Source organism: Barbus barbus, assembly GCF_936440315.1.
Source record: "Barbus barbus genome assembly, chromosome: 29".
Lineage (NCBI taxonomy): Eukaryota > Metazoa > Chordata > Actinopteri > Cypriniformes > Cyprinidae > Barbus > Barbus barbus.
In genome coordinates, this window is record NC_136757.1 from 26,133,319 (window position 1) to 26,415,006 (window position 281,688).

General features: G+C 36.8%; 16 protein-coding genes across 25 annotated transcripts; 8 read left to right on the forward strand and 8 right to left on the reverse strand.

Moving 5' to 3' along the window:
* Positions 1-2,012: 2,012 nt before the first annotated feature.
* On the reverse strand, positions 2,013-17,374 carry LOC306849903 (uncharacterized protein). Of its 2 annotated transcripts, XM_079385281.1 has the most exons (14): positions 17,317-17,374; positions 14,810-15,306; positions 12,793-12,904; positions 11,718-12,229; positions 10,531-10,610; positions 10,393-10,433; positions 8,847-8,903; positions 8,674-8,709; positions 8,423-8,461; positions 7,332-7,514; positions 6,943-7,218; positions 6,342-6,416; positions 5,918-6,166; positions 2,013-3,967 (listed from the first exon to the last, which is right to left on the reverse strand). In XM_079385281.1, the coding sequence occupies exons 2-14, from the start codon at positions 15,049-15,051 to the stop codon at positions 3,500-3,502; spliced, it is 2,370 nt and encodes a 789-aa protein (XP_079241407.1). In that variant the 5' UTR covers positions 15,052-15,306; positions 17,317-17,374; the 3' UTR covers positions 2,013-3,499. The 2 variants fall into 2 exon arrangements, with proteins under 2 accessions (XP_079241407.1, XP_079241408.1); XM_079385282.1 differs by lacking the exon at positions 8,847-8,903.
* A 1,320-nt stretch (positions 17,375-18,694) lies between these two features.
* On the reverse strand, positions 18,695-25,994 carry LOC306849307 (CXXC-type zinc finger protein 1-like). Its single transcript, XM_079384238.1, has 14 exons — positions 25,787-25,994; positions 25,206-25,318; positions 24,995-25,095; positions 24,678-24,805; positions 24,398-24,553; positions 22,167-22,310; positions 21,707-21,817; positions 20,866-21,053; positions 20,570-20,777; positions 20,217-20,324; positions 20,056-20,105; positions 19,268-19,364; positions 19,027-19,179; positions 18,695-18,842 (listed from the first exon to the last, which is right to left on the reverse strand). Exons 1-14 carry the CDS (start codon positions 25,787-25,789, stop codon positions 18,696-18,698), a joined length of 1,707 nt encoding a protein of 568 aa, XP_079240364.1. The 5' UTR covers positions 25,790-25,994; the 3' UTR covers position 18,695.
* Positions 25,995-26,756: 762 nt separating this feature from the next.
* On the forward strand, positions 26,757-58,793 carry LOC306849309 (uncharacterized protein). Of its 2 annotated transcripts, XR_013782306.1 has the most exons (7): positions 26,757-26,912; positions 27,909-28,041; positions 28,832-28,963; positions 29,049-29,288; positions 30,639-30,939; positions 33,888-33,993; positions 57,830-58,793. XR_013782306.1 is itself a non-coding variant. In XM_079384241.1 (5 exons), the coding sequence occupies exons 2-5, from the start codon at positions 27,930-27,932 to the stop codon at positions 30,896-30,898; spliced, it is 744 nt and encodes a 247-aa protein (XP_079240367.1). In that variant the 5' UTR covers positions 26,757-26,912; positions 27,909-27,929; the 3' UTR covers positions 30,899-32,837. The 2 variants fall into 2 exon arrangements, 1 of the variants encoding a protein (XP_079240367.1); XM_079384241.1 differs by lacking the exons at positions 33,888-33,993; positions 57,830-58,793 and having other exon boundaries at positions 30,639-32,837.
* On the reverse strand, positions 40,779-56,643 carry LOC306849308 (transcription factor E3-like). 2 transcript variants are annotated; one of them, XM_079384239.1, is made up of 10 exons: positions 56,144-56,643; positions 52,968-53,081; positions 50,919-51,147; positions 50,601-50,825; positions 47,603-47,698; positions 45,864-45,981; positions 44,879-44,935; positions 44,606-44,681; positions 44,153-44,300; positions 40,779-41,938 (listed from the first exon to the last, which is right to left on the reverse strand). In XM_079384239.1, exons 1-10 carry the CDS (start codon positions 56,275-56,277, stop codon positions 41,510-41,512), a joined length of 1,626 nt encoding a protein of 541 aa, XP_079240365.1. In that variant the 5' UTR covers positions 56,278-56,643; the 3' UTR covers positions 40,779-41,509. The 2 variants fall into 2 exon arrangements, with proteins under 2 accessions (XP_079240365.1, XP_079240366.1); XM_079384240.1 differs by lacking the exon at positions 56,144-56,643 and adding an exon at positions 53,870-54,114.
* Positions 58,794-60,118: 1,325 nt separating the features above from the next.
* On the reverse strand, positions 60,119-110,557 carry LOC306849302 (FYVE, RhoGEF and PH domain-containing protein 1-like). The gene is made up of 17 exons (XM_079384232.1): positions 110,299-110,557; positions 77,658-77,870; positions 76,621-76,807; positions 75,060-75,747; positions 73,639-73,877; positions 72,374-72,530; positions 69,288-69,426; positions 69,026-69,084; positions 67,762-67,908; positions 67,567-67,659; positions 67,387-67,466; positions 67,162-67,192; positions 66,967-67,068; positions 63,949-64,077; positions 63,715-63,873; positions 63,476-63,622; positions 60,119-62,044 (listed from the first exon to the last, which is right to left on the reverse strand). The coding sequence occupies exons 1-17, from the start codon at positions 110,444-110,446 to the stop codon at positions 61,775-61,777; spliced, it is 2,988 nt and encodes a 995-aa protein (XP_079240358.1). The 5' UTR covers positions 110,447-110,557; the 3' UTR covers positions 60,119-61,774.
* Positions 110,558-119,943: 9,386 nt separating this feature from the next.
* Positions 119,944-132,811, forward strand: LOC306849791 (methyl-CpG-binding protein 2-like). The gene is made up of 3 exons (XM_079385106.1): positions 119,944-120,096; positions 124,569-124,937; positions 126,399-132,811. Exons 1-3 carry the CDS (start codon positions 120,065-120,067, stop codon positions 127,609-127,611), a joined length of 1,614 nt encoding a protein of 537 aa, XP_079241232.1. The 5' UTR covers positions 119,944-120,064; the 3' UTR covers positions 127,612-132,811.
* Positions 132,812-134,267: 1,456 nt separating this feature from the next.
* On the forward strand, positions 134,268-148,305 carry LOC306849792 (interleukin-1 receptor-associated kinase 1-like). 4 transcript variants are annotated; one of them, XM_079385110.1, is made up of 14 exons: positions 134,268-134,555; positions 135,237-135,404; positions 138,014-138,127; positions 138,239-138,315; positions 138,509-138,694; positions 138,774-138,880; positions 140,036-140,150; positions 140,780-140,892; positions 143,341-143,548; positions 144,211-144,279; positions 144,360-144,584; positions 145,539-145,986; positions 146,091-146,210; positions 147,470-148,305. In XM_079385110.1, the coding sequence occupies exons 1-14, from the start codon at positions 134,444-134,446 to the stop codon at positions 147,565-147,567; spliced, it is 2,160 nt and encodes a 719-aa protein (XP_079241236.1). In that variant the 5' UTR covers positions 134,268-134,443; the 3' UTR covers positions 147,568-148,305. The 4 variants fall into 4 exon arrangements, with proteins under 4 accessions (XP_079241236.1, XP_079241233.1, XP_079241234.1 ...); XM_079385107.1 differs by having other exon boundaries at positions 138,816-138,880; XM_079385108.1 differs by having other exon boundaries at positions 138,816-138,880; positions 145,539-145,983.
* A 1,721-nt stretch (positions 148,306-150,026) lies between these two features.
* On the forward strand, positions 150,027-172,599 carry LOC306849491 (host cell factor 1-like). Of its 2 annotated transcripts, none has more exons than XM_079384559.1 (28): positions 150,027-150,214; positions 151,598-151,782; positions 153,215-153,363; positions 153,481-153,641; positions 153,734-153,942; positions 154,034-154,118; positions 155,040-155,146; positions 155,296-155,475; positions 155,780-156,103; positions 156,215-156,366; positions 156,899-157,093; positions 158,431-158,643; positions 159,295-159,396; positions 159,958-160,171; positions 160,371-160,510; positions 160,627-160,765; positions 160,878-161,074; positions 161,745-163,311; positions 164,279-164,421; positions 165,653-165,904; positions 167,310-167,559; positions 167,638-167,922; positions 168,550-168,668; positions 168,768-168,905; positions 169,338-169,523; positions 169,605-169,902; positions 170,614-170,677; positions 170,757-172,599. In XM_079384559.1, exons 2-28 carry the CDS (start codon positions 151,608-151,610, stop codon positions 170,794-170,796), a joined length of 6,084 nt encoding a protein of 2,027 aa, XP_079240685.1. In that variant the 5' UTR covers positions 150,027-150,214; positions 151,598-151,607; the 3' UTR covers positions 170,797-172,599. The 2 variants fall into 2 exon arrangements, with proteins under 2 accessions (XP_079240685.1, XP_079240686.1); XM_079384560.1 differs by having other exon boundaries at positions 150,122-150,214; positions 168,771-168,905.
* A 526-nt stretch (positions 172,600-173,125) lies between these two features.
* LOC306848945 (cyclin-dependent kinase 20-like) lies at positions 173,126-180,882 on the forward strand. The gene is made up of 8 exons (XM_079383736.1): positions 173,126-173,397; positions 173,712-173,825; positions 176,231-176,419; positions 176,504-176,625; positions 177,189-177,251; positions 179,533-179,656; positions 179,758-179,913; positions 179,994-180,882. Exons 1-8 carry the CDS (start codon positions 173,323-173,325, stop codon positions 180,183-180,185), a joined length of 1,035 nt encoding a protein of 344 aa, XP_079239862.1. The 5' UTR covers positions 173,126-173,322; the 3' UTR covers positions 180,186-180,882.
* A 2,216-nt stretch (positions 180,883-183,098) lies between these two features.
* Positions 183,099-193,711, forward strand: LOC306848944 (GATA-binding factor 2-like). Its single transcript, XM_079383735.1, has 6 exons — positions 183,099-183,126; positions 183,681-183,906; positions 185,059-185,523; positions 186,668-186,813; positions 190,800-190,925; positions 192,443-193,711. Exons 2-6 carry the CDS (start codon positions 183,696-183,698, stop codon positions 192,728-192,730), a joined length of 1,236 nt encoding a protein of 411 aa, XP_079239861.1. The 5' UTR covers positions 183,099-183,126; positions 183,681-183,695; the 3' UTR covers positions 192,731-193,711.
* Positions 193,712-198,061: 4,350 nt separating this feature from the next.
* LOC306849013 (histone deacetylase 6-like) lies at positions 198,062-219,249 on the forward strand. Of its 3 annotated transcripts, none has more exons than XM_079383841.1 (28): positions 198,062-198,625; positions 199,273-199,368; positions 200,294-200,404; positions 200,747-200,832; positions 201,164-201,248; positions 201,326-201,366; positions 201,455-201,551; positions 201,688-201,785; positions 201,869-201,973; positions 203,198-203,266; positions 203,370-203,496; positions 203,705-203,770; positions 203,858-203,917; positions 204,002-204,091; positions 204,179-204,285; positions 204,380-204,447; positions 205,003-205,129; positions 206,573-206,701; positions 206,876-207,044; positions 207,169-207,371; positions 208,109-208,301; positions 208,383-208,532; positions 210,536-210,710; positions 210,821-211,173; positions 211,255-211,395; positions 217,213-217,359; positions 218,325-218,453; positions 218,612-219,249. In XM_079383841.1, exons 2-28 carry the CDS (start codon positions 199,306-199,308, stop codon positions 218,678-218,680), a joined length of 3,258 nt encoding a protein of 1,085 aa, XP_079239967.1. In that variant the 5' UTR covers positions 198,062-198,625; positions 199,273-199,305; the 3' UTR covers positions 218,681-219,249. The 3 variants fall into 3 exon arrangements, with proteins under 3 accessions (XP_079239967.1, XP_079239968.1, XP_079239969.1); XM_079383842.1 differs by having other exon boundaries at positions 198,065-198,625; positions 199,286-199,368; XM_079383843.1 differs by lacking the exons at positions 198,062-198,625; positions 199,273-199,368 and adding an exon at positions 199,892-200,026.
* Positions 219,250-221,501: 2,252 nt separating this feature from the next.
* On the forward strand, positions 221,502-227,898 carry LOC306848901 (LHFPL tetraspan subfamily member 3 protein-like). Its single transcript, XM_079383695.1, has 5 exons — positions 221,502-221,599; positions 221,687-221,732; positions 223,011-223,429; positions 223,793-224,026; positions 226,274-227,898. Exons 3-5 carry the CDS (start codon positions 223,012-223,014, stop codon positions 226,318-226,320), a joined length of 699 nt encoding a protein of 232 aa, XP_079239821.1. The 5' UTR covers positions 221,502-221,599; positions 221,687-221,732; position 223,011; the 3' UTR covers positions 226,321-227,898.
* Positions 227,413-235,423, reverse strand: LOC306848899 (uncharacterized protein). The gene is made up of 3 exons (XM_079383690.1): positions 235,271-235,423; positions 231,000-231,508; positions 227,413-229,951 (listed from the first exon to the last, which is right to left on the reverse strand). The coding sequence occupies exons 1-3, from the start codon at positions 235,343-235,345 to the stop codon at positions 229,558-229,560; spliced, it is 978 nt and encodes a 325-aa protein (XP_079239816.1). The 5' UTR covers positions 235,346-235,423; the 3' UTR covers positions 227,413-229,557.
* Positions 235,424-239,821: 4,398 nt separating this feature from the next.
* On the reverse strand, positions 239,822-249,444 carry LOC306849402 (uncharacterized protein). The gene is made up of 17 exons (XM_079384382.1): positions 249,380-249,444; positions 247,974-248,107; positions 247,716-247,891; positions 246,679-246,750; positions 246,349-246,582; positions 246,140-246,246; positions 245,012-245,180; positions 243,342-244,185; positions 242,444-242,559; positions 242,326-242,367; positions 242,138-242,209; positions 241,977-242,042; positions 241,386-241,474; positions 240,874-240,985; positions 240,690-240,798; positions 240,381-240,451; positions 239,822-240,296 (listed from the first exon to the last, which is right to left on the reverse strand). Exons 2-17 carry the CDS (start codon positions 248,089-248,091, stop codon positions 240,189-240,191), a joined length of 2,505 nt encoding a protein of 834 aa, XP_079240508.1. The 5' UTR covers positions 248,092-248,107; positions 249,380-249,444; the 3' UTR covers positions 239,822-240,188.
* Positions 249,445-258,689: 9,245 nt separating this feature from the next.
* On the reverse strand, positions 258,690-270,961 carry LOC306849295 (macrophage mannose receptor 1-like). Its single transcript, XM_079384225.1, has 4 exons — positions 270,845-270,961; positions 260,170-260,577; positions 259,201-259,323; positions 258,690-259,073 (listed from the first exon to the last, which is right to left on the reverse strand). Exons 1-4 carry the CDS (start codon positions 270,888-270,890, stop codon positions 259,021-259,023), a joined length of 630 nt encoding a protein of 209 aa, XP_079240351.1. The 5' UTR covers positions 270,891-270,961; the 3' UTR covers positions 258,690-259,020.
* A 1,027-nt stretch (positions 270,962-271,988) lies between these two features.
* LOC306849310 (uncharacterized protein) lies at positions 271,989-276,294 on the reverse strand. Its single transcript, XM_079384242.1, has 5 exons — positions 276,230-276,294; positions 276,094-276,138; positions 273,072-273,338; positions 272,808-272,927; positions 271,989-272,590 (listed from the first exon to the last, which is right to left on the reverse strand). Exons 1-5 carry the CDS (start codon positions 276,273-276,275, stop codon positions 272,562-272,564), a joined length of 507 nt encoding a protein of 168 aa, XP_079240368.1. The 5' UTR covers positions 276,276-276,294; the 3' UTR covers positions 271,989-272,561.
* Positions 276,295-281,688: the final 5,394 nt, after the last annotated feature.

Here is a 281,688-nt window from a genome sequence, read left to right on the forward strand (position 1 = left end):
CGCACGCAAAACAATCAAACTTTCCATTTCTGCACACAGCGCGTGTAAATAACAGCGGAATTCATTCTCAAACGTGTTTGTCTTGCACTGCAGACCATGTGCTGCATGCAAACAGAGCAGCTCCGATCAATGCAGCTGTTCAGTCGAAGCGCCTCGCGATCACAACATCTGCATCTTTATCTGCCCGTTTTTAAATACCTGAGAGGATGCTGGAGTCATCCACGTGCGTCCCTCTGCATCATCTCACGAGCGTCTTTAGTCCTTCACTGAGCTGCATGACTGTCTTCTGCTCATCGATCCCAGATCATGATGATCATCGCCTGTTCTTCAACACACACACCCGTGTTTACACAGCCCCTCTACACCCTCCATCTGCAAGGGCTGGAGATTTGATCCAGACTTGATCTACACACAGGGACCAAACCAATCACATTTCATCCACATTTAGTGGCTTGTGTCTCGTTTAACCCGTTCAGCGCCACACTACTGGAAAACAAATAGTGAATATCTATTGTCTAATGTCATATAAAATGTATACAAAAAACTTTTATTCTTTATTTTACTGAATTAAACCAATATTTAAATAAAGACCATCATACTCTAATTACAAATGAGACAATATTTAATATTCATTGACATCGTATCCTGTTTATCATACAATATCACACATTGCCTATACTCTAAAATGTGCCAACATTATACATATATGCATAGCCTATATAACATTTTAAATTAAATAGCATAAATGTCAAAAAAGCACAATGAAACTGTAAATTGTTATGCATCAGCTGTGTTATTAATTCTGAGCTCGGTGCCTGATTACTGACTCTTCTCTGGCATCTCAAGGGTTAAACCATAATCCATAAAGCCTTGTTAGAGATTATGAATCAGAGGATAAATCAGCTTCCTTTTTGTTTTGTTAATGGGTTTCGTCCTCTACACGCCTGAAATCTTGCACAAAAATTCAAAAGCTATACCTGAGACGTAATAATACAAAATAATAATTTAAAAGAATACAAAAATATAACAATGCAATTACAAAATCGAGCAACTTTTAATGAAACAGTTTTTTGACAGTAACTGGTAAGGTCACTCTGTAACTGGAAGATCCATTGAAAGCACACACGCTAAAATAGGAGGATATGAATATCAGACTGTGACTGAATGCGAAAGCCAGATATCAGACGGAAGGTCACTGGGGTCACTTTCCTCTCACTTCCATCTGGAAACAAAGCAGCTCATTCACATCGATGCACAACACCATGAATGAGTCTCTCTCTCTCTCTCTCTCTGCTTAACCCATAGGAACTGACTGCAGGTGTCTCCAAGAGTCACAGCAAATATAGAAATATACATTTTTGTCTTCCATAGTAGAAACTGTAAAGTCTTTGAAGAAAGAAGCAAAGACCAAAATGATCCATTCATAAGCATCTGCTGTATGAGGCCCTCTGGTGGAATACTGGAAACTTTTCATAAAGACCAATTTATACTGTGAGACAAAAACATCAAGCATTATATTATACATGCAGTTTCTGAATAAATAATTGCCTTTTATTTTGCCACTGTACTAAAGCCAAAACAAATTATTACAAATTGTTCTGGAAATGTGCATAAGTTGAGAGCATATCTCATACATGTTTGATAACTCACTATTAGAGAACTGCTTGATGCATAAACATTTTCAATTCAATCTGAATTTGTATTTATATACCGCTTTTTACAGCACGTCCTTGCCATTCGTTTTTTTTACTAATAAATTTAATAAAAATTTTAATGTCTTACTATTAAAAATGCTGTCAACTGAATTATCATAAATTCAGACAAGTCAAATTCAGCAAATGCATCACATTAAATCGTACTTCATTAATTACAAGTTACCATATCAAAAAATTTTTTTTTGAATTTTTTGGACCAAAAAGTTTGAAAACCCCTGCATTACATCACAGATCAAGAATGATTCTGATTGTCACTTCAGAAAATTTTTTTAAATAAATAGAAGAATTGTCTGTATATATGTAAAAAGAAACTTTTATTTTACCCACCCTTCATAAAAATCTTACTTTACAGTGTTTCAAAAACTGAACTCGAGGTTAAACAGACCAAAAGAGCAAGATAAGATTTACAATACAGAGATGCCCTCAGAAACACCTCTAGCTTACATCCTCCATTTATAAATAATTTCAGACTATTATGTATATTTTACATCTTATTTTGTACAGATCTCCAGGGTCAGAGGTTAAAAAAAAAAACACAAAAAAAAACAGATTTAAACATTTTAATTCAAATCACTCAGGAAAACACTAGTCAAATGTTAACTGCATCGATTTATCTCCTAGGAAGAATTACAATATAGGTAAACCGTATAAAGGCTGATCAGTGAAATGTCCTCCGGTCAGATGTCTGCTGTAGGCTGGGAATAATATGCACAGCAGCTAAACTGCCCACAGATGCACTGCGGATTGCTGTGCCATTAGTTGCACTTTATCATGCGTAACACAATTCAGTCACATGAAAGCAGGTGTGATTAACAACAGGACAAAAAAAGACCAGAGTGCATCTTCCATTGCATAAAAACACTCGCGTAATGAGAATCCTGGGTAAAGAAAGACGTAAAAACACACATAATGAAAGATAAGTGTGCTTGCTTTGGGGTAAAAATTAAATACATTGTAAGGTATAAATAAAAAAAAAACACGATTTTTAAAGGTTGAATGATTTTGGTTTAAAATTGAGTTCAAACAACTAAGTTTAAATATACAACCCCAAATTTCGCACAACAGAGGCATTACAGAACACAGAAACAGGAAGCCCGTTCTTGCCACAGTACAAAAAAATTCATATGGTAACTGTGACTTTATCTCACAATTCAGCCTTTTTTCCCCTCAGAACTGTGAGATACAAACTCCTTGTTCTTCCTTGCAATTCCAAGTTTACATCTCAATTAATTTTAACTCTAAATTCTGAGTTTACATCTCGCAATTTTGTTTTATTGTTTCCATCCAAAAAATATATCTATTTTCTTGCAATAGCGAGTTAATTTTATATCTTGCAATTACAAGAAAAACCATCTGAATTAAGATATATGAAAAAAATTCTGAATTGGTGATAAAAAGTTGCAATTACCTTTTTAATTTTTTGTATCCCATGGTGGAAACAAGCTTCTATGCATTTCATTGTACTACAGTAAACTTACAATAAGGGCACCTGGGAGGTTTAAGGTTTAAATTGGTCCATAAAATGATTGAGAGGTAGTTTAAATGAGAACTGAATGTACTTCTGTCCAAATCCCAACTGGAGAGTAACGAAAAGAAGGGATTTGGTAAAACTCAGTGGTTTGAGAGTCCTTTCTCGAAAGTTGTGTCACTAACTTCTACAAAGAAAACAAAAAAAGAAGCACCATTTTAGATGTTGATTCATCAAGAGGTCAGAAACAGCTCTGACTGCACTATAAGAACTGGTGGAAGAGTCTCTCGAACTACTTATAGAGTAAATTCTCTGTTCAACCCTCTACAGGCTGTGTGCATTTCGGACACTGTTCTTCGTCCTTGGGAATGAGCAAATCGCACAGAGCCGCTCGCACGCTCATTCTGGGCTCCCACGGAGGACCCATGTGGAAGTTCTGGTAGCCCTGACACACACCCAGCTTCTCCAAGTCCAGCAAGAGCGACACCACGTCATCGACCGTCTCCAGGCAGGTGGGGTGGTGCGAGTAGACGGCGTGCATCAGCAGCAGAGGCTGGTTCTGAACGCTGACCTGGTAGAAGAAGCCCTTCTCGATCTGGACCACCGTGTCAGCCATGGTGGAGAGTTTGGAGCACTGCAGGAGCTGGAGGACGGGGCCTTTGGCCATGACGCCCACCCAGTGAGCGGGCAGCACGGTCTGGCCTAGGGAAGTGAACAGCTCCATCAGGCCTTGGTCTCGGTCACAGTCACTCTCTCCTCGCGCCAGACTGAAGATCTGGGTGATCTACGAAAGCAGACGTGACATTTGCATGGTCTGACATGGTTGCTATCTGTGGAAGCCTCTGACTGCTCTGAAGGCATCTTAAAATAACCATAATCATTTCATCTTGAATGATTTACATTCTAGTATACAACAGACGATTTAGACACTTTTGGGCACTTTAATAAAATGTCTGAATTTCACTGTATACAATAACAAAAAAAATAAATATTAAAAACCAAACCATAAAACCGAAGAACATCAAAAAAATATCAGGAAACAAAATACGAACTGGTGATTTTAAGTGGATGTATGAGGTGAGTTCTCAAGTTTACAAAGCTATAACAATAGCCAAAGGTGTAAAAAAAAAAAATCACATTAACTATGAAGATGATCCACTAACGCTTTACAAACACAGTGGCAAATATGCATAGTCCTTTTATTAAATTAATTTATAATAAATAAAACCTCCTTTTTGTGAAATAGTTTTCTTGAAAGTGTGCTTGTGCTTTAAAAAAGTAGATATTTTGTTATATAATGATGTTCAAGTTTGTCTGAAAAGAAAAGGCTGTATATGAAAATAAAATGAAAATTATATAAATGAAAAATACTGTTAAATACTTGAGTCAGTAAGATTTGAAAAATTCTTTATAGAAATTAAAGTTATACGATATAAGGTATAAAAATAACAAATTAATTAAAATGATAGGAATTAAAGAAATTAATATTTTCGTTCAGCAAATATGCATGTAACTGATCAAAAGTGACGGTAAAGACTTTTATAATATTACAAATAATTTATATTTCAAATAAATGCTGTTCTTTTGAACTTTCTATTCATCAAAGAATCTTGAAAAATGTATCATGGTTTCCACAAAAACATACTAGGTTTTAAGAAATATTTCTTGAGCAGCAAATCAGCATATTAGGATGATTTCTGAAGGATCATGTGACACTGAAGACTGGAGCAATGCATCACAGGAATAAATTACATTTGAAAATACAGCGAGTAAAATAAGTATTAAACACGTCACCATTTTTCTCTGTAATATATTTATAAAGGTGCTGTTGACATGAAATTTTCACCAGATGTTGATAACAACCCAAATAATCCAAACATAGAAATAAATTCAGAAATTAAGTTATGTGTAATAAAATGGAATGACACAGGAAAAAAGTATTGAACAACGGAAATTTATTTAATACTTCGTACAAAAGCCTTTGTTGGTAACGACAGCTTCAAGACGCCTCCTGTATGGAGAAACTAGTCACATACATTGCTCAAGTGTGATTTTGGCCCTCTTCAAATCTTGAAGCCTTTTCTATGAACTCTGATCTTTAGCTCTTATTTTCTATTGGATTCAAGTCAGGTGATTGGCTGGCCATTCTAGCAGCTTTATTTTCTTTCTCTGAAACCAATTGGGAGTTTTCTTGGCTGTGTTTGGGATCATTGTCTTGTTGAAATGTCCATCCTCGTTTCATCTACATCATCCTGGTACTGCAGGTGTTGGGACTGAACCAGCTAATATTCATTTCTACTGATGAAAGACAGGATTGCTTTCTAATAACAGATAGATTTTAGCTGGTGTATTGGCTTTCCATGCCTTTTTGCACCTACCTATCTTCACGTGTTCAATACTTTTTCCCTGTTCCATTTTCAAACTTTATTTCTCAACTTATTTGTTTTGTTTTCTTTGTATATATGGATTATTGGGTTGTTACTGACATCTGTTGAAAACTTCAAGTCAACAGCACCTTTAGAAATATATTAACTTAGAAAAATGGTGACATGTTCAATACTTATTTTACCCACTGTATATTCAAATACAAAAGAGTTATTTCAAATTGTAATAACATTTCCCAATATTATTGTTTTACTGGATTTTTGATCAAATAAATGCAGCCTTAGGGAGCAGAAGAGACTTTTAAAATGTTCAACAGTACTGTACTCAGTAGCAGTGAAGGCAGACTCACCACCGGCGTGGGCTCCAGTTGAAATTCTAACCCATGCTGTTCTGTGTTCTGAGGTTCTTCTGTGTAATGTGATGGTGGTGATCCCACTCTCACCATCTCAATCTGAAGAAAACCGTTCTGATTCACATCGTCCCCCATCGGCAGAGAGCTGATAACCTCACCCATCGGCAGCGGATTGTTGTTACACAGAGGTACCGATCCAAGCATATGAGGTGCCGCCGGCACGCCTGACACGTTGTAGTATAATCCCTGTTTGTGAAACACATCCGCTTTCAGTGGCCACCAACACAAACCATGCATAACTGGATGTTGCAAAATTGAACTTTCTCTGGAAAAACCACTGACTGGCTCAAAAAACAGATTTTTTAATGCCTATGAAACTTATTTCAGAACCAAGTCTGGAAAATGATGAAGAAAACCTTACCTGAGCATTGAGTCCAGAGGTGTTTGAGTACATCTCATTAGACACCATCACTGACCTCTCAATCATATCAGGATCCTATAAAAATAGTTATTATTGAAATATAACATTAAATAATCATGAATATATTTAATAATTAATATTTCTGGATTGAATTATATGGTTGATGGTGACTTTGGTGTAATGCTGCAATCTCCTCATATCGAAATAACCATAATTACTGATAATGTTCTGACACATAAAAACCATTAACTTCATTGTTAATCCCATATCCACAAGCTGTGAAATTAATGCCAGCTCTGACGTTTCTCACTTGACCTTTGTGATGCCATGTGACCAAAATGGAAGCAGTTTCAACACACATTTCTATTATGGCATTTCTTTTAGCCACAGTTCTATGCACTTACTTGTCCCTCCACAAGCAGTTAGTTGTGAATGAATGTAGTGAGAAAATTTACCGTCATCAACAACAAATTAGCACATGCATCCATTTCGCTATTCCGTAGAAACTAATCATTTTAGTTTGTAATTCTGGTAATTCCGTCTTGAGGTGAAAGCAGTATAAAACTACACTGTTTTAGTGCAACATTTAAAAATCAGAAACCTCCTCTGTGATGGACGGTTCGTCATCATCAATCACGGCCTCGACGAACGCATCTTCTTCATCTTCCTTAAAAGTGTAATTCCATTTCCTCCTTCCTCCCTTCCTGCCATTCATCTTATAATGCCTCAAGTCTTCTTCATCATCATCCTTGTCAAACATTTCGTCATCATCCTCCCAGGGGTCGCTTTTGAATTTCTGTTTTCTTGGTCTCCCCCGTCTCTTGAGCTTGGGTTTCACATTATTCCTTCTTCGTGGAAGGGATGGATTTAGCATTCCCTGCATGATACGATAAAACAAGAAACATCTTGCATATGTGTACTTGGCATGTGGTCAGGTGATAACCTCACTCTTGAGTGATGCCATTAGATGTTAATCACATAAATACGTACATTTGCTCTATGAGCATGAAGCTTTGACTGAAACTTGCACTGACGTAAGCGACATTTCTGCCTTTTCTTGTTACTGCCACCAAACTTGGGCTTGTCCATGCAGAAGTCACATTTGCCACAGTCGTCTTCAAGAAGACACGCAACACACTGCCGGCACATCCTGCGATTGCGTTTCTTTGCAGCCTGAAGTCAAGAGTAGACAGAGAAAATGTGTTTTTCCATTAATAAAGATTGTTAGATGCGAGTTAGACCTTAAAAACAAAGGTTTCAAGTGTTTTATTTGTTCAGCAATAACCAGGAAAAGAATTTTCCATGTCTAATTCATATATTTAAACCATTTAAAGTCTGACACATTAAATCAGCTGATAATAGTCAGAAAATTATATATTTTTTTTAAATGAAAGAGAGGGGGAAAAAAAGAAGTATGCATGTGTTAATAAAATGCATGATTTTTATTTATTTTTTTGCAGAGTATCAAAAGCTGATACATCAGGCTTTTATGGTTCATATATTACAATAGCAGGCAATATAGAGCTAGAACAAAATAGGACAAAAATATGCAATTTGGTGCAATTGCTGATATTTATATGAAATTCTGATAGCTTGGAATGTAAATCAAAGAGATCTTTCAACAGTATAGCAGGGTACTTACATAAAATGCATATAAATATCAGCTGTCGGTCTATATCTTCCAATAATATTTCATAGTAAGATGATATTTAAATGCTTAGTTTTATGATCAAAGCTCTGTAGTGTTTGCTGTGAGGGGAAACATGTAATCCAATACAATGATGACTGAGGAACAAATAAACGTTCCTCAAAAGCTTGATGATCATATTTCATTCTCACATTTCTAAAAAATGATGTATGGTTAATCAAGTAAACCCAAGTTGCTTCAATCCAGTAGGTGTTTATCTTCAAATATTACTAATAACCTTACATCTAGTTTAAATTCTACAAAGATTTGCAGCAGATATTTAAAAAAATTTTTTTACAATTATACTAAAAGGCCCCTCACTTGCTAAAAAAGGTATAAACCATCAATCAGATGACCTATAAGAGGTTAGAGATTGTGATGCTGAACCACTCACCCAGTCATCCTCATCGTCATCACCATCAGGGACAAAATCCTAAAAAACACATACAACAAAAACTTGGATCAGTCTTTTAAGCACAGCACTTTTTCCTGAATATGTTGCAACAGTGGTGAAGTGTGTCATTTCTGCACTATAAGCAGCACAAAATGAATCCGCCAGTGTCATTATACACTGAACTGATTTACATTGTAAAGGCTTGAAGTATGCAATACAAGGATTTAGCTACATAAAGCATGTACACTCACCGTTTTGACCATTTTCTTGTATTTGGGACATTGTTTCTGCAGGAGACAGAGTGATATGTTAAGTAGTTCAGCTACTGACAGATTATTTGATGATCTTTGGCAATGCTTTTGTGTATGCTGCAGTTTCATGTGTCAGCCTAAAAATGTTCTGAATATGTCCATATTATTATTACCAGCATTTGTTTTCTTGGATGTTTTGTTTTCCCAACCTCCCACTGATCCTGCCCCACCTTGAAAATAATAATTAAAATAAAAAACATTCAAAAGCATAAAAAAAATGATGCAAAGGAAATATGATAAACATTCAACAGAATCAGAAATAAAGGGAAATTATGTTACTAGAAAAGAATAATCAAGAAAATAATAGAATGAGTAGAGAACGCTAATCTGGCAAACTGTTTTGGCTCATATATTGAGAGCAGAACAAAAGGGAAACTAGGTTGTTTTAGCTCAGATATTATAACGCAAAAGTATCGCCAAAGCCTTATACCTCTCATACAGCTAACATGAACACAGACAAAGCAATACTGCTTCACTTACACTTCACAACAACAACACAGAACAGATGAGTGATAAAAGCCATGAATGACTTTCTGGAAAGCACAATTTAAAAAAAAATCAACTTCCTATGTCCATTAACACAAAAAATAATATAGCATTGAGACATGGGAAAAAGCATCATCTTTACATTAGGAAATACATAAAATATGCTAAATATATTATATTTTTATTAAAATATAAGACATATTGGTAACATTTTACAATGAGGTTCATTAGTTAACTACATTAGTTAACATGAACTAAGATTGAACAATACTTCAACAGCATTTATTAAACAATGTTAATTTCAGCATTTACTAATGCATTATTAAAATCACAAGTTGTGCTTGTTAACATTAGTTAATGCACTGTGAATTAACACAAACTAACAATGAACGACTGTATTATTATTAACTAACAGTAACAAAGATGAATACTGTAATAAATGTGTTGATCGTTGTTCGTTCATGTTAGTTAATACATTAACTAATGACACCTTATAGTAAAATGTTACCGACATATTTAGTATACGCCAGGGGTGGCGAACATCGGTCCTGGAGAGCTGCAGCCCTGCTAATCAAACACACCTGAAGAAGCTAATCAAGGTCTGAGGGGTTACTAGAAAGCTACATGCAGGTGAGTTTTAATTAGGGTTAGAACTGAACTCTACAGGGCTGTGGCTCTCCAGGACCGGTGTTCGCCACCCCTGGTATAACGTATGCATATACTAAACTTTAAAAAACTAAATTGGGATATTTAAAGAAACATTACTACTATATAAAAAAACTGAAGATGTGTACTTCAATACGTGTGACACAAAAAATGTCAACACAGGGTGTCAGATGTTACTTTTCTCCAACAGATGGACCTAAAAATCAGTTTAAAACTGTCACATGCTTTCAACTGATTCATTTATCAAAGTCGAGTGTCAATATATATGATCCATTTTAGACATGACAGAAGATGTTATTTTTATCTGTTGGTGATGTTCAGAGATGGAAATACAGAGGAAGCAGGATCAAAACATAGATCAATACCTCCGATCTTATTTAACAGATGAATCCTAAATTATGTTTGGCACATGAACTTCCTGTTTTATCCCAGTCTTAAAAATCAATGACAGAAAGTAAGGAAAAGCAGGCCTGACAGCTCTTGCGACGACTATTTAATGGTACATACCTTCCTAAACACAATATTTGGAGGAGAGTGCTTCTTCTCTGCTGCAGAAATGAGAAATAGAGAAATCAGCCAACACAAACATCAAACTTATCCTCTGCTGTTTGCTGGAATGAAGAGTGTAATTACAAATTCCCATACGTTTAGTCCTGTAGCATCTGAAGCACAATGTGTCTCCGAACTTCTGAGCAGAAAATGGGCCGCCACAGCTTTCACATTTACTAAAGAAAGACAAACAACTTTGATTTTATGAAGGAACTTTTTTAGGCCAAGTAAAGAAAATTTTACGAATAAATTGAAAGGAGTATGTCAATAAGTTCATTTGTGCACTAGGGATGCACAAAATGAGTTGTATTCACAGCATGTAGAACATTCGTGCACCGAAAATGCGAATGTTTTTTTTTTTTCGAACCAGTTTGACGAATCTTTTCAGTTTCGCAAAGCAAAAACGGGCCATCCAATAAGATTTGAGCATTACATCACGTGGCCAGAGCAACTGCTGTTACCCAAAAGGTCGACGCGGTGGCGCTAAAAGCTCAGAAGACTATATTGAGCACGATCTTACATTTTAGATCACAATCAGAAGTTATTACGAGCACTCGATGATGGGGTTTGAACAAAAACATTAATTGCATACATTCTGAAATGTAGTTTGATGCTAATTGTACCTCTAATTATATTTTCTTGTAAGCATTATGGATAGTTTGTGTTTCTGATGAAGAACCAAAAGTTATTAATTAGTTATTCTTAATTTAATGCTGTATATTGAGCAGTGGACGATGTAAAAGCCATTTACGAGATACATAGGCTACATGAGGAAAAATGCATTGCTGGTCAGCGCCACCTAGTGTTCAGGCGTGAATTAGCAGAAGGCGATCAATCGTTTTGCGCTCGGTGTAAAAGCAACGCTTGTCGGCGATTCACCTCGCTTTTTCACAACGTGCTCCGGCCTTAATTGTCTGATCAAAATTGAGTTTAAGATTAAAGCAAGAACACATACCTGCCAATGGGCTCAGAAAAATCTACTTAATTCAAGGGGAAAACAAGACTTAATTTCTTCAATTTGCATCCCAAGTAAACGTATCTTAATTTAAGGATGTTTAGATATTTATATTGAAAAAAAAAGACAAAAATAATCAGAAAGATATTAATTTCTTGCAATGCATGCTTTGCAGACTTTTTTAAGGCCTTCATTTGTGGAATGACGATTAAGGACAACTTTTTAAGACCTGCAGAAACCCTGAACTGGATGCGTGAAGTTCCTAGTTAAAACTAGAGCATATAAAATAGACTTTCTAGGTGGTATAAAATGAGTCCAATTTGTTCACCTGAGAAAAGGAAGACTTTCCTTTATGGTCGCTCTTCCATTACGTGTAGTCTCCGGGAAATTTGGTGAATTTATAGTCTGATCTAAGAATATATCCTGAGATTTTGTAGGACTAATGGGCTCCAAAGAGGGACAAAGCCAGAGTCGAAGGGGCGGCTCAGTGCCATCTTTCCCAGGTTCAGTAGAGGAAACGATCTGTTGGGAAACATTGCCCACTTTTACAGCTGGAGAGTGAATGAAATTCCGTGTCACAGATGTGTCGATATTGAGCGGCGAGACCCTCGTGAGGCGCGGCGGGCTGTGAAATTCAGTGCTGGGGGTCTTGGAGAGGCTGTTGTCCCCTGTAGGTGAGATGGGGTTGAGTCGGGGTCTGTGGGATGTCGACGTCAGGTTGTCAATGATGCTCTTGGGTGTTCGAGGTAAAACCTCAGGCGTGCGGGTTGGATCAGGGGCGGGAATGGCAGTTCTTGATTTGAGACTTGACCGTGTTCTTTCCAGTAGATTACAAACAGCCTACATATGCCAAACAACCACACAGAAAAGAAGAGATTGTTTTAAAAAAATATTGTAATAGAATCATAAATGGTTAAAAAAAAAAATTTTTTCAAATCCTAAAATTCTGGAAATTTTACTCCTGGCTATTTAGAAAAGTAGCAATCTTAGCAATCTCAACTAATTAACACATTTTTAAACAAAAATGTTGATTTTATATTCAATTATAAAATTCACAAAAAAATCCTATAAATAGAAATACTTATTTTACATATAACAATTAAGCAGCAAATCAGCAGATCAAAGCATATAAGAATGAATTCTGAAGCATCAAGACTGGAGTAATGCAAAAAAAAAAATTCAGCTTTGCATTTCAGGAAATAATTACAACAGAAAATATTTCATATTAGTGTTTTTATCTGTATTTTTGATCAAATAAATGCAGCCTTGGTGCGCATGAGAGTCTTCTTTAAGAATCATTAAAAAAATCGTCTTCATTCCAAAGTTATGACCCATTGTGGATACATAATATTCTTTCTAACAATGCAAACAAAACCCAAATCAAGACAGATAGCTACACAGACCTTAGATTTAGGGCGATCTTCATGCAATCCTTTCTTGAATTCTAAACGAGTAAGTCCATGTCTAGCATTTCTGGCAATTGGAGGCCGACCTCTGCGTCGTTTTACTTTAGGACTGTGAGGATATGAAAAGTACGAAAGTCAGTTTATCAACATAATCAACAGGCTGATGGCTGATGTTACAAGGGGCAACTTTTTGAGCAATGTTGCCTGGCAACCTTGGGCAATGTTGCCTGGCAACGGGACACCAGGTGAGACACAGGGCCTAAAACCAATCAGATAGAAATTTGTCAAATTTTTTAAAAACTTTTTTTAAAAAGACTTAAAGTTGGGTGCAAAAGTGTGAGACCACTTGCGAAAATGCATCTATTTAGCATTTTTTTTTTTAGTTTAATAAAACATTTCACAGCAAATATTTATAATATAAATAATAAATATACAAAGAAAATTGTATATTTATTAATTATACATTAAGTCATTTAAACATATTAAAAATAGTATTTTACTAAATAATGTATTTTATTTTTAATTTATTAATAATAATTATTAAAGAAGCTCAAATATGTGATCTGCTGGGTTTACAGTATTTGGTGTGAAATGAAGCACGTTGCGTGAACTTTACACGCTACTATATTGAGACATAATATTGTTATACCTCTAACACAAACTATAATACAGGTCCACCTCAAAAAATGTGAATATCGTGAAAATGGTCAATATTTTTTGTTACTCATTTCAGGAAGTGAAACGCATATATTATATAGATTCATTACACATAGAGTGAAATATTTCAAGCCTTTATTTCTTGAAATTTTAATGATTATGGCTTAGAGATAATGAAAACCCAAAATTCAGTGTCTCAGAAAATTAGAATATTACATAAGATCAATTAAAAAAGGATATTTTAAACAGAAATGTCAGGCTTCTGAAAAGTATGTTCATTTCTATGCACTCAATACTTGGTTGGGCCTCCTTTTGCATGAATTACTGCATCAATGCGGTGCAGCATGGAGGCAATCAGCCTGTGGCACTGCTCAGGTGTAATGGAAGCCCAGGTTGCTTTGATAGCGTCCTTCAGGTCATCTGCATTGTTGGGTCTGGTGTCTCTCATCTTCCTCTTGACAATAGCCCATAGATTCTCTATGGGGTTCAAATCAGGCGAGTTTGCTGGCCAATCAAGCACAGTAACACCATGGTCACTGAACCAGCTTTTGGTACCTTTGGCAGTGTGGGCAGGTGCCAAGTCCTGCTGGAAAATTAAATCAGCATCTCCATAAAGCTTGTCAGCAGACTTTCATCTGAAAGAGGACTTTGGACCACTGAGCAACAGTCCAGTTCTTTTTCTCCACAGCCCAGGTAAGACGCTTCTGATGTTGTTTCTGTTTCAGAAGTGGCTTGGTAGCCCTTTTCCTGAAGACATCTGAGCGTGGTGACTCTTGATGCACTGACTCCAGCTTTAGTCCACTCCTTGCGAAGCTCTCCCAAGTGTTTGAATTGGCTTTGCTTGACAGTATTCTCAAGCTTGTGGTCATCCCTGTTGCTTGTGCACATTTTCCTACCCAAATTCTTCCTTCCAGTCAACTTTACATTTAATATGCTTTGATACAGCACTCCTTGAACAGCCACCCCTTTCAGTAATGACCCTCTGTGACTTACACTCTTTGTGGAGGGCGTCAATGTTCGTCTTCTGGATCATTGCCAAGTCAGCAGTCTTCCCCATTATCGTGGTTTCAAAGAACAAGAGATACCCAGCATTTATACTGTAGTGATGGTCATTTATTGAAACTCAAATGTAAATATTCTAATATTTGACTTTCATGAGCTGTAAGCTCTAATCATCAAAATTAAAACAAAATTTTTTTTTGAAATGTTTTACTTTACATGTAATGAATCTAAAATATATGAAAGTTTCACTTTTTGAAATGCGTTACAAGAAAAAATGAACTTTTTCACGATATTCTAATTTTTGGAGATGTACCTGTATATCCCACTATATGCAAAATCAGGTATAAGCACATACACATCATTATTGGTCTTTTTGGTGATGCATTCACTGCTCTTGACACCTTCACCACCATCATCTTCATCCTCCTCCATTGGCTTCAGCCAATCAGGTGGCGACTCGACCGTCACCTTTCCAGGTGCACTGTTCTCCACAGCATTATCCTCAACGACAGTAACAACCTCTGCTCCAACCGGCACGGTCTCTTCTGGTTTCGTCGTCTCCGGTTCAGCTGATGCCCTGTTCAGCTCATCAGTCATGTCTGATCCCGTTCTCTGGCCTTGAGGCCTCTGTATTACTAGTAGATTTGTGAGACAAATGGTTTTGAATCATGCCAGGAAGAGTCTGGACGCTGAACCGCTGGCTCACATTTTTAAACGAGAAAAACGACTTTGTTCTCCATAGAAGTTGGAAGTAGAAATTTCATCTCAAAATGTTACGAAGACCTTGGGTTGCATAAAATGTCAAAAATCCAGTGTTTCATCCATGTCTTTAGTGGTTATGAATTATTATACCTGTAAAGAGGATGCAGAAATTAGAGGGAAGAACTAAATTAAACATCAAATTATAGATGCAATAAAAATATTATTACAGCACAGTCTGTGGTCTTTTTCTGGTTAATGTATACTGAATTTCTATTGACACACTTTGTATTGAGATGAATTGCAAACCAATCACACACAAAAAAAACTGCTTAAAAAAACTGTTGAAAAGGTTGACCAATGTAATAAGCACTTACACAATTAGAAGAACAAAACAGATGTAATCAACATCTCAGCAATAATCAAATCTCGCAGTGGGTTTTAGCTCAAATCTGGGTCACAGGGTGATTTGTATATTGTAAAAATGATGATTTTAGTAAGATGATTTCTTGATAAGGATAGCAAGTCAGTAAGTAACTCACCGAATCGGTTCAGTAACATTAAAATCTCAAACGCTGAACTAGCAATTTTCAGCCATCTCTCATTTAGCAAAAAAAAAAGTGACAAATACAGCAGCTCTTTATCAACTAAATTTGAATTTTTCATCTTTTTAACTACTAAGAAGAAAATATAACGAACTAGCAATTTTCAGTCATCTCTAATATAACCAAAAATGATCAAATGCTGCGGCTAATAGTCAACACAACTTTAGTTTCTTCATCTCTTCTAATTACTAAGAAGAAAATATACTTTACTAGTAATTTCTGTCATCTCTCACACATAGCCAAAAGGTAACAAATACAGTCGCTCATTATCAACACAACTTTAAATTCCTCATCTTTAAGTATTAAATGTATAATTTTCTAAAGAAAATATGCAACTGTGGAACAGATTTTTCCAAATATGTTTCTTTAGTAATGATCAAACTGTAAACTCTTCTGGATAAGCTCATTCAATGTAGTCGCAATTAATGTCTGTAAACACTTGCAAACAGCACATATCTCTATAGATATTGTTGCAAAATGTACAGTTTGACAAAACACAGAAATGTACCACAATAAACCTAAAAAGCAAACATTTATTATTTCAAACTATTCTAAAATCAGTAGAAACTTGTCTCAATTACACTCAAGAAGACGTACTTAAACACTAATTATATTATTATTAAACAACACGTTTTCCTTTTGATGTGATGCAACAGAAGCAAAAACTTTCGTTTGCATTTTGATTATGCAATCATCAGATCAGTGTTTATGATCATTTGGGAATATTGTGCTGTTGCTCTGGCAGTGTAAGATAAAATAATCGTTAAGTTTTAACAAGAAGCATTTTAGTATGCCCCAAGAAGAGTGACGTTTCATACACATAAGAAGTAAACATATTCTGCATTGTATTTAATATTTAGATGTGTTATTATTCATATTATTATTATGCATATGTGTTTCCAATATTTTTTTTAATTACTTAACACACTAATTGCAAGTTGATTTGTTTGGACTGATTTGTTTGCTGAAACGGAACTAAAATAGCGCGATGCACTTTTTTAGTGCAAATAAACTTAAAACTTAATGTTATTAAATAGTTTGTGCAGTTCCTAACATTTCCGTCTGGCGATAACGTGATAAAAATGAACGGTGAGCAAAACAAACAGATCGTAATAAATCGACACGAGTGTCGCGAGCCTCCATTGCAGATGAATCCCGACGCGCGTGCGATACAACGTGACATTTAACGACGGAACAATCAAACCTCTCGCGTTTTGCAAGCGTATTCCATTAGCAACGTTCTTTATTAATTGTGACACATTTTAAAGACACGATAAGTTTATTTTGCACGACTCCACAACGTCCATTTCGCTGTGCTGAATGAGCTCAAGCAGCCCCCCCTTCACTGTTGACCCTCCCCTTCCACGCTCCCCATTGCTTTCAGCGACGCAGCCTCGCAAACGACTTTCTGCTGCACGAAACCACGCCGATCTTTCGATCCTTTCACTACAGCGATATGTCGAAATTATGACGCTATCTGCGTTTTATAAGCACGCGTTTTTGCCATGCACGAAAGCAAACGGTGCACCGAAGACACGCAGTATTTAGACATTCTTACCTCATCGCGGCTCGCGCAGTCGTTCTCTCCGATCAGCGATACTTCGGGGATCTACTGCGCATGCGCTACACAAGCATCGTGGGAAGTCGGTCCTGACCGAGGTTTCGAACAATTATATTTAGCGGTAGTTTTTCTTGCAGTGATACTCCTATAATGTAAAACAATAAAGCTAGAATAACAGTAACTGCAGGTCCTCGGAGTTTGTTGGTTGGTCTATTTGATAAGCGTGTGTAGCGTTATATGAAAATCGCTGTCTCGCGCATCGCTACAGTGAATTATAGCGTGCCATCGCCCTTTATCCAAGATTAATAACACCAGATTTTGTTCCGAGCATATCTGAGTTATGTTTACGGAAATACTTTAATATTTAGCGCTTAAAAATAATACAAAATGCCATTTGCGCGTACTTAGAATTCAAATCCGAGAGGGACTTATTTATTTAAAACAATTACATCTGATTTAAGGTTTAACTTCTCAAATTTAAACGCCAAAAATGATCAGGGTCAAATAAACATATCTTTGCTGTGGCAAATGTAAATATAAAGTGTTATAACTGCTTTAGTTTCACCCAGTGAGCTATATCTAATATAGCCCTATATATTATTAAATATTTCTCTAGAGAAAGTGGTACTTTAACATTTACTCTCTAATCGCCATCCTAATTCTGAACCTAATTAATCTTACCATATAGTCTAACCTCAGAGATCAGAGCAAAAGCATGAAATTTGGACATTTTACATGAACCAGTTATAATTAATTCTAAATTTTAAATATATATATAATATTTAATACATATTTTTGAATGAGCCAGTTTTCAATCAATCATGTCACCCTATAAGAAAAATAAATTTACGGTTCAAACGCACCAGAATCTAAACTTTGGTCAGATTTATCATTGTAAGAAGTCTAGAAAGTGTTAAAATAATTTGCACTATAGAAAACCCCAACAAATCCTTAATAATGATACCTTAGTGTAGAGGCTCAAGAAATGCCATCTAAAGACAAGTCATTTCACCAGCAAGAAAAATATTTCAAGCTTTTTCTAGTTTACTTTTTTAATGCTCAATACATGGTTATGAGATTGTTTAAAAATCTAAAAAATGTAAGCACAACAATTCAGTGTTGTTACAGCACCATTCAGAGAGAGAAGCCAAGGCTTACATGAATGCATGTACAATTCAGATACATAATTAGTGTCGTTCATGAAATACAGTTTCAACTACTAAGACACTGACTCTTCACAAACGTGAGGCAACTTCAACAGCAATGGTTCGTTTTCTCTGTAAGATCAAAGACAAAACTTCAGACTGTCAGGAGAGTTGCTTCATGGTTGAACAAACGGAATGGATAAAAGATGATAAAAGGGAATGAGAGTAACCTTATCTGTCCTTGTTAGTTCTCAGGTCTGTGGTAATTGGGTCGTGTTGGATTGTCTGATGGAGCATGAGGGCCATGAGACCTGCACGATTTGTCATGGCTGTTCTTACATTGCGCTCCTGCTCAAACAATTCATCCAACTTGTACCACTAGGGGAAGAGAAGAGATAATGGGAATGAGTGAATAAATTAAAGATTAACTGTTAGACTGATGAAGGATAATGCAATCTTGTCTTGAAATGGCTTTGAGTTTATCATTACACAACTATTTTCTTTCACCCAAATAAATTATTTCTTTCCTTCATATAAATGATTCCTTTGCATATGCACTGACCACTCGGACTCGTTCCAGGTCCACTTCGGCCCTGCGGAGTTTCTCCCAGCAGTAGTGTTTGTTACACTTGCGTTTGGACACCCTGCAGTATTCTCCAGTGGGTTCAAATACATCACGAACCAATGGACACCCACAGACCTCATCCGCAGGGACCTGCATGCATGCATTCACAATTACGAATAATGTCCTTAATATCTATGCAGATTGGGTGTTTATGTATCAAATGCATGTGGTAAAGTACCTTTGGGTCTCTGGAGTGTTCTGGACAGAGAACCTGCAGTCTCTTACAGTAGGTTTTGCTTTGTGGATTGTAAACATCACAGAAAAGCCGTGTAGCACTATATACCATGAGAAAAAGAGCAGAAATAATATGAGACTTAAAGATTTTGTGCAAAACATTATCGGCTATTTTCAAAAGGCACTAACGGAGCATGTAATGATTTCCTTCATTTTACATACAAAGACATTAACAGGACTCTAGAGAAATAAACATGTATGCTAACATTAGATGAGAACTCCAGGCGTAAAGTCAATAAATATTCTGAAAGATTAAGTTTACACATCAAATTGGTAAAAAATGGCAGTAAAGGCATTTATAATGTTACAAAAGATTTCTATTTCAAATAAATCCTGTCCTTTCGAGCTTTCTACTCAAAGAATTCTGAAAAAAAAATGCATAGTAGTTTTCCACATTGAAGATAAAAAGAAATGGATCAGCAAATCAGCTGATTGCAATGATTTCTGAAGGATCATGTGACACTGAAGACTGGAGTATTGATGCTGAAAATTCAGCCTAACATCACAGGAATAAATTATGTTTTAAAATATATTACAATAGAAAACAGCTATGTTAAGTTGTAATAATATTTCAAATATTACTTTTTTTTTTTTTGATCAAATAAATGCAGCCTTGGTGAATGATGAGTATAAGAGACTTTTCAAAAACATGGAAAATAATTTATCTAACAAAATACAATTATGAATATAAAACATACATATACACATGCATATATATATATATTTACTTACCCCTCTATGCGAGTGGGGTACATGGAGCCAAATGATGTCTGACTCTCATACTGGTTAAAAGGAAAAGACGAAACATGAACATTAACACGAAAACATGTGACCACTGTTTAAAGGTCTATGCATCACAATTAGTAAAAACAGACACCTTAAATACAACGCACCTTTGCATAGCACCTTTCCATGTGACGCAGCGCCACCTTGGGGTTAACTGGGTGACTGCAGGACACACAGAAGATTTGCAAATCTGTGTCGTCATCGCCCTCATTGACCTTTGGAGGAAAAAAAAGCAATGGGCACTGTTTTGTGGTCTGAAGGATCATGTGACACTGAAGACTGGAGTAATGATGCTGCTGAAAATTCAGCTTTGTATCACAGGAATAAATTACATTATTTAATTGCATTTTATTCATTTAAAATTTAGAATAAACAATTCTATTGTAATGTATTTACAGTGTTTTCAAAGCAACAGAATGCTGACACCATTGCACTGGACTATGTTTATGAAGGCCCTCACCTCTTCATCGTGATGCACAACCTGCTGTTTGGCTTTAGCAATGATGCCTTCCAGCTCGTGGAACCGTTTCTCCATTTCAGTGAGTCGCATGCGAGCTGACTGTTGCTCACGGCGGATTCGCTCTAGAAGCTTCTTGCCCTGTTCTTCAGCGATGCACGGGCTCTGCTGCCACTGTTGGATACGCTGGGGCAGGATCTCATAGATTCGACTGGCAAGACAAGAAGACAGACATTTTCAGGGTCTGTCTAATCTCCTACATACAACTCTCTACAACTGTAAAGCATTTCCAGGTTTACTTGGCAGCGAGCTTCATGCCACATTCATCAGAGCAGTATTTGGAGTTGGCGCGTGCAGCTTCGACACATCCGGGTCCGAGACACTGTCTGGCTCCTCCGCTGTCCCGAACCTCTGCCCGCTCAGTGTGTCTCACCCGGTCACGGTGCTTCTGTTTGGGTTTGTGCTTCCGAGACTTATTCTCCTCTTTCTTATGAATGAAAACAAAGTCCTAATTTAGTTTCCATTTTAAGCACAATAATTTACTTCAAGCCAAAACACATGCCTTCTGTTCAAAAGTCCTTCTTCAGGTTAAGAACGACATTTATATAGTTAGCAATATTAAACACTTTCTGGATTGAAGTAACTTAGGTTTACTTGATCATCCAAACATCATCTTTTTTTTTTGTTTGTTTAAATGTGAGTATCAAATGTGAACCATCCGGCTTTTATGGAAGGTTTATTTGTACATATCTCAATCGTCATTTGATTGCACTGCATTATTTTTGGGTGATACAGCGAGACAACTGATATTTATACTATGCTATACTGTAAATGCCTCTGTAAATACTGTAAACTTCACAATATCTTCTTACTTTTTGGCCATATGAATATCAGCAACTGCACCAAATATTTTTGCTGCATTTATTCGACATGCTTTTACTCAGTTTGGGCCTTTGAATAAAATTGAGCTCTATATTCTCGTCTAGCCTACCATACGATCCATAAAACCTGATGCATCAAATATGATACACATCCAAAAACACAAATGCATAATGTAAAATGTATATTTTAACTTTTTTATTTTGTCTATAGGTTAAATAAAAGTTTAAGCATTTTATGCACATATTTTGAAGTCTTTACCTTTTTTTCAGATCGTTTTTCTCTTCTTTTCACGTGCTTGACTTTAACAGCTCTCTTTCTCATAGATGAATCAGCGTATGAACCATCATCATCATCACCACTGTTCCAAACCTGGTTAAAAATAAAAACAAACACAAAAAGTTTAGGCACAACTATTTCTGCCAAAAGAAGTATCGTCAATCACATCCTACAGACATTATGGAGTAATTTACTTACTGCACATGCATCAACCTAAAATAGATTTTTTGCATGATCTAAGGAAGCTACATTTAGAAGTTTTATTGGTGATTTGATACATTTTGTAAATAGCACATTTTTATTGTTTCCCATTCAAGAACATAGGAGCTGTTCTTGCATTGCTGGAAATATGTCTCCAGAAGAAATCCAAGTGGGCTAACTTCGTAAAAAGGTATTTTATATTACTCTGAAGTGTGCTGTGAGAGTGAGGAGAAGCAGGTACCGTGCTGTGGTCTCCATACTTTCCGGCACAGAACTGCTGATACAGCTCCAGCTCATTCTCACTGTAGTCTTCAGACAGCGTGCCATCTTGATAATCTCTACCCTTAGACATGGAGCACTCCTCATCCTTGACTCGCAACATTTTCTGAAAAATAAAAAAATACAATGCATAGTGGTTAAAAAAGGGCTGGAAACGTAAAGGTTGTAGGTTCCAGGGTTATGTCAATATCATCGAGATACTATTATACATTTACATTTATGCATTTAGCAGACGCTTTTATCCAAAGCGACTTACATTGCATTCAAGTTACAGTTTTAACATTTTTATCAGCTCTTGCTTTCCCTGGGAATCGAACCCATGACCTTGGCGTTGCTAGCGCCATGCTCTACTATTTGAGCTACAGGAAAGCTGATTATAGTTTTTACTAATAGCTTAAATTATTTAAATAATTTACTTGAATTTAAATAAAAATGTATAATAACATTTTTATTTTTAGATTTTAATTTAAATTTGTGTAAAAATGTTAGTAATTTTGTTGTGTCTGTTATTTTTCAATATCTATCTATATAGTAATTTATTCATTTTTATTTCCGTTATTTTAGTAAATTAACTTTAAATAAAATAAGAAATGTTTCCTTGGAAACTAGATTAAATAAAAGAAATGTTAAGTTTTTAATACTTTATTTTATTTTTCAGTTATTGTTATTTTTATTTTAAGTAACAAAAATGATTTTATGATTTTAGTTTTAGTTAACTATAATATCCCAGACTCACTTCAGACTAATTTTCTCTGTAATAAGCATACTGAAATTGCCCTGGATAAATGTGTCTGCTAAATGGAAACTACTAACAATCAATAAAAACACCTTAAAGGGGTCAGATGACGTTGCTAAAATGAACACTATTTGGTGTATTTGGTGTAATGCAATGTGTTTATGTGGTTTAAGGTTCAAAAAACACATTATTTTCCACATACTGTACATTATTGTTGCTCCTCTATGCTCCGCCTTTCTGAAACGCATCAATTTTTACAAAGCTCATCGTTCTGAGAAGCGAGGCGTGCTCTGATTGGCCAGCTATCCAGTGCGTTGTGATTGGCTGAATACCTCAAGCGTGTGACGGAAATGTTACGCCCCTTACTGTATTGTGATGCCGTGTCCCGACACGACAAGACAAAAACAATAAAACCCATTATAAACGAGGCATTAGTTGCAACATTACTGATTATAATGACCTATACTGTCTTTTTACGCGTTGTGTTGCATCGCGCCGTGTAAATATTACCATGTCTGCATTTGTGATCGGAGAAACAACAAACAAGCGCTACTCTACACTGCTCAAAACTCGCGTTTGAATCGTCAGTGGCAAATTCTTTAAATAAGAAAACGTACTTACAAGCTGTGAGTCAGAAGCGCCAGACTGTCCTTGGCTTGCAAAGTTGGAATTGCCCCACTTTATAGAAACAGCCTTTGTGCACAGCTACCATTGTAGGCTACTCTCCCAGGTTCAGGAAATAATCCTCCGTAAAATGCGCTGCACACACTCTAATATTTGGGTTGAACTGTTCTGGAACAGTGTTGTAAATACAACTTAACCACTGATTTCTTGTTGTGTCCTCTTTTGGAAGCCCAAACAAAGTACTTTCAGCGTCTCCACGACATGGTGCCAGTGTTGTGCCAAATTATGCACCCCTTCGTTGAAGTAGCTTCGTTGAACACCTAAACCTACCAATAGTAGGGGGTGCATAATCTGGCAGGGTGCAGAATTCGGCACCACAGCGGTAGTAACAATACTACAGCGGGAATAAAATTCACGCCCTCTTTTTTTGCGTAAACATTTGGGCAGTGTTTTGCAAATCTTCCCACACCGTGACGTAGACATGTGGGGGCGTGTTTAAATGAGCCATTTTAAGGGGGGCGTGGCAGAGTCTTAACTTTTATAAAGTATATCTCTTTGGTTTTGAGACTTTAGTCTTTGCAACTTCAGGGATCTTATCTATGCATGAACAGCTTGTAACACTCCAAAGAGAAAGGAAAACTTGAAATCGCATCATATGACCCCTTTAAATCTTACAGAACCACTTGGGAATAATTGCTGAAATGCATCATTTCGTACACAGAGTCAAGAAAGATTATCATACTTTAAAATATACCATAAAGGCATATGACAGAAAAGACAAATCACTGGCAATATAACTTGGATGTTGTCTCTTTTAGAAAAGTGAAACTCACCCTAGCGCGCACTTCACACTGTCTCAGCCGACACTTCTGCCTGATTTTATTCGGGCCACCAAACTTCTTCATGTCTTTACAGAAGTCACACAGTCCACAGTCCTCTGTGCGCATGCAGGGTTCACATTCTCCACACATGCGAGCTGAGCGCTTAATCTGAGGACAAATCCCAAATATTCCCCACAGCCAGTCCAAAGGTCAACAAACAACACTTTTTTTCAGTCACGGTCTTCACAAAGGTCATTGTACGAGAGTAGCTTTATCAATCAGAATTTCTCACCCGTGACCCACGCCGTCCATCCGATTTGAAATCCGGAGTGTCTTGCTGGTTATCGGTCCCGTCTGCGTCCGATTCTTTCTCTCTGCTTTTCTTGGGCCGGAATTTGATCTCTAAGGATTCATTTTGACCTAGATCGCAGGATGTACATACTCAGGGCTGTTGTTGATGCTATTTTGTCAGATAGTTTTTAAAAAATGATTTCAAAAATAATATAATAAAGTCTTAATAATTAAAAATAAAATATACAAATATAATTATTTAGAATTTTTAAAACAAAACAAATAAAAACAAAAATTATAATTCAAAAATTTCCTTACTTCGACACTTTTCACAGTACCAGACACGGATAGTTTTGGCCGTCTTCTCTGATATATGAATGCAGTCTCCGTGAAACCACTCATTGCAGTTGTCACAGCCACTGTGTACATGAAAATAACTTGAAACATGCAACTGAAAATATTTAGTTTTACAAAGAAAAAGCATCCTTAAAAAACTGCATGCAAACACCTGAAGAGAGACACATCTTACATCATAAAGCAGTTAATGTCTGGTTTGTGACAAACACAATAAACAGGTGCATTGCTCCGGTTCAGACTCGTCTCTGGTCCAGGAGGTTGCTCCAAATCTGACACTTCACTGTCCTATAACATAAGAGAAGGAAATGAATGTGTATTTAATTTTACATTATCTGTATGTTCTGTAACTAAGTTACTTCAATCCAGACATTTACGTATCAACAAGTTTCCTGTTATACAGTCTACCTGTACACTTTATATTTTGCATACTGTATAAACACAGTTTATTATGCTACACTATATGCAGCATTCTATGTATTCTCTGATACTTTGTGATGCCAAACCTCCATTTGAACGATGGCACATTTGTGTAAGCTGTCATTAACATTTGTATTACATCCTCTCTCTCGCTCACTCTAAAGCTTTATTTGGCTTTTTTTAATCATTTTAACAAAACAGTACGATGTTTTTGAGAAGAACCATGGTATTCTTTCACATATCTTCATTCAGTATTGTCATACACCTGTACCACTGTACCGCCCAGTTCTTATTATAATGACAAAACAACAACAATTGCACAAATATTTCACGTACCATGACAGATTTGTCCGGTTAATTTAAAAAAAAGAAAGGAATGCCACCACAGTCATTCAGAACATCTGAAGCACAAAAACTAATAAGCTGTCATAACCAAGGTGAACTAAACAGGTGTGCAGTGAATTGATTTAATATTTCACTCCGTTTGTTTACAAAGCAGAACAACATGTACTTCCGCTTCCTCTGACTTCTTCTTCTACGGTTTAGATGATAAAGGTTCCGCTGCCACCTACTGGACGTGACGCGCACCGCCACACAGACAAAGTTAACTAAATCTAAAACCATAAAATACATTTTCGTTACTTGAAATAAAATAAAGGTTAATGAAATTATAACCTGAACCTTTATTTATTTCAGCTAGTTCCCAAATCAACATTTTTCATAGGCTATAGACATGTAAAAAAAAAAAAAAAAAAAAAAAAACACAGCAACATTTCTAAAATTATACCTAAAACTAAAATAAAAATGGTAAATTGAATACAAAAATATTAATAAAAACTATAATAGTATCTTAATGAAAACTTTGGTAGCTGCAAAAAGAGATCAAACATTTCCTTTTAATGTTATGCAGTAAAATAAACAAATACATAAATATTTTAACACTAATAAAATACCTGTATTTTGTATTGAGTTAATGTATAAAGTTAATAAGTTTATTAATATTTCTACTATTAGAATCAGATGAGAGTGTTATCATTATGTAGGCTAATTAATGCTGATAATACCAATTCAGAGAGAAAGCCTGAAAGAAATGAGAGTAAATATAGTCAGTAATATAAACAAATAATTATTAAATTATGAATAACAATTAATCCTTAAAATAGCGTCAGACATCAGTCAGAAGGTTTGATAAATGCGATAAGTTCATTTTATGACTTTTTTTCTGTTTTAGCACAGTACTGCTGGAAAATCATGTGATAAACCACAACGAAATAAAATAAATAGTTACTTAAGTTGTCCATTCCCTGCAGTGCAGGAAGGATGTCGTGCACGCGCACGCGCAAGATATCTCCACGCGCACGCGCACGCGCACGCGCTCAGAGCAGATGCAGCTCGCGCATTCATTCTGAATTAAAGTCAATTAAAACGTCCTCGGTACAAGACTGGAGTTATTCGAGTTAAGGTAAAACTTCAATTCAGCCTTGTGTCTTTATGCTTTGGTAATTTCGCTTCATTCTGGGTCAGTAGAAATTGAGAGTCTGAAAGTTTACTTCTTTAAGTGCAAATGTATGCACAAACTTTAATTTTCAAAATAACGCGTGGTTAATTTAGACAAACAATATTTTGCATAACAATATTAATGTTTTTTTATATATATACACACACACACAAATGTATATAGTCCAAGCAATATTTTGATATTTACGACACTGTTTGTTGTGATACAACTAATTATTATTAATCATCGCTTCTGTTCAATACATAGATGTAAATAAATTTATATGTAATGTCTTACATCTAAAATATACATTAATCATATCAATGTTATAATGTTTGTTAACGTTAAAGGGTACATTTTTAATTTACCTTGTAAAAGGAATAAAAGCAAATTAGTCAATGTTTTAAAAGTGCTGTCCTTTTATTATATTTCAGAAAATCTGTAGGCTACCTAGATCTCATTAGCATCGGATATATTTTATTCTAATTAATTTTATAGATACTTAGTATAAAGTATGAGATAACATTAAAAAATATTAGCAGTGGTACAGTCTGAACATGCATTGATTCAGAATCAGGGTCAGATAATTACAAGCATTTAACTAGAGATTCGCTACAATGAAATGAATCCTCTGTTTTTAAAACGGCAAACAACCATCAAAAATGTTTATTATGTCTCCTGCGCATTCACTCAGGGCTTTGATAATATTGTCAGATCTGTCTGACTCATTAGGATGTTCAGATGAGTCACCTTCCCAAATCACCTCAGATCATTTCAGAGCAGCAGCATAATTGTCTTTCGTGCACTCGTCACATTTTGAAATGTTTCTTGGATTGTCTTAGGGGATAAAAGTCATCATATTAGAGGTTTCCATTAGCATTCATTTACCCCACAAACACCCAGACTGACTCCACACAGTCCATCTGTGCTAAATACGTCTCTTTCTGGATGTTTTCTCAGAGTTAGAGTCAAGCGTCTCAAATGGAGACAGAAGCCATGGAAGTCCAACAGCAGGACGGCACACCAGACAGGGTCGTGCCCCAGGAGAATCATGTCCACACGACACAACCACAGGCCACCCCTGACGTCACTGGTGAGAAGGATGTTCATGAATCATATTTTTGAGCATATGTAGCTTTTAAGCTTAGTTTGCATTGGAGAAAATGTATTTAAAATTGTAACATTTGCATGGCAACATTTTAGAAAGCATAATGACATTTCACCCAAAAATGTATGTTTGCTGCACATTTACTCACCCTCAGGCCATCCAGGGTATAGATGAGTTTGTGAACAGATTTGGAGAAATGTAGCATTATACCACTTGCTCACCAGTGGATGCTCTGCAGTGAATGGGTGCCGTCAGAATGAGAGTCCATACAGCTGATAAAAACATCACAATAATCCACACCACTCCAGTCCATCAAATAATGTCTATCCATAATATTAATGCACCGCATCTACAAGCAAAGTCCAAAACAGTAAACAAATATGTTGGTGGATTTTGATTTAAGAAAAAAGAGGAGATTGAGTTTTTCACTGGAGGAAGCGTTATTATGGATTATGGACTTTGTGTGTGATGGTTTAAAATTAAAACTTCTTCATAATGGGTTTGTTTCTCACAAACACGTAGCTTTTCCCTTCACAGGACATTCATTGATGGACTGGAGTGGTGTGGATTATTGATGTGATGTTTTTATCAGCTGTTTGGACTCTCGTTCTGACGGCACCCATTCACTGCAGAAGATCTATAACAAGCAAGTGATGTAATGCTACATCTCTCCAAATCTGTTCTGATGAAGAAACAAACTCATCTGCATCTGAGAGTAAGTACATTGTTATTTTATGATGAACTATTCCTTTAAATAATTGTCTGTGAATAACAGGTCCTGTCTCGGCTGAGATTGTTCACAGCAGAAGCAACGAGTCGCTGACAGACGGTGTTACAACCAATGATGAGGCTTTACTGCTTCCTGACCACATACCTACAATTTCACGCAAAATAGAGAAAGGCAACGGTATTTACATTTTATACAAACTATAATGTCTTATTATCTGAATTTTAAGAGGCCTATATTAAAATGTGAATTGAACACATTTCAGTGAAGCCCAGTCTTCCCAGTGGCTCTTCTCCTCCAGTCAATGGGTCTGCTGTCATCCGTACACCGCCGGCTTCTTCATCAGGAGGATCGACACCTCGCCCAACAACACAACAGAAATGCAACGGACATGCAAAGTGCAACGGACACAAACATCCTCACAGAAAACACACGCCCTCCACCTCCACGAGCCAGCAGAGCTTCAAAGGTGATGCTTCGCAGATACAGAGAGTAGCTGGAGACGGTAAGAAAATCATTAGCTCTTTCAAAAATATATCTATTGGTTCAACCCATAATCAAACCGTCAACCATTTAGTGTCAATATTTTTATGTATTTTTAGAGAACGTGGGGCATGTTTGAAAAGAGGCCTCCACCCACAGGGCTATTCGTAAATATAGGGCCTGGTCTTATCTTTCAGCGACACTAGGACAGGCTTGTGGTTTTATCTTCATGTGTTTAATGGTCCCTTCACGTCAGCGCCTGATAATTCTTTCCATTAGGTCAAACATCTCTGTTTGATGACTAACTCACATTAGCAGATAAATATATTCTTCTACATTAGATATCAGTGACTTTAAACACTCAGAGGGCTTGCTGTTTTGATAATATCATGAGTTTGTGACATTTTTTCAAATGTTGTGAAGGAATTATTTAAATAGATAAAATAACAACATTCTGGTGGTATCGCTATGTTTTTGTGTGCTTTAAATAGAAATGACTTACAAAAATTACCTTATTTACTACATTATTTATAGTCAATATTTTTGAATGTAGAAAAAAAGATTGCTGTGAGTTTTCAGAGGGTAATATATGTATAAACATAACTAAATGCTAATAAAGGCCAGTAAAGACTTAAGTTTGAATACTGTGATCAAAAAAATTATAATGTCACTCTCTTGATTATATTAACATCAAAAAGTTAAAACCATCACAAAATAATAATATTAATAATCACAGCACAACACGGTTGGGGGGAAAAGTGCATAAAAGTTCTCAAAAAATGCATAAAACATTTTTGGAAAAAATTACACCGTAGCAGGATGTTGTAATTTAAAAAAATGGCTTTTTTGTATTCTAAAATAAAGCCAATATGTAATACTTGTATAGTTATTTTTTACATTAAATAGATCAAAAGTGACAGTTAAGACATTTATTAAAATAAAAAAAAAATAAATGCTGTTTTTTTCTGTTCAAGAATACTGAAAACAAAATATTAAACCACAAAACTGTTTCCAAAAGTAATAGTAAGAAATGTTTCTTGAGCAGCAAATCAGCATTTCTGAAGGATCGTGTGACACTGAAGACCCAAATAATCAGCTTTGCATCACAGAAATAAATTACATTTTAAAATATATTCAAATAGAAAACATTTATTTTAAATTGCAACAATATTTCATAATATTGTTGTTTCCGCTGCATTTTTGATTAAATAAATACAGCCTTGGGGAACAGAAGAAACTTTCAAAAACATATAAAAATCCTTTGTATTACATCTACAGTTTTAAATCTTTCAAATAATATGTAAAAGTCCAATGAATGATATAATTGCATGTCAAATTGTTATAAACACTGTATGTTTGTGTCTGATTTCAGACTGCTGTGCGCACTGCATCCTGGCCTGTCTGTTCTGCGAGGCGCTGTCGTGGTGTTCGGCCGTGGCTCAGTGTTTGGCCTGCGGTCTGGAGTGTGACGCTCTCTGCTGCTGTGGGGAAGCGGCCACCGGCGGTCTGGCGTGCTGCGCTGAGGACACCTGCTCTGCCCTGCTGGATTGTGGGATACTGGAGGACTGTTGCCAGTCTTCAGACTGTCTGGAGATCTGTTTGGAATGCTGCTCCATCTGTTTCCCGACCTAAACGGGATTCTCTACAGAATGATATCAAGTGCTCAAAGGACTGTAAGCGTCGGATATATATTGTATTGTTATCCCGCATTTTGTATTTATTCAGTATGTCGAATGAATTTGCTGCATCGATCAATGTTGGACTATTCTGTACGAGGCTACTCTCTGAGGCCTTAAACCTGAAGTGTGTTATTTTTTGTTTGTTAAAATACACACATCCATGTTTAAATGTGAATCATTGCTTTGTTTATTGGAGATCTGACCAATTGCGTTAGTTCAGGAATTCTTTATCACCATTGAAATTCTGTTTGGTGAAACTAGTGGCACAGAAATGACACACTTCATCTTTAACAGTGAAGAGCAATAGATTTAGTTTACTGCACTTGCATTAACATTACCGTTCAAAAGTTTTGAATTGGTAAGACTGTGTGGCAAAACATGATTTTGTCTTGTTTTTCAGTACAAATATCTAAACCTTGTTAAATCAAGGTACCTGAGGTACTTAAGATATTAGGTCTTGTTTTATGGGTAAAAAAAATCTATGCATAAAACAAGAAAAAAATCTTTTAGTGGGGTAAGAAAAATAATTTTGTTTTCCCTTTAAGTTAAGTTTATTTTTTTTAAGCATAAACTCACTTAATTTTGCTGATTTATTTCAGACAACAAGACCTAATATCTTAGCTTGCTTCTCATGTATCATGATTTAAGAATTGTTAGAATTCGTAAATTACTGTAATTGAAAACAACAAATATTAGTAAGAGAATCATTTTCTGAAGGGTGTTTAACATTTTTGACAATAAAGCTGCGTTTATTTAGTCAAAAAATACAATAAAAACTCATGTGAAATAATATTACAGTATAAATTAAGTTTTTATTTGAATACATTTTCAAATGTATTTTATTTCTGAATTTTCAGCATCATTACTTCAGTCATCAGTGTCACACGATCCTTCAGAAATCATTCTATTTGCTGATTTGAGCTTAAGTTTGAAACTTTTCCACCAGTAAGCTTAAAGATGTGTCAGACTCCTCTACATTAATAATGAAGAAAACATATGCATGCTTGAAATGCCTGCATTAAACATTTTCATCAACTGTGATATTTTATACTGCTGAGAAAAGAATCTCAAATTGAATTTGTTCTGAAACATTTTATTTTAATAACACATTCTCTATATTTTGAAGAGTTTAGCATGACAGCTGAGATTGAGGCGTGAGGATCTTTGTTCTCTGTTCGTTCTCAGCACTCTTATCTAAAGTGTGTGTGGCAGGAAGGCTGGGCGATGCAAAAATAACCAGTCAGGAAGACTATAAAGCGCTTGCATATTCCTCCGGGCATGTTGAATTTCACAGGCTTTCTCCAGATGACTCTGCCCCAGTGTTTAGACAGCGGGCACTGCTCGAAAGAGAGCTGATGTTGAATCTGGCAGAGGGACAGAGATCTGTGAGTCCAACAAAAGCCTACTGACACCACCTCCCTTCATCCCGCTGTGGGTTACACATATAGGTTATACATTACTTGATTTTGGCAATGGTGGGGACATAACGGCAGACAACAGACATTTAATTGTTCGATCAAAATTATTGCTAGGGACAATTTAGTAGTTCACCCAAAAATGAAAATTCTGTCACTAATTACCCTCATGTCATTCCAAACCCATAAGACCTTTATTCATCTTCAGAACACAAATTAAGATATTTTTGATCAAATCTGAGAGCTCTCTGACCCTCCGTAGACAGCAATGCAACTGCACTGTTCCCAGGTCCAGAAACGTAGCATAACATATGCATGTGCACTATATTTGTAATTAACTACACTATTTCATCATAAAAATTTAAATAATAAGGTATCACAGTTTCCACAGTAAAATCTGAAAATATTAAGCTGCACAACTGTTTTCAACATTAATAATAATAATAAATGTTTCCTTAAGCATCAAAACAATAGTATAAATTCCGTTTTTTTTTTATCTGTGCATATGAATGTTTATTTTTTCTGCGCAAAAAATAATGTCTATAATTTTACCATGATTTACTGAAGACACCCACTAAAATGACATTTACATAGTTTGTATATATAGAAAAATCTTTAGAATAAGACTCATTATAGATGACATTAAAAGACTCCATTTAAGGATCACAGTGCAGCCCCCCAAAATTAATTAATTGTCATTTTAAGTCTTTACCAATCATTGCCAGTTGCCACTATCCTTAAAATATGACATTTAATGAGATCACTTTTTCTTTGATATATTTTACTAAGTACAGATTAGAATAAGTATGTTTCTTTTGTTTTTACATGTTACGCTCAATGAGGATAGAACATTATTTCACCCATATTTTTATGAAAGTTATGTATATGAAATCACCTTGTAAACTGAATTTGATGCAGACACCAAAATGGGACGCCTCGTCTTTGACCCATATATATAAAGCAATCAGGTTGATTGCATGTGGAGATGAGTCTTACCTCCTGGACCGTGGGCTGCAGGAAGGCAATGTTTATTGTACAGATGGTGCCAAGTGGCGTCAACAGGAAGTGGAGGAAGTGACTGAAATGACAGTGCTGGGGCGACAGGATAGGCCACACGGCCCTAATCCAGGCCGGGTTCTGACCCAGCGCTCCTGCCCGCTGTTTCAAAGAGCCACCGCCACTCAGTGTCTGCTGGGACAGGAAGCAGCTTTCAGCATCACTGCACCAAAAAAGACAAAATGCAGTTTTATACATCAAAGCCCAAATGTCATGCCAGAGCTGAACAAGTCAGTAGGACACTAGGTCTGCTCTACTTAGATCATTATATTCCTGTTATACTAGTAGCAGAAATCAAACCGAAGTGAACTTCTTATTTTACATTTATACTTTTGTTGTAGTGGCTTACAAATGACGAACTCCAAACCCAATGTAACTGAGCATCTGGCGAGTCTGTGACGTCTTTTCCTCAGGGGCTGCATGAAGGGTTCGCTAGACGACTGACCACAATCCTCCTTTTGTTCATTCAAGGTTTTGGAGAAGAAAGAGTGCTGACGTCGTGAAGACTCTCACCCATGAAGAACAACAAACTCTGCAGATTCTTCATGGCCGAGGAGCACCGCAACATTCAAATGGGGTGAGGAAATAATCAGAACGTCCTTTACTTGGCCCTTCAAGGTTGAAAACCACATCTAAAACTTGATGCTGTTTCTCTTGTTTAAGCAATCCTTGATAGACCAAATATGGAACAACCTTTAAAAGTTAAAATTAAAATAAAATTATTTTAACTGCATATATATAAAACACATATATAAAATATAAAACATAATTAATTATAGCTAAAAAACAATGATAAATTATACAACAAAATATGAAATTAAAATAATGTAATAAGAATATTTATTATTATTTTTAACTATATATATATATAACAAATTATTCTAAATATTAACAACATACACAAAAACACACTAAAATAAATATTTTAAAATATCAAGAAATACATTAAACTAGGCCTATATAATAATATTAAATTGTTCATTTCAAAAAGTATACCCACCTGTGCAAACAAAGTCATTTGCTTAGTTTGAGTTAAATGCAATACACAGCTTGGCCTGCATTTTATTACAGGCAACTTCTTTATGATTTATGCTTCAATTACTCTGGGACTCTGATTATTTTCACACTTGGAAAATAATTTTGGCCTGCCTCAAAGTGCTAATAAAAACAGCCCAGTTGGCATCTCATCTCAGAACAAAGCGGACACTTCCCATCCCAGTGTTTTATCTCCTATCCGTGATAAAAGACACTCCCGCTCCCTGACGAAGGATCAAGTGAACTATTAAAACACACAATCGAGAAGATCTACCCAGAATGCAGCGCAGCCCAGGCAGGCCTCGTCCAAAACTAACACAGTTAATATGGGGAAGTGAGATTTCAGAAGAAACAGAAACACGTTTTATAGCAGGGGAGCTGGAATAACAATAATATGGTGTTATACTGTGGTCAGGCTAAACCAACACAAATTCAGCGCTGAGTTTGACAATTAAACAGCATTCCCTGTAGTTTAACTAAGACCAAACTAATTCACTTGGTAGTTCAGTTTATGAAGACGAGAGTTGAAATGCGGTGATGTGACACACAAAGACGTGATGTTACTGCCCTTTGCTGGACAAACAACTGCTATTGCAACCTTAATAAATAAAAGTGTGTTCAAAAAACAAACAAACAGGGTTCAATAAAACCGTGTACAGATGATATTAGGTGAATGCCTCAAGAGTACACTCGAAGAAAAACTAATTAACAAGGTATATTGGGCTGCTTTTTTATTATTAAGAAATGCTTCATATCGATTTTCACGTGGATTAATTTGCATATTTCACTCAAAATCAAAAGAAAAATATAACTATTTTGCATTAAGAAAATGAAGATCATTTTTTAGGATCATAAAGAGTTTTTACAGTATATATATATATATATATATATATAGAGAGAGAGAGAGAGAGAGAGAGAGAGAGAGAGAGAGCGAGAGAGAGTTTATAAATATAAATATAAGTTTATATTGTTATAATGTTTTTATTCTGTTATTTTAATATTTTCATTGTTATTATATTTCAAGCTTTGGCAATATTGTATTTTTACAGTCATGCCAATAAAGCAATATTGAATTGAATTGAATTGAGAGAGAGAGAGAGAGAGAGAGAGAAAGAGAGAGATTAAAGCTAGACAGATAGACCCCCCCCCCCCCCCAACACAACAATTAAACACATTTTATGATTAATTATATATTATTTAAATTACAAATTTAAAGCATTTGTTATACGGCTTTAAATTTATTTAGTTTAATGGATGATATTCATTACTGTATTGCAGTAATGAGAATCTGATGAGAATTTAAAATAATGAAATAAATGCACAAAAGAAAATGAATCAATCAATCAATTTTTTTTAATAAATAAACAAACAAACTGACCTGGGGCCCGTTTCAGAAAGGAGGTTAAGTGAAAACTCTGAGTATGTTAACCCTGAAATGAGGGAAACTCTGGGTTTTCGGTTTCAGAATGGGAGGGAGGTATGTTAAACCTGAGAAAGCAGAGTAAGTCAAGCCCGTTTCTGGAAGAGAGGTAACTTATACTCAGAGTCAGTTACCGTGGTAACTTACTCTGTGAACCTAACCTGGTCGGGAGCAGGTTTTCTTTGGTAAACCCAGAGTTTCTTTCGGTCTCCTCCCCCTTTTTAAAGTGTAAGCGATGTTTTAATACCTCATTCGTTCATTCACGCCGCAAAATTGCTTTTCTTACTGAGTATTTTTGTCTTATTTCAAGTACAAACATTTAAAATTTAAGTTAAGATGCATTTTCTATACATGAAAATATATTTTTTAGATATTTAGTCTTGTTAAAATATAAAATTGTTCTACAGAGTGTAAGAAAAATAATCTTAATGCAAACGGAAACAAGAATAGGCTAATTTTTATTTCTTACCCCATTGCCAGATAATTTGGAAAATAAAATAATATTTTAATTTTCTTTTCCTTCATGGAAACAAGACTAAATACCTTATAGCCTATTATTTATGTTATTATATGTTTTTTTTACACCGTATTCATGTGCATATTTATTTCAGCGGTACCATTTTAAATGGTAGTTTTCTTTTAAACATCAGAGATGCAGAGCACATTATAAGATATGCAGATTTTAAGTAAAGTGTGCATCGCTCTCACGCTCTTTCTGGGATTTTTTTCCTGGGCACAAATCCGTCAAAGAGGAGTATCACAGGACTGTAGGTCAATGGTGTAGCAATGGGTTTAAATGAGGCTAATCTGATAAATGATGTTCACTTGATAACATCTTTCTATGACCTGTGGAAGTAACCTGAAATAATCAGAATTTCCTTCAGGATTTCCAGTGTGGTTGGATGCATTGATGACAAGCATGATTACTGTATGAAATGGAAGGATGCCAGATGGAGGGGTAGTACGAGCCATAACCACCACTACAGCTGTTAAATAAGCAAATTATTAAAACATTTTGGTCATCTTTATTTCCTAATACAAAAGCAAAAGTTATTATTTTTACTTTTGGATTTTAGAAATCTTTCAATACTTGACCATCTCCTCTTCATCTGTCAGTGGTGCTGGTCCAGGCTCTCCCTCTGCCTTCTTGTCAGTAGTTAATTTTATTACTCTAATTAAGAAATGTAACAGGTTGGATTAGAGAATATTTAATTATGTGAAAAGAGTGTTAGACGATGTGGAAAAAGCTGCAGCGCATTGAAATAGACACTGAATGATATTTAATGTCAAATGTCTGTAAAGTCATTTAGCCCACACCCATGAACCTTTCATGTTTAAAGCTTTACCTTGATTCAATTGTGTTTTTATACTTCATTTTTAGCTGCTGCCACGTTCTTGTTTCTTTTTCTGTCTTTTTTTTTTTTTTTGTGGCCATGAGATACCATTAAAATGAATATTAGTTCAATAATTTACAGTTTTCACCTCAGATATTATAACAGTTATTAAGTTATAGACAGTTATTAAGAATTAATGTTACGCATTGACGGAGGTATGCGCGCTGACGTCTTTTTGGCGGGAGCTGTTGCCATGGTGAATCGTAATTTCGGCGCTCCATTGATAATGGCTTTTTATAGTTGCGGTGCACGAGCTTAACTCAGAGTCAGTCAACTCAGAGTTGATTGAACTAACTCATTTCAGCTGTTCTGTAACCGAAAACTCAGAGTTTCCCATCTCAGGGTAAGTCAACTCAGAGTTCAAGTTTTAACTCAGAGTTGGTTGAACCTCCTTATTGAAACAGGCCCCAGGGCTTGTTCACCTTGTCATGTTTTGGGGGCTGAACCAAGGCCTGAATGGATCCTGAAAAGTGGAAACTATATTATTTAACACTGTACTGTCATTTTCAAGCATTCTGTCCTTCAGATGTTTGCAAAAATATATAAAAAGTTGCTTTAAAAAATTAAAACACTCATACAAACGCATAGCTGTTTTACAACTTTATTTATACATTTTTCCTAAAAAACAAACAAACTATATATTGAAGAGTACAAAAAGAAATCTGCATAACTTGTTTCAATGCTGTAAAGAAAATACAGGAATAAACATCCACAAGCACTGCGGACATACTGAAATACAGAATAAACCACATACACGTTCCCTTTGCTCAAGTCTGACCAGACAGTGGACATCTACAGGATATTATCAAATACATACTCACGCGATGAATGTAAACGCTGTCTAAGTCTTCTCTAGTCTCCTGCAGTACAGTTATACAGTCACTTGTAAGGTTTTTAATGAATTCGTAGACAGTTTTAGCTCTTAACAGCACCGACCACAGAACTGATGTAAGTTTGAGGACATTTTATCAGGCAGAAACTGCACCACAACCTCCAAAACACACAAGAAATGCCCAAATCTCATCACTGGACATCCAACATGGAGGCATCAAAGACATATATATAAACGTATTTCATAATTTAGCCGAAAAAGCCACAGAGCAGGCGATTCCATATGGTTGCTGATCTTTAGCGGTGATCATGCACTCACAAGGCGGCTGAACACGAGCTGTAGTAAACACACAAAACCACCTGAACACGACGATACAGGGATCACACAGACATTGCATAGATCCAAAAGATCCAGGGGATTGTCTTTTTCCCGAAAATGCTTGTTAATGTTATTGCATTCGACTAAAACCTACTGATTTTACTCATAACTTGCCAAAAGTTTTTGTACTTTTTTTTTTGTTGCCTACAATAAATTATAAATTTCTTCTTATGGTATATTATTACCAAATATTGGATTTTAAATTTTTTTTTCTTTCACGTAGCACAGATTTTGTATTTCTTTTTTAAAATACAATACTGATCTGAACTTATCCACCTCAGTTTTTGAGCGAACATTGCCAAAATTATCCACAAATAATGCTTTTTCTCTCAAAATCCACTCAGATGAATAAGGCCTGACCAATCAGTTCCAAATATAAAACCTGCGGTAAATAAAAAAAAACAAGCTGTCAAGGTTGAATCCAATATTTGGTGATAATATAACAATACGAGAGATTTACAAGCAATTTTAAAAAAACACTAAATTAGGTAAAAGATTTCCGCATCAAGGTTTGACAGCTTCATAATTAAACTAGTCTGTTTTGTGATTTCTCTACAAGGTATTTTCTTTGCCTCTTCACCAGCTAGCTACTAAAACCATCCTTCATTGTGGATATTAATGTCATTCAGTTTTATTTTTCAGTAAACAGCAGTGCAAATATATTGTTTAATCTTAAATACACGATATAACTTGATATATGCGGTAAAAACTAATAACTCTTTTCTGAATGTACGTTAGCCATTGTTCTAATCAGCTTATAATATCTAGATACAGAGAAGACCTCAACACATAGATGAGCTGTAATGTTGCATAACTACAGTAGTTTCCCAAGCTGCTATTGCTAATGTACACAATAACTCCTCTTATGATCTGTATACATAAAAAAAAAAAAAAAAAAAAAAGCCAAAACCTAAAAAAAAAAAATGGTCATCCAGAAGTAAATTAAACTCAGTCATATCTCACTGTACAGATTCATAAAAAAACTAATGGTTTTCTTCTGCTTTTAGATTTATAAAACAGCATCTGACTATAAGCGTGTATAAAAGCCATTAATAACAGAACGAGTCTCACTGCTCCTGATAAGGGATGTAAAGACATTGGATTGCAGTAAGAAATTCACGAGAATGAGGGTTTGATGATTCATTGGCTGCTCTCTGGCAGAGAACAAGAACAATATTCAGAGCTGGAAGGTCTTTGAATGTCAAAGGAAACATGACTGTCATCTGCTCACATAAACCTCTGCTACTTCACTATGAAAGTACTTGCATAGACAATCTGACATCAGCACATGACTAGAGAAAAACTTGGATCAAATCAAAGTTAGAGAGGGCGAGATGCAATGCAGATCAATGGCACAAATACAGTAGGTTATTGTAAACAAATTCCACCTACTGCAACTTAATCTTAGGTCAGTTGCTACCTTCAATTTTTAAGTATATTTCAAATTGGCTGTACAAGTCAATTCAGCTTGAATTATATTAAACTGACTTAAAAAATTGAGTTGAATCTCATATAGCTTAAAACAAGAAGTTGAATTTGGTTAAATTATTTTGACGAGTTAAAGTTATGTTGCTATGACTTATTGATCGTACTGTTTTTTTATGATATAAACCCTACTTTGACTCTTGAAGTGTTTCCTCGTGCCATCAGTGATCCCTGTAAATCAAACATGCATCTTTCAGACCCTCGACGTGAAGCTGGGTTTCATTTAGTCCAGAATCAAACACCAGTTTCACAGAACAACACAAAAATCCCAGCAGGAAATGAAAGCCGAGCTGAACAGGATGTTCTCTGTTCTGTCTCTTGCTCTTTCCTGAGAACATTAAAAGCAGGTTCTGGAACAGGTTTACTGCCACCTTTATCAAATGCACGGATGTACAACGTGCAGATACACACACTCACACATTAAAAAAAGGGAAACAAAACACAACTGTCCCTTTTGTATTTGATGAGCTACTACTGCAAACACTGACATACTGTCAGCTCCAAACGTCTGAGACATTTATCATTTAATATAACATCTATTAGAAATTACACTATCTTTGTGAAATAAGTCATTTGTTGCATTTATTTGATCAAAATACAGTAAATATTGTGAAATATTATTACAATCTGAATGCAGAATTTATTCCTGTGATCAAAGCTGAATTTTCAGCATCATTACTTTTCAGTGTCACATAATCATTTAATATGCTGATTTGCTGCTCAATAAATATTTTTTTTTTATTATCATCAATGTTGAAAAAATATCTATTTTAATATCTTTATATTAAAATTATTTTTTAATTAAAGTTATTATTTTTGTGGAAACTGTGATACATTACTTTCATTATTCTTTGAAATAGAGATCTTTTTTAACATTACAAATGTCTTCACTGTCACTTTTGATCAATTTAATGCATCACTTCTGAATAAAAGTATTAATTTCTTTCAAAACTGACTGCAAACTTTTGAATGATACTGTATATTATCAGCATAATTTAAAATTTCTTAGTATTTGATTTGTCTTTTTTTAAGTGCAGAATCTAAATTTTTTTTGATTCATTGATTCATTTACGATTCAAAATCCTGCAATTTTCCAGGTTTGAAGTCTCACACTTTTGGAGCTCACTATTGAGTGAGGTCTGAAACTAAAAATAATCATATGTTTTACTATTCAGGCATGTTTTTCCCCACAACATAAATTCATGTGGTGAGTGTCCACGAGTTAATATTATAGTGCTACTTTTCATATAACTGCATATTAAAAACACAAAATAGATGTTTAGCACTAAATCTACTCTATGTACATATATTCTTCTATATATTTATCAGAGGTCCAGATAATAAACAAGGCTCTAAATGTCAGTGTCTGCTCCCGAAGTCTTTCTATACTTGTGTCACCTCTAGATAAAAAAAACGTCTTAAGGACCTCAGACTTCTACAGTACGGTGATTCCTAAAGACCTTAGGATTACACTACCCTCTACTGGCCGACAAAGGAGCGCGCAAGCAGGATTTGCAACAAAGCAAAACTATCGTCCGATTTGAAGACGTCACAAGTCTTCTTCCATGCTGAAGCTACTTCTACGACTGCTCGTTTTGGACGCTCCCGGGGAAACCGAGGAAAGCAGGGGATCGGCGCCCCCTACGGGCGACAGAGCGCTGCTGTCATCCATCAAAATATCCCCTAACCCCATATCCGCCATCAGGGCTGGATTGAACACGGAGGCCACGGGGTCGTCCAGCTCGGCGAAGCTGAGTGTCCCGAGGTCCAGAGGGCTGGTGACCGTCCCGCCTACTGAGGAGGTGGAAGAAGGCGGAGATAAGAACGAAGAGGGCGTGGTCTGGTTGAGGGACAGAAGGGTCTTGGAGAGGTCGTTGCTGGGGTTGTGATCCAGAGTTAAAGTCTGAGTCTGGGTCAGTGTGGAGTCAGAGATCTGAGATGATGAGATGCCGTGGAGACGAGCTTGCATTTCCAGCTCCTGTCGATCACACAGGCTCAATCATTAAACTGCATTTACATCCGTACAACATGCATATCAAATCACAACTTAAGGAAATGACAATTAGGCATATTTGTCTCAAGATGCCAATTAGAGTTGAACAAAGGTCAGCTTTGTGCAAACTACCGGCGGGATTGTAGACATCTATCTGCTGCCTAATACACATGGATACAGCAGTTTAGCACGAGTGGCTATCAGAAAGCAACAGTGCACAGACTCCATCTTTCTTTTTCGTCAGTAAGAGTAAAGAAATTATGTGGAAGAAAGTAGGTTTGGATCAGGACACAATTCAAGCTGGAATCAAATTATAGTCCATTTAGAGTCTTAAGTAGGTCCATTGCTCCAATTTGAAAAATCTAATAATATATACAGCCGTGGTCAGAAATATTGGCACCCTTGGCAAATATGATCAAAGAAGGCTCTGAAAATAAACTTTCATTATTAATCCTTTTTATCCTTTATTTTTTTGTGAAGTAGCTTTAAGAAAGGAGCTAGAGCAGTGAAAATTTCCATTTCCACCAATAATTAAGAATTTCCAATCAACAGAAAATGTTACGAAACTGCCTGGAAGAGGACGTGTGTCTATATCATCCTAATGCACGGTGAGAAGGAGATTTTGAGTGGACAAAGACTCTCCAAGGACCACAGCTGGAGAATTGCAGAAAATAGTTGAGTCTCGGGGTCAGAAAAACTTTAAAAAAAAAAATTGTCAAACAGCCCCTACATCACCACATGTTGTTTGGGAGGGTTTCAAGAAAAATTCTCCTAAATCATCCAAAAACAAACTCCAGCATATTCAGTTATCAGACACGACTGGAACTTCAAATGGGACTGGCTTCTATGGTCAGATGAAACTAAAAAATGAGCTTTTTAGCAGCAAACAGTCAAGATGGGTTTGGTGAACACAGCGATAAAAAGTACCCCATGTGTACAATGAAATATACTGCTGTAGTTTAGATGTTGTGTGCCTATATTTCTGCTGGAGGTCCTGGACATCTTGTTTAGACACATGGCATCATGGATTCTATCAAATACCAACAGATAAAAAATCAACAAGTGACTGACTCTGTTAGAAATCTTATAATGGGCCATGTTTGGATCTTCCAACCGTACAATAATCCAAACACAAACCTCAAAAACAACACAAAAATGAGTCACTGAGCACAAAACCAAGCTTCTGCTGGCCATTCCAGTCCTCTGACCTGAACCCTGTAGAAAATGAGTGAGGTGAACTGAAGAGAAGAAGAACCAACATGGAGCTGGGAATCTGAAGGATCTGGAGTGATTCTGGATGAAGGAATGGTCTCTGATCTCTTGTCAGGTGTTCTCTAACCTCATCAGGCATTATAGGAGAACATTTAGAGCTGTTAAACTGACAAATGGAGGTTTCAAAAAGTATTGAATAAAAGGGTGCCGTTAATTGTGGCCAATGTATATTAGAGAAAAACATTTATTTCATAATGATATTTCCCCCCATTTTAAATTCTTATTTAAGGAAATGAAATGTTAGATTTTTGTGAATTTTTTAAATAAAAGATCAAAAGGATTAACAATGCAGATTAATTTTCACAGCCTTCTTTGATCATATTCACCAAGGTTAATAATTCTGCCAATAATTCTGACCACGACTGTAAAATAAAAGAAACCTAAATCATCACTCACGTTTCACATTTCCCGTGTAGTGTTATTATTCACTAAAACTAAAAATATAAAAAAATAACTTTTACTAAAACAAAAAAATTCATTTTCATTCATTGAAAAAAAATAAAATCTAAATATTAGATGAAAACGAGAAGTGTTGCCTTGAAATAAAATAAGTGTAATTTTAAGTACTAAAAATACGAAAACCAAAAAGCTTAATAAAATACTGAAAAAATAATACTAAAATAACACTGCTTCCATGGTGATTTTGGGGAAAACCTGTGGAATGGAATATTAAAAAATAAAAATAAATAATAGAAAAAAATAGAACTGTTAAGAAAATAATGACAAAAAAATAAAAATGGCAAAAAATAATAATAACAAAACTGCTAAAACAAACTAAAGTAAAAATGAAATTATAAATAGTACAATAATAGTACATAAATAATACTATTATTACTAATAATAATTCAGTGGTGATTTGGGGGAAAATTGTGGAATGGATTTAAATAGGGTAAAAGAGATTTTGTGGAAATCTATGCGGCAGCATACCTGAATGCGCAGCAGCAGGCTGCGGTTGGCGTGTTCAAGTTTCCTCTGTCTCGTCTCCATCTCTTTGGCCCTCTGCTGCTCCTTCTGTAGCTTACGGATGTAGTCAACTGACGACTTTAGGATGGTGCCCTTGTTCCAGCGCATCTCGCTGTTGAGAAAACACATGCAGGCCCTCTTAAAATGAAAGACACTTGCACTGAACAAAGTCACGTTAATAAGACGACTAGAGTGAGGAAAACGTCTAAAACCACAGATTTTTTGTTTTTGTTTTTTTAATTGCCACTTAAAAAGAAAATTCATCAAAATGATATTTTTAAATTCAGGTACAACAAAATAATTCTCTTAAGACTTTTTGTATTGTCATAACTTAAATGATCTTTTAAATTGAATTCATTCACCACTGGAAACTGTTGAAAACCAGACAGAAGTGAGAACGAGAGCAGTGATACTGACGGGTCAGAGGACTTTGGAATGAGAGCTCCAAGTTCCTTAATGCGGTCGTTAATGTTGAACCTTCTTCTCCTCTCAACTGCAAAACACACAAAAAAAAATGTTCACATACTTTAAATTGATGGGAATGACTAGACAGGCAAGATGTTTGTTTCAGATAAAGTGAAATATAATTCACTTCCTTATACTCTACCAAGGATGATTAACCTTCAGGTTTTCATGTGCACATAGTGATGACAGAAACTGCAGGTAAAATCTGCAAGAAATCAAACTCACTCAAGTTATGGTTGTCTTTTTTCTGTCTCTCCTTCATAAAAGCTTTTGTCTCGGCATCTATAGAAAAACACACACACAATATAGCAATTTATATTTAATCTTACAGGGGAAGTGTGCGATTTCTTTGTCACTTGCATCGACAGACAAAAATGCCAAAATAATGACTGTTTCCAAACAGGTATCCTGAACAGTCTCTCCGCCCACCATATATTTGACCTGTTGCCCTCAGGTAGGCGCTTCAGATCGATAAAGACTCGAACCTCTAGACTCAGGGACAGTTTCTTCCCATGGGCCATAAGAACACTAAATAATCCAATGAATTAATTATTTATTTATGGTTATGCTGATATAGTTATTTATTTATTTTAATATTTTGTATACTTTTTATTGTAGTAACCTATTATGAAATGTCTTATGATGTTTTTAACATTGTATTATGTGTTTCTATATTGCACTAAGGGGAGTTGAACTGTAATTTCGTTGTATTTTAATACAAGGACAATAAACTAAACTATTTATTATCGCGGTAGTAAAATAAGATAAAGGAAGTATATCACTTCACCTTTAAGCTATTATGTTAGCTAAATAACATTCACAAATAACATCTGCACTTCTTTTATTCCAAATGTCACTTCTAATTTATTGCAACTGCTACTAAAACATCAGTTTTACTTTAATTTTTTTAAAATTTTTAATCCACGCTGGGCAGTGACTGATGAATGATGGGTATTTCGACTAATCACTTAGTCACAAGTTCTGCAAAAGCATAAATATCCACTGATACGATAATGAATCATATGCAACAATGACTGTTGCATATCTGAACTGGGAACTGCTGTGAAATTGGGAAATGGCAAATGTGGTGTGTAACTCTGCTGATGCAGTCAGACTGACTCGACTGGCTGGTGAAGGATTGGTGCCAGAGAAATGAGGAAGAGGAAGCAGCGAAATAAAGAGATGGAAGACCACAGAGGGAGATACACACCGGTCAGCTCTCTCTTGACATTCTGCAGGTCTGCAGGGCAGGAGCTGCTGACGGTGATGGTGGGGGCCGCCATGCCTTGACTGCTGTACACATCCAGGAGGTTTCCTGAGACCGGCAGCTGTTGAAACCAATCACAACGAATTAAACCAGGACCCCACCCACTGCATTATCTGGTCAGAGGCCGCCTCACTGCCACATGGTGCACCGTAAGGATAACCTTCATTCAGTTCAGATAACCACAAACATGAACCTTCATATCTGAGGGGTGGCATCTTTAACAATGGCCAAACGGCTCTGTGTGCACGCTTATTTGTAAAGTGAAACAAACCAGATAAGGCAAGAACTATCATATGGAGAAAATCTGCAAATTTGCGTAAATACAAAGCAATTTGGAGGGAAAAAATACAAATACATAAACTGTCCTCTGTTAGTCCTTACTGAAAATTTGAGAACACAGAGCACATCTAACCACAAATTTGTTTAATTTCTTAATAAAATCATTCATGTAAATCTCCACACAATAACCAAGTTATCCTGCTTGCGTTTCATAAATGAGCAGATGCATTAAGAGCACTGAAAACAAAACTACAAACTACAACCTTGACATTGTTGGAATATTTAAACCAGTTACAGAAGATTCATAAACATGCTTGAAGTTTCAAACGAGAAAATGCATTTCATTCATCTTGACAAACAGAGCCAGCCTGAAAGGCGACTTTTTATTTTGTAAAACTGATTAGGTGTGCAGAAATCAATTATTTAAGATCCATCTTAAGCTGAATCTGCTGTTCTGAGGCATAGAGATGCTCAAATAAACCCAACAGATCGTTCACAACATGCTACGATTATTTAAAATGTCATAAAACAAACCTATCTGTCTTTAAAGCAAAACTAAAACCCAAACCTACCATCTTCCCACGGCATTTACACAGGACAAGCAATCCCATAGTTAAAATGCACTCAAATTTACCTCAATCTTGCCTTTTTTCTTTTCATTCTCCGGCAGTAAAACCAGAATCCTCATGTTCTCTTACACACCCGCAAAGTTCTTCCTCTTTCTGTGCGTTTCTCCGTAAAAAGGGACGTTTAGAAATGGGGAAATATCTTTTGGAGTCTTAAATAAAAGGGCAAGCTTGCCACAGAAATCAACTTGTGCACACACACGTTCAGTCGCCAGCGTTTCTGCATGTGTGTGTGTGTGTGCGGCAGCTCTCCGTCACTCCTCTGTGGCGTGCCGACCCCACCCATTGTGAGCCATGTGTTAGAAGTTTATATTTGCTTCCAATGTTTCAAGCCCACATTCAACCCAAACGTCCCGAATGCAAACACTACACTGACAATATGCAAGCATATGAGTCTAAGTTAACCTTTAATCATAACTGGTTACACAAGCGCCTCTACCTGAACTCCTCCCAGACTCAACTGAAAATTACTGATCTGAAAACCGAAATTGTATTTCCAAAGCAATGGCATGTCAGAGCAGGATTCACTTGGAGACAAATTTGCTTGCATAAGACTAAGGCAGAATTGTGGGCTTCAATCAATTACTGGAAATTATGATAAATGGCTGTTGCATCATCATTATCATCAGTGAATTAAAAAAAAATTAAACGCTGTTCCAAAAAGTCATGCAAAACAAGTTCAACAAACTTTACTCAATCAGTTCTTAAGAAATAGATGACAAAAGCATTTGCGTTGCTCAATTGATCCTTCACAAAGTTGAGGATGTTGCTACATACCGTGTTGGGAAGCTGCAAACCCGAGTCGATCAGTGTCATAAATTCATCGTTTAAACTCGATTCCAGGCTGATGATGTCATCGATGACGTCTTCGATCTGTGCATTTAAAACAGAGAAAAAACAGCTTGTAGATAGTTTTAGATTCCTTGTGACACAAAAATCTGCTTTAAAGTGGATTTCCGCCATGAGTCAGATGGATGTTTAAATAACACACTACACAGCAGTTTCCAGAGTGACACACCGGCCACATGGAGATGAGAAACACAGACATCCGATTCAAAGCCCAATAAAAGTCTCGAACCTTAGCCAGCTTGTATTTCATCGTAGCGTTTTCCAGTCAGTGGTTTTGACTGGGAAGGGTCCTTCAGTACGTACACAGGAGAAATACAGGACTGAAAGACTTTAATAGCCAAGCCCACACAAAGTGCAAAGTGTGCTGGGGTCATTGAGCCATGAGTGTGATATTTACCAGCACAATGAGGTACCAAAAGCAAAGTGCCCAAGAGAGTCTGGCCGACTTCACGCAGACTCGACAAAGCGCGCTATTGTATTTAGCAAACGCGAGGCGCATTCTTCAAAAGGATCTTTCCGAGTCTCAGAGCCAAACACTTAATTAGTTGTCTAGCATACTCTAAATGGCTTAAGACTTGAGATTATTAGGACAATAATTATTGGTTAGCATGGTTTTGTAAGCATGTGAAATTCACTATGTCTAGCAACATAAGTGGCCTAAAGTACAAGCTGGCTGGAGAGTAAAACCTTTTCCTGTCAATACAGCATTGCTTGATAACACAATGCTAAACTCTGACTTCTCACACAAGTTGTATATCATATTCAGAATGAAGGTGAATGGTGGATGTGCTGTTATCTTATCTGGGGCAGATTTGAGATACTGTATGTTGAAGAAATCTACAGGAATATCTCTATTGTAATTAGGAGCAGGAATTGTAAAGGTTATCTTGTCATTTTTCATGTGAAAGTAGGCCAAAGCATGCATGTATGTATGTAATATATATATATACTACACTACTGTTCAATAGTTTGGGTAAGTAATTTTGTTTTTTTTTGTAAAGAAACTAATACTTATATTCAGCCAGGATGCATTAGAATTGATCAAAGCTGACAGTAAAGACATTTATAATGCTACAAAAGTTTCTATTTCAAATTAACATTCATTTATTCATCAAAGAATCCTGAAAATATGCATTACAGTTTCCACAAAAATATTAAGCAGTACAGCTGTTTTCAATTTAAAACAAATTCTTAAGCAGCAAATCAGCATATCAGAATGATTTCTGAAGGATCATGTGACACTGAAGACTGGAGTAATGATGCTGAAAATTCAGCTTTGCATCACAGGAATAAATTAGATTTGAAAATATATCAAAAGAGAAATCAGTTATTTTAAAGTTTTCACAGTATTTTGGGTCAAATAAATTTGGCCTTGTTTTGCAGAATAGACCCCAAATATTTGAACGTTAATGCATATAAATAAAATCAATATGACACCTTTAACTTTCTAAAGGAAATGTTCCTGGTCTATTATCAACAATTCATCAGTGCATGTTACATAAATGTTTTCATAATCTTTCATCAAAATCATGAGGTAAAGAAAGCCATCTCTCGATTTCTCTGCTAATGTAACGAAGGGCAAACAGGAGGGAAATAAAATTTACCAATAATAGTATCGTTTTTATTATTTTAGCCAAACTTTTTATGATCCAATACAATCCCAGCAAAGATAACTAAGCCCATCTATATTATTATTTCCTGCAGATTCTGCACCAAAAAAGCCATTTCATGTTAAAATATTAATTTCAAGAATCCCTATTTTTAAAGCTCATATTCAGGGCTGAATTTGGACCGCTAACAATAAGGTTAACACGCCAGGGCCATGGGTTCAATTCCATGCATAAATGCATGACCTAATAAATAATATACCTCAAATTCAATATAGGTCACATTAGATAAAAGCTTCTGCTAAATGCAGAAATATAAATGTTTGTGGGTACTTTTCTAAAAATCAAATATTAAGATGGGCGGACAATAAAACAGACACAAATACTGCTAGAATTACATTGAAGAAGTAGAATCATGGCCTCAAGTAACACTAAAATCTAGTTACTAAGCAGAGATAGTAAAGGTTATATTGTACTTGTGCAGTGAAAATAGGTCAGAGCACAGAGCATTATGCTGTCACTGTTTGTGTAAATGGGTCATCTTTTGTTATGGCATTGGCTCAATGACTCTTATCTTTACAATTTTATAACTTTATTGCCACGATGTAGTACAATTTAAATGACATAATTTGGAGAATGAAATAGATCAACTAAGATAAACTATCTTTCAAATGTTTGGGGTTGGTAAAGTTTTATGTTTTTTTTTTTTTTTTTTAAAAAGTGTCTTATGCTCACCAAGGCTGCATACACTACTGTTACTAAGTTTGAACTGTAAGATTGGTTGGTAAATGTTTTTGTTTTTGAGCAGACTAATTCTAACATATACGTATATTATAACATACTGTAAGGACAGTAATATTGTGAAATATTATTACAAATTAAAGTAACTGTTTTCTATGTGAATATATTTTAAAATGCAATTTATTCCTGTGACGCAAAGCTGAATTTTCAGCATCATTCCTTCAGAAATCATTCTAATATGCTGATCTGCTGCTCAAAAAACTTTTCTTATTATTGTGGAAATTTCTTACTTTTGTGGAAACCCTGATGCATATTTTCAGGATTCTTTGATGAATAGGAATTTCAGAAGAACAGCATTTATTTGAAATAGAAGTCTTTTGTAACACTGTAAAGGACTTTACTTTCACTTTTGATCAATTTAATGTATCCTTGCTGAAGAAAAAAAAAAAAAAGTACATCTGTGATGTTGCTTTTAAGACATAAGGGCTTTGCTTCAAAACCATCATCTATGCTGCTAACCACTTTCTTGGCAATATAAATGCTAAAACAGAAACATCTGATCTGGGTTCAGTTCATACCTCTTCTTTGTTTGATCCCAGGCTGAGCACAGCCAGAGGGCTGCTGGGAGTGCTACTGGCCGCAGGGGCCAACTCAGGGGCGGAGGCGGGCTGGGGCAAGGGCGATGTCGCCAGAGTCTGATTGGCTATTTTATTGCCAAGGGTGTGAGAGAGGTATTGCTTCACTTGCTGCCTCTGAGCTTGCTGGATGTGGTACTTTGTCGGGTTTTCCAAGTGAGTTTGAACCTGAGATTCAAACACAGGACAACCCATAGAGTAAACAGTATTTCAACATCCAAATCATCATATTTCATGTTTATTTTTTATAGATGATTATACCTTCAGCACTTCCACGGGCACCTGGGTCGGGGTGGCCGGCAGGGCAGATGCGACAGAGATGGCAGGGGTGGCGCCAGTGGGCCGCTGCTGAGCGCTGGAGGCCTGTTTTTGGGCCTCCCGTCTCTCCTGGTCCTGAGCCTGCTGTCGCATCAGCTCCTGCCTCATCAACACGCGTGACGTCATCACAGAGCCGGCTGGGGTCACGGGGTCAGCAGAGGTCACAGAGCCACTACGGGGGCAGACGATGAGAATGTAAATCAGCTTAGAGTACCACGCTACACCCCCGTGCTATAATCATATTACCACAAGCTATTTCTGAAACACAGGGCTGAGAGTTCACCACCGAGACAGAGATCAATTTAAGACAGACAGCGTGAGAACAGCAACTTAAAACACAAGACGGTTAAAAATAATGATCTCTTATTTGCCATAGCACGAAATTTTACTTGTCATATGTCAAACTCCAAAACTGCATTTCTCATAAAACCAAAAACTGATTAAAATAGTAAATTTCCTATTCATAAGGTCTTGTTTTGCATACTTCTTTGATGAGAAATATCAAAATTTAATGGCTTTTTCTGCCTGAGGCAAATCGGGAGAATATAGTTAACCAATAATATGACTGCTCTACATTATTCCATCAGCATATTGTTTCACATGGAAACACAACACATTGTGGACGTTAAATGCAGTGCAAATGCGATTTTATGCTGTCAATATGTCAACATAATTGATGTTTATTTTCACACATACATATTCATTCATATTGTTATCATTTTCATCAGTGCACGTTATTCCAAAGAAACAAAATGTTTGTTTTCAGAATATTTCATCAAAATAAAAATAACAGACAAAAATAATAAAAATGAAAATATATGAATTAAACTTTTGAAAAACTATGAATGAATAAAAAAATATATATACACATTTAAATAAAATATAAACATCACCTCTGAAACTACTTCCTATTTGTTTCAACTCCTCTCGTCCAGTCATTTAAAATGACCACTTCTCATAATCCAATCAACTCACAGAGAAAATAAAGTTGTCTCATATTTATCTAATTGACTTTCCCTTTCACCATCAACATTTTATTCATTTAGCAGACACTTTTATCCTAAAAGATTGAAGAATGTGAATAATACAAACAGAAAATGTCCTTTGTAACATTATCAAGCTGTGCTATCAATGAACACTGCTTACATAACAACAAGAGAGAAAAATAAATCAAATCTCTCTGTACAGTCTCACATTTCCTACAACGGCCTTCACGTTCCTTTCACACGGACTCGTTTTTTCTGATGAGTCATTCTGGGAAGTCCCAGAGCGAACGGAAAACAAGCAGCCAAGACCACGCTGCCTCAAACACACTGTTTGCAAGAAGAAAAAAACAAAGAATACTATGTCAGGCTGATCATCCTGTCAGATAAACCTGAGAGACTGTGGGAACTTTGAAACACTCGTATAATTGATTTATCTTAAAAAACACTCGGCTATGTAATTCTACAAACACAAACCACTATCCTAAACATATTACTCCATAATCAATACGTTTTTTTTGTAAGAAGAGCTGTGGAAAGAGGTATTATGATTGATCGGGTGTTTAGATTTGTGCTGAATCACCAGGAAGTCCCTGGAACTCAATGCCCCGTCTAAACACCTTCAGGACAGCATGCACAGACCTGCCTCATCGCAGGAAAAAAACAAACATGCGGCACTCACACAAATGGGCACAAAAACAGTGCTTAATTTCACATAAAATAAGCAATGTAATTAATGCTAAAAAACTGAAGAATGTAAAAGATCTCAACAATTCAGAAGAACAGTAACTGCCGGTAAACTCCCGTGGGGTGAAGCTGATTATACCGTACACAAAATCAATACGTCACAGCAAAATATGATCAAAAACACAGAGCATGCAGGAAGTAAAACAGATACAACTGCGGTTCTCTCATAAGCGTATCTGGCATGCGGTCACAGTCTAAATGTGTAGGTGAGAGTACAAAAACAAACAGGAAGTGCTTTTATAATTGTGGTAACCAGACTCACCTTGGGATGATGGGTTGACTCTTCAGCTCGTAGAAGGTGTCCGAATCGGTGGAAAAAACGTCTTCTACCTCAATGTCTGCCACAATCCCAGACTCAGGAAGAAGAGGTTCAACACTGAGAAAGGAAGAACACAGCTACATCAATTACTGTCAGTCCACAAACTTCTCCTGTAATCTGACATGTTGATGCAGAGACCGTGAACAGGAGGGGTGTAAAGTAAAATCCTGGGATTAATAAAGACTCCCAGTCACTAACCACAGTTCCTCATTCCCAATACTGTTAATACATCACTGTCTTTGTATTTTATAGGCATGGTTTTTCCCGCCATCAATCTATCATTTAATACATACACCCAAACCAAAGTTTTAATGTTATAATCATGCACTTTAAATATGCAAAATCTTAATTTAAATATCATGCATTATATATTTGGATAAAAGCATCTGATAAATGACAATGTAAATATATATACCCACACATACAATAAACCAGTTTTAAAAAGCATTAATTTATTATTAATTGCAGCATGCTTTTTAGACCTGAATGCCCTTTATTTTACATATTTTTTAAAAGTCTAGTGTATGAAGAACACTTGCTCATAAGTGCTCATATTTTGAGCATTGAGCATCAAAATCTAGTGTGCCTACATGGACAGTATTCTTGGCCAACAAAACTTTAAGAGCATAAATGCCCCAAAACTAGTCAGCTTCTCATCCATGCAACATTTTTGGCACTGATCCCAAAGAGTGATGTCTATGTAGGCAGATCACAAGGGTTTGAGACACATCCAGTACCTTACCAGTATGCTACTATAACAGAAAGGTGACAAAAACATCTACAACATGAGCATGAAATAAGATAGCATCCACAGAGAGCTCTAAATGCATTTCTAGATGACATACCTAAAGCCTCCTCTGGAATAATCCAAGTGATGTAATCAGATCAAACGTTATCAAACGAAAGTATTCCGGTAAATCCGGTTTGTAAACCCCATCAACTCATGATCTGCATCTGAATCCCGGATTGATACGACGCTGTCACGATGATTTGCACGGTGTAAAGGCGAGATTTTACGTTTCGCTAGTGTTTTGGTTTCACTAGGTGGCCATGTTTATGCCACTCCGCGCACACGAAGCTCCTATCCTCCGGTGAAATTACGAAACCTACTATGATGAAGGTTTAGCTCATGTATATTAAAAAGCTCATTTAGACGTGGCTTGGTAACCTTCCTGGAGCTGTCAGCCAGAATGCCAAATTAATATTCATTAACCAAGCCTTCGCTATTACTTAATTGGCCAGCTGACTAGCGCCCACTCGCGCCTTTGGACCAATCAGCTTGGCGGTCTGGGGAGGGCTAATTAATATTCATGAGCCAAACCTTCAGCGTGTACCCGGCCTTTAGAGACTCCAGTTTTTCAGTCTGCTTAACTTTCGCCAAATACCCAAAATTAAACGAAAATGGTTAAAATACAAGAAAATCGTCCCTAAATTTAAATAGCCAGTGTTTTCCAAGAAAAATAAATAAATACAGCTTTATTAAAAATAGACAAATGGAAAAGCCCAACATCAGCCAGAGGGAGTCACTGCATCAATATAAATGTATTTCTTTTTTATTCTACTCTTATTTTTTAATTCATTTCTATATTTCTTTAATTGGCTTACCATCACAATACAATATACGCTTTTTTGCAGTATTGTAATATAAGAATGGATGTATGTATTTTCAATCTATTTTAATCAGTTTTATATTATTTCTAAGTGTAAACAAAGAGACTTTACACTTTCAAAAACGTTTAATTAATCTAATGTATTTATTGCATCAATAATAATAATTCCTTGTTGTAATACTATATTTTACTGTTACTGTACTAAACAACTACCACAAGTGTGATAATGTGACAATAAAGAATCTTGAACTTTGAAAGCACATTATGCAACAATGGCTATTTAAGATATACAAAGCTAAACTTTTATGGTAATTGGGCTATAGGGAGAAAAATCAGACGTCGTGTCTTTTTTCTGAGGATAGCAAATGAAAAACACATGCTTTTAGGGTACAAAAGGAGCAAAATAACGTGTGCTCAGCAAGCATTCAGTCAATGCAAGCAAGAACTTGAGAAGGAAGGACAGCAAAAACAGGGATAAAGAAAAAGGGAAAATGTGTGGGTAGATTTGCTGAGTCATATCCCGTGAAATCTGAGGCTCAGGACCGAAATGACAAAACAAAGCCTCCGGTTAAACGGCTCTTGTGGGTCGGAGTAACACAGACAGGCATTCCAGAGGAATTTTTTGGCAGGGTGGAAGGGAGGGAGGTTAGTTTTAAAGGTTGAGGCCGGTTAAATGGCTTTGAGGTTTGGTTTGAGGAATTTAAGGAGTCGGTTCTTTTGATATTCTGAAAATTCTCACATATGGGGCACTTCAGGGAGCCTACACAACTCATTTATTTTTTTTAGCTTTCAATAATATATTGTTTTTGGCTTCATGTACGTGATTACTTTTGCAACTTTGAAGTACAGGACTTTGGTACCCATTATGATCTGAAAGTGCTACAGAAAGAAAGTAGAGTGCATTTGAATTCTCATGCATAAAAAGATTGTCATGTGCCAACAGTGCCATGGCTTCTTCCTCTTGCACGCTATATTTAGAGACTTGCATTTTACACAAAAACAATAATTGCAATGTAACATTGTAATATTTGCACAAAAACAATAATTGCAATGACCAACATCTGCTTTTGGTTACTGTGCATAATAATCGTAATATTTTAATAATTTGAATAGAAATTACCTTTGAATAAATGCATACACTCCTTTGAATACAGTCAAGTTTTACTAAAACTAAAATGCATAACCTTAAAAAACACAAAACCAAAAGGAACAATCTGCTTCTGAATCTACACATTAAAACTTTACTATCAGCACTGCAATGAATGCAAAATGTTGATGCAACAAAGAACAAGCATCCAAGTACACTGATGTGCTTATAAAGTATCTAGTTTATCTTCCAGGGGTTGTCAATACTTTACATCTCTAACATGAAGTATCCTTAGGATGTTGAATTAATTTTAATCTAGTGAACTATGATTAATGCATGCAGCGGCAAAACAACACAAAATCACTTTGTTGTTTGAATTAGTCATTAAAACCAGAGAGTTTATGTGATGCTCGTTCACTCACTTGATGAGATTGACAGATTCGGCTGAGTCTAAGATGACGTAGAAGGTCTGAGGAAGCTCGTGCGGCGCCTGTTGCCCAGGTAACGCCACTTCCGGTCTGCCCTTCTCGGGTTTGACTGAGGCCAGGCTGGACATTTCTCCAGTTGTAAAATGGTACTTAAAAAGAGCAAAGTAACCGAGAATGATGCTAATCTGAGCTAAAGTTCAGAAACAAAATAAAACCAGTTGTTTTCGGAAGAGGCTAAAACAGAGGACCGCTAGCGAGATGTTTACTGCACAACTGGTCTAAGCGTTTCCCCAGATTCCCGTGTCGAGGCTTTCTTTATCAGTCTGCACTACAGCCTGATGAAAAATAATTGCGTCTTGGGAGTCCAAAGTCCTTAGTTCCTCTATCAGAGTCTGGCTGCTGTGAAACAGTTATCTCTCTCTCTTCTCCGCACACTGAGGGGAGTAAATCTGACTGGAAAACCCCACAGTGACGCGCCATGATCAGCCGAGTGTGGACAGACAGACGAGCGAACCAATGGCTGTGCAGGGTGGGCGGGGCTTCACAGCGATCAGCCAATAGACGACCGATAGAATACTTGTTTACTTCAAACATTAGCTCAGCCTTTGATGTAACATTACAAACTATGTCGTCATTCTTCAGTTTTAGATGATGAAGCTCTGTGTCTGGCTGTGATATTCAAATGAAAAGAATAACAAAATTATAATAATGACGATGAAATGAATACACTGTGAGCATATGGTATGGCACATTATTTGCTTATGTAGACAAAAATATTTAATTTAAGATTAATTTATTATAGGCTATGCATAGGTATGTGTTTTTGACACAACAACTTTTTTTTAAGCTTTAGATGCATAAATTCCATGTATTTGTGAGACCTATTACATTTGATAAACTATTATATAGGCCAAGCTAGTTTGTATCTCCTCCTTATATATATGAGACCCTGGACAACAAAACCAGTCACAAGGGTAGATATTTGGAAACTGAGATTTATACATCATCTGAAAGCTTTCCATTACTGTGTGGTTTGTTAGGATGGGACAATATTTGGCTGAGATACAGCTATTTGAAAATCTGGAATCTGAGCGTGCATAAAAAAATCAAAATATTGAGAAAATCACCTTTAAATATGTCCAAATGAAATTCATAGCAATACATATTACTAATTACGTTTTAATATATTTATGGTAGGAAATTGACAAAATATCTTAATGGAACATGATCTTTACTTGATTTTTGGCATAAAAGAAAAATCTATAACTTTGACCCATACAATGTAATTTTTGAATGAATGAGACACTCTTTTTGTTCTTTTATTACTTTAATTCATAAACATTTTCATGATCTTGCACAGATTTCATTGGGATATTAACATACAATGGTACCCAGTGGCCTGCCACTAATTTAATCAACAATAATAATTATAATAGTACTTGAAATAACAGTAATACCCATTATGTGTACAATAAACCAGGAAAACGATAGCATGTATACTTGTGCCATATAGTGTCATGGTTTGGCTAATAGGATTGAAAAAACAACTAATGTATCAAAGCTCGTAATGCAGCCATTTCTTGGTTTTCTGAGAGTGTGTTTCTGAGCAAAATAACACGGCGTGAACTGTCCTTGAGAAGATAAATGTTTTACAAATCCCTCTCTGCTGATTTGTTGCAGACGTACATCAAGAGTCAGCAAAAAACTGTCAGGAGGCGCTCATTCCACTACCTTGGGTTTGGCATGCTGTGATGATGCCAGAGAGCAGAGGAGAAGGAATGGTAGATCATCTCTAGGCAGGTAATCATTAACATCTATGAGCAAAACAGCCTCAACATTGCTCTCTTTAGCTTCCATATATAAAAGAAACCTGCTTGACCAAATTTACAATAAATAGTGTTTAAAAGTTTGGCATGTAACAAAGTAATCGTCCTCATGGCAAAATGGAATTTGGTGCAATAGAACTAGGTTATAAACATGAACAAGTTTAGAACCCTCAAGTCAAAATTCCGGTGTAGGAACAGATTACATCATCATCAGACTGTCTGTGCTATTCATGGAATCTTTTGGTATGCAGATCTGAGGATATACAATATATACAATGTAACATTTATTCTCTGTTCTGCACCACAGAGATGTAACGGTTTCTCCCAAATGATTCTTGCCACAGAATAATCCACTGTGTTATTCCTCCATATTAAAGACTAGAAACTCTGTTTTTACACTGAATGTACGTATGCAGGAAAACTGAATTCCTGATCCAATCATATCATATATTTATAAACACAAAGCTGTTCCCTTGATCAAACAATAAAATAGCACCTCTGTTTCTGTATATGACACTTAATGTCAGATAGTTTTGCTTAAAAATGCACAATTGGTCAGATATCCTTGCTAAAATGAACTACAGTGTATTTCATCTGTGAGATTTCAGAGAAATATATCCTTTAAAAACAGTTTACAAATAGATTTTGTGGATTAAGGGATGAAGAATAGAAACTATTAAAAATCTAATTTCATGCATTAACTTCCAATTATTGTCGGACCTTTGTATTTTGGTAGTGTTCATCATTTGGTTCATTGCAGTTTACTAACTTCACTACAATTACCTCAAGGAGTAAAAAAGACAATGAATATCGGTATTAAACAAAAAAAGAAAGGTAAAGAAACAAAAAATGTGATAGAAAACATTTTCTAATACACATTTTCTGCAGTATACTTTGGTAAAAAGCAATCGTGAAAAACAATGTGAAGATAAGCACAAGGCTGCAAAATATCAGTAAGGCAGGATATCAAGAGCAATAATACTGAGAGAAGCAGGAAGATGAATGCGTGTGTAAGCGTGAGTGACGGGCAGGCTCAACTGAGGATCTGGGAATGACCAGTACAAGTCGTAAACATATGGACGTGAACACACGCAGCCCAAAGCCATGCACTGCCATCAACAGTCCAAAAACCTCTGAGGAAGGAAACCACAGGCAGGCTGGAGGCTGGTGGACTGGGAAAACACAACGACTGGCTCATCTTCACTTACTCCAGCGATGTCTTTGACAACTAAAGAGCAAGATTAAAGCAATATCAAACACAAAAAAGGTAAAGCAGTTCTCAATGAGTCATCAGGCGTTCACAGTGGCAAATAACTGGATTCAAAAGAGGAAATGAAAATGAAGCTCTTTCTAAAACAGCGAATATCTACCTCTGGAAAAAGTGGTGAAACGAGAGAACTTTTCTTGAGCTGGGATTTACCACAATGCTCAGAAGTCCATTTAAAACTGCACATAACAAAGATCAAACACCAAAGCTCATCGACAATACCTAACCCACAAAACTGGGCTCAGAGGAATAAGTTATATTTACAAATGAATTCGTCCTTTAATCTTTTGCACTTTTCATACACAAATACAACACTGTTGAAAACGTTTGATATCCTCATCAAAACTTTGACCTTTTTTTATTTATATATATATTCTATATTTATCAAAACACCCTCTAAATAAGGCAGGGATATCATTGAGTTTACAATGATCAAAACTAGCCTGATTCATACATACCCTCATCATGACCTAAAATCCTCATATTATCTTATCTCATATTGTCTTATCAAATGCCACAACACCCCTGCATTCATAAAATCACTCATGCACACTCAAAAAACAGGATAAAATCTCTGTTATCCTGTAGGGAGAGCCCTGTAAAGTCCTTTGATTGAAACGTTCCCATTACACACGTTTTGTTTTCCCCTACAGTTGGAGCAAAAGGGACAGTCTTAGGTGTGAATCTCACAAAAACATGTCCAGGTCATATTTCTATGGAAGCCTGTTTCCACCACGGAGTAAAAATAAATAAATAAATAAAAAGGTAAATGCGAATTTGTTTCATCATTCAGAATCACAATTTTGAGTTTATATCTCACAACACAAAGAGAAAAAAATTATTGTCATAATTGCAAGATTTTTATTTTTTTTTGTTCAGAATTCTGAATTAACGTCCCACAATTTTTTTTTTTTTGTCTAAAAAATAAATAAGGTATGTGTGACTTTTTGTCTCCATTCTGCCTTTTTTCTCAGAACTGGAATTTTTTCTCAGAATCTCACAACTCTGAGTTTATATAAAATCAAAATTCCGAGACAAAAACTCTATATTGGACATAAAAGGTCACCTTATTTTTTTTATCCCATGGCAGAAACAAGCTTCCATATATTTCACCCCAAAATAAAAATATTTTATTTAAATTAAAAAATGCTTATTTTTTAGCACCATTAAGTTTTTATTTTTTTACATTGTGGCATTATTTTAATTACAGTTAAGATGTTTTGTAATTCCTATTATTCTCAATAGTTCTCATCAGATTCTCATTACTGTAAATCAGCATAAATTAAAGACAGTACAACATATAATACTACACTTTATAAATATTTGACAATTTAAATAATATATATCATTTATTTCACCTTACAGTAATGAGATTTGTACTAATAAACCATGTCACAGTGCAACAAAAATCTTAATGGTCATTAAAATAAGCTTCCTTTATTTTACTTAAATGCAAAATAAAGTTTCTCAATTGATATTAAATTTGGGTTGACACGTTCTTGACAGGTTCCTTGACATTCACCCCTAGAATGTGTGTGTGCTACGATGAGCGTCCACTAGATGGCACAGTAAATTTGTTGGTGTTTTCTGAGCTGAAGGACCGTGGAGTCAACAGGAAGCACATATTTCTGTCGGTTGTGAGTGGTTAAAACCGCTTAATAAATATTCCTGCTATGTTCCAGCAGTTCCTGATTACCACACGTTTCTGTGATAAACACAGGCTTGCATAGCTGAACAACAGTTCATGTGGCCAATCCTGTCACAAATCCACTACTAAATGCAATAGCCGATGTTTAACATGTAATCGAAATGTGAAATCCAGAATTTGATCCTCTTACCAAGCGGATTATTGCATTAATATTGGCAGGATTCATAGTCTACTGACTTTTACTGATTTAAAACCAACAAAATCAGTCACTCCCTCCAACTTCTGGTTGTGTAAACTAGGGTATTTCACTGTAGACTCTCTAGGTCAGTGGTGCGAGATCATCAGCTCGTTAGGAGAGAGCTCCATGAACTGAACTAATGAGCTGATGATCTCAGTCAGGTGTGTTAAGTCAAAGAGACATGCAAAATGTGCAGAGCAGGGGGACTGGAATTGAGGTCACCTGCTTTAGGTCACCTAAACTTTTCATGAAACCAGGCCAAACATTCACACAGAGCCACCAAAGCGTCTCACTTCACAAAACCATAGCCTCAGTCGAGAAACCACTTCACAACACCTCGAGATTTGGCAGAAACAGTCGATTTAACATAGAAACTGCTAGCGGTCGAAAGAGTTGATGAATGTAATCAAGTGTGCGCACTTTTGTCAGATTGTTCCAAACACTGGTCACTCACACAAGATGAGCAATACACGGAGAAACGTACCTGTAGATATTTCATGCAATTTACAACTGACAATTAATACAGATGTGTGTAAGAGAGAAGGTATACGCGTGTGTGTGTGTGTGTTTTTGTCTATTATATCCTGTTGCTGTGATCACATTTATACAGTTTGTGTGTGCAAAATGATATCAGGTTTTCAGCCAATCATGTGCTTTCTCCCGTAAGTACTGACTCCTCCCCTTCTTCCTCGAGGGCCTCGGATATCGGGCCGTTTGACTGCAGCTCCTCACCCCTGCCGGCTCTCGATAAGACCTCCATCCAACGTCGCTGCAGTTCCTCACAGTCGGCACTGAAGTAAACGGTCAAATGACTCTGGCTCATTTTGAAGGCGTTGCGACGTTCTAGACGGTCACTTGATTCGGGTAGAGACACCTCGAACCCGATAAGGGGAATACTGCGCTGGGCTTTGACATCCTGTGCGTATGGAGAGAGAAAGAGAGAAGAAAAGATCAATACTTCACTGGTCAACCATTAACTGACCATTGTGAACCGCATTAGTCATGGATTGAACACTAAGGCCTTGTTTACACCTGGTGTTAACATCTGTTTGATCACATGGTAGTAACATGCATGTCAAATGCATCTCCTATAAACGTGTGAATGTCATGTTGACGTCAAACAAGCATATGCACTACCGTTCAAAGGTTTGGGCTTGTAAGATTTTCAGTGTTTTTGAAAGAAGTCTCTTATGCTCACCAAGGCTGCATTCATTTGATCAAAAATACAGTTAAAATGGTAATATTGTGAAATATTATTACAGTTTAAAATAGCTGTTTTCTATTTGAATATATTTTAAAATGTAATTTATTCCTGTGATGCAAAGCTGAATTTTGATCATTATTATTCCAGCCTTCAGTGCCACATGATCCTTCAGAAATCATTCTAATATGCTGATTTGCTGCTCAACAGACATTTCTTATTATTATCAATGCTGAAAACAGTTCATATTTTTTTGTGGAAAGTCTAATGGAAAGTTTCTTTTAGGATTCTTTGATGAATAGAAAAATCAAAAGAACAGCATTTATTTAAAATAGAAATCTTTTATAGCATTATAAATGTCTTTACTGTGACTTGTAATCAATTAAATGCATCCATGCTAAATAAAATCTGGGAAAAAAATTTTTTAAAGACCCCAAATTAGTAAACAGTAATGTAAATATTTAGGCTTTTTGATAACTTTTCAATCATGCATGTAATTTCTTTCAAAGCCACTTTACACGATGGTTGATTGACAGGTGAGTAAGCGGTCTTCCGCTACTGTCTAAGATGCATCAGGAGAGCCTAAAGCACAAAATGCATATTTATACCAGGTGTAAATGGTATCACAGTGATGCAGTAGTTTAACCCTTTATCGGGCGAAGAACCATATTTGGTAACTTAATCGACCATTCATAATGGCGTTTACACGCCTCTCCGTGAGCTCGTAAAAGCGCATGGATTTCTCCCAGCCAATCAACGGATGTCAGTCTACGTCACAGATAGTAACACCATGGCATCTGACCAATCAGGAGTTGCCGGGCCGTTACAAACTTCAGTGTCATTCTGCAATTTCAGAAAGACGGATCTACGCTCCTACCTACTCAGACACAAACATTAATAACAGCGAAACGAACAATGGTAAGTTAATGAAACGCACACATTATGTGGTTGAATAGTTGTGTTAAATGCTGAGATCAATGTTGTTTGTTTAGGATGTCTAGAAATGAGTGAACGTTGGACATCATGTGATCATATTTGATCATATGCCATTTGTCAAAAATGCAGAAATATGAACTCGCATCCATATTTTGCAATAACACATTTACGTACCATCATGTATAAACCTGAGGATTAGATTCGTCTTACCTGCGGAGCACCATAGATATACAGCACCAGTGGCTCATTGTCAGGGATGACAAACCAGGCCTTCTGCCACCCACGTCCACTTCCTTTCTCCATATGATGAAGGAAACTACACAACACGCTGTTCTCCGCTGCCACTGAGGCCTGTTTCTGCAGGAAAAAGAGGAGAATAAAATATAGACCACCACTAGCTTTCACGCTTTGGGTTGCCAGATGTCACGAGTTTAAATCTGCCATCAAACCTCTAGAATGGAGCGGCGTCTCTGTGTGCTGTTGCTCAGACTGGCCGGAGAGGGCGGCACTCCCACTAACGTGGTGTAGCAGTCTATACACACGCGGTTGGCTCGGTTGTTATCATACAACAGACGGGCACGGAACTCCGAACACTTCCCACACACCACCTGAAATCAAGAGGATCCATGTCAGCTCACTGTGTCAAAGAGCATGTCAGATAACACAGGCATGGTGTAACATACATGTCCACAGGCTTTGCAGTGATGTCGTCTTTTGGTAATAGAGTTGAAAGGCTCCTGACACTTCATGCACAGCGTAACCTCTTTCTCCCGGATTGGAGTGGGCGCTCGCTTTCCAAGCTCTGTGCAATTCTGAAAACAAAGAGCGGTCAGAGAATATTGCAGTGGCCACAAATCCTAGCCAACACCTAAAACGTGGGTTAAAATGTCATTGCATTAGAGCTAGTTATCATAAAAGGTTTAAAAAGTTATGTGATTAAATGCCACTTGGTTTGATATTTTCTTAACTAATGTAATGACATTCATACATTTTTAAGTGTGGGTTTTTATGCATCAAAAGACTTTTTGGAGCCACTATATTTTGTAGTTATTCATACAGATCAGGAGTTTTTAAACATTTTGACGCCCAGATATGTCAATCCCTTCATAAAATATAAATGCTATATATTTTCATGTATGAAGACCCGCTTAAACTGTGGAAAAACTATAATCGTGTAAAATATTATCTGGAAAATATTTTAATTATTTAGTATATATATAATATACTTAAGTTGACATCTTTTTTTGATTTGATTAATATCATGATTTACAACCAGTGTTTAGAAAGCAGAAAGAAAAGATCATTGTTAATTAATTACTTAAAAAATTTATTACATTTTAAAACTATTATTTTAACACATATACACATATATATATATATATATATATATATATACACTTTTGTAATATAAAACTGAAAAAAAAAATCTAATATTCATTATATATATATATATATATATATATATATATATATATATATATATAATTCAGAATATATATAATATTCATATATATAAAAATATATATTTTTATAATATTCGAATATATGGTTTAGTAATATTTCAATATATGTTAGTAATATATATATATTTTTTAATGTGCATGTTGTAAATCCTTTTGATCTTTTATTTAAAAAATTCACAAAAATCTAACCTTTCATTGGATAATAAGAATTTAAAATGGGGGGAAATATCATTATGACATAAATGTTTTTCTCTAATATACATTGGCCACAATTAACGGCACCCTTTTATTTAATACTTTTTGAAACCTCCATTTGCCAGTTTAACAGCTCTAAATCTTCTCCTATAATGCCTGATGAGGTTAGAGAACACCTGACAAGAGATCAGAGACCATTCCTTCATCCAGAATCACTCCAGATCCTTCAGATTCCCCGCTCCATGTTGGTGCTTCTTCTCTTTAGTTCAACTCATTTTCTACAGGGTTCAGGTCAGAGGACTGGAATGGCCAGCAGAAGCTTGGTTTTGTGCTCAGTGACCCATTTTTGTGTTGTTTTTGAGGTTTGTGTTTGGATTATTGTACGGTTGGAAGATCCAAACATGGCCCATTATAAGATTTCTAACAGAGTCCGTCCCTTATTGATTTTTTTATCTGTTGGTATTTGATAGAATCCATGATGCCATGTGTCTAAATAAGATGTCCAGGACCTCCAGCAGAAATATAGGCCCACAACATCTAAAATACAGCAGTATATTTCATTGGACACATGGGGTACTTTTTAACCCTGTGTTCACTAAACCCATCTCGAGTGTTTGCTGCTAAAAACTCAATTTTTAGTTTCATCTGACCATAGAAGCCAGTCCCATTTGAAGTGCCAGTTGTGTCTGATAACTGAATATGCTGGAGATTGTTTTTGGATGAGCTTGGAGAATTTTTCTTGAAACCCTCCCAAACAACATGTGGTGATGTAGAGGCTGTTTGACTTTTTTTTTTTTTAAGGTTTTCTGACCCCGAAACTCAACTATCTTCTGCAATTCTCCAGCTCTGGTCCTTGGAGAGTCTCTGGCCACTCAAACTCTCCTCCTCACCGTGCATTAGGACGATATAGACACACGTCCTCTTCCAGGCAGATTCATAACATTTTATGTTGATTGGAAATTCTTAATTATTGCCCTGATGGTGGAAATGGTAATTGTCACTGCTCTAGCTCTTTTCTTAAAGCCACTTCACTAATTTGTGAAGCTCAATTATCTTTTGCTGCACATCAGAAATATATTCTTTGGTTTTTCTCATTGTGATGGATGATTAAGGTAATTTGGGCTTTGTTTTCCCTCCTATTTATATTTCTGTGAAACAGGAAGCCATGGCTGGATAATTTCATGTTCGTAATCACCCTAGAGTGCTCAAAATTGTGAATATGAATGGAAATATACTTCAGAGATATTTTACTCATAAGAATTTCTAGGGGTGCCAATAATTGTGTCCAATGTGTATTTGAGAAAAACAGTTATTTCATAATGATATTTCCCCCCATTTTAAATTCTTATTATCCAGTAAAAGGTTAGATTTTTGTTAATTTTTAAAATAAAAGATCAAAAGGATTAACAATGCAGATTAATTTTCACAGCCGCCTTTGATCATATTTACCAAGGGTGCCGATATTTTTGGCCATGACTGTATATGTATACACATTCCCACGAAGCACCATAGATATACAAATGATAATTTTTAATTAATTAACTAAAAAAGTTATTATATTTTAAACTATATTATTTTATTAACATATTTGAATTTAATAGAGGTCTCTGGACCCAAGTTTGAAAATCCCTGATAGAGACTACATTTTATTTTCCCCATAAAAATCTGAATGAGGCCTGTATATGAGTTTTATCTTAGTACTATTTATATATTATTAGAGTACTTTTAAATATTTTGAATTGGCTTTTATTTTTCAGTTTTCATTTAAATTTTAGTTTTAGTCATTTTGTTATGTACTTTTGTCATTATTTTAATATTTCTATTTAGCTTTTATTTATTTTATTTCAGTGTTAGTCATTTTAGTACTTCAACCTAAAATTATTTCATTTGGTTGCCAAGGCAACATTTAGATTTTTTTTTTTTTAAGTACAATTTTTATTATTGTTATTTATTTTTCAGCTGTATTTTAACTAATAACAAAAAATGATTTTAAATAGTTTTACTTTTAGGTAGCAACACTGCGAGTGATAAGATAAAACTAACCGGTGAGTTTGGAGGAGTGAAGTCCTCCTCCCGAAACGAGCAGTTGAGCATACGGAAGGTCTCCAGCGTCTGTTCATGTCTCTGTATAGTGGCCTGGATCGCCTGTGAGAAAGTGAACAAAAATTTGAATAATGTAAGCATGAGGGTAATAGTCGTGAGATATGAGCACCTGTGATATGATGAAGAAAAGCACACCTGAATCCAATCTCTCTTCTCCTCTTCCGTCCTGGTGAAAATCAAAACGGCAAACGTTTTAAAAATGCCAAAAGCTGCACATATTTCTCTTGTTTTTCAGTGGCTGACATGCTTATCTTGGGTATTTTCTCCTAATCCCCAAAAGCTCGGACAACATTTCTGTGGTGGTCAATCAACCTCAGATTTTATTTTTAAAGCAGATGAAGCACATTCCCTCAGCCGTACCTTGCTTGCAGTTCTAGTGAACGTTGTTTTCCCGACACCAGAAATGTTCGCGGTACGTTCATGCTGCTGATCTCCTTCAGCTGTGAATCAATGCAGAGTGAATCAGCCATTTGATTACAGCACAATTATTTTATGCTGCAAAGAGTTTTATGCTGCAAACAAGATAAAATCACGGCAAACCTCCATGCCGTCTACGTCAATGCGCGCTCGCACTCCAAACTTCTGTCCAATCAGCCTCAGTTTGGGGACGCAGTACAACAACCTGTCATTGAACTTCAGAGAGAGACGAGCAAAGTTAAGCGTGCATGATTCACCAATATTTTTACTAAGAAAAAACAGTATGATATATGTCATTTATGCTTGTCTTTGACTCACCAGAATGAGATATCTATCCTGTGATGTCCCGTTTTTAGCTGACAGTTTCAGGATGTGTCCCTCTTTAATGAGCTCATTAGTTGGGTTAACAATGTCCTCTTCTCCACCGAGCAATTCATACACTTTCAACAGCTTTCTCATGCGCTCCTGAGGGACAAAACATTCACACGTTTGTAGAAACATTTGTCATTTCATTCAAGTAATTGCCAAAGAAATGGCCAGATTGTCCCCACCAATATTTGCTATTTTTGATATTCATATACATATATACTAACTTTAGAATTAATTTTATATTACTATTGCTATTACTATTCTTTACTAATATTTAAAAAACAATATATATACTTAATATATACTTCTGTAATTTAAAAATGAAAAAAGACAGCCCTGTGCATGCTGCCTTAATTAAAAACTATCTAAAATATTAGATGTAGTAATTTTTAGTAATTGTAGTAATTTTTAAAAATATTTTTATATATACTTTTGTAATATAAAAATGAATTTAGTTGATATTTAGTTCAAATATACATATATATATAAAATTAATTAAAATATACGTATACATTTATATTGTTATTTTTATAGTATTTTAATATACACTTTAGTAATATTTTAATATATGTTAGTAAAATAACCCTAAAAGATATATTCAAACACACACACATTATATATATATATATATATATATATATATATATATATATATATATATTATACATATAACTACAGTATATATTATTAAAGTTTTATAATAAATAATTAATATTTAATATTATATATATATATATATATATATATATATATATATATATACACACAATTATGCAAAACTTCTGAAATTTTGTCATTTTGAATTGAAAATATGCTATCATTTACAGTACACGATTCATGTAATTCATAACTCAGTCTGAAAAAACAAGAAATGTTTTGTGCTTTTCAAATATTAAGCATGCAAAGAAGAGTGAATGTGTGCATATTTTATTTTAAGATCATTCAAATTGATTACTTCACAACCAGAATTAGACTTCGTTATGACATGGTTATGACCTTGCTTTCAGTGATGATAAAAACGGCAGATTTAACGTTGTCTGTTTTAGATCAGGTCTACTTGGAGGGAGGTGTCTCATGTCTCAAAATGTAGAAAATAAAAACATAAGCAATTAACAATTCAAATGAGAGACTTTCACAACCATGCTTAATTACAAAGGGATGTTAAGTGGCAGTGTTGGTTTTCAGCCCAGATGGAGTGTGTAACTGCACTCACCATTTTCCTGATGGCAGCGTTTGAATGTTCTGCCGCTGTGGCGATCAGCTCCAGAGATTCTGTAAAGAATAAAGGACTTGATATTCACAAAGTGTCATTTTTCCATTTTGCCTTTTATCTTGGCCTGTTAACCTTGCATGAATCTTTTCACTGCAGTATTTCCAGGCACATGCACGAATGGTTGAAATGAAACAGAAAGTGGGCCGCTGTGGTCAGTGGAGGAGATAAGGCCCATTTGAGCGTTGCGCTGCTCTGCACTCACTCTGAGCGTCTTTGAAGTCATCTGCGTCCTCTGGCAGGCGGTGCAGATAGTCTTTGAGCAGGAGCTCGTAGCGAGGGATCCTCTGCACAGGCTCCAACATGTGGTGCTGTAGGGTAAGATTCCCACACATCTCCTCTTTCTGCAAAACACACCCAAAATCATTCCATGAGCAAAAACAAACCATGCACCGCTCCATTCCCACACACAAATTCGGAATATTTGCAAAAGCAGAAACTTTAAAGACATGAAATCAAGATTGACTGCATTTACTACATTATTGTGCACAATTCATCTGTCCACATCATTATTACATGTATTATGTATGCAAATATTATTATTGAAGTATAATATTATCTGTGTGTGTGTGTGTGTGTGTAATTTTTATTAATATTTTGCTTTCATTAAAATATATTTTTATATATTATAAAGTGTGTGTAGATAGATAGATAGATAGATAGATAGATAGATAAAACATTTATTATCAAAATATAAAATAAAAAGGTTTAAATACGTTAAATGGTATAAGAAAAGTCTTAATTCCAATTTCAAGAGGTCTTGCAGTTGGTGACGGAAAGACAAGAATCGCGATATAGCTGGATTATACTTCAAAAGGAGCGCTGCACGTTTCAAGTAAAAGCACGGCGCACATGTTTTTATGTGAATGTGTCTCTGAAGGGAATCGTTTGTCCTCAGAAACGTGTCATTGGCATTTTCATTACATCTTGCCATAATGCCTTTTAAAGCAGCGTATATGAGCGCGGTGCTGCTTTGTGTACAGCTGTTAACGTACCGGAGAAGCCGCTATTTGCTCCTAAAGAAAGTGAATTTGCATTTAGTTTGTTCAGACATGTGCAATGACAATAAAGTTGAATCTAATCTAAAATATGTTGAAAGAAGTTAATGTGCCTTCTAAAAATCTAAACAATTAAGACAGTAATACTTATGTTTTAAATGAATATAATAATATGTTTGACTTGTCCCTTTTCATAAAAATGGTTTAAAAGCTGAAATGTCATTTTATAAGATTTTTTTGTGTGTAAATACTTCGTCAATTTATGGATTAAAATGTTACCATAGACATTGTCCACTCATACAGTGTTCATTTTACTTGTGCAGCTCTCAAAAGGGTTCATAAATTGGCTTAAATAGATTTTTAAAAATTCAGCAGAGACCTTGTAAATAGTGAAATCAAATTCTTTCATTGGTATTTGTTGATATTTGTGCATTGAAAATGTTTTTGATTGACATTTCGACTTATCTGACTTTCTATAATTAAAAAAATTGTCTTTTTTTATTTGGGCTCGTTAAATTTTCGGGCTACCAAAATCTGAAGAGTACCTGCCCGAAGGGTTATTTTGAAATTTTGCGAGCCCTGCTGCTGGAAGAAATCAAGTATCTGCCTACTTTATTTACCACTGAATATTTAATTTTACTCTGAAATATATCACACTGCAAAAGTTACATGTGTTGAATGAATGCTGTTTCATGTTGTCTTTAATAATAAGGCAAACTCCCAAAACACAGCCAAGCACAATCAAGATGATTCATTGGTAGTGTAACCCGTTTGTGATGGAGCCCGTGACATGCCTGATCTTCCAGCTGTGCTGTGATCTCAGGCGCCGGGCCTAGCGTTCTCTTAATATTCTCCACACAGTGGACACCAGAGACGTTTGAAGTGCCGCAACAGGCCTGATTGGGGCGCCATTAGTATTCACCATAAGCTACAACTCCTCACGCACCCACAGCGACTCCCTCTTTCATCTGACGCACTCAATCATGGCTGAGCTGTGGGAGCGCTCTCGTTATTTTGAACACGAACGCTCTTGTTTCAGACTGTGAAGGTGTATTTGGTGGAGTGCACCTGGTGGATGAGACTACTGTATGACTAACACACGCTCATTCAGTCCATGGGTGTGAATTATGCAGGGTTGCACGCAATTAACACTCATTATAACCGTGAGGGGGTTGGGAAGACTATCTTATTTTCACACAGTTCAGCTGAGTGTGTGATGCTCAACAGCACTCAACACATCTGACTTCCACTTTATGTTAATAGAAAACAATTTATGCCTTGACATTATCACAATTTGAATTTTAAAGAGCCAATTTTGTGTAACTCCTATTGTTGTTTCACACTTCTACACTTGAAATCTATTCAGCGTTCTGTTCTGTCTAGATATGCTACTGACTCAAAGTCCATTACAAAAAGCCCCTGTTAAGTCTAAATCAAATACAGCATAATTTGCATCCTTCCTGGAAAGGAAAGACCAGAATGCACTGTAATGAGTAATTTTTCATCTAAAATACTGGTTGATTTTAAATATACACTATCATTAAAAAGTTTGGGGTCAATTTTTATATATGTTTGAAATAGGTCTCTTCTGCTCACCAAGGCTGCATTTATTTGATCAAAAAGTAAAATCAGTAATATTGTGAAATATTATTACTAATTAAAATCACTGTTTTCTGATTGAATATATTTTTCTGTGATGCAAAGCTGAATTTTTAGCATCATTACTCCAGTCTTCAGTGTCACATGATCCTTCAGAAATCACTCTAATATGCTGCTCAACAGACATTTCTTATTAATATTATCATCATTGTTGAATTTTTTTAGGATTCTTTGAGGAATAGAAAGGTAAAATTGTTCAAAAGAACAGCATTTATTCAAAGAATCTTTATAAGATAATAATAAATGTCTTAAATACTGTTACTTTTGATATAATGCATATATTTATATACATTCATACATTAAAGTATAAGTATATAAATACCTCATTCATTCATAATGCATCCTTGCTGAATAAAAATATTCATTTCTTTTAATAAAATAATGAATAAATATATGCAAGACATGTAACTAAATTGAGGTATCCATTATTTGAATGATTACTGTGTTATTTTTATGATACAATATGAAATTATGATGTAAAGTATTCATTTAAATTTCCTTTAAAAAAATAATTCTGACCCCAAACTTTTGAACGATAGTACTGCATTTCATTCAATATTTATACATGATACCAACACTTTTTTTAGCACTTGCAACACTTTTAGCACAAAGCGTTTGGATCTCAGCCTGGTACCTGGATGTTGTGAATGATGGCTTTGAACTGAGAGGAGCGCTGCATCCAGGTGTTCACCAGCTCCATGGCTCGGTCAAAATTTTTCACGTACTCGCCATACATCTTCAGGAAAGGCGCCAGTTTCTGCAAGATGTCCCCGATGCGGGGGTTGAGATCCCTGAGGGGAGAGGGGTGGAATTCAAGGTTCATTCATCATTTGTGTCCCACCCTTCCCTTTCCATAGAATTAGACTATTTCTAAACAAAGTTTAGTTTGTGGAAACACACGTCACTTGGATACTTGGAAACATCCTTTGTTGTTTGTCCTCTAAATTCAAAATCCATCCAGAATTTCTAGTTATGTCCAAAAGAAAAGAGATTGCATGAGCCACCGTGAAAGCTATTAGTCTAAAATAGTCTTCACGTTTGACAAAACATCAATTTAATAGTCAGTGTGCCAAGTCTACTGTCTAGAATATCATACTATAATTAAGATAATCAAATATAATACCTGTCATATTTAAAAAAAAAATATTAATAATATATGTAATCATTTATTAGCATTAACATCTTTTTATAATTATGTTATTGCCTAGATTATTATATAAAGTTGAATATATAAGTATGCCCAACTTTATCCACATAGGCCTACATACAGTAAAATGACTTAGTATCTTAGTATTCTTGCTTTTCAGTGGAAATATCTAAACATCAGATATTCTGTCTATTTCTGAATTTAAATCAAAATTAAGTGTTTACGCTTAAAACAAGAAAATATTCTTGTTTTCCCTTTGAATTAAGTTTATTTTTCTTACCCCACTGGCAGATATTTTTCTCATTTTAAGCATAGACTTATTTTCTTTTAACATTTTTTTAGAAAACAAGACTTAATATCTAAAGTCATTTAGCTTCTCAAGTAAATATATCATGATTTAAGAATGTTTAGATATTTGTACTGGAAAACAAGACAAAAATACTGTGTAAGAATAATTTTTTTACTACTACATACTATATAGCATATCTCATCTGCTTGTTTGCTTGTATCATCACAAAATTAGATTACTGCCCAGCCCTAATCTGCTAAATGTGACTATAAGGCATAAAGATATGCCTAGAGATATAAAACATTAACATCATGATTTTCTGCAAAGCTACTTTGAAACAATGTATATTGTGAAAAGTGATATATATTAAAAATTTGACTTGATGGGAAGATAAAACATTAGTAACATTACCATTTTACCATAATAAAATCAATCTGACAGTCTTTCTTTCTTTTTTTCTCACCATTCCTCCATGCGTTTCTCCAGCGCAGGTAGCAGGAACTGCTGGTGGAAGCAGTAGATGGAGCAGATGTTGGAGAAGATGCCCATGACCATCTCACAGGGGAAGGAGCTGCGAGCTCGGGCCTCCTCCATCAGCTGGGCGCAGAACACCTGGTCCAGGAGGTGCAGTCTGGACACGTAAGCTTTCTCCGTATGAAGCAGCTCATTAGCAATGTTAAACACCCGCTGCTGGACTGACAGCTGCAAACCAGAAAATGTTGGAATAATGAGTTTGAACAAACCTGTGACAAGTTGGACTGAAGTGCATAGAATAAGTCTCATTCTTTCTAACAGTAAGAACTTTTAAAAACATTCCAATTTAAAATGTATAAATTAAGAATTTTGTGAAAGGTTTCTTATGCTCACCAAGCTTGCATTTATTTGACCAAAATACAAATAATTAAAAATAACAAATACCAATATTTTTTTTTTTTAAAGATCCAGGGTATTTTCCAGGATTCTTCAATGAATAGAAAGTAAAAAAAAATAAAAATGTAACTAAAATAGAAATATTTAGTAAAATTATAAATGTCTTTACCACTGATCAATTTATTACATTAATGCTGAATAAAAGTATTAATTAAAATTAAAATAAAATTTTACTGACCCTAAATTTCTGAATATAAAAATAAATAATAAAATGATATAACATTTTATTAAATAAATATAAAAAACGTATGTAATTTGTATATCATGTATTATTTGAACAATTAAATTTAATATTTATTATATATATTTGTCTATACATTTGATTTACATTACATAAGTATATATGGTTAAAGTAAATGTTTATAGTATTATTTTTTATGAATAATAAATAGTATATTATATTATTATTAGATATAATTATAATTAAATAACATAATTATATTGTTAATGTATTTTTGTTTTCATACATAGGGTTATGGTTAACTAATACTTTTTTAAAAATGATATATGAAAATGCATTACATACAAAACAATACTTTAAAGTATATTAATATATATAATTTTATAATATATAATTAGAATTGTAATTATATGATATATAAATAACAAAATTATACAAGATAACATTTTTATAAATAAATAAAAAATATTTAAAATATAAAAATTGTATTTAAAATAAATTGTAAAATACAGATTATGTTTATATTTAATAATATATTGTATTAATAAATACATATATTAAAAGTATATATTTTAGTCAGGGTTTCCTGCACCAAATTTGTAATTTATCTCTTAGAATTAATTAAGCTGTTCATGTATATGTATGTGTTTATGTGTATTCACAATATGGAAGTCAATATGGAGTCTTTGTTAATACCCTGGCACCAAGAGTGAGATCCATTCATGACTAAATTATTTAATAATTTCCCAAATAATACCTATATAAATCCTCACCTCAGTGGAGTCCTGTCGTTCAGCTTTAGGCAGGGGTTGAAGGGCCATGGGGTTCATCTCACTCTCATCCCCGCTGCCCTCCTCCATATCACTGTCTCCCTCTGAGTCTCTGCCGCCCTCCACACCGCTGGCCCCCTCTCCTTCGGGCCCCTCGGCATAGCCGCAAGCAAGCCCGGGCCCTGGGCTGCAGGGGCAAATCTCCCTCTCGTGACCAACCCGATCCTCGTCGCCGACAAAGCAGAGCTCCTCACTGTGTGAGGGCGAGCTGATGCTGTCGATACCACTGTCTCTATTGGCCAGCTTCCCATCCATCTGTGACGGTGGGAGGGACAAGCGATCCGAGGGGATTTCTGATTGGTTGGCTGTGAGGTCCCTCATTTCCATGGTGTCCAGCAGTTTATCAGAGGCACCGTAGCCCGATTCCATAGAGAGACGCTTTTCTGAGCAGGACGCCCCGAGTTCACTGTCATCCTCCTCAGTTTCGTCCACCTCGTCTTCCTCCTCCTTTTCTTCTTTCTCAACCTCCTCCTCGGCCAGCGGCGCCTCTAGTGGTTCCTGAAGGGACGAGCAGGGCAGGATGAACTCTGAGGGTGGCGGGCTAAAGGACCCAGAGGCGGCCTGCTGTTCAGGGACCCGTGGGGTACACATCACTCCCCCAGTGATATCTGGTACCACGATGATCTGCTCCCTAAAAAAAAAAAAAACATAAAAAAATAAAAACAACTCACATATGACAAATATATATTTCTAAGTATATGTATAGAAATATCTAAAACACCATATTGTGAGCACTGTATTAAAATAATATAATTAAAATAATTAAAAAAACAATATTACATAAAAATAATAATAAATTAAAAATAAATTAATAATTAAAAATAAAATACAATTTCCTTTTTTTTTCTATCTCAATATCGTGAAGACAAAAATTAGCTTTACACTGTAAAAAATAAAAAGTTGAGAAAACAAACGATTAAGACGACCAGCTTCAGCAGATTTTTGAGTTTTCTCAACTTTTTGTTGCATAAACTCAAAACAACAAGTTGAGAAAACTCAAAAAACTGCTGAAGCTGGTTGCCTTAAACTTTTAAGTTCTCTCAACCTTTTATTTTTTACAGTGTAGAAAAATTAATTAATTAATTAATTAACACTTGTTTTCAGACAACATATATTGGATTAATTCTCTCTTACCCTGTTGGCAAATTAAATATAAAAGTAAAGTCTTAATATCTTAATATTCTTCTTCCCAAGCACATCTTGCTTATAATTACATTTTAAACTAAAGTAAAAAACCTTAATTTTAAAACCAAAGTAAAGAAAAATATCAATTTAGTAAGAAGCATGGTTAAAAATAAGAAACTCTAGCTGTATTCTCTAAAAAAAAATTATTTATTAACTGATTAATAAATCATTTTTGGCAGTGAGATTAAAGATATAACTTCTTGTTTACCTGCGATCAACAAACGAAGATATCATTACTCGAGAACACCAAATCAGAACTGCATTTATGAATAATAAACTCTGCTCAGCTCCAGTGACAAGCGCTCGAATGATCTCTCACCTCTCAAACTTCTCGATGAGCGAGAGGACACAAGTGGGGGAGGAGCTTCCCTCTGCTCTCGGTAAGGTGGCGCGTGATTGGCGGGGGTCGGCGGGGAGTGGGCGGGAGGGTGGAGGTGGGAGGGGCTTGTCCGGGGGGCGTGGCCGTCGAGCGTTCTGCTGCTGGAGATGAGGGGGTTTCGGGGGCACTGAACGAGACAAAATCAATACGCAAATCAATACAGTGAGACTGGTGCACGATCACATGACCGCACCACAGACAGACACAGATATTAAATTGGAACAGCAGGGCAGAATAACAAATACTTTTATTAGATTACATCATATTGCATATTATATTGTATCATAAATTATACATGAGGTCAAAGAAAATACAGTAAACATTAAAATAATGGTGACCTCAATTTAGTTACTAAGTTAAGTTCTGCATAGATTGAAACAGTAAAGACATAATTACAAAAAAAAAAAATCAAATTCATAAAAAATTCTGGAAAAAAGAATCATGGTTTCCACAAAAATATTTAGCAGCACAATTGTTTCCAAAATAATAGAAAAGTTTTTTAAGCAACAAATCTGCATATTAGCATGATTTCTGAAGGATCATGTGACACTGAAGACTGGAGTAATGATGGTGAAAATTCAGCTTTGTGTGACAGGAATAAATTACATTTTAAAATATAAATAGTAATAATATTTAACTGTTTTTACTGTATTTTTGATCAAATAAATGCAGCTTTGGTGAAAATAAAAGATGTCTTTCAAAAACATTAAAAAATCTTGCTGACGACAAACGTTTGAACAGTACTGTAGCTATCTAATCTCATTTTCATCTGTGCATATTTAAATCAATAACAACAAAATTAACCGCCATTCCTCAAATAAAACTATTTTATGGCTTCGCAAGACCTGAAACTGTATTTGTGAATTGTATAGAAACAAATAGCTTGGTCATTCTTCAAAATGCATTCATTTGTGTCATAATGGTGAGTAAATGATGATAGAAGTTCTGAACTATGCCTTTAAATGTACAGAACGTACCTTGAGGCTTTGGCCCAGGTAAAGGTGGCCGTGTTTTAGGGGGTAGAGGTGGGACGTCCTGAGGTCCGTTCTCACTTGTGCCATTGCAGTGCTGTGCTTCCAGGGGTCCAGGGTCAGAGCAGAGGTGCTGTGGGGTCTCGTGGGCTCCGAGGCAGGGGCCTGGCTCAAGGGACAGACTTTTGGTTAGAAGCCGTGGACTGGTGGTGGACGGGCCTGACAGAAAGAGAGAGTGCAAACTCGCTTTGATTCGGAGAATCTGTATGAAGGGAGTAAACCATGCCTGGTGTTCTTTATCATTTACAACCAATAACTTGGTTTCATTGGAGTAGGTTTTGGCCGAAATGAGACTTGTTTTGCAATTCAAATTAGTTTGAGTTGAAATACACCACTCTCTCTTTCATAGCCAGAGCTTTGTGATATAACAGCAGCATGTACACGATACAGCGAGGGTCATTAATGTGAATAAAATTGGCTTTGGCAAGAAAATAAAACAGTTACTTGTAAACAATGTGAGTCATTTCAAATGAATGACCAAAACAGTCGCATTTCCTAACAACTTTTACCATCAGAAGATTTTGTAAAGATGATGAATGTTTTTCTTAAGAACAACATGTGAATGAAGCCACCACAACAATGAGAAAAAAATATGAGAAACAAAAACGTGTGTTTGTTGATTTTTACATAGAGACGGACTGATTCATATTAAGTGCTATAATGACTTGTGTTGTTCAAAAATTTGGGGATTTAATGGCTCTTGTTGCTCACCAGGACTGCATTTATCTGACCAAAAATACAGTAAAAGCAGTAATAATATGAAATATTATTACAATTTAAAATAAATGATTTCTATTTGAATAATTTTAAAATGTAATTTATTCCTGTGATGCAAAGCTGAATTTCCAGCATCATTACTCCAGTCTTCAGTGTCACATGATCCTTCAGAAATCATGCTAATATGCTGATTTGCTTTTTGTGAAAACTTTGTGTGGAAACTTTTCAGAATACTTTGATAAATAGAAATTTATTAGAAATGAAAATCTTTATTAGAAATGTCTTTATGATCACTTTTGATCAATTTAATGCATTCCTGCTGAATAAAAGTATTAATTTATTTAAAAAACCCAAACATTTGAACAGTAATGAATGTAGCCTCGTGGTAATGAGAACAAAAATACTTATCTTTAAAAGATACTGCAAAATGTAATTTTTCAATAATGAGAAAATTCAATCCACATCCATTCAAAAAGTAAAATCTGTCTCCTCATTGCTAGTATGACCATCTCAGACAGGAAACACTTTAAGAATCAACAAAAGAGAAGAAAACAAGACAGGCAGATTCAATTCAGCCTAATTTAATGGAGCCGGCTGGGCGTAATGGATTACAGTTCAGCTGAGTGATGTGTCTGAACGCCAGAAAGCATAAATGTACAACACGTTTTCACACAAATCACCTCTGGCTCAATAAAGTGCGAGTCCAGATCCAGTGATAAGTCCAAGTATATACTCCACATCAATCTTAGGCTTAAATTAAACACTGGTTTGTGCTGACACAATGTGAACATGACATCAAATTGTGTAAAAAGACTTCTGGGTAAACGGGGAGCGCAGCAGAGCGCTCTGTGCCCGTGTTGGGCCGTCGTGTGTTAAGTAGGTCAGTGTGTTAAAGTGCCAGTCACTACTGTTATATTTGCCTGTTCAGCTCAATCAGCGCAAGATATTGTGAGTTTGGATCTAGTGACATAACAAAATTCACAGCTACAAACAACGCACACGTAAATATGATTTGAAGGGCTTTGATATCAAAATGTGCATGGACAGGAAAAAATCTTATTGGAATTTCTTAAAGTGGCACAGACGGGTCAGATGGTGGGCAGACCCGCCGCCTCGATGACGTTGCCATTTTAAAAAAAGCTCGCCTGTCCCCCTACAAAGAGCTAATTGGTTCCATATGGTGACACTCATACCAGCTATTGAAGGCAGGGGGCTGAAATGACTTCCACATGCTCGACCAAAATTACTTAAAGGTGAAGAAAGGCTAGCGAGGGAGAATACCAGAGTTATCCTAGCCGCAGATTTAGATTCGCAGCGCATGTTGTTTTTCCCATGTGCTCTGGAGTTCCTGTACAGGAAAGGGATGTGTGCTGTGACCTACAAGCCCGTTTGAGTTGGGACAGATTAAATATGTATCAAAAGAACAGGCCTATCCAAAACACATAAACTTGAAAGGCATATAAAAATAATATTAACTTTTCAAATAAATTTTTTAGTAATTGTCTTTTTACTGACATTTCAAATAGCAGGAGTCCACTATGCTATGTGGTGTTTTTATTCACATCAACTTGAAGGGCATATAAAAGACAAAATATATGTTTTTTTAGTAATCGTCTTTGTACTGTTATTGCAAATAGCAGGAATATACTATGCTTTATGGTTGATATGGTATTCTGGGTGGTAGTGTTTTATATATACATATATATATATATATATATATATATATATATATACACACATATACATATATATATATATATATATATACACAGTTTAGATACTTTTAAGATTTTATTTTTTATTTATATTTTTAGATTTCTTTATATTAAAATGTGGTAACACTTTAGAATAAGGTTCCATTTATTAACATTAGTTAATGTATTAACTAACATGAACAAACAATGAAGAATGCATTTATTACACTATTTATTAAACTTTGTTAATGTTAGTTAACAAAAAATGTTAGTTAGCAAAAAAAAAAAAGACAAGATGGCGCCGCTTTGTTCGGACGCCGTCCAGGTCGCTCCGCTAAGATTGTGTTTTTATTGTGCACTGATCACCTATAACAAAGAAACACTTTGGAACATTGGAAACCGCTACACCAACCTGTTCCAGGACACTTTATCCAGGAATCCAGCATGGCCTCTGGAGATTTTTCGGAACGCAGAGATGAACAATAACCCCCCGAGGCGACGGATCAAGAAACACCGCGGGAAACGCGCTGGGATTCGAGATAGACTCAGGAAAAGGGCTCACAGTCCTCCCCTTCCGAGCATTCTGCTCGCAAATGTCCAATCCTTGGAGAATAAGATGGACGATCTTAGAGCCAGGCTTAGTTGCCAACGGGACATAAGGGACTGTAACATCCTTTGTTTGTCAGAAACGTGGCTTTCGTCCATGGTCCCAGACACTGCTGTAATGCCGAGTGATAACTTCTCTGTTTTTCGGATGGACAGAACAGCAGAGGCCGGTAAATCCAGGAGTGGAGGAGTGTGTTTCATGATTAACAAGAAATGGTGTGATCCCAGGAATATCTCCATTCTGTCGTGTTCCTGCTCGCCTCATCTGGAACATCTTTCCATTATTTGCCGCCCATTTTATCTGCCCCGGGAGTTTTCATCGATCATTGTTACTGCTGTGTACATTCCACCACAGGCAGACACTGGCTTGGCTTTGTCTAAACTTCAGGATGTGCTCAGCGGCTACATTAACAAACATCCTGACACTGCCTTTATCATCACGGGGGACTTTAACAAAGCTAACCTCGGACGGGTCATGCCCAACTTTTATCAACATGTATCCTGACCAACTAGAGGACCAAACACACTGGATCATTGCTACATTCAGTTCAAGAATGCCTAAAAAGCCCGCTCACTACCGGCTTTTGGCAAATCGGACCATGCCGCCATTTTCCTCACACCGGAATACAAACAAAGGCTCGTTCAGGATCCTCCGGTGCAGAGAGTAGTGACGCGCTGGTCCTCCCACTCAGAGGCTATGCTGCAAACGGCTCTTGATGACGTCGACTGGGACATGTTCTGGACGAGTTCTTCTGACGTCAGCAAGTTCACGGATGTAGCATTAAGCTTTGTAAACACGCTAACCGAGCAAGCTACAGAAACAATAACAATAAGGACATTCTCCAACCAGAAACCGTGGGTGGACAGTACAATCCGTGCTGCGGTTAACACACGCACTGCCGCTTACAATGAGGCTCTTCTGACCGGGAATATGAGCGAGTACAAAGCATCGTGCTATGCTCTCCGACGCGCAGTAAGAGCCGCCAAACACCGATACAGAGAGAGAATTGAGTCTCATTTCCAGCTCAATGACTCTCGCATATGTGGCAGGGACTGAGGACCATCTGTGCCATCCATCCATCCATTATCTCCCGCTTATCCGGAATTGGGTCGCGGGGGCAACAGCCTAAGCAGGGAAACCCAGACTTCCCTCTCTCCGGCCACTTCGTCCAGCTCTTCCAGGGGGATCCCAAGGCGTTCCCAGGCCAGCCGAGAGACATAGTCTCTCCAACGTGTCCTGGGTCTTCCCCGAGGTCTCTTCCCGGTCTGTGGGAAACAAATCCTCCGCAGAGGAGAGAGCAGATCTGTTGCTGGCCGACGAGTTAAACATCTTCTTCGGCCGCTTCGATTGCAACGGCGGCGGCGCGTCTTTGCCGACCAGCGCGTCAGGAAACAGCAGGCAGAGCAGCGATAATCCTGTAATCACCGTGTCAGAGGATGAGGTTCGGAGGGTGCTAAAGAAAGTGAACGTCAGGAAAGCAGCCGGACCTGATGGGATAACCGGCCGTGTTCTGAGGTCCTGCGCCGATCAGCTCGCTGGTTTGTTCACTTCCATCTTTAATGAGTCCCTTTCTACCTCCGTGGTTCCCACTTCATTCAAAAAATCCATTATTATCCCTGTGCCAAAGAACAATAAACCCTCTTGCCTGAATGACTATCGCCCATTTGCCCTCACATCTTTAGTCATGAAGGTTTTTGAGAGACTTGTAAAGAGCCACATCTGCTCCTCCATCCCTGATACTTTGGACCCTCTTCAGTTTGCCTATCGCCCAAACAGATCTACAGACGATGCCATCTCTCACGTCCTCCACTCTTCCCTCACACACTTGGACAGCAACAATGGGAATTATGTAAGGCTGCTAATCATTGACTATAGCTCAGCTTTCAACACTATAGTCCCCATCAAGCTGGCTTCTAAACTCACAGACCTCGGCCTAAACTCCTCACTCTGTGACTGGATTCAAGACTTCCTCACTGGCAGACCTCAAGTGGTGAAAGTTGGCCAGTTCACCTCAAACTCCATCACCCTGAACGTAGGAGCCCCACAGGGCTGTGTCCTGAGTCCCCTGCTCTACTCTCTCTACACGCATGACTGTGTGTCCTCTCACAGCTCCACATCTATTATCAAATTCGCTGATGATACTGTGTTTCTGGGCCTTATCTCCAACAACGATGAGACCGCATACTTGGATGAGGTAGAGAGACTCACATCATGGTGCCAGGACAACTGTCTCTCTCTGAATGTGAGCAAAACTAAAGTGCTGATCATGGACTTTAGGAAGAGACAGCAGCAGCCCTACTCTCCTCTCAGGATCAGTAGGACCCCTGTGGAGAGGATGAGTAGCTTCAAGTACCTCGGTGTAAACATCTCTGAGAACCTGACTTGGACTACACACATCCAAACACAGGTTAAGAAAGCCAGGCAAAGACTGTACCATCTGCGACAGCTGAGGAAATTCAGGGTCTCACCAGCAGTCCTAAAAACTTTCTATTCAGGGACCATAGAAAGTGTATTGACTCAGTGCATCTCAGTGTGGTATGGAAACAGCTCAAATCAGGACTGCAAAGCACTACAGAGAGTTGTGCGCTTATCTGAGCGCATCTCAGGGTCTGCTGTCCCTTCTCTGCAGGACATCTACCTCAAACGCTGCAAAAGTAGAGCTGTCAAAATTATCAAACTCTAATCACCCTGGTAACCATCTATTCACTTTGCTTCCATCTGGTAAGCGCTTCCGTAGCCTGATGACAAAAACTGAGAGACTTAGGAGGAGCTTCTTCCCCCCGGCCATCAGGCTCCTAAAATCTAACTCTGTGTCATAACATCACTTGACTCCATGTAAATATCACTATATCAATAAGCTATTCATAATTTTTTCTACCTCATATGCTGCTATTTAAATACCCTGTACAACTTTTTTTTGCACATTCCTGTTATATTACTATTTATTTCAACAACATACTGACCTGCACATTTATATTTATATTTTTTTTATCTTTTATTTTATTCTTTTTATTTTTTTCTACTTTTCTTTTTCTTAATATTTGTCTATACAATTGCACTGTCCTTGGAGCGGACCTGACTTACATTTCACTGCTGGTTATACTCTGTATAATTGTGTATGTGACGAATAAAAATCTTGAATCTTGAATCTTGAAAATACAGTTGTTCATTGTTTACTCATGTTAGTTCACACTACATTAACTAATGTTAAGAAACACAACTTGTAAATTTAATATTGCATCAGTAAATGCTGAAATTAACATTAACTAAGATTAATAAATGCTGTAGAAGTATTGCTCATTCTTAGTTCATGTTTACTAATGTTGGAACCTTTACTAAATGGAACCTTATTCTAAAGTGTTACCTAAAATGTAGTTGAAGTTTTAGGAATTTTTTGTGTTATTGTAATTTTGATTAGATTTAAAAATGTCTATATTGGCTAGTTTTCACTCATTTTTCACTTTTACAGTCATGGCCAAAAATATCTGTGCCCTTGGTAAATGTGAACAAAGAAATCTGTGAAAATTAATCTGCATTGTTAATCCTTTTGATCTTTTATTTAAAAAATTCACAAAAATCTAACCTTTCATTGGATAATAAGATTTTAAAATGGGGGGAAATATCATCATGAAATAAATGTTTTCTCAAATACATGTTAGACACAATTATTGGCATCCCTAGAAATTCTTATGAGTAAAATATCTCTGAAGTATATTCCCATTCATATTCACAATTTTGAGCACTACAGGGTGATTATGAACATGAAATTATCTAGCCATGACTTCCTGCTTCACATAAATATAAATAGGAGGAAAAACAAAGCCCAAATTCCCTTAATCATCCATCACAATGAGAAAAAAATAAATATATATTTCTGGTGTGCAGCAAAAGATAATTGAGCTTCACAAATTAGTGAAGTGGCTTTAAGAAAAGAGCTAGAACAGTGAAAATTCCCATTTCCACCATCAGAGCAATAATTAAGGATTTCCAATCAACAGAAAATGTTACGAAAATGCCTGGAAGAGGACGTGTGTCTATATCGTCCTAATGCACGGTGAGGAGGAGAGTTTGAGTGGCCAGAGACTCTCCAAGGACCAGAGCTGGAGAATTGCAGAAGATAGTTGAGTCTCAGGGTCAGAAAACCTTAAAAAATAATTGTCAAACAGCCCCTACATCACCACATGTTGTTTGGGAGGGTTTCAAGAAAAATTCTCCAAGCTCATCCAAAAACAAACTCCAGCATATTCAGTTATCAGACACAACTGGAACTTCAAATGGGACTGGCTTCTATGGTCAGATGAAACTAAAAAATGAGCTTTTTAGCAGCAAACACTCAAGATGGGTTTGGTGAACACAGGGTTAAAAAGTACCCCATGTGTACAATTAAATATACTGCTGTATTTTTTATGTTGTGGGCCTATATTTCTGCTGGAGGTCCTGGACATCTTGTTTAAACACATGGCATCATGGATTCTATCAAATACCAACAGATAAAAAATCAACAAGTGACTGACTCTGTTAGAAATCTTATAATGGGCCATGTTTGGATCTTCCAACCGTACAATAATCCAAACACAAACCTCAAAAACAACACAAAAATGGGTCACTGAGCACAAAACCAAGCTTCTGCTGGCCATTCAAGTCCTCTGACCTGAACCCTGTAGAAAATGAGTGAGGTGAAGAGAAGAAGCACCAACATGGAGCTGGGAATCTGAAGGATCTGGAGTGATTCTGGATGAAGGAATGGTCTCTGATCTCTTGTCAGGTGTTCTCTATGAAAGGTTAGATTTTGTGAATTTTTTAAATAAAAGATCAAAAGGATTAACAATGCAGATAAATTTTCACAGCCTTCTATGATCATATTTACTAAGGGTGGCGATATTTTTGGCCATGACTACTTATTTCAGTATATCAAGTGAAATTAAATGAAAATGAGAAATGCTGCCTTGGCAACTAGCTGAAATTAAACCAATTCAAGTTTTTAAAAATATTTTATTTCAGTTAATGTTTATTCTATTTCAAGTAGCAATTTTTTTTATTTTATCATAAAAATATATATATATACAGTAGGTCTACAGTGCATAAAATGCCATTATTGCAAGAAAATACTATTTTAGTCTGTGTATTTCAAAATTTCATGTTTAATTAAATGTGTTACTGGTCAATACTTGTAATTACTTGTGACAGTTACAAACAATTTTATATGAATAAAATGCTTTTTCCTTGCATCATTGTAAAATATATTATCGCCCGACATTGCTGAATGCAACTATAAAGAATGAAAATATGAAGATATTATAAACATAATAGTTTTCTATAAAGCTGCTTTAATGTGTATTGTTAAAAGTGCAATCAAAAATAAAATTAACTTTACTTTTAGATTTGATTTATAGTAACCATGAAGAATGATTTTTAGGGTGTTAAGTGAATTACTTACTGACGCATGTCAGTCAGCTTTTAAGTCTATATGATCTTCTTGTCACTAGATACGGCTCTTCGGCTAATCTAATGCTTTTTCCAATTTTTTATTCAATGTTTTATCATCTGAAAATTGTAAAACTAAATGCTTAGAAAAGCAACAGCAAGCATACTGTTCAACAACAAAACATGATTTGAGAAATTATTCATATTCACATGCTGAAATCCAATACCTAGTGTAAGGGGTTTGTTCAGATACATAACCCTGGCTACATATGAGCAATAATGCCACTAAAAAGCTTGTTCCCCAAAATAACATTTTAAAACATGAATTTTACAGAGATGAACCCAGAAACCAACTGTTAAATTTCTATTCAAAGGAACCTAACTAGTTTCTCACATGCTCTCTGAGACAGACTTCTTTTTCCATAGCAGACAGAGAAAAAAAATCTTTCCATTTGCACAAAGCCTAAAGTCAATTCAAGCACAAACTCATCAAGACATCTAAACAGATGGGAAAATTTCTCCTGTACGGCCAAAAGCACGCATTTTAATGAAGACTAGCATTACATGCTCATGCTACAAATTCAATGTCATCAAAATAAAGCGCTGCTGAAATGCGCTTCATACAGGGGTCTTCTCTTTTGAGAAGTTTACTTCTGACTGACTGATATTTTCATGCTCCATTTCTCCTGAAGGCATAAAGTGCAGACAGGGGGCTTTTAGGGTATGAAGATAAAGCAGAGACAGACATACTTCTGGAGTAAAAATATGCTGTACTGCTCTTCAATTCAGAGACTTTAGATTAATCCTTGACATGCTTTGGCAGCAGTTTATTAAAGGAATAATTCACCTCCAGTTCAGTCTTCACCCTCTTGTCATTCCTAATCCATATGAAAAAGAAAAGTTATGGCACTTTTTAGTCTTTTTTGAAGCATCTTCACAGCCTCTGTTCACAATACCCTGTCACTGCGGCAGCTTGGAGTTTAAAAAAAAATATATATATTTTGTGTAGCATTAAAGATAGCGTTTAGCAAAGTATAAAAGTAGCGGTTTGTGAAATATGTATCATCTACGAAAATTCAAGGTATATGGGGACATTTCATATATATATTCAGTTTTATAGTTAAACATTTTAACATTGTTAAATTAGGGCTGCACGATATATAATTTCAGCATTGATTTCGCGATATGCGCATTCCGTGATAGTCACATCACAGGATGTGCAATGTTTAGTATACTGATTGTTATATTTATACTGATTGTTTTCTTTGCTCATTCACAGACACGGTGTCTACACCAGATGCGACAGCTGTCGTGTTGTACCACAATAGATAAAGTCTGTCATCACTGGATGCGACAAAGCGTGTACACACACCCGGAGCAGTGGGCAACCATTTATGCTGCGGCGCCCGGGGAGCAGTTGGGGGTTCGGTGCCTTGCTCAAGGGCACCTCAGTCGTGGTATTGAGGGTGGAGAGAGCGCTGGACATTCACTCCCCCCACCTACAATCCCTGCCGGCCCGAGACTCGAACCCGCAACCTTTGGATTACGAGGCAGACTTTCTAACCATTAGGCCACAACTTCCCCTTTATAACAGGTTCTATAGTATTTTGTGCCTGAAATGACACATACACATGAAATTATGTCAAAATGCATGTCTCTGCAAGTCTCCTTGTAAACACAGTTGCTTTAGGCTTAGGTGAAGGTAAACAATTGAGAAAGAAAATGGATGTGTAACAGTATATTTGTTCATAGCAGTTTAATGGCTATTCAATTTCTGTACCTCAATACTGTTAGACTGTGTACAATCACAGAAACACATTCATCAAAATATTGTCTAATTATTGTTATCGTCAAAATCACAAATTTTGTGTTAATATTGCACACCCCATCATACAGCTTTTGAAACAACTTAAGGTGAGTAAATGATGACAGAATTTAAATTTTTTGTTGAACTATCCCTTTAAGAAACTCACTTCCAATGGTGTGACGGACGTCTGTAAGCATAATCTGAATTACCCAAGATTCAATAGAACATCTGCCTCACCACCAGCTTCCCTAACAAAACCACTTTGAAGACATTCAGAGCCAGATTTTCCTATTGACTGTGGCAGTTTGCATTTCAATAAGACCCGTGGTTTCACTTCATAAGATTTCCAATTAAAAATCAAAAGTCCCCAGTAAACTATTTAGCAATATGTTAATGAGCAGTTCTTTAGTCACAACTAAACCTAAAAGAAACTGCCAACCTGGCTAAAACCAAAGGAAAACATTTCAAGGTCAAACTCTGAGCGTGAAATCAGGACATCGGCGCACACCTCGTGCATGAGCAAACAGGATGTACTGCACCTGCACTGTAAGGAAGTGACAATTAAAGACATTCATATATTAGGACGCAGGTCAAATTCTTCTCCTAAATGGTGCCAAGAGGCCTGTAAAAAATGAGCTGTGGTCCGGTGGAGACAGGTGGAGGTATTGCTGGCTAGGCACCGAGGCACAGCGGACACACGTTTGACAACCTCTGCAGAAATCTCCACCCCATGGGTCTGATATCAGGATATCAGTTATAACCTCACAATTCAGATTGATGTCTACACTATGAAACCACACAGAAACTCTCTTATTTGAATGATGATGCACTTCGCAGCTTGTCAGACACATTTGCTGTTTTACACTAGTGAAAGAAAAACAGTGTAGAAACTATTTTCACTCAGAAATTGCTAGTAAATTCCACAATTATTTATTAAAAAAATCTTTGTTTACAGGATACATTGAATTAAAAGTGAGATTTTTGAAGGAGAAAGACTGAAATGATCTGTGTCCTGTCCTGTTGCTGTCTTTCTGTTGCACTGTGGAGCTTCTGTCACTACAACAAATTCCTCATATGTGCAAACATACCTGGCCAATAAAGCTCATTCTGATTCTGATTCTGAAATAGCATTTTCTTATATTTCAGTAAAATGTACTCTAATAATCTTTGCTTTATTTACAACTAGAAAAATATTTTTTTACCATGCTACACAAAATTCAAACCATGTGGCTTTCTTCTGGGGTCAGCATTTTTTTATTATTATTATTATGGAAGACATTAATACTTTTATTCAGCAAAGATTCATTAAAATGATCAAAAATGACAGTTAAGACATTTATAATGCTACAATATTTATATTTTAAATAAAGGTTCTTCTTTTGAACTTTCTATTCATCAAAGGATCCTGGTAAAAATGTTTCATGGTTTTTCCATACAAATATCAACACCGAATATAATAATAAATGTTTCTTGAGCAGTAAATCAGCATATTAGAATGATTTCTGAAGGATCATGTGAAACTGAAGATTGTAGTAATGATCCTGAAAATTCAGCTTTGCATCACAGAGATAAAGGACATTTTAAAATATATTAAAATAGAAAGGAGTTGTTTTAAATTTTAAAAATATTTAGTTAAATAAATAAATTAAATGCAGACGATAAATAAGCATAAGACACTTTAAACATTTAATAATCCTCCCAATCCCAAACTACTGAACAGTATAGATTATGAATTATAATGACATCAGAATAATATTGGGTGAAATTGTCAAATTAATTATATTTTTCAGTATTTACTGAATTACTGAACCATTTCTCACTTTATTCATCATCTTGTTTTTTTCTTATCTTACTTTACAAAGAAGCGACACCATTTCAGTCTTTCTACTTAAAAAAAAATCACATTTAATTAATTAAAGGACAATTAATTACTTGTCCTTTCTTTGTGATTATTTGTAAATTGACTAGCAATTTCTGAATGAAAATTGTTCCAAGTAAACCCAACTCCAGTTTTCTTGGTTTATGGTCTATCTTGGTCTATGCCTGTGTTTTGTAACAAAGATAAAATAGGACACTTGTGGTTAGAGATGTGTCAGTCTGTGATTAGGGCTTCCTCATGTTACAATAACATGACCAGTCAGAATCCCTGTGCCTGTCAGTCAATTTGGGATCAATAAGACATTTAGAACCACACCACTTTGCTGATTCATCTATCTTATGTGGCTTCCCATGAATATTTCATGGGCTCACCGATATGGAATGGAAACAAGCTCCTCAGAAATGCCAGGCGTCAGTTTTTATACGTATTGCTCTGCTCATCTCAACATGCAGGGAATATAAGCGTAACAGCAAACATCAGGCCGCTGCGGCTACAGAAAGACACGCTGGTGAAAGCAAACTTTCTCTTTGATAATATCTATTCCACCGTGTGCTGAGGGATGTGTTGAAACAGAAGGACTATTTTTATCCTGATCAGGAGCGTGTGCACTGACAGGACAGTCAACACGCTGATGCTACACACAATCCGAGCCGCAGCGAAGATTTGCTCTCATCTAAACACAGCCAAGACGCAAGCGAAGATGACACTGCATAACAATGCACAGCCTGTGAAGCAGAAAAACAAGTCTTTATCACAGTACCCGAAAAGCTGTCCAAAAATCTGCAGGGAAACATTACTGGAGTCTTTGGAAGGTTTTAGGCAAAGCTATCACAGGAGAAGAGGGTAAAAACTGTGCTAATAGATATCCCCATATTTCCCCAGTTAATTAAGATTTGCAAAGACTTTTTGTATAACAGAAGAACAGAAATCTGAAGATTGGTTGAAGCCAGGTTCAAAATACTCATTTAGAATATACATAGGAATTCAGAATATAGATATGAATAAAACTGTAAAGTAAGTGCAACTGAAGTGGAGATTTCTGATTCAGCCTTTAAAAATATGTATTGTAATTGAAATATTCAGACGCAAATAAAGTGCAATCAAAAATAAACACTTATAAGTGTATTTGTTTTCTTTCCAGTCTAAAAAAACACATTATGAAATGCCAAATAGCCAAAGATCTCATTAACCAGTGCTTGAAAAAACTAATTTTGCCTTTAGTGCCATGCCTTTAAAGGTATAGTTCATCTAAAACTGAGAATTTGCTTAAAATGCTCTTACCTACAGGCCATCCAATATGGTCCAGCTTCATTTGTTTATTTATTGGAACAGATTTGGAGAAATTTAGCATTACATCACTTACTCAGCAATGGATCATCTGCAGTGAATGGGTGCCGTCAGAATGAGAGTCCAAACAACTGATAAAAACATCACAATAATCCACAAGTAATCCACACCACTCCAGTCCATCAGTTAACATCTTGTGTAGTGAAAAGCTGCGTATTTGTAACAAACAAATACATCAAGGCATTTTAGATTTCAACCATTACTTTTAGTCCAAATAAATTTGGTGAACTATTCCTTTAAGAAAACTACTGCAGTCAGAACAACATAAGCTTAAAGACTCTAATAGGTGACCTACTGAAGGTGGTCAATAATGTAGATTAAACCAGGCGTAGACATCTGTGCCTCTGAAGGCTGTGTTAATGGGTCAGACACCAGCAAAACACCACTGCACACATCTGCCACCCAATCTCCTATATAAATCTAAACAAATCCACACATCAATGCATTGCATTGCATCAAAAAGGCCACTACAACACCAGTGCATGAAACTTAATAGTGTTTTCAGGGAAAACTTGCTATGCATAAAGTTTCAGTAGATGCACTTGAATGTAGTTCATTAATTTCCGAAATGCAGCAGTCCAAAAGAACACATCGCTGAAATGGATACTGTAGTCAGGCACAGCCACTCTGTGGTGAGTTGTCAGCTAACTGGCATTGTTTTGATGTATCATACAGTGCCTTTTGATTTTTAAAATAACAGATTGTCAGCTCATCAGACATGGAAGGATGAAACCGACATTGCATTCACATAGCCAGACCTTGACAACAACATGGAAACACAGACAAACACACAGAAAGCGCACATTCCCTAATCATGGCAGGTGCATGCCGTCTCTGCATCATCAAATAACCTTCAAAAGGCATGCATACAGCAAACACAGGGGTCGGCGACAGCAGTAGTAGTACCCTGCACACACACACACACACACACACGTCTACATGTCAGGCTACACTGCATGTCGCCCTGCATCCGTGTGCAGCAGGCATGATGCACCAGCCTGCAAAATGTAGGTGAAGCGCCAGCAGTATTCCACAGACAATTCAAAATGTGCATGTTGGTGTGATTTATCATGTGCATAGGAAAGGTGCATGTCATTCATTTTACTCCATTGCATGTAAAAGCCCATCCCCCTCCACCAAAAAAAATAAAATAAAAATCAGGATCAAAGCATCAAAATTTAACCCAAAGTCAAAATATACATTTTATGACAATGCATGCTGAAAATACTCAAATGTCAATGCAAATTATGCATGCAAAGACGGTGAATACACCCACTTTACATACTGACACACTGAACTATTGAACATGCATGTATAATATTCCGACCATGACGGTGTAGCCTATATGATACTGCAGATGAGCATACAACATTGCATATGCTTAAACTACAGTTATTGACACAATTTCGTTTTAAAAACCCACATTACGCTTTAATATGTCGAAATAAAACATGAAATTAAAAAAAGAGGTTCTTACCACGGAGCACACTGGTTTTATCCATGTACATCGCGCAGCAAAATACAAAACCAGTCATTAAAATACAGGACGGGGAGACACAATCCCCCCCAGATGCTCAAGGACGAAATAAAAATCAAACGCTAAATAAACGCAAACCCGGTTGCTCTTCCAGTCCACCGGCGAACGATCTAAGACGCGAGGAGCATCATCTCCAGCGCCTCGAGACACGCGTTTCCGACACAAACCCGCCGCGAGAATCACGCTAATGACACCAAAACCGAGATATTAGAAGTTTGTGCAGCGTTAGCCATAATGACACCGAAAATGCGGATACGATAAGGAAATAAAAATGCACCCTTGCGCCCCCCACCCCTCTCCACACACACACACACACACACACACACACCCGGTCCCTCCTCCCCTCACCATCATCCTCAGCTCTGTTTCCTTGACAACAGTTTAGAGGTTTAGTTTGGACTGTGTGTATATTATGATACCGCTAATATTATCATTCAAAATAAAAAGTTTTTTGTGTCCGTGTTTGCTGTATCTCCTACATACTAGGCTTTTTTTTTACGAAAAGTGGCTTGGCAACACTATGGTATTTTGACATATTCCACAGTAGGCTATATTACATTTACATCACATTGATTTATTTATTTTTTTATTTTTTACCCATTATGGCAATACAGTAATGATATCACATGGTATGCCTAATATTATGGTAATTTGATATTTACCACAGTATTCAAATTCATGTACTCCAGGTATTTTCCAAGAAAAATACTGTAGTAGGCCTATAGCACTAAGAAAAAAAAAGCTCATCCTGTATAGTACTTTTATGCAAATACATCGGTTTCACTAGTTGAGCATTTTAGGCTATATATATATATATATATATATATATATGAGGTTGTTTGAGTACTGATTGAATAATTACTTGTCTGTATGCTTAAATGGTCTTTGCCTGAATATTGATATTATGGATTAGTGATGCATTGGTTATTTTGTTTGACTGTTAGATTATGTATGTGTTTGAGTGAGCTGGTATTGATGTGTTGGTACTAGGTATAGTATAATTTTTAAATGCATGTTCATTTTTTAGGATTTTTATATGTATTTTGAAATATTTGCTATGTTTTGTTTAATTATTTTATATTTTTAAGGTGACAATTTTACCATCAGCTGCAAAGTAGCCTTCTGGCTAATTCTGGCACATTGTACATTTATGTATTATTGATGTGCATTGTCCCTGTCAAATAAACCTAAAAAAAAAAAACATGCTACCAGTTTATCTGCACAAAAATAAGAAAGAAAGAAAAAAAAGAGAAAGAAATACAATGATATTTTGGACCATTTAAATTACTAAAATCTAAATAAAAAAATAAAATGTATTTAAAAAATAAAATATATATATTTATATAAAGCATTTCTACTCTATATACATCATCTCTCTGCTCTAAAATAATAGGTTGATGCGATTTTCATTAAGATGGCATAATGGAACTGATGCATTAGAAAAGCACTCAATTAAAAAGGTTACGACAGATCGAGGGCCTGTGACTCATGGAATAACCATCTTATAGTTAAACCACAGGCGTGGTGCCGTGTAATTAGGTTCTCTTTCAAAATAGGCATCGCAAATGATCAAACACGTGACCCTATATGTCATCATCGACATGTACTGACTTCATCCAGAGACTGTATGAGGAGGAGACAAGCCATTTGTAGGAAATTGAATGAACGAAACCGTAACGCTAAAACATGGGAGCTAAAGGAAAAGAAGTCTCACCTTTATAGTCAAAAGAGCCAATCACCTATTTTAATTCTGAAACATGCACATGCATTAGCTGAGCCAGTCTGAAAAACACAGATTGAATGTGATTTAAAGCTAATACCATTGTTGTTAGATATTATTGCAGTACTGGAGATTGCAGTCCTTTATGCATAAAAAAATAACTGGCTGGAATATTTCCAAGATGGCCTCTGTCTTTAAAGAGATTTTGCTTCAACAAATGATGTGAGCATCAAGTGGTCTTCAGTCATTTTAGAGCAAACATTTTACATTTTGAATTTGGACTTTATCAGAATGGTAAAGAATGAATGGGAAATACAAAAAAATACTAAATTAAACAGCAAGTTTTGGGGGTAAAAACTACAAATCAGCCACAATGACGTAGACTTTGATCATTTCTGAATACACATTCATATGCAAAACCTAATAAACACTTCTAAATTAAGATATTATACAAATTATATTTTCTAATATTTATATTTTACAGATAAATATTGTCTAGTACCATGAACTTCCCTCAAAATACAAAATCTTAAAGAATAAATATTATTTAAAGAAAATACAGTAGATTAACGTCTGGATTTCATTGCATTAGACAAAGTATTTTAAAATTAAAATAAGGCAATTTTACTTTAACTATGGAAATATTTCATTAATGTTACAATTTTTCACAATCATTTTTATTTACTTCGAGCATCTCTTTTATGATATGAAACCAAACTTTCTGTTAAATGTTTTGCTTAAAAAGTGTGCTTGCACTATATTTCTTTCAAATAATATTAATATTTTGTTATATTAAAGATGGGCAAAGTCTTCAGGGAGCTCAAGTTGAGGGTTTGTGAAATTTTGGCCGCCGTACATCCAGTAAAGTAAATAAGCGCAATGATTTAGCAAATGCTTCTGGTGTTGACATAAACCACTGCAAATCATCCAGATGGGTTTCAAGCCGGATTAATATAGTGTTTAGGACATCGAGATGAGCCTGAGAACACAATAATGAAGTCTGACAGAATAAAAAAAGTGTCACACCAATTCCTCTGCATTGATGACATCAGGTAAAGAAACGGGCCTGGATGATCTCTGAGGTCACACAATTTACACCCAGCTTCCCTCCAGACAAGACACATCATGCTATAGCGTGCATCTAGGATCATTTGTGATGTTGTAAGTCTGTGCTGTCAAAGGTCTGAATAATCCTCTCGCACAGAGAATGACTTGATGATTACGTGGCACGGGTTTGCCCCATCTCTCCCTCCGTTCCTTTAATTTTCCTCACCCCTGCTGGGTCGGCAGTGCTGTTGCTCTCTCAGACCCTGGCGCAGGTTGTAGGCTTTAAATGGAGAGATTTACCCCGCTGATTTCCCTAGAGAGAAGGCCATCTGCCTACTGTCACCCGGCCCATTATTGTGAGTTCGACACAGAGCGCATGCTCACCGACGGCATCACAAGGCTAAATGCCACAGGCCAGTGACTCACGTGTGCGCTTAGACACAGACCGGCAAACAGCATTCACATTCAGATTTATTAAAAGCATGCACTGATTTCTACATGCATATAAATATGTGTAGTAAAAAAATATAATCATCTGCAGTAAAAGACAAAACTAGATTTATCTATGGATAAATTCCCAGTGTTAAATTATTCAAACGATCTCCAGAGGTGCAATTACCCCCATGCCATACCTCAAGGCCATAAAACCCCAACAACAGCCCCTCTGGATGAATGTAAGAGAGTTAGTAGAAGAGTTCACTGGTCTTTTGTTAGTAACAGGAGGGAAGAACTAAGGGTTAATAGGGTTGACCTTCACTCTCTGCATTCAGTGCACTTTTATTGGCCTCTAGACAAATACACAAAGCACCTTAGTGTAATTAACAACACAAACTCCACACATGGGGCTCGTGCAGAATGAATTTCAAGCACTACATCAATGCATACGGCATCTACTTCTTGACTCATAACTTGACCAAATGAAATGCACTGAATTAAAAATGCAATGTAATAAAGTCATGCGATAGTGCAAGAGACTGCTGTTTGTAATGTTTATCATTGCGTACTGCACAGTTTCACACATATTAAAAATAGTACGACATATACAGTATTCCACACATAGTCATGAGGTTATGCACATCATTTTAGCATTTTATCAACACTACATATATATTTGGTTTATTTACTTTTTGTTAATTTGTTTAAAATATATGTATTTATACATACATACATACAAATGGAAGATCAATTGAAGTGTTTTGCATTATGAAATAGGCTACAATATTCCTAATTTTGGCAAATATAGCACAGTAGGTCATTTAGATATTCCATGCATGCACATCAAAAATTTGCACAGCTACGTACTACAAAAGTAGTAAGAGTAGTATGCAAAATGCTATTTGTGAGCACAGCCACAGTGAAGTACAGGAAGTGTAAGTGTATGAGTGGATTATGGCCGGCTGTTGTTGTACTGGAGGGTCTTGTGTCTGTAATGGAGCTGGTGTGAGGACTGTACGGTAGGGCTGAATGAGGCCTTGAGAGTCTCAGCTGTTTGCTTGCTGACATGTCGAACTCGCTCCCAGAGGGCTGGATTTGTTACGCCCCCTTTACCAGATGTCTAACAACACTCTCAGATAGAGGGGGTTGGTCATCTGCTCACTTGTGAGAATGCATGGTTTTAAAACCATGATTAATAATATCCGGTCTGTTAAAAAAAAAAAAACCTCAGCTGACTTTCAAGTGACTCTGAATAGAATCAACAATCAGCATTTACAATGCAACTCCATTTTGAGCATCCTACTAACCAGAATTATGTGAACAAAGTATGTAAACTGCAGTTAAAGTTCACCCAAAAATGAAAATTCTGTCATTTACTCACCCTCACGTTGTTACAAACCTACATAGGTTTCTTTTTTCTGCTACTGGTACCCATTCACTTTCATAGTATTATTTTCCACACTATGGAAGTCAATGGCTACCAGCAACTGTTTAGTTAACATTCTTCAAAATATCTTCTTTTGTGTTCAACAGAAGAAAGAAACTCGAGTTCGGAAGGTAAATAAATGAGGGTGACTAAATGATGACAATTTGAATTTTGGGGTGAACTATCCCTTTAAATAAGTAGATTCATCAAATAGATGCTGCAGTCCAAACCAAAGGTTTTATCAGTTCCCTCCAAAAGCGGTTTCTATTCAAGAAAACTGAGATTAGGCTACACCTCTGCACAACAGTCTTCCCCAAACCAAACCTACTCAATGCATCTCTCTCTGGGACTGAAGCACGTTGCAGATATTCAAGGAAGACCTTCAGAACCGGTGCACGAGGAGTAAAAGATTTATGATGCCATTGATTTTTACTGCGAGTAGCTTCACTTATCTCCTGCAAAGAAAGAGAATCCATCTGCTTCGGTTACAGCATTCCAGGCTTCTATTTCAAATCTGATACTATTGTATGTATAGATGAGCTTCTCTGAGCGGTCAGGAATGCAATGCTTTGTTCAGCTCACAGGGCTGGAATGTGGGTTCAGCGATCTTTGACTTTGGTATTTGAGTCTGAGACTTATAATGAAGTCTTAAAGTCATGGAGCCAAGAGGATGAAAGTAGTATACGAACATTTTTAACATATTTAAATGTTTATGAAAGAAGTCTCGAATGCTCACCTAGGCTGCAGCTATTTGATCAAAAATGCAGTAATATTGTGAAATATTTTTTTTTTTAGAATTTAAAATAGCTGTTTTCTGTTTGAATATATTTTAAAATATAATTTATTCCTGTGATGCAAAGCTGAATTTTCAGCATCATTACACCAGTCTTCAGTGTCACATGATCCTTCAGAAATCACTCTAATATGCTGATTTGAAAATTAATTTAAATATAATTATATAAATATAATTTTTGGAACACTACAAATGTCTTTACTGCCACTTTTATTCAATTTAATGCATCTTATTGAATAAAAATATTAATTTCTACAAAAAAAATTTTTTTCCACATGTTGAAAATTTGTTTTCTTAACATAAAATGACCTGTAGACTCAACATAAATACCTTGTGTAGTAGAAATGTTACTCAGTAATCCTCGCAATACAATTTATTTGTCAAAAAACTAATACTAACTAGCAACAGCCCACATTATAAATGTAATGTACTGGCTTATGGGCAACACTGCACCTGACCTCAAATGAAACACAAACTGGTAACTCCAAAAATGTAATGGAAACTCTTCTAAATCTTCCAATATTAGAACACTAAACAAAAACAAGACTTCCTTTTCCCTCATTCTTCTCAAAAACACATAAAACAGCACTTGATTTTGATATTTACCGTCACAATTCAAGATGCACGTAATCCAACACAAATTAATTGTGAAAACATCCAGGTTTAACAGGACAAACTGTTAAAGAATTGTGTAGTATTAGCTCATATTAATGAAGGAAACTGAACAAGAAGCAAAGTTGACTTTAATCACAATTTGTGAAACACGGTCACAATGACTTTGAATGCAACCCCGAGGTTATGGATTCAATTCCCAGTGAGTTAATGCATAAACTGATCAAATGCAAATCTCAAAATGCAATGCAAGTTTGATGAATGCAATGCATTGCTTTGGATAAAAGCATCTGCCAAATGCATGAATGTAAATATGTCATTTTTACATAAACCGTAGCACTGAATTAAATGTGACTAGAAATTAATTTAGTTTTTATCACAAATTAAAGCTATGGATCAGTGAGCACCATGAGTATGATTCATCTATTGACTATATCATATGGGTTTGTCATTTTCACATTGACACCAGTGCACACGTGGACTTGGCCGCTGACCGTTGTTGAAAAAATGCATAAAATGCTACACGTATAGGAAAATCCATGAAGCACTGCATGCATTTCTCTCATCGCTTCACTGCTGGAAAAAAAAACGTGGTTAAGAGGTCACGTTTTATTTTGTCTGCCTCTCTCATTACATTTTCTGCTGTGGAGAAGCAGAGACCGAAGACCCCCTCCTCCTCCTCTCTCCAGACATACATTCGTCTCTCTCGTGAGCTGTCTAATCAGCTCGTGATTTTGAGAGTCATCTCTGTACTTATCAAGCCCTCCCCATTCACTTGAGCAGATTAAAGCGTTCAGGATTTGAGCGAGTGGGTTAAAGCTACCTCTCGAGCGATTAGAGCTTCCGCTCTCTCTTTCTCCTGCCACGTTGTCCGTGGTTTCAAACGGCAGCACGGCATTCCCACACGCTGACACACTGACACACTGTCTTTGCTTTCCCTTCGTTTTCCCTCATCTCATCCTAGGCCCACAGTCGCAGTAACAGACAGCATTTTAGCTCACATGTTTGCTCAAAGACTTAGCCACAAACACTGCTATTACCATTTTTACACTCACACACACACACACACGATATGCAGCCTTATTCCTTCAAGGGTGCTTCTTCAACTATATGGGCAATAGTGGCCATGTGGACCAAAAACTTTTCTCACTAGATTATTTAATTTGTAAACTAACAGCAGACATAATGTACATGCATCAGAAGAAGACTGTATCATTTTCTAAAAAAAAAAAAAAAAGTAAAAAAAATGAATGAAATAAATAAATATTAATATATTTAATTATGTTTTTGCTTAATAACATCTATGGTGCAAATTTCAAACATTTTTGCAATAAACTTCTTTGTCTATTAGCTAAAGCTAAGCTATTCAGTGGGGGAAAAAAAATATTTGCACGCAATTTATTACATATTATCATAAAAATATAAAAGTAGTAAAAACAAAATTGCTTGGGACACAAATAACACTTGAAAAACAGTGAAAATATATTATTACAATTTTTAAAAGACACAAAATCGGGAATTTAAAGATATACGAAATATGGGGCAGGGTCTGTTTCAATAGAAAAATTTGTCTAGAGAATAAGGAATATGTTTGATGTGATCTTCATAAAACAACAAAGAAGTCATAAAATAAAATTTAAATAAAAAATGTAATAGAAGTAAAAAAAATTATAAAAATATATATTTTAAAAGTAACACAACAATACGTTCATAATAAATATTATATAATAACATTAAATTAAATACATAATAAAATTAAATTAAAAAGGAAATTAAAAATACTTAACTTTTTTAAATTAATAAAATTATTAAATAAAAAGAAATACAAAAATAAAATAAAAAAATGAATTTTATTCTATTGTAAGGGATTTATTTAAGAAATCCCCAGGACATAAAAATGCAACTAGTCACTCTTCACATTAAAAAGCTTGTTTGCCATAGCAGTACTTACTGTTTCCCTGTTAGCAAAGTCCTGGTTGATTAAATCTGCTTTTGCGTTTAAACAAATTTAATAAAAGGTAAAAAGCAGCCACACGGTGCTAGTGTTTTTCACTGTTTTTCACAAGAAAGAGAAGGTGAGAGAACAGTAATAGCACCTCGCACTGTCTATCACACTGTCACTTTGTTCACAGCTAGCTAACACTCACACAGTACCTGCTAAAGGCTACCAGACGCATTACTAACCGAGGCTTTACATAATATACAACTCTGATGATAACCTCGATTTCACTGGGGAAATATAAAAAGCATGCCCTAAGGGGTCTGAGTGTAGAGGTTTAGGAGAGAAAAGTAGGGGTCAAAGGTCAAGTGTCTTGCTGAAACCTGGTTCTTGTGGTGTTGGGGGTGGCCTAACTAAACAAACTTCATCTTGTCCAGGATTTGGTGAAGCCGACGACTCTCATGAACAGTTACTGCCTGCTCTGTAACATCATGGCCGTGTCCCTTCAGTTCTTCTCTGTGAGCCCCGGCCAAACCTCTGTGGTTTCTATTTATACCCGTGAGTGGTGGATGTGTGACCAAAATGCCTGTCAGTGCTCTTTGATAGCTATATATTTTCATCTTTTAACTGTCTACCTACCACTGTGCTGTTTTTATGAAACTATGGACCTTTTGGGAGCTCAACAGAAGTGGAAATTGTATTGACATTATTAGTGGTAGTGTTTGCTAAAGTGCTGGGCAACGATTAAATAAAAGTTTTTGCATGTGTGTGTACCGTGTTTATATATATTATGTATATATAAATACACACACATGCATGTATTTAAGAAAATATGTTTTGGTTATATATTAAATATATTTATATATAATATAAATTATATGAATATAAATATATAGATGTAAATACATATAACTATTTTCAAAATATATACTGTATGTGTGTGTCTTTATATATACATAATAAATAGGCTATACACAGTACACACACATATATTAAATAAACAAAAACTTTTTTTGAATGCGATTAATCGTGATTAATCATTGCCCAGCACTACAAGCCATCCAAGATAGATGAGTATATTTCTTCACGGGAACAGATTTACAGAAATTGAGCATTACATCACGTTCACCAATGGATCCTCTGCAGTGTAAAAAAAAAAAAAAATTGAGCCAACTTTAAAAGTTTAAGGCAACCAGCTTCAGCAGATTTTTGAGTTTTCTAAACTTATTTTTTAGGAAATTTCTGAGTTTTCTCAACTTTTTGTTGTATAAACTCAAAACAAGAAGTTGATAAAACTCAAAAATCTGCTGAAGCTGGTTGCCTTAAACTTTTTAAGTTGGCTCAAGTTTTTATTTATAATTTGTTTTTTACAGTGCTGTAAAAAAATCTAAATGGAGAGAACTTAAACGTATAAAACAACAGATTTTTGAGTTCTCAACTTTTTGTTGTATAAACTTAAAACAAGAGAAAACAGAGAAATCTGATGAAGCTGGTTGCCTTAAACTTTTAAGTTTGCCCAACTTCTTTTTTTTTTTTACAGTGAATGGGTGCCGTCAGAGTGAGAGTTCAAACAGCTCATAAAAACATCACAATAACCCACAAGCAATCCACACCACTCCAGTCCATCAATTAATGTTTTATGAAGAGAAAAGCTGCGTGTTTGTAAGAAACAAATCCATCAAGATGTTTTTAACATCAAACATACGCTAAAATACAAGTAATCTATCCATAATATCAATTTCTATCCGAATCGCCTGAATCAGGAGAGAAATATGCACAGATCAAGCAACGTTTAAAGTCCAAAATGGTTCTAAACAAATATGTTGGTGGATTTTGATATGAGAGGACAACAGGGGATGAACTTTTTCCAATGGAGGAAACGTTATGGATTATGGACTCTAATTTTAGCCAGAAGCAATGGTTTAAAGATAAAAAATTATGTCTTAATAATGAATTTGTTTCTTACAAACACGCAGCTTTTCACTTCACAAGATGTTAACTGATGGACTGGAGTGGTGTGGATTACTTGTGGATTGTGATGTTTTTTTCAGCTGACGGCACCCATTCACTGCCGTTACTATTAGTCACTATTACTTTAAATGATGTACAAATCTAATATTAACAAACAGAACTTTATTGTAAAGTTCTCAAATCCCTAGTATTAGTCTTTGTTGCATGTACTTTTCTTTGTGGAAATGGTTTCTCTGAAGCACCTGAAATAGTTCAATCGTAAGGCAACAATCAATGCTAAATAAAGACTTTTCCTACTCAGTTTGTGTTTATTTCGTAACCTCCACAGCACGAAATATGGTCGTAATTATGAATCAAAAATGAAAAAAATGCAAAAACCAATAGAGAAAGACTTTTATGGGATCCTAACAAGAACCAGAACAGTAAAGCTTCATCAACACAAGCTCCCAGTTGCTCCATTGACTCCAATGTTTATTTCCCCAAAGACTCCAAATCACATTACCCTACAACAATAAAGAAAGTGTAGACCGTGTCGAAATATTACACAGGGCTGATAAATCAACATGCTAAAGTGAAATTGTAATCAGATGAACTCTCTGCTGCACTGCCTTTCCTTTTGTATTTGCAATTTCAGACCATTTAATAAAAAATAACTACTTGAAGAAGGAATTGTTCTGTTTTCCAAGATTTCTGAAGGATCATGTGACAGTGACAGTGAAGACTAGAGTAATTCAGCTTTGCATCACAGAAATAAATTACATTTTCAAATATATTAAAATACGTCAAAGTTTCATATTTATGGGTTTGTTCAGTTCTCTAACACTAAATACTAATTACTGTGTAGCACTAACAGACAGATGACCTTCAGACCCACACATTTATGCATAAAAGTGTGCAAACATACAATTTTCACAATTCATAATATTGAAAATGAAGACACACATTCAGAATGGAAACAACCACCTCAGAGTAATCTAATCTCTCCACCAGATGGCTTTTATATGAGCATGTGGGCGTTTATAAACGTCTTAAAGGGTACGTCTACTGAATTGAAGGCATAGCTGTGCTGCCATTGTTCCAGAGGCTGAGGTCAGAAAAACATTTATGAAGGCCAGGATTTAGGTTTTCACATTTCTATCTGATCAAATGTCTCTCTATCACTGATTCTGCCAAAACGAATCAGAACTTTTATAGAGAAGCTTGAAAAACACTATAAGAGTTTATATAAGATTTATCCTTCAAGTTCTGCATTGCGTAGGTTGCACATTACAGAAAGTCTGACTTGACTGAGCACAGTTAGTCAGCAATGAAGATGATATTATGAGTGGAGCACAACAGTAACTGTCCGCTTTTTCAATGACCTTGAACCCGGCAGTATTTTTTCCATTCATTTTCTCCACTGGGCTTTTTTTCAGCTCTAAACCATTAAAGGGGTCATGAACTGATAAATCAAAATCCCCTTGATCTTTTGATATATAAGAGGTTATTGTGCTATAAAAACAATCTGCAAGTTTCAGAACTCAAACCTTTCTTGTTAGTCTAAAAACAGCTTATATTGAAGCCAATCTGCCGAAACGAGTGTGGATAAGCACCGCCTCCACAGAAGATGATCAATGCCTGCTTCTACATCACTGCCTGTTTAGCCCCGCCCACTGATTCGCACACGTAGTAAATAAATGATAAGAGCGGCAAAAGCAGGTCTATGTAGAAACCAAACGATAAACTTTATTTGTTGAACTTTATTTTTAATGAAGTGTTCGCTTACTTCCGAGTCTACAGTAAGCCTATTCAGGACAGAAAATAGCCTATTACTTCTAAATTATGATGTTTTTTATCTAAAAATCTTGATAACATTATACGTTGACCTCAGAGAACAGTAAAAAAAAATCAAAAACAAAGGCAGTTCATGACCCCTTTAAACAAACCAATAGCTCCAAGATGAATCACAACATTACAGATTTGAAATAAATAAAAATAATCTGAAAAACTAAGGCACAAATCATGTGACACTGAAGACTTGGAGAACTGATGCTGAAAATTCAGCTTTGCATCACAGGAATAAATTACATTTTAAAATATGTTCAAATAGAAAACACTTCATTTAAATTGCAATAATAATTCACAATTTTTCACTGTATTTTCGATCAGATAAAATAATCCCATTGTTGAAGTACGGGATACTTCTTCCAAAAACATTAAAAGTTCCTAATTATTCTAAACTCTTGGAACACTTGTTGTTTGGGAGTTTAAGAGACTGACTCAATTATGTCATCAGCAGTGCATCATGGGAGTGGGCGGTCACTTCTGAACAATTTTGTCGTAATTTATCACATTTACTTGTGGTTTGAACAGAAACATAAAACATCATCTAACAAGCTGGGATTTGGTGGTAGGTCTGTCTGGAAAGGTTTCTGTGTTACTGTTAAAAATCATTTTTTCAACGAGTGGGATTTTTACTTCCGGAGGCCGGCTGTTGTGCTCTATTGCACAGCAATCAAACTAGGATGAGTTAAAGTAAACATAATGTATTATCCTTACTCTGCGTTTATAAAAGAAGCCAAGAGGGTCATGGGTAAGGTTCTGCTTTGCATACAGGGCTTCTTTAAGGTTTAGAGAGCTATAACAGAGTCATCATTCCCAACCTATATATGGATTCATCTCGAGGACTGTTTCTTTAACGGCGCTCTGGAGATTTACAAGGAGTTTGGCTCATTCACACAGGTGTAATTCTCCACAGAACGCTAGGCCGAGCAGCCAGACAGACTTCCTACTCATCTACCGATTTGGCCGTTGACCAATGAGAACTGCTGCGCTTTCACACTGTCATAACAACAGCACTTCAGCCGCTCTGAACCATCAGAAGTGAAAGAGCTGGTGTTTTCTCGCTCACAGCTACTCGTGATAATCGTCTGGGAGGAGATAAGATTGTCTTCCAAAACTATGTGACAATGATCATGGGAGTTGTGGGGCTGATCGTATTCGGGCTGCGTTACGCAGATACACACCCTTTTAAGAATAGACGGGTCCAAGTTTTCGCAACACGTTCTTCCCTCACATTCCAACATTTTCCAACAAAACTCCTTCATCCAAGGCAAACAGACTCTGAGACGTAGAAAACATGGTGTGAAATATGGTTTCTGCCATTATTTCTACAACAGGATCATGTATTCTTAAATTACAGACAAGCTCAAGTTTCCACTGAGGTCGTCCTGTTAAAAAATGTACTGTGGTAAAATCATTGTGCAGTATGATAATACCACCATAGTACTTGAATGATCAAGGGGATCATACTAGGGGTCAGCAAGTTGTTGTTTTTTCATTAATACTTAAATTATTACTTTTGTTCAGCAAGGATGCACTAAATTGATCACGGCAGTAAGTACATTTATATTGTTACAAAAGATTTGTATTTCAAATAAATGCTGTTTTTTAGTTTTAAACATCCTATTCATAAAATAATCCTGAAAACTGCCTTTTTTTTAACAAAAATATGAAGCAGCACAACTGTTTTCAACGTTGATATGTTTCTTGAGCAGAACATCTGCATATTGGAATGATTTCTGAAGGATCATGTGACACTGAAGACTGGAGTAATAATGCTGAAAATTCAGCTTTGCTTCACAGGAATAAATTACATTTTAAAATATATTCAAGTAGAAAACAGTTATTTTAATTTGTAATATTATTTCACAATTTTACTGTATTTTTGATTAAATAAATGCAGTCTTGGTGAACATGAGATACTTTTGATAAATAAAATCAATGCAAAAAATGCACATGAAACTAAATTCTCTTTTAAATTGCAAATCTATTAACAGATGCTTGAAGAGCATTCAAACACATTTGATACAGCTGTTATATTGATTATACCAGATCCAAGTGAGTTTAGGGTAACAATGCATGGACAAAAGCCCGATGACCCCATCTGTTACAGTCATATGCAATGAGGATAAAAATGTTTCAAAAGAACAAACAGCAGATTAAAACGCCCACATGCTATTTTTATAGGTGAAAATGGAAACTGATCCAGTTCACAAGTCTTAAGTGAGATCATTTCGCTGCTCTTGTGTTAAATCAGCCACAGACAGTGCTATTTCTACTCCACATTCATTCTTTCTTCTTTAACATCAACATCATATTATTTATGATGTGCTGGGGTACATTAATTTTACTGAATTACACAGTCTGACTAAACAAGATATCATCATGCATTGCAGAAGAACAGTTATTTAAGCCACACAATTCATATGCAAATACTACAGCACCACAGTTTAAAGTCACCATGAAATCAAAATTGACAATAGAGAAGAAAAGACTAATGCAACTTCCGTTTAATGCGGACTTAAATGCTTGGGCCTTTCCACAATTTAGGGTACATTTCATGTCCATTGATGATAATTGCTTTTACTGGCCCTTTTTTCTTCAGATATATCATATTTTATCCATTAAGTGAATACATACAGTAATCTCACATATATTTTGTTCATGCTGTTATCCAGTTTGCTTAAAATTGCCTTAAATTATTTTGCAATGTCCGCTTGTTGATTTGAGTGAGTCTTGTTAAAATCAAGATGATCTATATTTCAAATAAGAAAATATTTCATTTTATTCTTCCAAATCAGAAAATATTAAATTTAATTAATGCCCACAAAAATACTGTCAACTATGTTACTAACTAAACACCCCCAGAAAATTAAAAAATAAGAAGATTGTTTTTTCTTCAGTGGTGGACAGTTTGAGCACAAGGAGTATATTAATTTCCCGTCAACTATGTTGGGTACATACATTGATACGGTTTGCAATATTTTTATGATTTAAATTCAAACAAATATTACAATTTGAGGTTAACCTGAATAAGAACATAACATTTGGTAGCCATTGACTTCCATATTATTTTTTCCATACTATGGAAGTCAATGGCTACCAGTAACCAACTATCTTCTTTTTGCGTTCAAAATAGAAAGAAAATAACCCGAGTGTGAGAAATTGACAGAATTGTAATTTTGGGGGTGAATTATCCCTTTAAAACCACCATACAGACCTGTGAACAACTTGATTTTCACCACAGGAGCTCTTTAAGGCTAATAGATTGAGCAAACGCCACGAGTTATTAAAGAAGACTCTTCATGTGTTTGGCCTTCCAGTGCATCTAACACCACTGACACGGTTCTGAAAGCCGCTTGCAAGTTGGTGGTCAGCACAGATGTGACCCACTGAACTGAACTGAACTCCAGACGCATTTAATTGGATTTCACAGTGCAGTGTTTGAGTAACTATCCCAAACTGACAGACCCTCAAGTAACCACACTCTCGAGTACAAACAAGGCAGCGTAGCACCAACAAGAAACCCCGGTCAGGCTTCAAGCTCTCCGCTGTTGCCTTATCAGCAAGTGAGCAGCGGAGCATGTGAATATCATTACATGCACAACGAACTGCATCGCCAACACACGTTTATCTACATGCATTACTGTGGCTGCTGCAAACTGGAATATATTGCACTGTATTATCAAGATACACACTCATTATATAGGAGTAGTATCTCCTTTTAAATGGGAATCGCCTGAAAATGTCACTTGATTTAGTGACGTGCCGTCCTCTGAGACAAACGTGCGGTGGCAGGATAATACATTATGCCACTTTGACTGATGACCTCGTCTTCAGACACATCCATTCAGAGCACAGTTGCTTCTGTGCTGTGTAGGATAAATAAGACGAATGCTGATTTCTTTTGGTAATCATTAAAATGAGCTTGGCCTCCCCTTAATCTAGTATAAGAGTGATTTTTCTGGGACTCAATCGTACAAGCGCCTACACAATATGCTAAACACAAGGACTGGAGTGGTGGCATTTTTCTAGTCCTAAAGACATCCGGAGTCAAAGCGCGCTCTCAGAGAGAAAAACATCAAGCATTCCAAGTATTCAACATCAATGTCTAAGTTTACATCAACACATATGTTACTTTAGATGAAGCTTTTATCCAAAGCAGTTTACAGGGTCACATTTACTCTATGCAAACATTACTTATGTCTGTTGTTAACATTATCATGATATAGCTGGGTTGTCATGCAAATGAGTTGTCAATTATTAGTCTGAAGTGCTGTGGTAACAATTTTAGCAAAAATGTAGCAAAAAAGGTTCTGTTCTGTCCTTCTGGAGTCACAAGAGGTTAAGTGTCTTTCTCAAGGACACAACGGTCACAGTTAATGGATCTACCCTTGTGGGGTTTGAACCTGCAAGCTTTGGTTTACCAGACTAGATCCTTAGCTACATGATGTGTGTTTCTGTAGTCCAGACCTATTGAATTACTAAGAAAAAGCCAATTGATTCAAAAAATGACTCTAATGCACCTTTTCTATGATAAACGTTTTCCATTTCTGTTTTAAAGGTCCTTTTGATATTTTTCAGCAGCTTTAAAGTAAAAAATGTCAAGGTGATGTAACCATCCAGAGGTTATAAATAATACAATTCTTGTTAAAAGAAATGTTGATTCTTCATAAGTAGTTAGGTATAATTTAGTAAATTACTACTTGTATTAAAAAAATAAAAATAAAAAAGTAAAATTGTTAAATATGACAATGCTAAAATTCTTATTTTAAAATATTTTAGTTTATTTTCTTAAAAAAAAAAAGAAATTAGGTGTTAAAATTGAAATGTTTTTTTTAAGCTGTAATATTTCATACTATTTAATATTTTACTGTATTTTAATCAAATAAATGCAGCCTTGGTGAGCATAAGACTTGAAAAATAAATCTTGCTCCCAGTTTGTCACGGTGCACACACGAGGGAGGAACCAGGAACACGCAGACGAGGATATAAACTCAAATAACAGACTTTAATCATGACATCAGGGCAGGACAGGACAAGGCAAGGCAAGGCAAGGCAAGGCAAGGCAAACATCAACAGGAACACCGGGGAGTAACGAGTAGACCAGACGAAGTCAAACTGAACAGACAGGACTAATATACAAGGGATAATCATAGATAACGAGACGAACATGGCTGGACAAGAATTAACTGATGATTACATTTAACAAGGACAGGAAACAAACCAAATATGGACACAAGGGGCAGGAAACACATGACACACACAACAGAACCCTGACACAGTTGAGCTAATTTTATTTAAAATATTAATACTATAATAAAAACGTCATCCAAAATAAAATCAGTGAGCCATAACCAACATGCAGGAAGCCATTGTGTTGTCACGTGACAAGAAAACAATCAAAACAGACAGGACCTCATGATTAAAAATATATTTTGACCTTTTAATGAAAAGTCATGTTCAGGTTAAATGCAAGAAAATAAAGAAAATATATTTTAAAACGGTGGTTACATCATTTGACATTTTAGAGAGTTATTAATTCACAGTTTATGTAAAAATCAGCATAAACTTTTTTCAAATAATGCTTTTCCAAGACATTACATTTTTAATTTTTTTTTACAAAAATCCTCCTTCCTATCATGCTTGTTTGCCACTAACACATCTGCATTTGCATACATCAATGTCACCTCTGTTATTTGTAATGATGCTTTGGCAGAACTGCATGCGAAACGCTGCAACTGAAAAGAAATGGAAATGGCACACACACACACGTCAGAGCATCTAGTCTTAAATCAGCTCCAGACTCACCTGATCTGCGCAGGGCAGGCTGTGGACTGGATAAACCGCTGCTGATGTGGTATGAGAAGCGCATGCTTTTGAACTGGCTGGAATAGGAGGATGAATTGTGCGGACTGGAGCTGATGAGATGCGCGCTCTTGGGTCGATTCAACTGCATCCCTGCCTGAGAAACCCTCACGCAGGCATACAGCACATAAAATGCGGACGATTTCCAGGGAACGGGCTTTATAATCCAGGTCCAGATATAAAAGCCGAATCTTCAAAACAGTCCAGGTCCAAAACCACCAGCCACTCTTGCGTCCAGAGGTCGTCCTCCTCCTGTAGATGCTGGAAAGGGTGAATCAGGCGGATCGATTCCCCCTGATCAGCCGGTGGACAGTAAATCCGAACAGAAACAGCCATCAACGATCAGTTTAACCAGAACCACATACAAGTCCAAGCAATTGTGATTGAAAGAACTCCCAACGCGCAATGACCTTTATGAAAACCAATCATCTTCTTATGGCATTCGCAGTAGTGTTGCGGTCACAGGATGTACAGAAGCAACGAATAACGTTATAAATCCATAACAGAAGATCATAACATTATAACATGACGTTTCCAAAGCAAAAGAGCTTCGAAGGACCACATTGGTTCTGTTAGAGACGCTCGCGTTTTAAAACGAACTTTCCCATTTCATATTTCCTAAACTTCTTGTTCGGCGCCGCATATTATCGTTATTATTCCGACGGTTTCCTCTCGGTATAACCGTATCCAAAAATATGCACACTCAGCTGCTTCAAACACCATCCACATTCGCCGTTTGAAAACTCCTCCGGCTGTCGGCGTGTATTTAAGCGGGATTCCCAAAGAAAACAAACGTTACAATGTCGCAACGTTCCATTGTTAGAATATTGCAATGTTACAATTCCTGTCGCTCCACCGGTTGCTTGTCTGTTCTTTTGTGGGACTCGACAACGCCAAAGTGTGTTAAACTGAAAACCTCCTCCTCCGCCTCCAGGACATATGAAACCGAGCTTCAACCCCCTCTATCTCTCTTCTCCTCTTTTCCCAAAGTCTGCTTCTCATTTTTTTTCTCCCTCTCTCCCTCTCTTTCTTTTCCTAAGGGTCTGTGCTTGAAACCTGATGCATAGGAAAAACTTTCAAAGGACTTGAACGTCCCCCCATTCCTGAAAATAAACCCCCGTGTGTCCTAATCGGGGAGATCGTTTATATTTCATAAATTAAACATTTACACCCCATAAAAATATGTGGATTTTGGAAGAGAGCTTAAGTGGTTGTAAACATGGACTTGTCCCATTTGACCTACATTGCACCAGTAGCTCAAGTTGGCTTCAAGAGGGAGGAGGAAAAAAAAACAACTGAACTTTTAACCAGTTTTGAATTTGGGTGGATATAGTTGGCTGTATTATAGGTTAATACCACTCATATCCATAAAACCCTTAATAGCCAATGATGAACCCATTGTTTTAAGTGGCAAATTCATTTGCACTCCATTTATGACCACAACCACATCATATCCATATTACAATAAATAAAAATGAACAAATTATAGGAAGTAAATCAATTACTTTTTTGGTTTATGCTAATTTGTAGAGAAAATATGCTTAATTTTTCATGAAAATGTCGTCACACAGCAAAAACAAATAAATGCTGACCCTAACAATAGATGTCAATTCCTGTAACCAATAAATAATTTATAATTTTGTTTTAAATTAATTGAATAATTTATGATCTTGGAGTAAAACAGGTTTTGTGAAATTAACCCTGGCTTTTTGCCTTTCTGTCGGCAGTGTGAACCTTCCGAGTGTGTTTTCCCATAAATTAACATGTTATGGGTGGAAAGGGCGCCATCAAATTCGGCAATGTTTATATAAGTTGAGTTCGTACAAGCTAGGTCAGTAGATTCAGTCCAGCTGCAGGACTGGAACTCTTCACACGTCTCTCTATGCAATACATTTTTTGCATGTTTATCACTGCTTAATCACTGGAGGTATAATGACATACAGACCACTCTAAATCTATTCCTGCATCGGTCATATATAGTACAGAATTCAATCCACTTCTAACTTAAAAAAGAGCAAAAAGGACCTGCCCACACCACTAACTACTGTGATGACAGTATTTGACTAAGGAAGCTGCTGGTGTCAATTACACAGTTTGACCATTAGATGTCAGTCTTGCTTAAAAAGTCAGATACACAAATAACCTGCTGTGCTTGTAGTAAAGGGCAAGACGTTTACACTACAGTTGTTACACTGGAATTTATTTATTGGTTATGTAAAAACAACACATCTGAAAAAAAAAACAAATATATTGTTTAAAGATTAAAAAGGAAGCATACACTGAAAATGGATAAAATGTCTCTGATCTTGCATCTTTCAGAGGTTTTAAATCTCTCTTGTGATCCGGCACCTCTGTTATTCACTGGATCAGATCTTTAGATGGCGATCAAAGCTTTTTCTGATATTCTGCATCAGTCCTTCTCTCTGCTAACTTCTGGACCACACAAAGATTTCCGACTTCTCAGGCTATACCTCGGCTGTTGGGGAAACAATGAGAATACATTAGCATACAGACATTTTCAATCAAAATACAGCTGGAAAACACATGCCATGCGGTTTTTGTAATGAACATCTGTAATTACTTTGCTAGAAATGGATAAATATTATTGAGAAAAGTGCTAGAAATGTCCGTATATAGCTGAGAATTCAGAAACGTCAAAAATGACTGACAAATGATGTTTTTGTTGAACGAGTGAAAATGTTCAATATTTCACAGCCCTGCATTTTGGGGAAAAATAAATAAATAAAAATCAGCTGATTTGTGAAAAAAAGGCCCAATATTATCTAATTTGATGATGCTGTGTTTAAAAAATATAAAAAACTTTCCATCATGTACAGATTTTTCCACAAAATACTAAAATTAGTATATTTTCATATATATATATCAGCTTTAAAGCACTTCTCATGTTCAAAAACTTACATAAACACGGGTTTATAAATAAGCTTTGTTCACAAAATCTGCAATTTTCTGTCACTCTACAGATGTAGTAAAACACCCAGAGATGTAGCAGAAAACAACTGGCTCATGTTTGCATTTTCTTTTATCACTGGCTGTAATTCTTCCCTTGAAATCAGGATTAGGCCTTCAACAATCAACACCACAAAATCAATAAGAAACAAGTATTGGATTTCGTTCAGTAAATATGATGCAGTGTGGTAATTTGTGTGAGGAACAAATTGAAATTTAAGTTATTTTCTAATAATCTTCCTGGAATGTAACCATATTAGCTCATAATTAGAATAAATTCAAAGCCACAAGTCCATAAAGGAAAAATCTCAAATGAAACAATGCATCAATGTCAATGTCCAGGGTCAATATCAAGTTCACTGTACTATGAAACACATTCAAACGTCAAAACTTCGTCCCTAATTATGAAATAAGCTTCTAAAGTTATTTACTAATAATCTTCCTGGAAAGGAACCACATGATACATTAATACTTTTACTTACTTTTACTTTTAGTCATTTAGCAGACGCTTTTATCCAAAGCGACTTACAAATAAGAAAAATTAACTAAAAGTTAACACTCTGTAAATACTCTATACACACCCATTTAAGAAAATACAGAAATTAAATAAAATTGACAAATGCATACAACAACAACATTTCAATAGTAAACATATAAAAAAATAAAATAAAATAAAAATAAAAAGCGATACTTATATCCTTTGCCGGTGTCATAGCCCGGTGGAGTCGCACGGTAGAGTCGATGGTCTTTACACTCTTGACTTTTTACTTTTTAATACATATATTTATGTATGTACAGCACCTCATTGTCATCCACCAGCACGCTGTACATCGTGACAGAAGACGTCCGTGAACGAGACCCTGACGTGCGCCGCTGACGTCTCTTCAGGGCTTCTGAGGTGCTCCGTGTCTCATAATGTCTTGCTGATGACAATATCAATTTACATTGGAAACAGGATGTTAGTTCAACAAATTAGAACACTAACTTAAATATTACTGTAAACTAAACCGTATTACATTACAATGAAATTTAAATGAACATTTATGACCCTGGACCACAAAATCAGTCATAAGGGTCAATTTTTTTCAACTGAGCTGAATAAATACGCTTTTCATTGATGTATTTGTTAGGATTGGACAATATTTGGCCGAGATACAACTATTTGAAAATCTGGAATCTGAGGGATGCAAAAAAAAAAAGGAAAAAAAAAATTGGGAAAATCGCCTTTAAAGTTGTCCAAATTAAGTTATAAGCAATTCATAGTACTACTCAAAAATTAAGTTTTGATATATTTACGGTAGGAAATATTAAAATATCTTCATGGAACATTAACTTTGCTTAATATCCTAATGATTTTTGGCATAAAAGAAAAATCGATAATTTTGACCCATATTGTTGGCTATTGCTACAAATATACCCCAGCGATTTATGACTGGTTTTGTGGTCCAGGGTCACATTTGAGCTCAGGACACCTTCTGAAACATGCAGATTGATTCAATTGTCAGCTCTTTAAGAAGCAACGCTTACTGTCTGGAGACGCAGAGAATGTGGACAGGGCTGCATTCACGACGCTAGAGGGATGCAGAACAACTAAACTGTCATCTCTCTCTTCCCACTTGCTCTGCCCATGTTTTTGTCTGGACCTCTTCCATTCATCCACAGATGCCGAGAGACATTCTAAAAGGTATCATAGGAAAGATCAAGAACAAATTCTGGAACTAAACCCTTTAAATGTCAAGGTACCTGCTCTCTTGGAGATACCTGCTTTTTGCAAGGCCTGCTGAAGATCAGAGCGAGTCTCTTTGAGCTCCTTCAGAATTTCAAGACTCTCTCGGCTGATATTACGGTAGCGCAGAGCAAAGTACAGCATAACAAGGCAGCCAATTAGAACCATGGATTTTCTTAGAAGACCAACGAAAAAGGCAATTTTCTCCTATGCAAAAGAGAAAAAACAAAACAAAAACTGTATGCAGATTTTGCTTAAATTCCACACTTTAAACCTAGACAACACAGACCACGTCAGTATTATGCAGTAGTCTTACCATCTGTTGAAAACCATGGTCCTCGTTTTCCAACACCGTCTTACAGATCATTCTTTCGAGGTATATATTCAACGCCACAAGTCCAAAAAGGAAAAATCTAAAATGAAACATGATGCATCAATGTCAAAGTCAAAATACAACAAATATTTAAATAATTAAATTAAAACATTAACTTTCTGTTAACATGTTTCTGACTTCAGACAAATGAATAAAGTGAAAATATGCACACATAATGCCTACTACGCAACTCAAACTTCAAAACGTAATATTAAATTAAAAATTAATTAATTAAATTAATGTTTTTAAAATGATGTTTCAAATTTGTGCACGTTTCTGATGTCAGATAGATGAATACATTTCAACATATGCACACATGAGGAAACACTCAAACTTAAGAAACTGAAATTAAATTAAAATATTGAACTAAAACTAAGCTTTTAAAATGTTTATGATGTAAGACACATGCATAGATTTGAACAAACGCACACTTATGCATACTCTGACGTGGGAAAATTAGTCCAACCAGTGCTGTTTCTGACTGTGTGTAGCACCTACACCTCTGCATATTGCTGGAAAAGATAGCAACAAACAGCTAAGATCCTAGATCATTGCTGTCTGATCTTAACAGCCTGAGCAGAACATTTCAGTGTGGATTGCCTTGTGATCATTTCACAAAATAATACAGGCTGTTATTAAAGGATAGGACGGTTAAAAACAATACTGATCTAACAAAACCTTTAACCTGAGACCAAAAGAGAAGTGCCAATTCTCATTTCACATGCAAAGAGGAGGTTTACACAGAAACATTATTTAAAAAACTGCAGCAAAAATAAATAAAATATTTATTAAAAAATTATTTAGAAAAGGGTCAGTTAAGGGTCATGAAAAATTTTGGTAAAAAAAAAATCAGGGGATAAATAAAAAAAAAAAAAGACCATTTTACTTATTTCTACAGCATCATCTATTCTAGAAGCACTGCACTGGCCAATCAGGTTTATACTCACCTTGCTCCAGCTGTGCGCCAGACAGAAGTCAGAAGGAAAGAGGCGCCAAAGCCCAGGGCGTTGTAGAAGAGGGAACTAAACGTGTGCGTTTCAGACATAATGAAGCTCTGGAGGAAAGCTACACGGTTAAAGATTTCTGCAAATGCCACCTGCTGCTCCTGTGCAGAATGCCTCATCTCCGCAAACACAGCTCTCAGGCCTGAAACATTTTAGCTCGGTGTGGATCGCAGCACACAAGCAAAGAATGAGGTAAAAGACAAGACATTTTGAGGTCAAGCACATACTTCAGTTTGATTGGCATTGATTGCCTCATCTCTACGACATGCAAAAAATAAGACATTTCTGTCAGGCTGAAATTATCTACAAAACAGTCTGAATGGAGTCTGCATGTTAAGTGGTTAAGAGTGAATTCATTCCAGAATAAGTTTAACTGCAGATACTTGCAAGAACTGACATAAAATAAGTGTAAGAGTCAGCGATGACCTGAGAATCTAAATAAGAGAGAGGAGGATTGTGACATCTCAACCTGACCTTTGACCTTTACACCTTGGAGCTGTAAGTAATTACAAAGGATGTATAATATATCGGTAGCATATTGGTTATTGGCAAATATTACACATTTTTTAATACTGAATATTTCAGTGCGCACGCTCATTTCACCAAATATTACATTTAAAAATGACCTCTGCTATAATTTAATAGCTCATTTAAAGTTAAAAAAATTAATAACACTAGAATATAATTTTATTAAAACTCAAAACGAATATCCATTTTTTGTACTGTACATTATAATGCGATGCCTAAATTAGCAAGCCTATAAAATGTAATTTCATTTTTTTTTACCATGATTTCTTATTTTAAATAAATGTATATTTTAACATTTTATTGCTAAAACTCAGTGGTTCTAAACCAGATATCATACTTCAATAAGCATCTTTCCTTCTATTTTATGTATTAGCCATCACCTTGAGTGGAGTCCAGCAGGGTGCTCTTGAGTTCCTCTCCATTGTGAAGGATGCTCTCCTGGGATTTCAGCGCGGCACTTTGGGCCACGACCAGATCTTCTGCCATTCTCTGGGTGGAGGCCAACTGCTCCGCAACCCCCGCTGAACTCTCAGTCAACCTGAAACACAGATGAACATTGGCTCACATTAATATTTTATGCACATAAATGCCTTTCATATTCAAAATATGCATCTAGGGACCTTTGTACCGGTGAATGGTGTTCTCAGCTCTTTGTTGCCAGCGCTCACTCTGCAAGTAATGACATATACTGTCTGCATGGGTAAAAAACTCAGTGTAGGTGTTGAAGGCCACAGTGGTTCCGCCTACAGGTGAATGTGGCCTGGTACTCGCACAATCAAATCCACTAAGTATGCTGTATGCTTTGCATTATGTTGAACCTTCAGACCTTGATACAGATTCATTTCCAGAAATCAATTTTCCTCCCATGTTTCTTACAAATACACAACTGTATAAAAGTTTGGGGACCGTAATGTTTTTTTAATGCATTTATTTAATCAAAAATATAGTATAAACAGTACTATTGTGACGTATTTTACAATTTCAGCATCATTACTCCAGTCTTCAGAGTCACATGATCCTTCAGAATCATTCTAATACGCTGTTCTTATTATTTTAAAAAGTTGTGCTGCTTCATATTTTTGATACATTTCTTTTAATGCATCACATTTTAATGAATGCATCATTGCTAAATAAAAATAGGCCTATTAATTGATTTCAATCTCTCTCAGTTTGTTCAAATGTGTTGACAATTGTTGGTAGTTTAATTCCTGGTACTGAGAAGGAAATGTCATTTGTAGCACTGCATGCACGGTAATCAACATGTGCTGATCATCTTAAAATGGACAAATATATGCTGTTTAATAGGCCTATCTGTCACTACTATTTTGTGTCTTACAGACGGGGACTAAAATGCCTCAAATTTCAAATACGGGGCTGTGAAATGTCCCAGTAGAGCATTCATCTGTTTATTTTTATCTGTTATCTAACATTGTACATATTTCATTATATTCTATTCTAAGCCTATCTAGTAACGGGTTTAGTATGGATTTAGTGCCGCTCAAGAAATTGTAGCTATCAGATTTATTCTGTTTTTGCTGTTTCAGATGCGAGTGTTGTTGAATACCCAAGCAAGTGTTTTTTTGATTGCAGGAGGACGGGAGACTAAAATAAGCTCAGCTGAATGTAAGGAAACATTCTCAAGATCTGCAATCAAATCTCACCACGTAAAATCTAATATGGATAATTATTTAAAATTCATATGGCAGTGTTTTTCATGATATCATTTGCATCAAAGTCCCTTTAAGAGTATTCTATAGTCTTTGATTTGCATTTGATGTTGATTCAGTTTTAAATGTAATGGTTACATACATGTGCGTTTCTTTAAGCGTCTTTCTGCCAAGTCTGTGAATATACCACTTTTTCAACCGTAGGCCTGTGAGTAAAGACGTCCCCTAACAGTACTCTCATTTCTTCTTTTTCTTTCTTTTTATTACCTCATTATCGCATTCATGTGTAAAAAGAGGAAGTTGGAAAAAAAAAATTAATTACCAACGTCAACCTTGCAAACATCACCCCACAACACTTGTTGATTGCTCACAGCTGGACCGATGAAAATGTCAATGTCAAGCTAAATGTGTAATTGAAACTTAGGTTTGTAATTTCGATCAACTGAAAAAACAAACAAACAAGCAAATCGGCATCAAAAATGGATTTAAAAAGCAAAGTATCATATGCTTTTTTAAAATGCAGTTTAAAAGGCCTTTTAAAAAATATTCAAACAATGTACAGTATTGCTGTATTTGCAATGTTTTTAACTTTTAAGACTTATAAAATATATGTGACCCTGGACCACAAAACCAGTCATAAGGGTCAGTTTGTAGAAATAAATCATCTGAAAGCTGAATAAATAAGCTTTTCATGAATGTATTGTTTGTTAGGATAGGATAATAATTGGCCGAGAGACAGCTATTTGAAAATTTGGAACCTGAGGGAGCAAAAAACAAAACAAAATATTGAGAAAATCACCTTTAAATTTGTCCAAATGAAGTTCTTAGCAATGCATATTACTAATCATAAATTAAGTGTTCATATATTTATGGTAGGAAATTTACAAAATATCTACATGGAACATGATCTTTACTGAATATTCTAATGATTTTTGGCATGAAAGAAGAATCCAGGGCCACATAGGCTACGTGAATTAAACAGAACTTTTGTTATTTTTGTTAATAAAATGTATTTTTGTGACTCTCCTAGTCTCCCAAATATATTGTGCAGACCTGTTTGAAAGGGGTGTTTATAAATTGTACTAATCTACACATTTATCACAAGGCAAAAATATCTGAAAGCACATTCAAAAACTTGACTTAGATTTATGCCAAAGAAACAGGACTTTATCGCAGATTGAAATAATACAGTTAGGCACTATTATTGTGGTGTGCAATGCAGCTTTCCTCGCCCTGGACGTTGTTCCCCTCTCTGGTTAGCCACTGCTCACAGTGCTCAGCTCTCGCGAGAACGCACGCGCTACCCCCTTTCCCTTCCACCCCACCTCTCGCGAGATCTCGCGTCCGAAGGACGGTGTTGTGTTAGAGGGAGTGGGAGAGGAGGGTGAGGGGTACCCACAAAGATGTTGCGTGATTTTTTGGAAATTTATTTATTTAAATAAAAATGGCCGCCGCAGAGAGCGGAGAGGAGAGACTGTAAGTGTGAATCGCATCCATTCCCATTGTCACGGATTCCAATGTCAGGCGTCGCGAGCGTCGATGGCGTCGGTTTTGATCGTCGCTGTGATATTTTGTCAGGCAGGCGCAGCTGAGGGAAATGTTAGCCGCGCTAGCCCGCGAAGGCGTTGAGAATACGTCACTCGCATTTCTCCCGCTCTTTTTCCACGATCCGCGGACACTTTGTGCGGCACGCGTTAGTCCGGTGTCGTTTTCTGACGATACTTCAAAAACTCTCCTGAAATCTGGAGCGAAGGGCTGCCTGGGGGTTTGGACGCACACATGTTTTGTTTTGCTGATATTCGCGCGAATGTTACGGCGCTCCTGTGTTGTTTAATTCCAAAGCGCTCGCTAGCTGTCAAAAACAGCAGACTGAAGTAAGTTAGCTCGCTTGTGGCGCTGCAGGACAAGGCAGGGGACCGAAATGAGATTTGCTCCAGATAGAACTGCCTGTCCTGTTGTGGAAAGGATTGCCTAAGTGCTTAGAAATGAGGTTAAGATGCGTTTTAGTCCAGTGCAATGCTGTTGTGCTGTGTAGGTAGCTCTGCATCATCAGGTAACGTTACCGAGTTGGCCAGTGTGCTATTTCTCTGCCTAATATCACTGCGTGCGTGCGTGCGTTTCTGTGTTGTTATTGCTGCTCGTTTTGCCCCTGCAGCATGCAAACCATGTAACTCCAGGTGCAAAACACACTGTTGTGCTTCTCGCATCATTGAAATATAGATAATCAGCTTGCTTTAGCAATGCACAAGGCACTCCCATGTGAGAGCAGGCTGGTGATATTGTTGAGCTGACTTCCGGTAGCCAGCTAACGGATCTAGCAGCATCATATTTGTCTGTATGTGTGTGTGGTCGACCGCAGGGGGATTTGCACGAACTGAGTGACATGCAAGACACAATGCTTCATGTCTTCTACTTGTCTCGAAGGCTCAACTTGCATCCTGTGCAACTTCTTCCTGTGTTGCATGCTCCATGAATTCATTGCAAGGGCAGGTACTGGCTAAATTAAACCATTTGTTTGCCAGCCGTGGAATATTTTATAGTTTTAACTCAATCAGGTTATTATTTTGTACATTTATTATGAATTTCATTTGGTCACTAAAGTGTTGTTTTGAAATGTACTGGAAGTATTTTTTTTATTTTGAAATCAGAAACTGCTAGTAAATTTTTACAAAATGTTTCAGAAAATAGCATTAAGCATTACATTTTAAAGTAGAAAAACTGAAAGAATATTTTCTTGTAAAACATTCTCTAATAACCTTTATTTTACAACTTTACAGTGGGGGAAATTTTTCAACATCGTGAGTCAAAAGGAAGTTCAAATAAACACCGTTACCGTCTCTAGTTTTCCGGCGTCTTTTCAAAGATGGTTGTTCATTATGGTTAAACATGGTCCTTGATTGTCAAACATGGCATAATAATTGTTCATATTTGATAAGGTTGCCTAAGAGGAGCTGTCTAATGCACATATTCATTGATTTCCAGGTTCAAGGCCTTCGCCGCCTCCTACGTAGTACTTAATTGAACGGTCAACGTTCACAATAAAAACTTAATTATTACCAATACCAATTAGCTTTCATTATGGTTATTTAATTGAGTTGCCCCCAACAAAGTCGTGGCTTAAAGAAAACGTATGATGTGCTGGTGTTCATCTCATAAATGGGTAGTTCATGCTTAAGGTCAGATCTATAAATTATTCCATGGCTAACAAACAGAATATCTCATCTACGCCAAACGATCCAGTATCTCCCCCAGCAATAATTTCATGGAGCATGCCACACATGATACAGAAGTAAATTAATAAATGTGAATGTATAAGATTAAGTTAAAAATGATGCAAATAAGGGAAATTGTATATATTAGGTCATGCGACTGGACTTTTAATAATGTAATTGACTACAGGTGGTCCTGTAGTGTGGATCATTTTACAAATATTGACGAAATCCAAATATTCCATGTAATTTCTCATTTAACATGAGGTCATAAATGTTGCATACATAACATATATGCAAAAAATAGTTTGTTTTGCAAGGCACATTGCAGGACGTGAACTTCCCAAAAATGTTTTATGTCAGAACTGGCATATATGTTCTGCTAAAGTGATGAACTGATGCAGGTTTTGCCTAAAATAACACTTATTTTCTTGGATGGTTTATTAACAAAGTAATTGTAGAAATGCATATTCACGACACTTGCTCTTCAAAAGATATAAATCAAGAAGTCAAGTGAATATCTGCGGAAGTTTGCTTGGGTTTATTAGTTAAAACACTAGGGCCTGGTTTCACAGACAGGGTTTAGGTTAAACCAGGATTAGGCAATAGTTCAGTTAGGACATTTAAGTACTTTTATGTACATGCCTTTGGAAAAAAACAATACTGATGTGTATCTTGAGACAAAACCAAGGCACTGACATATTTTAAGATCAGTTAGTGCAAGAAACATCTCAGATTTACATATTAGTCTGGGATTAGGCCTAAACCTTGTTTGTGAAACCGGGGGTAAAAGTTAAACTTATTTTAAGAGTGTTTTATTTAAAAGTCAAGTGGAAAGCACTTTATTTTTTTTTACTATCATTTTGATCCTGACTGCTTGAAGGATTCTTTATCTCATGCTGTCAGTCCTCTTTTATGTGTCACCAAGCATTTAAATCATTTTAAAGGGTTGCCAGACCCTCAATATAACTACTCATCCTATGAAATGTTGTGATGCAATTGTTTTAGTTTGAGACTTGAGGATTTTATTTGCAATGCTTTTTGAGATTGAGCGGTCACTGCAGAACTATTTTGCCATGATTTCCATTTCTATATAAATGGTTTGGTGTGCATCTCATTTTAGGTTATAGCATAGTTTTTCACTGGGAATTTCACTTTAACTTTAAAAAAAAAAAGAAACCATCTTAAAAATGTAATTATTTATATTAAGCAACTTTTTAAAAGGATGTTTTCACTGACTTCTACAGAATGATATGATCGCTTAACAGTCTTTGGGCTCTTGAAATGTTTATATTTTATTGTTAAAAATCAAGTCCTCTTTGGTGAAAATGTGATTTCTGCTTCTGGAACCCAACTGTTGCTCTCTACTAAAGTTTTAAAACCTGTGAAATTGCATTGTGGGAAATGCTACTCCACATTGTTAGCTCACGGTTCATAGTGCAGATTAAATATTCTAGCTATACTAAGTGCAGCATGTTTAGTCATAAATTGGCTAAATAGAATTCAGATATGTACCTTTATTTGCAATATAGCATGATAATGTGCTAAAATTGAATAGCGTCTAATTAACATTTTTATTTTTTATTTGTGTGGTGAAATGGATTTTTTTATTTTATTTTACTTGTTGATGTACTGAAACATGTCAGCGACAATTTTTGCAGACTGTTAGTCATTGTTAAAGTGAGTGTAACATTAAAGAACAAAGTAACTATTTGTTTCAGCTTTATGTGCCTGGTAAACTTTGTGGATGTGTTCAACGCTTGAGTTTGCCTTCTGAATTTCAACACTGTACTGCCATCGAAAGTGACAGCATTTGAGCTTAAAACATGTGGGATCTGTTACAGTCTCCACCTTGGTAAAGTAACTGTAAATGCTAAGAAAATAACAAAAAATGTGTCATTTAATTCAGTCTGACTGTGAAAGTTTTGTAAACTGAAAGCAGGCAAGTAGTATTGTAAGAGGCGACGGAAGGAAAAGTTCAAAATAAGTAGGCAGCATGCTTTGGTTAGTTATTTTTTCCCTTTAAATCTCTTAGTTTTTCTTTGCTGTAGATATGGAGATGATTTTTGTTTCATTGTGATCTGATGTTTTTATGGGCGAAATATTGTGACCAGCATGTGGTTATGATGACAACAACATATGTTTTTAGAGTAATCTGCCAATTAAGTTGATCATTGTGTAAAAATGACAAAGAGTTTTTTGTCACCTTGAGGGACAGGCCACAGACAAGCGGGAAATTCCTCCGTTCTCTGAAGACACAATGATTCAACCTCCACGTCAAGGTTTTGCTTGACACGGGCGTCTTGACACCTCCAGGGTGGTTTCCGTGTGCCTGTAAGCAGAGTAGAAATCAAATTGAACGTGTTTCTCCTGAAGTTACGAAATAGACACATCCTAGACTCAGGTTTCACATGACGCAAAGATGTTAAGATGCGAATTGCATCAGTTTATTCGGTTAACCGAGTTTTATGCTAACACTTCAAATTCAGGCCACATCTCGCCTGCTTGTTGGTGGTATTAAATAGAGCTTGTGTGATCTGAAAATGAGCATGCTTTGATGCCAAAATATTGAATTTACGATGGCAAACGTGCAAACGCAGCACTTCTGTTCAGTTAAAAAAAATACTTCATAGACATTTTAGACAAGTGCTTGACTTGAATACGGACCCTGTCATACGTTGAATATGTTAGACTGTCATCCTGTCTCAGTGTGCCACTTATTTCTTGTGTTGTCAGCAGAGGTGAGGACAAGAATGAAGACCAGGAGGGCTCAAAAGACAAGACGCAGAAGCAGAAGAAAAACAAAAGGGAACGGCAAGATGTGGAAAAACTCGAGGCCACAGTGTCCGTTCCTCCACCCCCGCCCCTCCTTACGCAGGGGGATGTTGGACAACAGACGGAGGCAGGGAAGTCTGAACCCGTTGACCCTGAAGTTGGAGCTGCTCTCAGCGCTCCAGAATCTTCCGCATCGGCCAAGCAGCGGCGTTCCATCATTCGGGACAGAGGCCCACTGTATGACGACCCTTCGCTGCCTCAAGGTTGGACACGCAAGCTGAAACAGCGCAAGTCGGGGCGATCCGCTGGAAAATTTGATGTCTACCTGATCAAGTTAGTACAAGTTGCAGGAAGTTAGTGCTTTTTTGATATTTGTTTCGTAATGCTGCGTCCAAATGACACACATGCAACAAATCAGTCATTATGAAAGTTAAGTTATTGTGTTTGGAGAGTCTTTGACTGCTGATTAAATGGGACGGCATGCTGTTACGCAACACAACTAAACCTGTTAACACTGGAAGTACCAGTTAGGCTCTCATTTGATATGCTATATTCCCCGTTTACATATGTTTACGTATATCATGAATTATTTATTTGAATCTTATTTGTTATATACTTCTGTCCGTTACGTCAAAGCCAGCATGTGATGCTTTTGGTTTACAAAGTCCGTTTTATAGAGATGCTTTGAGTAAGAACTCCCATTTTATTATCAATGAAGTCTGAAGGTCCGTTAACACCGATAAAGAGTTTTAATAATCATTCTAAATTTAAAAGAATAGCAGAGTCCACACCAGAGCTACAACTTTAATCATAACAGCACAGGATCAGTATAGTTGGAATCCTTTCCAAAATGATTTTTTTATAGCTAATGAATGATAAAAACATAGACAGCCAATCAGAATCCATTCTGCTTTACAGAGCTCGAGCATTTAAAGTGGCAGACGACATAAATGCAGCATGTGCTTATAATAAACAGAGCGTTGTTGTGTGCTGGTGTGGACGCTAATATAGTTATCATTCTTGATATGAACGGCCTTTTAATCACGGATTCATGGCTGATTTGTTTGAGGTGGCGTGTCACTTCCAGTGTAAGACAAGCTTGTGTAACAGGTCCCAGCAGCATTTGAAGCATGATATAACAAGTCAGTGGTTGTTCGATAAATATAAATTACAAGTATAGAAAGAGAGTTGTGCATTTACATTGGTCGGGGTCACAGAGATTTGTGTTTTAGAGCCGAATGTGGATTAATTTATATGATTTGTTGGATGGCTAAATAATTCAGTGTTATGAAGTGTATTGTTCTGCGAAACAATTTGACATGAATAGGGGGTGCATGCTGTTCAACACTGATTGATGTGTCATGAGTCCCACTCTTTTTTTCTTTGATTTCATATTATTCTTATTAAAAGGTGCTTTATAAAAAATAAATGTGAAATCAAAGAAAATATTTGTATTTGGACTACGGGTTTGTATGATTTACTTCCCATAATGGATTTGTTTTATTTTATTAAAGGGTGCTTAATAAGAATAAATGTGAAATCAAAGAAAATATTTGTATTTGGACTACGGTTTGTACGATTTACTTCCCAGTCCCATAATGGATTTTTATTCTTTTTGTTTTATTTTATTAAAGGGTGCTTAATAAGAATAAAAGTCGAATTCAAGAAAATATTTATATTTGATTTACAAATTCAAATTTAGCGCGCACAAACTTTCTCAAACTTTCAAATTGTTTTCTCAAAATTACAGTCATCAATTTGTATAATACAAAATATATTGCTTTTGTTTTTCAGCCCAGAAGGGAAAGCCTTCCGTTCCAAAGTGGAGCTCATGGCGTACTTCCAAAAGGTGGGCGATACCACCACAGATCCCAATGACTTTGACTTCACAGTCACGGGCCGCGGGAGCCCCTCTCGCAGAGAAAAGAGACCGCCAAAGAAGCCTAAAGTGGTCAAACCCTCCGGCCGCGGGAGGGGGCGGCCAAAAGGCAGCGGCAAGGTACGGCAGGCCACGGAAGGGGTGGCTGTAAAGCGTGTCATAGAAAAGAGTCCGGGAAAACTCCTCGTAAAGATGCCCTTTGTGGCCCCCAAAACAGAACCAGCGGCTCCAGTGGGGCAAGCGCCAGTTGCCAAAGTGCGCCGAGGCCGCAAGCGGAAATCGGAACAGCAACCGCCGAGCACGCCCAAAAAACGTGGCCGCAAGCCAGCAGCCGCTTCGCAGTCGGCGGTGGGGACGGGCTCAGCCGCCGCGTACGCCGCCGCAGCCATCCTCACCGCCGAGGCCAAGAAAAAAGCTCAGAAGGAGTCTTCCGTAAAGCCTGTTCAGGAGAGGGCGCTTCCCATCAAGAAACGCAAAACTCGAGAGACTTTAGAGGAGTTGGAAGGATCCACCGCCGCTTCCACAACGGAGACGTTCGCACCGGTGATAGCAAAACGACTGACTGCATCAACTGTGACCCCTACTGGGGAGGAGGTAGAAATGGGACAGAAGTCTCACAAGCATCCCGACCGGAAGCACACGGATCCGGGGAACGGCAGCAGCGGCAGCGGGACGGCAACCAGCGGCAGCGGACCGAAGAGTCACAAGAAGAGAGATCAGCAAGGGCAGCACTTTAAACATCACCACCATCATCACCACCACCAACACCACCATCTGCAGGGCATGCCGCCCTCCACCTACACTCCGCAGGCTCACCAGCTCTCCCTGGGTCACTCCACGCAAGGGGGGCCGCCTGCGACCATGGAAAACGAACCCCAGGACTTGAGCACCTCCAGGCCCAAAGCGGAGCATGTGGCCTGCAGGGAGGAAGCCAGAACTGATAGCTCCTCAAGCAGGGACGCTCAGAACGCAAGCAAGATGGCCTCCTCTGACCTGCGAGGGCAGCAGACGACTGTGACGGGGGACGGCAAGGAGCTGAGAGACATTGTTCCTCCCTCCGCCGTTCCGAGGCCGAGCCGAGAGGAAACGGTCGAGTCCCGGACACCAGTGAGCGAGCCAGTGAGCTGACTGACTAAGTGACTGATCGGCAGCGGCTTAGCGCGGAGAGTTGGATGCGGTTGCGGCGAGACGAGTGATTTTTCGTTCTTTTTTACTGAGGAAAAAAAGAAAAAGGCAACAAAAATATACAAAAAAATGTAAACGTACTTAAACAAAAGGCAGCTGTTGTGTCTCGTTCTCTCTGTGGGTTGGACGCGGGGCGATAATTCTCTTTGCTTCTGGATGAATTCTCTGCTAAACTTTTTCTTTATGGTTTCCTTTTATTTCCCACTATATCTTTGTATTAGTATATCTTAGCACTCACCTAAACCAGTTATTCCTTTGTCAGAGCTTGTAGGAAGTAGAAACACACTCAAGTGGTAATGGATGCACAAGTCACTCGCCATAGTTGTCGTAAAGCGAAACTTTCCGATAAAAAATGCTCTCGAAAGTACTAAAATGCGTCATAGTCATGTCATCTCAACCCTAGCAAAAAGGTGTCCTATCAGTGTGTTCTTCCTTTTCTGTCTCAAACGAAGGGGCAAGTCTGACGGCAAGCTGAAGAAAAAAGGGCCACATTTCCGATCTCCACCTTTTCCATTTGAGTCGGACGCAGCTGTTGCAGCATCCTCACCTTTGAAATAAGACGCTAGCTTAACTCCGACAGAAAAGAACTTCCTAGTTGTGGGTTCGTGCCAAGCTGACATTTCCAGCCTGTTGGCCTGTGAAGATCAATTGAATTTGGAAGTAGTATTTCCTTTGAGTTGTTGGTATTTTAAGCGCACATGTCTATTAACTATCAGTAGTTTGGTTAACCTAATCACCTGTTTCGACGGTGCCTGAGAAAATGCGACTAGAGCGGAAAGCTCTATTTTTCATTTTCTCCGGTGGGGAAGATAAAGCACAAATGTATTTGTTAGGAAATATTGAAAGCACAGTCCAGTGTAGCATCTGGAGTAGATGGCAACAAAAGAATACGAGAAAAGGAATTTGTTATGTTTACCTGCTTTTCCCCATGAAGTACAATATATAGAGTGGCCTTGTTCTTGCGACACAAATCCCTAACAAAAAAAAAAGCATACCGTTTCAAATGATGTAGCGCTTGGTTTTATTGTGTGTGTGGTTATAGACTAATCCCATAGAGCTGCTGTTCTAAAAATGATTCTGACGGGAAAGTTAATAGATGGCTATATTTATATAATGTCTTGTCAGGCTGTAGCTGTGTTAAATGCATGGGTTGCTGATGTTTGCGTGCTTTGCGTGCTATTTATTACAGTACTCCGACATTGTCTTTCTTGTACATAAAGCCAGGTTCAGCACTAACGATGAGGGTCAAACATTATAGATACGTAAATATTTTGAATTATGAAACATTACTTGGCAACAAATGAAAGAAAAACTTGCATACATTGTACAAGACCATGCAATCATGAATAGTTCTATTAGTTTTCTAAAGCCTACTTTTTCAAAATGGCAGAACATTTGCAATCAGAAAGGAGGACACCAAATCACGGCTCCGTGCGTGAAGTTGTTAGAGATTGGACATACTAAAGATGTCTTGGTAATTAATTTGATTGTACCTTTGGGATGAAACGTAATCCTAAGGAAATTCTGAACCAAAACTGAGGAAGTTCTTCTTTGTTGATTATGTCAAATCGATTTTACAGAAACTTTACAGCACTTTTTCGGTTTCATTTTTGTTTCTTCTTCTTCTAGATGAATTGCACCTTACTTTTAAAACACCTTCACAGAATCGAATATTGGATTTGTGAGAAGCCTACCAATTTATTTGCATATATTTTTCTGGTTAGCCTTGCACAGACTTCTGTTTCATGTCCGGAGGTTGTGACTTTCTTCAGATGTGTGTTAGAATAGAGTGCATGTTCAGTGTCGTTATAAAGAGCCATTCTTCTTTTTTTTTTTAAATACCCCATATTTACCAAATTATCATGCATAAAGGCTACATTTCACTAATAATAGTGTTGGGTCAGAGTCCACCTTGTCAGCTCCGAGTCGAGTCAAAGCCCTTAGTCAATTGAGTTTGAGTGGGAAACCGTTTTTAATGTCTTGTCATCTTAATTTTATGTTGTTACTTATTTTTTAACTATCATGTTACACATGATGTGGATTCGACTGTACTCAGTAAAGGTCTGAAATGTCATAATCCGTATCGAGTTCCACCCGAGTTCATTCATAATTGCAGTTCGAGTCCAAGTATAACGTCTCTAACTTAAAGTATTTGAGATCACATTTTTATGGCCAGTAATGAGATGACAAAGGCAGTTAGTAAATGTCCTGATGTTTGAATGTTACATGCAACTCTGTGTGCTTGTCTAATCTAATAGAAATAAATCAAATGAAAATAAATATATATAAACATTAAATCCAAACCATATGATTTAAATTATGTATAAAACCAATTATTACAGACCTCTGGGTCTGAAGTTATCACAGATTATAATTTTGTATTTGAGAGTTATTGCTGTTTTGAGTGAGAGGAGTTGCTCTTTTTTTCTCTCAAAGTATTGTGTTCAGTTTTGTTTGTGTATGAAATCTTATACATTCACGGTTATTGTGGCTTGGGTGACATAGATGCTGAAAAATATGTACAACTAAACCTTAATCAGAGTCACAACACTCAGCACTTGTTAAATCTTTTTGTCTGGTAGTTCATCTAGAGTAGGGTGTTGTTTTTGATACTTGCTGTCATTTAGGGGTTCAGTTGCATGCGATAGAGAACTTACCGGTCCTTTTTTTCCAAGTGTGTGTTTTAGAGTAGACTCGTTATCTGGAATCTTAAATATTACTTTTTTTGTCGCTAAATGTGTGATTAAATTACGATCGACAATCACGAGGAGCATTGCATATTTATTTTCCCCTTAAGTCTTATTAAGATTGAAAGCGTCTCCATTCTCTTCCTCCAGCCTCCCGCTCCCTCGACCCTCACGGGGAAGAGGCACAGAGAATAAAAGAGCGTTTCCGCTCCGAACAAGGGCTATGTAATCATTTCAAGTAGTCAAAAGCAGATGAAGGAAATGGATTTTTAAGACAGAGGAACACACGGTCTGGTCGTCGCTGCAAAGGCAAACTCAGTTAATTGCTTGAGGTCAAACGGGAGACTTTAAGTGTTAAAGTCAAACACCACCGGCTCACCCTCTGTCCTCGGCAGAGTATGAGCGCTCACTTAACCGGCGGCTGACGTTGTGACCTGTCTGCGGTGAACGTCTCCCTGGTCTGACTAAACTCGGGCGGGAGATTGGAGGTAGACCAATGGATTCCTCAGCAAGCACATTTCTCAGTTACAGGTTCAGAACAGTAGCGAAGGAACGAAACCTCCAGACATGAATTGAAGTTACGACTCAACTCTCGACTCACAAGCTGCATCAGTCTGGCTGAAACAGAAAAGGTAGTGCCTTTATTTTGGGAGACTTACTAAGGTGGTAGAAGTGACCTTTGATTCTAAAGAAACACCTTTATCCCAATGAAGCAACGTGGAAGGTGAATTTACTCAAATGCTTGGATTTTATTTGGTCATTTTTCATAGGTAGAACGTGCACTGGTGTAGCATGGTTGTTCATTTTTCTTTCTTTTTTTTCCATCGGCTGGGCGTTTGTGTCCACCTAGAAATTATGTATTGTTAAGAACCCTCTGCTTTATGAACTTCTTGCCTTTTGTAGCGCTCAAAGCCCACTGACAAAAATGGAGCCCTGCAAATGGGTAAAGACAGAATAAGAAGATTACTTTTATTATTTATATATGTTGGTTTGTTTTATTTCCTTGTTTGTTTGGGTTGTTTGTGCCTCTGGCAGTGAAATATGCTTTGGAATGTCCTTGTGTCCCTGTAGCCAAAAATACATGCTATTTACGTGAACATGTATCAATATGCATGATTGCCATTAGAAGATAGGACATTGCTTGCCCTTTACTATTATATATAAGATGTTTTCAAACAGCACTCCAAGAGCTGAGCCCAACCACGCCAACCGAATCCGAAGGGTTTCATGAGGTCTAAAATACTGAATGTGTTCTGTTTAATGAAGGTTGTGCACTTCGGTCTGTTTAATATGAACAGATTTGTTTCATTGAAGTATTTTTTGATTTAAGTGATGGTAGCTGAGTTTGGGCTTCAAACACCACTCCTTGCAGTGGTTAGAGTAATTTTGTAGATTTCTGTGTTAGATTTATTTTTATTAGTAGTATTTTTATTTTTTATTTTATTTCAATTATAAATCCAACTTTGGAAATAGACCGTTTTATCTTCATAGCAATAGTACGATAGCATACCCAGCAGATCGGATATGAGATTTGTGTAACAGTAGGACTGAAGTAAAAGAAATTTACCCTTACGACTAAAATACAGCACTTTGAATCGTGCAAGGAGGACAATTTCAAGTCAAATGAAACAGAAGTTAAACTATAAGAAATAGATTCCAGTTCCACCGTGGTAGAAAGTTCATGGTCTATTTAACATAGTCTTGTGCCTTGAAGTTTCAGTAATAGAATTTATCTTTATACTGTAGTTGTATTTTTATTCCGAGTCCTGTGTTTGCCTCTTGTTGGTATTCAGTGCTTTGGATGTATTAAGGATTTATAGAAGATCAAGAATATGTTTGCCTTGCTTTATTTTCTTAATTGAGAAAAAAAAGGATAACATTAGGGAGATGTACTTGGGCAATATTGACGATGTAAAAAGCTATAGGATTTTGATGTTTTTTCATCCCTGATATGTTGAATGTTTCACAGATTATTAAGTAACGTGTGTTTGTTGGGAAATATTCTCCATTTTAACATGACCATAAAAAAACAAAACAAACTTGGCCTCAAACATAATCTTCCAATCATATTACATTTTCTGACAAAAAAAAACTTCATTCTTGAAAGGAAGGACAACGAGTCTGAGATCTGCACTTTATAAAGTATGTTTCCCGGCAGGACACCCATTAATTTTTTGTATGTATTTTTTACCTTTGTCCAAAGCTGTTTTGTTTTCATATTATTTTTGAATTTAGTTTTAAATAAAAGGGATGGGTAGTATGTATCTAAAAAAAAAAAAATGTTATTTTAACCAAACAATCCTACAGACTAGGTGTCAGTGGTTATTCACCATCTGCCAAGCTAAGTCCTTGCCTTCCTGAAAGTGAAAAGTATAGTTTGTGTCTACTTTTATAGTACTGTGTTACTGTATCATTTGTTTGCCGTATGTAACAGATACACAATAGTAAACAACATTTACCTGCTCTCTGTCTAAAACATTTATTTGACTCGCATCAGAAACAAAACAATGCTATTGTTTCCTTATTGTGAAATGAATCGGTATTCATCATCAGGGTTTTATCTATAATTTAATAATGTTAGAAAAAAACGGAGTGGCTGTAATCTGGAAATCAAAATCAACGTTTCAGTTTCACTCAGAGATTTTCTCTGAGGTTTTGCAGTTGAACTTGAATTAAATCAATGCTTGATGCTCATATTTTACATTAAGTTCATATAGCAATCTCATGTTTTGATACAAATGCAACTTTAATGTCTTTCTCAGGCAATCTTGTAATACATAAATATTACATCACTTTAAAATTTTGAGCAAATGACTCAAAATGCAAAAACAGCACTTAATATCAGGACAGTGAAATTTACCCTATTACTAAATGTAGAAGAACGGAAATGGAAGATATGAGTAAGTTAGACGTGATGGAGGACTACAGTTAAGGTGACGGCTATGAATATTAATAAACGTAATGTGACGTTGGCTTTCAACTAGTAACGTAAGAAAGTGCAGCAGTCAGAAGCGGTATCTTCACAAAGCCCCAGTCCCAGTGTGCATATTATCCATCTGACATTCTGTGTTATTTTAGTTGTTTTCAATACTATTTAGGGTGGATAGTATGGACATTGGGACCAGTGTTGGGCAGGCTATTACTTTTTGCAGTAACTAGTAGTCCAACTAATTACAGATAAGATTACAGTTACCATCCATAAAACAGTTTAGTTACTTTTGATGCCTCAACCCTGCTGATTTAAAATCTAACAATCAAATAATTCCTAGATTTAATCATTTTCATGGCTCGCACATGCATGTGATGTTCCCAGTGCAGCAGGCAAGCTTGGAATATGGAAAAGCTTACAATCAGATAGAAATATTGCATTATATTGATTTTGTCAGGAAAAAAAGATATGAACACTGTTGTGTAAGTAGTGGCTGTACTTTACTCTGGCATTACATCCCACCCACATCCCTCTGATCAGCATGTGGTACATTATTTTACTATAATTTTTTGGAAAATTAAACAGTTTCTTATGTGATTCGATAAAATACATAATGAAATATAATCGTAGCTATGGGTAACGGAGAAATTGCAATTAGCACTTATTAACATTTCTGCATGAATCAATCACTATTGAGTGTTTGTAATAACTTCTGACTGCGATCCAATGTGGATTTTGATCAAATGATGAGGCAGAAATATGTTGTTAATAATATTCTAGAAGAAGAAGATACAAAGTTACAACTTCTGTGTAGTAGTGTAACTGATTACTGTTGCCAGAAAGTAATAAGTAACAATATTACTTTTGAAAGGAGTAACTAGTAATGAGTAATATTACATTCTTTGAGTAACTAGCCCAACACTGATTGGGAAGATCATTGTGGCTCATGAATATTAATGAGATGACGCACCGGCTCAAAGATCACTCGATGAATATTCATGAGGTTCTGACGGCTGTGGTGGTGAGTCAACGTAAAGAAAAAAAAAACTAGTGACAGCCACAAGCAGGAAACTCCAGCGTACAAGGACCACGTAAAACAAAAGATTACTACAGCGAATACGAAAAAGATAAAGTCAGGGAAAACAGAGGGTTTTTGAAAATGTCTGGAGCGGAGTTTGACGGGGAGTTTCTGTACAACTTACCCGCGTCTGTTATGAATCACTTTACACGGGTTATGGACTCACTTTCACACTCAGACTGGATATTATTCGGTAAGAATTATGTATTTATGTTTAGATTTTTATTAGGGTGATGTTGTAGTAATTTATTTGACTCTTAACTTGAACCCCATTGATTAGCACACTAGCTAACTCGCTTAGCCATCTGAACGGGGACGTCAAAAGTTTTTGTTTACTTTGTGAAATGTTTCTTTCTTACAGCCATGGTTTATTTACTTAATTTAGTTGTGAATAAAGTTTAATTATATTTGTGTGATTATTCGAATCTGTTTGAGGTAACTACAAATGTTTCGCTGTATGATGACACTGGAGTAACAGTTAAATAAAGGGGTAAATAATGAATAATCTGATTTAATAGTTCACCAATGCACTTGGATCAACGGGGTTTATTTTGTGTCCATTGATTCAGGGGGGATGCTGAGATTTAATCAAATCACAGCTCCTTTTCAATAGGGAATCATGGGATTGGAAATGAGTTTAAATAAGATGCTGTTTATGTGATGCCAATGTTGTCCTTTTATCCAGGTAAACTGGAGAATGTCAGCTAGAACTTGCTACACAGTCATAATAATGATTCTTCATGACGTTTTGGAATAAATTATTCTCTTATTCAATTGGAACTAAATCTCATATTAAATTATAATGTTTTTATTGTGGTAACTAAAGTATTTTGGTGGAAACTAAACTAAAACAGTGCTTTAATGTCCATTGCAGCATCACAGGTAATATCGGACCAGACCGAACTACGCCTTTTGGAGCAAAGCCCCAGACGGACAGACAACCTGATGCACAAATGGGGCTGTCGCAACGGGACGGTTGGAGAACTGCTGAAGATTCTCGAGGGCTTGCAGTGGTTTAGGGCCCGTAATATCATCCTTGAATGTATGTATGCTTTCTGTATCATTGTGTCTTGTCATTTACTTGCTTCTGTTGTCTCTACCACATCTCATGCCCTAACCAGCCAGGTTGTCAGGTGGGTTTTGTGGTTGTTGTGAAACTTACTTGATAGTCTTGATTCAGGGACGTTTGTTGACAAAGTAACACATTTAAGATGTGCAGGAACACAATGCTGTCAGATGTGGCAGTTTTCTGCTGTGATCACACATGCGTATTTGTTTCAGTTTCTGTTCCCTGATCACTAGAGAGGCTGTCAGAGTTACAGCTACAAGCAATTACATTCTCCTCTGATATCTACTGAAAAAAATTAAATAAAATCAACAGCCACAACTATTAGGATTGTTATTTGATCTTAAACAGAGTCCAAATTGACCTTATTTGTTTTGTTAAAACACTTTTCCATTTTATTTTGCATGATTCATCGGTGCATGTTTTTTTCAAATAAAAAAAATTGTCCCTGTAATCTTTTATAAGATCTCTAAATCTCTAACTCTATAGGACAGCGGCACTCCAGGACCGATGTTGATTACACAATTTTTGATTACACAATTTTAACACTGATTACATAGATTACACAATTTTAACACACTATTTTCTTCAGATTCACTACTTTTTTTTTTTTTTTTTATCAGATTATGTAGTATTCATTGATATATATATATATATATATATATATAGTGGATATAAAAAGTCTACACACCCATGTTAAAATGCCAGGTTTCTGTGATATAAAAAAATGAGACCAAGATAAATAATTTCAGAACTTTTTCCACCTTTAATATAAACTATAACCTGTACAACTCAATTAAAAAACAAACTGAAATCTTTTAGGAAAGGTGAAGTAAAAATAAAAAAACTAAAATAATGTGGTTGCATAAGTGTGCACACCCTCTTATAACTGGGGATGTAAGATGTGGGGATGTGGCTGTGTTCAGAATTAAGCAATCACAGTCAAACTCATGTTAAATAGGAGTCAGTACACACCTGCCATCATTTAAAGTGCCTCTGGTTAAAGCCAAATAAAGTATTAGCTGTTTTTTGTCTTTCCCTAACATTATCTTAGTTGAATCTTACAGGAAAAGCCATGATCCTCAGAGAGCTTCCAAAGCATTTTTGATTTTTGAAAGCTATCAGTCAGGAGAAGTGTACAAAATAATTTCCAAGGCATTAGCTATACCATGGAATACAGTGAAGACAGTCATCATCAAGAGGAGAAAATATGGTGCAATAGAGACATTACCAAGCACTGGATGTCCCTCCAAACTTGATGAAAGGATGAGAAGAAAACTGGTCAGGGAGGCTGCCAAGAAGCCTACAGCAACATTAAAGGAGCTTTAGGAATTTCTGGCAAGAACTGGCTGTGTAGTACATGACAACAATCTCCCATATTCTTCAAATGTCTAGGCAATGGGGTAGGGTGGCAAGAAAAACATCCAAGCCTGGCTAGATTTTACAAAAACACAATATAATTCTCCCAAAAGCATGTGGGAAAATGTGTTATGGTCGATGAAACCAAGGTTGAACTTTTTGGTCATAATTCTAAAAGGTATGTTTGGCACAAAAACAACACTGCACATCACCAAAGGAACACCATACCCACAGTGAAGCATGGTGGTGGCAGCATCACGCTTTGTGGCTGTTTTTCTTCAGCTGGAACTGGGGACTTAGTCAAGGTGGAGGGAATTATGAACCGTTCCAAATACCAGCACTGGCAATACCAATACTGGCACAAAACCTTCAGGCTTCTGCTAGAAAGCTGAAGATGAAGAGGAACTGACCTGAATCCGATTTTAAAATCTGTGGGGTGATCTGAAGAGTGCTGTGCACAGGAGATGACCTCGCAATCTGACAGATTTGGAGCATTTTTTTGCAAAGAAGAGTGGGCAAATATTGCAAAGTCAAGGTGTGCCATACTGATAGACTCATACCCAAAAAGACTGAGTGGTGTAATCAAATCAAAAGGTGCTTAAACAACGTATTAGTTTAAGGGTGTGCACACTTATGCAACCACATTTTTTTATTTTTACTCCACCTTTCCTAAAAGATTTCAGTTTGTTTTTTAATTTAGTTTTACAGGTTACAGTTTACATTAAAGGTGGAAAAAGTTCTGAAATTATTTATCTTGGTCTAATTTTTTTACATCACAGAAACCTGGCATTTTAACAGGGGTGTGTAGACTTTTTATATCCACTGTATATTGGAACGGACATAAGGGAGAGATAGTACTTTAGTTGATCTATAAACTTGTTATTGGAAAATGGCAAGTAATATCAAAATAGCCAAATATCTGCCGATAAATTAATCCGTCTTATATATCAGATTGTCATCAATAATATTGTTATCTAAAACTAATAAGTGTTCAAATTAAATTTGGTTATTAAAATAAATCTGTAATATATATATTTTTGATAAAAAAACATTTTAAAAAATTTAAATCAAAATTAGAAATGTTCCCATGTTGAAATGCTAAAAATAAAAAACTAAATAGAAAAATTTATATATTTCAGTTTTATGATTTACTTCTGTGCAGACACTACATGTTGTTATATTTAGATAATAAATCCTTTTATGTACTTCTGTATGTATTTCCACAGGCAGACATATACAGCAGTTTCGTTCAGAGCAGCAGTCACCTTCAATGGAGCCACCAGTCCCTGCATGTCAAAGCCGTACAGCCACCTTTGTCAAAGAGTCTCTCCCTGTCCCTGGTAATGTTTTATTCACAATTCGGTGATTGCATTTGTCGCACATGATATTCCTTTTAAAAAGTTGACTGCTTCAGAATATCAGTGGTAAAAATTGTCATTTTGCTTTTCCAGAAGTCAGGCCTCTACCCAAGCCTAGCCCCCCACCGCCTGATCTGGACTCTATGGATCCAGGAATTTCAAAAATAGAGGTGCTTCATTTGATTAAAAAAAAAAAATAAAATCAGCCATTAAAATGGCTAAAAGAAAAAACTTGCTAGGTTTGACTGTTCACTGTTTTTATTGTGCTGGTGAGGCATTAGTCAGCATGACTCTTCCTTTAGCCATCATGTTTTTCTTCCTTACAGTCTCTTAAGCCACTGACACATTTGTGCCTGTTCATAGTGCCCATGTGCGAACCGCGTGGATCCCCCTCCTCTTTCCTCTACTGCAATGAGCTGGCCGTTTGAGGAAATCCAGAGTGGCACATGCAACTTTTCCCAGTGCAAGCAGATTGGAGAAGGAGGTTTCGGGCACGTCTATAAAGCTGTCATGAGAAACACAGAATTTGCTGTGAAGAAGCTGAAAGAGGTATTAGACGGGAACTAACAAAGCAAACAATTATGATTTTGGCCGTTCTGTTATTGAGTCATTCAGTTTGTTTCCTAAGTTTGTTTTTTCTCTTTCGCGTTCATGTGGGTGTTTGGAGCAGGACTCCCATTTGGACTGGAATATTGTGAAGGAAAGTTTCAGGACGGAAGTAGAAAAATTATCACAGTAAGAAACTGTCTGTCCATCCTCTGCTCCCGTGGCTTATGCTTCCTGTTCTCGGGCATTAAATCTGTCCTTCCTGTTTTGTCTTAAAAGAATAGTTCAACCAAAAATAAAAAATTTGCTGAAAATGTACTGACCCTCAAGTCATCCAAAATGTAGATCATTTTGTTGGCTCATCAGAACAGATTTGGAGAAATTGAGCATTACATCACAGTGAATGGGTGCCGTCGTCTGAATTAACAGCCCAAACAGCTGATAAAAAATCACGAAAATCTACAAGTAATCCACATCACTCCAGTCCATCAATTAATGTCTTGTAAAAGTGAAAAGATGTGTGTTTGTAAGAAACAAATATATCATTAAGATGTTTTTAAACTTCAAACTTTTGCTAAAAATACAAGCCCTCTATCCGTAATATAACTCCAATGAAGTTGTCTTGTCCGAATCAAGAGAGAAATATGCACAGATCAAGCTCGGTTTACAAGTGAAAACAGTCCAAAATAAATTCTAAACAAATAAATCAGTGGATTTTGATGTGAGAGGACAAAAGGGGGATGGACTCTTTTACTGGAGGAAGCGGTAATATAGATTATGGCCAGAAGTAACTAAAGTTAAAACACATTAATGTTTGATTTGTTTCTTACAAACAAGCAGCTGATGAACCGGAGTGGTGTGGATAACTTGTGGATTATTGCGATGTTTTTATCAACTGTTTGGACTCTCGTTCTGACGGCACCCATTCACTGCAGAGGATCTATCAGTGAGCAAGTGATGCAATGCTAAATTTCTCCATTTATTGTCCTTCATTTATTTATTCATTGTTTTTGTGTGAACTATTCCTTTAATTAGCTTCTATCAGTCTGGCTGTGATTTTATTTGTTTGTTCAGCAGAACGCAGAATGGGACTTACCCGCTTGAAATTTCCATTGCTCTTTATGCACCATGCCTCTTCATGACCCAAAAATGAAAGTCTACAGCATACCCTCCAAAACTTTTTTGTGGTTAGTTGTCACCCTTTTGTCTCTTAATTAGGTCATTTTTTCTGACACTTCAGCCTTCTCAAGCTTTGCTTCCTTCAGCTACTGTAATGCTCTTGTTAAATGTTATGCAATATAATCTAAAGCTACATGGCTTTTCATTAGGCTCTTTCTTACACAGATACAGACATCCCAACATAATGGACTTTGTTGGCTACAGTATAGAAGGACAAACTTATTGTTTGATATATGTTTATATGCCCAAGGGCTCTTTAGAGGACCTGCTTCGATGTGAGGTGAGTTACCACTCTTGCTTGACAATATGGGATCTGCATCAGTGTTTAGTATGCTATTCAAAGAATAGCTCACTCAGAATGAAACTTATGTCATCATTTGCTCGCCCTCATGTTGTTTCCAAATGTGCATGACTTTATTCTAAGTGAGATATTTTGAGGAAAAGCCCTGTGTGTTCTTTTTATATACAATGAAAGTGAATGGGGACAGAGCTGTCGAGACCAAAAATAGTTTGTATGACTCATATTTTAATTGTTTTTCCGCTAAAAGGTAGTTTTGTTCAACCTGGCTTTCAAATCTCATTTGAGGGCCTGCATGTACAGCTATAATGAATCAAAACTTTTTGTGCTGAGTTTGACGTCAGTGTTGTCAATTATTGTGATGACCGCATCAATGATGATGTTAACAATATCAATGAAAAGATGTGGCACGAGTCACTGGTCTCACAAGTCAGAATATGAACTTCTGTGGTACTTTAGTGGTGCTTTTTATTATTTTTTGTCTTGTTTTTATGTATCATTGTAAGTAAATAAGCCCTCAAAACAGTCACTTGGGTTTATGATTGCATGAGTAAGTGATGACAGAATTATGATTTTAGGTCATCTATTTCGCTGTTGCTTGTTTCTTTCAGGACAGTATCGCCCTCTCTTGGTCACAGCGTGTAAATGTGTTGCTGGGCACTGCCAAAGCTATTCAGTACCTGCATTCTTGTTCACCTGCACTTATTCATGGAGATATCAAGAGGTGAGTGCAAGAACATGTATAGCACATGTACACTGGTTTACACGTTTGGGGTCTGTAAGATTTTTCTTTTTCTGACAGAATTAATATTTATATTTAGCAAAGACGTTTATAATGTTCCTTCAAACTTCTGTTCATCAGAGAATCCTGAAAAATGTGTCATCGTTTCGATAAAAATAAAAAGCCATTTATTTTGTTTTTAACACTGATATTAAAAAGAAATATTTCTGAAGTGGCAAATCTGAATATTAGAGTGATTTCTGAAGGACAACACTAATCGTATTTAGTGCTGTTGTGATTCGTTGATTTTTAAAAATCGTCGACATTATTAAACTATTTTCTAAGGCCGCATGATATATTTAACCCATTAAAAATCATAATTAAGCATAATTGTGAATTCACAAACGCTATGATTTAAATAATTATATGCGATGCAGTTCTAACACAGTATGTGCGCTTTAATTATTTCATGCGTGTAGATTAAGCACGTGTGTCTCTCAGCTCCACAGAAACTGTTATCATTCACATGTGGAGCGACTCAAACTCATCTCTGCATGTTGTTGTGAGTTTGGGTTTATTATAACGTTCATCTAGGAACGCAGCGTGTGCCATTTCATCAGATTTGTAAAGTAAATCATTTATAAATCCACACAAACACAGGATAATACATCGCGATTTCAAAATAAAAGCTCAAACCCTCCCTCTGAGTTTACACGGTTTGATGTCCAAATCATTTAATTACAGTGGCTAGAGCATTTCTGTCCTAAAGAAATGGCCAAATATTAAAGATTAAGTGGACATTTGAATTAAAAGGATTAGATCTCACAGTAATGTGTAAAAAAACTGCTCCTGCAGGCCGGTGTTGTTATGCGTAATGTTCATTAGCTCTATTGTTTATAATATATTATGTATTTTAACAGTTTTGTTCAGTAAAACCATATGATTTCTTGCTTTTGATACTTTATTTGAACTAATTATTATTGCATCATTGCTATTATATATGTATTTTAAGTCATTTTAAAAGCTATTGTTCACTTACATCTATTTTTATTACCACAAAAAATATATATATATATAATTATAGGGCCCTATGAAATCTGTTTTATTTCCAAATTCATTTTTTTCCATTTTCATTTTTCTATACTCTGTTTTAATGGTTAAATTAAATTGTATTAATCAAAAAGCCTGTCTAATTAATTGAGTTTTACATTATTTTTCTGGATTCCATTTTAATGTTTCCATTAAATTGTAATAATCAAAAGCATCTCCAATTAATTGATTTTGTTTTAAAATTATTATTATTTTTTTTTTCAGAAATACTGCACATTTAGTCAAGTCTGCTTTATTGAAAAATTTACATTTTTCACCTAAATAAATTCTGGTAAATACTCCTTGAAAAGGTGTTTTTTGATTATAATTTTACTAGAAGACGTGGATATGTTGTCATTCTTACTCTATAATACTGAACTTTGATTTCAGTGATTTGGACTGAGATGGATACTTACTTCTTGCACTCTGTTGCACTTTTGCTTTAAAACAGGATTTCATTTGGTTTAGTAAAATATTCTTAAGTAAAATTGTTTATTCTTTTGTGGGAAATTAATCGTTTAGATTAATCGATAAATTAGTCGATAGATTAATCGAAATAAAAATAGTCGTTAGTGGCAGCCCTAATCGTATTACAGTTTTTACTATATTTTTAAACAAATAACTGCAGCCTTGGTGAGAAAAAGGCTTTCAAAAACACTAGAAAAATCTTACCAACCCTAAACTTTAGAATGGTAAATAATATTTAGTCTCTAAGGTCATTGCTGGACTCTTTGAATCTGCAGTAATTGATAGGGATAAATATGAATGCTTGGGAGGGACGGCAATGATCGATCATGAAATGTCTTTGTGATAAATTAAAATTAGAGACATGAAGTCACTGACAAAACAAATAGTCACTAATTTTAGTTACATTTTCTTGAGGCATCTTGGAATTGAAGTCACACATTACCAAACGTTTCTGTCGTAAAAGCCAAACGTCAGTCCCAGCTTGAGCTGCTGACAATCACACTGTTGTTACATAAATTGCAGGAATCATATTGACCCAAATGACATCACAGCTACATCTCTCAGGACCTCAGATTAGTCGATGGAATGAAAGTGTTCATGGATGCAGATTCATTCTCCACTGGTATCTTTAATGCAGTGTGAGTGCAGCTGATTGCACCCATTACATTTTGTAAAACCTGCAAAGAACCTTTACATTGGGATGAGTTAAAAAAAAAAAAAACTTGTTTGGAACTGGTGCTGCTAAAACTTCATCACCCCGAAAAATCTGAATTCATGCTTGGAAATTTAGGAACATTTCACCACTACACTATCCAGCATGGCAATTGTCCTTTTTGCTGAATATATGCATGTTAATCATTAGGGTACCAACCAGTCATGTTCCTTCTGTTACAGCTCTAACATCCTTTTAGGGGACCACCTGGAGCCAAAGCTGGGGGACTTTGGATTGGCACGTTTTTGTCGAAACCCCAACAAAACCCCAGGCAAGACGTCCACCGTGGCTCAAACTGCTACGATCCGGGGAACTCTCGCATACCTCCCAGAAGAATATCTGAAGGATGGACAGCTGGGAGTGGAGATCGACATCTACAGCTTTGGAGTGGTGAGATGCAAAATCTCAATAACGCCAATAAGTTTTTAACTTCGATTGTATGTTCATCACTCTCAGCAATGTAAAGACTTTGATTCACTCAAAGAGGTCTGAGTTGGGTTTTTAAGGAACCCATCCTTAATTATATTTAGTTTTATAATTTATATTAGTTTTTTTGTGTGTGTGTAATGTTTACTGTTTGTAACTGGGCTGGGCAATGTAACAAAATAAAATTGAATCTCACTATTTTCCATATTTTGAAAACATTTTAATATATAAAAAAAATTGTATTTGCTCTCAAAAAAAAAAATGTAAAAACTGGTGGTGTTTTTTGCTCTGCATGAAAAGACACTGATCACTACTTTTTTACTAAATGTGCACAAAATGACAATTTAAAAATCATATGTACTTAAAGGTACCAAAATAAAAAACACACATATGCACAGCATTTGAAAGCAGACATGATTTAATTCAGCTGTCATGGTTGAGACACAAAAAAGCCGTGTGAAATTGGTTCACTGTCTGTATAAGTGAAGCATTATCACAATATTTCCTAATTTTATATCTTCAGCAGAGATATCACTACTATAATATTTATCACCCATTCTTTCTGCAAAGGTCTTTCAGTTTTCCATATTTGATGAAGTAACACTCCAGTTTCTCTCGTACCGCAGGTCATGCTAGAGGTACTTACTGGACGCCAGGCTCTGGAGGTCAATGGCCAATCCAAAACTGTTTACTTGGTAAGAAGAGCTGAAGTCGTATTTTACTCACATATGTTAGTGTAGAGTTGGCTGGTGGTTAAACCTGTTATTTCTCACAGAAAGATCTAGTAAAAGAGGAGGAAGACGACGGAAGAAGCTTCAGCAAAGGGAAGCACTCGCGGGAGCTGTCCTATGCTTACGCAGCGGAGAACATCTGCAGGAAACATCTGGATCCTCGACTGATGAATAAAGACACACCTTCCCCTCATGGATCAATGGAAATCTCTCAGCTGGCATGCCAATGTTTAGATCGACGGCGGAAGAAGAGACCCCGCATGACAGAAGTAGGAGAATCGATTCAAATGCTTGTTTGTTTATTATATTATGATTTTATTAGTGTGTTTCTGTTAAATTGATCATGTCATCATGACAAATCAATTTTATTCTTTAATTTAGTACCGTAAAATTTTAATTAGTTCAAAATTTACTACTGTTAAAAATTTTGGGGTCTGTTATTTATTTATTTTAAGAATATGAATACATTTATGTTGCAAGGATGCATTAAATTGAGCAAGTCACTAAAGTCATTTATAATGTCAAAAAAGATTTCTATTTCAAACAAAAACTTTGTATTCATCAAAGAATTCTGACAAAAAGAGTATCACAGATTCCACAGAAATATGAAGCAGCACATCTGTTTTTAATGTTGGTGATAAGAAATGTTTCTTGTGCAACAAATCAGCATATTGGAATGATTTCTGAAGGATCATGTGACACTGAAGACTGGAGTAATGCTGAAAATCCAGCTTTGCATCACAGAAATAAATTACAGTTTAAAATGTATTAAAACAGAAAAGTTATTTTAAGTTGTAATAATTGTTCACAATATTACTGCCACTGTATGCTTCAACAAATAAATGCAGCCTTGGCGAGACAAAAAAAAAAAAAAAAAGTCTTCCTGATCCTAAACGTGGTCTTGTAAATGTAGTATTATTTTCAGAATTAAAAAGAGCATTTCTTGATGTTATTAAATATATGGATGGAATGATTTAAAAACAATTGCACCTGACAACAAACATGTTGAAAGGGGTGTTTCTTAAAGGCACCGGCTCAGCGTCCAGAAACAGAAAGTTCTGTTCAAATGGAGAGAGCAGTCACAAAAACTGAATTATTACTGGCTAGGAAGTGGACATCAGGAAAAAAAAATAAGATTATTAAAAACGGTAATACCCCTTCATAATATTATGTTTAGTTGGAATTATCAGGTTTATTCTGGTGTTTTATTTTGGTGTTTATAGGTGTTCAAAGCACTTCAAGATGTGCATTTAGGCTTGAAGACCTCTGGCAGATCAACCACGGTCAGACTGTCTCCCGTATCATCTCATCCATCCACCCCTGAGCCCCTGCGCTCCGACAGCAGCTCCCTGGACTCTCTCACCCATCAGTTCTCCAAACTCCGCCCTCAAGAGGACACGTACCCCTGCCTTGACAAGACTGTCTTTCCCACCTTGACCTCTGTCGTGACTCAGTCTAGCTGCTCAAAGTCAGAGGTGAAAGATGAATCATGGGCTTCACAGTCCTCTGCTATGCCATGTGAATCGGATGAGAGTCAAGGCTTTTCTCAGTACTTGACAAATCACTGTAGCAGAGCTCAGGCGACGTCATGTGGGGCCTGTGGCATTCAGAGCACTAAAACAAGTGGTTCTTCAGTGGAAAACTCATCACAGTCCAGTCCCAATGAAGGTGGTAAGATTATTTGTTAGTAAAATGGGTAGATCATAAATAGTTAAGAGCCTTTTTCTGAATGTATGGGATTATAACTTTCTAGTTGGCCCTGTCTGAATTTACAGATTTTTCTGACAAGAAAGTGTATGTCAATCCTGTGAGGCAACGAATGGTCCAAAAAATGGAGCTTTATGATGAGGGAAGGATTTTAACTTCTGATCTGCTGTCATCAGGCACCTCATTATGTAAGTGTCCAAATCAGCTATAACTGGATGACATTCAAACTGAGCTGAAAATAGTCAGGGATCCTGCATCTGCTCGATCTTATTGCCCTTTGGCTGATGTCTGGAGATTTGCTTTTAGGGCGTTGCTCAAATCACAAATACTCAGTTTTCACATTCAAAGTGCAACTGGGGTGACCCATACAAGACCCCCATATTCTATCAGGACCCAATAAGCAATAAACACATTTTGTAGGTCTTATCTGGCATTTGTATGTATTGTCTGCATTTTTTATTTGTTATTTGTATATGATACCAAGGTTATTATAGTTGACACGAAACTATTTTTGATATTTGAAATTAAATCAAATTGAACTGAAATAAGATAATATATACAAAAACGTACATTTATTTGATTTCAGCTAGTTGCCAAAGGCAACATTTCTCATTTTCACTTAAGCAAGGCAAGGAAAGGCACGTTTATTTATGTAGCACATTTCAGACACAATGGTGATTAAAAATAATAATCACAACAATAAAAGCAAGTAATTACAATTTATAAAATGATTTAAAATAATTAAAACAGTTAAGGATGTTTATCTTATCTTAGTTTATCTTGATGTATTAAAACTAACACTAATAATAAATTAAAAATAATGAAAAGACATTTAAAATGGAAAATAAACAAAACTAATAAAAATGACATCACACAACAAAATGACTAAAACGTAAACTAAAATTAAAATGAAAAACTCAATAAAAACTGTAATAATATCTGAATTATGCTAAAATAACCCTGCCTAATAGACATCCAATGGAATAAAGTTGAAACAACAAAGAACTGACATATTTCATCACTATAAACCCCTTTATAATAACTTTCATTAGCATTAACAAACATACAGTTCATAACAGATAATACGATCCGCTTAGCTGCTCAGTTATCATTTTAAAGGCCAATTCGCACCGATGGATGCAGACCAACTCTACGGTCACCAGATTACAGTACATCACTTCTCCAACATTCGGAGACCCGACAAATGCAGCGAAACAAGCAGCAACCGATGGCGACAGGTGTAACGCACTGATTAGACAAAACCCCACAAATGTGTCAGTTGTCTGCTTCTGTAGATGCACTGCGAATTACTTTAATATTGAGTTAAGTTGGATCTTTACAAAATGTGTCAACACAAAATTGTTAAAAACATGCAAAAAAAAAATTGCTGTGCTTGCTTGTTTGAATCATTAATATAGTATATTTATCCTTTTCCATTATTTTGTAGACCGGGAGACGAATGCTGAAACGAGGGAGCCAGAAGAGAGTGATGAGTTTGCAAGTGAGACATCTGGAATCAACATGCAGCCTCCTGATGCCGTTTAACACTGAATGTTTGGAGGAAGGAACCAGCAAATATGTTGTTAAAATACTCCATGAAATATTCACAAATATCTTTATGGTAGTTTTTTTTACAGGTAGAGAAAATACCTTCATAAATACCTCAGCCAAAGCTGCAGATGAATAATCTTTTGTTATGGTAATAGCAAGTGAAATTAAGAAAGCTCTGTAGTTATGAACCTGTGAATCTTGACTGACAAGCCAAAGAAATATAAAAGTGCATCATTTATTGTTATACGCCTGTTATTTTGGCGATCGAATGTCTGTTTTTGGCTTAGTTCTCAGCAGCATATTGTTTTTTATAACACAATGTCAAGTTTATGGATTATGGCCAAATCACTGTATGAGAGTGCTATTTAACGTTAATGACTAATCTATTTCTATGGTACTAACTGGTGATTGTTACATACATTAAATTAAACATTTAGCCTGTGCAATCTTCATTATGCATGTTTAATTTTTTTTCTCCCATTTAGATTACTGCAATGCCAGAACAGTTTTATTTGAAACACAGATTGTTTGTGTTGTTGTTTTTATAATCAGGGCCCTAAAAGCAATTTTACAGATTTCTACATTTGCTTTATAACTGTATACACTGACTTGTGTAATGTTATAACTTTAAAAAATGCAACAAATTAATCTGATCTTTTGAAAGAAAATTAATTTGGGGGTAATTTATCAAACCTCTGCATTTTTGTGAATGAAATACAACTCTTGTTTATCAACAGTGGAGTGTTTTGTAAGCATATAATAATAAGCATATAATATTTACATGAATTATGATTATCAGATCCGTTATTTCATGCAGAGATCATGAATATTGGAGCATGTTAGAGTGACAGGAGAAATTACCAGATTCTGTGACATAAAATATATTTTACATGAATTCTTTATGTATATATTCTGCAATGGAGACCCACTGTATGTTGAGCTATTAATGCTAAAATATTTCCACCTTTTTATATTTTTATTATATGAAGATTACATTAACAACAACAAAAAAACTTTTACTTAGTTTATTTTTTATACTTTTCAAAAAGTGCCCAAACTTTCAATCTGAAACTATGAAAATCCAACATAAATAGTTTAAAAACTATGATAATCTAAACAAAGTGAAAGAAAGAAAGAAATATTGTGCCATTAATTCCACCACCCCTAATGTAAAGTTAGTGAACGTTTTGGATCAGTAAGATTTTTAATGAAGCTTCTTATGCTCGTCTAGGTTGTATTTATTTGACCAAAATACAGAAAAAAGACTGTAATATAGTGAAATATTAATTCATTTTCTAATATTGGTTGTCTGTTTTAATATATTTTAAAATGTAATTTATTCCTGTGATCAAAGCTGAATTTTCAGCATCATTACTCCTGTCTTCAGTGTCACATGATCCTTCAGAAATCATTCATATGCAGATTTATTATCAATGCTGGAAACAGTTGTGCTGCTTAATAATTCTTTGGAACCTGTGATACTTTTTTCAGGATTCTTTGAATAAAACGTTAAAAAGAACAGCATTTATTTAAAATATAAATATTTTCTTAAGTCTTTAGTAATCACTTTTTATCAATTTAACACGTCCTTGCTGAATAAAAGCATTCATTACGTTCAAATAAAATAAAAAAATTATTGACCCCAAACTTTTGAACAGTAGTGTATATTGTAACAAAATTTCTATTTTGAATAAAATGTTCTTTTTAACCTTTTACTCATAAAAGAATCCTGTAAAAAGTATCAGTTTCCAAAAAAAATAAAAAATGCACGTTTCCAGCATTGATTATAAATCAGCATATTAATGATTTCTGAAGGATCACGTCACATTGGAGTAATGATGCTGGAAATTCAGCTTTGCATCACAGGAATAAATTACATTTTAAAGTGTATTAAAATATAAACTTATATAATATTTTACAAAATTAGGTTTGAAATGTATTTTTGATCAAATAAATAAGCCTTGATGAGCAGAAGTTAGGTTCATTTAAAAAAACATTACAAATCTTACTGAACCCAAACTTTTGAACGGTAGTGTGTATATATATATATATATATAAATATATGCAAAAGCAACAGAGCTAAACACTACATGTCAATCCCAAATTAATTTAATATTATTATTGTTATGGTGAAAACAAACTGTAAAATTTGGGTATAATTTATAAATAAATAAAGTACAGCACATCAATTCATCTTCCAGACGTCTTATCATTCCAGCCCGAAATATAGTTAAATTAAAGTTACATAAAACATTTATTTAAAATACGGAATTATTAATCTTACATATTATGGATAATTCTTTAAATGAAAATATTATGCATTTTGTCATCCAACAACATTCTAAACCAGGAAAAAAAAGTAGGAGGTGATTGGACACTCGTTTCCAAACCATTCAGTCAATATCTGGCCAGAAAATATATGCGCGTACAGAGAACAGAAAATATATGCGCGTACACAGAACGCGATGCTGCTGCGCGCGCTGCTGAATTATTGAGCGCTCGTCAAGAAGATGGCGGCTTCCTGGGCGGCATGAAAAGATGTAGAGTTAGCAATATCTACAGTGAAAGGCGCACCCAGAGTCGAATTCGTTCACTGAGTCCTCCCTCGTGATTTTTAAATTAAGTTAACGAATCGGAACGAGTAAGTATTTGGTGCCAGGCGATGCCAGAATCAGCTTTCTGTGACGCTAACGGTACATCCGCCATTTCTCTTGAGGGAAGCTAAGCGAGTAGCCAGGGACCAAACAATAACTGAACTGTGCATCTCGAATAAAATCACACTTGCAATTCTAACAGTAAATAAACATGAAACCTGTAACATTTTCTCTGTTGTGCCAAATGAGTATGTAGAATTTGCAGTGTTGTAATGAGCTATGTAGCATTGAAGCTAACTGGCTGCCCAATGAACATTTCAGCTAATGCGGCTAACAGCAGCCAATATAAAGTGCTTTTTAATCTGATCAGCGCTGTTTTGTTAGAAAATCTGTATTTGAGGAGTTTTGTGTATTTTTTTTTTTTATAAATATACAAATGCATTTGGATCACTTAAAGCCCTAAGCTTTTCTCCAGAGGGTGGATTGTTTGGTTTGTTTATAAAGAGAGGCATGAAAACCCACATATCACACAAAACTACACTAATAACCTCTATCAGCTTTTGTTTTAATGCGGACTTTAAACGAGTCAATTTTACCTACACATTTTACCTGCGGACGTGTTTAGTATTATAATACGATTTCCGTAATATTAATTTCAATAAAAAAATCATTGTTTTTATTTGTATTTTTTCCGCTCATTATGTCGGTTCACTGCCTTGTACGTGTTAGTTAATTTTCTTAATTTATATTATTCCACCTCTCGGTTTACGATTATGATTTATCATCATCATTATTATTTTCACGCCGCTCATTTCTATTCACTAGCTTGTGTGTGTGTGTGTGTGTGTTAGCTTAGCCGCTTAGCAGCTAACTAGGGGCTTGTGCTGGTAGCGTTTAGCTAGCCTCTGCAAGATGGCGGCGTACACATCTTCATCGCGCTTTTCTTTTTCTCCTGAAGACATTTAACCCAAAAACGCTTGCTATACGGGATTTAAGAGAAAATGCGCTGGAGCCAATCTGCATGGGAAGCTGTGTATTTTGACTCACTTTCCTTCGTTTCGCCGGTAATTCGCGTTTGCTCCGCCGCCGGCGTCCGTATTTATTTTCTTCTCGTGATGAAAAGCGTCTTTTGCCGCTAAAATGGCGGTTGGCGCAGATTTGAGCGGCTAACATGCTAACCGGCCGACGTTTATTTTCAAACTCTATACTTTTGAATTCCGTAGCGCATAAACGCTAACACGTACTATAACTGAGTATTTTAGTGTGTTTTGGAGAGCATTCGGCCAAAAAAACGCGAACCCGTTTCGGTGACCTAGTTAGCTTGCGCGAGGCTACAGAGCACTAGCAGGCTAATCCAGTTAGCATAGAGCTTTAGACACACGAATGCTAAACTAAAATCAGCGCTGTGCGTGGGATTTGTGTCTCGCTAGAGAAGTGGACATGACTTCTTCAGGGACCTCGGTTCTGCAGCCGCGCTGGAAGAGGGTTTTGGGCTGGTCTGGCCCGGTTCCTCGCCCGAGACACGGACACCGAGCTGTGGCCATTAAAGAGCTGATGGTGGTGTTCGGCGGAGGGAATGAAGGCATCGTGGACGAGCTGCACGTCTATAATACAGGTGAGGATCTTATTATATAGTGATAAAGGCGAATATATTTGTGCATTTTATGTCTGCAGACATTAGCTCGCTATGTTATTGCTAGCCAGATTCTGTCTTGTCTTGGTTGTCAGATTTGCTTTTATATTACAAACGCCTCTTGACAGGTGAAATAATTAATTGCGTATATATATCATTGTAACGTTACTCAACTCCACTTTTTAGTTCTTAAGCGATTTCTTGTCTAATTGTTTACAGGGTGCATTAGCGCAGTTAGCGGCTACACAAAATCTGCATTAGTGATCAGCTACATAAGCTAACTAGCCATAAAGAATGTGTTCAAAAATAACACATGGCTGTGTAATTCAACTCGCGTGTTAGCGCACTTAATGTCGGTGCATCATCTGCTGAATGTGGACTTGCATTTAGGTGCACTGTTAGCTGATCTGTGTTGTGTTATGTTAAGGTGTTTATGGGTTGAAGTGTCAGCTAAGCAGCTAACGCTACAGCACTGGAACTGGCAGGAAAATGCAAAGAGAAATGGCGGGTTAAAAGAACGCCGCTTGCGTCATCACAACACACAGGCCCCGCCCACAATATTTCCCGCATTGCCCTTTAAATACTTGAGTTTTAAATAACGTTGCCAAGTTGTGGGAAGGCCTGGGGAATGTTTTGAAATTATAAGAAGTACATGCACTCCAAAAAGCATTGTTTTACATGGATATGTATTGCACGATATGCTGCTGAGAGATGATTTTTAAGATTGTGATATAAAGATGCACAACATTTGCGTTTTGCTCATGGGTGATCTGTCGAATCAGTGTAATTTTAGTATCATTGAGATGCTATTAAAGCATCTGCTGTACAGAGTTTTTATGTTGAGTTGTAATTGTGTTGTCATTTTTATTTATTGTCTGTAGTATTATTTTTAAGTGTTTTAACTAATTGCCCAAGCAACATTTCTCATTTAAAATATAAATATGTAATTCCACAAACAAAATATAGCAAATTTGACGTGTGTATTTGTAGACTGCACGAAAATGCATGTTTTTAACAATTTCTTTATTTGTGTAAAATACTGTATGATTTAAAAGTAAAAATATGTGTTTACTTTTTCTATTGATTCATTTTAAAGTTATTTACTTCTAATTAATATGTACAAAACATAACTTGAATTAGCGTAATATTTTAGACTATATATTTATCAGTTTTAGTTATTTTTGTGCATGAAGTTAAGCTAAATGGAAATGAGAGGTTGCTTTTGAAATTACCTAAAATAAAATGTTTTAAGTTTTTTTTCCAGTTATTTTGAGCTACATGTTTTTTATGGTTTTAGTTAACTATAATAACCCTGTTCTGCACAAAATAAAAGAATGCGGTGCATTGCAACACAGCACTGAAAGAACTTTATTCATCCAAACCCACAATGACGCAACTATATGTTTCTCAACAGCCACCAATCAGTGGTTTATTCCTGCGGTCCGGGGGGACATTCCTCCCGGCTGTGCTGCATATGGATTTGTGTGCGACGGCACCAGACTCCTTGTGTTCGGGGGTATGGTTGAGTACGGAAAGTATAGCAACGATCTTTATGAACTGCAGGTAAGTCTCTCAGCATCATCTTTAAGGTTGAGTTCAATAGAAGTGACTTGTTTTTTTCATAGTATCAGCCCTAATATTTGTCATAATTCATTCATTTCTGTCAAATACTTCAAACAGGCCAGTAGATGGGAGTGGAAACGTTTGAAGCCCAAAGCCCCCAAGAATGGCCCACCACCATGTCCTCGGCTGGGCCACAGCTTTTCCCTGGTTGGAAACAAATGCTATTTGTTTGGTGGACTGGCAAATGACAGTGAAGATCCCAAGAACAATATTCCCAGGTAGAAGACTTTGTACAGTTTATGCTCAAACTACTTCATAAATGTTTGAGCAGCAGATCCGCAAATAAATGGTTTCTCCATTTGTTCTCCAGATACCTGAATGACCTCTACACACTCGAGCTACGCCCGGGGTCTAACATAGCAGGCTGGGACATCCCCATTACATACGGTGTGCTTCCCCCTCCTCGTGAAAGCCACACTGCTGTTGTCTACACAGAGAAAACGTCCAAAAAGTCTCGTCTCGTTATCTATGGCGGCATGAGTGGTTGCCGTCTTGGAGACCTCTGGACTTTAGACATAGGTGAGAGAAAGTATTGGCTTAAATGATTTGTTCAAGAAATGCAAAAGCTATACCATTAAATAACATGCTTGAGCTGTATTTTGTTTTGTAGATACTTTAACCTGGAACAAACCTGCCATAAGTGGTACAGCACCTTTGCCCCGCAGTCTCCACTCTGCCACCACTATAACCAACAAGTAAGTTATAACTTTCTCAAGCCTGTTTAAACATACATTGCTTATTTAAACATTGACTGTCTTCAAGCTTGAAATGATTGATGATAAACCGCAGATTTAAAGTTGACACGAAGTCGTTATTGACTTCAACACGCGTTCTTAAACACATTAGTAGTTGACCTCTATGATATTTGGCATTTTAGGTTTTTCTGTTTGGCTGATGAGTGTCAGAAACTTTTATTTTGATTGTGCTGAGAATGCACCTCATCACAGATGGAAAGGAGCTCCCTTTTTCCCTCAGCAATAGTTTACTGCTTTTGATTGAGTTCTGTCTATTAAATTAATAGAGCACTTTAAACGTATTATAGTGTTTGCTTTTTTGTAATTAGTAATATTTAATAATGTTACTAAATAGTAATAGGCTAGTGATATACTTTCTCACATAGCGTCGACATTTAGCAAATACTCATTTAATGGATTTAACAAGTCTTTAAATATCTAGTAAATGATTAATTCCGCAAACTATAGCAAGGTTAGATTTTATGAAGTTGTATCTCGCATAATTTCTATATTTGTAAATTATTTATTTCAGTAAATATTATGGAAAATATAGTTAATTGCAACATGCAGTATTTATTATCTTTAAATAAATAGTGTAAGTAACTTAATAGTGTAACTAGATGTAGCTAAATAGATAAATATAAATATTATCCACTTTGTATTGAATAAACGGTATTCGCATTGGCCATCCAAAAAAGTCTTTGTCTTTATGTCTATGTCTTAATGTCTTTGTCTTTCTTTTTTGTATGTGGATACAATTAAGTGCAACCCTACAGTTTTTCGTAGTTTCACATCACAAAAGTAAAATGTGTTGAACCATGTTGACTTAATTAGTTGTCTAGTTAGGTGGATATTACTAACTTTGGTCTCATGTTTTCTTAGGATGTTTGTGTTTGGTGGATGGGTTCCTCTGGTCATGGATGATGTCAAAGTAGCGACACACGAGAAGGAATGGAAGTGCACTAACACACTAGCCTGCTTAAATCTAGGTACGTTAAACAAAGAAAGCCAAAGGTCTTTAAAAGAGTACAGCCTCTTATGCCTTAAAAAAAATGCTGCCCCTGTTCATAGCTCCTTAGGTTTCAGAACACGGCTTATATGCTTTATCATCACTGATCTTGACCTTTATTTCCTTTAGACTCAATGTCTTGGGAAACCATCTTGATGGACATGCTTGAGGATAATATCCCAAGGGCCAGAGCCGGACACTGCTCTGTGGCTATAAACAACAGGCTGTACGCCTGGAGTGGAAGAGATGGCTACCGCAAAGCCTGGAACAACCAAGTTTGCTGCAAAGATCTGTGGTATTTGGAAACAGGTGAGTTGAGCTGATACCTCAGTGTAGAAGAAGCTTTAATACACCTAACCCATTTCAAATACTTACATCCTCAATAAATGGTGAGCCCAGTGGTATCAGTGTAGCACAAATAAACATTACAAAATCATTCCTGTGGTTGGTAGAAAATGCTGGGACTATAGTATTTACACACAAGTTTTGTTTTTATTTCTTGTTTATAGATATATATAGTTTAGTACATTTTACAAACATGAGTAAAGCTGTAGCTGGCATGGTGCTGTATATTATTTCAGGCAATTTTTAAAATCAAATTTTTCACTAACAGATCGTCCTCAGCCACCGTCACGTGTGCAGCTGGTCCGTGCCAACACCAACTCTCTGGAGGTGAGCTGGGGGGCAGTGCCTACCGCCGACACTTACCTGCTGCAGCTGCAGAAATACGACATCCCTGCTGCAACAGCTGCCACATCGCCAACGGTCAACCCAACCCCGTCTTTACCCATCAGCTCGCCTAAGAGTCCGGTGCCCGCCGCTGCTGCTCCTGCAGCTCAGAGTCTGCCCCTCTCTGGGGTCACAATGGTGCCACAAGTTCCTTCCCCCACCACCGCCATGCCTAGCAGCCCGCTTGCAGCCTCACCTCGTGGACCAGGTACAAATGACTTTCTGGTATTTGCAACTGGCAGACTGCTGTGCAACTTTCTGTGAAGAATGATATTAATAATTGTGACGTTACCTGAGCCTTTATACTCTCCGTTCCCAGCTATTCTCAAAGTGGCAGCGCCTCATTCCACCCCCGGGACGTCAGTCGTCACTGTGCGTCAGGCCACTCCAGGAGGAAAATCCCCAGTCACGGTTACATCACTTCCAGCAGGTGTCCGCATGGTTGTCCCTGCACAGAGCACCCAGGGGACGGTATGTAAATAATCAGTATCAGTGTAAATCTTACATAAGGGCTGCACAATATAAATAAAAGTGAAAATGCGATTTCACATGCGATTTCACAAACCCCAAAAGCTGCCATTTTTATTAAATATATGCACTGCTTGTTTTAGAGTGAAGTGCGGCACTGTTCTTTTACAAACTTGCAAGCTCATGATCTGGTGTGAAAACGAGGAAACTAAGACAAATATTAGTGTTGTAATTTTACTGCAAAATATTACAATAGTAACGTTCCTTGTGTTAAATTTAAGTAATAACAACAACAACAATAATAATAATTTATTTCAAGTAATTATTATATTTTATTTAAATATTTATTAAATTGTTTACAAATAAAATGTTATTTTTAAATGTTGTTGTTGTTATTACTTTTATTTAATGTATTAATTTTTATCTGAAATGTAGCAATTCAGTTTTTCCCTCAATCATTCAGCCCTGTCTCAAATGTTAGTGTCCCATGTTGAATTTGCATTGAAACCCTTTGTAACACTGTTTTGGTCTCTAGCCAATCGGCAGCAGTCCTCAGATGAGTGGCATGGCTGCTTTGGCTGCAGCTGCAGCCGCCACACAGAAGATCCCGCCCTCTTCCACGACCACTGTGCTAAATGTTCCAGCCAGAGCCACCATCATGAAAACTGTCGCTATGACTCCTGGATCCACAACTCTACCTGCTACTGTCAAAGTAGCTTCACCTTTAATGGTACGTATCGATTCTCATAACCAGACCTTTGACTAAACAACATAAGATCTGCAGCTTATTCTGTCAGAGAACCATCTAGACTAGGTATGGCCGTAATGGAGATAATGAAAATATCTGAAGACTGTTATGAAAAGGAATGTTAAAAATAAAAATGACATGAAAACATGTCTATGAAAACATGAACACGATTAGATGTTAGAGTATGATTATGATGCAGCAATGTTATTAAAAAAAGAAGCATATAAAAAAGAATAGCTGCCTGAGGTGAAGCTGACTTTATGCCGCCAAACTGAAACCCGTTCTATGACACTTCCTATGATATTAATCGGATAACTTGGATACGTAACATTACAACTTATATCTGCACAAAAGGATGCATATGCCAGTGAACTTTAAGTTACGCTCTATAGCGAGAGAGAGAGCTCCCGACGTTGACGTGCTTTCAACAACGCACTGAAACACGGGCATGGACAGAATTCACTATAGATTTCACATTCTATAAAGTTCTCATTATAATGTTTATGGCAGATTTGTGCTATATTTTCATCTACATTATCAAGTGATTCCTAAAATCGCCTGTGTGTTTTCAAAGCCATACGAAGTACGAAAACAATTTGAATTGTGAAGTGAAGTGACATACTGCCAATTCTCTCTGCATTTAACCCATCCAACGTGCACACACACAGCAGTGAACACACACACACCCGGAGCAGTGGGCAGCCATTTATGTTGCGGCGCCCGGGGAGCAGTTGGGGGTTCGTGCCTTGCTCAAGGGCACCTCAGTCGTGGTATTGAGGGTGGAGAGAGCGCTGGACATTCACTCCCCCCACCTACAATCCCTGCCGGCCCGAGACTTGAACCCACAACCTTTGGATTACGAGTCCGACTCTCTAACCATTAGGCCACGACTTCCCCTTTGAATTGAAGCATGCCTATACTGTTGAACAAATATGATGAAAAACATCACTGCTGCATTATTATAGGATCAGTATTTCTGAAAAATAAACATCTAAAAGCAATATGACCGTCTCAAATAACTCGGTCAATATCAGGCGTTGCATTGGAGCATGAAACACTCCACAATACAATAATACTGCCTGATATTGACCGAGTTATTTGAGACGATGCCTAAAATGGATTATTATTAATAAATTGAGATGTAAGATTTTTGAGTTAACTGTCTCTTATGTGTTCTTAAAATAATAAAACAAAAAAAAGAATGTTTCATCAACTTCCCTTTCTCACATCCTTCCGGACTTGAATCTAGCAGATTATCCACTTCCTGTCCTGTGGCTGTTTGTGATTTTAATGTGTCTTTGTTCCTACTTCCATTCCAGGTTACTAATCCCGCAACCCGAATGCTGAAAACGGCTGCAGCTCAGGTCGGCACTTCTCCTAACACTCCGACTCGGCCGATCATCACTGTGCACAAATCAGGCACAGTAACCGTAGCTCAGCAGGCTCAGGTCGTCACCACCATGGTCGGAGGAGTCACCAAAACTATAACCCTTGTTAAGAGCCCCATTACAATGGGTGGCAGCGGTCCTCTGGTAAGAAAAAAAAAGTTAATAGTGACTTCAATAATAAGAATTCAAGGTATTTTATAATTACAGGCAATCCCAAACATAAACTCTTCTTTTTTTATTTTTGTTCTGCTCAGTCTCTGTGACCTAAATTAGGAACCACTATGAGTTTATTTTCTAAAGTAAAGTAAAAGTAAAGTCGTGACGTATTGTCAAGTATGGTGACCCATACTCGAAATTGGTGCTCTGCGTTTAACCCATCCAAGTGCACACACACAGCAGTGAGTAGTGAACAAATGCACACACACACACACACACACACCGTGAACACACACCCGGAGCAGTGGGCAGCCATGCTGCAGCGCCCGGGGAGCAGTTGGGGGTTCGGTGCCTTGCTCAAGGGCACCTCAGTCGTGGTATTGAGGGTGGAGAGAGCGCTGTACATTCACTCCCCCCACCTACAATCCCTGCCGGCCGGGGACTCGAACCCGCAACCTTTCGATTACGAGTCCGACTCTCTAACCATTAGGCCACGACTTCCCCACGACTAACCTTTCCATAAGGAATACATTTTAAGATTCTTCATATGGCAAGGGTTTTTTGTTTTTGAATGATCCAACTTGGGTTTTATAGTAGTTGATTGATTGATATCCTCAAGCAATAACCCTTTGTTTTCAGATCTCCAGCCTTGGGAAGATGATGTCTGTTGTCCAGACCAAACCAGTACAAACCTCTGCAGTCACCGGGCAGGCTGGAGGCAGTCCTGTTACTCTAATACAAGTCAGTATTCCTGCTCATTTTATATGCATATATTTTTTTTTTTTTTTACCTAAACTTACAGAAATGAGAGTTGTCGTCATTTACTCACCTTCAAGTTGTTCCAAACTTGTATGTGTTTCTTTCTTTTGTTGAGCACAAAAGAAGATATTTTGAACAGTGTTTGTAACCAAACAGTTGACGGTAGCCATTGACTTCCATAGTCCCCCCCCATACTATGGAAGTCAATGGCTACCGTCAACTGTTTGGTTACAGCACCCTGCAAATTATCTTTTATACAGGTTTGGAACAACTGGAGAGTGAGTAAATGACAGAATTTTGTCATTACTTCCTGTGTATTTAAATTTGTGTAATGCTTATTTCCTAGAATAAGTAGCTTGTTGCGATTTGTACTTGTACGTGTTGTAATTTCTGTGATGGCAAAGCTGAATTTTCAGCATCATTACTCCACTGTGTCTTCAGTGTCACACAATTCTTCAGAAATCATTCTGATATACTACTCAAAAACATTTATGAATTTCCTAGAATAAGTTGCTTGTTTTGATTTGTACTTGTTTTTCTTAGACAAAGACTCCTCTGCCTGCTGGTACCATCCTGAAACTGGTCACATCTGCTGATGGCAAGCCCACCACAATCATTACAACTTCACAGGCAGGAGGGGTTGGCACCAAACCCACTATCCTGGGCATCAGCACGGTCTCTCCAACTTCCGCCAACAAACCAGGAACCACCATTATTAAAACCATTCCCATGTCTGCTCTCCAACAAGGAGCAACAGGTCCGTTTCACATCTGACTGTTCATCTCATTTGTAATTGCGTAATATTTAAAGAGCTTATAGTTAAATTGTATCTCACTTTTGCTCTCCGAGTTAAGCCACACAACTTCACATTGTTTATATCTAACTAACAGATGTTTTTTTACACGTCGTTGCAAGCTCACATGATTTCCTGATGTTATTTCCTGTCTCATTTCTAGGTCTGACTAGCAGCCCTGGCGTAAAGTCCCCCATCACAATTATCACCACTAAGGTGGTTACTCCTGGCACGGGTACTCCAGGGAAATTCATAACAGCTGTGCCAAAACTGACTGGTGCAGGACAACAGGGGGTCACACAGGTGAGGCCCATTTGAACTCCGTAACCACAGTCAAAGCATATCCATGCATCATTTTAAGCTCATCTAGCTTTGATTTGGTATTTTGTGTGGTCCATGAATATTTGATTTGCTCTCAGGTGGTCCTGAAGGGGGCGCCAGGGCAGCCCGGCACTATCCTGCGCACTGTGCCTATGGGTGGAATGCGTCTGGTTTCACCAGGCACTGTGTCTGCTGGCAAACCAACTGTTACCACACTGGTTGTTAAGGGCACCACAGGTATGAATATTTAGTCTGTAAACTTTCTCTGCAGTGTGGTTTTATACAAATTACAGAGAAGTTGTTGTTCCTGATATATGTGCCTCATTAATAATGCCCTCTCTGAATTTAGGAGTCACAACTCTAGGTACAGTAAGTGGTACTGTATCGACTAGCATGGCAGGGGCCAATGTGGCAAGCGCTAACTCCAGCCTGGTGACTCCAGTCACCACACTTGCCTCCATCGCCACATTGTCCAACCAGGTGATCAGTCCCACGGCCATCACTGTATCTGCTGCCCAGACCAACCTCGCCACTGCTACAATACAAGTGAGTCACACTTATTATTATTATTATTATTATTATTATTATTATTGTATATGTTTTATAAGAAATTAATACTTTTATTCAGCTGGGATGCATTAAATTGACCAAAAGTGAGAGTAAAGACATTTATATTGTTACAATAGATTTTGATGATTTCAGATGAATGCTGTTCTTTTGAACTTTCTATTTATCAAAGAATCCAGAAAAAATGTATCCGATTCCACAAAAATATTCAGCACAATTGTTTTCAACATTGAAAATAAAAATAAATGTTTCTTCAGCTGCTTTGTATCACCCGAATAAGTTACATTTTAAATATTCAATAAAAAAAATTGTAAATCATTTTAATAATATTTTAAATTTTAATATTTTGCTGTTTTTTTTGTTGTATTTATCATTAAATAATTGCAGCCTTGATGAACGTAAGAGACTTCTTTCAAAAACATTTAAACATAAAAATAAACATACAAAATATGTAATAAATTATAATTATTTGTGCTTGGTTTAAAAGTTTGGGGCTGGTGAAACTGTTTATTTGTATTATATACTGTATTATAATATAAGTAATATATAGTTATTTTCAATATTTATTTTATCCATTCCTTTTGATGTGCATAATTAATGGGAACTGGAGCTTTCTTGAATTTCAATGTTTTTTTTGTTTTCCTCTTAGTCGGCAACCCAGCCTACTCAAGTAACCCTGATCACGACTCCAAGTGGTGCTGAGGCCCAGCCTGCACAGGATCTTCCTGTCTCCATCCTGGCCTCTCCCACCTCAGAGCAGCCGTCCACCACTGGTGCTGATGCTGGTGACGGCGCTGGCGATGGTGCTACCACTGTGACACTGGTCTGCTCCAACCCTCCATGTGAGACCCATGAGACTGGAACGACCAACACGGCAACAACGGCTTCTGCCAAAATGGGCACCGAACAGATTTGCTCCAACCCTCCCTGTGAGACCCATGAGACTGGAACAACCAACACGGCGACAACGGCTTCTGCCAAAATGGGCACCGAACAGATTTGTTCCAACCCTCCTTGTGAGATGCACGTGACAGGCACCACCAACACGGCAACCACGGCCTCTGCAAACATGGGCATAGCACAGCAGGTGTGCACCAACACACCCTCAGAGACCCATGACACAGGCACCACCAACACAGCCACCACTGCCAGCTGCAACATGGGATCTACAGAGATGGGAACCGTGAACAGCAAGGAGTCGTCTTCGCCAACTACGTCTTCAGCTTCTGATTCAGAACCAGCAACACCCGTCTCAGAGAGCAGTGCTGGACCGGGCACCCTGCGGCCGGAGAATCCCCGCACGGGGACCACCAACACCTCCACTACCGCCCGCTCCAACATGGGCTCCGACCAGACGGGAACGGTGCAGAGCTCCAACAAGAGACGGGCCACCATCTCCTCTACGTTGATGCCTGTTTGCTCCAACTCTCCCGACGAAACGAACGAGACGGGCACCACAAATGCTTCACCTGGGTCTGGTGACGTCCAGCAGGTCTGCTCAAGTCCTCCCTGTGAGACACACAAGACTGGCACGACCGATACGGCTGCGCAGTCGAGCTCTAGTATGGGCAGTGGGCAAACCGATGTTGTACAAAGGGTGTGTTCCAATCCGCCCTGTGAAACTCATGAAACGGGCGCTACCAACACACCGACCGAAGCCTCATCTTCTATTGGTGCTGGACAGAATGTCACTGTTCAAATGGTGTGTTCCAATCCAGCTTGTGAAACCCATGAAACGGGTACCACCAACACCCCAACTCAGGCCTCGTCTGCTATTGGTGATGGACAGAATGGTGCTGTGCAGAGGGTGTGCTCCAATCCACCTTGTGAAACTCATGAAACAGGCACTACCAACACACCGACCCAGGCCTCATCTTCTATTGGTGATGGACAGAATGGCGCTGTGCAGAGGGTGTGCTCCAATCCACCTTGTGAAACTCATGAAACAGGCACTACCAACACACCGACCCAGGCCTCATCTTCTATTGGTGATGGACAGAATGGCGCTGTGCAGAGGGTGTGCTCCAATCCACCCTGTGAAACTCATGAAACAGGCACTACCAACACACCGACCCAGGCCTCATCTTCTATTGGTGATGGACAGAACGGTGCTGTGCAGAGGGTGTGCTCCAATCCACCTTGTGAAACCCACGAGACCGGCACCACCAACACAGCCACGACAGCAACAAGCAACTTAGAAACTGGAGAAGGAACAGGTATTTATCTGTATAACACCTGAAGATTATTTTGTGTACACATGAACATTATAATATATCAAGTATATATGTTTATCATTAATAATACAACATTTTGTATTCGCTTTTAAAAGGAATGTATTTTTCAGCTCAATTGGCAGATGCATTTTATCCAATCATGTTTTCATGTGTTATAGCTTGTAAAAGAGAGACTTTATTTGTCTTAACGTGTCACTGACCTCTTTTGCCGCTGATCTCGTTAGCCAGACATTAAAAAAGGGCTGCAAATCAAGTGAAAATAATAAATAAAAAAAGGGCTACAAAGCAATAATATAATGATTCTATTATTAAATAAAATATAAAATTATTATTATTGGTTGCTAGTATTTGTATTATTAATTAAATGGTAGTAATTGTATTTCTATTTAATTTGCTTTCAAAAGTGAAGGTGTTATGTATTTATTATTAATTATGAAATTATTATTAGTATTAATAGCAATAATAATTGTAGTAATAAAACTTTGTTTTTTGTTGTTGTTGTTGGTGGTTTTTTTGCTTTTAAAAGGGAACATATTCATATTTTAAGCTCTGTGGGCAGATTTTTTTTTTTGTTAATGTAAAAGTTTACTCATCTGTGCATAAATACTTTAACGGGTAAGCAAAGGTACATTATTTTATTTGTATGTTTAATTTTTTCATGTTTTTTTATTATTATTGTTTGGTTTGATCTGATTAGCCAGACATTTAAATATGTTAATACCTGGGCTGACTAACTCAGAAGTACTAAATTGTCCATCTTTTTTACTGTAAAATAAAATGTTCTCAGGCATATTTTACTTAGATTGGCACTGTAGTGTGAACAACTGTACAGACTTATGATATTGCTCATCATATCAACTGCATTACACAATTACACAACCAAAGTAAATTGTCTTATCAGTGTCAATGCATCCCTAGTAATTAAGCTCATCTGTGTTTGTCCTTCTAGCCCAGCAGGCCGGTGATGGAGAGAGTGATAGTGGTGCCAACTCAGAGCCCTCATCATCTACAGAACCAGCCAATCCCACAACACAAAGCAGAGCCATCACAACAGTAACACAGGCCACGCCCACTCCAGGACCATCAGTACCGGTACAAACACAACTCTAATCTGATCACCTGGCTTTATGTGGATTTCCTGTAGCCAACATATCTGTATATTCCACTTTGCTCTCAAAGTTACTAGGAAAGTCATTTTACATATACACACTAGGGATGGGACGATACATCTACCTCCCGATCCGATACTATCACGATACTTGGGTGCCGATACGATATGTATTGCTTTTTGTTTTGTTTTTTAAGAATTTCGATTCTACAAGTATTGCGATTCGATATTGCTGTTGCAGTTTTTTTTTGTTTTTTTTTATCTAGACCATGGGAAAAAAGTTGAAATACTTGATTATACACTTAAAATAGATTGTATATGATGAGTCATATTAACAAAAACAATGCATCACATCTTTCTGAACTTTTATTTCAGGAGCATACACATACACAGTGTATATTTAAAGTACCTTGAACCATGAAACTTTCAAGTACCAAAATTCTGAACTTGCACATGAATTTAATAGTCAAATGTTCAATAAAATGAGTATAAAAAATACATTCTGAAATAAAATAAAGTGCTATGTTACTTTGCATACCGTTTTAGTCATGTTTAGTCATGTTTTCCCGGCAGTGTGTAAAATCCAAAGTGTTTCCACACTTGGGATTCAAAACGTTAAGGTGCAGAAATAATTCTGGAAGAGGTTTGATCCTCTGCCTCCGTCATGGTTTTGCTTTCTTGCGCCGGCTTGAAACGTATATGACGTCATCTAATGCAGCGGCACTGCGCACGCAGAACGATCGTTGTATGACATCAAAGCACCGCGAGAGCTACAGAGAACAAATGCTCCGCGTGCTTTCGAATCGCTCTCTACTTTGATGTTGTACACCGATCGTCTGCGCGGTGCTGCTCCAACTTGAACCCACACCTATACATTTCACTCTCTGTTGGAATTAAAAAGTGCTAACTTCTCCCCTCCACTAGGAAAAGTAAAATAATTAAATATAAATCAATTGAGAAAGAAAACCAATACATTTTTAAATCGTTTTAAAAAGAATCGCGATAGTTAGGTGAATTTTTTTTTTTTTTTATACACTTGCCTGTCTAATTGGGAGCATCTTTACCAGAATAAGCTGTAGTGCAAAGCATGTTTGCCGATAGTCATGCAAGTTTTTGCAAATGCATGAATTCTATTCTTGTGCATGCAAATAAATTCTCAAGATTAAGATGTTTTGTTGTCATTCTCATGTTCTGTTTGTTTCCTCCACAATGCAGGAGATTTCATCCATGGCTGGATCTGCGGTAGTGGCTGAGGTCCCAGGAGAGGCCGAGGCCATGGAGCAGACCAGTGCTGAGGCCGTGGCAGCGGGAGAAGAGCCCATGCAGACCGAGTGTCAGGGAGAGTTGGGTGAAGAGGGAGCCGTCAGGGTCGTGGCCATAGATGAAAGTGCAGCCGGTGAGGAGGGCACCATACTACAGGTTCATGTCGCCATGGAAGCACAGCCAGGTCAAGGAGATCAGGCTGAGGTAAGGAACTTTTTGTCAAGTCACCTTTATTTATTTAGTGCATTATACAGTATAGATTCTTTATTACTGCCTCACAGTAATAAATGGTTAAATCACAGAATCAAAGATGCAAACTTTAAAAATGAAACATTATAATTATGCTGTAAAGCAATTTTACAGATAATAGTGTCAAGTTCAGCTGTCAGTTCAGTGTTGATTCAGTTCAGCAAATGGGTGAAGTTGATCAGTTATGAAGAATTTAGTTACGCTATAAGCAGCTCTATAGAAGTCAAATGTTGTTATTCAGCTCAAGCAGTTCAGTGTTGATTCGGTTCTGTTCAATAAGTGTCAATGTTGCCTAATCCATCCATAATGAAGCAAATAGTAAAGCAGCATGTGTTCAGTTCTAGTTTTGTAACCAAGTGATTTAGAGATGAATACATATGAATTTTGTTGTAAATTGACAAGTATTGCTTTCATATATTAAGAGCCATTTTCTATACTTTTATGATGTTAGTCACTCTTTCATTCACCAAAACAACTATAATTCAGTTATTTCTGTGCCACATGATCTATCAGAAATCATTCTAATATGCTGATTTGCTACTCAAGCATTTCTAATTATCGTTAATGTTGAAACTAGCGCTGTTCTTTTTGAGGAAGCTGTAACACATTGTTTTTCAAAATGTATTTAATGAATAGAAGAAAAAAAAAAATCGCATTTGTTAAATAGAAATCTTTTGTAACATTTAAAGTCTTTGTCACTTGCCACTTTATTAAGACTGCAGGTCTTAATGCTCAGATCGGATTTTTTGCTGAAATCCGATTTATTTATTTTTGCTCTGTTGTTCACATTGTCATCTAAATGCGACTGCCATCAGTCTCATGTGTGAACCTTATGGCCCTGAAGTGACCCACATGCGCAGAAGAAGACGTGACGTCAGACGCAGCGCACTGTGTTTGCAGAAATAAAAATGGATGCTGCATGTGTTTAGCAATTTTTAAGTTAATGTGCAATCGGAGCCTAAATAATGAAGTGATATTATTGTCTATATAGTGTCTGCCATTGTGATTTTTAATCTTCCCGCCTTCTCCAGCAAAGAATTGTGACGTCTGTCACATTTCAATTACGTAAAAATCACATGAAATGCGACATGGCCGTTCAGACTGAAGTCACATTGCAAAACATTGGATATTTATCTGATTTAGGACCACATATGAAAGTGGCCTGGGCCTGATTTGAAAAAAATCGGGTTTGTGCTGTTCAGACTGTCATAAGAAAATCGGATTTGGGCCACTTTAGCCTGCAGTGTGAACTAAGCCTATGTCTCCTGTCACCTTTAATCAGTTTATTGCATTTTTGCTGAATGAAAGCATTAATTTCTCTTGTGCAAATAATAAACCGTTCCCTGTGCTCTCCATACAGCAGATGGAGGCCGGTGTGGAGGGTGCAGAAGCGATGAGTCTCGCAGCTCAAGACTCTGAAGCCCTCGCTCTGCCCCAGGAGCTAATGTCTGCAGAAGGACAGCAAACCACCCTCATGGTGACCGGACTGACTCCAGAGGAGCTGGCTGTGACTGCAGCGGCTGAGGCTGCAGCACAGGCTGCGGCTACAGAAGAAGCGCAGGCCCTCGCCATCCAGGCTGTCCTACAGGCGGCTCAGCAGGCTGTGCTCAGTAAGTGTACAAGAGACTGCTGTATGTTATGATGTACAGTAGAGCTTGAATTCTCAGCTTTGCTTGACTTTGTCTCAGGTGAGGGAGACACAGGTCACGATGGGCAGCAATCCACCACCATCCCTATAGTTTTGACTCAGCAGGAGCTCGCTGCTCTGGTTCAGCAGCAGCAGCAGCTCCAGGAGGCGCAGGCGGCTGCAGCCCAGCGGTTAATTGCTGAAGCAGCTGCAGCTGCACTTCCCACTGAAGCCTTGGCACCAGCAGACAGTCTTAATGACCCAGCATCTGAGAGCAACGGCCATGAGATGGCAACTGCTGTTGCAGGAGCTGTGGCCCGTCTCCTTCCACGTACTTCTGCAGAGAGTAAGAGATGCATGTTTTTGTTTTTAAATGATCATTTGTAATGGTGCAAACAAAAATGCTTGGTGACGCTTTACGATACAGACACAATACAGTCCTATTCCACACAAAAAAAGTTAAATTTGTTGAAAATTTACTCGCTTAGGCCATTCAAGCTGTAGATGAGTTTGTTTCTTTATCATAACAGATTTGGAGAAATGTGGCATTGCATCACTTGCTCTCCAGTGGATCCTCTGCAGTGAATGGGTGCCGTCAGAATGAGAGTCCAAACAGCTGATAAAAACATTACAATAATCCACACAATTTGTGAATCGATGCATTTTATCAGCTGTTTGAACTGTCATTCTGATGGCACCCATTCACTGTAGAGGATCCATTGGTGCTAAATTTCTCTAAATCTGTTCTGATGAAGAAACACTCTTTTTGTTCTCGGCTTGTGTGAGTACATTTTTAGCAAATTGTAATTTTGTGGGGGGAATTATTTATTTAAATGATGTAGTTAAAAAATGGAACCTTGTTGTAAAGTGTTACCAAATTAGTTAAGGGGTGTTTGTTTTTTCTAATAATTTAGTTATGATCAAATCTGGTGGTTTTTTAGTGCATGCTAAAAATGCCTCTCTTTTGCTGTAGCTCTAGCCCCATCAAGTACTTTTGCACCATCTCAGCCAATGGTGGTTGCCAGTCCTGCCAAGATGCAAGCGGCCACTGCTTTAGCTGAGGTGGCCAATGGGATTGAATCAGCAGCTGGGGTAAGTTTACTGGTGGCACATGATTTGAACTAATTCATTGAATATCCATTTCAGACATTAACTTTGAGACTATTGTTCAACCATCTCTGTTTATCGCAGAAGCAAGAAGCTCCTCCAGCCGTTGTGAAGCCACCAGTGAAGAAAGAGAATCAGTGGTTTGACGTTGGAATCGTTAAGGTCACAAACATGGTTGTCACGCACTATTATGTGCCAGCAGATGATTCAGCAGTTACTGATGTAAGTAATGATTAAGTTGCAGTTTGTGTATTTTGCTGCAATTCAAGTAAAATGTCTTTTGGAAAAGGAAGTGTTATTTAGGACTAATTGAAATCGACTTCTGTGGTAGAGAAACATTTTTTGCCAAGGCCAGTAAGTTTGGCTCTTTGGCTATGATTTTGGAAGCAGGATTTCATTTTGAGAACTTCATTAGTTTATGTTCTCTGTTTAACAGCTCTGTTTAATAGAAAGACCCAAAAATGTATATCAAGTCTTTGAATATCTAATTAACTGTTAATCGTGTTATAATCACTGTGTACTGTATGTAAAATGAGTGTTATCTGGTCTTTCTTGAGAAAAAAATTCTATGTCCGCTTCTGCATTAAAAAAAAAAAGAGAGAGAGAATCCATATTAGTTGACCACTAATCATCTTTTTTACTGTGACGTTGCAGGATGATTCTGGCGCAATCCCAGACTACAGCCGAATGAAAAAGATTGAGCTTTCTCCAGGCACTGCATACAAGTTTCGCGTGGCCGGTATCAACGCGTGCGGCCGCGGGACGTTCTCCGAGGTCTCTGCGTTTAAGACCTGCTTACCTGGTTTCCCTGGAGCACCGTGTGCCATCAAAATCAGCAAGGTTGGTCACTGCAAATGACTAGCTTTTGGTCTACATGTGGGTTAATCTTGGTGACTAAAATAGTTTTTCCTCTCCCATTAGAGCCCCGATGGTGCCCACCTGACCTGGGAGCCTCCTTCAGTGACGTCGGGCAAGATCATTGAGTATTCGGTGTATCTGGCCATCCAGAGCTCACAAACAGTCGAGGCTAAAGCGTCCGCTCCGGCTCAGCTTGCCTTTATGCGGGTGTACTGTGGGCCCAACCCGTCCTGCCTAGTGCAGTCGTCTAGTCTCTCCAACGCCCACATCGACTACACCACCAAACCCGCCATCATCTTCCGCATCGCCGCACGCAACGAGAAGGGCTACGGCCCTGCAACGCAAGTCAGGTGGCTACAAGGTGAGGATATTTTGTTTTTTGTTGGATGGACCCTTTGTGGTGATGCATTTCCACAGTTATTAACATTGTAAATATATATATATTCACTGTTAAACATTCATTTATAACACTATAGCTAAACATTTTGTTCAAATTTAATGTTGAGGCAATTATTATAACTTTTTTTTTTTTTAATCGGGGCAAACTTTGAAGGACTAGATAAAGTTTTATATATATATATATATATATATATATATATATATATATATATATATATATATATATATATATATATATATATATATACATACATATACTATAAATTATATATATATATTATAAAAATGTTATTTTTATTTTATAACCACTTTTTTATGATTTATTGTATTTTATTATTTATATTTTTGTCACTTTTTGTATTAATTGTTTTCAGTTTAAATGATTTTATTAATATTTTTTGAAATCTTTATCTGCTATGTAGTAGTCTATAAAGCTGATATGGCAATAAATTTAAAGACAACCATAACACTATGCTAATGCTATTGTGGATTTTTAGTATTGGAGCAAATGTGACGCAAAATATATACAGTATATTTGTTGCTTCTATTTACCAAGTTTACCTAATTATGACAAAGACTTCTGAGAACCCTGGAAATGTGAATGCGTGTGTATTTAAAGATCTTTAAGATATGGAATGGATTTTGTTTTATTAATTTTCAAATATGTGTGCAGAAACCAGTAAAGATGGCTCTGCGGCCAAACCTGCAGCAAAGAGGCCGGTCTCGTCACCTGATATGTGAGTTTGTGGCCATTTATACCTTTCAAAATTGTGTATATCTGTATACCCAACCTAATATGTTGCTTTACCCGTTCAGGAAAGGCGCCGGTCCAAAGAAGGCCAGATCTGACCAGTGAGAGCTCACCGTGACCCCTGACCCCACCCTGTTTATAAGCTGAACCATGACTGAACTCCACCTCCTGCTGAATGACCTTCCTGCTTCCACTTCTCACCCCATTCCATCCTCTGCAATGAACCGGAAGGAAACTGCAGCCAAAAATAGGAAAACGTTCAAAAAAAGGAAAACATTTCCGTTATGGAGATATCTGCTCCCATCACTGGACATGTTGGTGCCATGGACGCCTAATTTCCAGCTGTATTTAAAAAAAAAAAAACATAAATGTTCCTCCTCAGAAGCACATACATTTGCTTTTGCTGACAATTTTGTGTAAAGAGATTCCGACAGCAGCATTCAATCTAGTTATAACTATTATCAGATACTCATTCTTTGTTTTATTCCCTTGATATTTGTTTATTTTTAAGCTTATTTCAATACAAGCAATAGATAACAGAAAAATTACTTTGCTCTCTTGTCAGTTTGTTGATGTTTTCATTATTTGGGCAAGTCTGTATATTTCAACCATGTGCTGAAATGAGACGGAGACACGGAGGAGGGAGTGCAGACGGCGAAACGAAGCAGGGGAAATCAAATGAAAACGGACAGCACTTGGTGACGCTTGTGAGGGAAAAGACTCGGTTCATTCAGAGAATCTGTAATTATTCATTCACTTCGAGTTCAGTAGCCTGTTTTGCATCACTGTGTTCATACATTTGCTGTGAGGGACAATTGAGGACCGCAACGCTGAAGACTTAAAGGACTTCGATCCATGTAGATGAAAAGCATACTACTTTTGCATTGCTTCAACTAGATCTTGTATAAAGAGAGAAAAATCCCAAAAATAGTAAATGGTGATACAGGAGTTCTTTTTGTGTGGTTTATTTTTGTATTTTTTTTTTTTTTTAATAATAAGAAAAGGTCTTTCCTTCTCATGTATTTGTGCTTCAGGGCACAGTTTTAAACCTCACCCCTCTCCTCAACATGTTATCTGCTCGTTCCTGTAGTCTCCATGCTTGTGGATTTGACATGCGGGCCACAGTGTTTCCCGTGTTCATAAATGATTTCACCTTTATTTTGGGAGTTGTAGTGTAAAATATATGTATTTGTTCTAAACAATGACTCACTTTTGAGGTTTTCTCCACTCAACTTTTTACTTTTTGGCATTTATAGAAGCTTACTGCAGAAAAAGATGCTTTTATTTGTATTTCCCTCTTGTCATTAGTCTATAGTTCCTGTACGTTCACTTTTCTGAATCTCACGTTTCTTTTGTACACTTGGTTTTGTGAGTTGGTAGAAATGAATTGGCATTCTTCTCAAGCTGCGCGGCAAAAATTTGAACCATTTTCATTCTCTGCTTGAGACTGTTTGGGCTTATGGATGCAGACCTGTGTAAATGCTAAATTGGTGGAAAGTAAGGTGAGGTTTTGATGGGAATGTCTTTTTTTTGTTTGTTTGAATGGAAGCTAGAAACCATTTGTTCCTGTTTCTAGTGGTTGGGAAATGTTGCAGATGGATTGTTGGCTTAGCCAGAGTTTGAACTCAGTTGTAAATTAGTTCTTTCACGTAGCAAGACGTAAAAAAACAACAAACTCTTTGCCTTTTTTATATAATTGTCTGTAACAAGATGTTTTTACATGTTGTCATCTATTGATTGCTTTTGTGTCTTGACATATAAAAGTAATGGAATTCTGTCTCTGTGCTCATTTGCCTTGTTTTTCCTGCGTTTTTGTCCTTTGTGTTGCCGATGGTCTTGTTTTGTAAGGAATGTAATGTACAGGAAATATAGATGACCAGCAAGAGATTAAAGGTTATTTTTAACAGGAAAAAGTGGAGAAATGGCTTTGGAATTTAACCTTAACGGTCTCTTTGTCTGTAAAATTATCCTCAAGTGTCTGTAAAATTACACTGTCACTAACAAAGGATTTCTTATGGTTATTTGGCTCATAGGTGAACCTCAAGGATTTAGAAAATGGTTAAATGTATGCATATGGGGGGGAATGCGTTCCATTCAGTTATAGGATATCCAAGGTAAAATTATTTTACTCCCGTGTTGATAACATAAACCTAGAGGCATTTTTTCGCTTCAAAATCATAATAATTCAAATAAGCGCACTCGATTATGATTGGTCTGTCCAGACCAGCGCTGAGAAAAGTAACAGGTGCCACCTGACATATCCCTATTTCTACCAGAGCTGTTGAGAAAACTAAACAAATTATACTAATAATATATACATTAAAAATAGAAATTATCTTTGCTTTTTTGTAAAAAAAATATTTTGTACGTTTTTATGTAAAAAAAAAAAAAAGAAAATTCAGTACGTGGTCGTTTTATAAAGCTTTTTGTCTTCATTCGCTTGCCGTACACAAACGATCTCCATGGCAACTGCTATTCGCCTCAGCGGATGATGATCTCTTCGAAACGATCGTCCTGCTAGCAATTGTTTTCCTTTTATTGTAATATTTTGTTCTGTTTTGGTGAATACTTGCCAGTGCGTGAACGGGAATCAAAGACACATTTCTGCTTCGCTAGCTGTGTAGTCGTGGAATGGATCAGTACAGTATTCTGGGCAGGATCGGGGAAGGAGCTCACGGAATTGTTTTCAAAGCCAAACACATCGAGGTAAGACTGGACTGTTCTCGGTTTATCTATATTAATCCTGTGTTAGGATTTTTTTTTATTCTCATATCTATTTGTTATTTTATTTTATTGCTAGTTTATTTCTGTATATATGTTTACTGTACTTTTCTATTTGTATTTTTGTAAACTTGAGGTTTTTCTTAATTTTGTTGGACAATTTGTTGGACAGTCGTACAATACATTTCACTACATGTCGTACTATGTATGTATATGTATGTGACAAATAAAATTTGAATTTGACTTTTAATGACAGAAGCTTACAAAAGCTGTGTACTGCGTTATCTCTTTATGATCAGACAGGAGAGACGGTGGCTTTGAAAAAAGTAGCTCTGCGGAAACTCGAAGATGGAATTCCAAACCAGGCCCTTCGAGAAATCAAAGCCCTCCAAGAGATCGAGGACTACCAATGTGTGAGATATACTGAGCTATACTGTGATATACTGAGATGTACTGAGCTATACTGTGATATACTGAGCTATACTGTGCTATACTGAGCTATACTGTGATATACTGAGCTATACTGTGCTATACTGAGCTATACTGTGCTATACTGAGCTATACTGTGATATACTGAGCTATACTGTGCTATACTGAGCTATACTGTGATATACTGAGCTATACTGAGATATACTGTGATATACTGTGATATACTGAGATATACTGAGATATACTGAGCTATACTGTGATATACTGAGATATACTGAGCTATACTGAGATATACTGGGATATACTGAGATATACTATGATATACTGGGATATACTGAGATATACTATGATATACTGAGCTATACTCACTGTGATATACTGAGATATACTGCGCTATACTGAGATATACTGAGCTATACTGAGATATACTGCGCTATACTGAGATATACTGAGCTATACTGTGATATACTGAGCTATACTGAGATATACTGTGATATACTGAGCTATACTGAGCTATACTGTGATATACTGAGCTATACTGAGATATACTGCGCTATACTGAGATATACTATGATATACTGAGATATACTGAGCTATACTGAGATATACTGGGATATACTGAGATATACTATGATATACTGAGCTATACTCACTGTGATATACTGAGATATACTGCGCTATACTGCGCTATACTGAGATATACTGAGATATACTGCGCTATACTGAGATATACTGAGCTATACTGTGATATACTGAGCTATACTGAGATATACTGTGATATACTGAGATATACTGAGCTATACTGTGATATACTGAGCTATACTGAGATATACTGAGCTATACTGAGATATACTGAGATATACTGTGATATACTGAGCTATACTGTGATATACTGAGCTATACTGAGATATACTGTGATATACTGAGCTATACTGAGCTATACTGAGATATACTGTGATATACTGAGCTATACTGAGATACTGTGATATACTGAGCTATACTGAGATATACTGAGATATACTGTGATATACTGAGCTATACTGTGATATACTGTGATATACTGAGCTATACTGTGATATACTGAGCTATACTGAGATACTGTGATATACTGAGCTATACTGAGATATACTGAGCTATACTGAGCTATACTGAGATATACTGAGCTATACTGTGATATACTGAGATATACTGAGATATACTATGATATACTGAGCTATACTGAGATATACTGAGATATACTATGATATACTGAGCTATACTGTGATATACTGAGCTATACTGTGATATACTGAGATATACTATGATATACTGAGCTATACTGTGATATACTGTGATATACTGTGATATACTGAGCTATACTGTGATATACTGAGCTATACTGAGCTATACTGTGATATACTGAGCTATACTGAGCTATACTGAGATATACTGGGATATACTGAGATATACTATGATATACTGTGATATACTGAGATATACTGAGCTATACTGAGATATACTGGCCACTGAAGATTTACAAAGGTTTTGTTTAGTAAAGTCAAGATAAACTCTTTTGCTTAGAGAATAGAGAAGCCCATTTGCTTCACATAATAAAAATATTTGGGAAAATCATAATTAGCACATAAAAGTGGAAATTATGACATACTAAGTCATACTTTGGTTATGAAAAGTGAAAATTATGGCAAACTTAAGACAAAAAATTTGAAAGTAAAACTTTAGAAAGAGGTTTAGAACTTAGATGATTATGAGATTATTACATAAAAAGTCTAAATTATGGCAGTCATAATTATGAGATATGAAGTCAATTGTGACATAAAAAGTCATAATTATAAGATGAAAGTTGACTTATGAGATCAAAATTATGACAAAAAGTCTAAATTATGACAGATATATGAAAGTTAAAAAGTTAAAATTATGACATGCTCAGTCATGACTGTCATTTATGAGGTGAAGTTTTTTTTATGAGATATTTACGAGACATGAGTCTAAATTTAGATAGTCGTATCATAATTATAACATACTAAGTCTTAATGATAGGGTATTTTATGAGATGAAAGTCAATATTATAACAATTATGAGACAAAAATGACACTATGTCATAATGACAAAAATTCATATTTATAAGATGTAAGTCAAAACTATATAGGTTGAAATTATAAAAAGTCATAACTATAACAAAAAGTCAAATCTTTTGTCACAATGATGACTTTTTATGCCATAATTTCAACTTTTGTCATAATTGTGACTTTTTATGCCATTTTGATTTACCAAAGTAAGATTCTTTATGACAGAAATGGGTTATTTGAGTAACTGGGAATCCATACAGACATTATTTATATTTTCGTTATTTGATCTCATTATTTTATTTGTATTTTGATCATCTCTTTAGGTGGTGAAGCTGAAAGATGTCTTCCCTCACGGCACAGGCTTTGTGCTGGTGTTTGAGTACATGTTGTCAGATCTGTCGGAAGTCATTCGGAATTCCCAGCGTCCTCTCACCGCATCCCAGGTCAAAGGTTACATGATGATGCTGCTGAAAGGAGTGGCTTTCTGCCACGAGAACTCCATCATGCACCGGGTGAGACTGTGCTCCTGATGCCATTACATTTGTCCTTCACTGTGATCTGTCCTATATATGTGCTTCACGTGGTTTTGTGTGTAGGATCTGAAGCCTGCGAATCTTCTAATCAGCTCGACGGGTCACCTGAAGATCGCTGACTTCGGTCTGGCCAGGCTGTTTTCTAATGAAGGAGATCGTCTGTACAGTCACCAGGTGGCCACCAGGTGATCATTTACTAGAGCTTCTGTCAAGCAAGCATTGAGCTACATTGGTCCTAGCTGTGAGTTTCAGCTACAACATAGATCATATGTGATCCTGGAGCACAAAAACAGTCATAAGTCGCTGGGGTATATTTGTAGCAATAGCCAAAAATACATTGTATGGGTCAAAATAATAGATTTTTCTTTTATGCCGAAAATCATTAGGATGTTAAGTAAAGATCATGTTCCATAAAGATATTTTATAAATTTCCTACTGTAATTATATCAAAACTTAATTTCTGATTAGTAATATGCATTGCTAAGAACTTCATTTGGACAACTTTAAAGGTTATTTTCTCAATATTTCGATTTTTTTGTACCCTCAGATTCCAGATTTTTAAATGTTGTATCTCGATCAAATATTGTCCGATCCTAATAAACCATACATCAATGGAGAGTTAATTTTTTCAGCTTTCAGATGATGTATAAATCTCAATAACATTTTGTTTTTTTTTAAAGACCCTTATGACTGGTTTTGTGGTCCAGGGTCACATATGACTAAAAATATTAGTTGTGCTGTGTTTCAGATGGTACAGAGCGCCAGAACTTTTGTATGGTGCTCGGAAATATGATGAAGGAGTTGATCTCTGGTAAGAAATTGTGGAATCATTTTTTCCAGTCACCAACTTTTTAATATAATATTTCAGTGATTATTATAAATGAACTATGAATCAGTTTTATCCATTTCTATCCATTTTACAGTTAATTATAATCACTCTTCTTCTTAGCGTTAGAAGAATAATCCAATGTGTTAAATTTAAAAAGTCTTTAAATGTGAAATGTATAGTTTAAATTTTTGTATGTTTTCGATTTTTTTGGAAATTCATTTTTAACTAAATTGTGTCAGATTTAAATGGTAAAAAAGTACAAATTATATTCAAATGAGCATTAAGGCAAATATTTAGATGACTTACTACAACCCCAATTCCAGAGAAATGCAATAAAACGCAAAATGTAATAATATCAAGAATCTGTGATTGTTCATTCTCTTTACTTTTTATTTAATTTACAAAAGTACAAAGAAAAGATTTCCAAAGTTTTCACTGACCTACTTAAATGTATTTTTTTTAATATATCAACAAATTTTGTTTTTGTGGGCTGCAACACATTCCAAAAAAGTTGGGACAGAGGCAAAATAAAAGTGAAAAGGTTATAGAATAACTGTTTGAAACAGTTCACAGTAAGCAGGTGAATTGGTAATAGGTCAAGGTATCATGTTTGGGTATAAAAGTCTTACAAAGGCAGAAAAGTCAAACAAAGCCCAGGGGCGGACTGGTCATCGGGAGCACCGGGAGAATTCCTGGTGGCCTGGCAGCCAATTTGGCCCGCTGAACAAATTTTGCATGCTCCGCTCCTCCACGCGTCTGTCAAAAAGATGCGAGACTGGAGAGTGGAGTGGAAGCGCCCAGGTGGAGCAGAGAGGCAAAACTGTCCTGTTCAGGATAACCTGAAGGTTGTGGGTTTGAGTCTCAGGTCCGGCAGGGATTGTAGGTGGGGGGAGTGAATAACCAACACTCTCTCCGCCCTCAATACCACGACTGAGGTGAGACCCTTGAGCAAGGCACCGAACCCCCAACTGCTCCCCGGGCGCCGCAGCATTGGCTGCCCACTGCTCCGGGTGTATGTTCACTACTGTGTGTACTCTTGGATGGGTTAAATGCAGAGCACCATACTTGGCCACACACCACTTCCCTTTCCCCTTTCCCTTTCCCCTAATATTGTGAAAAGATTCAGGGAACCCAGAGAAATCACAGTGCATGTATGGCAAGGCAGGAAACCTCAGTTGAATGTGCTTGACCTTTGAGCTCTCAGATGGCATTGCATAAGAAACCGTCATGCTGCGGTGTTAAATATAGCCACATGGGCTCAGGAGTACTTCAGAAAACCACTATCATTTACCACAGTCTGCTGCTGCATCAAGAAATGCAACTTGAATAACTGTTACTCTAGGAGAAAGCCATACATCAGTTCTATGCAGTGATGCTGCCTGGTTCTCTGGGCCAGAGCTCATCTCAGATAGTCAGAAAGACTGAAAATGTGTGTTCTTCTCAGATGAGTCCACGCTTCAACTTGTTTCCAGAAAAAATGGATTTTGAGTTCTCAGTCCCACAGACCAAAGGGACCATACAGACTTTCATCAGCGACAGAAGCAAAAGCAAATGTCTGTCATGGTATGGGGTGCAGCAGAGCAAACAGCATGGGTGACTGGAGTCATATACAGAGACATTGTACAGAGACATATACTGCCATCAAGATGATGTCTTTCATAGGAAGTCTATGGTTATTAGATCAAGACAATGCCATCTCTTATTCTGCATGTGCTACAACAGCGTGGTTTCGTAGAGACAGAGTGAATGTGTTAGACTGGCCTACCTGCAGTCCAGATCTGTCTCCTATTGAAAATGTATGGCTCATCATGAAAACGAGAATCAGACAACAACAATCACAGACTGCTGAGCTTCTGACAAAAATTTGTTTGCAGAACTTTAAAAATTAGTATCCTCAATTCCTAAACAATTATACACTGTAATTAAAAGGACACAGTGTTAAACGTGCCTCTGTCCCAACTCTTTGGAGTGTGTTGCAGCCATCAAAATCAAAATTTGTTCATATTTACAAAATGCATTTACGTTGGTCAGTGAAAACGTTGTAAATCTTTTCTTTGTACATTTGTCAAGTAAATAAAAGTTCAAGAGAATGAACAAATCACAGATTCTTGATTTTATTGCATTTTACAAAATGTCCCAACTTCTCTGGAATTGGGGTTGTAGTAGTTCATTTTGGGAATTGTCTTTCCTCAAGTGTCCACTAGATGGCACCAGTGCCTATTCTACACTCAGCAGTGTGTGTGTCTCTTCTGGCTTGTTTCAGGGCAGTGGGCTGTATTTTTGGGGAGCTGTTGAATAACTCTCCACTTTTCCCAGGAGAGAATGACATTGAGCAGTTGTGCTGTGTGTTACGAGTGCTGGGAACTCCCAACCAGAAAGTTTGGCCAGTGAGCTCTCATTTACATTCCCTATGCCTGTTAATCATTACAGTTTAACATGACACACAATGGGGGAACTTGAATGTTTTTCTTATGATGATCCAATCTAGGAAATAACAGAACTACCAGACTACAATAAGATCACGTTCAAAGAAAACCCCCCCATTCCTTTGGAGGAGATCGTGCCTGACACGTCACGTCAAGCTGTGGACCTGCTGAAGAAGTTCCTCGTCTATCCGTCCAAACAGAGGATCAGCGCTAGACAGGTGCACATTTGAAGTTCTGTACGGGTTCATTCAGTCATGTACATCGAAGAAGACTCATAATGCACTGTCTCTCTCCTCAGGCTTTGCTCCATCCGTATTTCTTCACAGACCCTCTCCCAGCTCATCACTCAGAGCTGCCCATCCCTCAGCGTGGAGGAAAGCACTACAGACAGCGCATGCAGCCCCCTTATGAATTCACAGTGGATCGACCTTTACACGAGAGCTTGGTGGACCCGAGTCTGATCCAGAGACATGCGTGGAGCTGTTTATGACAGTGGTATGAGCAGAAATGTTGGGCTTTGTACTTTGTTTCACACCAGGAAGTGGCCCATTAAGTCATACACATTTATTTCATTTTTTAAGGCTAATGAAAAAAGAAATATATTTTTTTAAATTATATGTTATAAAGCACTGTTATACAGGAATAGTTTTGCTGAATATACTTTTACTTTTGATATGTGTTTAAATTTCATAAAACATGTTCAAGAAATAATCAATTATGGGACAACAAGGCAAAATTATTACATAAAAAGTCATAATTATGACAAAAAGTCAAAACGTTTGTCATAATTATGACTTTTTGTCATGATTTGTCATTTCTTGAGGATGAAAAAAATAAATAAATGTGCAAATTATTTCTTATAATGCTCTATTATACAGGTTATATAATGTTTCCGTTTTGTTGAGTATACTTTTAGTAAACTGTCAGATGACTTAGATTTACTTTTTTGTGATAGGTGTTTAAATTTCAAATTTCTAAATTTCTTTTTAAAGAAATAATCAATAATGGGATGAAAATTCAAAAATATGGCATACTAAGTAAGTCATATTTATGAGATGAAAGTCAAAATAATGAGTCATAATTATGACAAAAAGTGAAAAAACATTTGTCATAATTATGACTATTATGTGATGTCATGATTTGTCATTCGTTGATGATGAAAAAAGAAATAAAATATTCAGATCATTTTTTTTGTAAGGCTCTATTATACAGGTTATATAGGTTATGTTTCAGTTTTGCTGATAATAGTTTTAGTGAACTTTCAAACGGCATGTCTAACTGTATTTATATATACATATTTCCATTTCAGTTTACATGCTATTTGTTACAGTACACATTCTAGAGGAGTAGCATATTTGACTTGATATCATCTCAAGGTGTTTTACTTACTCCACTTCAGAGGAATTGTAAAATGAGAATGGGAAAAAAAAAAAGATTCTTCCTTTTTCCTCAACGACCATTAAGCTTATCGTTTTACACCGGTGTAAATGAGCTGGTTTTGTTTTTATTCAGTTAGGCACAGCTTTATATGATAATGTATGTACCAGAACAGGTTTGTTCATGTAGTTTAGTGCCAAAGAACAAATCTCCAGGTAACAAGTTTTCAATCATACACTACCGTTCAAACATTTAGGGTCAGTTGCATTAAAGTGATCAAAAGTGAAAAACTATGCCCCGGTTTCACAGACAGGGTTTAAACCTAGTCCCAGACTAAAATCTAAATCTGAGCTGTTTCAACTGAAAAAAAAATATCTCAGTGCCTTTGTTTTGTCTCAAGATGCACACCAGTAATGTTTTTTTTTTTCTAAGGCACATTTATCAAATTTACTTAAATTGAACTATATGGCCTAATCCAGGTTTAGTCTAATCCCTTAATATTCTTACGATATGATTAGGGTTTGTTTTAGGGTTACTTGCATGTAATTATTCATAATTTATTGTTATTACAATAGTAAGTACATGTAACATGTGTAACAAGGACACATTAAATAAAGTGTCACCGAGACTTCTTTCAAAACAGTAAAAAACCATCTTAAAACGTCTGAGCATTAGTGTACATCCCCTGTTATATAGTTAATAATAATAGGGAAACATTCTTCCTTTCAAATGATCGTTACATTGTTGAAAAGCTGTGAAGGAAACTAGTCTTATCACCGAACATGCAAACAACTAGTTTCTATTAATAGTGCGTAAAGCAGTTCTGTCCTTTGTTTTATAGCTTAGATTATTTACTTAATCACTGAATTACTTTTTTAAATTTCACTTACTTACTTTAACCACTAACTCAGTCATAGCGGTGAATGATTTCACACAACCTCAAAGGTGGAGGCAAATAGTGTAACTTCAGTGAATCTTCAATTAACATAGATATGATATTGCAGTTAGGGCACATAAACTCCAAACAAGGTCTGTTTGTTCTGTTGTAGTCTGTTAAAAATGTCATACTTTACATTTTTAGCTGAATGACAGACACAGCATCATTCACCGCTCTAATTTCCCTTCTGACTGAGTGAACAATAGGAAAGAAAACGGTACGCTTTGATTAACAAATGACTTCCACAGCCCTGCTCTGTGTGCATGTGGTCAGGCTGGATGTCTTTAGAATGATTGCAGCATTTCTCTATTTGCATTAGTGCGATCTGCTCAACTGGCCTCTTGTGTTACATATTAAGCTGCGCTTTGCATCTTTTATTGGCTCCACTTTCCCTTTTGTTCCATCAGTGGTTTAGCTTTTATCAAGATTTTTTTACTTTGGTTATAAATTATAGAATTTATAGCAAGTTTAGTTAAAGGGATAGTTCACACCCAAATAAATACTGTCGTTATTTGCTCATTTTCATGTTGTTCCATACCTGTATGATTTTCTGCTTTGTGAAAGTCCGTGGGGTCCAAAGTTGATTGTATCCCAACTTCCTTCAAAATATCTTCTTTGTGCTCCACAAAAGAATGTTGAAATTTGGAAAGGCAGGAGAGTGAGAAAATGATGGCAGAATTAATTTTCATTTTTTAAGTTAAATTTTTTTTATATTGTATCTTACATTATACATATACATATATATATATATATATATATAAAGCTAGTACTTGAGAATGTACTCAAATGTATATTTGATTCAACTTCCACATATAAACTTTTCTGTGTGTTTTAGCAGATCTGAGTATTTGATTTTGGTTATTGTAGCTTTGCATATTTGTAATTCTCATTTGCAATGCAGACTGATGTGGGATATTTCCAGACTTTTTTGTGCTCATGAGGCACCACGTTTGCTGAAGCTGACCTGTCTTTGGCTCCGCCCACTGTCCCCACATGTCTAACCTCAATCACCTACAATGCCAGAGCACAGAAACCTTCACACATAAAGTTCTGACCCACCAGCGGCACTCATCTTCATCGCAGACACCTGTCCTGAAGACTGAAGAGATAAGCTCAGGTATGCCACTTTACAATCAGATCTACATTATCATATCTACAGCTGCATTAGCAAAGCAAACAATGCAAGTGATGCGTAGCCTGTTTTTAGAGTAATTTGATTCTAAATATCATTTCTGTTAAATGGACAGGCGAGACTTTCATTGCTGTTGTGATTTGTCATGCACTTCAAATAGTATCACTTATTTTAAGATAAGTGTGAAAAATAGAAAGGTTTGTTTGATATGTGAAAGTATGGGTTTTGTAAGAATATGGTTTGAAATGTAAATATGGTCTTTCATGTATACATATAATAAATGTTATTGCGATTGATTTCCAAACATATATAGAATGTTTTTCTGAAATGTATTTCTATGTGGTCTCTTACAACTTTTTATTGAAGATATTCTATTGCAGTTATTGAAACAAATAATAGTTGAGACTAACACACTCAGTGCAAAAAAAAAAAGTAATTGCACACAATTTAACATGCTACTTCAGAATATATATATATATATATGTGTGTGTGTGTGTGTGTGTGTGTGTATAAATTTCCTTTTTCACACCATACAAAAGGAGTTCCTGACAGACATGGAGACCTCCGTTGAACAGGCTCGTTGGGTTTCCTCCTCCATGATATCATCAGAGGTGATGCCCTCTTACCCAACTGACTCCAGCTATATGGTCCACACTGAAGAGGGTTCGATGTTCCCCTGCACTGATGCTGATCACAGCGGCCTGCCCTCTTTGTTCAGCAGCCCAGTCCATGGCCATCCATCTGGAGCTTTTCAAAACAGCCCAGGTACAGGACACAGCACACAGCACACTGTATTATGGCAGTATCACATGGTACTTTGATACATACTACCTACGATTCACCTATCATTCATCCAATCTCGATGAGTTTTTTTTTTTGTTTAAAAATGTTTTTGAAAGAAGTCTCTAAGGCTGTGTTTATTTGATCAAAAATACAGTAAAAACAGTAATATTGTGAAATATGATTTCAGTTTAAAAATCACAATTTTCTGTTTGAATGTATATTTAAAATATAATTTATTCCTGTGATGCAAAGCTGAATTTTCAGCATCATTACTCCAGTCTTCAGTGTCACATGATCCTTCAGAAATCATTCTAATATGCTGATTTGCTGTTTAACAATAATTTTTTTATTATTATGAATGTTGAAAACAGTTGTACTACTTCATATTTTTGTGAAGGCTAACTTTTTTCAGGATTGTTTGATGAATAGAACGTTTTATTTAACATTAATTTATTTAAAATACAGATCTTTTGTAACATTATAATTGTCTTGACTGTAATTTTTGATCAATTTAATGCATTCTTCATGGATAGAAGTATTAATTTCTCTAAAAACATCTTACTGACCCCAGGCTTTTGAATAGAAGTGTAGACTGCACTGTGGTACTAAACAATTACCACATTCATATCATAAACTATTACATTTTCATGATACTATAAGAACAATGCCATAGTATTAACATGTACAAAATGTACTGTGCTGTCCTATGAAGAAAAAAGCCTATAAATAATAAAACAGTACAGAGAAATTATATGTAAGCCAAAGTTTCAAGCCATAAGGTGAGTGAAACTAAAAATGTTTACACATTTAGTTGTACTTCAGTATTTAAAAGGTAATTTACAATACATTACAGTAATTTTGATGCACCTGGATGTTAAGCCAAAAATCTGTATCTTAAAACTTGGTTTTGAAGTTCTTTGACATCTTCAGCAATGGTTATATTTCAAATGTACGGCTAAAGGCTGTGTTTTTCCTTTCACAAGGAGAAATGACCCTAGCTGTGACCAGTTACACTAAAAAGAATCTTGTTGGCTGTTTTATGGAAAAGTTGAAAAAAAAAAAAAAAGTGATTCATTTGTATCCAGAAACTTGATTTAGTTCCTTCCCTTGAGCTTTTCTTCCTCTCTCCCACAGTATTTCCCGTTTACTCCTCTCCAATCCTCGGAAACCTGTCCTGGCTGGAAAGTTCTAACAGCCCCGCTCTAACCAACCTCTTCCCATCATCCCCATCATCCTGGCACAGCAGTGCGTTTTCTAAGACCTTCTCATCATCCTTCCACGGCTCCACGGCCCTCTCCTCTGCCAGACCACCTCGTTCGGCCCTTCACTCCCCTATCCAGCACCAAAAAGAGAGCTTCGGTGTGCAGGAGAGCATGAAAGGAGAGAGGCTGAGTCCTGCTGGAGGTGGGGAGGAGTTTGGTGGTGTGTTTTCCCCCTCAGTGAGCGACGTGTATGCGCAGACACACTCTTTAAAAACACACTCACTGCCCCACTACAGTCCCTACGGGAGCTTCACGCAGGACTACAACAGTTCGCTTCTCTACACACCCTCGTCCTTCTCACCCAAATTATGCAGCAAGATGAAATTCTCTCCTTTAGGTGAGGAAGCATCATAACAGGCAGATCATGTGGGTTGGTGCTGGAGTTGTGGGTAAAAACACTGCAAAAAAGCAATTTTCTTATTCTTTGTTTTTGTCTTGTTTCCCAGTACAAATATCTAAACATTCTTAAATCAAGATAAATCAAAATTACTTAATGTATTAAGTTTTGTTTTCTGATAAAATTAGCCAAATGAACTGGGTTTTTGCTTTTAGATATTTGTACAAGAAAAAAAAAAAAATATATATATATATATATTTTCGGCAGTGAAGTTAAACAGTTCTAGAGTCAAAAACAACACAATATTACCATACTAACATTTATAATAATTAAATAATATTAATAATAATAATAAAAAAACTCAAAAATGTGAAGTCATGTTAATTTAAAATGACTCAAATCTGGTTTTACCTTTATAATATACTGACAACCGCCATAATAATACAGGTGGTGAAGAGAAAGCTACAAAATCAAAGTTCATCACAAGTAGCTTTTCCACAAGCTGAGGTAAATACTAACACACATGACACTAAAATAATGCAATCAACATTAACTAACATAAGATGTAGCATACAACCCTAATGTACATAACTGGCAATAAAAACTAAGATGAATGAATCAATGAAAAACCATCAAGAGTGACCTTTACAGTTTTTAACTGTAAACTACAAGATGACATTCTTTTCACTTCCAAAAATTGTACATTTAACAGTACATTTTTTTTACTGTAAAATTACATGAAAAGTCCCTTTAGATACAGTTTCACAGTATAGAATAAGGGAACATATTGTTAACCAACAGGTTTTTACCCTGGTACTTTACTGCCAAAATTGCGATGATTTTTTACAGAGTACATTTTTAAAGTTGAATATTCTTCAGTGGCTCTTTGCAGTACCTTTGGTTCAGCAGCTATGTGGTTCTTTGATTTTACTCTGAAGGTTCTTCAGATCAGCACTTGGGTTTCTGAAATGTATAAAAATCACCAGCACATAAAGGGTTTTCTAAAAAACTAAAGAATAAAAATTCTCATAGGACATCAGTCAGTAAACATTCTAATTGAAATTTTTAAGAGTGCATGTATTTCTGCTAAAGTTGGGTGATGACGTGCAATGTAAACATTATTTCTGATCTTTTGTGGTGACAGAGCCGCGTGAGTGTGTGAACTGTGGGGCCACTGCAACCCCTCTGTGGCGGCGTGATGGAACGGGACATTACCTCTGCAATGCCTGCGGACTGTACCACAAGATGAACGGACAGAACAGACCCCTCATCCGGCCCAAAAAGAGACTGGTACACCTCTCCCATACTCAATATACTGATAAAAGAACAAACTTTAAAAAAAGGCTGCAATGCATTTATTTGATCAAAAATACTATAAAACTGTGAAATGTTATTACAATTTAATATAACTAATTTGTTTGAAAATTATTTTAAATTGTAATTTATAATTTACAATTTATAGCCTTCATTGTCACATGACCCTGCAGAAATCATTCTAATATGCTGATTTGCCGCTACTGATATGTTGAAAACAGTTGCGCTGCTTAATTTTTTTGTGGAAAACGTGATACATTTGGATTCTTTGATGAATAGAAAGTTCAAAAGAACAGCATATATTTCAAATATATTAACATTTTGCAGCATTATAAATGTCTTTGTTTTTGATCAGTTTAAAATGTCCTTGCTGAATAAAAGTATTAATTTCCCCAAACTTTTGAACACTACTGTATATATGTGTCAGCAGATAGACACAGAGGTAAGTGCAATACAATCAACAGGTTTATTGAGTAGTAGCAGAGGGGGGTGAGATGAGCAGAATGTCCAGGTAAGCAGGCGGGGAATGGGAATGTCTCTAGGGGGTTATCTGAGTGTGAATGTCCATTTTCCTTTTCCAGGGGATCCGGAGGTAACAGTGGAGCATGGAGACGGTGGAGAGCAGGGATAGGAACACTATAACTGGTAAGTAGACAAAAGGTAAGTCACTGAGTCAATACACTTTCTATGGTCCCTGAATAGAAAGTTTTCAGGATTGCTGGTGAGACCCTGAATTTCCTCAGCTGTCGCAGATGGTACAGTCTTTGCCTGGCTTTCTTAACCTGTGTTTGGATGTGTGTAGTCCAAGTCAGTTTCTCAGAGATGTTTACACCGAGGTACTTGAAGCTACTCACCCTCTCCACAGGGGTCCTACTGATCATAAGAGAAGTGTAGGGCTGCTGCTGTCTCTTCCTAAAGTCCATGATCAGCTCTTTAGTTTTGCTCACATTCAGAGAGAGACAGTTGTCCTGGCACCATGATGTGAGTCTCTCTACCTCATCCAAGTATGCGGTCTCATCGTTGTTGGAGATGAGGCCCAGAACCACAGTATCATCAGCGAATTTGATAATAGATGTGGAGCTGTGAGAGGACACGCAATCATGCGTGTAGAGAGAGTAGAGCAGGGAACTCAGGACACAGCCCTGTGGGGCTCCTACGTTCAGGGTGATGGAGTTTGAGGTGAACTGGCCAACTTTCACCACTTGAGGTCTGCCGATGAGGAAGTCTTGAATCCAGTCAGAGAGTGAGGAATTTAGGCCGAGGTCTGTGAGTTTAGAAGCTAGCTTGATGGGGACTATAGTGTTGAAAGCTGAGCTATAGTCAATGAATAGCAGCCTTACATAATTCCCATTGTTGCTGTCCAAGTGTGTGAGGGAAGAGTGGAGGACGTGAGAGATGGCATCGTCTGTAGATCTGTTTGGGCGATAGGCAAACTGAAGAGGGTCCAAAGTATCAGGTATGGAGGTGCAAATGTGGCTCTTTACAAGTCTCTCAAAAACCTTCATGACTATAGATGTGAGTGCAACTGGGCAATAGTCATTCAGGCAAGAGGGTTTATTGTTCTTAGGCACAGGGATTATTACGGATTTTTTAAATGAGGTGGGAACCACGGAGGTAGCAAGGGACTCATTAAAGATAGACGTGAACAAAGACGTGAGCTGATCAGCGCAGGACCTCAGAACACGGCCGGTTATCCCATCAGGTCCGGCTGCTTTCCTGGCGTTCACTTTCTTTAGTATCCTCCGAACCTCATCCTCTGACACGGTGATTACAGTATCATCGCTGCTCTGCCTGCTGCTTCCTGACGCGCTGGTCGGCAGAGACACGCTGCCGCCACTGCAATCAAAGCGGCCGAAGAAGATGTTTAACTCGTCGGCCAGCAACGGATCTGCTCTCACCTCCGCGGAGGATTCGTTTCCAAAGGCACAGATGGTCCTCAGTCTCTGCCACATCCGCCGAGAGTCAATGAGCTGGAAATGAGACTCAATTCTCTCTCTGTATCTGTGTTTAGCGGCTCTTACTGCGCGTCGGAAAGCATAGCACGATGCTTTGTACTCTCTCATATTCCCGGTCAGAAGAGCCTCATTGTAAGCGGCAGTGCGTGTGTTAACCGCAGCACGGATTGTACTGTCCACCCACGGTTTCTGGTTGGAGAATGTCCTTATCGTTATTGTTTCTGTAGCTTGCTCGGTTAGCGTGTTTACAAAGCTTAATGCTACATCCGTGAACTCGTTGACGTCAGAAGAACTCGCCCGGAACATGTCCCAGTCGACGTCATCAAGAGCCGCCTGCAGCATAGCTTCTGAGTGGGAGGACCAGCGCGTCACTACTCTCTGCACCGGAGGATCCTGAACGAGCCTTTGTTTGTATTCCGGTGTGAGAAAAATGCCGGCATGGTCCGATTTACCAAAAGCCGGAAGTGAGCGGGCTTTGTAGGCATTCTTGAACTGAGTGTAGCAATGATCCAGTGTGTTTGGTCCTCTAGTTGGACAGGATACATGTTGGTGAAAGTTCGGCATGACCCATCTGAGGTTAGCTTTGTTAAAGTCCCCCGCGATGATAAAGGCAGCGTCAGGATGTTTGTTAATGTAGCCGCTGAGCACATCGTGAAGTTTAGACAAAGCCAAGCCGGTGTCTGCCTGTGGTGGAATGTACACAGCAGTAACAGTGGTTCGTTAAGTAGGCCCGGAGATATCTCCCAATCTCCTGAATCTTCCGCTCAGTCTGGCCGTTAGTCTGGGGGTGATACCCTTAGGAGAGACTGACGGTCACATCGAGGAGTTTGAAGAATGCCTTCCAGACACGGGAGACAAACTGTGGCCCACGGTTGGAGACGACATCTTCCGGGATGCCGAAGGTGCAGAAGAGATTATGGAAGAGGGCCTCTGCTGTTTCGAGGGCTGTGGGTAAACCCCGGAGGGGAATTAACTTGCAGGCTTTGGAGAATCTGTCAACTGCAATGAGTATGCAGGTATAACCTTCTGGCTTGGGGAGATCTGTGACGAAGTTGTCTCCGACGTGGGACCAGGGGCAATGTGGAATGGGTAATGGGACTAATTTTCTGGCGGGTAAGTGATGTGGAGTCTTGGAGATGGCGCAGACTGAGCATCCACGAATGTACTGGGTGACATCCCGGGCCACCAGTACTGAGTTTGGAGGAGCGAGAGAGTACGCTGGCTGCCTGGGTCCAGAGCCTGGGGAAGCATGCAGGGAGCCCAGAAAGGAAGTCCTCAAGGAGGTGGGCACGTAGGTTCTGCCCTCTGGGCCTCCCAGCGGAGCTGGTTCGGTGATGGAGGTGATGCGGATCTGTTCATCCAGGGCCTACCGGATGGGGCTCAAAAGGATAGCTGGAGGGAGTATGGGTTCAGGTGTGGAGGGTTCGTCAGGGTATGGATACGTGAGAGGGAATCTGCCTTGACATTCTTATCTCAGGGTCGATACGTGATGAAAACTGGAACCGGGTGAAGAAGAGGGCCCAGCAAGCCTGCCGGGGGTTTAACCTCTTAGCACTTCAGAGATATTCCAGGTTTTTGTGGTCAGTGATGACTGTAAAGGGGTGTTGAGCTCCCTCCAGCCAGTGTCTCCATTCCTCCAGCACCAGTTTAATGGCGAGCAGCTCCCGATTTCTAATATCGTAGTTCCGCTCCGCTGGGGAAAGCTTCCTGGAGAAGTAAGCACAAGGGTGGAGTCGGGGATGGGATAGGAACACTGGAGCAACTGGTAAGTAGACAAAAGGTAAGTGGGTCAGGTTAGTCAACATGGAATGTTTAAGACCAGACAGTGAGTGAACGGGAGGAGTGCAGGTATATAGTGCTGCTGATTAGTAATGACAGGTGGCGGTCATCAGAAATCAGGGGATTGGGATCTAGTGAGTGTCGTTGGTGGAGACTGCTGTGACTGTGGTGACTCTCTGACAATATGATCTATAGACTTTCTACAATATGATATTTCTCTTTCTGTAGGTCATCAGTAAGCGAACAGGAACTCTGTGTGCGAACTGTCAGACCAGTACCACCACGCTGTGGAGACGCAATGCCAGCGGAGAGCCTGTGTGTAACGCTTGTGGACTCTATTTCAAGCTTCACAATGTGAGCAACTTCACTCATTTCACATAACTTTTTTAACGTAAAACGTAAAAATTGTATTCGGTTAATTTTGTAAATGCTGATGAGCGTCATTTAAAAGGAGTCATATGATGCTATTGTGTATTTGGTGTAACAGAATATGTTAATATGTTGACATGCTTTAATGTTCAAAAAACACATTATTTTTCAAATACTGTACATTATCGTAGTTCCTCTATGCCTCGTCTCTCTCAAACGCGTTGTTTTCTACAATGCGTCGTTTTCTAGTTGTACCATCAGTTCAAGCCCGAGAGGGGAACAGAGTCGCGTGACAGACACCGTGATGAAGCTTGTATGTATTTGCAGTACACAAGCCGCGTTTAAGACGATTTCTGACGGGCTGTACACTCTGCTGTGATGTGACCCTGTTCCCCTCACTCACACACACACTCACACTCACACACACACACACGATGCGTTATGCGCAAAACTCCGCATTTGAACAGTCAATAGCAAATACTTAAACTAATAACAAAACATACTTACAGTCGCTGATTCAGAAGCACCAGGTTGTCATAGCAAAGTGGGAATAGACCCTTTTTTTTTTTTTTTAGAAATAGCCTTCATGCACAGCCAGCCTTGTACTCTACTAGGGTCACGAATCTGTCGTCCATAAAATGCGTTGTACAAATTTGAACATTTGGGTTGTGCTGTTCTGTTGTAAACAAATCTTAACAATGATTCCTAATTGCATCTACTTTCGGAAGGACAAATAAAGTGCTTTTGCGTTCGCACAGAAACACACAGTGTCTCCCTGACATGGCTGCATCAACACTACTGCGGTTACTGAAACCACACCTTCTTTCTTTGCGTGAACATTTGGGCGGCATTACGCAAATATTTCCACATTGTGACGTAGACATGTAGGGGCGTGTTTGAATGAGGCGTATTAGCCCGGTCTGGATCAGGCTTCTCGTTTAGACAGAATAGATCCTTTTGTGGGAGACTTTGAGCTTTGTAACTCTGCAGATCGTATACGTGCACCACCAGCTACACTAAAGAAAAAGAAAACAAGAAATCGCATCATATGACCCCTTTAATGTAAGAAGTTGTGTCACTCAAAACTTCACTCATTTCACACAAATTTTTTACTAAAACATATAAATCGTATTCGGTTAATTTAGTAAAAGCTGATGAGCGTCATTTTAATGTAAAAAGTTGTCACTCAAAACTTAGCACTGCAAGAGTGGGAATTGTGGCATGCAAACTGCACCCAGCACTACATTTTTGTTACCTGTTACCTGATTTGCATGAATTCGTTGTATGAATTGCGTGCAAAAAAAAAAAAAAACATAGTAAATTTCTTCTTGTAACATTTCAAGACATTTCGACATATCCAACGTCAACTTCTGATGAACACAACACCGTAAGGGAGTTTTTCAACCAGTTTTTCATTATTCATGCAATTCCATTTGGCCAGAAATTACACACAGCAGCTTTAACTGTAGTTCTGTGTCTAATACTTTGATCCTTCTCATCAGGTGAACAGACCGCTGACTATGAAGAAGGAAGGCATTCAGACACGTAACCGTAAAGTGTCCAGCAAGATCAGGAAAGGGAAAAGGTTTAGCGCCACAGAGGAGAATATGTATCTTTCAAAGAATCCTGCATTTGATCAGCATTTCGACTTGTATTCTCAGAGTCCGGGAGCTCTGGGCTTCTACAGCCACTCTTCCCATTCACTGCCGCCCACTGCTGCCTTCCACAGCCACGCCAGCCTGCCCTACCCATACCACCCACCAGCTGCCATCTTACCCAGCGTGGTGTGACGGAAACTGGACAGAAGACCGAGTTCATGGAAAGCTGGAAAAAGTTGTACAAAACACTCACAACTCCCCAAACATGTGTTCAGATATTCAGCAAAAACATACTTGAAAGCTTAACCAATGCGGATGCATGAAAAAAACATGTTGCCCTAAAAATATTTGGATGCTTAAGACACACATAGCTGAATGTCAATGCATTGTATACAAAACATAAAATCACGTGCATTTATTTTAAAGAAAAAAAAGAACAAACACACTTTTCAAGTTTGTTTGATTTGTACAGCTTGAAAGATGACAAATATTGCAACACTTTTTTTGAAGCATTAGTGTAGCATGTCCATAGTTATAAAACTACATAAAAGTTTTGACAAAAGTTAGGGGTCAGTAACATATATTTTTAAAGAAATTCAAGATTTTATTCAGCAAGGACGCATTTCGTTGCTCAAAAGCGGTAAAGACATTTATAAATAAAAACTGTTCTTTTGAACTATTCAAAACTAACTATAAGAAGAATCCTGAAAATATGTAAAAATATAAAGCAACAAAACTGTTTCAACATTGATAATAATAAGAAATCTTTCTTGAGCACCAAATCAGATTAGAATGATTTCTGAAGAATTAAGTGACACTGAAGACTAGAGTAACGATCCTTAAAATTCAGCTTTTCATCACGGAAATAAATTACAATATATTCAAATAGAAAGCTGTTATTTTAAAAAGTAATAATATTTCACATTATTACTGTTTTTACTGTATTTCTGATCAAATATATGCAGCCTTGGTGAGCATAAGAGACTACTTTCAAAAACCAACCCCAAACTTTCAAATGGTAGTGTATATATAGACTACCTTTATTTTAATTTTTTTTGTTTGTAATGATTTTTTTTTACTTTAACACTTTTCTTTGTGGAATTTGTAAGCTGTTTTTAAAGTGCTGTATAGAAAATGAATGCGGTTTACAAATAAACATTTATATAAAACATTTTTCTTTTTGCATTTACTGTAAATCTTGACAATAGATACAAGAGGAGTGTGAAGACTCGCTTGAACACCCTTTGAATTCAAATGGTCTCTATATCAAAGTGGCGAGGCTTCTTAACATAACTGCATCGTCACAGACGTTTGATATTGTGGTTGTGGTTTTTCTATGGCTCCATTGTGAGCTCTTCAGCCTGCATGAATTAGCTTGAAGTGGGAGTTCGACAGTTATGATGCGCCATGACAGCACATATGTAAATCTAGCACTTTCCTTTGCACTCTGGAGAAGGTCAAGTGTTGCTCCAAAATCATAGGAGATCAGTCCTGTCAAAATTCATAAATCATATGAGCTGTTTCACTGCCAGTTAGTTCAGACAGGAGAAACATTTCTTCAACAGTATTTGCTTATGATGGGAGACGCATCATCCATGATCTATCATCTTCAACAGTCTGAAATACATTGTAGTTTAGTTTTGCAAATCACAGGCAAATAATTTTAATGGTATGCATTAAAAAGAAGTTATAAATTGATTTGCATTTTAATGTGACAAATAAGTATTTGATCCCTTTGCAAAACATGACTTAGTATTTGGTGGCAAAAAAACTCTTCACTCATTCACAGAGGTCAGACGTTTCTTGTAGTTGGCCACCAGGTTTGCACACATCTCAGCAGGGATTTTGTCCCACTCCTCTTTGCAGATCCTCTCAAAGTCATTAAGGTTTCGAGGCTGACGTTTGGCAACTCGAATCCTTCAGCTCCCTCCGCAGATTTTCTATGGGATTAAGGTCTGGAGACTGGCTAGGCCACTCCAGGACCTTAATGTGCTTCTTCTTGAGCCACTCCTTTGTTGCTTTGGCCGTATGTTTTGAGTCATTGTCATGCTGGAATATCCATCCACGACCCATTTTCAATGCCCTGGCCCTGACGGTACATGGCCCTGTCCCTTTGATGCGGTGCAGTTGTCCTGTCCCCTTAGCAGAAAAACACCCCCAAAGCATAATGTTTCCACCTCCATGTTTGACGGTGGGGATGGTGTTCTTGGGGTCTTAGGCAGTATTCCTCTTCCTCCAAACACGGCGATTTGAGTTGAGGCCAAAGAGCTGGATTTTGGTCTCATCTGACTACAACACTTTCACCCACCCTGCTAAAAAACAATAGAAGCCCAAAAGAAACCATCACAGAAATTCCAATGGTTTCGATTAAAATACCATTAAGAACCATTAGCTTTTTCCAGTAAAACCATTACAAAATTCCTTTTTGTAGTGTGTTTTGGGCATTTTTCCAATAGGATTTAACATCCCACTAATAGAATCCATCACATATCAGTAGACACCATTATAGTTTCCATTAAAACCAATACAATTCCCATCATAACCATTAAATCCATTAGATGTTCTATTGTGTTTTGGGCAGGGTTCTATAGTTTTTTTCAGGAGGGCAGTTCTCTTCTGAATCATTGGCAAGCTTCAGACGGGTCTGTACATGTGCTTTCTTGAGCAGGGGGATCTTGCGGGTGCTGCAGGATTTCAGTCCTTCACGGTATAGTGTGTTACCAATTGTTTTCTTGGTGACTATGATCCCAGCTGCCTTGAGATAATTTACAAGATCCTCCCGTGTAGTTCTGGGCTGATTCCTCACCGTTCTCATGATCATTGAAACTCCACGAGGTGAGATCTTGCTTGGAGCCCCAGACCGAGGGAGATTGACAGTTATTTTGTGTTTCTTCCATTTGCGATTAATCACACCAGCTGTTGTCACCTTCTCACCAAGCTGCTTGGCGATGGTCTTGTAGCCCATTCCAGCCTTGTGTAGGTCTACAATCTTGTCCCTGACATCCTTGGACAGCTCTTTGGTTTTGGCCATGGTGGAGAGTTTGGAATCTGACTGATTGCTTCTGTGTCGTTTATACAGGTAACAAACTGATATTAGAAGCTGTCCCTTTAAGAGAGTGCTCCTAATCTCAGCTCCTTACCTGTATAAAAGACACCTGGGAGCCAGAAATCTTGATGATTGATAGGGGAGCAAATACTTATTTGACTCATTAAAATGCAAATCAATTTATAACTTTTTTGAAATGCTTTTTTCTAGATTTTTTTGTTGTTATTCTGTCTCTCACTGTTCAAATAAACCTAGCATTAAAATTATAGACTGATCATTTCTTTGTCAGTAGGCAAACGTACAAAATCAGCTGGGGATAAAAAATAAGCCCCCCCCCCCCACTGTGTGTGTGTGTGTGTGTGTGTGTATATACAGGGTGTTGCTATGCTGCTTCTAAGGTGTTCTGAGTGTTATTAAGGTGTTATGTGGCTAAGTCAAAAATCATAACTCTTTCCAAGCTGTTATGGCAGACATCACCTTTAGCGTCCAGAAAGGTCACCCAAACTCTCATGTGCACTACAATCCCAGCATCTCTGAGTCAGCAAATTGGCTTTATTGTGTGCATTATTCTATGCCGGTCTGGGAAAAGGCCTCAGCGCTGTGGAATATGGGTTTCTGTGTGAGCTGAGCTCTTGTTGGCGATGATATCTCAGATAGCCCCCCTCGCCTCTCCTCCATCTGTTTCCATCTCTCATGGTTGACCACATAGCTCTGCTCCCCTGGTTTCTAGTGGAGCCTCATTGTGCAACGCAGGCAGCTTCTGGTTTTCCGGACTCTATAAAAAAAAAGTGCAAAAGGCAAAGGGAGATGCACAGAGAGAGGCTGCAAGCAATGGCATGGGCGTTTTTTTTTTTCAAGCCTGGTGCACGAGGCACATCGTTGGCTTTTTTCTGTCATGGGCTTCCTCCATTAAGGGTGAAGCCCTTGTTATCTGGTGGAGTCGGCACCATAGCGAGGGGGAAATGCTACTGAATGACTGGGAGAGATTAGCAACCACAGGACAGGTCCAGCCGACACGTACAGGCCCGAACGTTAGTGCTCACGCTCGCAACCTCTTTTCCATTCTCGTAACAGACTGACAAACACAAGAGGGGCTTAAATGGGGGTTTTTAGTCAAACGATCACATCTTTCCATCAGATCTGCGCAGGTTTCAGGGCCAGATCCCCCTCGAGAAGGCTTTTCAGAGTCAAATCGATAGAGGCGATGTCTCAGTATGCCGAATAAACGGCTTGTGTGTGTAAAAATGTTGATCGCATCGCAAACTGGCTGATCTGTTTGGCATTAAATGTTTAAGAAATAGAAGAGAAGTTAAAAAAAAAAGTTCCAGCAGGTAGGATTTATTTGATGGCCTCCACCAAGAGTCAACATTTTGCTGTTTGACCTCATTGACCCCGTAAAAGCATCTTCTTCCACTGACAGCCATTCAGATGTATATTCTGATGAAATATTCTATTGTAGTTGCTTTATTAGTGTCTGGTTGTTTTTCAGAGCTACGTTGACAGAACATGACTACAATTTAAATTAATAAATGATTAATAATAGATTTAAATAATCTATCTCTCATGCAAATTAATATGCTCAAAAGATGTAAATGATTTTTTTCCCCACTCACTGATTTTACTGAAGAACATGCAGTTCTCAAAAATTCTGTAATTACAAAATGAATCATGGTTACTTCATTTAATATATAAAAAAATCCCAGTTTCTGTTCTACACAAAGCAGCTATGACATAATTACATCAAAAATACCGAAAATATCTAAGCCCATCTTTTCGATGTCCCAAATATGATATTCCTTGAGCGAGGAACCATCACCTTAACATGTAAAATAAAGCTATATATTTTCATTTATATAATTTATACTGTGAAAATGTGTATATTATAATATAATTTTATAAATATGCATAAAATATTTGATAAATATTTAGTTTGTATTACATTATATTATCATGTTTTTCGTACTCAATATAGTAATATACTGTTAGGTGTTGCATTTGTTTGTGTCTTTGTTTATTATTTTAATAAAATGTATTTATTTCATGCAATCTTTTTTTTTTTTTTGCATATTTAAAAAAATATATAAACCTTTTCTCTATTTTTTCCCCCACAGACCTCAGTTTGACGATTATATAGCGCATTTGGGGCCACAGTCTCTCACATAAGTTAAGAAGAATAAAAAAGAAGAATTAAGTTATTAAAATAAATAAATAAATAAATAAAAGAACCAGGGTGTATTGTGTGCACAGTTACATCTCTGAATCTGGCTTTGAGAATTTTGATACATGTAAAGTCTCACGTGCGATGCGAATTAACAATTTTGTCATATCATAATCATAACTTTTCTTTAACTCTTATTAATAAATACTGACCTCCAGCGTCAGCGCAGACGCTGTGCGTTAATGACGTAATTTCGGTGCGCCTGCCAGCGCGCCTAGTAGAAAAATAAACGGGAAGAATGGTAGTCAACGTAAAGAGCGGAGAATAAAGGGGGCGGGGCGAAGCGAAAGGACCGATCACAGTCGTCTATGTTTACAGTAAATTATATTTTATAGAGATTTTAGAGTTGTATGTCAGAAACCACGTGATTTAAATAACAATTTACTTTTTTAACACGCTTTATTAAGTGTAATTTATTGACGTCCGAGCCTCCACGCGCCTCCTAGAGGATAAACTGCTTCATGTCTCGAAGGAAATAGATGATAGAAACATTCGCTTCTGCTGCTCTGCACAGTTAGCCGTGTTAGCCGTTAGCATTTCCAAACATTACTCCTTCGTACCCTTTCTAGTGAATATTGTGAGTTTCTAGTGAGTATTTGCTATGCTGTCCGCTTTTTGCTGCGTTCATTTTCCACTTTTATGTCCAGTCTGGAGAATAACAACAACAGGCACGGAAACTTAAGAAAGCTTGAAGCTCAAATGACTGGCAGATTGGTCTTTTTTATATAATATCTGAATTTAAAAGTGTGTTTTTGCCAGCGACGTAAGAATCTGAGCACATCTGTTCACATCTTTTCATAGAAATCAGACATTTCTGAAAGCAGTAAGTAAAACCTGTTCTGTACATTCTTGAGACATCTGTCACTTTCATTGTTTTTTTTAAGAGAGAAAATGATTTGGTCTGTTTTGTATGTCTCATTAAATATGCAAATATTTTGCTCTTGATATCGAAAAGCAGAAGGATTGAATAGATGGATGCTTTTATTTTTCATTTATTTATTTTCATTTATTAATTAGAAACTTTTTCTTTAATTATGGTATTATTACTGTCATATTTATTATTAATATTATTTATTTTTGCATACAAATAAATAATATGATATAAACGCCTGTCATGAACTGCTATTTATTCCATTCATAGCAACAACAGCAAATTTTGGGGTTATTTATTCTGTATATGCAATACAACTAAGTGTAGCATCTGCAATAACCTCTATTTTGTTATTAAATTATTAGTACTTGCATATAAATTATCTTTCTTATGCATGCAATTTGGGACTTTCTAGTGCATGCAAGTTGGGGACGCTTCATTTCCAGCGATATCGCCGACCTTATTGCAAAGACACTATTCAAACTTATTGACACTTTATTTTCCTTTTTTTTTGATATTGTGCAGTGCTTTGACACAATTTGCATTGTAAAAAGCGCTATATAAGTAAAGGTGACTTGACTTGACTTGACTTTCTCAAGGTTTTTGGTGCAGATCTCTAAAATCCTCAACTGATGGATCCTGTTCCAAATTTCAAAGGTCCTGCTCGGTCACCAAGAGGAACACCAGAAACCAAAGTGAGAGAATGTATATATTCTAATGCCAGAAGACATACATGTTGACCATTTAAAGGAATAGTTCACCTAAAATAAAAAAGTTTACTCTCCCTCAGGGCATCCAGGATGTAGAAGAGAAATTTAGCATTGCATCAATTGATCATCACCGTTGGATCCTTTGCAGTGAATGGGTGCCGTCAGAATGAGAGTCCAAACAGCTGAGTGTTGGTTGCATGTTTATAAGAAAAAATCCATAATATCCTCTATCCATAATATTCACAGTGGAAGAAGTCGTCTCATCTGAATGAGGAGAGAAATATGCAGAGATCAAGCACTGTTTACAAGTATAAAGTTCTAAGCAAATATCCAGGTGGATGTTGCTGTGAGAGGTATTATGACCTTGTATTTTGGCCAAAAGTGAAGGTTTAAAGTTAAAACGTCTTGATGGGTTTGTTTCTTAAAACCATGCAGCTTTTCACAAGACTTAATTTGATGGACTTGAGTGACGTTAATTACTTGTGGATTATTGTGATGTTTTTATCAGCTGTTTGGACTCTCATTCTGACGGCACCCATTCACTGCAGAGGATCCATTGGTGAGCAAGTGATATAATGCTACATTTCTCCAAATCTGTTCTGATGAAAAAAAGAAACTCATCTACATCTTGGATGGCCTGTAGGTGTGTTATTATTTTCATTTTTGGATGAAATATTGCTTTAAGACTGTGTTCAGCACCTGTATGTTGATCATTTGCTGTTTTGATCAGTGTGTACATGAGTAGCTTCATTCAGGGGTTAATAATCCACAGATATTCTTGTATTTTGCCCACTTGATCTATGCAGTGTCTTGCTCATTTGTAAATGTCAGACGTGGGAGCCAGTGCTTTATTTGGATTCCTGTTTTAGGCTTTGTGCAAATCTCCCTAAAAGACCTTTGTGCTCTCCAGAGAGAAAACAACAATCCAAACCATAAGAAGAATCTACAGGAGGCGCGGAGCAAGGGCAGAATGGATCGGAGCAAAGAAGAGGAGGAGATGAGCAATGAGCTCCAAAACTTGGTAAACACTTACTCTGTCAGTATGTTTTCTCATGAAACTTGTCAAGAATTGTCTGTATTATATTTCACACAGAAAAATAAAAGCAAAATTTATTTTGCATAAATAAAAACTCCTGCCCAGTTCTGTCAATTCTTGCCTTGTCCAGTAGCTTACATACTATCTCATAAAGCTAGCATCACTGTACTTAACTACTTTAGATTGCAAGTAGCTTGTAGCATGGCAAAACCATTCTGCACATGATTGATGCACATGCCGTATTTTCTTTTATTAGTGTGAGAATGCAAGCCCAGAAATGGAATGCTTTTGGAACGGCTGTTTGAATGTTTTTGGGATGTTTTTTAGGATGTTCGTGGTAAGACTAAAGCAACAGGAACAGGTCTCGTCTACGTAGATGCTTTCACTCACTTTCACTGCCTCTGGGATGCCAGGTGATGCTTAAGGATGGCTAAATTAAATGACAACAGTTTGCTTAGAACTGAAAATTCTGTCTCATTTTTTTCTTTTAATTAAGAAAGTAATTTGAGAACTCTTTAAGACAAGCATTCAAAGATAGAACATTCTAGTCATATGCATTAAGTTTATATCAACTTGAATTGAGCATTCGTTTGAAGATGTGTTAAAATAGCAATAGAATTTTTAGTGATTTAATCCAAAAAAGTAGCAGTTATTCTTGATACTTAACCTTGTTTCAAATTGTTCACTTAGTATTGGTTAATAAAAGTTATTCTGTAACAGTGGGTTGGATGTCTTTGTTTTCAGTCACCCAGAGTGTCCAGCGAGAGTGAGCAGTGTGATGGAGATGCTGGAGATGGAAAGTCTGCTGGGACGCTGCGTACGAGTAGAGGTAAATATACTCTTGTAGTGATAATGAATATTTTTAACAGGTTTGTACCTGAATTCCTCCTGTGCTTTGTGTTTAAGGCCCGAGCTGTGTCAGAAGATGAGCTGTTACTCGTTCATACGTAAGTTTATATGCAAGACTGACACAGTTAATCGAGTTGGTTTTATGATTATCTTACGCCACATGGGGGAATGTGTTGTGTACGATAGGAAGGAGTATGTAGAGCTGATGAAATCCACTCAGAAAATGACAGAGGAGGAGCTGAAGACTCTGGCTGATAAATATGACTCCGTCTATCTGCATCCTGTAAGTCGACTAATAACCAGTCCTGTGCTTATTATTCCAGTTCCGATGTTTCAGTGTTCATCTTAATCCAGTACATTCCCGAATGTTTCTTAAAGAAAACATGGTTTTAATTTTGTGGATTTTTGAATTCCACCAGGAATTTTTCACCTCCGCCTGTCTGGCAGTGGGATCAGTTCTCCAGCTGGTGGATAAGGTGATGACATCACAGCTGCGTAACGGCTTCTCCATAAACAGGTCTCGTTGCATCTGTTGTTATTAGCAGTTCTAATATAGATCATTGATCTATTTGAGTTACTGTTTTTTCCTGTACACGCTAGGCCTCCTGGTCACCACGCTCATGCAGATAAGATGAACGGCTACTGTATGTTTAACAATCTGGCCATAGCAGCGCGCTACGCTCAGAAACAGCATGGAGTTAAACGGTGAGAGTCTGCATTTTGCTGTACCATCACACTTTTAAGGCCCCGATATACTTGTTTTTCGTTTGGGGGCAAAAAGAAGTTTGAAAAGACTGATCGACGGTATACTGTTTTTGAACATTTCAACAGCGCGCTGCTGGAGGCGGGGTGTAGATTAATGTAAACGTGTGTCGCGATGCTCATGCAAATGCCCTAAACACAACAGCGATGCAATGAAGTCCTTTATTAAACTGGATAAATTATTACATCTTTTTATATTTTATGTGTTGTCATAATTTGATAAAAACAAAGATTTATTATTGTATGTTATGGCATTTCATTTACTGTATACCTTTTTAAATTCGCTTATTGAAAGAACAACAGCAGCAGCAGTATGGTGTAACATTTATTTATTTGGCACCTGCTACCTTATATCTTTACTCTTTCGTTTCATTCTTTTCATGGCTTTGGAAAATTTGCATCTGATTGTACAGGTGTGGATATATTTGTGGCAGTTCAGTTATTCGATACAGTGTATTTATGTTGCTAGTGACTTGGCGATGTTGTTCTCCTGGCTGACCTTTGTTGAATGAGAAACAAACTGGGGGAAAAAAATTGCACGTCAAAGAAGGTGGAACTCCAGAATACACCCACCGACTGCGTAATCGTCATGGACTAATGGTAGCTCGAAGGTGTTTAGGAGCGAAACGAACTCCCCAGAAAGGTGGCTTTGGTGAGCTGTGTCGAACTGCCGAAACAAACTCAAAATTAACTTTGTTTCGACCTGATTTTGTTCGAAATGACGTCATATCAGTTCGTTCTTCGATTTCGTTTGAAGTATATCTGGGCCTTTATTTGCACTTTAATAAAGACATTTTTAATTTGACCTTACATTCTTGATGAGTGATTCATAGAAGCACATCTTATATAGATATAAAAATGTTTGTTTTCATATTTTTTCATGAAACATAATGACTTTCTTCACCTCTGAATTTTCTTTTTTTTTTTTTTTTACTGATGTGCCCAAGGCTGCATAGGCGACAGAAAATATTAATAAAAGATAGGAATTAACATGCAGAATTGATCTAATAAAATTCAAAGTCTGGTCCTACATTTATTTCCTCTGAATATTCAGAAAATATGTAACATTACAGAAACTGAATGTGTTGCAAACACAGTTTCATGTTGACTTTGATTAATTTATGGTTTGAGAATCTATAACATGAGTTGTTGCTTTTCCTCCTTCAGAGTTCTAATTGTGGATTGGGACGTGCATCACGGACAGGGAATCCAGTATATTTTTGAAGAGGATCCCAGGTACATTTGTCCATATCTGAAGCACCAGAACATCATATTACGTTTATTCTCTCTGAATGTCTGTCATTTGTAAAGATTCTCTCCCTGTCTTCCCGTGTGGCAGTGTGCTGTATTTCTCAGTGCACAGATATGAAGACGGCTCGTTCTGGCCGCACCTCAAGGAGTCTGACAGCAGTTCGGTGGGTTCAGGAGCAGGACAGGGCTACAATATCAACCTGCCCTGGAACAAGGTACACCACGCTAATTTACTTTGATTTATATTTGCATACAGAAGTCCTAAAGATGTTTATTTTAAAAAGTCAGAGTTGAGGTTGAAAATGGTCATGCAAAACTAAATGATCACTAATATTATACTGGACTATAAGTGAAAAAGTAAAATGCTATGGAAGTGTGGTGAGTTGGTGCTGAATGTGGCCTGAACTCTTTATTTAACTCCAGATAGGGATGGAGGATGGAGATTATGTCACAGCTTTCCAGCAGCTACTCCTGCCTGTGGCGTATGAGGTACACCTGTCAGATCAGTCACCTGCACATCTGAATTAGTGCTTTATTGTTTATTAATGACTGATCTGTTGTGTATGTGCTGCACAGTTCCAGCCTCAGCTGGTGTTAGTGGCGGCCGGATTTGACTCTGTGATCGGTGATCCAAAGGTGAGATGCTCAGCTTAAGTCTCTGGAATATAATTTTCAAAAACTCCTTGCATTTGAATTATTTCAAACATTCTTTATGTCTAGGGTGAGATGCGAGCGAGTCCACAGTGTTTCTCCGTCCTGACGCACATGCTGAAAGGTGTAGCACAGGGCCGACTCGTGCTGGCTCTTGAGGTACGATCGTATTATGCCATAAGAGAATGAAATCTTCTTCTTTGTGGTTAACATCTCACTCAGACTCACTAGTGTTTCATCTGTTAGGGTGGATATAACCTCCAGTCCACAGCAGAGGGTGTTTGTGCTAGTGTGAGGTCACTGCTGGGTGACCCTTGCGCTCATCTGATCTCTCCTGGTGCTCCGAGTGAAAGGTGAGTGAACTGAGGAACACATCTCTCTGGATTCTCTTACATTTCTTTGTGTTATTCCCTGTTTGCTTTGTTTTATTTTGATGTTTTGTTGCAGTGCCCTGAAGTCCATCTCAAAGACCATCTCAGCCTTGTATCCATTTTGGAAGAGTCTTCAGACGTTTGGTAAGAATTATTATTTACAAATAAACGGATTAGTTAATTTGTATTTGTGCAGAAACATTAAAACTCAATGAAAACAGTTTGATCATCGTGTATAATGAAAAATGTAGTTATTAAAACATTTATTAATAAATGTCCAAGCATCAATTCTCAGCCTGAAATGGTCATAGAAATGAGTCTAAAAAGTCTAAAAGCTACATTGGAATAAATAAGTACTTTTATATATTTAAAAATATATCTTTACAAAAAATATGTACTTTTTATATTAAAACGTCTTTTTTATTTATTTATTTAGTTGGCTAGAAACAGTTCCCTATAATAAATCTCTACAAAATTATCTTTAAAAAATTACTGGTACAAACACCATGGAAATTCCTTGGTCATTGATGTTTTAATGGGACATTGTATTATTGTCATCTTCATCTGTTATCTTCAGATATAAAGAAAGCATTTATCACCATTTTTGTTCAAAGATGATTTAGTACAGCTGGCCCCATAGAAAGAGTGGCAGGTTTGTATGTTTTCTGTGGCTCTTGAAATTGTGTGTTTGATTTTTAGAGGGTGGTCTGATGTCCGATGTCCCTCCCCTGCCCGCGCCAGTGTGTGCAGAAGTGAAGGCTTCCTCTCCGATCACTGGACTAGTTTACGACCAGAGAATGATGCTTCACCACAACATGTGGGACGGGTGAGAGCATTAATAACTATTAAAAAATGTCACTGAACGATTTTGGGAAAAAATCTTTTTTTTTTTTCTTTTTTTTTTACCAATATTGCGATTGCGAATTAATATGCAATTATTTTTTTAAAGCTGTTTATGTTCGGTATTATTCAACAAAGACAAGCAATAAATCATTGTATAGTATGACCAACACAATATTAGATAGATTAAACATAAATAATATAGTTTCTGATACTAATCATGTCCTGCATAATAAATTTGAATTATTACCATCAAACCGGAGGTACAAGATTTAACAAAGTTAGGCTGAAACACTCTTTTGTGCATCAGGCAATCCTAGAGTTGAATAAGAAACTTAATTAAAAATCAAGAGTATTGTGAACATGGTGTAGTTGTATAAGTGTAGTAAAAGGGTAAGGTATAAAAGTAATGTTGGGTGTGTGTGTAATGTATAATGTGTTTTGTTCTGGTATGGATGAAGTGTATGTTGTTGTTTAAAAGATGTTGATTGTTTTAAACATAGATACTGTTATGCAAGAAAAATTTCAGACTTGTCAGACAATAAAGTGCTATATCACATCATATATCATATCATCAAATGTTCTTTTTCTTTTCAGACCTATATGTTACGATGAAATTAGGTGATGCATGGATTGATATGAATGACATTTTTATTTAACGATTACAATCACAGTAGTATATTGACTGATTATTTGAACTTCCAGCCTTGTAAGCATGTAATAATTATGACAACATAAAGCACTGACAAATAAGCCTGGTGTAACATTAGTTTGTGTAATTTGTGACTGACTTTCATAATAAAGTAGATTGCAGAAATATAAAAACAAATACTGTCACTGTAATAAACATATATGTAAACGTGGGGACTGCACTTTTTAAACACTGTTAACTTTAGACAGACTTTAAATAAATAAATAAGAATATATATATTAACTTATTATCTAGCCTATGTTATTTTAAGGTAGAAGTTTTCAGTAATGAAATGCACCGTAACACTGTTACTGCTTCAGTAATTTCCATGTGCTGTTCTGAAGTACGATAATATATACGCTTTCAAACATTTCTGCGTGTAGTGTGGCGTTTCAACTTGATGCTTCTTCTGAAGACTTGTGTTGGACTTGAAGCAGCGCTGCTGGACCGATCGCTGTGTTTCATCCAAATACGGTGAGAGCAGACGTCTATGATTTCTCTCGCCGTACTTTGATGTCATACACGGATCGGTTTTCAAGTCGAACACCTCTTTATTCTCGCGTGTCACGTGACCGAGTGTAATCACAGCCTCTGCTTTTGAAAAATCAAGTTTTTTCACATCACGATATTATCGCAAATGCAATTAATCGTTCAGCCCTACAATTTTCTCATTTCTTGTGTGTTTTAATTAGTTGTTTGAACATAATATATAAGATGAAGATGTATTGATTCCCGCAGTCATCATCCAGAGCTCCCTCAGAGAATTTCACGCATCTTTTGCCGGCATGAGGAGTTGGGTCTGCTGTCCCGTTGCCTTCGGATACCAGCTCGCCTAGCAACAGAAGAAGAGCTGGCACTCTGTCACAGGTGACATTCAAATGAGTAAAAATCAGTATCAATCACATTAATGTAGAAAACATTAAATACAAATCTCCATTTAATTTGCACAATGTTTCCTCAATCCTGTTTAGTGGTGATTTCTTACTAAAACTAATGTTGTAAATTGGATTTGATTGGATTTGTGTCTGTTTATCTCTCTAGTTCTGAGCACATAAGCACTATAAAGAGTACAGCACACATGAAACCCAGAGATCTGCACCGACTGGGAAATGATTACAACTCCATCTACATTAGTAATGAGAGCTACACCTGTGCCCTGATGGCCGCTGGGTCATGTTTTAACTCCGTACAGGCCATACTCACAGGCCAGGTGTGTCATTTTGTGATCTTTATGAGTAATACACTTTTGTAACATATTTCTGTATACTGTATGCCACTGTAGTACTGCTTGAATTTGTTCCCAGATCTCCACAGTTATTTGTTTGCTTATGTAGGTGAGAAACGGTGTGGCCATAGTCCGTCCTCCTGGTCATCATGCAGAGAAAGACACAGCTTGTGGTTTCTGTTTCTTTAATACGGCCGCTTTGACTGCACGCTATGCCCAGAGCATCGCTCACGAGTCCCTGCGCGTTCTCATCCTCGATTGGGATGTTCATCATGGAAACGGCACACAGCACATCTTTGAGGAGGATGACAGGTTTGTCCAGTCCAACAGTCAACCGTAATCAAATACAATACATATAGTGGCCTGGAAACCTGCATCAGTGCTGTTATTGTTTACTCAAAAGCTAAATAGATACATTAAAAATAATAATAATCAAATAATTTAATATTAAAACAAAATAAAATAAAGTAGTAAAACTATATGATTAATAATAAAACTAGTAAAAAAAGACATGCACATGACAAAATAAGTAATAATTATTAATGAGTATTAATAAATGCTATAGTAGTATATAAATACAACACTAGTCTGGATTCCAAAGTCAGGTATCCTTAAAAGTTTCATAATTTACAATTTAAAATTTTCCTTTTGCCAAAAAGTCATATTTTACTTTGCCTAAAGTTAAACCAGCTGCTTTGTTATTGTACCTTTAAGACTTTTGAATGCAAGTTATCTTTTTTGTTTGATTGGTCAACCTATTTGCATTTTAAATGGCTAACAATATGGCTTTGTGGTCAGATCAAATCTAGTATTTAACTTCCACACCAACGTTGCATTCATAAAACAGTCAGTGCTAAAGTGTGATGGTTAGTGCATCATTACCATGAATCTAAATGACCCATTTTTGCAGTTTTGTTTTGTCTGGGTGAATAGGCAAGAGGGGTTTGCATTATTAATGTGTCCTCTTTATGTTGTCATATGTATAGATATCGTTGTTTGAGATCAGTCGCAATGCTGACCTACTATCAAATGTCTTTCTGTTCTCCCAGTGTTCTGTACATCTCTCTGCATCGCTATGAAGACGGGACATTCTTCCCCAGTTCAGAGGATGCGAGCTATGATAAGGTGGGGCAAGGGAAAGGGAGAGGATACAATGTCAACATCCCCTGGAGTGGAGGAAAGATGGGAGACCCAGAATACTTGGCGGCTTTCCATCACATAGTGATGCCGATAGCCAGAGAGGTAAAATCACATCATATGTTGATATTTACCTGATGTTATTTGGAGTTAAATACTAACTCAATAGTGTTGTCTGTGTTCTAGTTTGCCCCAGAGCTGGTGCTGGTGTCTGCTGGGTTTGATGCAGCACGAGGTGATCCGTTAGGAGGGTATCAGGTGACCCCAGAGGGCTACGCCCACCTCACCCATCAGTTAATGAGCCTGGCTGCAGGAAGAGTGCTAGTCATACTGGAGGTGGGTTATATTCACTCACACATTTACAATGTTTGCACTTTGTACTGTTGAGTTTTTCAGTGGCTTATGCTGAAATCCATAACTAGAGAATGTCTCTAGACACCAGACAAATTTAAAGATGTCAAATGAGACGTATCTCAGTATCCACAAAATTAAGCAGCAGAACTGTTTTCTACATTGATAATGATAGTAAAGGCTTCTTGAGCAGCAAATCAGCATATATGACCTGTCCTGGCAAAATGAGTCGGAATATGCACGGGCTAATTTTGAGCTACAGGCAAAAAAAAAAAAGTGAAAAATGTCAATTTTGGTTGAATTTGAGGTTTTCACAAAAATGAGTTCATTAAGCCCTCGTCTAGCGATCCCAATGCTCCAAATAGAAATTAATCATCTAAAACTATCTTTATTTGTACATTTTCTGCATGTAGTACTTTTTTTCCTCTCACTTCTTGTGCTGACTGACATCCAAAGCGGCCGCATAAAGACGACACTGACAGCGCTCTATCCCGATACACATATACACAGATTTACAGAAGGCTATAAATCTACTCTATAAAGTCTTCATGCAATGAAGACTATAAAGTTTTCATGCATTTTGCATGAATCTATAAAGTATCCTTGCAAACATAATCTGTCGTATTTTAAGTGAACGTTTAGGATGTTACATTATAATAGATCCATGCATAACACTTTGTCTTAATATAGGCCATCTGTCGCATTAATGTTAAAGTCCGTATAAAATCAAAATGGACTTTATTTACTTTATTAGTGCACATTGCTAGTCTTGATATGAACAATTAATCCATGCAAGTTAATCCACTGAAAAACATTGTTTGTTTTGGTAATCTTTAATCAAAATCTGAACATTTGCTCCCACTCTGGAATGGCATTCCTTCTCTGACGTCTGTTTGGGCAGAATATCCTTAAACACACCCCTCCGATCATTATGTTGCTATGAGTGAGAGACAGAGAGGAGGAGCGCCAAAATAAAACCATGGCCTCTATTCAGTAATCTGTTTCAGTGGGAAATACGTCGCTACACTGAAATAAAGTCGGCAGCAAATTCCAGTTCACACAGACTTCAATCAAACGATAAAAGAAAAGAGGGAATCACTCACGTCTCTTGATTGAACTGCTTTTGTAGTTTTAACAGTCAATTTATTTGTAATGAACACACTTAAGTGATTTTTACATTTTACTATGTTTTTCTTTGAATGCTTATTAAAAAATGAAAAATAATATTATACACTTGTTTCGTTCTTATATTTGTACTTTTTTTGCATCGGTTCTTATTTATAACAACAAAGATAATATAAAAAATAGCTATATTGTGATTTATTAATCTACTGTAGTAATGATTATTAAGAAAAGAAGTTTGGGAAAAGATGTAATGTTGCTAGGTGATTTTGCTTTGGAAGAAAACTTTAAATCAGTTTTTGTCTAAATTTACTTTGCTGACTCTAAAGGTGAAGACCCTACTCAATGCATGTTTTGCAAGATTCCCCTTTCTGTCAAACATATTTTATTGGACTGTCCTGCTTTTAATGTATGTAGAAAACTTTTTTATGAAGTGAACTCACTTAAAGAGTCATTTAGTATAATTTTGCCAGAAAAAGTTTTAGAATTTTTATCATGTTAATGAAAAAAATATTGTGTGATTATAACTTGTGTTTGTTTGTTTGCAGTTTTTTATTGTATTTTTTTAAATAGTTTTTGCCATGAAAATAGCTTAAGATGCTGACATTAAATAAAAATATACTACTACTACTACTACTTTGCAGACACCATCGACTTCAAACAGATATAGCTGTCATTTTTCGTCTGATTCCAACAAATCATACATCATTTTGAACATCATTATTAATCATTTTGAATTGATATTCAAATATGAAAATGTTATTTTAAACTGTATGATTCACGATATTTCTGTCTTGCAGTCTTGGTGAGCGTAAGAGACTTCTTTCAAAAACATTTATAATGTCGCCTTACCCTTTTCACCATAGGGAGGATATAACCTCACCTCCATCTCCGAGTCAATGTCCATGTGCACCAGTATGTTGCTGGGAGACTCTCCTCCACCTCTAGACCATCTGCCACCTCCAAAGACCAACGCCACTGTCACGATTAACAATGTCCTGCGTGCTCTCTCCCCCTTCTGGAGCTCCCTGAGACTGCAGAGTGAGTTTGCATATCTAAAAGTGTGCTTCCTGTTAAGTCTGAAGAATTCAGTTGTAAGAACAGGATAATTGTTTGAATGCAACATCCTTTTGTTTTTGTGTTTTTATCAGTTCCAGAGTCACTTCGTTTGGCTTTGCCGTCTCCTAAACCGAAAGGCAAGCGGGCATCGGCGGGCAAGGGCAAGAAATCTCCTCGCCAGTCCACCCCTGGCCAAAGTCCTGGACAGACATCGCAGCATCTCGAGCAGTCTGGCCTTGATGATCTCAGTAAGAACCTGCTCTCTCTGAATCTCAACACGAGTACCTCATCTAACCCTAGCCCAGCATCAGTCCCCATCGGAGGAGCCAGACGGAAGGTGAAATCCACCCCCCTGAGGGATTCTGCAGGCCAGGAGTCAGATTCACCCCTAAAACTCAGAGACGACACACATGCAGAGATTACGACGGCAAAAACAGAGACACCTGTACGCATTCTCTAATGTCATTAGCAGTTTGTCTTTGGTGACTAGTAATATATTCATCATCAAAAATGGTCTGTTGAACAGAACCGGATGATCCAGTCTGTGGCCACTGGAAATTCAGCTGGCGTGAATGACCAGGAGAACTCAGTGCTGGAGGCTGCTGGTGGTCAAGCCACTATGATGTCAGTCTTAGAAAGTGTCTTTGGAGCACAAGCCATGGACTTGGTAACGTACTAAAATTTTATTTTATTATTACTACTATTAAACATCTAAATATATATTTTATAGTTGTTATAATTAAAAATAAATAAATATATTACTTTATATTAATTGTAAATTAAAACGATAAAAATAAATATGTATATATATAATATTATATATTATAATTTTATTATTATTATTAGTAGTATTTTTATTATATATTTATATTTAAAAAATCTAGATATTTATTAGTAGTTAATAGATAATTACAAATATAATTAAATAATAAAACCTTTTTTTTTATATATTTTTATTTTCTCTCTCTCTCACACTCTCTCTCTCTATATATATATATATATATCTATATATTACTTACAAATTGTAGTCCATTACTGATTCCGAATTATATGACAAAAATAGTAATTAGTAACGTAATCCGGTACATAACACATTTTAGATGGTATAATCAGACTACTTTTAGATTACTTTGACCTAACCCATTTATCACATTGATTTAAATAGGATAATCTTTTACCATATTGATATAAAAATAAAAAAAAAGAGTAAGCCAATTTACTCTATTTTGTTTGTTGTCATTAACAAAATGAAGAGCATTAAACATTACATTATCAGGGTTTCCCAACTGGGGTTCATGAAGGAACTGCAGGGGGTTTGAAAAGTTAATAATTCATTAAATCATAAAAATGTAAAAGTAAAATAAGGCATTTTAAAATGACATCAGTCAAAATAAAACACTTACAAATTTTTATATTTTATTTGTTTACTGCTAGTTTATTGCTATTGTGTGAATAATATGTAATCATGTAATCAATAAAGTAAGTAATTCCAATTTAATCTAATTACAAGGATTTAATTTTTGGAATCTGATTACATAATCCAGATTACACGTAATCAGTTAGGGTATTCAAAAATACAGCAAAAATAAAGGAATTGGCCTTACTGTTCCAATACTTTTGGAGGGCACTGTTTATTGCTGTAGACTGTAAACATTTGGGTTTGACATCAAAAGATGAATATGAGATGAGAGATTAACATTTCAGCTTTTATTTACAGGTATTTTCATCTGGATCTGATATACAACTTTGAAGATAGCACCTTTTGTTTGAACCCACCCATTTTTCATGTTACCAAAAGTATTAGATAGAATTAGAAATAGAATTAACATAGATTAAAGTGAAAAATACTTCATATTTAGTTGCAAATCCTTTGCTTTCAATAACTGCATCAAGCCTGTAACCCATTGACATCACCAAACTTTTGCATTCTTCTTTTGTGATGCTTTTCCAGGCTTTCACCGCAGCCTCTTTCAGTTTTGGGGGGTTACTCCCTTCAGTCTCTTCTTTAGCAGGTAAAATGCATACTCTACAGGGTTTAAATCTGGAGATTGACTTGGCCAGTCTAAAACCTTCAACTTCTTGCCCATGATGAACTCCTTTGTTGTTTTGGCACTATGTTTTGGGTCATTATCTTGCTGCATGATGAAGGATCTCCCAATCAGTTTGGTTGCATCTTTCTGTAAATTGTCAGACAAAATATTTCTGTAGACTTCTGAGTTAATTTTGCTGCTGACATCAGGTGTTACATCATTAATGAAGATTAATGAGCCTGTCCCAGAAGAAGTGATGAAAGCCCAAGCCATTACATTACTTGTGTAATGTGTACTATAATGTACACCTGTGTACACTGTGTTTCAGATGAGCTTGTATGTTTGGGATCATGAGCAGATCCTTTCTTTCGCCAAACTTTAGCCTTTCCATCACTTTGGTCCATAAAATCAGTCCATAAAACCATGTCCCAGAATTTTTGAGGCACGTCTCCTATTCTTCTTGCTAATGAGTGGTTTGTATCTTCTGGTGTAGCCTCTGTACTTTTGTTCATGAAGTCTTCTGCGAACAGTAGATCGTGATACCTTCACTCCTGGCCTCTGGAGTTTGTTGCTGATGTCACTAACAGTTGTTTTAGGGTCTTTCTTTACAGCTGTCACAATGTTTCTGTCATCAACTGCAGATGTTTTCCTTGATCTACCCGTTTGAGGTGTGTTACTTAGTACACCAGTGGTTTCTTTCTTCCTCAGGAGATTCCAAATGGTTGTACTTGCTATTGCCAATGTTTGTGCAATGGTTTGATTGATTTTTCATCTTCTCTCAGCTTCACAATTGCTCGTTTTTCACCCATAGACACCTCTCTGGTTTTCATGTTGGTTACACGTCTAACTGACTATAAATGCAGTCTGCACGGATCTGAAACTGAGCGCAGACATTCAGTGCAATTTATTGTTTGCATAATCAATTAATAGGACACACCAGGGCAACAAAACACAGTCAGTCACATGTTCCAATACTTTTGGTAACATGAAAAATGGGTGGGTTCAAACAAAAGGTGCTATCTTCTAAGTTGTGTATCAGATCCAGATGAAAATACATGTAAATAAAAGCTGGAATGTTAATCTCTCATCTCATATTCATCTTTTTAGAACTAAGATGGCACCGCTGATGGCAGCTATTGTGCGTTGCTCTTCAGTGTTTGTACTGTTTTTGTTTGTTTTTCCTGTTTTTTTGTTTTTGAAATACGATCAGTTTTACCAGGGATGACCTGCTGAACATTCGGCAGAACACACCACAAAATCTTTTACCGGAATTTGATGTTTCGGACGTTTTGCTGGACATTGTAGTTGGCAGAGCCATAGCTCTGGTCAAACGCTACAGGAGGTGCAGACGGGGGAAGCGAGCCGGCGTGCTCGTGAAGCTTCGACAGCGCGGATTTCGAGCAGCGCTGCCTAGCATCCATCTGGCGAATCTCCGCTCTCTACCCAACAAAACAGACGAACTCCTTCTGCTCTCCCGGACAAACAAGGATTTTTCTAACTCTGCTGCCCTGTGTTTCACGGAAACCTGGCTAAATGGCGACATACCAGACAGCGCAATTCATCTGCCTAATTTCCAGCTGATCAGAGCAGATCGCGACGCGGAATCCACGGGGAAATCGCGCAGCGGCGGGATGTGCTTTTACATCAATGAGAGGTGGTGTACAGATGTAACTGTGTTAAAGAAGATGAGCTGTTTAGATAGAGAAACACTCTTCATTATCTGCAAGACATTCTATTCGCGGCGGGAGTTCTGCTCGTTCAATCTCGTGAGTGTCTACATTTCATCGCAAGCGCACGTGAGCACAGCTTTACAGAAACTCGCTGATCTGATCACAGCGAGTGAGCAACAACACCCGGACTCTGTTTTAATCATTCTCGGGGACTTTAATAAAGCAAATCTCTCCTGTGAACTGCTAAAATACAGACAGCACATCACATGTCCCACCAGAGACAGTAATATACTGGATCACTGTTACACAACAATAAAGGATGCATATCACTCTGTCCCACGAGCAGCTTTAGGACTCTCTGATCACTGTTTGATTCATTTTATTCCAACCTACAGGCAGAAACTTAAATCTGCAAAGCCTGTATTAAGATCTGTTAAAAGATGGACTAATGAAACAGAGCGGGATCTACAAGCCTGTTTCTCTCTCACTGATTGGTCTGTTTTTGAAGCTGCTGCCATCGATCTGGACGAACTCACAGAGACTGTAACATCTTATATCAGTTTCTGTGAGGATATGTGCATTCCTAACAGGACTCATCTAATCTACAACAATGACAAACCATGGTTCACTGCAAAACTCAGACAGCTCCGTCAGGCCAAAGAAGATGCTTACAGAAAGGGGGATAAAGTCTTGTACAAACAGGCCAAATACACACTGGAAAAGGAGATCAGAGCGGCAAAGAGGAATTATTCTGACAAGCTAAGGAAAAAATTATCTTCCAGTGATCCTGCTTCAGTCTGGAAAGGTATGAAGGATATCACCAGTTACAAGACACCATCCCCCAGCACTCTGGAGAATCAACAACTGGCAGACGACTTGAACGAGTTTTATTGTCGTTTTGAAAAATCACCCCACACTCACCCTGAACACCTCTCCTGTTTGTGGACATCAGCTCTGCTTTTAACACCATCATCACGGAAACCCTTCAGAATAAACTAACCCAGCTCTACGTCCCCACCTCTGTCTGTCAGTGGATCAACAGCTTCCTGACAGACAGACAGCAGTTAGTAAAACTGATAAATGGTAAATTCACATCCAGCACCCGCACCATCAGCACTGGAGCTCCTCAGGGAGCATTCTCTCCCTTATGCCTCTACACCAACGACTGCACCTCTAAAGACCCCTCTGTCATGCTCCTGAAGTTTGCAGATGACACCACACTGATCGACCTCATCCAGGACGGTGACGAGTCTGCTTACAGACAGGAGGTTAAGGAGCTGGCTGTCTGGTGCAGTCTTAACAACCTGGAGCTCAAAACGCTCAAAACTGTGGAGGTGATCATGGACTTCAGGAGAAAGCCCCCCTGCTCTCCCCCCACTCACCATCACGAACAGCACTGTGACTGCAGTGGATTCATTCAGATTCCTGGGCACCACCATCTCTCAGGACCTGAAGTGGGATATTCACATAGACTCCATTGTCAGAAAGGCCCAGCAGAGGTTGTACTTTCTTCGCCAGCGGAGGAAGTTCAACCTGCCACAGGAGCTGCTGAAACAGTTCTACTCTGCCATCATTGAATCCATCCTCTGCACTTCAATAACTGTCTGGTTCAGCTCAGCTACCAAATCTGACCTCAGAAGACTACGGAGGGTAGTCCGTACTGCTGAGCGAATCATTGGTACAACCCTCCCCACTCTCCAAGAGCTGTACTTATCCAGAGTGAGCAAAAGGGCTGGTAAAATCACTCTGGACCCCTCACATCCAGGATGTGGATCCCTCTTCCCTTTAAAAAAAAATAAATAAAAAATTTGAGGCAGTCGTGGCCTAATGGATAGAGAGTTGGAATTGTAACCCGAAGGTCGTGGGTTCGAGTCTCAGGTCTGGCATTGTAGGTGGGGGAGTGAATAACCAACACTCTCTCCACCCTCAATACCACGACTGAGGTGAGACCCTTGAGCAAGGCAACGAACCCCCGGGCGCCGCAGCATTGGCTGCCCACTGCTCCGGGTGTATGTTCACTACTGTGTGTACACTTGGATGGGTTAAATGCAGAGCACAAATTCCGAGTATGGGTCACCATACTTGGCCACACACCACTTCCCTTTCCCTTTTCCTTTCCACTTTGAACTGTTACCGTCTGGTCGATGCTACAGAGCTCTGAGCACCAGAATGACCAGACACAGGAACAGTTTCTTCCCTCAGGCAATCCATCTCATGAACACTCAACAATAAACGTGGAACACACAACTATAATACTCACTTATTTTATTTTTATTTTCTCATTTCTAATTTGCATATACTTGACCTGTACATACATAGTTGTCTATATTATATATTGTGTTTTTGCTGCTTTGTACATTGCCTATTTGGATATTTGTATATTATTCTTTTATTATCTGTGTCCTGTCCTGTTGCTGTCTTTCTGTTGCACGGTGGAGCTTCTGTCACTACAACAAATTCCTTGTATGTGTAAATATACTTGGCCAATAAAGCTCATTCTGATATTGATGTCAAACCCAAATGTTTACAGTCTACAGCAAAAATAAAGGAATTGGCCTTACTGTTCCAATACTTTTGGAGGGCACTGTATGTATGTATGTATGTATGTGTGTATGTGTGTGTGTATATATATATATATGTATGTGTGTGTGTGTGTGAATTTAAGAATGTTGTTGTCGCTGAGAGCTGGATTTCTTGTTTTCATTCTGTTGTGTCATTCAATACTCTGGGTGATATTGTAAATGTGAATGAGTGGTGATCCAATCATGTGGCTTTTGTTGCTAGGACACCATGTATGTGGTGGACCCGTTGCCATGGTGCCCACACTTGGAGTCAGTGCAACCGGTGCCCGCAGGTGGCATCGATGTCTTCCTGCCGTGTGAAGAGTGTGGAGGCCATACAGAAAACTGGATCTGCCTCCTCTGCTACAAGGTGACAACTAATGACGTTCAAAGTCACAGTAAAAACAACACATAGATGTGCCAAACTCATTCATGTAGCAGCCTTACAGAGTGCTGAAGGAAGATAAGAGTTGCAGCTTGTCACTGCCAACAGTGATACACACTGGGTCTCATTCACTAAGTGTGCATGCAAATGAAAAAACGTGGGAAATGTATGAATAAATGTATGATGCAAGGGAATGTACATCACTTCAATCCATATATGAGTTGCTAGTTTTTAAGAATGCACAGAAAATAGTGAATGATTCAGTTCATGTTTCATTTGCAATATATAAATTATGACCCTACAGGGAATTACATAGCTCCACTATGTAAAAGCAATCATTTGTACCTGTATCCATTTGATCTGAGTTTATGCACCTCAGTTTTTAAGTAAAAAAACAACAACATTATTTATGAATAATTTTGGCAGTATTCACTTATAAACTGAGGTGCATAAACTCAGTTCCAAACAGAAATATAAAACTTGTGCTAATTGAAAGAAAACAAGTTGATAAAAAAAAAAAAAAATTGAATCCAAGATGTGGTAATAATATACCATAATGAAACATGTGTAAATATTTTTTTGTTGGCCAGTTATTTTTGACTAGGAACACCATTAATGTAGCAAGATGGGACATCCTAAAACAGTCCAAAAATTATCTTTTTTTTTTTTTTAAACGTAAGTCTAAGTCCAATATCATAACATTAACTATTCTTGGGAAAAAGAAAATCCTCTCTAGGTCAACAATCACTGGAACCCAACATGAGGCTTGAGAGAATTTATGTGCATATACACATTGTGAATTAGGTGGAATTTTTTTCATCCGAAGATCTCCTGTGTGTATATATATATGAATACTCCACACATTTATGAGTGAATAAGACCAATAATGTTTTACTGATCACATATGAATGGTATTGTGGTTGAAGCACTATTTTTAAGTTTCGTTTCAGGTTCTCTGCGGACGTTATGTGAACCAGCACATGGTGACCCACGGGCAGGAGACGGGTCACCCTATGGTGCTGAGCTTCGCTGACCTCTCTGTCTGGTGCTACGCTTGTGAGTCATACGTCCACAACAAGGTGTGTGCCGCCCAGATCATGGGCCTGTAATCTGTTGAATGATCAATGACAACATGTTAATGTTGTACATTATGAAATTAATAAAATTATAACTGTCAGATTTAACATGCACATTTTCAGTACTGTAGCTGTGTCACTGTCTGTCTCCACACACACAGGTGCTCCATGAAGCCAAAAATGCCGCTCACCTCGTGAAGTTTGGAGAGGAGATTCCTCCTTTCAACTAAACCAGCAGAGAGAAGGAAGCATGTGTGTGTTTGTTTGCGTGCGTGTGGATGCAATGAAGAGACCAAACTGAACTGCAGTGGAAGCAAGTTTCTTCAGTTTATCTGTCTTCCTTCCTCACTTGTGTCTTGAACATACTTCATAGATTCTCCTTGTGCCAGTTGTGAGGTTGTTTACCAAAATACTTTATCAATTTTAATTGACTAATTGTATCAATGGAATTTGTTTGTTTTTAAAAGAAAATCTTGGTTTTAAAAAGGTACCCTCTCTACAAATTGTCATTGTATTTTGTTTTCCAAGTAGTACTTTGATTTTATAAAGAGTTCTTGCAAAAGAATGGTAGCATCGTGCTAAAACCACACCAGCCAAATCTGCAGTATTTAGTGTTTCAAATGTATTACGTTCTCAGTGCACAACCAACAGCGTTTGCACCGCGTTGTTGAAGCATTCCTGTTTTCATTGTATGACCAAGACGATCAAACTGGAAATATACAAAACCACCTTAAAACTGAAAGCAATAAATAGTGCAATATTTACTTAAACGGCATCTGAGGACAGGCTGTAATGAGTTATTTTGTGTTTCTTTTCTTTTTTTATGTTTATTTTTGCACAAACACAGTGACTCAAACCTTTGGAAACTCTCACTTTCTAACTCTTGATACATGTTGCATTGGTAACGTAATAAAAACGTAATAATATGTAATTTAAAGAAATAGTTTAATTTAGCTCAAAGGGAATCATTTATGATTTTATAGGGAATTTGAACAGACTCACTGTTATGGCGATTGACTGAACGAGCCATATAACAAACTCTGCACTGGATATTAAAATCCAAAATATAGTGAAAACACTATTTAATAGCACAGTAACTAGATCGGCAGATTAAGACATTAACTTGTGAGCCCAAAACACAAGATACTTCTCTTTTCAATATAAATAAGATTTTATTTATATAAACCTAAGACATAAACTAATCTAACACATGAACACAAGCATTCACACATTCGCACGTTGCAGAAAGAAAGTGAGGAAAGGATGAGTTTAAGAGAATGAAAATGTAAAATCCCAAGTTTACAGCAATATGTTCAATTGCATAGACCTGAACAACCATCGATCACTTATTTAACCCTCGCTTTGAGTTTCTCAATGAGGCTAAAATTTATATTAACTGCACCGATTCAGTTAGAATCTGGAGGTACTTGCTTTGCTAAGGGAATCCCTTTCGTTGTAGTCATTGCAGGAAAGGGGGTTCCCCAAAGTGTCTGATTGGTTTAGAGTTCCATAGTCGTTGAAGTAACGTCTTGGGAAGCCCCTGGAGTTGTGGCTGGTAGAAGTTTTGAGGCGGTCACAGACTCCAGTTGAACTCGGAGACGAGTGGTGGCAAAACTTAACTGAGTACACAAAACTCACAACGGAAAAGAAAATAAAGTAAAAGGATGTAACGAGACTAGGTGGTTTTCTTCTCATTGTAGTAGCAGCTGGCACGTGGGCCAGAGCACACTCAAAGAGCAGCGTCAAAACGCGGTGGCAAAAGAGAAGAAGAGGAGAGAGAAGAGAGACTTAAGAGGACCAAGAGAGAGTTTGATGGTGTCCTGAGTTTTTAAACTCTGCTTATGCTCTGATTTACGGTGTCCTGTTTCCTTGGGCCTCTCTGGAATTCCAGCTCCTCATGTTTCAATGTTCAGATCATATCTTAAATTTGTCTGATTCGGTCTCTGATATTCTACACATTCTAAATAAAAACTCTTCTGTTCTATAATTATACACTCGCAGAAAAAAGGTACATAAGCTGTCACTGGGCGGGTATCCTTTCAAAAGGTACACATTTGTACCTTGTTTACTCATAAAGGTTGCAATACTGGTACCAAATGTGTACAAATAAGAAATATATATAAAAACAATATTACATATATTATAAAGTATGTTTGTTGTAAAAGTATTACAGTTAATATATGTGACCCTGGACCACAAAACCAAGTAGCACAGGTATATTTGTAGCAATAGCCAAAAATACATTGTTTGGGTCAAAATGTTAGATTTTTCTTTTATGCCAAAATTCATTAGGTTATTAAGTAAAGATCATGTTCCATGGAGATATTTTGTAAAATTCCTACCGTAAATATATCAAAGCTTAATTTTTTATTAGCAATATGCATTGCTAAGAACTTTGGATTTTCTCAATATTATGATATTTTTTTTTTTGCAACCAGATTTTCAAATAGTTGAGTCTCGGCCAAATATTGTCCTATCCTAACAAACTATATATATATATATATATATATATATATATATATATATATTGTACTACTGTAATACTTTTACAATAAACATATATATATATATATATATATATATTTTAGTTACCCAGAGTGTAATGGTCTTGTTTTAAATCCTTTGGTTTCTGTTCTTTTGCAAGCATTAATGTTCATGTCCTTTGAGTGATCACACTAGTAAACCTGCTAAAGGATGCACAGATTAGCTTTTTCCTTCCACCATAAATGTTTATTCCCTTGCTGCGTCTTTCTGTGGTATTTATCTTGTGCTCATCTGAAATGCATCACTTCTGCTCCATGTATTATTCTCTCACTTCCTCTGTCTTCTGTACGAAATGTAATCGATGAGCTGTAACTCTCTCTTTCCCCCCACAGGGATTGACAGATAATTTCATTTTCTCATTGTGCATCATTGGATTGCATTGCTGCGTGTGTGTGTGTGTGTTTGTGCGTGCGTGTGTGTGTGTGTGTGCAGAGACCCTCCTCCCAATCAGAATGGCCCTGCGCTCCCCCTCCCGTCTCCCACTCTCCTCTCCCTCCATATGTGCGAGGAAGATGGTTGCAAATGGCGTGGGCCTGTTTTTAATGTCGCACATCCTGCCGTGATCCCTCCGGGAGGAAGAGGAGGAGAAGAATCCTTCCATTCAGGTCAATTTCTCTCTTTCACTCACTCCTACATTTTTATGTGATGCTGCTCTCAAGCCATTCAACATTAATGAGATTTTTGTCATCCAGATCCTGTGGTGGGAGGAAGAGACCTGGAATCAGCCAGAGCAGAGAGGTGAATCTCCCTTCATCCATCTCTTTACATCATTCACCAGGTTGACATCAGGTTTTCAGGTCATTTTCCTGTCGGCATGAGCTCTCTCAGCTGTTCATCTGTTCATCATGTCCCTTGGCAATGCATTTTGATGTTTTTGTATTAAAAATGCAAAACCATGTTTTTTTTTTAAGGACATGCTTCATTGTAATAGCATGGTATTCTTTAAGGTATAATGTAAATAAATGTGAAGCACAAAAAAGTACTGATGATATTACCATAGAGTACCATATAAAAACAGTAACACCTCATAATAAGGTTTCATTTGTTAATATTAGTTAATTAGTTAACATCAACTAACAATTCTATAGAATTACATTTTTTTTTTTTTTTTAATCTCAACATCTAATATACTAAGATCAAAATTGCATCTGTTAATATTATTTAATAGACCTGAGATGACATGAATTTTTATTTACCTATAATGGTTTTAATATAATATTTTAATGTTTTTTTTTGTTAATAGTAATATTTTTAATATATATATTTTTTTGTCATTTTTATTAGTTTTTTATTTTGTTTTTTTATGCCTTTTATAAGGGGCAGTCGTGGCCTAATGGATAGAGAGTTGGACTTGTAACCTGAAGGTCATGGGTTCGAGTCTCAGGTCCGGCAGGGATTGTAGGTGGGGGAGTGAATAACCAACACTCTTTCCACCCTCAATTCAAAATATCACAATAAGAAATGTTGCCTTGGCAACTACCTGAAATAAAACAAGTGATATGTTTTTAATATTTTATTTGAAGTAACAATTTATGATTTTAGTTTACTATAATAACCTTGGTAACGGATGAATTGCCCTTTATTATAATTTTAGTTAGTGTGTTGACATTAACTAACCTTATTGTAAGTGTAATAAGTGTTACCATAAAAACTATGTAACATTACTTTTAGTACCATAAATAAATAAAAATAAAAAATATATAGACAAAAAATTATAAAAATGACAAAGCATACAACAAAATTACTAAAACTTAATGAAAATGAAATTAATTAAATGAAATTCATTCAAAATATTAATAAAAACTGTAAAGGTATCGCCATGATACTAAAATGACAGTGAGGGTTGGTGAGGGCGAGTATGTGATGATGGAATTTTATTTTTGGTATTTTGATATTTCCTTAATTTGGGTTGTTGTGGACCAATGACAAACATTCAAAATGTTGTTTTTAAAGATTGTTGCAGGTGATCTATTGCATGTCATTGCGTAATATGATCTTTCTGCTGACTGTCTCCAGCATGCAGCATCACTCGTCTGAGGTGGCCCGTCTGTATCAGACCGAGTTCATCCGGAGTGCGCGGGCAGTGGGCGTGCTGTGGGCCATCTGCACGCTCTGCTTTGCCGTGATCGAGGTGGTCATTCTCATCCAGCCGTCGTGGGTGGGCACACGAGAGCTGCACTACCGAGGAGGGGGTCCGGCTCCTCCGACCGGGACGCTGGGCCTCTTTGAGGTCTGCATGGAGACGGATTGGCCTGTCCCAGAATGCCGGGGGTCTCTTCACACCCTGACCCCACTCCCTGCCTTCCAGTCTCCCGCTGTGCTGGTCTGCATGTCTCTCACCATGGTGTGGGCCAGCGTGGGCTGCCTGTGTCTGTTCAGATTCTGCAACGCAGCAACCGTCTATAAGATCTGCGCTTGGCTGCAGCTCACTGCAGGTGAGACTCTTCAACTGATCTCTCACTAAAGCTGCATTTATTTGATCAAAAATACAGTATTTAAACTGTATTATTGTGAAATATTTTTTGAATTTTAAAGAACTGTTTTCTATTTAAAAATATTTAAAAATGTAATTTATTCCTGTGATGCAAAGCTGAATTTCCAGCATCATTACTCCAGTGTCACGTGATCCTTCAGAAATTATTCTAATATGCTGATTTGTGCTCAAGAAACATTTCTCTGCAAAGCTGTAGTATATTGAGAATCTCTTCTCATGAATTTGAACTTTTCATGACGTGAAATCCAAACTAAATATGTTAGACAGTACATTACTCCTAACGGTATGTGTGTTTGTGGCGCAGGCTTCTGTTTGGCGCTGGCGTGTGTGTTGTTCCCAGACTCCTGGGCGTGTGCTGAGATGCGGGCGTTGTGTGGGGAACGTGTGAGTAGTTTCTCCCCGGGGAACTGCTCTGTGCACTGGGCGTACATACTGGCCTTGCTGGGGGTGCTGGACGCCGGCATACTGGCCATGCTAGCTTTTGTTTTGGGGAATCGCCAAGATGCCCTGCTGCCAGAAGACGCCAAGGATGGTGATGGTAAACGCTGCACATATTCTTGTTAAAATCTCTAAAATCAATGAATGTTTTACCGCCTGTTTTCAGAGAGTTTAGTTCGTTAATGATTTTGAAATCATTTCTCAAATGATACAGAAAATATTTGTACAATAAATTATTTTTAACATATTAAATAGAAATGTGTTTTATACAGTGGTATTATTGATAAATCAATCTGAAAATACTAAAAATATTTTTTGTAAATTTGAAATAAAGCTGAAATAAAACAAAATATAGATATTAGACGAAAAATGTAAATTTTGTAAATGTAAAAAACAAATATTAAAAATGTCACCTTGTCAAAAAAAACAAAAAAAAAACAAAAATGAAAATAATTAAAGCTAAATAGAAATATTTAAAACAACTAATATTAACAAAATTACTAGGACTTTTTTATTAAGATGAAAACTGAAAGTATGAAAATAAAAGCTAAATCTAAATATTAAAGGGGACCTATTATGCACCTTTTTACTAGATGTAAAATAAGTCTCTGATGTCCCCAGAGAGTATATGTGAAGTGTTAGCTCAATATACCCCACAGATAAATTTTTACAGCTTGTTAAAATTGCCACTTTTAGGGTGTGAGCCAAAACGCTCTGTTTTGAGTGTGTTGCTTTAAATGCGAGTGAGCTGTTGCTCCCGAAGAAGAGGGCGGAGCTTCAAGAGCTCCAGCTCCACATTAGCAGCGCTAGCCTTTGCAAATAAACATTCCACTATTAATACAAGCCTGTTATCTTTAAAGAAAACTACTCGGTTTCAAAGTCAGTCATCCGATTATACTGTGCATAATAAATTTGCGCTTATGAATTACATAGACAGGGAGCACGACGGGATAAAAATAACAACATAGCTGGTCTCATGCTATCACAAACTTTATAAGTCCCACTTCTGATTATGAGCTCGATAACTTCAAGCGATCGACTCACATTGCTTTCATACGCAACTTTTAACTACCACATTCCTATTCACGATCTTTCTGATAGCACTTGAAGGCAGCATCAGTGAAAACACACAGAGACAATGATAGCTTTAGCAATAAGCCTTACAGAGTGCCAACAAGCTCTTTCAGAAAGACAATTTGGAAAACAAACGCGTGATACTTTGTCTGGAGCTGATGTTCGTGCACGAAGCGTTGGTATTAATTCCTAAACATAGGGGACGATACCGATTTTTTCGAAGATGAAATTGAACCACAGTGTCCTCGGCTCAGATGAGGGGAGATTATGGTGCATCCCAAAACACAACACTTGTAAAGCCTCTTTGGCGCTGACATTGTTTATAACTCCAGTAATGGCAAACCGCAGCTTCTCACTCAGGGCTGTGTTTATGCTAATAGGACAAGAGAGTGTCACAAATGGGCGGGACTTTTTCCCCTCTGTGACGTGAACAGAGGGAGAATCTGAAACAGCTCGTTTGAAGAGACTGTTTATGATTTATTGGTTTTATAAAAAAAATGAGTTGGTGGATTTTTAACATTATAGGCTGGTTGTTTTCACACACTGCAGCCACACTACTGTGTTCAAACAGCTTATAAAAGTGATTTTTGCATAATAGGTCCCCTTTAATAAATATTATGATTGTATATTATAATAATGATATGATACTAAAATAACACTGGTTTTATATTGACAAATAATATATATAATAAATGTTGGAAAAGTCATATTTTGTAATACAAATATACAAAAAATATTTTATTCTTAAATCTGCTTGCTTGATTTGTTTTCTTAATTTAATAAAAATGACAAACTAAACTGAAATAAAATAAATGAAAGCTATACAGAAATATTTATTAAAACTATCTACTATTAACAAAAATACTAAAACTAAAATTAAAGCTGAAAGTAAAAATAAATGCTAATTGAAAATGATTAATTATTATAATAGCATATAAATTATATTAAAAACACTTTTATTGATATATATATATATATATATATATATATCAACTTTCCTTGTGATTTGTGATATTTTGGTACTGAGTTAAGCTGTACTGCTTGCTTGAGTCTAATGTGAATTACACTCATTTTCATGTTATTCTCTACACACAGATATTTTCATCATGTAATGTTGTTTTCTCCTCTCTTCTCAGTGACTGGCTTGTTACTGGCAGCATAAAACAGGCCTGAGCTGTAATCTAGTTTCTCTGGGGATTGTTTTTCTGGGACTAGCATCTTCTCTTCTCTTCTCTTCTGTAACTCACGTCACTGTTCTTTCTCATCCTCTCAGGTGGCTGTTTCATCACGTCGTTTGTGCACTTATCTTTCGACAAATAAAGATGACATAAAACCCCTCAGCATGATGTCATACATCCTGTGAATTCTGCTTACATAACCTGTCTGCATAGAAACAGTCACCTGGCAACAGTATCCAAGTCCTTTCTCCTCTGGCGGAGGAACATTACTCTATTCTTGTAATGGCGGCTCTAAATAGAGAAGAAGAAAGGCCATTTTCTTTAGTGCATTTCCAAGTGGAGGTACAGTCGAGGTCTCTGTGACCTGCTGCGATGCACAAACAGATCACATCAATGTGGTTTCCAGTTAAATTATGTTTCGAGGATTAACTATGATGTTTGATTCTGTGTTCTGGATGTTTTTGTGCATGAATTTAAGATGAGGACTGGAGTTAAATGTAGTTATATATTCAGCATTATACTACTGTTAATCTTTTTAGTTAGTTTTGTTGTTTTCTTTGTCAGTAAAGTCTTAAACATGTGGATTTGATCTTCTTTAGGCTAAAAGTAGCAAATAATTATTCATATTTATAGTTGGCATGAAATCTAAATTTGCCTATTTATTTTCTTATCCAAGATCTAAATGAGAACAGCTTTGGAGAAATTTAGCCTTACATCACTTGCTCACAAATGGATCCTCTGCAGTGAATGGGTGCCGTCAGAATTAGTTTCTTACAAACATGCAGCTTTTCACTTCACAAGATGTTAATTGACGGAGTGGTGTGGTGTGGATTACTGTGATGTTTTTATCAGCTGTTTGGACTCTCATTCTGACGGCACCCATTCACTGCAGAGGATCCATTGGTGAGCAAGTGATGTAATGCCACATTTCTCCAAAGCTGTTCTGATGAAGAAACAGACTCATCTACATCTTGGATATTCTGATGGTGAACAAATTTTCACCAAATTTAAATTTTTGGGGTGAACCGTTCCTTTAAGATCTTCCTTTTCACATGGAAATACTTTACAATACAGTAATAATTCATGCTTCATGCTGACTTTAAATTTGCATGCCACTATTTGTAATTGTCTTTAGCCACCGTTAAAATATAACAAGTCATTGTCTTAGTTGATTTTAGGTCATTTCTAACCCACTTCCACTGTAAAAGCAATGCAAAGTTCTCAACAAAATATTGGTGTTCACATACACTTTATTAGCACTTACAGTGATTTTTGTTGTTTGACAAAACTTGCAGTGCAGAGATATGTATTTTTGTACAAGATTTTATGACTGCACAAATATCGAAAAGCATTTATATACTAAGAGCCACGATTTTCTTTCACAAATTCATAATAGTCAGATTACAAACCCAGAGGGCAAGAAGTTGAGACAGTGATAAGTATCAGACAGAATGTTTCGAAGCCAAGTCAAGGGACAAAAAACACTTCATCAAGCTTGAATAGGATGCATATGACACTAAGAAGATGGTACACCACTTTAGACAGCCAATCAGAGAAAGAGAGGACAGGAAACTCACTTAAAGCAGGTTTGACATTTAGACAGGCTCTTTTTTTAGTCTAAACTCTTTTAGTGCTGCTTACTGCTGTATAAAGCAGCTGATCTGATGTTGTGTTGTTTAAACCTGTACCAGATATCTTATGCAATAAATAGATTTCAATCACTTTTGTTTCTCAATCATTTGTTTCCAGAAAAAAATCTAAATTTAGCTTCATTTCTAAAACAATAGGTAATAGGAGTAGATATAGCAATGTCAAACATTCAAATAATCTGATTCATAAGTCAGTCTGTAAATATAACATAGAAGGCCTGTATCACACAGCAAGTGAAATAGATTAATACAAATTATTTAAGAAAAATGATTCATTGTCATTTGGATCTAAATGTTTCTGTTCAAAGTTTTGGAGATTTTTGTAATGTTTTAATGTTGAGAGAAGTCTATTTTGCTCAAGGCATTTATTTGATAACTCTATTAATATTAATATTATGAAATGTTATTACAATAAAAAAAACCTTTGTAACATTATAAATGTCTCACTTTTGATCAATTTAATGCATTCTTGCTGAATAAAGGCTTGTTGGATTAATAAATGTAAATAAAAATATCAATTTCTGACTTTTGAACAGTAGTTTAAGTAAATTAGATTATAAAATGTTTATAATTATCAATGGCCTACTGCTGATAACTATTTAATCTATGGCTATCACATAAAAAAATCAATATAGCATCCCAGAAATCACTTATATAGAGCTGCCATTCAGTTACACAGCATAAATACTGAAAGCACTATAGCCTGCTGTTATAGTTACTGCTGCTTTGCTCACAATATGAAAAGGAGTGTCTCCAAACCCACTGACAGCTCTGATATATCTGGATCTCTGTGGAAGCACAGTCATGCTCCTTTCATCTGTTGATAAACTCAGGGATTCTGGGCAAACGGCCTTCTGTAGAAGCTCTCCCTAATGCACACAATACACGACCCTGCTCAAGATGTGGTTTTGATTTTAAGGATCAAGTGAGTTATCAACAGCATTCAACAGATCTTATTTATAATGAAGCTCAGTCTGTAATAGAAGTTAGTGTGACCTTGATCCTGTTGATTCTGACAAAAACAGCGATGAGCTACTTGTGCAAGCCAATAACTGATGATAATTTCCATGTCAGTAAGGTCATTTAATGCCTGTACGACGGAAGCCGGTTTCCACCATGGAATAAAAAAATGAAAAAGGTAACTGAGACTTACCATCTCACAGTTCTGACTTTATAGAAATTCTGAGAAAAACTAAATTAATTACAAAATGTAAACTCAGTAAGAAGTCAGAATTGTGAGATAAAAACTCAATTGCGAGAAGGTCAGAATTGGGAGTTTATATCCTACAAGTCTGACTCAGAGATGTAAAGTCAGAAGCATGAGAAGAAAAGGTAGAATTTTGAGATATAAACTCATAGAATCTGAGAAAAAAGTCAGAATTGTGAGATATGAACTCACAATTTTGAGAAAAAAAAAGTTGCAATTTCCCTTTAAATTTTTTGGCAGAATAGGCCTTCCATACTGTATAATGCAGCCAGAAAGAAGTAATACAAAAAGCATATTCCACAAGCTGTTATGTGTATGGGATTTATTATAGTATAACATTGAAACAGTGTAACATCATATCAGAGTACCTCAGCAAGCAGGCCTTGATTAGATTTGGGTAGATGACAATGAACGCTGGCGTATCTGTAAGCAAGTGAAATGTTGCAGTCCCTCTGTCTGTCTAGATTTCCCTCTATTTCCCCCCAAACATTTCCTTGTTATTCTTCTCTCTTTCTTGTACTCTTTAGGCTGGCAGGTACTGCAGGATGTGCTGTGCGATCAGAGCGGGGTCGAAGGTCACGGCTCTGCGCTTGCGGCTGTGTTTTTTGGGGGGCGGCAGGTCAGTGTCTATGCGCTTCATTCTCTGCAGTCCGACGTGTGGCGTTCTGTTGCTCTGCCCTGCGACCTCATCGTCGTCCATGTCGCCATCGAGCCGTTTCACCCTCAGCAGTGCCGCCTCGACCTGGGGGGAGGGGCCAGGGGCGGAGTCCAGGGACCGGCGGGAGCGTTTAAGGGCGGGTCCTCCAGATTGCTCCATGTTGGCCACAGCGCTCAGGTCCCGTTTAGCACGCTGGTTTGAAGGGCCTCCCTGATTGCCACCCGATGCCATGCTGGAGAGGATCTTCTCAACAAGGTACCTTTAATAATACAAAAAAGAAATAGTATGTTTGTTTAAAGACAACTTGAAATTAAAATTCATCATACCAATGTGTTTTTTTATTTTTTAAATAAACTGCATTTTTTAGAACAGCGTTATTGTAGTTGTTACAGAGGAGGTTCCTGTACCGCCTCCTTCGCATCACCAGAGGCATCCGTCTCCCGAATATTAACTCTCTTGTTGAACTCAAATTCCCATCATGCCTCTTACCTGGGACTGATTGCACACTACGCCTGCAACTCATTCACACACACACACATATAAGCCACTCACACACACCACATCCCTGCGCAGTCTTGATTTGCCCCGGCTGTCACTACTGAGCGTTTCTTACCCGTGGTTACTTTAAATCTCTCGACCTTGGACTGCTCCCGTTTCTGATTGTTCTCTGCCTGCCCTGACCCGGATTGTTTACTGGACTCTGATTCTCGCCGCCCGCCTCGACTCTCTGCCTTGCCTTCATCGCCCAGTTTGTTGGTGTTTGACTCCTGCCTGTTTGACTATTCGAATAAAACTGCAAATGGATCCAAACCCAGTCTGATCATTCACAACAGAAGTAGCTATTATTTATATAATTTTTCTATTTTTTATTAATATTTTGAATGAGCTTTTATTTCTTCATTTTTCAATTTTAATTTTAGTTTCAGTATTAGTATTAGTATGTAATTTGGTATTATGCTTTTGTCATTTTTATTATTTCTAATCTTTTTAATCTGATATTTATATTTGTTTTAAGTTTTTTGATTAGCTTTTGTACAATATTTTCAGTTTTCATTTAAATTTTAGTTTAACTTTTTGTAATTTTGTTCTGTGCTTTTCTATTTGGGTTTCAGTTAGGGTTAGTTCAGTTGTAGTTCTTATTTATTTACAGTTATTACTTTGAGTGTTTTAGCTTTTTTCAGTTAGGTTTATTTCAATTCTAGACTGTAAAAAAAAAAAAATCAATTAAATTCAATTAACAAAAATATTTTAATAGTTTTTGTTATTCTTACCCTGAATCTGAGGTATTGTTTTTTTTTTTTCATTACCTGAGCATCTCTTGGTCTTTGTCCTGCTCTCTCTCAGGAATCCTGTTGGTGTTCGGAGCGAGTCCAGCCTGCATCAGTCTCTCCTGCTTGTAGCGGTTGAGTAGAGCCTGAGTAAGCTGAGGATCCAGAAGGCCCTGCCATGAAGCCTGGGGCTTCGTCATGCTCACGGCCTGCTCGGTCTCATCGTAGTCCGGAGGGTACGGGCCCTGGAAATCACCCTCCTCCTCCTCTTCCTCAGGTTTGCCCTGTCCATTATTCTGTGCCTCGTTCAGGAGCCGCATCATTGACGCCAGATAAGCTGCTTCTTGATCCCGCCTCTGATCGTTCTCCACCAGCCGCTGCAGGGCTTGTCCAAGACCTTGAGCTCTCAAGACCTCTGGCTGGTAGTACAGATCACTGCTCCGACTCCTGAAGTCAGCACCGGGGTAAGAAATCATCTGGGCCTCGTAGGGCACTGAATCTCGAAGGTCCCTTCGCAGACGGACTCCACCACGCATGGCAGAGAGAGGCTGACAAATACAGAGAGGAAGACAAAGAAATCAAACAGACGATTGGTGAAAAATGTCTTGTTTCTATGTTAAACAACCTTTGCACAGTTTGGTACAGACAGGTTTTATTTATACTCATTTGTACTCTTAAATATCATGAGAGTGGCAGTATGCAAAGACAGATTTTATTTATGAATAGAGTTGCTTATTGTGCAGAGAACAGGGCAAATTGTTTTGTAATGTTCAATGATCTTTTCTGAACATTCAGCGCAAACATACATGCTTTGAGTTACGTATTCCAGCCTTTATGACCTCATATACAACAATGATTATTTATTAAAAATGGTCCAAAAAAAAAAAAGGTGGCTTATATGACTATTAGCCAACATATAAATTCTTTGTCAACTTACCACCCGTATTTTAAACCCTATATTGAACAACAAAGCTGCATTCATAAAACATTGTAACACTTAAAATAACACTACTACCTGTCAGATACCACTGAAATAAGAGTCCTGAGAAATCACATCTATTTCTGTGATAGTTCTAGCAGGGGAGCAGCCCACACTTTTTAACCAATCAGAAACGTTTTGTTTGCCAGTAGAGGAGGCAGCGGCCCTCCATTCTTGAACAAATGCCTATGGCGCTGATAGATTTGCTCCCTTTATTATATGTTGACAGGTGAGTAGGCCTATGTTTTGTCGTCGGTAGAGTTGTGAAATTACGTTAATTCCAAATATTTGTAGATGCTTTAATGGAGTTAATTTATTTTTGGTTACTTCGGCTAAACTTTTTTTGTTATTGTTATTAATTTATAAGTAACTGCAAAATTAGTTCCGTTATATGGACAGGTGACGTGTCTTTGGGCGTTTTTTTGGTTTTGCTAGCTGTAGCTTTGTGAAATTATGTTAATTAAAATTGTTATATGTATGCTTGAATGGATTTTGGTCATTTCAGCTTAACTTTTGTTGTTGTTATGTAGGCTGTTGTTTGATAATGAAACGCAATTTAATGCAATGTAATAATATAATCTTGCTTAGTAATTAATGTATTCAGAGGACCGACTCTGATGAATGGCAGTAAGGGCAAAGGATTTATAGATTCTGACGTACATTTGCCTTTGAGAGCACAGAAACACACACCTCCCACTTCAGTGACACTTTACATACTAATCATTCATGTATTCGAGAGGAAGCATTAGTAAGCATGTTTTCCTCTCCTCTCATCTGCACTCCCATCCTCACGCCTCCTCTCCATCCACTGAGTCAGACATTCAATTACACTCACACGCTGTTGAGAAGGAAAGAAAGATGCTTTCTAGAGCCTGAAATCACTGTAGGGTGCATAGCAAGCACATTTTGACAGTATGAGTAACCAGTTCCCCTTCAGTGTATATTAGTTCTGCCACTGATGATCTACATCCACCATTACTGATAGGAGACTTGTTTCAGCAGTGATTTATGGTCTAGAGCCTTGAATCGGTTTCTCTACTCATGTTAGCCACTGAAAAGAGCTTGAGCTTAAGCCTGAGGTTATAAATGAAGTGCTGAGTCATGGCATTGTCTTCACCCTCTGTGTGATTATTCTAAATTGCAACGCGAGCACTGAGAGACAACTAGCAGCGGTGCTCAAAAACTACCATATGTGCAAGTTTTGTGTTCTTGTAAGGTATGATCTGTATCAGAATGATAAATGTTTCTCAGTTCAAGCTTTATGTGGTATTTCAGGGCTGTTATGATTAATAATAAATGAGGCAGATATAGTGACGTCTGAAACTAAAGGAGCAGGATTCCTGAGTGCTGCGTGAGTTGAATCAGTGACTCACTCTGGTGCATTATGACGTCTGTAGCGCTCCAGACGTACACATTGAGTGTGTGGGAGATCTTGCTGTTCATATCATGAGTTCAAGTGGTGTTGATGTCCTCCGGTTCCTTACAATCTGCTCCACTCTGCATTACTGCGCCAATGGAAATGCTTCTAACATAAACAACTATCTGCAAAGTTACTTTACAACTCCTGCAGACTTCAGCCAGACTGCTTTGTCACATCAATTTGCATATAGTTATGCGTCATTATAAAATTGGTGGTGGATGAGGAGATTCCCGCCCCTTCCATGTAAAGCGCTTTGAGTACCCAGAAAAGCGCTATATAAATGTAACAGATTAAAATATATTAGTGATTATTGATATACGTCATAGGATTACACTTAATTAATAAAGATACTGAAAAAGATGCTTCATGCACCCACTTTTTACATTAAAATAAACTGCAAGTGTAAAAAAACTGTTTACAATAAAACACTTTTACAGTTTAAATGTACATATTAAGTGTAATCCAATTAGTTTTGTTGTAACAAACTGTTAAAATTGTTTTGGGTAATTAAAAAAATAATAATAATAATAAAAAGATATTAAAACCAAAGATAAATAAAAAACAAACTCAATCCAATCAGTTTTGTTGTTTTTTGTTTTTAAAAATAATTTTAGTAATTTAAAAAAATGAATAAAAAAATAAAAAGCATGTAACAAAATGACAAATTTAGGCTAAAATTAAAACGAACAGAATATATTAAAAATAGGCTAGCTAATTAAAAATACTATAGTAGAATTGAATTAATGCTCTCTAAAAGCTGTTGCCATGGCAGCGTTCCTCCTCCGCTTGGAGTGAAAGAGCGGCTGTTTGTTCTGCTAATGAGATTGTGCTTCCTCTCCTATTGATTTTATCCCATTTTGTCCTTCAGATACGGCCCCTAATCCTTAACACTTTCCCAAAATCACTGTAGTGTTTACATTCAGCTCAACATGACTGTTTCAGTGACAGCTGCTGTCCGTGGTGCTGAAAACATGAGCGCAAACATGACTGCTACACATGCTCTCTCATGTCTCTCAAACTAGTTACTTGAATTCACAGCTCTTTATATCAGCTGTCCACAGATCTCTCCAATGCATCAGTACTGCTGAACTCTCTCTGAACTCTCTTTATGATAAATGGATCTAGAGACTAGTGTATTACAGGCCCTGTTGCCTTGGTAAATGCATAGCAATGCACTATAAAATGTTCCAAACATCATAGAAACGCCCTGGAATCAATACGGATTCTAAACATGGTTAACATTACCTTTTTTGCATTCTTGTTCCAAATAAGATTTTTTAATTTTTTTTATCTTGGTTTAAAACCTCATAATAAAATGCTTTCATCAGCAATAGAACAGTAGAGTCAACAAGTACACAAGACACACCATCTGTTATAACATGGGGCTCTATGGTTTAAAGATGCATGTAATGTTTAATATGATCTTGGGTTGTTTGCAAGAGCTCTTTGTTCTGCATCCATTTCTGTGCACTGCCTTTCTGAGAAATTTCCAGAATTTAATCAGGATACTATTCGACAGTAAAGCCCTGTTGATATGCGCTCTGTTGTTGCCAGGCAATGATGATTTGTACGCCCTATTTCACGCCATCTGGCTCGACTGATCTCATTGCTCTTGGTGACATATCAGTTTAGCAGAAATTAACACGCAGCCAAGCATAACATATGAAACGCACCTAAATAGTACATTGTGTACTTTAACATATATAACATACAAATACTTGAAAAGAAATAGGAAAGTGCCCCTAAACACAATGCAATTGGCATTTAGCACCAAATACAAACCTAACAGTGTAGAAATAAAAAGGAAGAAAACATGCAGGTTAAAATGTAGCTATAGAGAAATCAGAGTGAATTAAGCACTTAGTCTTAGCAAACACACATTATGAAGGTCTGGTGTGGTGTTTGCTTTACCTTTGCTTCTGTGGGGATCTGGAACTGCGTCAAGGAGAGGAAGAGCAGAAGAGAGCTGGTCAGAAGGCCCGACATCCTGGAGGAGAGAATGAAGCTGCCCCTGGAGTGAAGAGAAGAGAAACGCTGCCACCGAACGCCAGCACAGAGACGGATCCAGACAGAGAGAAACAGAGAGAGAGCAGAGCAGAGGGGGAGGAGCTTTACTGCTACTCTGAACAGAGAGAGATATTTGACACAGAGAGAGAGAGAGAGAGAGAGAGAGAGAAAGGGACTGTGCTTGTGATTTTTGCATGGTAAATCTGGTGAAAAATTTCTGCTGCAATCTGAAAAATCAGATCAGGGTTTAGTAATGCACATATATGGAAATGGGTAAATAATGTCTAGTTAATAATAATGATAATTCACAATTTCAATATTTTTTATTGTGCAGTACAGTCAAAAATGTAAGTCACAAGAAGTTTATTAGATTTTTGTAGTAGTACTAGAAGTAATAATAGTGATTATTATTATTACATTATAACAGATATATAATATCTTAAAATACTTACACAAAATGAATAGTATGTGAAAATGTATTAATTTTGCACACACTAAATTGTGTACAAATGAGAAAAATTACAATGCAAATGCCACAACAAATGCCACATAATTAAACCAGCATAATAATAATCTAGTCAAAAGGGTAATTGCAGAACGGTAGAGGATAGACATTTAATTCATGGTTATGAATTGTAGATAAGGTGTATTGTGAGGAAAATAAAGTGTAGATAACATGAATAAAATGGTTTTACTTGAATGTTGAAAGAGTATTACAGTTCAACATGCAGAAATGCATTAGATCAATTGAGTGGTTGCTGTTCTTTCCTCCTCAGAATCTCTGACGTCCTCTTATGCATCAATATAGTGATTATCTGTCCCAGTAATCATTGAACCTGTTGAAACAAATGCATTCTGCTGAGTTTTTCCTCATTTGATGCAGTGGTTTAAGAATACTAAATGTGTACAGCAGCAGCTCCCGATCAGGCGAAGTTCATGGGATTTTGTCCACAGAATGATAAGGGCACACGTTTTAACATATTTTATTATTAAGCCATGCATACAGCTCCAGACATGACAGATTTTCTGGTACGCAAGACAAGTACTTTTAAAGGAATTCCTTTATTGCTGTTACTGTGGCAGCCAACAACAGCACAGCTTAACCCTGCACACATTTTTATATTTATTTATATTGGATAAGTTTCAATTCAGTTTTTTTTACCCCATTTTAACATGGATTTCTATGGAGACCGGCTGTAGCTGTTGGACACGATGGCGGATAGCAACAGCGGCACATAATATCTGCATTCTGATTGGTCAGATCACCTGCCAACAGTCAATTAAGCAATAAATTAATCATACACATTTCCATATTCTCCTTCCCCTTTTCAGCTGCTGCAACTACATTAACTACATCTGAGAGACAGACAGCAATTCAAAACTCAAATAATGGCAAATCTCAGCTGCCCCCTACTGGATGTACATAAAAATATGTACAAAAGCCTTAGCAGGAAAAAATAAATAATTGCATTTCATATCTTGAATTGAAGAACCTCAGACACTTTGATCAATACACACACAGTGCATTAACATAGACATCTGCTTCGACATCTCACTGAGAGAAGATGTAAGGGAAGTCCCTTCTCACCTATCCACTTCCTTTACTCGCTCTCCTCCTCTCTCCCCTCATTTCCATTTAAACACAGGACACTACAGTGATCACCGAAACCACTTTTCATACTCTAAGGCCCTATTCCAATTCTAATTTATACCCCTTCCCCTACCCCTCTACCTACCCCATACCCCTTGTCCCTTGAACCAGAGTGTCAAGGGGTAGGGGTGAAAATATTTCCCTAAGAATTGGGACACCACTACCGTCACACATCATCATACGCAGGGCTTAAAGTTATCCAGCACCGTGCCGGTGTTCTGACGATCTGTCCTACCCGCTCAGGATGTGCTACCAGTAGTTCAAGCTGTTGTGCAACTCTAACGACATGAGCTTCTTTCTCAGAATGAACTACCACCTTAATAAATGATGGAGAAACAGAGGTAGCGCATCTTGTCAGCTGTAAACTCCCATCAGAATGAACTACCACCTTAATAAATGATGGAGAAACAGAGGTAGCGCATCTTGTCAGCTGTAAACTCCCATCAGAATGAACTACCACCTTAATAAATGATGGAGAAACAGAAGTAGCGCATCTTGTCAGCTGTAAACTCCCATCAGAATGAACTACCACCTTAATAAATGATGGAGAAACAGAAGTAGCGCATCTTGTCAGCTGTAAACTCCCATCAGAATGAACTACCACCTTAATAAATGATGGAGAAACAGAGGTAGCGCATCTTGTCAGCTGTAAACTCCCATCAGAATGAACTACCACCTTAATAAATGATGGAGAAACAGAAGTAGCGCATCTTGTCAGCTGTAAACTCCCATCAGAATGAACTACCACCTTAATAAATGATGGAAAAACAGAGGTAGCGCATCTTGTCAGCTGTAAACTCCCATCAGAATGAACTACCACCTTAATAAATGATGGAGAAACAGAAGTAGCGCATCTTGTCAGCTGTAAACTCCCATCAGAATGAACTACCACCTTAATAAATGATGGAGAAACAGAGGTAGCGCATCTTGTCAGCTGTAAACTCCCATCAGAATGAACTACCACCTTAATAAATGATGGAGAAACAGAGGTAGCGCATCTTGTCAGCTGTAAACTCCCATCAGAATGAACTACCACCTTAATAAATGATGGAGAAACAGAGGTAGCGCATCTTGTCAGCTGTAAACTCCCATCAGAATGAACTACCACCTTAATAAATGATGGAGAAACAGAAGTAGCGCATCTTGTCAGCTGTAAACTCCCATCAGAATGAACTACCACCTTAATAAATGATGGAGAAACAGAGGTAGCGCATCTTGTCAGCTGTAAACTCCCATCAGAATGAACTACCACCTTAATAAATGATGGAGAAACAGAGGTAGCGCATCTTGTCAGCTGTAAACTCCCATCAGAATGAACTACCACCTTAATAAATGATGGAGAAACAGAGGTAGCGCATCTTGTCAGCTGTAAACTCCCATCAGAATGAACTACCACCTTAATAAATGATGGAGAAACAGAGGTAGCGCATCTTGTCAGCTGTAAACTCCCATCAGAATGAACTACCACCTTAATAAATGATGGAGAAACAGAAGTAGCGCATCTTGTCAGCTGTAAACTCCCATCAGAATGAACTACCACCTTAATAAATGATGGAGAAACAGAGGTAGCGCATCTTGTCAGCTGTAAACTCCCATCAGAATGAACTACCACCTTAATAAATGATGGAGAAACAGAGGTAGCGCATCTTGTCAGCTGTAAACTCCCATCAGAATGAACTACCACCTTAATAAATGATGGAGAAACAGAGGTAGCGCATCTTGTCAGCTGTAAACTCCCATCAGAATGAACTACCACCTTAATAAATGATGGAAAAACAGAGGTAGCGCATCTTGTCAGCTGTAAACTCCCATCAGAATGAACTACCACCTTAATAAATGATGGAAAAACAGAGGTAGCGCATCTTGTCAGCTGTAAACTCCCATCAGAATGAACTACCACCTTAATAAATGATGGAGAAACAGAGGTAGCGCATCTTGTCAGCTGTAAACTCCCATCAGAATGAACTACCACCTTAATAAATGATGGAGAAACAGAGGTAGCGCATCTTGTCAGCTGTAAACTCCCATCAGAATGAACTACCACCTTAATAAATGATGGAGAAACAGAAGTAGCGCATCTTGTCAGCTGTAAACTCCCATCAGAATGAACTACCACCTTAATAAATGATGGAGAAACAGAGGTAGCGCATCTTGTCAGCTGTAAACTCCCATCAGAATGAACTACCACCTTAATAAATGATGGAGAAACAGAGGTAGCGCATCTTGTCAGCTGTAAACTCCCATCAGAATGAACTACCACCTTAATAAATGATGGAGAAACAGAGGTAGCGCATCTTGTCAGCTGTAAACTCCCATCAGAATGAACTACCACCTTAATAAATGATGGAGAAACAGAGGTAGCGCATCTTGTCAGCTGTAAACTCCCATCAGAATGAACTACCACCTTAATAAATGATGGAGAAACAGAGGTAGCGCATCTTGTCAGCTGTAAACTCCCATCAGAATGAACTACCACCTTAATAAATGATGGAGAAACAGAAGTAGCGCATCTTGTCAGCTGTAAACTCCCATCAGAATGAACTACCACCTTAATAAATGATGGAGAAACAGAGGTAGCGCATCTTGTCAGCTGTAAACTCCCATCAGAATGAACTACCACCTTAATAAATGATGGATAAACAGAGGTAGCGCATCTTGTCAGCTGTAAACTCCCATCAGAATGAACTACCACCTTAATAAATGATGGATAAACAGAGGTAGCGCATCTTGTCAGCTGTAAACTCCCATCAGAATGAACTACCACCTTTATGGTACCTTAAGGTAGAATAATGAGTAGAATATTTAGTCAGACAAAGATACAATTTTATTGTCACAAGATAACTCATTTGAATTCAGCATTAATTCATTAATTCCTTTTAATTGAGCATTTAATGCTCGAAAAGTGTAAGCATATTATACTATGGAAAGAAATGTAATTAAAATCTTTACACAATAATATACACTACATATGTACTACTGTGTTTTAGTTTTTTTTTTTAGAACAAAAAATGCTTATAAGATGGCAATTTCTATCTTTTGCTTTAGTGTGTCAGTGTAATTATAATTATTACAATAAATGGAAAAAATATTGTTGGGAAATGTTTTGTTTTACTGGCACACTAAAGCAAAAGATAAAAATAGCCATCTTGAAAATAATTAAACAACACTAGATTATGATTTGCAATGGTTGCAATTGTATTTTGTTGAAAGATCCTCTGTAGTCACGACACCAGGGATGCAAGTTAGGTGTTCCCACCGTGAACACAAATTGCACTGCACCTATAAAGAGTCAAGTGACTTAATTAACATCAAGTATGTCCAAGTTTATCCTGTGAACATAGTGTGAATCTATATGTTATTTACCATGGTAAAGCTGTCAGAGATATTGTCTGGGTTTGTCTTGTTGCAAGCTGTGCACATGGAAGAAACATCACCTTGTGGGATAAAGAGATGGGCATTTACCAAAAGTACTTTATCAATATGTTTCACCTTATCATTAAATTGTGTTTCGGTAGGGAAGCCTTATAATAAAGGGTATTAGCAATGCATAGTGTATGCTGTTGAAACACAAACGAACCTGAACAGACCATCATACCAGTCTCAAGCTATGACTTTATAATGCAAAAGTAATTTATTATATATTATAATTATTTTATATATAAATAAACTTACCACCATATTCAATTATTGCACAGGCTATACATAATCTGGCCCTTTCCACAGCTTCTGCATCTGTGTGAATGTTCAGAGCTCCGCCTGTGCTTAAGTAATCCTCTGCAAACTAACAAAGCAAGTTATGAAAGAAAATTATTATACACAAACAAAATCTGCACTGAAAATACTTTTGTTGCCCTACTTTTAAAATTAAGACTCCACAGCTGCTCCCATCTTTCTGCAGCTCATGATGTAAACTATGTGTAGCCCAACTTGCATGCATCTCATTGTGGCAGCGCATCTTTAGGAAATTTCTTTAAAAAAATAAAATAAAACATTAATAAACTTACTAGCATACATCATATTTTGTGAGAGCATAGGTAAATTATAATAAACTCGAATACACTCTAATTATTATACACTGCTTATAAAAAGTAAATCTTTTCAATGTTGATGTTTTGTTTTGTTTCTCTGTAACAGTTAAAGTTGCACTGCCCAATATGAAAGTGATCTACTTAAAGCTACCAGCATGGATATAAAATAACACAAAAAACGTTTTGGTTTGATTGCAAGTTTACTATAGTACTGGTCTATGCCACTCAGTCATGATTAATTTACTATATGACTAACAGTAATTTGCTTTCTTATTGGTGCACCAAGCCTCTCTGTATTTCCCAGTAAAACAACCCTGAATTTACTTGCGCAAGCACTGACCTCCAGTTCCTATGTACCCTCCTTTTGTAAGAATCTTCATGTCCTTGAGGATCTGCAATTATAATCTTTCTTTCTGAAAACTTAATAATCTGAAACAAATATATGCAAAAAAAAAAAAAGATGGCATACATAAACATAAACATGGCATACATATTCAAATGCAACGGCTATAAAACAGTATACAGCCCTGTTAATATAGCCAGTTTTGATGTAAAAAATAAGTCAATTATCACTTTTAATAAGTTGCCTATTACCCCGAATTTTACTAGCATTTCTGTCAGGACCACTATCGTCAAAGATGACTGGCAATTAGCATACAGTTTGGATTGGTGGTATGGTTCTTTTCTGGGCAGGAAATCCCAGCACATCCATGCAGTCTCTTATTTAGAACGGGGTCCCCAAAGTCAGTCCTGGTGGCCCGGAGTCCTGCAGAGATTAGCTCCAACCCTAATCAAACACACCTGAAACAGCTAATCAAGCTCTTACTAGGGAGGGTAGAAACTTCCAGGCAAGTTGGAGTTAAACTCTGCAGGACACCGACCCTCCAGGACCGACTTTGGGGACCCCTGATTTAGAACAAGAAAGTCTTACCACAAGAATCCAATGCACCCCGGTATTGAATGGACACAACCAGATGTCATCATTTGGGATGTCCATCTAAAGACATTGAAACCACTTTATGTATTTTCGTTATAAATGAGCAATGGGTCAGCTGATACATTTTGAAGTTACTAAATGTATGGATTTATCACCTTTCGTACAACTCCAAATCGACCTCCAAACAGTGCAGTAGACACCACAGAGGACAGAAGAAATACTTTTGCCTATATAAAATATACACACATTTTTACCTCAAAATCTCTAAATAAATATTTCCCAAACAATATATTACAAAAATTACAAAAATAAAGTATTAAAACACATTTCTTCTAATAATTACCTTCATTTTCTTTTGAAGTATATGTAGGTAACTATCGATTACCTGTTTGAGAAAGCAGACACAATATGTAAATTTTTAAACATTATGTGCAAAGCAATCTTTTTTCCTAACTTCCTACCTCATCTGATAGCCAGTTACTCCCTTGCAAAGTTTTCAAGGAAGAGTTGTACAATTTGTATGGCCCAACCACAGCTTCAACTCTATCAACAGCCTTGTCTGACCAGATCTGCTGAACTAATAAAAATAAAAGCATATCTAAAACCTTGACATAATTAAACTCATAATATGAACAGTTCTTCCATATCTTTTTAGCAGGGCAGGAAGAATAGGTTTCCATGCACCCGCTTGGCAATTTTTTGGAACCCTAATGGTGTTTAGTAAATTTTTTTTTTTATGTTGCCGAGGTCAACTAACGTCCCATGGGGTTCGTTTGGCAGCCATCTCAAAATTATGTCATCGCGAGTGGTGAAAAACACAGATTTTCATAACTCCTGTCCTGAACCATACAACAGAGACAAATGAACCTACTTTTTCATATAATTGTGACACCAGAAATCAAATGGAAAGGTCAATGACATGATACAATCACTCTTTATTGGTGAAAAACAGGCAAATAAGAAATGTTTGGCTCATAACTGCGTAAGTTTTGCTATTTTGTTCCACAAAGGTTTCCTGCATTAGCCAAATGACACTAGATTTTCTCTTATATCAATTGCAAGGTCGCTAAATGGATGGCAACATGTAATGTAACCCAGAAAAAATACAAAATGTCTTATTTGATTCTTGGTGTCAGAATTATATCAAAAAGTGGTTCATTTAGAAAAAAAAAATTGTATGTTGTATGGTTCAGGAGTTATGAAAATCTGTGTTTTTCGCTATGACATCATTTCAAGATGGCTGCCAAACATACCCCATGGGGCGTTAGGTTACAAAAAACTGCCAAGCGGGTGCATGGAAACCTATTCTTCCTGCCCTACTATTTGACTTCCTTGTAGTACAATACATCTTTACAATACCTCTCTCCTCAGGGTTCTTAGCTACAGCTTCAATGTTTCTTGTTTTTATGCTGCTCTTCTTTCCCATCTCTTTTTTCCCATCAGAAGTAATGGTGTTCTTGTTGTCATGTCTTTCCTTTCCTACTTTCTCTTGTCTTGTTGTCTTTTCTTTTCCTCTCTCTCTCCCTGTCTGAGGTAACCTTTCTTCTTTCTTCAAAGCTTGACCTCCCTGCAATTTCAACTTCTCTTCCAGTACCTGTTCAACAACTAACTTGACGTGTTCTTTCACGGTTTGTGACTGTTCTCCTTCAAATTCGCTGCACTTCTCTTCCAGTCTCACTTGTTCAACTTCTAACTTGACAACATGTTCTTTCACGGTGTGTGACTGTTCTCTTTCCAATTTGCTAATCTTCTCTTCCAGTGTCCCCTGATCAACATCCAGCTTAAGTTGGCCAGTCACTGAATGCTGCTGTTCAGCTGCTTCTTCTGTGTCCCCGTTTTCCTGTCCTTCCTTGTACGGCTTTAAATGGTTTATGTTGTAGGTGGTTTTCAAAATGTGCCCTTCCTGGTTTTTTAGAACAACTGCCTTGCCTGTGACATTGCAAATGGTGTAAGGCCCAGAAAAGTCTGGTTGGAGCCTACCCCCCTTCCGTCCTTTTTTTCGCGCATTGAACAGTAAAACCTTGTCACCAACATTGAAGGTGATGTTCTTGTATTTTTTTTGTATGCGTTTTAAATAGGCTTCCTGTTGCTTTGTCTGGGATTTCACTACATTTTCACTTGCCTTTTCTTTCACAAGTTCTGCTTGTTCTGCTCTTGTTTCAACAAATTCTTCATATGTGTGGGGGAGAACAATTTGTGAAAGCTAAAATGTAGAAGAATTTTCATGTTAGACCACTCAATAATTTTTAAATAGGGTTTGTGGTTGCTATTTACATCTTATACTCTTACATTACCAATACCAAGGCAATGAGTGATTTCTATTTATATTCCAAAGAGCTCTGTTATTATCTACGCTGTGTGCTACGCAGTGTTGGGGCTAATGCATTACAAGTAATGCGAGTTATGTAATCAAATTACTTTTTTTAAGTAACAAAAGTAAGGCATTATTTTTTAATTTACAAGGAAATATCTGAGTTACTTTTTCAAATAAGTAACTCCAGTTACTGTGTTTCTCATGTATTGACTGACAGCTCTCGTGTTGCCATGTTGAGAGAAATCTGAGTATCTAACCAATGTCTTTGCTACTGACCTTCGATGATTCAACCATACTAATATCCAAAAAATATCCAAAAAATGACACTTTTTATATAAAACAAACAAGCAAGCCCTGCCCAGATTAAAAAAGTTAACTCAAAAGTAAAAAAAAAAAAACACATTACTTTACATAAAAAGTAACGCAATTAGTTATTTGTTAGGGGGTAACGCAATATAGTAATGCATTACTTTTAAAAGCAACTTTCCCCAACACTGGCTATGATTGGCCAAATATGCTGTTCACACAATAAATCATGACTCTGTGAGCATTCCACATAAACAAATTGGTCTAAAACAGTGGTTCTCAAACTAGGTGGACCCCAAAATTGATCCATGGGGGCCATGTTGCAAGCTGATGTAAATGCATAGACTAATTAAAAAGTAAGAACAGTATTAGCCTAAATGGTCAAGCTAAAGACAAAAATAACACTTGCCGGCAATTCCTCTGGTACTTCAGATGGAAATCTTGCTTCTCTTCCATACATCAAGAAGAAGGGACTATATTTAGTAGTTGTGTGTATTTTTGAACGCAACGAAAACAAAACTGCATCAAGAAAAACATCCCAATTGTTCTGATGTTCGTTGACCAGTTTTCTGAGGGCCCTAAAAGGGATTGTAAAAAAAATTATTAACTAATTGTATAACACATGACATAAGCTTTTAAAATATTTAACCCTCAGGTTGGATTCAAATCCCCATAACACTTGTGGTGTTCTTGATCAAAAATGACAAAAAAAAAAACTCTTGTTATGCAAGGAATATCTGTGGAGGATTGCACAGACCTTCACATGTTAGCCAATGGTTCCCTTAGAAAGGGTTTTGATTAGGCCAGGATTAGGCCTTTGTTAAATAATGAAATGTAAGTAGTTTTTTACAAACATGTCTTACAAAAACATTGGGTCTCCTTCACTAAGCGTGGAAAGCAGCACAGCTTTTATTATGCCACAGTCAACCACTTCCACTTCTTCCGGTCATGTGTATGCAGGAAAAGGCAGTGCTGTTTTATCATACTAGATACCATTTGAGTGTGTTGAAAGTTCTGTTATAATGCTACTCTGTGTGTTCGTCACCTGTCTAATAAAGTGCAAAACATAGTAAAGTGTCTTTGGGCTTTCCTTGTTTTCTACAAAATAAAACCGGAAAATTGAGGGGGTATGACGTCCTTGGCAGGTGACGCAAGGACACGGTCCGTTTCACTAGTTAAAATCGCTTATTTCTCTGGATTTACACATTCTTGGAAACATTTGGAATAATTTAAGTACACAAGTCAGCAAAATATATATTACAGGTAATGGCAAGGCTTTAATACTTCTTTAAAGTTAAGGCAAGGCTTTGTCAAGGTAACATCAAAATTAATTTAAGGCTTAAATGTTCTATAGCAGCAAATTTTAACAGTGTAGGCCAGATTAGACAGATTAGACTATGAGTAAACAACTCTGTTCATAGTAAAATGGATTCCACAGTGTTTAGCTCCACCTCCAATCAAAACACACCTGAGCCAAGAATAGCATTTTTATGCTGTAAAGATTTAAAAAAGGATTCCGCCTCTAGTCCTACTTTACCTTTTTATGTTGTCGTTTGTCTTTTCATCCAACCCATTGGTTTGGGGATGGTAGGCAGCTGTCACGCTCCTTTTTATGCATAACAGATCACAAAGGCACCTGTTTATCTGAGAAGAAAGAATATAAGAATTTTTCATTTAATCATGTGGGTAGGTCACTTATATGCAAAGAGAATTAGGCATTATAATAGTTGTTATATATTGATTCACCTCATTAACAAACTCTCTGCCTTGATCAGACAAAATCCTGACTGGGCAACCATGTCTGTAAATTACAGAACACAGGTGCCTTGAAACTTCTACAGCTGATTTGGACTTCAAGGGGAAAGCTTCCACCCACTTTGAGAAATAATCAGTTATTGTCAAAATGTACACATGCCCATCAGCTGTCTTGGGCAGTGGTCCAGTCAAATCAATCCCCAGCAGTTCCCAGACTGAGGAGACCTAAAAAAAAGAACGGCAAGCAGTCCAATAAAAATTATAATTTTTGCAGATCAGAATGCATTATGCTTAAAATGAGCAATTAGAAAGCAGAAATACCTGAATACTTTCCAGTGTGCTCTCTAGTATAAGAGGTTTTCCCACCCTTTGACACTGGTCACATTCACTCACCTAGAAAATATGACAAATAATGACCATAAAAATGATTAAGTACAAGCTATAACAATAAATCATATTTATTTGTCATCCCAAAATTTACATTTACATTTAGTCATTTAGCAGACGCTTTTTTCCAAAGCGACTTACAAATGAGGAATAATAGAAGCAATCAAAACCAACAAAAGAGCAATAATATGCAAGTGCTCTGATGTCTAGGTTAGCCTAACGCAGTACACATAGCAAGGTGGTTTCTTTTCTGTTTGTTTGTTTTTTAAAACAAGTAGATAGAATATAGAAAAAAAGAAAGCTAGTGTTAGTTTTCAAGAAAAGCTAGAAGTTAGAGAATAAATATGCAATTGATAGAGGGTCAAGTGTGTGTGTGTGTGTGTGTGTGTGTGTGTGTTTTTTAGAAAAAGAAGACAGATAGATAAAATAGAATTAGAATTTAGAGTGTTAGAGTTAGAGGGTCAAATTAATTGAACTAATCTTGACAATAACTCATCAACGTATAATCGATTACCTTACAAACACAATGCACCAGTTCAACACATTAGAAATGGTATGCCATATTGACAAAAGTATTGAAACACCCCCTTCTATTGAACAGGTTTGACTACTTTTGTCATTGCCAAATATACATATTATATTATATCTTCAATATAATGCGGTTGTCACGGTTGCCTTCTGTCACAAAACGAAGAACAAGGAGACGCGGGCCAAACTCAAAGTAAACAGTCTTTAATCCTCCAAAACGAGGTAACACAAGGTAGGCACACAAGAAACACAACATTGACGTATAATACCAGACATCAGAGACTAGGAAACATGCAGTGGAAAACTAAAAAAGACCCAAATACAAAGAGTTACAATAATCTAAGCAAGATGTAATAAAAGCATGAATAACCTTCTCCAAGTATTAAAAAGGAAAAAAATTAATGGCATATTAATATATAATTAATATATAATTAATTAATTACCCATTTCTCAACGTCGACAGTCATCCCTGGCCAATAATACCTGGCACACAAGGCATTGCGAGTTTTAAATACCCCACTGTGGCCTCCCAAAGGGATGCTGTGGAATTCCTCGAACAATGCCCTGCATTCGTCCTTGGTTTTAACTGCCTTCCTTCTTCCATAATACAGCAAACCATCTGTAACATTGACTAAATTTAGTAAATATGTAATATAAAATAACCTTAGAGTCTTTTTGCAAAACACTGCCTTCACACTAACCTGTGACTCTGAACTTTGATGAGTATCGCCTCAAGTTTTGACGTTCAGTTTTAGTATATTGTGTTGGGTACACATTTGTAGAGAGGAAAGCGATCACCTCTTCATATCTTCTCTCCATGATACTATCTACAATGCTTTCAGAAGAAAATAAAATAATTCAGAAGCAGACAGAGTACTCACATAGACCGTTATTGTTTTTTATTGGTTATGTCACAAACATTACTAAAAATTATACAATAAATCATGAAACAAATACTATAGTAATTTATAGTAAATACTATAGTGTTTTTCAACCATACTATAGAAAAGTACTTGAATTAATTTGTTGTGGTAATTCTATAGATGCTGTGGTAATAATAAATGACTTTACACAATACTGTACTAAGTTTTGTATAGCTATAGGGAATATTTGCAAGAGTTCATTTGCAAAAACAGATTTTTAACAATTTAACAATTTTCAAAAATGATGTTTTTTCATTGTATATTAATCTCAATAAAACTGCAGTTGGGTTATTTTAATTAGGTTAAGAAATAACTAAAAATTACAGATAACTAACACAATAAATCAATAAAAACATGATAACATTGATATCTTTCATGTTGACTGAGTAAGACCATGTCAAAGCTTAAAATCATAGTGAAATTAATGATTGAAAAACTTATTACATATTTAGCCTGAATATCACAGGCTCACAAATAATCTGTTTTGAAGAGTTAAAACGTTAACAACAACCTTGTGTAAAAATACAAAGTAGGCTATTACACAAAACTTTAATATAGTTTAATATAGTAATAGAGTTGACCTAAAGCCCGAGATACAATGCACGATTTTTGTCTGTCCCAGACGAAAGACTGGCATCATGAAACAATCGTGGTGAATCAGAAATGGGACATCCGAAAATCGTGCATTTTGTCTCGGGTTTAAGAAAATATTTTTGATAACTTTATGCTCATCGAAATCTCAGACAATGAAGAAATTATCACCCATTTACTGGGAGCCATTCGATTTTGAATATAGTATTTTAATTGAGCAAGATCGATTTAAATCATGCGCTCATCAAGACCGCATGCTTTTTAGGGAGAATAAAACCCTTGTGATAAAATTAAGCATTGGAATGAGAGACAATGAAAGAATATCACATATTTAATGTAAAAGATTCGACATACAGTGGAAAAGTATTTTATTTAGTAAGACAATTAAAGACAAATTGTATTTATAGTAAATCAGGGACTCGTCAAAACCGCATGCTTTTTTTGAAGAAGCGCACTCTTGATAACATTAGAAAACTCGTTTTTGTTGTTATAAATTATTAGACAATGAAGAAATTATTACATATTTAATAGGAGAGTCTGAATTTAACAAAAAAAATTACTTTAATTAAGCTAAATTGATTTTACTTACGCACCCGTTCACCACTCAGACAGGGTAGCTCAAATTTATGGGCGGGTCTTCAGACAGAGTGTTTCCAAGAGTAGTGGGGTACTGCGCATGCGCATTGTGTATGGGTAGCTCATTCTGAGAGGTAGCACAGAGTGTCGGAACACCCGGATCTCCGGTGTGCAGCGTTTGGATGCAGAAAAAAATCCTATATTTAAAGGAGTCATCAGATGCAAAATTCACTTTCCATGTTGTTTGAACATAAATGTGTATTGGAAGTTTGTATGTGTATGTCTAGAATATAATAATCTGCACAGTGCACACTTACTACAGAAATCTAAGAAAACTAAATCCCTAAACTAAATGGTTTAAGAATATGGTGCTAGTAATGTTTATATATTTAAAAATATAAATAAAAAAGAGACATTATGCATCATAATATTATAGCCAACATTATGCATATGTGCAACAGTGCAAATCTAACTTACTCTGCGTCTGGTAATACACCGAACACACCGACGATGTCACACAATGTGTGAACAGTGCCGTATCCAGACAAAGAATCACCAACAACAGAACAACAAAGAGCAGAATGGAGTTATTAGATATTAAGGATGTCTATGAAATCCATGAATGTAGTCTAATTAATATAATGTTAAACATTCAATATTCATGCCTGTATCTGGTATGCGCGAGCTGATAAATAAAGCACGCAGACGGCACAGATATGTGAGCTCGTCGAGTGAAAAGCTGAAAAGCACACCCTTCTGTTGCATGATCGTGCACTTAGCACATGCATCATTTGGATTAAAACTAAATCGTAAATATAAAACAAACAAAAATTATAGGGCCATTCACTATAAACTAGGGATGCACCGAAATGTCATTATGAATTTACATAAATGAAATCAGTTCCGAACTGATTTTAATTTGTTTCATTATCAGGAAAAAATGCAAGTGATCGTATGGGCGCCTGCCTCCCTGTCATGCATGCACAAACACTTACATATGGGCCAAAAATGTAGCACATTTATATAGGTTAATGCTAGAGTTTGGGATCCGCATTAAAATAAATCTTCACCAATCTACATCCGAGACAGATGCAACTATAACCTATAAATTGAAGGCTATTTGACATTTTACAATGATCTAACAGACCAACGCAGCTCCAATTCGTTGATCAGTTGTTAGTAGTTATAACCAATACCATGTGTCCAACTGATGATTTATGGTCTCTGTTACCCTGACTGTCATGACAGTAGAGTGTGTAAATCAAAGATCAAAACAGATGTTAGATTTGACTTTTGATGGATTTATGATGTTTTTATCGCTCACCTGTGCCATGGAGTTTTTATGGTGTTCCTTCCTGAGCAGCTAGCTTCCAGTCTGGAGGTGTTAGGCTGAGCAAAGGGTCTTTGTCACATTATGTTTGTTTGATCGGCAAGAAGTTCTGATTGATTGTGGAAAAATAGCTGAGCAAAGGGGTGCGTATTGACACCTTAACAGGATCAATGTTTGTTTGATCTGTATGTTATATGTTAATGCCTAGTCACCAATTTGTTCCTACCGGACCGACTACATCCACCTCTGAAAAAAGGTGCTACGTCCGGGCATGTTTTTCTTTATCATCTCTATGTGTGTATGCTAACACCTCTGGATCAGAACAACCTAATCTGTAGGTTGAATAGATAAACTTATGAGAAGCAATCTTAACTGACAGTGGATATCCTCTATGTGCTTGTGTTAATGGCTGTACAGCATCCACCTCATATAGATGTGCACAGAATCATGCTTTAGTCTAGTTCAGTTCATTTTATTTATAAAGCACAAAAAAACAACAATGGTTGAGCATTGTGCTGAACAATATTGTTTAAAAGAAATCAAAGTACATTACATGATATGACTAGACAAACAAATAAACATTTTAAATGAGCCCCGCTTTAGACAAATAATCAACACTTTGGCTGATTATTTGGGCTCTCTCTCTCTCTCACACACACACACACACACACACACACACACACACACACACACACACTAATCTGTGTATGCTAAATTTTAATGTTGTTTTACTTTTTGTTGTTTTTTGAGAAATGTTTTCATTTTAATCTAGCCTGTAGATAGTACTGTAAAAGAACAAATATGCATTACACTTAAAACGTCTCAGTAAAATAACTACACCTACAGTTTTAAACATGTTTAAAAACTTTTAAACACATTGTGTGCCGCTAAAGCAAGTCATGCTGTCTATTGTCTTTAAATTAAACTTTAGATTTATTCTTTAATTTCTTTAAAATAGCCTGATGAGAATGCACCCATGTGATTTTCTCACATGAGTAGAAAACTCTGGATGTTTTTGTGACAAACACATAATTTTTTACTTCAGAAAACTTTTTTTTTTTTTTTTTTTTAAATGTATGACTGAACTTTCTCATTTGACAGACCTACATTTTCAAATGATTTATTATTTCAAATTATGTTTAACAGCCACAGGAAATACATGTTGTTTTCTAATGTTCATGAAAACATTTTTCTCACCTAGAATACAAAACTTGTACATTTTGACTATTTGACTCTTTTGTAGGTATCATGTCATTTGAAATGTTTTACTAAAAGATTAAAGCACCAGCATCTGTGTTTTCAGCATGAAAGAGATGTACAAGGATGTTTCAACTATTATCCTCATTTCTTTTTAACCATAATAAACTTGTAATTAATTTTCTACGGCAAGTGATATAATGTACAGTTCTCATACTATGTGTGTAAATAGCTGTGCTAAAACATTTATGAGTATTTTTGCATGCCAACAGATTTTGTTAGGGGTGTGTCGCATCTAAGAATCACAATCTTTAGTAAATGACATTTTTCTTACACCACTAGTTTGTCATATTATCAAGATTTCAGATGGCCGTTCACAATTTGTTTGTTGGACTGTGTATGTTTTTAGGTGAAGACACCTCTTTGTGAGCTGTCATCATAATAGGAATAAATGAAAATTAACTAACAGTTTTTTCTGTTTGAGATATTTCTTTTAGTGCAACTTTGTGTCTATCCACGATGTGCGAACACAGCATCAACATGAAAATTAGGTCTTGCTGTTTTACCCTTAAAACTATTACAACTGAAACAAATAAAAATATTGCACTGAAAGCTGCACACTCATTTAAGTTTGAACATGTTAAAATTTCTACACTCATGTGAAGATTATAATCTAAACATGACTTTAATAAATAAATCACAGATGTCATGTAGTTAATTCATTGAAAGGTGCATGTTTTTGACCATTTTAGATGGTCTGCACTGGCACACAGACACATGTTTTTGGTATTCATCTGACCAAAAGGTTTGATCTTGGGGAAACACGCACAACAGCAGCTGTGTGTTGTCATGACTGTCTTCATAATTGATCCGCTTTTATTAAAACAATGCGGCATGAAGTTACTGTGTTCAACAGCACGGGCCCTTGAAATATTGTAGTATTTCTTTTTTCCCCCCTTCTAAATATGCATTTAGCTTAAATATTAGTTGTTAAGTGTTTACAAAGTTGTCATGCCTGTTGCTGAATTTTATAACACCAAAGGTGTTGACCTAAAACACACCCTTTTGCTCAGCCATTTTTCCACGGTCAGGAAGAACCCCTGTCTAGGCATAAACATAAGCCTATACCATACAGATCAAACAAACATAAGGTGTCAATACACACCCTTTGCTCAGCCATTTTTCCACAATCAGGAAGAACCCACCACCTGAACCGTTGGAAGCTAGCTACAACTCAGGAAGGAACACCATAAAAACGCCATGGCACAGGTGAGAGATAAAAAAACATCATAAATCCACTCATAAATCCATCAAAAGTCAAATCTAACACTCTGACAGGACCCCATGACGTGACAGTCAGGGTAACAGAGGAGGTCACATAGCCATAAATGGCAAAAAATTACACATGGTATTGGTTATAACTACTGTCGTTGATCAAGATTAAACGGATGCCGCTGAAAACAATGTTTTAATGAGTTGCGCATTAAATAAGATACAACTAAGATACAATACAGATTAAGTAAAATATGCTGAATATATAATAGGCCCGCCTACTGTACAAATATTTATGAAATAGACTGCGAATAAGACTGCAGATTCACGTTTTGCATCTCCATAACAAAGTGAATTATTTTAATATGCAATGATATGAAATTGAACCAAACAAGATATTTAGACAAAATATTTAGACAAAAAAAAACAATTATAGGCCTTACTGCAGCATGCTCACCGAACACACAAAATCTTGCACTACGCATGAATGCAGCGCAGATAGCAGGAGTTATTTGAAACACATAAAAGGTATAAATAAGATAATATTGACAATGAACATTAGGCCTATACGATATTTGAAAAAAAAAATTGTTTTGGCGATATTTATACCAAAGTCTCTTTATACCCGGCAAATGCTTATGCTACCTTCGTGAAGTTCTCACAGAGAATGCGATTTCTAAAATGTTATTAAAATGGATTTCTCTCTAAAATGTTATACGGTAAACCTGAAACTAGTCACAGCAGTAGACCTTTATCAGTCATCAGCAACGAGGTAAACATGCGCGTCAGTATGCTTTAATATGAAGCGTCTGTAGACTACAATAGATTTATAATGCACAAACCAAAAGCAACAATATCTGCCGAATGGAGAAGGGTTGGTCATTCACAAAGCATAAAATATAAATTTTATTCAAGCACACGCATAAAGTTTGCCACAAGCACAGGCAATATAGCCCAATGATTATGAAATAAATTAGACATTTGAATTATTTAATAATAAACTAATGTTTCTTGAGTCCTTGTCGGCTGCAAAGATGAAATTCACGAAATCTCCACTGGACGTTCCTTTAGAGAGAAATGCATTCACAGATTACATAGCCTAATCAGAGAGTATTTGATTTCATTTTGAATTGGTTCGTTTAAAAGTAGACTTTCCTTAGCTATACAGTGGTGTGAAAAAGTGTTGACCACCAAAAGTTTGTCACACTTTAATGTTTCAGATCATCAAACAAATTTAAATATTAATCAAAGATAATACAAGTAAACACTAGATGCATTTTAAAATGAAGGTTTTTTTTATGAAGGGAAAACAAAATCCAAACCCACATGGCCCTGTGTGAAAAAGTGTTTGACTTTTTTCAGGAGTGGCCTAGTCAAAGTCCTGACTTGAATCCTATTGAGATGCTGTGGCATGAAGGCAGTTCATGCTCGAAAACCCTCCAATGTGGCTGAATTACAACAATTCTGCCAAGATGAGTGGGCCGAAATTCCTCCACAGCGCTGTAACAGAGTCATTGCAAGTTATCGCAAACGCTTGATTGCAGTTGTTGCTGCTAAGGGTGGCCCAACCAGTTATTAGGTTTAGGGGGCAAGCACTTTTTCACACAGGGCCATGTGGGTTTGGATTTTGTTTTCCCTTCATAATAAAAAACTTCATTCAAAAACTGCATGTTTACTTGTGTTATCTTTGATTAATATTTAAATTAGTTTGATGATCTGAAACATTAAAGTGTGACAAACATGCAAAAAAAAATTATAATCAGGAAGGGGGCCAACACTTTTTCACACCACTGTATTTCTCATGTATGTGAGGCACCCCAATTTTAAGTGGTTTCTTTTCTTTTTTTATTATTATTTTAAGTTGTTTCATTATCAGGAAAAAATGCAAGTGATTGCGCGGGCCATCCTGTCATGTATGCGCATTCTTTTCCACACAAACACTTGAATATGAATAATAGCATAGTTATATTAGGTTAACGCTAGAGTGTGGGATCCGCATTAAAATAAATCTTCACCAGTCTACATCCGAGACAGATGCAGTTCAAACCTGCAAATTGAAGGCTACATTTGACGTTTTAAAATGATCTAACGGGCCGATGTCGCTCCTATTCGTTAATCATTAGCTGCGGTTGATCAAGATAACGCCGATGTCGAAGTCATAAACTTGTTTTAATAAATTGCTTATGCATTAAATAAAGATACAAAACAGATGGTTAAATATGCTGAATATACTGTTCAAATAATGTACTGTTCGATAATCTGGGCCTCAAATGAAGTTAATTGAATAGCCCTGGTATAGGCTAAAGAGTCAGAAAGCGCAATAATAATAATAATAATAATAAAAAAAAAAAAAAAAGTAATTTCTGAAAAAAATAAATAAAAATGGAGTTATCCGTTTTTGCAAATGAACTCTTCATATTTAAATATATATATATATTAGCACTTTTAGAGTTCATCCCACTCATTGATGTGAGCATAAATATTAGGACAGTTGAACATAAGGCAGATATAAAAGATTAAAAGCTATCATATGGCTTCGAGACGCAGACGTTAGAGACCTGACCAGGAAACATGGGGCAGACTACACTTTATATACAGGGAGAAACGAGGAAAATAGACGAGAAACACCTGGAAACAATGATGAAACTAGGTCACGGGGAGCACATGGGGACACCGATAGTCCATGGGCGTGACACATGGCTTATGCATTTATTTCTGAAGAGAACAGATGAAAAAAGACTGTGCGTCCCTTTTCATGTTCAACCAACACCCCACAGTGACAGGGGAGGCCACTAAAAACAACAACATATGCTAGGGCTGGGTAAAACGAAACAAAACCAAAAAAAAAAAACTATATCTAGATTTTAATAGATTCTCATTTTTATGAATCAATATCGATTCTTAAATCCCAATTGATGCTTTTTTCAGTTGATGAATGAACAGTACATATAGTGCGCCTCCCATCCAATAAATCGCAATAGGCTAAGCTTTGTGTGTTGTTACTTTTGATATGAAAAAGTCTCAGATTTCAATTTCTGTCCATTTTATTTGAAAATTCTGGCAATAAATACTGTTTTGGTGTTCTTTAATGTGCTGTGATAGATCGCTTTACGCACCTCAGATCAAGCGAAGCGACAGTGCACGTGAACTGATCATCTCTTTCGTTTTACTCACCTGTGCATAGTCAAAGGCATAGCAAAAGACTCCTTTTGCTATTTTTTTTTTTTTTCTGGAGCTGATGATCCCGCACTCTGCTGGAGATGGTCCTCACTGCAGAACACAAGATCCAGGGGGCGTGGTTGGATCTAGATCCAACTCCTCCCACCTTACACATACCTGAACCTACCCGTCTCCACCCCCTGATCCCTAAACCCACCCATCTCCACCCCTAAACCTACCAATCTCCACCCCCTAGATGTGGATCCAACCCCACCCCCTGGATCTTTGTTCTGCAGTGAGGGGCTACTGCTCTGCTGCCACACTGGAGCACACTCGCCATCAACTGGACAGGGCTGGGAATTACAGTTATAAATTACAATAGATCACCCTCATTGTAACCTGTATAAGTGAAGTGAAATTCAGCCAAGTATGGTGACCCATACTCGGAATTCGTGCTCTGCATTTAACCCATCCAACGTGCACACACACACACACACACACACACACACACACCATGAACACACACAGGGCAGCCATTTTATGCTGCAGCGCCCGGGGAGCCTTGCTCAAGGGCACCTCAGTCATGGTATTTAGGGTGGAGAGAGCGCTGTATGTTCACTCCTCCCACCTACAATCCAATTAACCCAGTATAGCAGAACCACCTGTTACACAAATCTTATTAAGAGTCCAAGAAGAGATTCAGTTCATAAGGAGATTTATTTCACAATGTCCCAAAACAAAACTTATTTGAAAAAGGTCATCAAAAAGAAGGGACAAAAACAATTCAACACTCCAGTTCACTTCACACGAAGTTGAGATCCCTGAAGAAAAAGCGTCATTCTATTATTTTCCACAGTGGCAGATTCACGTCCACATTCATTCATAAATTGGCCATAAAAGAAAGAGAGAGAGAAAAAAAAGGAACATAGAATAAACATATTTAAGAAAATATTAAGATCTAACAACAATCTTCAAGAGCAGAAATAACATTTGCATAATCATGAAAACAAAAAGCACACAGAATGTGCGGATGTGAATGTAACGAGTGAGTGCGTGTAGTAATGTGTGCAATGGCGGCGGAGTACAGGTAGGCTACTGACCAAGTTTGCAGACGTGAAGAAAGCTGGAGAATGTAGCGGTCGTCGTCAGACACCAGGACAGGAGGATAAGTAGGCAGCCTTGTCGTTAGAACAGTTCCCCAAAATCAGACGATCTTGAAGCGCAACACTATAAAGTTCAGTCAAACTCCACGACGCACAAATATCCTTCACAGGAAGCAATACTTCACAAGCTCCTCACGGTAATCGATTAACTCACTCATGCTACTACAAACCTTGCATGAAAACTTTCTGATGACTCATCTCTCTCAGGTACAACACACCTCCAATATATCCTCCTTCCTTCCGCCATTAATTGAAATACTCCACCCATTCACGGAAAGTGAAAGTGAAAGTAAAACATTTAGACCACTTAACTTAATGATTGCTATCAGGATGTGAAAAGACTTTCAACCAGAATAACAAAAAATGTTTCTGAAGACAATCACCTATTGCACCTTTAAACAGCGAGTCTCTGTCAGAGACAGAACTGAAACTATAAACTATAGGCTGCTATATCTTGCGAGTTTCTAATGCTCTTAATACAAAGCTTGTCACATGTTTAGAACAAATTGTATTATGCACTTTCTCCACAGCAGTTCAGTCTGTGTCCTCCCTAGATATTTTTTTCAGATGCGCTTGTATCAAATTACTGTATATCGATATTAACGGTATTGCTTCATACCGAATATATCGATATATCGTACAAACTTGATATACCGCCCAGCCCTAATATAATATGCACATACTCCTTTATATTAAAGTCTCTTTGTGCATTTCACAATATATTTTATTTTGAGGCTTTTACACCTCTTTCTGAAAAAATATAAATCAATGCGTCATAAAATATTACCTATTGGGATTTTATAAAAAATTAAATGATTACATTAATGGATCATTTAAAGCTTCTCAGAATTTATTTAAACATGATTATAAAATTATAAAATTCAGCAAACCATTTTAATCACATGGGAAAGAGGAAGTGTCTAACTTTCAGTACCAAAAATAAATCATTCTCTTATGAAAATGAAACATGTCTGTGTGTGCAGATGGAGAAAAATTAAAGAACTAGTTTAACTCAAAATCACATATTGCTATTGGCATGTTATTTAAGATTGTCTCCTTCCATACTGTAGAAGATGTTACCCTACAGGTAAAAGAGCCACATTAAAACATTTTGGGTCATTTAATGATTAATTCAACAGCTACAGTTCCCTACTCTGACAAATCATGATGACAGTTATAATAAAAACATTGATATTTACATTTATTCATTTAGCATATATTTTTATTCAAGCAAACTAGGTTACAGAGTGAGGAGAGATAAAAACGAACAGGTATGATGATGTTTGTCAAACTTAAACACAAAGTATTGGGTCGTATTTATACATATATTTTTAAATGATGTAACATATCATTGTAATAAAAGTGTCACCTAAATTCATTTCAAATTAAATGATTATTTATATGTATGTTTGTTTCTTTCGCCTTTGCCTGCATTTCAACTTGAAAAGAGAAGTTTATGTTTGTAATTTTTTTTTCATGGTTGTTTTGCCTTCTCTTCTTGTTCTTATGCTCTTTCTTCAGAAAGCTGCAAGGTTCTTTATGCATTCTCATAATGTTTGCTGGTGAATGTCATGGAAGGGCCTGTGTTACCTGAAACATACACAGTCTGTTAGTGTGTGAACTGTCAGTTTTCAGACCAGCTATAAGAGTTTTATTTTTCATTAGCATTGGATGAAAAAAAGAGAATTCGATATTTGCTAGGCTTTTTGTGGCAGACCTTTGGCTTTGCTTCTGATGTTGGTCACGATCACTGCTGCAGTCATGATGAAAAGACCAACAGCAATGAAGGAGGAAAAGCAGATGTAGAATAAAGATACTCCTTCCTCATGATTATCCAAGACTGCAAAGCAAAAACACTGTTAACAGGATCTGCGTGGTTAGAACTGGCGTTTCCCACATGAATTACTATCTTTTGTATAGGCCTATATCTTTGCAGAACATAAAGACATGAAATTATAGGAAACCGAGTGAATGGTTTAATAATTTGATCTAAACTGCTAAAATGACTTTATATGAAACTTAACAAATGCTAACATCACACATCATAGACCTATTAGACATTTTGGCAGCCATTATTATAAGGTCTTAAAGGAATAGTTCACCCAAACATAAATTGCTCACCAATGCGTCCTCTGCAGTGAATGGGTGCCGTCAGGATGAGAGTCCAAACAGCTTTCCACAAGTAATCCACATGAATCCAGTCCATCAGTTAACATCTTGTGAAGTGAAAAGCTGCATATTTGTAATAAACAAATCCATCATTAAAGTTTTTCTAACTTTAAACCATTGTTTACAAGCAAAAACAGCCCAAAACAGTTCTAAACAAATATGTGGGAGGATTTTGATGTTATAGGACAGCAACAGATCGACTTTTTTACTGGAGAAAGCGTTGTTATTACTTTACACTTCACAAGACGTTAACTGATGGACTGGAGTGGTGTGGATTACTTGTGGATTATTGTGATGTTTTTATCAGCTGTTTGGACTCTCATTCTGACGGCACCCATTCACTGCAGAGGATCCACTGGTGAGCAAGTGATGTAATGCTACATTTCTACAAATCTGTTCTGATGAACAAACAAACTCATCTACATCTTGGACGGACTGAGAGCAAGAAAAGTTTTAGCAAATTAAAATTTTGGGGTGAACTGTTCTTTTAATGGCTGTCCAAGTGTCCTGTTCATACCTTGATATCCACTAGAACACAAATATTCTTTCGTCCCATAAATCAGCCAGCGACTCCAAACACCTGTTCCCGAAAACAACATCACATTTGGCTCATCATGATTTCCATAGTTCAGGTGCAGTGGATGTCCCTTCAAACCAAACAAGCTTTCATCCTTACATTCCCAGGTTTGCACTGGACTGAGATCATTGCAGGGCAGAAGGATAATTTTGACCCAGTCATTGACCTCCTCTGACCCCAAGCAGAGATTAAAAGAGAGGCTGATGATTTGTGAAGAGGAAATCCATCGGAAATGCTGAGCCTCAGATGATACGTTACATGGTTCAGCTTGTACCACAGTAGCACTCACTGCATACACACATTTGTTGTGGTCCTTGTTGTAGATGAGGAAGGAGTTGGTCTCTGAATCTATGGAAAATCATATTAAGTGAAAGTGAAGTGACATACGGCCAAGTATGGTGACCCATACTCGGAATTCGTGCTCTGCATTTAACCCATCCAACGTGCACACACACAGCAGTGAACACACACACACACACACACACACACAGCAGTGAACACACACACCGTGAACACACACCCGGAGCAGTGGGCAGCCATTTATGCTGCGGCGCCCGGGGAGCAGTTGGGGGTTCGGTGCCTTGCTCAAGGGCACCTCAGTCGTGGTATTGAGGGTGGAGAGAGCGCTGGACATTCACTCCCCCCACCTACAATCCCTGCCGGCCCGAGACTCGAACCCGCAACCTTTGGATTACGAGTCCGACTCTCTAACCATTAGGCCACGACTTCCCCGACACTGTATTATACTGTGTAAAGTTTCTTTCTAAAAATCAAATTAGGAAAACATCAAGGTTACTAACTAGACACTTGTGTTGTCTGAAGCCCTATAGAATCTTAAATTCTTTGGACCATCATGGACCGCTTCACAGAGCCCTTTTAGGCACAAAGTCTGAAATCTGTTTATCTTTGAATGTGGTAAAAAAAAATCTGGCTGGGGGCCAGTTGCATAAATTTAGGGCCTGTTTACACTGGTCACTTAATGTGTCTTTAGTGATCGGATATCTGTCTGATTTGTTAAAATGGTTCAATTTATACTTGGCCACATAAATATGTCTTCACAAAACAGATATAAATCCGATCTTCAATTCCCAATAGGACTTGGAATAGGACAGAGCGCTGCATCAGCACTCGTAAATAGGGTTGGGTATCGTTTGAATTCTATCGATTGCGTTTCTTATCAATTCCTATTTCCTACTTTTGATTCCAATAAGACAAAAAAAAAAATCCAATATAAAAAAATGAAGTCAAACATTTATTCTGTCTTTTCACAAAGCATTCTGTTGCAGTTGAATAACATGAGCAAAAATCAGCAGCCTACAGAACACTTAGGCCTACAAGTGGAACTTTTTGCCTATGCTTTTAACAAAAGTACCACAGCAAAAACAACTAATAAATTTAAATTATTAAAGTGTTAAAGACAAGTACTGACAACAGTCAGTAATAAAATAAGAACAAACAAAATAGGTCCACTGTTCTCTGTGCTCATGCTTGTACTTCAGATGTGTGCGCTGCATGCAAACTAGGCGCAAGTTCTTTCCATTCCGGACACTTAAATTGTTTTAAATCACATTAAAATGTGAACACAGGAATTGTTAAACAGAATCATAATGCACGTCTTATTGAATACCTGGTTCTTGGAAATTTGGTACCGGTTCTACAACGGAATCGGTTTTCGATACCCAACCCTACTCGTAAGATAATTTAGTCTCACTAGTTTTAAAGTGCATATTGCAGGTTAGAGACTCCAGTGAGTCAATATATCAAAAAATAATGTAGGAACTAGATTTTCTTTCAAATATACTGTACATACAAACAAGCTACTGAGGCTTCTAGAGTCATTTTTGTGAGAAAATCGATTTCAGCCTCCAACAATTATGAAAATACAGTAATTGAGATAAAACGACTATTGTGCCACATTCCACCCCCTTTCCAGCGGTGCACTTTCATTCCTCCATAAAAGCCCAATTTTACATGCAAATCAGTAAATCATGTGACGTGACTTTATCATGTATTAGATTTATTCATGTTTTTAAAAATGCTAAAGGAAACAGGAGGATTTCTGTGTAACGTTATGCGCACAGAGACGGAACAGAACACGGACATAAAGTCAAGTTTAGGTCAAGCTGCGTGCGTAAAACATCAAATACACACAAAAATGTGTCAAAGTGCGGGGCTTAGAGATTATTCATGTAAACCTTTGTCGGTCATGTAATAAATGAACATAAACAGTTGAGAATGAAAATACATGTGTAATGGTAAATTGGATCCATGTGGCTCTTAAAGTGACAGTGGGCTATAGACTAAATTCGTGTAGATGACGCAGTTACGTCACTAACAGCACATTGTGGTGTCAGAAGCACATGGAAAAATCCATGGAATAAGAGATAAAATGTATTGTTGTGTCTTTGGATGTCAGAATCGGAATGCAAATAATTTTTATAGAATACTGTTGTCAAAAACGCTATTTGAAGCTAAACGCAGACTAATGAATGAAACCTGCTATGATTACGCTACTTTTAAAGCATAAATTTGATTTAAACAATTGGTCTACATGATATTCACATATGCAGTTCATTGGGAACATATTATATTTGCCCTACAGTTACAGCATGAAATACTATTTAAACCTATAACATTTTACATTTAACGTTACCTATTTTGTCTCACAATTGTTTTTTGAATCTTTTTTTTTTTTTGCAAATGTAACTTCATATTTCGTATTGCGGACTTTATAACTTGATTTATCTCAACAATAGCGAGTTTGTCCATTCTGAGGGGGCAAAATGGCAGAAATGAAAATATAAACTCAAAAGAGAGAATGCAGAGTTGATTTTTCTTATCAGAATTGATAAGAGGTATATAGATAGATAGATAGGTATATAGATATAGGTATATGAGGTAATTGTTGTTTTTTCATTTGAACTGTTAACCTTGACATAAGAAGTATTTGGGTGAAGGGTTACGTTATCTGTCTGCTCGAGGAACTGAAACAGACGGTGGGAGAGGACAGATGACGCGTGCAAGAATAACACAAGTGGATGGAAGATTATAAAAGGCTGAAGACAGAGATGGATGTGGCCGGAAAATTGCGTGGTGAAGACTTCTCGTTTGTTATTTTTGTTATTTGCTTATGAGTTACTGTATGAGTTGGTGATTCGTTGAACTTTTAAATCAGACTCTGAGTAATTAATTCTTAGATAACTAGTTATCAGAACCTAAATAAATCCTTATTTCGAGTTTCAAGTGGCCTGAACTTGACTGAATTAGCACAGACACCGGGAGCAGAGGGTTGAAGCTTTATCTTACATCCACTCATTGGCGATGTAATTATGGAATGATCTATCATGAACCTGTTATGAGAAATATGGATGTGATTAGTGGGTTTTAATTCCCTGTATCGGTATATAAACATTACAAGTTGCAAACACAGTGCTCTGTATGCAGTTACAGTAAATGGTAGGGATGCACCGAAATGAAAATCCTGGGCCGAAACTGAGAATTCTGGATGTGCTTGGAAAATGCTTTGTAATAATTATTTATTTTATTAAGGAATTTAAAAAACACAAGCCAATAAAATAAACACACTTTTATTTAAAGAAAATTGGACAGAAAATATATTACTATTAAATATCAATGTATTATTTTTATTCAGTTCTATGCGACAGAATCAGACATAACTGTTGTTGTTGTTGTTTTTGACTAATTATCCAAATAATATATAGTCCTGCAAACGGTTTTTCCTTTCTTAAGATTCGGCGGAGGTGGTACCCTCCTGATAATGTGCCACCCATCAACTGGCTGAAACAAACACTTTTTAAACGCAACATATTTCAGGTGTTATAATATTTATAGCTATGATTAAAGAAAATTACAATTATAAAGTTATGTTTTATTTTCTCTCACCTAATGTTTTATTGTTAATTATTCTTAAAATAGCCTTATGAAATGTTTGCTTTTTCCTCAGAAATACAATGTTGTGTATCTGGTTCTCAAATGAAGGCATAAAACATTAATTTTATTTATCTTTATATTATATATTATATTATTATATTATATAAACTTTTTGGCAAACAAAGGGATTTACTATTAAAATTAAAACATGGAAGAAATGTTGTGTGATCATTCCTTAAAAAATAAAGTTTTCATAATTTTAGTAGTGGTAGTATGTACATTCTGCTGAACAAATATATTTCTGCTACAATGTCTTCAAATTAAACCAGACTTTTATTTTGACGGGTTTCCGTGAATACCTTTAAATTTATTTAACCAGCGTTGCCCGGTACAGCTGTACTACAGCATGCCACAGCACAGTAGCGATACTGCAAGCAGGAACAAGTAGATAGTACTACATAGAAATTTCTTGTTGGCGCATTATTTGAGCAGACTTAGCTTTTCCTGCTAGCATGAGCATTAATTGAGCAGAATGCACATTCATCGAGCGGAATATTGAGCGGAGCGTCACACGGCGCAGTGATGATGGCTGGAGGAGCGTGAAACCTTACTGATTTACGCCAAATAGAACAACGGTACGGTGCGGCGGCCTCAATGGTTTTTTGTAATTGAATTACTCGAGGAATCATTTCAGCCCTATATCATCCATTCACTGCCATTATAATGGTTGGAAGAGCCAGGACATTTTTTTAATATAACACTAATTATATTAGTCTGAAAGAATTACGTTATATGCACCTTGGATGGCTTGAAGGTGAGTAAATCAGGTGGTAATTTTCATTCTTGGGTGAGCTATCTCTTTAAAATTTTAAATGAATAGTACAGAAATATGCATTAAAGCTAAACATTTCAAAAACACTAATGTTGTGCAATATAATTATTTTATCCTAGACTTACAGAGCTAATAAAGTTGTAGACACAGAAACACTTTCTCAAAAAATATAACATTAAACACTTGAAAATATTTTCTTATAGTAGGTTAGTTTATATTACATCTTTAATCAGCATAATAACATAGTGATATTTGACTAAATTGGCCCCTAACAGAAAGGCTTGTAATAGGAGTCAAATGGTGTAACCGGTTACACCACTTGACATTTCAATTTAAAATCAAATTTGACATGCATTATCATGGACACCAATGTAAGTATATGGCCTTGGTGGGAATATTTCAAATGTAAAGTTATTATTAATTTTTATAATAATGATGAATTATCAATGTATTCCTGAGGTCATACCATTTGACATGTATACCTAAGAAAACCTGACCATACCCTAAAAATGTCAAATTATCTCACATTTTAAAGAGAGTTACTAACCTTTGCATGCAGCAGTTAGTATCACTAGAGGTCCTTCTCTGTGATATAATCTCCTGTCACATGATCTTCTTGCAAAATATTAACAAAATGGCTCATTGAATGGTGGTTACACCACCTTGACACTCAAGGAATTTGACTTGACTCCCATAATTCCCCAAATTAATTACAATATTCAGAAAAATGGTGCTCCATTTACTTTTATTTACTATTAAATAGTACTAATGTACGATTATGCCAAACTAGCTGATCTGGTGTATTATTGAGAATTTCACCTTTTTTAAACAAGATACATTTTTTGGTACGAGGTTTTTACGGTTACACCACATTGACATTTCTGCAATAATCCCCCAAATATTCTCTCAAAATTAATTAAAACCAGACATTTTTGACTTGGGCCATAAAAAAAGAGAATGTATGCAATTAATTTGCACATTTATTTTGAAATGTTAACCCTTTTAAATTTAATTAAACCATATGGACACAAAAAAATAGCGTCACGTCATAATAATAATTAATTATTATTAATTCTCTCTCCACCCTCAATACCACGACTGAGGTGCCCTTGAACAAGGCACCGAACCCCCAACTGCTCCCCAGGCACCGCAGCATAAATGGCTGCCCACTGATCTGTGTGCGTGCGTGCGTGCACGTTGGATGGGTTAAATGCAGAGCACAAATGAGTATGGGTCACCATACTTGGCAGTATGTCACTTCACTAAATGATGTCATTATGTGTGTGGGTGCGCATGGGTGTGAGTGTGAGGATCTGTTTGGATTATTTTTTTAAATAATCCAATTTTAAAAACACTGCAACAACCGCATTTATCAACATGATTTCTTTTGTAATATCATGTTTTGGCCTCATATTTACTAGGAATTGAATTGAAATCTTTGTAAAAATAAGCAAAGTAATAAATAAATGAAAATAATATTTTTAAGCGCAATTAAATATTCTCAGGAGACCCATTGATCCACAGATGTTCATCGCATGTTATGTTTCATTCAAGCATGGTTTACGACTCCAAAGAATACGCATCATGGCGACGTATGTTTTTGGAAAGTCTTTTCACATATCTTCTGTAGTTGACTTAAACATTTTAAATGAGCTGGAAAGTTATGGGGGAAAGGGTTGGTGCCTATAAAAGTCATAAAGTCATATCTCTTCAAAGACTGATTATGTGACCATCAGGCAAGATGCTACATCGTCATATGGTCTGTCTACATATATTTTTCAGTAGACAACCAATAGTATATGATTAAGGCTGGTTCAGAAAAAGTCTTATATACAACTATATAAGTGTAGAACTAGATCGCAGGCTCACCATAGTAATAATCTAAGAAATGGAAACTTTTTTTTAATTTAGCCTTTTAAGTCGGAATATGTTTTAAAATAAAAATAAATATGACATTTTCTAAAAGATACAGCTTAAATAAGGAATCACTGACTCCGCGTTTGACACAAGAGATACGTCAGTGCTGTGACAAACACCCAGATGCCTTCACATATGGAACCTTTTTGAAATACTTCTAGTTTAGGGGCAGTGGTGGCCTAATGGATAGAGAGTTGGACTTGTAACCTGGTGCACACAGCAGGGAGGATCAAGGACACGCAGAGAGGACGTAAACTTCAAATAATAGACTTTAATGAAGACAGGGCAAGACAAGGCAAACTCACAGACATCAAACACCGGGGGTAACGAGTAGACCAGACGAAATCTAACTGAACAGACAGGACTATAAATACACAGCATAATGAGACAGATACGGCTAGACACAAATAAACTAATGATTACATCAGACAAGGACAGGAAACAAACCAAATATATGCACAAGAGGCAGGAACACATGACACACACCACAGAGGTCTGACATGTAGGTGGGGGGAGTGAATAACCAACACTCTCTCCACCCTCATTACCACGACTGAGGTGAGACCCTTGAGCAAAACCACAGGATTCTACAAAATGTTTATTTAAAATCTTAAGATTAGGTTTTGAAATCATTATTATCACGGCCATAACATTCACTTAGAAAAAAAAGGTTAACAGAATAACATCTCATCATCTGGGGTGCGTTTCCCAAAGGCATCGTTAGCCAACTATGGTCGCAAGTTCCGTCGTTACCAGCATAGTTCAACAATTCGGTGTTTTCCGAAACCATAGTTCAAACGAACATTCGCAATCAGCATCACAAACTTACGTGGTTGGACCTACAGCTCTCGACCTGCGGTTAGAAGCATAGTTTCTTGTTAGTAAGATATATGGGCATAAATAAATATGCTCTTGGGCACAAAAAGCAAGCTAACATGCAGTACTATCTGTATCGTCCATTCTATGTAAATATAAATGCATTTTAATTATGTGTTTTTGCACATCCATTGTAAGCACCGTTTTTTGAAGAGTGCGCATGTGCATAAATGCCTGCGGGAACCCCAGAGTATGACGTAAGAGGGAACCCGCGATTAATCAAACATCAAATAAAGCAAAATGACAGGGAACAAAAAGCAGTAAATTAGTCAGTAGGTGCCACGTTCAATATAGTAGCATCTTAGAGATCTCTAATCAGTTAAATAGCTTAAGTTATTCCTCCACCACGTGTGTGTGACATCATTAACAATGGCCCTATGTTGTTGAAATAATGTGGTAAACGACGGAGATGCGACCGTGTTCGGGAAACAGTCATGACTAGCTAGTTCATTTCCAAAACAATGCATAGTACTATATGGTGGTTAATCAGCGAGTTACGTCGTTGTTCGGGAAACGCACCCCAGATCAGTAACTCAACCCTCTCCCTCCTTTGTCTATGAGGGTCTGAAGCAGACTTTCAGTTTCACACTGAAGATTACCCCAAAAAGGAGCTGCGAGTTTTGTTTATATTTAATAATGTTTATTACTTAAACTTTTTTTCTTGTATTTTATTTTATTTTGGGAACATTTCATTCGGGGGACGTTCCATAGTCGTAATGATGGGGTCCCCTGTAGAAATTTTGTCATGCCCCTGACATTGGTGTTTTTTCACAATCTTAAAAGCATATAAATGTCTAAAGTCTGATTATACTGTATTCAGCATACACTGGGTTAAGATAATATGCCATCAGCATGAACATACATGTGATTTATGAGGATATTTCTCGAGTCATCATAATTAAGATCACTTACAAACAATATTTTTTAAAAATGGAAGTTTGCAGAATTTTTACATGATACAGGTGTACGGTTTGTACAGTACAAAATCATTACGACTATGGAACGTCCCCAGAAAACATAAACACCAACGTGTGCGTGTAGGTGAGAAGAGCTCAAAGCAGGACTTTAGGGAAACTTTCATTCAAGGTATGAACATCATTGTCCCCAGAATAATGTAAAGCGTTTTATTTTTATATTTTTTATTTTTAGACTTACAGTGCACAGTTCACATTTTCATCGAGCACCATCTCTTACGAATCCGTGACTATTATGTCTCCCGCCGGCAGACGCCCACATGTGCTGGGGAAAGTCGTGGCCTAATGGTTAGAGAGTCGGACTTGTAATCCAAAGGTTGTGGGTTCAAGTCTCGGGCCGGCAGGAATTGTAGGTGGGGGGAGTGAATGTCCAGCGCTCTCTCCACCCTCAATACCACGACTGAGGTGCCCTTGAGCAAGGCACCGAACCCCCAACTGCTCCCCGGGCGCATAAATGACTGCCCACTGCTCCGGGTGTGTGTTCACGGTGTGTGTGTGTGTTCACTGCTGTGTGTGTGCACGTTGGATGGGTTAAATGCAGAGCACGAATTCCGAGTATGGGTCACCATACTTGGCTGAATGTCACTTCACACTTCACAAAGGAACCACACCAGCTCGGAGTCTCACTAGGTTCTTGCTTTGGCATCCCATGTTGAACTGCATCATATTGCCGGGATAATAATCCTCTGGTCTAAAGTGAACGATACATACCAGCACGTTTTCTGAAGCAGATGCAGAAGTGAAGTCCCGTTTCTTCACTTGCACAAAACGCACCCAGGCACAGAAGATACTGTCCTATTTCTGGTTAGGAAACCTGTGGACTCGATGTCCTGACAGGCTGGAGTTTTTGCTACCTCCGCAAACACAATAATTTACCATAACGATGATAAATTGGAATACAAAAACTACAGAAAACACACAGACTCGTGCAGACTCGCCCAGCAAACGCCTCCCTCTCGTGACATCAAAAAAATCTTTTTTTGAGAACTGTCAAGAAAACCGTCACGTTTTCTACTAAATTTGTGCCCTCACGTCTTGTAAAACATTTTAAATCCTGCGTTAACTTTTCATATGCTATTTTCATACAAGGTTATGCATTCCTTTTGAAAAAAAATTAACCTGCAATATGCACTTTAATGAAGATGATTGTGTCTTGAGCATCTGTGACTTGGTTTCATCTGGACTACGTCCCATGCACCTCCTGAAGTGGTTTGAGTGATTGGATTTAAATCCATCTCAAAAGCGTTTCGGAAGGCATTTTCACATGATCTTTTTAGGATCGGATAGCTGTCCTATTAGAGAAAACGCATGAAGTGACCAGGTGTAAACAGACCCTTAGCCTCTGTTTTAAGAGCTAGTCTCTCTAACTAGCAGTTAGAGTCCAGAAATAATAACTTGGATTCAACTTAGACTAATCTACGTTTTTATGTAACTGACTTTAAGTTATGACCAGGGGCCAGTTGCATAAATATAGCCACTATGTTAAGACTGTGTTTTAAGAACTAGTTTGACCAACTAGCAGTTAGCCGAGGGGTAACCAGTTTTACTTTTCAATTAAAATTAGACAAGACTGCCTTTTTATAACTGATTTCAAAATGTTATGACCAGTCTAGAAGAAAATAATTACATGACTAACTTGTAAGACTAGTCTAAGCAGTTTAAGCAACCGGCACTGAACTTGAGTGACTAGAACATGTCTTAATGTTAAATCTTGTTTTATCTTAAAAATAACTGACATTGTTATTACAGAGCAACAGATTTGTCAGTTAAGATGTGTTTCAAATTTAAATCACACTTTTGCAGTAAAATATTGATTCAAGTCCTAAACAGTGTGCCATTAAAAAGTAGATTATTGAACCACTGTCCAGTGAATGAGACCAATTTTTTACAAAAGGCAGCAAAAATATTGATTCTTTGAAAAATTATATTCTATCCATGCACTGTAAAATATTGGAAAAGAATGCAAGCATAAAGGTGTAAAAAGTTATTAGATGATGCACCTGTCGTTGTATTGCAATCTGGGTCAAATGCATCTATACAAATACAATATTAATCTATACAAAAACACAGCAAAACTTTATTAATTCCTATGTTTACATATCTGAGGCAAATGAAATCCACTTACTGAAAGCTGACCAAAGGGCCAATAAATAGATATAAAGTTGGTTCATCCTCTCGTAGATTATAGACTACAGCTTTCTGAGATACATGCGGGTGGAGAGTCTGACATAGAGACTTCCTCTGTGTTATCATGAAACATGCAGAGTAGATGTGACAAAGCAGAAGTGCTTCTGATGACAAAACTTAACTTCATATTTAAACATTTGTGCTGGATTTGTAAGATGAGGCTGATTTTAAGAGCTAATTGTTTACCAGCTAAGGCTGATATGATGCCTGCTTCCAATATGTGGATGAATAACTTATAATAGATGCATCTAAGAATTAAAAGCTCCTCAATTGCATAGTTTAAAGATGTTGTTTTGTTATCCTTTCTTTCTAAAAGGGTTGTGGCTATCAGCACAGATCATCTGGTCTGACGACACAACCACAAGCTTACAGATGCCATATTTGTCTATGTACAAAAAGTTAAAAGCGTACCATAGCATTTTTATAATTTGTGTTGTTTTGAATGAAGGATATTATATACAAAAAAGGTCATTATGATTTTTTTTTTATCTCACAATTATGACTTTTTCCCCTGAGAATTGTGATATATAAACTCAGAACTGAGAGATATAAATGCACAATTCTGAAAAGAAAAGTCAGAATTGTGAGATATTAAAGTGCCCCTATTATGGGTAATGAAAGGTTCATATTTTGGTTTTGGGAGTCCCCAACAACAGGTTGGCATGCATGCAAGGTCAAAAAACACGTTCATTGTCTTATAATATGCATATATTTTTTACCTTACTTGCTCAAGGACTCCCAAACGATTCTCTCAATGATTCATTTTTCCAAGCCCCTCCTTTGCTTGACGCTAATCTGCTGTGATTGGTCCAATTGGTCTCATTCCCATTTCATCTTGCCTGTAATGCCTGATAAAGCAGCGTTTGTGAGTGCAGTCCTGCTTTGTGTACAGCGTTACCGGGGAAATGGCTATTTTTACCACTCCAAAAGCGACACCTAGTGGCAAAGAATGAATTTGCATTTTCATTCAGACCAACCTGAAAAGACCAACAAGTGTGCAGGCAATATGCTAACATGAAACGGCTTGTAATTCGTTTTAAAAAACGACTTGTTTCAATGATTCAGAGTCGACTCTTTCTTTTGAGAGACAATAACTTTATACATGATGCACTTTCTGATTTAAAACTTTGCAGGATATTTTCATTCATTCAGAGCTGTGTTACACACTGCATGAAAGGTCATTTTCAAAAATCTATAATAGGGGCACATTAAACTCAATTGGGAAATGTAAACTTAGAATTGCAAGAAAAATATTGGATTTGTGAAATAAAACGTAGCAATTACCTTTTTTAATTATTTGTCAGGATAGCGGATAGATTATTAAAAAAAGACTTTCAAAAATGTTTATTAAAACAAAGGCTATTGAAGTCTGTTTTACAAGAAAATAGAGTAATTTTTCACTTTATACTTAAAAATGTATTGTTTAATTCAGTGTGTTAATAACTTGTTGTTTCTTTGAAGCAATTTTCACTCAAAAATAGCTAAATTTATTAATGAATAAATATGTAATTAATAATTACAAAGTAAATCCTACACCATTTTTTTTCAATGTATATAACATTTTATTTGTTTTAGGAAGATGAGAATCAGCCCCCCTCCAGATCAGATCATCCTTTATGTCTGTTTTATGTCGTCAGTAATCCGCTATATATTATTCAGACATCCACATAGTCATTATTGGAATCTGTCATGAAAGAACATAGATATACATGCTTGAGTTGTTTTTCTCTTGTACATCAATATTTTAAATGTTTACATTCAGAGAGTAAATTTGTGTTGAAACAAATTAAACTGCTATTTTAAGTTTGTAGTTTGATTTTATTTTAGGTTTGATCTGACTGTGTTCATTTCGTAATATCCACTGTTGCTATAAATGAATGAATAATTGACAAAACACACACCTTGTGCATTGCTTCTAATGTTGGTCACAATCACTGCAGCAGTCATTATAATGACACCAACAACAATGAAGGAGAAAAAGCCAATGTAGAATGAAGATACTCCATCATGATGCTCTAAGACTGCATGAAAATGATGAGAAATACAGATGTTTATATATGTGTACATATATCTGCCATTGATTGTACACACAGAAAATGATCATAATTTTTGTTATCTTTCACAGAAATGCATCTACAGATACATAATTATTTTATCAGACTGACCGTAGGTCTCACTCAGCAGATAACTGTCATTTCCAAAGGTAATGATCTCATGTATACATGTCAGAGAAACAGGAGGCCTCACGGTGATGTTAAACACACACACTTCATGTGTAATGCATGCTGGGTTCTTCAGGGTGTAGTTCTGTTCATAGTTCACTGACAGCTGGAAAGAGCTCTCAATAAACCTTCTTCCAATCGAACACATGACGATCGCATGCTCTCTGTCCTCCATCTGCTGGTACACTGTAATGACAGGCACTGGAGAATCTGAAACACACTGACGTGATGAATAATTCAACAGTTTATAGGCTCATAAAACCTACAAAACGGACAAATGTAAGCGTTTAGAAAAATTTTGTGTACAAAAAAAAAAATATATATAATAAGTCAGACATAAAAACACCAAAACATTTGATGTAGAAACCGTTTTCACCCAGAAACTACAAGTAACACATTGATTTTAGAAATTTTGAAGTAGAAAAATTATATATTTGTTACAATTATGGACTTTTGTTTGTGTTCTAGTCCTCCTGCCTTAGTCTTCCTTTGACCTAGTTTTCTTTAGTTGCCCTGATTAGTTAATGAGCATTTGCAGCGTTTCTTAATTTGCATGTGTTGTGAGCATTTGCAGCGTTTCTTAATTTGCATGTGTTGTGAGGACTTGCAGCGTTTCTTAATTTGCATGTGTTGTGAGGATTTGCAGCGTTTCTTAATTTGCATGTGTTGTGAGCATTTGCAGCGTTTCTTAATTTGCATGTGTTGTGAGGATTTGCAGCGTTTCTTAATTTGCATGTGTTGTGAGCATTTGCAGCGTTTCTTAATTTGCAAGTGTTGTGAGGATTTGCAGCGTTTCTTAATTTGCATGTGTTGTGAGGATTTGCTGGTGTTTTTTCTATTTGCATGTGTTTTCTATTTGCAAGGTGAATGCATACCTTGACTCTAGGGGTCAAACAACTAAAAATCAAGTCAGAAATCTTGGGGTGATTCTGGAGACAGACCTTAGTTTCAGTAGTCATGTCAAAGCAGTAACTAAATCAGCATACTATCATCTCAAAAACATTGCAAGAATTAGATGTTTTGTTTCCAGTCAAGACGTGGAGAAACTTGTTCATGCTTTTATCACCAGCAGGGTGGATTATTGTAATGGTCTCCTCACCGGTCTTCCAAAGAAGACCATTAGACAACTGCAGCTCATCCAGAACGCTGCTGCCAGGATTCTGACTAGAACCAGAAAATCTAAGCATATCACACCAGTTCTCAGGTCCTTACACTGGCTTCCAGTTACATTTAGCATTGATTTTTAAAATACTTTTATTTGTTTATAAGTCACTCAATGGCCTAGGACCTAAATATATTACTGATATGCTCACTGAATATAAACCGAACAGACCACTCAGATCATTAGGATCGAGTCAGTTAGAAATACCAAGGGTTCACACAAAACAAGAGGAGTCTGCTTTTAGCTATTATGCGGCCCGCAGTTGGAACCAGCTTCCAGAAGAGATCAGATGTGCTAAAACATTAGCCACATTTAAATCAAGACTCAAAACTCATCTGTTTAACTGTGCATTTGTTGAATGAGCACTGTGCTATATGTCCGAACTGACTGCAATTAATTTTATGTATAATCATTTTCTTTAAATTCATTTTAAATCAATTTCTATATCATCTTAAATTTTTATTTCCATGTTTTTATTGATTTTTAATGTCTATTTCACTTTCTTTTATGTAAAGCACTTTGAATTACCACTGTGTATGAAATGTGCTATATAAATAAACTTGCCTTGCCTTGCCTTGCCTTTTCTGAAGTTGCAGCGCGTGGAGCTCTCTCGGCCACCGTATAAAACGGCTCATTTAAACACGCCCCCCATATGTCTACATCACTGTGTGGGAAGATTTGCATAACACCGCCCAAATGTTTACACAAAGAGGGAGTGATTTTTTTTTGTTTTTGGAGATGCTGTGTTTCATTGTGAAAGCGAAAGTACTTTGTTTGGGCTTCCAAAAGAGGACACAGCTAGAAATCAGTGGTTAAGTTGTATTTACAACACTGTTCCAGAACAGTTCAACCCAAATATTAGAGTGTGTGCAGCGCATTTTATGGAGGACTATTTCCCGAACCTGGGAGAGTAGCCTACAATGCCAGCTGTGCACAAAGGCTGTTTGTATAAAGTGGGGCAATTCCAACTTTGCAAGGACAGTCTGGCGATTCTGACTCACAGTCTGTTTTCATATTTAAAGAATTTGCGCGATGCAACGTGACGCATAAAAAGACAGTGTAAGTTATTATAATCAGTAATTATGTCTCCACTGGATGCAACAAAATGCCTTGTTTTTAATGGGTTTTATTCTTTTTGTCTCGACACGGCATCACAATACGGTAAGGGTAACATTTCCGTCACACACTTGAGGTATTTGGCCAATCACAATGCACTGGATAGCTGGCCAATCAGAGCACACCTCACTTCTCAGAACGATGAGCTTTGTAAAAATGTACGCGTTTCAGAAAGGCGGGGCATAGAGGAGCAACAATAATGTACGGTATGTGGAAAATAATGTGTTTTTTGAACCTTAAACCACATAAACACATTGCATTACACCAAATACACAAAATAATGTTCTTTTTAGCAACGTCATATGACCCCTATAAAGACATACTTTGGGTGATCAAGTATAGTGCTGACATTAGAAAAATAGCACAATAAAGATGTTTGTACAACACAATTTTGATTACTGGTGCTACAGCAAAAAAGGTAAAAGAAATCACTGTGCATATTAATCCAAAACTAACCTCTGTTAATATGTTATGTTACTGGAAACAGGTCTGAAATGTGTGTCTGTAATAGTGTAAGATTATTGTTTACTTATTGTTTCCAGTCATACTGTGTCGCCCAATATGGATTTAGAACAAATTTACCATGAATTTACTTTATCTTATTGCACAAATCTTGTATCAGGCCTTTGAACTGCTATTAAAATGATATTATGTAGATATTAAATTGGATAATGTCAGATTACATACCTGTCATTGAAGGTTGATAATCATTGAATAATGAATGAGATGAATCTATTTAAAAAAAGAAGGCAGAAAAACTTAATTATTAAAAATGTAGACACAAAATATGAAGAAAAACTGTAAAGGAATCTCATGTACTTACTAATGAGTGACCAAAGGGCCGGTAGAAGCACATAAAGCTGCCTCATGTTGTCACAGATCAGACTGAAGATCTTCATGCACTGACTCTGTGTATATATCACACCTGTCAGCTTTGATTTAAAAAAAGTTTTCTCTGGAAATGTAACTCAAGATCATCTGCACATTCATGAGGAACTGAAGCACACATAACCACAGTGGCTTTAAAACCAATATCATTGTTAAATTATATCTGTCTCAGATATAAACATGTCATATGTTTATATCAGTATAGTTCTTAAAGTCTTTTAGTTTGAGGCTGTCACAACTCTGACACAAAGAAAAAAATGTATTCATTGTTTTTCTCAGTGACAAAATGTAACTTTAAAATAGAAGCTGAACATAATGGGCCACATTTATCAGAGTTCCGTGTGATTCATGAAACATTCGTATGCTGGCAATCCAATCATACAAAACATTGTAAATGTGGCAGCAGAGTTTTCGACACGGAGAAATGAAACCCAGCCAAAAAGAGGACGTAATCTCATTTAAGAGAAATTGATCTTACTCCAAAAACACCTGTTAACCTTGTAATTGCAAACAATAGGCTACATTAATTTATGTAATTTATATGTATATTAAAATACTGGTAAATATAAACAGCCTATTTAGTTCCCCTCACTCTACAACAAATATTTAAAATTTTACGGTATTAAAAAAACGGAACAAGAATGAAAAATAAGTTGTTAAATGTTTCATTCACGCGCTGGTCTGAGGTGAGCGCATACACCTGAAGCGCGCGCACAAAAACCCTGTCAAACAGCGCCTGATTACGCAACTAAGTATCTTTTGCGCTAATACTGTCAAAACACACAAGGTTTACATACAGACTCAGTTGGTTATCTCTAAAATTAAATAGTTAAGAGAGAAACGGATGCGTGTCTGTATATTAAATGCGGGACAGGACACTAAACATGCTGTCGACTGTCATTAAAGGGATAGTTCACCCTAAAATGTAATTTCTGTCATTATTTACTCACTCACACATTGTCCCAAACCTCTATTAATTTCTTGTGCTGAACCCAAAATAAGATATTTTGAAGAATGAGGGTAACCAATGACCAGTTGCTGGTCCACATTGACTTTGATAGTAGGAAAGAAAAATCCTATGGAAGTCACTGAGGACCAGCAACTGCTTGGTTTTCCACCAAAATAGCATTTATGTTCAGCAGAAGAAAGAAACTCATTCAGGTTTAAAACAACTTTTGAGTAAATGATGGTATAAAAATAAAACATTATGACAGAATTGACAGACAGATGACAGAATATTTATTTTTGGGGGAACTATTCCTTTAATGTTAAAAAAAATACAAAATGCAAAGAGAAAAATCACTCACTATTCTTGATTGAAAAACTTTAATACAGTTGTTTTAGGAATCAGTAAATTATATTATTAGGAATTATATTCGTTCATTCAATTTCTTAAATGCTCCTGCTAAATACACCTGTTGTACCTGAAAATAAAGCACTGTTTGGTATATTATGTGTATTTGTAATATGTATCTTTCTTCTTATTTTTTAATAAGAAAGATCAAATAATGACAGATTTTTATCTTCACCCACTTTGGCCTAAATATCTGCCATGTCTTTTTTTTGTTACCTTGAAATGCTTTGTCTTTCTAGTTTGGCTGTAATGCTCAGACAACTTGTAAAACCAAAATAGTAAAACCAACATGACAAAGAATCGTGATTTCTAAAAAAAAAAAAAAAAAAATTGTGATATGATATTTTTTCCATATCGCCCACCCCTAGTAGCACAGATATATTCGTAGCAGTAGCCAAAAATACATTGATTGGGTCAAAATTTTACTTTTATGCCAAAAATCATTAGGACATTAAGTAAAGAGCATGTTCCATGAAGATATTTTGTAAATTTCTTACGTAAATATATCAAAACTTAATTTTTGATTAGTAATATGCATTGCTAAAGACTTCATTTGGACAACTTTAAAGGCGATGTTCTCAATATTTAGATTTTTTTGCACCCTCAGATTCCAGATTTTCAAATAGTTGTATCTCAGTCAAATATTGTCCAATCATAACAAACCATACGGAAAGCTTATTTAGTCAGCTTTCAGATCAATTCAGATTTCAGCTTTCAGTTTAAAAATTGACCTTTATGTTTCCATTTTGTGGTCCAGGGACACATTTATTTTATTCCTTTTATAGACTTAATTTCTGTTTTTCCCCATTCACAGAAACGATGATTGAATCCTCGTGGTCTGTTGTTTACACTGCTATTCATGCATATAAAGCCTTGAATAATAATAAAAAAAAGACATTCTAATCTTACTGGTCAGTGATCGACTAATGAGCTTCAGTTGTCGGTCAGGAAAATAACCTAAATTAACAAAATGCTGTCATTCTACAATTATCCACCAAATTTATATGCTGTGTGCAAGTTCAGGCTAAAAAAAACTTTTGTGCACGAGCTGAGACCAGATGTGAGATTTGATCGTAGCCACCGCTCACGTCCATATTGATAAATTCTTTATTAATATGGACGATAAAGTTTTTTAAAAAAATTTTTTTGTCGTACTTTAGTTTTGTAAATGAGGCCCAATATGTATTGCTAGTAATGCAATTATTATTATTATTACAATTTTATTACACTAATGAACCATTAAGAATTTGCAGAAGTTGTTCAAGCATGATTATAAAAAAACATTTTAAAATCAAGACTCATCATAACACAAAGCTGCCCCTTACTGGATGTAGACAGATAAAAACCATAGCATGATTATGAAATAAAAATTCTGCAAAGTACATTTCTTACCTGGGAAAGAGGAAGTGTCTAACTATCATTCTATAACAAAAAAAAAGCCGTTCTACTGGCTGCTTATGAATATGAAACTGGTTTGTGTGTATGCAGATAGAGGACAAATTACAGTGCTGCTCAATAATATTGGCACCCTTGGTAAATATGAGCAAAGGCAGCTGTGAAAATATATCTGCATCATTTATCTTTTTGGTCTTTCATTTAAAAAATTCATTAAATTCTAAACGTTCATTGAAGTAAAACAATTTAAAGTGGGGGGAAACTCACACATTATGAAATAAATGTTTTTAGCTACCATTATTGGCACCCCTAGACATTCTTATGAGTAAAATATCTCTGAAGTATATTCCTATTCCTATTTTTTTTTTTTTTTAAATTAGCACACCAGGGTGATTATGAACATGAAATTGTCCAGCCATGACTTCCTGATCCACAAGATTATAAATGAGGAACACAAAGTCCAAATTCCCTTAATCATCCATCACAAGGAGTAAAACCAATGAATATAGTTCTGATGTGCAGAACAAGATTGTTGAGCTTCACAAAATAGAAAGTGGCTGTAAGAAAAGAGCTAAAGCATTGAAATTCCCCATTTCCAACATTAGGGCAATAATTAAGAGGTTCCAATCAACTAAAGATGTTACGAAACTGCCTGGAAGAGGACGTGTTTATATCATCCTAATTTGAGTTTGAGTGGCCAAAGACTCTCCAAGGATCACAGCTGGAGAATTGCAGAGATTAGTTGAGTCTTGGGGTCAGAAAGCCTAAAAAAAAAAAAACATCAAACAGCCCCTACATCACCACATGTTGTTCAAATTGGTTTCAAGAAAAAAAACTCCTGGCTCATCCAAAAACAAACTACAGCATATTCAGTTGTCAGACACGACTGGAACTTCAAATGGCACTGGCTTCTGTGGTCAGATGAAACTAAGGGTGCTTTCACATCTGTAGCTCGGTTCATTTGGTCCGGACCAAAGACAAAAAAATATACATTGTAGCTATTTTTAGCTGTTTTGGTTCCTTTTCACACCACACTGTTTGCTCTGGTCCGAACCAGCTGAAACGAACCAAAATGCAGTCACGTGACAACATCCGCTTCACTTCTTGGCTAGATGTGTCTTTGAACGCATTCCCTAAACTGCTTTTCGATTGGTCAGAAAGAGCATGCGGCAAAATTCCAGCGGTGCTCCCAGAAGTAAACAAAGACAGGAGTAAAATGCAGCAGACAGCACACAGCTATTATATTATTATTACAAATTTCTGAAAACCCACTTTGTCCGCGACCTGCCATGCTAACCTGCAAACTGTCAACAAACACTTCCTCATCCCATAATGCACAGCGCAGCTGACTACTGCTGCTGGTTTAGTCCAAAAATGCGCAGTTCTTTTTGCAGTTGGGTCTGTTTGAGGTCGGATCGCGTTCTCACCACAAACGAACCGCTCCAGGCGTTTGAAAGCGTGCCGAGACCACCTCTTCAAGGAGGTCTCGGTACGCTTGTTTGGTCTGCTTTTGGTGCGCACCCGAGTGCGATTGCTGCAGTCTCACCTGCCCAAACGAACCGCACCAAGAGGGAAAACGAACTCTAGTGCGATTCAACTGAACTAAATGAGGCAGGTGTGAAAGCACCCTAAAAAAAGAGCTTTTTGGCAGCAAACCCACCAGATGGGTTTTGTGCAAACAGGGATAAAAAGTACCCCATGCCAACAGTTAAATATACTGCTGGATCTTTAATGTTTTGGGCCCATTTTTCTGCCGGAGGTCCTGGACATCTTGTTCAGACGCATGGCATCATGGATTCTATCAAATACCAACAGATAAAAAACCAACAGATATATTCAAATACCAACAGATAAAAAACCAACAGATATATTCAAATACCAACAGATAAAAAATCTAAACCTGACTGCCTGACTGTTAGAAATCTTATAATGGACCATGTTTGGATCTTCCATCAAGACAATGATCCAAAACAAACATCAAAATCAACACAAAAATGTGTTGAATTTTTAAGATTTTACTCTGATAAAGCATGAAGTTGATTATAATAATGTGTGTTGCTACCATTAAATAAAGCAATCTGTGAAATCCATTATCAGCACTCATCAGTACTAAAGCAAAGCTACTTCTGTCCCATACTTGATGTAGTCAAAAAACTACAACTGCAAGACAACAGCTGTAAAAAAAAAAAAAAAAAAAAAAAAAAAAAATATATATATATATATATATATATATATATATATATATATATATATATATATATATATATATATATATAAAGTTAATATTCATTTCAACTGCAAAAAATATATTATTATTATTATTGTTATTATGTTTTATTCAAGGTCGTTTAGTCTTCTCTTCTGTTCTTTCTTCAGAAAGCCACAAGGTTCTTTATGCATTCTCATAGTCTTTCCTTCTGAAGGTCATGGCATGACCTGTATTACCTGAAACACACACAAGGTTATTCTGTCAGTGTGTGAACTGTCAGTTATCATCACTGCTGGATCTAGTATGGCTTTGAAATTCATAATTGTCAGTGCTGTCAATTGCAGACAGTTAGTAACTGAGTTAGTAACTAGTAAATGATGAACAACAACAACAATCGAGAAAAAGTAGATGTAGATGTAGAATAAAGCATTAAAAG

Bases quoted from the DNA above. Each gene is read 5' to 3' on its own strand.
- LOC306849308 (XM_079384239.1), bottom strand. From the start codon at position 56,277: ATGTCCAGCCTGGCCTCAGTCAAACCCGAGAAGGGCAGACCGGAAGTG. The intron at 53,082-56,143 runs GTGAGTGAACGA...TTCCTTTCTCAG, and splicing joins GAATCTGTCAATCTCATCAA to TGTTGAACCTCTTCTTCCTG. The intron at 44,682-44,878 runs GTGAGTTTGATT...TGTGTTTTGCAG, and splicing joins AAAAGACAACCATAACTTGA to TTGAGAGGAGAAGAAGGTTC.
- LOC306848899 (XM_079383690.1), bottom strand. From the start codon at position 235,345: ATGTCGGGCCTTCTGACCAGCTCTCTTCTGCTCTTCCTCTCCTTGACG. The intron at 231,509-235,270 runs GTAAAGCAAACA...TGTATTTGTCAG, and splicing joins AGATCCCCACAGAAGCAAAG to CCTCTCTCTGCCATGCGTGG. The intron at 229,952-230,999 runs GTAATGAAAAAA...GTATTATTAAAG, and splicing joins AAAGACCAAGAGATGCTCAG to GTACCTTGTTGAGAAGATCC.
- LOC306849295 (XM_079384225.1), bottom strand. From the start codon at position 270,890: ATGAACCAACTTTATATCTATTTATTGGCCCTTTGGTCAGCTTTCA. The intron at 260,578-270,844 runs GTAAGTGGATTT...GATTTTCCATAG, and splicing joins GGCCCTTTGGTCAGCTTTCA to ATTCAGAGACCAACTCCTTC. The intron at 259,074-259,200 runs GTCTGCCACAAA...TGTATGTTTCAG, and splicing joins CATCAGAAGCAAAGCCAAAG to GTAACACAGGCCCTTCCATG.
- LOC306848945 (XM_079383736.1), top strand. From the start codon at position 173,323: ATGGATCAGTACAGTATTCTGGGCAGGATCGGGGAAGGAGCTCACGGA. The intron at 176,626-177,188 runs GTGATCATTTAC...GCTGTGTTTCAG, and splicing joins AGTCACCAGGTGGCCACCAG to ATGGTACAGAGCGCCAGAAC. The intron at 179,914-179,993 runs GTGCACATTTGA...CTCTCTCCTCAG, and splicing joins AGAGGATCAGCGCTAGACAG to GCTTTGCTCCATCCGTATTT.
- LOC306848901 (XM_079383695.1), top strand. From the start codon at position 223,012: ATGCAGCATCACTCGTCTGAGGTGGCCCGTCTGTATCAGACCGAGTTC. The intron at 223,430-223,792 runs GTGAGACTCTTC...TTTGTGGCGCAG, and splicing joins TTGGCTGCAGCTCACTGCAG to GCTTCTGTTTGGCGCTGGCG. The intron at 224,027-226,273 runs GTAAACGCTGCA...TCATCCTCTCAG, and splicing joins AGACGCCAAGGATGGTGATG to GTGGCTGTTTCATCACGTCG.
- LOC306849013 (XM_079383841.1), top strand. From the start codon at position 199,306: ATGGATCCTGTTCCAAATTTCAAAGGTCCTGCTCGGTCACCAAGAGGA. The intron at 200,833-201,163 runs GTGATGCTTAAG...CTTTGTTTTCAG, and splicing joins CACTGCCTCTGGGATGCCAG to TCACCCAGAGTGTCCAGCGA. The intron at 204,448-205,002 runs GTAAGAATTATT...TTTGATTTTTAG, and splicing joins GAAGAGTCTTCAGACGTTTG to AGGGTGGTCTGATGTCCGAT.
- LOC306849402 (XM_079384382.1), bottom strand. From the start codon at position 248,091: ATGGAGAGAAGATATGAAGAGGTGATCGCTTTCCTCTCTACAAATGTG. The intron at 246,751-247,715 runs GTAATTAATTAA...CATATTTTCTAG, and splicing joins CTGTCGACGTTGAGAAATGG to GTGAGTGAATGTGACCAGTG. The intron at 246,247-246,348 runs GTGAATCAATAT...CTTTCTTCTCAG, and splicing joins GCAGAGAGTTTGTTAATGAG to ATAAACAGGTGCCTTTGTGA.
- LOC306849792 (XM_079385110.1), top strand. From the start codon at position 134,444: ATGTCTGGAGCGGAGTTTGACGGGGAGTTTCTGTACAACTTACCCGCG. The intron at 143,549-144,210 runs GTGAGATGCAAA...CTCGTACCGCAG, and splicing joins ACATCTACAGCTTTGGAGTG to GTCATGCTAGAGGTACTTAC. The intron at 145,987-146,090 runs GTAAGATTATTT...CTGAATTTACAG, and splicing joins GTCCAGTCCCAATGAAGGTG to ATTTTTCTGACAAGAAAGTG.
- LOC306849791 (XM_079385106.1), top strand. From the start codon at position 120,065: ATGGCCGCCGCAGAGAGCGGAGAGGAGAGACT. The intron at 120,097-124,568 runs GTAAGTGTGAAT...TGTTGTCAGCAG, and splicing joins GAGAGCGGAGAGGAGAGACT to AGGTGAGGACAAGAATGAAG. The intron at 124,938-126,398 runs GTTAGTACAAGT...TTTGTTTTTCAG, and splicing joins TTTGATGTCTACCTGATCAA to CCCAGAAGGGAAAGCCTTCC.
- LOC306849310 (XM_079384242.1), bottom strand. From the start codon at position 276,275: ATGAGGCAGCTTTATGTGCTTCTACCGGCCCTTTGGTCACTCATTA. The intron at 276,139-276,229 runs GTAAGTACATGA...TTTTTTAAATAG, and splicing joins GGCCCTTTGGTCACTCATTA to ATTCATCTCATTCATTATTC. The intron at 273,339-276,093 runs GTATGTAATCTG...AGTGTGTTTCAG, and splicing joins TTATCAACCTTCAATGACAG to ATTCTCCAGTGCCTGTCATT.
- LOC306848944 (XM_079383735.1), top strand. From the start codon at position 183,696: ATGGAGACCTCCGTTGAACAGGCTCGTTGGGTTTCCTCCTCCATGATA. The intron at 183,907-185,058 runs GTACAGGACACA...TCTCTCCCACAG, and splicing joins AGCTTTTCAAAACAGCCCAG to TATTTCCCGTTTACTCCTCT. The intron at 190,926-192,442 runs GTGAGCAACTTC...CCTTCTCATCAG, and splicing joins TCTATTTCAAGCTTCACAAT to GTGAACAGACCGCTGACTAT.
- LOC306849903 (XM_079385281.1), bottom strand. From the start codon at position 15,051: ATGACTGATGAGCTGAACAGGGCATCAGCTGAACCGGAGACGACGAAA. The intron at 8,710-8,846 runs GTAATAATAATA...TGTCTCCTGCAG, and splicing joins ATCCAAGAAAACAAATGCTG to AAACAATGTCCCAAATACAA. The intron at 7,219-7,331 runs GTACGTATTTAT...CGTATCATGCAG, and splicing joins TTCATGCTCATAGAGCAAAT to GGAATGCTAAATCCATCCCT.
- LOC306849307 (XM_079384238.1), bottom strand. The intron at 24,554-24,677 runs GTGAGAAATTCT...ATTTGTCCTCAG, and splicing joins ATGGACGGCGTGGGTCACGG to ATTAAGCGCTCAGCTCGCAT. The intron at 22,311-24,397 runs GTGAGTTTCACT...TTTATTTTTCAG, and splicing joins AGTGTGAAGTGCGCGCTAGG to AAAATGTTGCGAGTCAAGGA.
- LOC306849302 (XM_079384232.1), bottom strand. From the start codon at position 110,446: ATGCAGTTGAATCGACCCAAGAGCGCGCATCTCATCAGCTCCAGTCCG. The intron at 75,748-76,620 runs GTGAGAGATCAT...TTTTTTTTTTAG, and splicing joins CTCATCGAGAAGTTTGAGAG to GGAGCAGATCATCGTGGTAC. The intron at 67,909-69,025 runs GTGAGTGCAGTT...TTTGTCCCTCAG, and splicing joins ACGCTGCCATCAGGAAAATG to GAGCGCATGAGAAAGCTGTT.
- LOC306849309 (XM_079384241.1), top strand. From the start codon at position 27,930: ATGGAGACAGAAGCCATGGAAGTCCAACAGCAGGACGGCACACCAGAC. The intron at 28,964-29,048 runs GTATTTACATTT...AACACATTTCAG, and splicing joins CAAAATAGAGAAAGGCAACG to TGAAGCCCAGTCTTCCCAGT. The intron at 29,289-30,638 runs GTAAGAAAATCA...GTCTGATTTCAG, and splicing joins ACAGAGAGTAGCTGGAGACG to ACTGCTGTGCGCACTGCATC.
- LOC306849491 (XM_079384559.1), top strand. From the start codon at position 151,608: ATGACTTCTTCAGGGACCTCGGTTCTGCAGCCGCGCTGGAAGAGGGTT. The intron at 168,669-168,767 runs GTAAGTTTACTG...TGTTTATCGCAG, and splicing joins GGATTGAATCAGCAGCTGGG to AAGCAAGAAGCTCCTCCAGC. The intron at 169,903-170,613 runs GTGAGGATATTT...ATATGTGTGCAG, and splicing joins GCAAGTCAGGTGGCTACAAG to AAACCAGTAAAGATGGCTCT.